Source organism: Pleurodeles waltl, chromosome 1_2 (genome assembly GCF_031143425.1).
Source record: "Pleurodeles waltl isolate 20211129_DDA chromosome 1_2, aPleWal1.hap1.20221129, whole genome shotgun sequence".
Lineage (NCBI taxonomy): Eukaryota > Metazoa > Chordata > Amphibia > Caudata > Salamandridae > Pleurodeles > Pleurodeles waltl.
Genome location: NC_090437.1, coordinates 1183360661 through 1183649018, shown reverse-complemented (window position 1 = coordinate 1183649018; position 288358 = coordinate 1183360661). Strand labels below are relative to the sequence as shown.

At 45.4% G+C, this 288358-nt stretch overlaps 2 long non-coding RNA genes across 4 annotated transcripts; one reads left to right on the top strand and one right to left on the bottom strand.

Annotated features, from left to right (window-relative positions):
• Positions 1–104540: 104540 nt before the first annotated feature.
• Positions 104541–235967, bottom strand: LOC138296077 (uncharacterized). Of its 3 annotated transcripts, none has more exons than XR_011203749.1 (4): positions 235515–235967; positions 125950–126108; positions 113840–114166; positions 104541–105549 (listed from the first exon to the last, which is right to left on the bottom strand). It is a non-coding gene; the product is annotated as an uncharacterized lncRNA (long non-coding RNA). The 3 variants fall into 3 exon arrangements; XR_011203748.1 differs by lacking the exon at positions 125950–126108 and adding an exon at positions 122847–123004 and having other exon boundaries at positions 104542–105549; XR_011203747.1 differs by lacking the exon at positions 125950–126108 and having other exon boundaries at positions 104548–105549.
• On the top strand, positions 180585–287293 carry LOC138296074 (uncharacterized). Its single transcript, XR_011203746.1, has 3 exons — positions 180585–180706; positions 226794–226896; positions 286682–287293. It is a non-coding gene; the product is annotated as an uncharacterized lncRNA (long non-coding RNA).
• The last annotated feature ends 1065 nt before the right edge of the window (positions 287294–288358 follow it).

Below are 288358 nucleotides of genomic sequence, written 5' to 3'. Positions count from 1 at the left end.
ATGGCTCAAAACACAACATGGACACATCACATTTTTTCACAGAAAACAGAGGTGTTTTTTGCAAAGTGCCTACCTGTGGATTTCGGCCTCTAGCTCAGCCGGCCTCAGGGGCGGCAGAAATGGCCTAAAATAACAATAGGCTGGCAGAAATGGCCAGCCCACCAACCCCCCCGCGAGTGACCCTTGCCTACGGGGTCGCTCCCCCTGCGTGACATTGGCGCCAAAATAAAAATCCTCGGTGCCTAGTGGTTTCTGCCCCATTGGGAGCAGATTGACCTAAAATCGGCCAATCTGCCCCCCAGGGGGGCAGAAATGGCCTAAAATAAATTTTCCCCCCGGGAGCGACCCTTGCCTACCGGGTAGCTCCCCCTGCGTGACATTGGCGCCAAAATAAAATCCCCGGTGCCTAGTGGTTTCTGCCCCCCTTGGGGGCAGATTGGTGTAGCAAAAATCAGCCGATCTGCCCCCAGGGGGGCAGAAATGGCCTAAAATAAATGTTCCCCCCAGGGGAGTGACCCTTGCCTAAGGGGTCGCTCCCCTTGCGTGAAATTCACGTAAAAAAAAAAAAAAAACTCCCTGGTGTCTAGTGGTCTCTGTCCCCCTTGGGGGTAGATTGGCCTCATAAAAATAAGCCAATCTGTCCCCAAGGGGGGCAGAAATGGCCTAAATATAATTTGCCCCCTAGGGGAGTGACCCTTGGCTAAGGGGTCGCTCCCCACCTCCCAAAAAAAAAAAAAAGAATGCCCTTCATTGGGAGTGACCCTTGCCCAAGGGGTCGCTCCCCTCATGACAGTTTCACAAAAAAAGAAAATCCCTGGTGTCTAGTGGGCATTTCAAAAGCCGGATTGCAAGCAATCCGGCTTTTGAAACGCTCAGAGAGACTTCAAAGGGAAGGAAATACATTTTAGCCTCTCTGGGCCTCCCCCACGTGATCGAAAGAGAAATGCAAAGCATTTCTCTTTCGATCGCGCTGGAAGCTGAGCTTCCAGCGCGATGGGAGGAGGCCCTGTGACAAATCAGCGCGCTGACGTCACAAGGGGGTGGCGGGGTCGGGAGTGGAAGGGCTTCCCCTTCCATCCCTGCCTTGGGGGGGGTGGGTGGGGAGCATGGGGGGGAGCGCTAGCAGTCCCCCAGTTCCCGGGTGCAGGACGAGGTGACCTCGTCCAAGGCACCCGGGAACTGGTGCCCTGGACAAGATCAACTCGTCCAGGGCACAGTAGGGGTTATAGACGCAAGTAGTGTAGGATACCAAAAGGCGATTGCTGCAAAAATAAGAAAACATTAAATATTTTCTCAATTTTTAAAACATTTAAAATTCATCATCCTTACAAGTTGCAGAACTGCAGGTAGTGGGGGTGTCAAAGGGTTTTATCTCTGCAGGGTATTTAAACTTTCATGGATGTGGAATTATAACAACAAATGACAAGGAAATAAACCAACACTGCTAAACACAACAGCCAGTGATGTTCAGGGTCATTTGAAAGTCAAATAACAAATAAGAACAAAGACAAACAAATAATAACACTATTCATCTACATTACAAACCCAGACTGGACTCGCAACAGGGGCAGACAGCACTCATCTTCTTAGTGCAGTTTTCACACCTCATTTTTGAATCTGTATTCTTGTGAGTGAGAGGAGGAGCCAGCTGGCTAGTGGGGCCTGGGTCCTCTTTTACCAGTCTCTCACAACTGCGTCTCTAAAATCCTAAGCTGCTACCAGGGGACTAGCTTTATCTGACTTAGTGCCATCGCCAGCAGCAAGTCCAAGGTGACCACCTCCGATCCAGGGTGGGTGGAGAGAGGGACTAAGGTGCAAATGCACACCTCCACCTCCAGGCACAGAGCTGCCACACTCAGGGGACAGGGGTAGAGGGAGACAGAGGCCCTAGGTGTGGACTTTCACTCCAAGGCACTGAACTGGGACACTGAGGGGACAGGAGATCCTTGGTGGGAACTTTCACCCCGAGGCACGTTGCTGACACACTGAGAGGGCTAGTGGAGAGAGGCAGTGGGCAAAATTTGTGCACTTCCATCCTGCACACAATGCTGGCACACAAAGGGCTGATGGAGAGAGTGGGTTGGGTCTATTCTGCACACCTTCATCCCAGAGGACCGTGCTAGCAAAGAGACGCCAGAGGAAAGAGGGGCAGGAGTCCCAATGTGTGCACCTTCACCTCCAGCCCGAAACTGACACACGGATGAAGTGAGAGCAGAGAGGGACAGCAAGTCAAAGGTAAGGCCCCATTTTCTGCGTTATTAAGTGAGTGGGTACAGAGTGAACACGGGGCAGAATTCAAAGGTGGTCATCTTTTCCAATGGACTAACTGATGGGGCTTGAGGGGAGACAGGACAGCAGGCACAAGGTGAATCTTTCCACACTAGGAAGTAGATTGAGAGCTGTTGGGATAGTGAGTGAGCTTTAGTGGAGAAGCGACAGCAGGCAAAGGATGACCACTGCTCCATGAGCACATGGTGTGCACCCTGCAGACATACCAAGAGGAGGCCAAAAATACCTTGTCTCTGAGATGCTGAAGGAGCACCACTGGCTCACAGTGTCTAGCAAAGATTGGAGGGATGGGCCTAGCACCTGTATCTGCGAATGTGCACACTGCTGCCATTGTGGGGGCTGCAGGCAAGAGGGAGGCCTTATTATAATACCTTAATTGGCTTCCTTCCAGTTATTTTCAGGGAGTAAAATGGAAGTACTCCCGAGGCCAGGGTTACATCCCTTCACCTGTCAACAAAAAAAGTAACCTAATGGGGAGCCGCGACTAACGGCCAATAGATCAAGGGAGCCACAGGTCAAAAATGTTTGGGAACCATTGCTCTAATACATCAACTCTTTTTCTAATTTACACTTCTCATGTCTTACTTTCTATCTTCAGACCTACAAAAATACATTGTTCCAAACTTAATTCCAAATGTATGATCTGGCGAGCAAATCGCAAGATCCAGACAGGGAAGTACAGCCCCCTCGTACTCAATGAAGGGGATTGTATGTTTGGCTCTCACAATCATCTCAGGAGAGCTATACATATGCAAAAAAATAATTAATACAATATATATACTGTACTGACTTTTGGGAACAGACTTGTGTAGCACGGTGTACAAAAAGACAGACCTCTGCATTGAAATTTCCCTCTAGAGTTGCAAGTACATATACTAAGATGTGCGAAAGTACTGCCCTCTCCACCAGCAGACAGCAGTGCGTAGTATTCTATGAGAATGCATTTGTCTTTGTGCCAAAACCTGCCTCTGGTATAAAAACTTTATTCTACAGTGGGAAGAAGAACTAATCTCTTTATAGTACCTTAAACATACATATACATGCAGCAGAATCGTTACAGGTCTTAAAGAATGAGCTGCCACTTTAAGCCAATATTAGAAGACTAATGATTTTCCAATCTTTGAAAGCTATTGAGTAAAGAAATCAGTAGTAACTATAAACATTTTATTAACCCCTTGGGTGCGGGCATTGGCCACTGGCTGACGCCCGCACTACCTCCCTGGTGCGGGTCACGACCAGTGGCCGACACCAGGGAGGGGGTTAATAAATCCTCGGGTGCGTCGCACCAGAGGATTTTGTATTTTAGTTTTTTTTGTCCCCGGGAGACACAGAAGCTTTTTCGTGTCTCCCCCCGCCCCCACCCGCCCCTTTGTGACATCAGCAAAATCACCATGTTGATTTCGCTTCCTGCTCCGATGGGGAAAACGGGCACAAACGGCCTTCCCCACGTTCGGGAAGGCCGCGTAAGAAAGGGGAGACTCTGAAAAGGGGCGCCCCCCCCGGAGGCATATTTTTTTTTAAAAAGGTAGGTGCCCCCTGGGGGGTGGGGGTGCGATCACTTTCGATCGCGCCCCCCAGGGGCTAAATTTTATCCCAAAATGTTTTTTACAAAAATGGACAGGGGGGCGCCTGTGGGCAGGGCGACCCCCTGTGGGGGCAATATTTTTTTTTAGTAGTTGTAGGGATTCCCTGGGGGCCATTTTGGCCCCCAAGGAAACCATACAACTACTAAAAAAAATATAGATCTATATATATAGATATATCTACATGGATATATCTATAGATAGATCTATATATACATATATAGATCTATCTATAGATATCTATGTAGATAGCTATATCTATATAGATATAGATCTATATATATATATATATATATATATATATATATATATATATATATCACTTTTGTCAATACATGTGTGGTTTCCCTGGGATCTGCGATCGGCCCCCAGGAAAACCAGACCCACATATAAAAGTGATTTATATATATATATATATATATATATATATATATATATATATATATATATATATATATATATATATATATATATTTGCCACCAGTTGTCTTGCAGTTGCAGCTTGCATCTTCACAGCAATGCACATACTTCAACTGACGCATTTCAACTGTAGCTTTTAGGCAGCAATAAATAAGTCAAGTAAGTATTGTGATTATGTTTCTGCTACAAAAGGATCAGACTTTTGTCTAGTGGCAGTTTTAGTGCCATAAAGAAGCACAGAAGGTTTATATGCCTACTGCAAAGAGCAAATCTGTATTTTATGTCAATAGTTGAGTACATTAGTAAAGTCAGCCATTACCTGCGCTATAATACAAATGAAAGGAGGGAGTGGGAGCACCAATAATGATTGTTTGACTGGGCGCAGGAGGTGCTAAAGACTGTGACGAATGGTATGTGACAAGGTGTTTTTTGAGTGTCTTGAAAGAACGTGCTGATTGAGGGAAGAAGCGCAGTTAAGGTGGCCTCTACTGTTGCACGTATCTCACACACACCATCGATTTTGTGACTGTTTTCATAGGCTAGTGTTTTAGAGCAACAGTTTAGCCAATAGCAGAGATGGCATCTTGATGGATGACTGCTGCCGTCACTCGGTTTATAGAGGACAGCTCTGACATAGGATCAGAGACTGAGACAGCAGATACTGAGACAGCATCTGAGGGATAGGAAAATGGAGGAGTGATTTTTCAGTCGGAGGAGTCCCATTCGATAACTCCTCTTCCAGTAAATTATGAGGGAGGTGATGAGGACAGTCCTGCTGTCCCTTCGCAAGCACAGTCTGAGCAACGGGGTAATAGTGGGTTAGCCCAACCCAGAGAGTAGGTGAATGCGGCAGCAAGCAGAGAGAGAGAGTGCTCTCTTGGGAGCTCCCCAAATTAGTTTGGCCCCAAATTCCATCGCCCATATCGTATTGTAGAGTCATCAAAATTATCTATCACAAAACAAACTGGTTTTGTAAGGCAGGCACCTATGTTTTTGGTCCTGGGTTCAGCGGCCATATAGAGAAACATACTAAACCCAAACATTTCTGGAAACTAGACATTCGGGGGAGTCCACAGAGGTGTGACTTGTGTGGATTCCGCAAAGTTTTCTTACCCAGAATACCCTGCAAAGCTGAAATGTTGAATAAAAACTCTCTCATTTCTGTCACACAAACTACAGGAATATGCTGGGATCCACAAAATTCCTACCACCCAGTGATTCCTCACCTGTCCTGATAAAAACACTACCCCACTTGAGTGCCTATACCTAGTGCCTGCGTCAGGAATGGATCACCCCAGGGTCAACAGCTGCCTCATGTAAGGACCAACATTGACCGTTGTGTGATCTATTCCTGTCGCGGGCGCTAGGCCTACCCACACAAGTGAGGTACCATTTTTATCTGGAGACTTGGGGGAACGCTGGGTGGAAATTTGTGGCTCCTCTCAGATTCCAGAACTTTCTGTCACCGAAATGTGAGGAAAAGGTGTTTTTTGGGCCAAATTTTGAGGTTTGCAAAGGATTCTGGGTAACAGAACCTGGTGAGAGCTCCACAAGTCACCCCATCCTGGATTCCCCTAGTTGTCTAGTTTTCAAAAATGCACAGGTTTGCTAGGCTTCCCTAGGTGCCGGCTGAGCTAGCGGCCAAAATCTACAGCTAGGCACTTTGCAAAAAACACGTCAGGTTTCAATGCAAAAATGTGATGTGTCCATGTTGCGTTTCCTGTCGCGAGCATTAGGCCTACCCACGCAAGTGAGGTACCATTTGTATCGGGAGACTTGGGGAAACACAGAATAGCAAAACAAGTGTTATTGCCCCTTGTCTTTCGCAAAAAAAATTCCTTCCAAATGTAAGACAGTGTGTAAAAAAGACGTCTATTTGAGAAATGGCCTGTAATTCACATGCTAGTATGGGCACTCCGGAATTCAGAGATGTGCAAATAACCACTGCTTCTCAACACCTTATCTTATGCCCATTTTGGAAATACAAAGGTTTTCTTGATACCTATTTTTCACTCTTTATATTTCAGCAAATGAATTGCTGTAAACCCGGTATAGAATGAAAACCCATTGCAAGGTGCACCTCATTTATTGGCTCTGGGTACCTAGGGATCTTGATGAACCTACAAGCCCTATATATCCTCGCAACCAGAAGAGTCCAGCACACGTAACGGTATATTGCTTTAGAAAATCTGACATTGCAGGAAAATGTTACAGAGTAAAACGTGGAGAAAAATGGCTGTTTTTTTCAGCTCACTTTCAATATTATTTTATTTCAGCTGTTATTTTCTGTAGGAAAACCTTGTAGTATCTACACAAATGACCCCTTGCTGAATTCAGAATTGTGTCTACCTTTCAAAAATGTTTAGCTTTCCGGGATCCAGCATTGGTTTCACATCCATTCCTGTCACTAACTGGAAGGAGGCTGAAAGTACCAAAAATAGTAAAAATGGGGTATGTCCCAGTAAAATGCCAAAATTGTGTTGAAAAATGTGGCTTTCTGATTCAAGTCTGCCCGTTCCTGAAAGGTGGGAAGATGGTGAGTTTAGCACCAGAAATCCTTTGTTGATGCCATTTTCAGGGAAAAAACCACAAGCCTTCTTCGGCAGCCATTTTTTTCAATTTTTTTTTAAAGAAATTAAATTTTCACTGTATTTTGGCTAATTTCTTGGTCTCCTCCAGGGGAAACCACAAACTCTGGGTACCATTAGAATCCTTAGGATGTTAGAAAATAAGGACGCAAATTTGGCGTGGATAGCTTGTGGACAAAAAGTTATGAAGGCCTAAGCTTGAACTACCCCAAATAGCCAAAAAAGGGTTCAGCACTGGGGGGGAGGGGGAGGGTGTAAGGCCCAGCAGCTAAGAGGTTAAAAAAACTATTTATCAACATAACAAACAATGACAACATTAATAAACTGTAACAACAATAGTAAAAAAAAAACAAATTACAAACTTTACAACGTATTTATATTTTTTTCTTCCCTCTCATTATGCAGTAATACCTCTTCCCCTATTGCTTCATTTGCCTACTAAATTTTGATGAATGTAGATCTTCTTTTCCTTTGTTTCAGCCACCTTAGCCTGCCAAACAATATCTCATTTAATAGACTTTTTCTGGCAAGTTAGGTGGCAAAACAGTCTGAAAAAAATATGCAAAAGGGAGGTCAGCAAGGAAACTGGAACCAATCAATGTTATACCCTTTAAAGGAATGTAGATGTATTGTAGATGCAATCATTCAAAAAGGATAGCCAAGACAAACTTAGCCTAGTGCAGTCAAACTACACAGTTCTTCATCTGCTTACACATTCTTTCAATTGGCAGATAAAACCTCTCCCCGGGTACTCACTGCTCAAGCAGATAACAACCTTCCTTATTTAAATAAAGCACTTTTTGCTGCTTACTTAAGCAGATCATTTTGTCTTCAAAAACAAGTACAGCTACACAGAACAAGCTTTTCCAAGGGTAGCCGAAGGCAGTAATAACAACATCATTTGGCCAATAACTTTTTTTCCTGACTTTCTACTCAGTTACTGTTCCATCTTTCTTCCAAAGTAAAAACATTTTGGTTTTTACCATATACTGTGTGGCATGGTACTTCTGTTTTCAAAAGCTTCTGTTTTCATTTTTCTTCCTAAAAAAAGGCAAAGTAATCAAAAAATGTTACATACTGCTCAGTAATTGATAGTGATGATAAATCACTACATTCTCTAAAGATTTCTTTATTTTTCACAAACAATCACATATTTATATGCACTGCACCACTATCCTCATGTTTCTTTCTTATCCACAATTAAATTAAAACATGCCTCAAACATGGTTTCATAATTCAGTCACTTCTACCGAGCACAACTCCAACAGGCTTCCTTCTCCTCCAAATTACAAAAAACAATCTGAGCTATCCCTGGTTCTGCAACCAATCACTTCAAAGCATTTCTTCAACCATGAAATATAATGTTAACTATTGGGTGAGCCATGGTCCTTTTTTTTTACTTTCCCCACTTATCTTGCAAGACTCTTGTGGGATCGTAAAACAACTCATGGCAGGCCCAGTAATTTTCCATGCAGGTCTTGTGAGAGGCTTGCGGGATCATAAATAACTCATGGCAGGCACAGTAATTTCCGGTCTCACATGCCTCTCACAAGATTGCATATATCCATGCAGCAAGCTTCACTCTCTGAAGCTCGTGAGCTACTCTTGCAAGAGTCTCACAGAATTGCATCAAAATTGTAGGCAAATAGTAGTATGGGGAAGGCCTATCCTCTCCATTGAGACCTATCTTTTACATGACAGGTGCGTGAAGTACGTTGTGGTGAGAGACTGGCCTCTCCGCACAGGCCTCTGTCTCAGATGACAGGTGTATGTAGTAGTGTGTATGGAGGGATTGGTCCCTCCAGTGAGACCCCTCTCTTGGATGATGGGTGTACATAATAGGGTGCGACCTGAGACTGGCTTTTTCCATCAGACCTCTCTCTTACATGAAAGGTTGGTGTAGTAGGGTGTCTGCGTGGACTGCCCTCTCTTTCAACACCTCTTACTCAGACAAAAGGAGTGCATAGTAAGGTGTGTAGATGGACTTCCCTCTCTTTCCAGACCTCTCTCTTAAGTGATGGGTTTGCCTAGTAGGGCGTATGGAGAGAGACTGCTTCTCCACTAAATTCTCTCTCTCAGATAAGGTGTATGTATTAGGGTGTGTACATGACCTGGCCTCTTCTGTCAGACCTTTGTCTCAAATGATGGCTCTGCATAGTAGGGTGTCTACATGCACTACTCTCTCCCTCCAAACTGCTCTCTCAGATGACGGGTGCACATGGTAGCGTGTATACATGAACTAGCCTCTTCTGTCAGACCTTTGTCTCAGATGATGGCTGAACGTAGAAGGGCATATACATGGGCTAGCCTCTTCTCTCAGACCTCTCTCTCAGATGACAGGTATGCATATTAGGCTGTGTACATAAACTGGCCTCTTCTGTCACAACTCTAACCCAGATGACAAGTGGCCATAAAAAAGTGTGTGTAGAGAGACTAGCCTCTCAGCTGAGACCTCTCTCTTGGATGAAAGGCATGCGTAGTGTGCTTTGTCCAAGGATTGTCCTCCCTGCTAACACCCTTCTCTCTGAAAGGGTGTGGGAAGAAACTATACCCTACTCACAACTCTTACAAAGTGTATACACTACAGTGTATTCAAAGACCGCTTACTGCTTTCTACTGTTCACAATTCTGCAAGAGTCTCACTAGATCATAGCTTTTTTAGGAAATAGGAATTAACCATCTACTTATCAAAGTACTTATCTCTTACAAGCTTCCTCTCAAAAACAATGACAACAATATGCATTCTTTCTAATGGAGTGTATTCAGAACTAATCTACCCATATGTGCTATTGATAAACTTGTGAGAGTCCCACAAGATTGTAAACATTTGTTAAGAACAATATACATTTTTTTATCATACTACTTATCCCTTAGATATCTTTTCTCTAAATCTAGGGGGACATCATGCCTCTCTGCTGCCCCCTTATACAGCGTTTTTACTTCATTTACTCAAGACATCAAACTTTTCGCAGTAAACAGTAATGGCCACTATTTCATTTCTAACATTTGAACAGCAAACCAATCAGAGCATCCACTCTCACGAGACTCACAGGAGCCTCTTGTTCCCATGAGTGCATATAGGCTCAAGTGAAAAACGGGCCGGTCGACCAATCAGAGGGCTCCATTTTTCAATTTACACTCTTGCGAGGGGCCCACAGGACTTTTGTGGGCACAGCCATCCAAATATACAATTATATTTTACTCTTAACTCTGAAAAACCACAGAACAGATTTATACCAAACCATAAAATGCACAATCTGTGGACCAAGGTGAAGCTCCCTGCTGAATTCTGTGTTATTCCGTTCGCATTTTTTGCTGTAGCCATATCTAAATAAATCTATTGAAAATGTATGGGGATTTCACATTTTGGGACCCCCATTTTTCTGAGTTCCACCTTGATGGAAGAGGCCTAGCCTTTCCAGGAAGGAGCTGAGGTTGATGAACTTTTTGGGGAAATTTTCATGACAATGCATCAAATGGGGCCACAGCTATTAGCTAAGCACAAAACAATCCATCTATTGATAAGCAGACTCGACTAGTGACTGCCTGTAGGAGATATGTATATATAAATATAATTCCAAACATTTCACCAACAGCTGGCCTGCACTCAGGGCGGGTGCTACCGAAACATTGTGGTGAACCCACAATATCAGCATTGATAAAGGTGAAAGCCGAAACACGTCTACTGCAATAAATGATTGATGTGAAATTATCCTCTGAGTGCTCTGCGTTTTGCGTTTCATGGTGTTTATATATTTATAGATATAGATACACACACACTGCAGTTGTGGAGAGGAAGATGACGCAGGTGCTTGGGGTGGCTCGCATCTGATGTATTTTCAAACACAGGTTCGCCAACCTTCAGTTCAGGATAGAACACACAGCACACCAATTCTTCCTACCACAGTATTGAAATGGCATCAATGCATTTTGGCTATGCAGTAGCCTTTGTCAAGTTACAGGGTACCTCCAAGTGCCTCCAATATAGCCCCAAATATTGATAAACAAAGAAGACATACTATCATTCCAACCATGAGGGCTAAAAAACATTTGAAAATATCCTAACAATTTCATCTCATGTGATAATAGTTGGTAATATTACTTTGGTAAAACGTATATTCACTTATATGAAAACCTATACCAAAGTCCCATTTCATAAGTATGATTCATCCATACATGTCAAATATTCCAGTGACTGAGCCCTCATATGTTCTTAACATTGCCAATGCTCCTCATTGGTGGTTTGAGCACTTCCAAGACCCCTAATGCTGACTGCTGAAAATATTCAGTGTGACCCCACCCTTCATGGGGGCATTAATTTCAAAGAAGGCGGAACGCAAGTATAGGACACATATGTCCCTAAAAGGACAGCAGTATACGGTTCTTCATCTAGGCAACAAATTACTAAATGGTTCCACCATACCAATAAAGAAAAATCTTTTAAGAATATTAAAGAGAATTAATTAGGGGATTAAAAAATCCTAAAAATACTAAATCCAGAACAATATCGAGAACCCCCTCAAAGACATTGATAGTGGGCAAGTGCCCTAATAGTGTAACCAAAGCATGCAAATAATTCAGTTTACCATGAGACACCATGTTCTTCTTCAAAGGTTACCCCATCTAATACATTTCTGACTCCATAGTTCAAGTCCAACTTCAATCAAGGCTAGTGACCCACCTTGAGTACATGACGCCATCATTTTAATGTCATTAAAAGGTCTCAATCGCAGAAGAGACATGCAGGCAAATGTCCCATAATATGAACGGGTGTTCCAATGTGTCCCCTTCACAAAAGGCACGTTTGTAACTGGGAAACACAAGCAGCAGGTATACCATATTTATACCATACCAATGTCCCATGTGCCAATCTTATCTCATATCTTCAAGGATTCACCCTCAAAAGAAAAGCCCCCTATGTGTTTCAATGGGTGCAAGGAAGTACATAAGTACAAAATAGTAGCCAAAAATAAGAACAAACAGCAAATGCTGTTGAACCCCCATGAATGGATTAGTCACCTACGTATACGGCCAGTTCTTCTTCTCCATTTAATCCAAATGGAAATCTGGAATTCAATTTGATAATGTAATGAGATTCCATTACTCTGAATATTTTCTCTTGATTGCCACCTCTGATATTCTTGATCACTCTATCACTACTAAAGTATCTTAAAAGATTGCAGTTACTATCATGGTGCCGATAGAAGTGCCTTGCTACTGTGTAGTTCAGTTCATTCTTGGTAATTGCACGTTTATGTTCAAGAATTCTCTTCTTAACCTGCAATTTTTTGCTGCCAATGAACTGCAAGTTGCATGGGCATTTCAGTACATATACCACAAAATAGAATGCACATGTGATGTGTTTGGTGATAGTTTACTTTTTACCCATTGGTAAGCAGTAAGAACTGCAATTTCTACTGTTGACACATGCTTTGGGTGACTCACATATAAGAATCCAGGTTTGGGGGCTAGCCAGGTAGCTCTGGTTGGGGAAGCGTACCTTGTACTGCCATGTCCCTTATTGATCTAGACTTCCTATATGTGGATCCTAAAGGGGGTCTTTGGTTGGCAGTCAGGTTACCCCCTATCCAAGCAAGGACCCTCACTCTAGTCAGGGTAATACAGAATCACCCTCAGCTAACCCCCTGGTAGCTTGGCATGAGCAGTAGGCTTAACTTCAGAGCGCTAGGTGTAAAGTATTTGTACCAACACACACAGTAACTTAATGAAAACACTACAAAATGACACAACACAAGTTTAGAAAAATAGGAAATATTTATCTAAAAAAACAAGACCAAAGCGACAAAAATCTACAATACACAAGTCAAGTTATCACTAAAAATGCAAAGAGAGTCTTAATGTAATTTTAAACACACAATAACACTGTTAGCATAGAAATGTACCTTGGGCGTGTCAAAAATAACCCCACACGGGTGAGTGTGCATTGAAAAGGGCTTGTGATGCGTCAATTTCACTCACGAGCGAGACCTTGTGTTGTTTCTACTTTCATCTGGTCAGCGGACGTCATTTCTTCTCTCCGCAGGAGAGTGATGCATTGATCCGGTCAGCACTCTCGGGTGTGCGCAGGCCTTGCATCGTTTTTTCACACTCAGCAGTGTTTGCGTCGGAAATCCAACCGCATATATATATATATATATGATCCGAAAAATGTTCGTCCTACGCTGGCGTGTTCTGGCGCACTTTGTCTTACGGCGGTGCTGGTTTCACGGTAGGACATCCGTTGCAATATGTAAACAATTTCCTTAGTTTTATAAAAGGAAAAACCGCACTCCAAAGGTCTTCATTTTCAAGCTGCTTTAATGCTGGGCTCAATCAACTTTACAAAAGATGCAAGAACGCTCAACGCATTTCGCTCATTACGGCCTTGTTCACAGGCCTTCATAAGTGTTTGGATAAATCCTTTGCTGGTCGAATGAGGAGGGGGGTCAGGCTCCCATTAAAATCATCAAAGCTTCATAGTTTCTCCAGTTCAGGGAGCCCCAGACTCTAGATGAAATCGACAAAGGAGAGCAAAGGGTGTGAAGGGGTATTTTACTGCCCTTCGCTGTGTCTGGATGCCAGGACTGCAGGATATTTTAGAACTTTAAGGCAGCAAGAAGCAAATGGGTAATAAGTTTATTTTTTGGAGACAGCAGAGCTTTTGAAATAGTATTTTACTGAGATGTTTCGCACTGAAGTCCGAAGTGACATTTTACTATATTTCCATGTTGCATTTTGTGAAATATATGCCCTGTAATACTACAGAACTACTTAGTAATCTGCCTATAAGAGCAGGGTGCTCCCTGTATCATAAATGCTGTTCACCTGTGATCAAGGCTTGTGTGAAAGCTGAAACGCGTTAGGAAAATGAACAGTGCTGCCGCTTTTCTGATTTGGAATAAAAGTGCCTGATGATTCAGACATCATGCTTCAGTCAATCTTTTTATTATTTGTAACTGGATTCTTCGTTCCTGTTACTCAGAAGCTGCCCTGAGAGGGTCTGGGGCTCCCCGAAACGGAGAAACTATGGAGCTTTTATATATATATATATATATATATATATATATATATATATATATATATATATATATACACACATATTGTATTTGTATAATATAAATAAAAAGGGAAGGAAACACAACTGTTGATCTTGTGGGGATTTAATCCCTAAGTCATTGTATATTTCTGTATTAAAAAAAACAGAAAAAGGAATAAAGACCGTACAGTGATACACATGGGGGTGTTGTTCCACGTAAATTGTATCTAAATTCTCCATTTAAAAAAAGAACACCTATATATTATAAACTATGTTGTTGGGACAGAATTGTGTGGATGCTCTATATTTAAAAATAACTTTTTCAGATTTCCTGGATTTCCCTGTGTCTAAGGCTGTTGTCTCTTCTTTTTGAGCAATAGCTTCAGATATAGGCCAATCCATGGTCTCAGCTATTTCTGGCACCCTAGCACATACCGGGAGGGAAAAGATTGCTTAAAACAAGACCTTGTGATGATGTATCAAGCATGAAATGTAACACAGATGGTTGCAGTTTTCATCAGTGTGTGAATAAGGATCTTCATTTCGTGAATATTGATTCAGGTGGTACTCTATAAGTGAGTCAGTTTATACTACCATTGGATGTGTCAGATGTCTGTTATGATAATGATTCATATTATGATGCTTTACACACTATTGATGACACCATACCAGTCAAAAAGGCCAAGACTGATCTAATTCTGGAAGAACTTGTTAATGCTCTGGAGTAACGTCATGTTTAATGCTGGGCTTATGCAGCATCCTAATTCTAACAGTGGAGCTAAAATTAAGGCTTCATTAGATGGTTCCACCAGGATGAAGACGTGGGCTGAATATTCAAGGCCATACATTTCTAATAGAGCAGTGAGTAAGTCAATGTTAGACCCTAAAGTGTCCACCTTTCTCAGTAAAAAGGGTATGAACCCTAGGAAGGGAATAGACCAGACAAGGTCTTCATTGTTACAACAAAGTCTTGGAAATCCTGGGCCCTCTCACCAAGATTTTGTGTTCTACAGAGGAAGTGAAGGCTTCAGGAGAAGATCTGTACCAGGAAGTTGTTTCTAATTGTGCTCTGGTAATATTGATACTTTATTATCCTTTGAAAGGCATAAAATCCTTCTATTGAGAGTGGAACCAAAGTTGGCAGGAAAGGCTGATTTTGATGCCATAGGTTCATCACAGGGTATGCTTTTGGTGATGAATATGTACATGAAATAAATAAACATATGCAAACTTTCACTACTCTGGATAAGGCTCACTTCTCCCTCATGAGGGTGTTTTGTCGGGTGTCTCCCAAGGCCAGTGAATACTAGGGTCACTTTGTCAGCAGAGGGACCTATTTCAGTCCCTATTCTGGACAACAGGCGAAACCCTTACGGGGTTGTGGTCTCCCCTCAAAGACAAAGAGGTGGGCGACTCATCTCTTCTCCAAACAGGCAAGGGGAGGGAAAGCTCCAGGTAAGCTTGCTCAACCTTCTGTATGTACAAGCTAAGCGTAGGTTGACTCTTTTCACATAGAAATTGGAGTTTATTTCCCAAGATCCATGGGTTCTCCAGACTGTACAAGACTTTCAGCACCCGCTGAGAACAGGCCGCCACAGCCAATGTTTTTCCAGGAACAAGCTCTTTTTGTATCCAAGAAAGTGGACAATCTTCTCCTAAAAGGGGCCATATAGAAGTGCAATTTACACTCTCCAGGTGTTGTGAGAAACATCTTCTTAGTTCAGAAAAAGAACAAGAAATTCAGACCGGTTGTAAACTTCAAAGAGTCTGAATCAATTTGTAGTTTACAGACATTTCAGATGGGACTGTATTCGCTCTGAGAGACATACTGTTGTTGAGTGATTGGATGATGAGGTTAGATTTGAAAGATGTGTATCTAATCATTCCTGTCTTTTACCCTCACAGACAATATCTACAGTTTCTATGGGGAACTCAAGTATTCTGGTTCAAATCCCTTCCTTTTATTCTTTCTTCAGCCCCCTTGGTGCTTTGTAAAGCTTATAAACTCATTCTCAGGTTGCAGGGCATCAGAATAGTGGTTTGTCCGGATGATGTGATCTTTTAGGGTCAGGAGAGGACTCTATTGATGATGAAGGGTCAAAGAAGCAGTAGATCTACTTCAGGATCTGAGCTTCATAATAAATGTAGAAAAATCAGATTGGTTACCCTCAATTCTATGGAATTTCTAGGGTTTCGGGTGGATGCAGAAGGGTTTCAATTAAATCTTCAAAAGTGTAGCTCACCACTATCAAGTCCCCTTATATGTCCCTGAGACACCTCACCTGGGTTGTGGGTCATCTAGTTTCTTCATACTTCCATGGCCTTTTTGCTACTGGGCACTTCAAATAAGGCATTTAAGAGACAGACTAACTAACTCATAGATGATTCCCTCACACATGGAAGATCAAGAGGAAACAGAATAGTTACACCATATGGTAGCCTGGAACAGTTGTACCATCTTTCCAACTTCCACAGACGTAGCATTATAATCAGATGCAAGTCTTCATGACTGGGGTCCAAGATAGGGCAATGTTTGAACTGGAGGAGGATGGTCAGAGAGGGAGTTGTCAGGGCACACAATTTGTTTGGAGCTTTTTACAGGCTCATTAAAACTCACGGTCTGGCAAGGGAAAGACAAGATGACTGATTATCTTACACATGGAGAATTTGACAGCAGTCACATATGTAAACAAGGGATTGCCAGAGCTCTATGGGTCTACTGTCTTCAACATCGACTGTCTCTGAAGGTCGAGTACCTTCAGGAACAGAGAAGATTCATAGTAGATTTGTATTTATGTAGTCTCTTAGTAGTTTCCAACCTTTCTTCTCCTTTGGGGTCTCTTTGATATCAACCTTTTTGACTCCAGACTAACATGTCAACTTCCCATGTTTTTCAGATGAAGGCTGGATCCAGAATCACCTGCTTTGGATGTTTTCCTCCAAAACTGGTCGAGGGGGGCACATGCTTTTCTCTCATTCCTTTTAGTATGCAGGTGTCTGGCACAAATCCGCAGACAGCAGGTGAACGTGGTTATGGTACATCCCTTGTGGAGATCTCAGCCTTAGTTTCCACTTCTTTCTGGAGCGAGTGTTACTTCCAATGTCCCCACGAATATTACTGAATTCACAGGGCGAGGTGAACAATATGGTAGTGTTGGACTTTTGCTTATGCAGGGTCATCCCCAGTCTTTTTGCCTCCTGCCTCCCATTTTTTTCTGACCTGTTGCTGTCGGCTTTTCAACTCTGAGCACTTTACCACTGCTAACCAGTGCTAAAGTGCATATGCTCTCCGTGTAAATTGTATATAATTGGTTTATCCATGATTGGCATATTTGATTTACTAGTAAGTCCCTAGTAAGGAGCACTAGAGGTGCCAGGGCCTGTAAATCGAATGCTACTAGTGGGCCTGCAGCACTGGTTGTGCCACCCACATAAGTAGCTCTGTAATCATGGCTCAGACCTGCCACTGCAGTGTCTGTGTGTGTATTTTTACACTGTAAATTCGACTTGGCAAGTGTACCCACTTGCCAGGCCTAAACCTTCCCTTTTCTTACATGTAAGGCACCCCTAAGGTAGGCCCTAGGTAGCCCCAAGGGCAGGGTGCAGTGTATGGATAAGGAGGGACATATAGTAATGTGGTTTATATGTCCTGACAGTGAAATACTGTCAATTTCGTTTTTCACTGTTGCAAGGCCTATCTCTCTAATAGGATGATATGGGGCTACCTTTAAATATGATTGAAGTGTAGATTCCCCTAGATAGTAGATGGACATGTGGAGTTTGGGGGTCCCTGAACTCACAATTAAAAAATACTTCTTTTAGTAAAGTTGATTTTAAGATTGTGCGTTTGAAAATGCCACTTTTAGAAAGTGAGCATTTTCTTGCTTAAACCATTCTGTGACTCTGCCTTGTTTGTGGATTCCCTCTCCGGCTCAGTTTGACAGTTGGGTTGTTTTTCACCTTGCACTAGACAGTGACACAAAGGGGGCTGGGGTGAAACCTGCATTTCCTGATTAGCCATCTCTGCTAGGAGGGAGGGGTGGAGTGGTCACTCTCATCTGAAAGGACTGTGCCTGCCTCTGACAATGCCGGCTCCAACCCCCTGCTGTGTGTCTGAGGCCTTGCCTGGGCAAGGCAGGATTTCACAAGTAGGTGTGAGTCCACTTTGAAGAAAGGTGACTTCAAAGACTAAAATGGGTATAAGAAGGGCACCCAAATCTACAGACTTTAGAAACACTTCTGGAACCAAGAGGAACTCTGCCTGGAGGAGAGCTGATAGCTGAGGAAGAAGTGCTGCCCTGCCTGTGACTGTGCTTTGTGGAGCTTTCCTGCAGTGCTGCTTCTGCCAGAGTAAGAGGGCAAAGACTGGACTTTGTGTGCCTTCTATCTTGTGAAGAAATATCCAAGGGCTTGAGTTAGAGCTTGCCTCCTGTTGTTTGAAGTCTCAGGGACAGCAAAGACTCTCTGCCAGCACCTGGAGTCTCTGGAGAGACTCCTGCTCTGACAAGTGGTGCCCTATCCAGTCCCTGGGCCCTTGAAAGGAAAGCTGGTGGAATCCAAGGAAATCGACTTCGGACGACTCCGGACCGACGCCACTGCTTAATCCGGCGACGCCACCTGCACCTGACGCCGTGACCTTCACTGGAACGCGACGCTCTTCGCAGGCCCGACGCCGCTGCAGCCCCGCTGAAGTCCGCGACTCCATGGAAGTCGCCGCACCACGTCATGACCGACGCCGCTCGAAGTGCACGGATTCAACGTTTCGCACAGACGCCGCGATCCCCGACTTCGTGCATCAGCTTGTTTTCACTCTTCACCAAAGGTACTGTACTTGGGGGTCTACACAACTCCGTGTCCGGTGCCGCTGGTGTCGGCTTGTTGGGAACGACTTCGTCACGACGCCGTGTTAACATCTCATCGAAGCATTTTTGTTTCTAAGTGCTATTTTTGAGTTTAATCTTTAAAAATCCATAACTTGACTTATGTATGTCGGATGTTTGTCGTTTTGGTCTTGTTTTGTTTAGATAAATATTTCCTATTGTTCTAAACTGGTGTTGTGTCATTTTGTAGTGTTTTCATTGAGTTACTGTGTGTGTTGGTACAAATACTTCACACCTAGCACTCTGAAGTTAAGCCTACTGCTCTGCCTAGCTACCAACGGGGTAAGCAGGGGTTAGCTGAGGGTGATTCTCTTTTACCCTGACTAGAGTGAGGGTCCTTGCTTGAACAGGGGGTAACCTGGCTGTCAACCAAAGACCCCATTTCTAACAGGTAGCATTCGGCAGGTTGCGGTTTGTAGCCTGGAACTTCTTTGGTTGTTTTGTGGATTGTCAGGAGTTTCAAACGTCACTTGTATACTTATGTAGCTTCACCTAGGGGAACCCTTAGATCGTATAGCTCAGCGTGACATTGTTGGTATAGATGGTGTTTGGGGAGGAATCTTGATCCCTTTTCAGGAGGTATAGTTTGGTTCTTCATTTTTGTAGCCTCTTTGGAAGCCACCCCTAAATCTAATAAAAGAGTGAACTGTAAGACATCTGCTATTTCATCAGGGAATGATAGGATAAATGGGAAACCCCTTGAGAGAACACCCACTGGTTTGTAGACTCATAAGAGGCATTGAGTTTATGAATCCACTAAAGCCTAAATATACTGCCACGCGGGACATAAGCAAGGTTTTGACTTTGCCTAACTCTTGGGCAGGTAATGGTGATTTATCCTTCAAGTTTCTATCAGCAAAGTTGGTCACACTTATGTGTCTGGTGTCTTTCACAAGGGTCTCAGATGTTCGAGCTTTAGATAAACATGGAATGAGATTTAAACTGGGCGAAATCTATTTTAAAATACCCAAGGCTGACTCCAACGATCTCAAAAACTTCTGACCGATCTCTCTCTCCTCCCTTTTCCAGCGAAAGTCATCGAGAAGATCGCCAACGCACAGCTCGCCCACTTCCTAGAAGCCAACGCCATCCTAGACCCCTCTCAATCTGGATTCAGACGAAACCATAGTACCGAGACCGCACTCCTCGCCGCCACTGATGACATCAGACAACAAATAGACAACGGCGAAACCTCAGCCCTCATCCTCCTCGACCTATCAGCCGCCTTCGACACAGTCTGCCACCGCACCCTACTGGCCCGTCTCCACGAAGCCGGCATCCAAGACAAAGCCCTCAACTGGATCTCATCCTTCCTCTCCGACAGAACCCAGAGAGTCCGGCTCTCCCCCTTCCGCTCCAAAGCCACCAACCTCATCTGCGGCGTCCCCCAAGGCTCCTCTCTCAGTCCAACGTTGTTCAACGTCTACATGGCCCCCCTTGCAAAAGTAGCCCGTCAACACAACCTCAGCATCATCTCCTACGCCGACGACACCCAGCTCGTCCTCTCCCTGACCAAAGACCCTCTCACTGCCAAAACCAACCTCCACGAGGGACTAAAATCCATCGCCGAGTGGATGAACAACAGCCGCCTGAAGCTCAACTCCGACAAGACGGAAGTCCTCATCCTCGGACGCTCCCCCTCGGCCTGGAACGACTCCTGGTGGCCCACTGCACTCGGACCCCCACCCACCCCAGCCAACCACGCAAGAAACCTCGGATTCATCCTCGACTCCGCTCTCACCATGTCCAAACAGGTCAACGCCGTCTCCTCTTCCTGCTACAACACCCTCCGAATGCTCCGCAGAATCTTCAAGTGGATTCCAACAGGAACCAGAAAGACGGTAACTCAAGCCCCCATCAGTAGCAGACTTGACTACGGCAACGCACTCTACACAGGCATCCCAACAAAAGACATCAAACGACTCCAGCGCATCCAGAACGCATCCGCCCGCCTGATCCTCGACATACCCCGCCGATGCCACATCTCCCCCCACCTGAAAGACCTCCACTGGCTCCCCGTGGAAAAAAGGATCACCTTCAAACTCCTCATCCACGCTCACAAGGCTCTACACGACACCGGACCCACTTACCTCAACACCAGACTCAACTTTTACGTCCCCACACGTCAACTCCGCTCTGCCAACCTCGCCCTCGCCATCGTCCCCCGAATCCAGCGCAAGACCTCTGGCGGCAGATCCTTCTCCTTCCTCGCCGCCAAGACCTGGAACTCTCTCCCCACCTCGCTACGCCAGACCCAGGACCTCCTCACCTTCAGGAGACTCCTCAAGACTTGGCTCTTCGAACGCTAGCAGCTCCCTCCCCCCCCCCCCAGCGCCTCGAAACCCTGACGGGTACATAGTGCGCTTAATAAGTTCTCTGATTGATTGATTGATTGATTGATTGATGCAGTTAGTGCTCCGCAACACAGATTAACATTGCAAGAATTTCTGTGCACCCAAAGTTTCATGTGGTGAGATGCCTTACTGCATATATGGATTGCACTAATTATCTCAGAACAGTGAAGCCACAGTTTTTAATACCGTTGCATAAACTCTTTATCTTGTCTTCCCACCACAGAGTAGATAGGTTAAGTACATCATGACTCTAGCAGGAATTGACATGGATGGGTATCGTGCACATTCTGTTAGATGGGCAAAGGCATCGAAGGTTTTTTGGGCTAGGGCTAGTGCTAATTTGGAGGGTATCTTGAAGGCTGCAGATTTGTCTATGGTATTTGTGTTTTGTACCTGTAATTGTAAATCAGTTGAGCATGAATCCTCTACAACTGTTAATTTGTATTGAACATGCATAATATGAAGACTCTTGTCCTATAATAAAATTGCAGATTTTCCTATACAGTTGTAAGGGAGTGTTCTGATTTTAGTAAGGACAAGAAGCAAATGTTACCTCTCCCGGTCTACTCACTCTGTTTGTTGTGTTTCTATTTTCATAGTCCACGCCTCCACTCCATTTTCAATCTAATCTTCAGCAAACCCAGATTGAACGCCACGACCATGACTTCTCAGGGAGATCAAATTATTTCATGTGACGAAATATTTTCGCTGGGACTAGCTTTATGTTTGTTCTTTGTGCTACACCGTTTCACGGATGGACTTTAATACTACTCCTCTTGCATCAAGAAAAGAAGAAGATGCTGTGGTTTGAGGTTCTTTAGAGCTTAATTTTATTTGGTGTTATATTGGTTTCCTCATTTCACTGAAATGCATTATGGAAAATCGCGTTTTTTGTTAAAGAAGCTGTGAAATAAAGCAGTAACATTAGAGACTGATATCATTCGCTTCTTGTCCTTAATAAACACAGGTCTCTCCTTCCCAGCTGGATAGGAGAATCTGTAATTTTTGTAGTGGACTCACTCATTACAGGTTTGAGTTTTGAAAGTTAATGCCTGGGTTGAGAGCCTAGATCATTTTTCTTGGACATATTATTCATACTTCAAATGTGAAATGTGAGCGTATTTCTGTACATTAACTGTACCCCCACCCCCCCAAAAAAGGCAACCTTGTTAATCCCAAAATGCATTGGAGATAAAGCAAATTCGAAAAGCGTGTGTTAATAAAAGGATAATGAATTTTCAAAAGTTAATTACATCATTGCTGAAAATCGTTTCAAAGATACTTTAATTTAAAAAGAATAATAGGCGATAAAAAAAATAGAAAGGCGCAGTGTCACAAGAGTGCATCATTAAAAAACGATTGACAGACCTGAAACAAGGGGGAATTGTAGTGAAAGGCTGAGATGCTTTATAATTACATTAGAACTTAAAATAAATGAATAGGAAATACATGATAACGGAGGACAGCAAAACTTCAAATGTGGCTGAGTACTGTCACGGTGAATGTGAACAAAGACCATTCAGTTCACTAGCTGTCTTGTTCTGCACGAGCTCTGGTACATGCTGGAGTCTCGGGTAACTTCTAAATATCTGGAAAAATTGTGTAGATGATTTTCTTTTGAAGAATGCTAAACAAAGCAAGTAGAGAAAGTTTGTAATTATGAAACATGACCGTAATGTCTGCCACAGGTGCCTCACAAGAGTTTGCAGTTTTCCTTTTTGCAAATGGACAAGGGAGCACATTCAATACAAACTCTCACAAGAAGGGGTCTACATGTCTAGTCTGCACGTGAACTACATGTGAGACCCTGTCTGTACTTTTACTGTGGTGGTCCAGGCCACTCATGTTCAAGTTGGAGCAGAGAAATGTAGACCACAATGTAAGGATGACTTGTGGAAACAGAGTTCTCTAGGTGATAGCGGGGATATAAAGAAAGTGTTTCAACACTGCTTCTAAAAAAGTCCTCCATATTTTTTTGCTCCCCATCACCTTCAGAATTACAGGAAAATGTGAAGCGCACAATGCTAGGTGGTGGGCAAATACATAATAAAAATGAACATAAAAATCGTCTACAGCCCCTGCATGGATCTGGCTCAAGGGAGATCCATGACCTTTGCATCAGCTCATCAGCAGTTAAAATGACAGCGTAAAACTAGATACTTGGCTCCGTACAACTTGCTGCTGCTCCAACTCACAGCATCAATGCTCACAATAAAACAGAATATTGAATCAATTTAAGGAAAACAACCTTGATTGCTCCCCATCCTTAAACAGGCCCGCCCAGAGTCCTCCTGTATTTCACCACTTCTCTCGAGTTTCAAAAAAAGGTAACTAATATTAAACTTGACATCATCAATGGACTCTATCACCAAAAATATAAGCAGATTAATATTTCAATAGAATCCCCTTGAAGGCAGCTACTTTGAGCCTATGTCTGATTAGAGGACAATGCAGTGAAACTGTTGCAGCATTGGAAAGTCACTGATGTTCATACATTTAGCTGTTTTACATGTATGTGACTCAGTCGTTCAGCAGCATTTAGCTTTATTGGAAAATGGATTATTGGTAAGGGCAGGTAAGTACCTACACCTAGCAATATGCCACTAACCTCCACTTAGGTCCAGTTAGTTCCCAATAAAATAAACCTGCTGTGTAGCAATTTTAGCTATAGCTTCATGTACATTATTTTAACAAACTAGGCCAAGCCGTAGTGCACTCTAACCTAGATATATTTTATTCGGCTTTATTTTATTATTGTTACAATAGCAACTTTTACGCTCTTGTTTTATTTTCTGTTTATCTAGCTGTTTTGCCTAGGCCAACAATCTGTTCTCAAACAAGACATTCTTGCTCACTTTGTGCTTCTTCCAAGGCTACAGCAAGGTACATTGCCGGTGAACGTGGTATAAGTTTAGTCTCCGACATTCATAGAAAACACATCCTTACATAGGGACATTTTCTCAGAACATCAGCTGTTTTATTATTAAAACACTTCCCTGTCCCTCACACGTTAAAGGGAGATTCCAGCCAGAGAACCACATCAGTATGCTGATTGCCAAATGCTTCGCTATTGCTGTTCTGCAGACCGCAGGCCTTTGCTCAGGTATGGGGGATGATGTCTTCCCAGGGGATTCCAAAGGGCAAAATTAGAGCTTAACACGCTGTGCTCTATCATAGCCTAGGTAGGAGTTAGTCTACTCACTGTTTTGACAATATGGTAGCCTTATTCTAATGCTTCACTCTCCTTGTCACAATTTTAATATAGTCATGCTATGTTGTCCTGGTTATTGCAGATCACTCTTTGCAAGCTAAGATGCAGTTGCTTCATTAAAAACATTATTGAAACATATACTGCCTCTGTTTGTCATTGTATATATGAGACTAGTGTAACTGAGAGAAACAAATGAGACCTGAGTGACCACGGCTTCCCTGAGAAACCAATTATGTCATGCGCTCGGCTGCCCAATCATCCCTGAACTTGGATAGAGATGAGGCACTACTAGTTAGCTGGAGCAAAACCTGGATTGGAGCGACAGGTGTCACCTGCAATGGGTTAGACTTAGTCTCCCACAATGCGGGCGATTCTGCCGCTCAAAATCCAGTAGTCTCATTAGAATAATGAGAGCCTATGTGACAAACCCAGCTCAACCCTTGGTAGCTTGACAACAAGCAACAAGGCTTAACTTCGGAGACTAGTGTGTAAAGCATCTAAAAATCACAAAACATAAAATAAGTAAAACACAAAACACAATAAAAATCCCACACCAATTTAAAAACATAGATTATAGTTTTATCTTTAAAATGACACCAAATGACTAAAATCGGATAAGAGGAACCGGAGATATGAAATTTTAAAGAATTAAAGCTTTCTAGCGCTTAGAAGCAACTAGCGCTCAAAGGGTTAAAAAAAAGTCCACACTGGAAAGGAACAAAGTCCAAAGTTCAGGCCACCCACGAGTTAACACTGTCATACTTACTTTCAGAAGTGTTTTTTGATTCAGGAAAGTGGTCCACAGCACCAGCCAAGGGTTCAGAGATTCAGGTTTGCCTATTGGGGTCTGGGACTACAACTCCCACAATGCACCTGTTCAACGTATGGAGTTGCTGCAAACATTTCCAAACTTCTGGATCTACTTCCAGAGCTCCTTTTTGGGCCCTTGAAGTGTCCACAACTTGATCCAAGGTTCCAGAGCTCTGAGTTGCTCCTTGGGAGTTGGGACTACAATTCCCAGAATACACCTGATCCAAATCCTCAAATGGCCACTGGATGCTGGTCAGCTGGGCTCTGCTTGTAGGACTTGATGCAGGGGACTCAGGGCAGCTCCATTGTACTGTAGAAAACAGGGAGTCCCTTCTTGAAGCAGTCCTTTTAGTGGTGAAGCACAAGTGTGCAGCTGGTGCACTCCTTCAGAGTGCAGTGTCCAGGTGCAGGTCAGGGGTCTAGCAGGGCAGTCATTCTTCTTCTGACATTCTTCCTTGTTGGGATCTGGAAGGGAACCGAGGTGTGGGTGCAGCTCTGCCATATTTATCCTTGCACCTGGGTGAAAAACAGGGAGGTTCTGGTTCTCCATTCAGGTGCAGGGTCCTTCCCCTGTGATGACCACTTCCTGGGAAGTGTGGCAAAAATCAATCCCAGGGAGCAACATTCCTCAGAAATCTTCCATGGCTGAAACTGATTTTTGGAGGTTACATCTGGTTGAGCCCACCGACTGGTGTGTCTAACAATCTTAAACACACCCTTCTCCTGCCCTCTCCTAATCTAATCAGGGGGCACCTAATTGTCTGGGTTTGCAGGATGTGAGGGATGTGCTGGGTTGCTCCAAATGTCCTTCCCTGCCTTTGAAGACCAGTTTGTCAGCCCTCCCCCCTTCTCCATCTGCTGGGGGGAGTTCCCAGGCACATCTCTTTGTGTACAGCCTAGGCCACTTTACACCTCATCAAGGCAGTCTGGCCAGGCTGCCAGAGGCTGGCCAATCAGAGCAGAGCACTACAGGGCTGAAGTTGGCTACTTTTTAGGTAGAGTTTAAAAATCTTTACCGGGACAAGTTATATTAAATCCCACAACTGTAAGTTGTGGGATTTATTATAACAATTAATTTGATACCACACTTGAGGTATCTGACACTTAAGAAGACTTTATAAATTAAAATAAAGTCTCCATTCTAGCCTATGAAGGCCATTCACTACAATGAGAGAAAAACAAATTTGGCTGTTTCACCTCACCGGGGCTTATAAAACTACTTGTATAAGGTCCCTGCTTATAGTTACATGGCACCCAACCCTAGGGGCACATATGGCATACCTTAGGGGTGACCTATATGTAAAAATAAGGTAGTTTAAGGCTTTGGAACTACTTTTAAGTCGAATTTGCATTTAACTTTATTTAAAAGCAGCCAGCAAGGCAGGTCTGCCTTTAAAATGACACTGGGCACCTCAGCAGTGAACCTATGGGTGCACCACCTATGCTGGGGTCCATTAACCTACATGCCCTACCATATACTAGGGACTTATAAGTAGATTGACTTAGCCAATTATAATTAGCCTAACTTGCATACTCATTTTATACAAAGCACAGGCCCTGAAACTGGTTAGCAGTGCCCAGGGCTCATCGGAGTCAGGAAAACACCAGAAAGAAAGTGAAAAACGTGGGCCAAAAGTAAGGGGGTGTTTGACCTGACAGCCTTAAAGTGGTCACCCGTAACATTTTGCCTGCCTCCCTCCACTTTTTGGACACTGCTTGTGCTGGTTTTAGGACTCTGCACACTTTACCACTGCTAACCAGTGCTATTTCGTTTTCTGCCTAAATCCTCATTCAACATGTCTCTTGCTGGGTCTCAAGCAGGAGCTGAAGATTTTGACCTAGCCAAGCTGGAGACATACACTGTTAACCAGCTGAAGGGGTTCTGGAAGGGGATGGGAGTACCTTCCCAGGGTGCCGCCAACAAAGAGGAATACCGAAAGGCACTGAGAGCCTGGGCAGAAGCCCATTCAGATGAGAATGTTGAGGAGAAGGGTCCAGAGGAGGGCCCCTCAGAGGATGTTTTGCCAGTAGTGGGGAATGTTACCCCTGGAATTGTGCCCCCTAGTAAACGGGGGAGCAGTTTCTCTATCCATGCCCTGACCGCAGAAGAAAGGAGGGAGGAGAGAGAATTTCAACTACAAATGACAAAGTTAGACATGGAAGCAGGGGAGAGGAAAGCAGAGAGAGAAGCTGAGAGAGCCTTGGCTGAAAATAAACTTTTGTTCGCTCATGAACTGAGTCTCAAGGAGCTGGAAATCAAGATAAGACAGTCTGAGTCCAGCAGTGATGGTAGCATCATGCATGCAGGACCTGCTGGGCAAAGGAAGGTTTGTGTACCCAAAAATGTAGTGCCAAGTTATGTGGTGGGAGATGACATTGATAAGTGGTTGGCTGAGTATGAAGTTGCACTAAGGGTCTCTGAAGACACACTTCTTACACTGGATCCAAAAGATCAAAACGTATATGCACCCATGAAAAACGCTACACTTGTCAAGTTTGAGCTTGCTCCTGAGAAATACCGTCAGAGGTTCAGGGGCAGCACCAAACTCTCCACACAAACATGGTTAGACTTTTTTGATTTTTCCAATAAGGCACTGAAAGGATGGATGAGGGGCAGCAAAGTAAATGATTACACAGGATTATATAATTTGATTCTGAGAGAGCATGTGCTTAGTGTTTGTTTTACAGGGTTGCGCCAGCACTTGGTAGACGGTAAGCTGACTGATCCTCGGAAGCTTGCTAAGGAGCTGGACCTCCGGGCTAGCACCAGAGTGTCCAAGGTATCTGGGGGGGACACCCGCAAAGTTGGTCAGGGTTCCCACCAGAAGAAAGACGGGGAGAAAAATGTAAAAATAATGAGTTCTCAAAAGGCCCCCAAAACAATTCCCATGGGGGTGGTGGTACCCAGTCCTGTCTTGAGTCTGAGAAGAGGCCAGGATTCTTTGACAAGAAGAAAGTGAAGTTTTTCCCCTAATGCTTAGGGTGCTTCAAGTTTGGACACTCTAATGGTGACTCCCAGTGTCCCAAGAGGGCACAGCCCAACAGTGGAGGGCAGACACCTGGGTTGGCTAGTGTAGCGCTCGGGGGGAGAAGGTTCCAGTTAGCTTGGGGGAACAGACAGAGGTATCACTAGTGTCCCTGGGAGATAAGGAAATGGTGCCAAAAGCCCACATGCCTACCAATACTTCCAAGTATAGGCAGTGGGTCACCATTGATGGGCAAAGGATGGAGGCTCTGCGTGATACAGGAGCCAGTATGACTACTGCCAGGGGTCAGCTGGAGTCAGCAGAGCAAGTCATACAATACATTCCACCAGGTCATAGTCACTGACAATCGTGAGAGCCACCTACCAGTCGCTCTGGTCCCCTTTGAGTGGTGGGGGGTCTCTGGTACTCTAAAAGTAGCTGTGAGTCCTGCCATGCCTGTAGATTGTCTGTTAGGCTATGATCTTGAGCACACTGCCTGGAAGGAGGTAGAGCTCGGATCCCGCCTGGAGATGTTAGGTTTGCCTGAATGGGTCTGCATGACCATACGGTCCATGGCTGCCCGGGAAGGGAGTAAAGGGCATCTGGAGCCTGGAACAAAGGCCCAGATGGCTGCACAGAGGAAGGGCAAGGGGCACGGGAAACCACCCCCAGATATTCCTGCGGCGGTTGACGGGGTCCCAAAAGAGGACGCCCCTGAGCCAACTGGGGAGGATATTGGTGATCTGGGTAACCTGCCTGAGCTTGCTGGCTAGCAAGTGTAGAGTAGGCCAACCAGGGAGGAATTCTGCAAAGCACTCTTGAGGGTCAGAGGCAACAGGCCTCACCACAAGCAGCAGTTGAAGCCTCTGGCGATCACCACATATATTGGGAGAATGATCTCCTCTATAGTGAGCCTAATGTGCCGGCCGCTGGGGCAGCACGTGTGCTGGTGATCCTCTAGTGCTACTGGACCTTCCTACTGGGCCTGGCTCACGGCATACCCCTGACAGGACATTTGGGGAAAGACAAGACCTTTGCCAGGCTTGTCACCCACTTCTATTGGCCTCGAATGCGGGTAGCCTCAGATGCGTTCTCTAGGTCCTGCCCAACCTGCCAGGCTAGTGGGAAGACAGGGAAAGGCTTAAAGCCTCCCTGATCCCACTCCCCATTGTTGGCACCCCTTTGAAAGGGTGGAAATCAACGTCATTGGTCCTTTGGACCCCAAAACTGCCCAAGGCAACAGGTTTATCCTGGTTTTAGTGGACCATGCCACGTGCTATCCAGAGACAATCCCTCTATGGACATTACCTCACCGGTGGTGACCAGAGCTCTGATGGGGATATTTACCCGTGTGGGGTTCCCAAAGGAGTTGGTGTCTGACAGAGGTACAAACTTCATGTCAGCATACATGAAGTCCATGTGGGATGAGTGTGGGGTCACCTACCTGTTGACCACCCCTTACCATCCTCAAACCAATGGGCTTGTTGAGAGATTCAACAAGACACTGAACGGCATGATCACTGGCCTACCTGAGGCCATGAGGCGTAAGTGGGACGTCCTCTTGCCATGCCTTCTATTTGCTTATAGAGCGGTGCCCCAGAAAGGGGTGGGGTTCAGCTCCTTTGAATTTCTCTATGGTTATCCTGTCAGGGGACCACTAAGCATAGTAAAGGAGGGATGGGAGAAAGCTCCCAAAAAACCTCCCCAGGATGTGGTCAGTTACATGCTGGCCCTCCGCAACCAGACACAGTATTCCTGGAAACAGGCCAAGAGCAACCTCGAGGCCAGTCAGGAGGTGATGAAGGGTTGTTATGACCAGAAGGCCACTCTGGTAGAATTCTCACCTGGAGACAAAGTATGGGTGATGGAGCCAGTACAGCCTAGAGCTCTCCAGGACCGCTGGACTGGCCCATTCGAAGTCAAGGAGTGAAAGGGGTAGGCCACTTACCTAGTGGACCTCAAGACCCCTAGAAACCCCTAAGAGTTCTCCACCACAACAGACTGAAACCTCATTTTGAGAGGACTGACGTCAGTATGCTTCTTGTGACAGATGAGGGCATGGAAGAGAAAAGTGAACCTCTCCTTGCCCTCCTCTCTGCTAAGGAAGGTGATGGGTCAGTGAAGGCAATTAATCTCTCTGACTCCCTGACTCTAGATCAGAGGGGAGACTGCTACGAGTTGTTGGAGCAGTTCTCTTCCCTGTTCTCCCTCACTTCTGGACTCACACACTTGTGTTTCCACTACATTGACACAGGAGACAGTCCACCTGTGAAGAACAACATTTACAGGGTGTCAGACAAAGTGAGGTCCCTCATCAAGGATGAAGGTTCCAAGATGCCGGCTCTTGGGGTGATAGAGAAGTCCAGTAGTCCCTGGCCCATCCCAGTGGTGTTGGTTCCCAAGGGTGTTGCTCTTGATGCCAAGCCAGAACTTAGGTTCTGCGTGGACTACAGGTGTCTCAACTCTGTCACAAAGACAGATGCTCACCCCATCCCCCGAGCTGATGAGCTCGAAGACAGACTGGGCACTGCCAGGTTACTTAGTACCTTTGACCTCACATCAGGGTACTAGCATATCGACTTGACTAAAGGGGCTCAAGAGAGATCCACTTTCTCTACTCCTGAGGACCATTACCTGTTCAGAGTAATGCCCTTTTGATTGAAAAATGCCCCTGCTACCTTCCAACGGTTGGTTAACGGGGTCCTGGCTGGCAAGGATGCCTTTTGTGCAGCCCACCTAGACGACATTGCTGTCTATAGTTCCAGCTGGGAGGACCACCTGGTCCACCTCAAGGAGGTGCTTCAGGTCCTGCAACAGGCAGGCCTGACCATCAAGGCCAGTAAGTGCCAGATTGGGCAGGGTTCCGTGGTGTACTTGGGACACCTAGTACGTGGTGGCAAGTTGCAGCCTCTCCAGGCCAAGTTTGAAACTATCACGGCCTGGCAACCACCTAGAACCCAAACAGAGGTGAGAGCCTTCTTAGGCCTCACAGGATATTACTGCAGATTCGTTAAGGGATATGGCACCATAGTAGCCCCTTAACAGAACTGACATCCAAGAAACAACCTAGGTTGGTGAATTGGACAGAGGCTTGGCAGAAAGCCTTTCACTCCCTGAAGGAAGCCATGTGCACGGCCCCCTTGCTCAAGGCACCTCACTACTCCAAGGAATTTATTGTGCAGATGGATGCTTCAGAGCATGGCATAGGGGCGGTTCTAGCACAGCTAAATGAGGAGGGCCTAGTCCAACCGGTAGCAGAAGGCTATTACCACGGAACAGAGGTGAAGTGCTATTGAGAGAGAAGCATTTGCTGTGGTCTGGGCACTGAAGAAGCTGAGACCATACCTGTTTGGGACTCACTTCCGGGATCAGACAGACCATAGGCCCCTCAGATGGCTCATGCAGATGAGGGGCAAGAATCCTAAACTCTTGAGGTGGTCCATTTCCCTACAGGGGATGGACTTTACGGTGGAGCATCGCCCCGGGGATTGACCATGCCAACACTGATGGTCTCTCCAGATACTTCTGCCTTAGAGATGAGGGCTCCCAGGAGGCTGGGTAGCTCTCCCCTCTTTCAGCTGGGGGGGACACATGTTAGACCTGGCATCCTTAGGGTGGTCACCCCTAACGTTTTGCCTGCCTCCCTCCACTTTTTGGACACTGTTTATGCTGGTTTGAGGACTCTGCGCACTTTATCTCTGCTAACCAGTGCTAAAGTGCACATGCTCTCTCCCTTAAAACATGGTGACATTGGTTCATACCCAATTGGCTTATTGAATCTACTTGTAAGTCCCCAGTACAGTGTGCTACGTGTGCCCAGGGCATGCACATGAAATGCTACTAGTGGGCCTGCAGCACTGATTGTGCCACCCACATAAGTAGCCCTTTAGCCATGCCTCAGGCATGCCATTGCAAGGTCTGTGTGTGCAGTTTTACTGCCACTTCGACTTGGCATTTAAAAGTACTTGCCAAGCCCTAAACTCCCCTTCTTCTACATTTAAGCCCTAAGGTGCCCTAGCAGGGTGCTATGCTGGTAAAAGGCAGGACATACCTATGCAGTTTATATGTCCTGGTAGTGTAAAACTCCTAAATTCGTTTTACACTGCTGTGAGGCCTGCTCCTTTCATAGGCTAATATTAGGGCTACCCTCATATACTGTTTGAGTGGTAGATTCTGATCTGAAAGGAGTAACAAGGTCATATTTAGTATGGCTAGAAAGGTAATACAAAATCCTGCAGACTGGTGAAGTTGGATTTATTATTAATATTTTAGAAATGCCACTTTTAGAAAGTGAGCATTTCTCTGCACTTAAATCCTCCTGTGCCTTCCAATCCACATCTGGCTAGGTTACTTGACAGCTCCCTTGTGCATTTCACTCAGACAACCCCAAACACAGGATGCTCAGTCACACCTGCACACATCTGCATACTGAATAGGTCTCCCTGGGCTGGGACGGTGGAGGGCCTGACACTTACATTTGAAAGGACAGTGGCCTGCCCTCACACAATGGACTGCCACATCCCGTACTGGGACCCTGACAGACAGGTTGGAACTGAAAGGGGACCTGGTGCACTTCTAAGCTTCTCTTTGATGTCTCCCCTACTTCAAAGGTACATTTAGGTATTTAAACACCCTACCAACTCAGACACTTCTGGACAAGATAACACTGGTGAAGAAACTCCGAACCAGACTGTGCAACCTGCCAAGAGGAACTGCCTGGCTGCCCAAATGACTCACCTGACTGCTTTTCTGCAAAGGACTGCTGCCCTGCTGTTGCCCTGCTGCCTTGCTGTCCTCTGGCTCTGCTGAGAAGAGCTCTCGATGGGCTTGGATGGTGCTTGCCTTCTGTTACTTGAAGTCTCAGGACCAAAACGACTTCCTCCTGCAAAGAACTCCTTGTGCGGTGAACATTTGACACACAGCCTGCCAAAAACGTTGCGCAGCCTGCATCGCGGTGAAATAATCACCGCACGCCGAACTGGAATGACACAGCCCAGCTCCCGGAGAGGAGATCAACGCAGCGCCAGCATTACGACCAGAACTTCGACACACGGCCAACTGGATCGACGCATAGCCGAGCCGGAATGATTCAGCCCAACCTCCTGCAAGAAGAATCAACGCAGCGCCTGTCGTGCAACAGAAATTTCCCTGCATCGCCCACCGGATCGACGCAGCTCCTGTGACTTCCTCCTACATGCCCATGATTTCTCTGCATCGTCCCCGGGGCATCTAAAAACCCCGCAACCCAAAGGGGATCCAAGTCAGCGCGCCGGAAATCGACTCAAAGCCTTCCCTGCGAGGAAAATTATCGACACATCGTCTGTGTGCACCCGGAGAAACCGATGCACTCCTCCCCATTTTCCACACATCTCCTCTGCGGTCCCTTGCGGAGAATTCAAACGCAAACCAGGTACTTTGTGCTTGCAAGAGACACTTGTTGCGTTTTAAAGACTAAAGACTCTCTTTTTATCATTCTCTGAAGTGATATTTCAACTTGTACTTATCAAATCTTGATCTTTTTGACCTGCATTTCTCTAGATAAATATTCTATATTTTTCTCATACACTGTGTGGTGTATTTTTGTGGTGTTATACTGTGTTATTGCATGATTTATTACACAAATACTTTACACATTGCCTTCTAAGTTAAGCCTGACTGCTCAATGCCAAGCTACCAGAGGATGGGCACAGGATAATTTGGATTGTGTGTGACTTACCCTGACTAGAGTGAGGGTCCTTGCTTGGACAGGGGTTAACCTGACTGCCAACCAATGACCCCATTTCTAAAAGGGGGCTTCTGCAATCAGCCCTGTTCTCTCACACAAGCCTCCCCCAGTCCACACGTCCAGGAGACTCAGCCCAACCCTGGGAGAGTCTTCCTGGCTTGTCAGGTGAGGAATACAGTGAAGAAAACTGACTGTCCCTTTGCAGGGCCTACTCTGCCTTACATCCTCCTGTTATGTCACTCCCTCTGGGTAGTGAACCCATCCCAATAGTGAAAGGACGCATCTTAAACTGAAACGTCCCTCTAGGGGGTCTTCCCCCTCTCTCTCTGCCGACTTGGGTAGTGAGGTGCCCACCTCCCCTATCCCCAACTTTGTTAGGGCAACACCTATCTTACCCAAAGAGGTCACCCAACACTTGAGCAACCCCACCATGACCAACAGTGTCAGGGGGCCTAACTTGCTTTTGGCCGTAGGATCTGCCTTCCTGGCCAAGTGCAGTGCTGACATGAAGGCCAGATCCCAACAGAGGCTACTGACAGCTGTCAGCACCCAGAACCACACCCTAAGCTCTCCACTGACAGGTGGCTGAGCTGCTTTAGGGCCAACTGTGGGGTCCTGGCACCCCTCTTGCTGTCGGGAGTGCGGGGCTACCACCTCCTGTGGCAGACACCCTACTTCCACTCTCCCTTCTGTCAGTGCAGGGGCAACACCCTGCAGCTGGACAGCTGCCTGACTACTCAGGACTTCCTTGGAGTCAGGTGAGGCCTCACCAGTGCCAACCCTGGGCTCCCCCCTATTGGGGCAGAAGGCCGTTGGCTCCTTGGAACTCTCTTTAAGAGTGGCCTCCCCTTCCTTTTCTTCTTCCCGTTTCTTGGGGACCCCTGTCTCTGTAGGGACTGACTCCCCAGGATTTTGGGTTGGGGGCACGCTGGGCGACCGCCCCATCTCAGACCAGACTCACCTTTGGGAGGTCATTGCCCAGGATACAATCCAGGGGGAGGCCGGCACTGACTACCATCCTAAACCAGTCAAGGATACCCTCCCACTCTAGATGTACTATGGCTACAGGTTTGGAGGTGACCTCCTGTGTGGCTATCCTTACTTTCCTGGAGTCTCCTGGGACATACATGTCTGGGGTCACCAACCGGTCCCTCATTAAGGTGTGACTGGCACAGGTGTCTCTCAGGCCAGTGGTAGGGATCCCATTCACCTGAATGGGGTGAAAGTGCTTGCTCCTACCCTCAGGGATCACCAGCTTACCATCTGTTCCTGTCTTCTAGCCCAATGCTATGAGGACCTCATCATCTGAGGAGTCCTCCTCTATGGCTACACCCGACAGCCGAGTGCTAGCCACCTTCCTTGGACAGGCTGCATCTCCTCTGAAGTGATCTGTCTGCTGACATTCAAAGCAAGCCTTACTGTCCAAGAGCTTTTTCAACCCTGGGCTTTCCTGCCGCTGCTTGTCAGAGTGGGAGTGAGATTTACCCCCTCCTCAGGGTTTTGGGGTACAGAGGGAGTCTCTGTGGTGGGCTTACCACCTCCCTCCTTAGGGTTTTGGGGACCTGAACCCCCTTCTTGGAGTTTTACCCCTGGGACCTGACAACTACCCTGGTTCTCAACCACTCATTAGCTGCCTCCCCCAGCTCTCTGGGATTGTATAGCTTACAGTCCACTAGATGATGGTGTAACCTTCTTGGATAGAATTAGTCAAGATGTGCTCTCCCATGATCAAATTGTATAATCCCTCATAAGCATTTACTTTGTTACTGTGTATCCAGCCCTCTAGCGTCTTAAGTGAGGTATTCACAAAGTCAGCCCAAGACTGGGTATTGACCTTCTGGGTGTCCCTGACCTTCATACTATACTGCTCTGGGGTCAGACCAAACTTCTTGGTTAGCACCTCTTCATACTAGGGTATGAATCTGCCTCCTACCCACTTAAGGTCAGAAGCCTATCCCTCCCAGAGTTGGGGACGAACTCCCATAGACGTGAACCCCAGTATTGAGGCCTAACCCTTCTCATCCGGAGTGCCCTCTCAAAGGCCTCCAACGACTTGTCTATGTCATCCCCCTCTACAAAAGCAGGGACCACCCCCTTAGGCAGTCTGGGATTAAACCCCCCACCCATGGACACCTTAACTTCTCTGTTGCTGCCACCATCTCTTTGTTCAATTCTTACCCAATTCTCCTTACCTAGGGCTAACTTCTCTGCCTCTAAAGCTATGAGGGCTACCTGGCCCTCAAGTTCCCTTTCCCTGAGGTCAGTTCTGCATCGTCTTGGTCTGATACCATAGACCCACCACTCCCACTAGCTCTGGATGGCGCCCTAGCTGCTGAGATTACAGCGAGGCAATCATCCTCCTTCTCCTGGAGGTTGGAGAGGACATCTTCCCTCTACCTTTATACCTCTGAAGCTTTCTCTGTCTCTTTCTGTGCTACCCAGGCTTCAAGGGTCTTGACCATCACAGTCTTTCTAAGGTTGTTAGCAGCAGGCAATCCCCTCTTTCTGCACAACACCCTAAGCACAGCTGCAGTAAGTGTGGGTAGGCTAGCCAGATCAAGCTCTATGGTCTCCCTTATGTTTTTGTGTCAATTAAAAAAAATCTTTGGCACCAATTGGTCAGAACAATTTAGAAAAATCAAAAATGAAGTAATCAAAAAAAATTCGTTCTGATTTGAAAAATAAAAAAGAAGTTTGCTCTAGGTCAATTTAGAGGATTTGTAACTTATTTCACATACAACTGTAGTGTGATGGTAAACACAAGTACTCAATCCCACCACTGCACACCAAAAAATGTTGGAAAATGGATTATTGGTAAGGACAGGTAACCACCTACACCTAGAAATAGGCCACTAACCTCCACGTAGGTCCATTTAGGTCTCAAGAAATTAAACCCAGCTCAACCCTTGGTAGCTTGGCAACGATCGACAAAGGATTAACTTCAGAGACTAGTGTGTGTAAAGCATTTAAAAATCACAAAACAGTAAATAAGTAAAACACAATACACAATAGAAGTCACACACCAATTTACAAATATAGATTATAATATTATCTTTAAAATGACTCCAAAATGACTAAAATCAGAAAAGGAGAACCAGAGATATGAATTTTTAAAGAATTAATGCTTTCTAGCGCATGGAAGCAACTAGCGCTCAAAGGGTTTAAAAGAGGTCAAACTGGAAAGGAACAAGGTCCAGAGTTCAGCCCACCCACGAGGTAACACTGTCACACTCACTTTCAGAAGTGTTTCTTGATTCAGGAAATTGGTCCACAGCACCAGCCAAGGGTTCAGGGGCTCTGATTTGCTCCTTTGGAGTTGGGACTACAATTCCCAGAATGCACCCGGTCAGAATCCTTAAATGGCCACTGGACGCTCATAGCTGGGCTCTGCATGCAGGACTTGATGCAGGGGACTCTGGGCAGCTCCTTTGTGCCTGTAGCATACAGGGAGTCGCTTCTTGAAGCAGTAGAAGACAAGCAAAGTCCTTTTTGTGGTGAATCACAAGTGTGCAGCTGGTGCACTCCTTCAGAGTGCAGTGTCCAAGTGCAAAGTCAGGGGTCCAGAAGGGCAGTTCTTCTTCTTCTGACATTCTTCCTTGTTGGGATCTGGTAGGGAGCTGAGGTGTGGGTGCAGCTCTGCCATATTTATCCTTGCTCCTCGGTGAAAAACAGGAGGGTCCTGATTCTCCAATCAGGTGCAGGGTCCTCCCCCCTGTGATGACCCCTTCCTGGAAAGTATGGCAACAATCAATCCCAGGGAGCAACATTCCTCAAAAATCCATCATGGCTGAAACTGATTTTTGGAGGTTACATCTGGCTAAACCCAGCCGCTGGTGTGGCTAAAAATCTTAAACATACCCCTCTCCTGCCCTTTCCTAATCTAATCAGGGGGCACCTAATTGTCTGGGTTTGCAGGATGTAGGGGAGGTGCTTGGTTGCTCCAAATGTCCTTCCCTGCCTTTGAAGATCAGTTTGGTAGCCCTCCCCCTTCCAGCTTTTCCATCTTCTGGGGGAAGGTCTCCTCCCCCAGGCACATCTCTTTGTGTTCAGCCCAGGCTACTTCACACCTCATCAAGGCAGCCTGTGGCTGGCCAATCAGAGCAGAGCACTACAGGGCTGAAGTTGGCAACTTTTTAGGTAAAGTTTAACCCCTTCGCTGCCAGGCCTTTTCCCCCTTCTGTGCCGACCCTTTTTTTAGCTATTTGGAGCAGTTCACGCTTAGGCCCTCAAAACATTTTGTTCACATAAGCTACCCATGCCAAATTTGCGTCCTTTTTTTCCAACATCCTAGGGATTCTAGAGGTACCCAGACTTTGTGGGTTCCTCAGAAGAAGGCCAAGAAATTAGCCAAAATACAGTGAAAAGTTCGTTTTTTTTCAAAAAAATGGGAAAAAGGGGCTGCAGAAGAAGGCTTGTGTTTTTTTCCCTGAAAAGGGCATCAACAAAGGGTTTGCGGTGCTAACATCACCAGCTTCCCAGCTTTCAGGAACAGGCAGACTTGAATCAGAAAACCCAATTTTTCAACACAATTTTGGCATTTTACTGGGACATACCCCATTTTTACGATTTTTTGAGCTTTCAGCCTCCTTCCAGTAAGTGACAGAAATGGGCATGAAACCAACGCTGGATCCCAGAAACCGCAACATTTCTGAAAAGTAGACAAAATTCTTAATTCAGCAAGGGGTAATTTGTGTAGCTCCTACAAGGGTTTCCTACAGAAAATAACAACTGAAAAAGAAAAATATTGAAATAGAGGTGAAAAAAACATCAATTTTTCTCTACGTTTTACTCTGTAACTTTTTCCTGCAATGTCAGATTTTCGAAAGCAATATACCGTTACGTCTGCTGGACTCTTCTGGTTGTGGGGATATATAGGGCTTGTAGGTTCATCAAGAACTCTAGGTACCCAGAGCCAATAAATGACCTGCACCCTGCATGGGTTTTCATTTTATACCGGGTATACAGCAATTCATTTGCTGAAATATAAAGAGTAAAAAATAGCTATCAAGAAAACCTTTGTATTTCCAAAATGGGCACAAGATAAGGTGTTGAGAAGCAGTGGTTATTTGCACATCTCTGAATTCCGGGGTGCCCATACTAACATGTGAATTACAGGGCATTTCTCAAATAGACGTCTTTTTTACACACTGTCTTACATTTGGAAGGGAAAAATGTAGAGAAAGACAAGTGGCAATAACACTTGTTTTGCTATTCTATGTTTCCCCAAGTCTCCCGATAAAAATGATACCTCACTTGTGTGGGTAGACCTAGCGCCCGGGACAGGATATGCCCCAAAACACAACGTGGACACATCACAGAAAACAGAGCTGTTTTTTGCAAAGTGCCTCACTGTAGATTTTGGCCTCTAGCTCAGCCTGCACCTAGGGAAACCTACCAAACCTGTGCATTTTTTAAAACTAGACCCCTAGGGGAATCCAAGATGGGGTGACCTGTGGGGCTCTGACCAGGTTCTGTTACCCAGAATCCTTTGCAAACATCAAAATTTAGCTAAAAAAAACACATTTTCCTCACATTTCGGTGACAGAAAGTTCTCGAATCTGAGAGCAGCCACAAATTTCCTTCCACCCAGCGTTTCCCCAAGTCTCCCGATAAAAATGATACCTCACTTGTGTGGGTAGTCCTAGCGCCTGCGACAGGAAATGTCCCAAAACACAAAGTGGGCACATCCCATTTTTTGACAGAAAACAGAGCTGTTTTTTGCAAAGTGCCTACCTGTAGATTTTGGCCTCTAGCTCAGCCGGCACCTAGGGAAACCTACCAAACCTGTGCATTTTTGAAAACTAGAGACATAGGGGAATCCAAGATGGGGTGACTTGTGGGGCTCTGACCAGGTTCTGTTACCCAGAAGCCTTTGCAAACCTCAAAATTTGGCTAAAAAAACAAATTTTCCTCACATTTCGGTGACAGAAAGTTCTGGATCCTGAGAGGAGCCACAAATTTCCTTCCACCCAGCGTTCCCCCAAGTCTCCTGATAAAAATGGTACCGGACTTGTGTGGGTAGGCCTAGCGCCCGCGACAGGATATGCCCCAAAACACAACGTGGACACATCACAGAAAACAGAGCTGTTTTTTGCAAAGGGCCTACCTGTAGATTTTGGCCTCTAGCTCAGCCGGCACCTAGGGAAACCTACCAAACCTGTGCATTTTTGAAGACTAGAGACCTAGGGGAATCCAAGATGGGGTGACCTGTGGGGCTCTGACCAGGTTCTGTTACCCAGAATCCTTTGCAAACCTCAAAATTTGGCTAAAAAAACACATTTTCCTCACATTTCGGTGACAAAAAGTTCTGGAATCTGAGAGGAGCCACAAATTTACTTCCACTCAGCATTCCCCCAAGTCTCCAGATAAAAATGATACCTCACTTGTGTGGGTAGTCCTAGAGCCCACGATAGGAAATGTCCCAAAACACAAAGTGGGTGCATCCCATTTTTTGACAGAAAACATAGCTGTTTTTTGCAAAGTGCCTACCTGTAGATTTTGGCCTCTAGCTCAGCCGGCACCTAGGGAAACCTACCAAACCTGTGCATTTGTGAAAACTAGAGACCTAGGGGAACCCAAGATGGGGTGACTTGTGGGGCTCTGACCAGGTTCTGTTACCAAGAATCCTTTGCAAACCTCAAAATTTGGCTAAAAAAACATATTTTCCTCACATTTCGGTGACAGAAAGTTCTGGAATCTGAGAGGAGCCACAAATTTCCTTCCACCCAGCGTTTCCCCAAGTCTCCCGATAAAAATGATACCTCACTTGTGTGGGTAGTCCTAGCTCCTGCAACAGGAAATGTCCCAAAACACAAAGTGGGCACATCCCATTTTTTTACAGAAAACAGAGCTGTTTTTTGCAAAGTGCCTAACTGTAGATTTTGGCCTCTAGCTCAGCCGGCACATAGGGAAACCTACCAAACCTGTGAATTTCTGTAAACTAGAGACGTAGGGGAATCCAAGATGGGGTGACTTGTGGGGCTCTGACCAGGTTCTGTTACCCAGAAGCCTTTGCAAAACCTCAAAATTTGGCTAAAAAAAACATATTTTCCTCACATTTCGGTGACAGAAAGTTCTGGATCCTGAGAGGAGCCACAAATTTCCTTCCACCCAGCGTTCCCCCAAGTCTCCTGATAAAAATGGTACCTGACTTGTGTGGGTAGGCCTAGCGCCCGCGACAGGATATGCCCCAAAACACAACGTGGACCCATCACAGAAAACAGAGCTGTTTTTTGCAAAGTGCCTACCTGTAGATTTTGCCCTCTAGCTCAGCCGGCACCTAGGGAAACCTACCAAACCTGTGCATTTTTGAAGACTAGAGACCTAGGGGAATCCAAGATGGGGTGACCTGTGGGGCTCTGACCAGGTTCTGTTACCCAGAATCCTTTGCAAACCTCAAAATTTGGCTAAAAAAACACATTTTCCTCACATTTCGGTGACAGAAAGTTCTGGAATCTGAGAGGAGCCACAAATTTACTTCCACTCAGCGTTCCCCCAAGTCTCCAGATAAAAATTATACCGCACTTGTGTGGGTAGTCCTAGAGCCCACGACAGGAAATGTCCCAAAACACAAAGTGGGTGCATCCCATTTTTTGACAGAAAACAGAGGTGTTTTTTGCAAAGTGCCTACCTGTAGATTTTGGCCTCTAGCTCAGCCGGCACCTAGGGAAACCTACCAAACCTGTGCATTTTTGAAAACTAGAGACCTAGGGGAACCCAAGATGGGGTGACTTGTGGGGCTCTGACTAGGTTCTGTTACCCAGAATCCTTTGCAAACCTCAAACTTTGGCTAAAAAAACATATTTTCCTCACATTTCGGTGACAGAAAGTTCTGGAATCTGAGGAGCCACAAATTTCCTTCCACCCAGCGTTCCCCCAAGTCTCCCGATAAAAATGGTACCTCACTTGTGTGGGTAGGCCTAGCGCCCGCGACAGCATATGCCCCAAAACACAACGTGGACACATCACAGAAAACAGAGCTGTTTTTTGCAAAGTGCCTACCTGTAGATTTTGGCCTCTAGCTCAGCCAGCACCTAGGGAAACCTACCAAACCTGTGCATTTTTGAAAACTAGAGACCTAGGGGAATCCAAGATGGGGTGACCTGTGGGGCTCTGACCAGGTTCTGTTACCCAGAGTCCTTTGCAAACATCAAAATTTGGCTAAAAAAACACATTTTCCTCACATTTCGGTGACAGAAAGTTCTCGAATCTGAGAGCAGCCACAAATTTCCTTCCACCCAGTGTTTCCCCAAGTCTCCCGATAAAAATGATACCTCACTTGTGTGGGTAGTCCTAGCGCCTGCGACAGGAAATGTCCCAAAACACAAAGTGGGCACATCCCATTTTTTGACAGAAAACAGAGCTGTTTTTTGCAAAGTGCCTACCTGTAGATTTTGGCCTCTAGCTCAGCCGGCACCTAGGGAAACCTACCAAACCTGTGCATTTTTGAAAACTAGAGACATAGGGGAATCCAAGATGGGGTGACTTGTGGGGCTCTGACCAGGTTCTGTTACCCAGAAGCCTTTGCAAACCTCAAAATTTGGCTAAAAAAACAAATTTTCCTCACATTTCGGTGACAGAAAGTTCTGGATCCTGAGAGGAGCCACAAATTTCCTTCCACCCAGCGTTCCCCCAAGTTTCCTGATAAAAATGGTACCGGACTTGTGTGGGTAGGCCTAGCGCCCGCGACAGGATATGCCCCAAAACACAACGTGGACACATCACAGAAAACAGAGCTGTTTTTTGCAAAGGGCCTACCTGTAGATTTTGGCCTCTAGCTCAGCCGGCACCTAGGGAAACCTACCAAACCTGTGCATTTTTGAAGACTAGAGACCTAGGGGAATCCAAGATGGGGTGACCTGTGGGGCTCTGACCAGGTTCTGTTACCCAGAATCCTTTGCAAACCTCAAAATTTGGCTAAAAAAACACATTTTCCTCACATTTCGGTGACAAAAAGTTCTGGAATCTGAGAGGAGCCACAAATTTACTTCCACTCAGCATTCCCCCAAGTCTCCAGATAAAAATGATACCTCACTTGTGTGGGTAGTCCTAGAGCCCACGATAGGAAATGTCCCAAAACACAAAGTGGGTGCATCCCATTTTTTGACAGAAAACATAGCTGTTTTTTGCAAAGTGCCTACCTGTAGATTTTGGCCTCTAGCTCAGCCGGCACCTAGGGAAACCTACCAAACCTGTGCATTTGTGAAAACTAGAGACCTAGGGGAACCCAAGATGGGGTGACTTGTGGGGCTCTGACCAGGTTCTGTTACCAAGAATCCTTTGCAAACCTCAAAATTTGGCTAAAAAAACATATTTTCCTCACATTTCGGTGACAGAAAGTTCTGGAATCTGAGAGGAGCCACAAATTTCCTTCCACCCAGCGTTTACCCAAGTCTCCCGATAAAAATGATACCTCACTTGTGTGGGTAGTCCTAGCTCCTGCAACAGGAAATGTCCCAAAACACAAAGTGGGCACATCCCATTTTTTTACAGAAAACAGAGCTGTTTTTTGCAAAGTGCCTAACTGTAGATTTTGGCCTCTAGCTCAGCCGGCACATAGGGAAACCTACCAAACCTGTGAATTTCTGTAAACTAGAGACGTAGGGGAATCCAAGATGGGGTGACTTGTGGGGCTCTGACCAGGTTCTGTTACCCAGAAGCCTTTGCAAAACCTCAAAATTTGGCTAAAAAAAACATATTTTCCTCACATTTCGGTGACAGAAAGTTCTGGATCCTGAGAGGAGCCACAAATTTCCTTCCACCCAGCGTTCCCCCAAGTCTCCTGATAAAAATGGTACCTGACTTGTGTGGGTAGGCCTAGCGCCCGCGACAGGATATGCCCCAAAACACAACGTGGACCCATCACAGAAAACAGAGCTGTTTTTTGCAAAGTGCCTACCTGTAGATTTTGGCCTCTAGCTCAGCCGGCACCTAGGGAAACCTACCAAACCTGTGCATTTTTGAAGACTAGAGACCTAGGGGAATCCAAGATGGGGTGACCTGTGGGGCTCTGACCAGGTTCTGTTACCCAGAATCCTTTGCAAACCTCAAAATTTGGCTAAAAAAACAAATTTTCCTCACATTTCGGTGACAGAAAGTTCTGGAATCTGAGAGGAGCCACAAATTTACTTCCACTCAGCGTTCCCCCAAGTCTCCAGATAAAAATTATACCGCACTTGTGTGGGTAGTCCTAGAGCCCACGACAGGAAATGTCCCAAAACACAAAGTGGGTGCATCCCATTTTTTGACAGAAAACAGAGGTGTTTTTTGCAAAGTGCCTACCTGTAGATTTTGGCCTCTAGCTCAGCCGGCACCTAGGGAAACCTACCAAACCTGTGCATTTTTGAAAACTAGAGACCTAGGGGAACCCAAGATGGGGTGACTTGTGGGGCTCTGACTAGGTTCTGTTACCCAGAATCCTTTGCAAACCTCAAATTTTGGCTAAAAAAACATATTTTCCTCACATTTCGGTGACAGAAAGTTCTGGAATCTGAGGAGCCACAAATTTCCTTCCACCCAGCGTTCCCCCAAGTCTCCCGATAAAAATGGTACCTCACTTGTGTGGGTAGGCCTAGCGCCCGCGACAGCATATGCCCCAAAACACAACGTGGACACATCACAGAAAACAGAGCTGTTTTTTGCAAAGTGCCTACCTGTAGATTTTGGCCTCTAGCTCAGCCAGCACCTAGGGAAACCTACCAAACCTGTGCATTTTTGAAAACTAGAGACCTAGGGGAATCCAAGATGGGGTGACTTGTGGGGCTCTGACCAGGTTCTGTTACCCAGAATCCTTTGCAAACCTCAAAATTTGGCTAAAAAAACACATTTTCCTCACATTTCGGTGAGAGAAAGTTCTAGAATCTGAGAGGAGCCAAAAATACCCTTCCACCCAGCGTTCCCTCAAGTCTCCCGATAAAAATGATACCTCACTTGTGTGGGTAGGCCTAGCGCCCGTGACAGGAAATGGCCCAAAACACAACGTGGACACATCACATTTTTTCATAGAAAACAGTGCCTACCTGTGGATTTTGGCCTCTAGCTCAGTCGGCACCTGGGGAAACCTAGCAAACCAGCACATTTTTGAAAACTAGAAACCCAGGGGAATCCAATATGGGGTGACTTGTGGGGCTCTGACCAGGTTCTGTTACCCAGAATCCTTTGCAAACCTCAAAATCTGGCTAAAAAAACATATTTTCCTCACATTTCGGTGACAGAAAGTTCTGGATCCTGAGAGGAGCCACAAATTTCCTTCCACCCAGCGTTCCCCCAAGTCTCCCAATAAAAATGATACCTCACTTGTGTGGGTAGTCCTAGCGCCCGCGACAGAAAATGTCCCAAAACACAAAGTAGGCACATCCCATTATTTGACAGAAAACAGAGCTGTTTTTTGCAAAGTGCCTACCTGTAGATTTTGGCCTCTAGCTCAGCCGGCACCTAGGGAAACCTACCAAACCTGTGCATTTTTGAAGACTAGAGACCTAGGGGAATCCAAGATGGGGTGACCTGTGGGGCTCTGACCAGGTTCTGTTACCCAGAATCCTTTGCAAACCTCAAAATTTGGCTAAAAAAACACATTTTCCTCACATTTCGGTGACAGAAAGTTCTGGAATCTGTGAGGAGCCACAAATTTACTTCCACTCAGCGTTCCCCCAAGTCTCCAGATAAAAATGATCCCTCACTTGTGTGGGTAGTCCTAGAGCCCACGATAGGAAATGTCCCAAAACACAAAGTGGGTGCATCCCATTTTTTGACAGAAAACATAGCTGTTTTTTGCAAAGTGCCTACCTGTAGATTTTGGCCTCTAGCTCAGCCGGCACCTAGGGAAACCTACCAAACCTGTGCATTTTTGAAAACTAGAGACCTAGGGGAACCCAAGATGGGGTGACTTGTGGGGCTCTGACCAGGTTCTGTTACCCAGAATCCTTTGCAAACCTCAAAATTTGGCTAAAAAAACATATTTTCCTCACATTTCGGTGACAGAAAGTTCTGGAATCTGAGAGGAGCCACAAATTTCCTTCCACCCAGCGTTTCCCCAAGTCTCCCGATAAAAATGATACCTCACTTGTGTGGGTAGTCCTAGCTCCTGCAACAGGAAATGTCCCAAAACACAAAGTGGGCACATCCCATTTTTTTACAGAAAACAGAGCTGTTTTTTGCAAAGTGCCTACCTGTAGATTTTGGCCTCTAGCTCAGCCGGCACATAGGGAAACCTACCAAACCTGTGAATTTCTGTAAACTAGAGACGCAGGGGAATCCAAGATGGGGTGACTTGTGGGGCTCTGACCAGGTTCTGTTACCCAGAAGCCTTTGCAAAACCTCAAAATTTGGCTAAAAAAAACATATTTTCCTCACATTTCGGTGACAGAAAGTTCTGGATCCTGAGAGGAGCCACAAATTTCCTTCCACCCAGCGTTCCCCCAAGTCTCCTGATAAAAATGGTACCTGACTTGTGTGGGTAGGCCTAGCGCCCGCGACAGGATATGCCCCAAAACACAACGTGGACCCATCACAGAAAACAGAGCTGTTTTTTGCAAAGTGCCTACCTGTAGATTTTGGCCTCTAGCTCAGCCGGCACCTAGGGAAACCTACCAAACCTGTGCATTTTTGAAGACTAGAGACCTAGGGGAATCCAAGATGGGGTGACCTGTGGGGCTCTGACCAGGTTCTGTTACCCAGAATCCTTTGCAAACCTCAAAATTTGGCTAAAAAAACACATTTTCCTCACATTTCGGTGACAGAAAGTTCTGGAATCTGAGAGGAGCCACAAATTTACTTCCACTCAGCGTTCCCCCAAGTCTCCAGATAAAAATGATACCTCACTTGTGTGGGTAGTCCTAGAGCCCACGACAGGAAATGTCCCAAAACACAAAGTGGGTGCATCCCATTTTTTGACAGAAAACAGAGGTGTTTTTTGCAAAGTGCCTACCTGTAGATTTTGGCCTCTAGCTCAGCCGGCACCTAGGGAAACCTACCAAACCTGTGCATTTTTGAAAACTAGAGACCTAGGGGAACCCAAGATGGGGTGACTTGTGGGGCTCTGACCAGGTTCTGTTACCCAGAATCCTCTGCAAACCTCAAACTTTGGCTAAAAAAACATATTTTCCTCACATTTCGGTGACAGAAAGTTCTGGAATCTGAGGAGCCACAAATTTCCTTCCACCCAGCGTTCCCCCAAGTCTCCCGATAAAAATGGTACCTCACTTGTGTGGGTAGGCCTAGCGCCCGCGACAGCATATGCCCAAAAACACAACGTGGACACATCACAGAAAACAGAGCTGTTTTTTGCAAAGTGCCTACCTGTAGATTTTGGCCTCTAGCTCAGCCGGCACCTAGGGAAACCTACCAAACCTGTGCATTTTTGAAAACTAGAGACCTAGGGGAATCCAAGATGGGGTGACTTGTGGGGCTCTGACCAGGTTCTGTTACCCAGAATCCTTTGCAAACCTCAAAATTTGGCTAAAAAAACACATTTTCCTCACATTTCGGTGACAGAAAGTTCTGGAATCTGAGAGGAGCCACAAATACCCTTCCACCCAGCGTTCCCTCAAGTCTCCCGATAAAAATGATACCTCACTTGTGTGGGTAGGCCTAGCGCCCGTGACAGGAAATGGCCCAAAACGCAACGTGGACACATCACATTTTTTCATAGAAAACAGTGCCTACCTGTGGATTTTGGCCTCTAGCTCAGTCGGCACCTGGGGAAACCTAGCAAACCAGCACATTTGTGAAAACTAGAAACCCAGGGGAATCCAATATGGGGTGACTTGTGGGGCTCTGACCAGGTTCTGTTACCCAGAATCCTTTGCAAACCTCAAAATTTGGCTAAAAAAACATATTTTCCTCACATTTCGGTGACAGAAAGTTCTGGATCCTGAGAGGAGCCACAAATTTCCTTCCACCCAGCATTCCCCCAAGTCTCCCAATAAAAATGATACCTCACTTGTGTGGGTAGTCCTAGCGCCCGCGACAGAAAATGTCCCAAAACACAAAGTGGGCACATCCCATTTTTTGACAGAAAACAGAGCTGTTTTTTGCAAAGTGCCTACCTGTAGATTTTGGCTCTAGCTCAGCCGGCACCCAGGGAAACGTACCAAACCTGTGCATTTTTGAAAACTAGAGACCTAGGGGAATCCAAGATGGGGTGACTTGTGGGGCTCTGACCAGGTTCTGTTACCCAGAATCCTTTGCAAACCTCAGAATCTGGCTAAAAAAACATATTTTCCTCACATTTCGGTGACAGAAAGTTCTGGATCCTGAGAGGAGCCACAAATTTCCTTCCACCCAGCGTTCCCCCAAGTCTCCCGATAAAAATGGTACCTCACTTGTGTGGGTAGGCCTAGCGCCCGCAACAGGATATGCCCCAAAACACAACGTGGACACATCACAGAAAACAGAGCTGTTTTTTGCAAAGTGCCTATCTGTAGATTTTGGCCTCTAGCTCAGCCGGCACCTAGGGAAACCTACCAAACCTGTGCATTTTTGAAAACTAAAGACCTAGGGGAATCCAAGATGGGGTGACTTGTGGGGCTCTGACCAGGTTCTGTTACCCAGAATCCTTTGCAAACCTCAAAATTTGGCTAAAAAACAGATTTTCCTCATATTTCGGTGACAGAAAGTTCTGGAATCTGAAAGGAGCCACAAATTCCCTTCCACCCAGCGTTCCCCCAAGTCTCCCGATAAAAATTATACCTCACTTGTGTGGGTAGGCCTAGCGCCCGTGACAGGAAATGGCCCAAAACACCACGTGGACACATCACATTTTTTCATAGAAAACAGTGCCTACCTGTGGATTTTGGCCTCTAGCTCAGTCGGCACCTGGGGAAACCTAGCAAACCAGCACATTTTTGAAAACTAGAAACCCAGGGGAATCCAAAATGGGGTGACTTGTAGGGCTCTGACCAGTTTCTGTTACCCAGAATCCTTTGCAAACCTCAAAATTTGGCTAAAAAAACACGTTTTCCTCACATTTCAGTGACAGAAAGTTCTGGAATCTGAGAGGAGCCACAAATTTCCTTCCACCCAGCGTTCCCCCAAGTCTCCCGATAAAAATGCTACCTCACTTGTGTGGGTAGGCCTAGCGCCCGCGACAGGATATGCCCCAAAACACTACGTGGACACATCACAGAAAACAGAGCTGTTTTTTGCAAAGTGCCTACCTGTAGATTTTGTCCTCTAGCTCAGCCGGCACCTAGGAAAACCTATCAAACCTGTGCATTTTTGAAAACTAGAGACCTAGGGGAATCCAGGATGGGGTGACTTGTGGGGCTCTGACCAGGTTCTGTTACCCAGAATCCTTTGCAAACCTCACAATTTGGCTAAAAAAACAAATTTTCCTCACATTTCAGTGACAAAAAGTTCTGGAATCTGAGGGGAGCCACAAATTTCCTTCCACCCAGCGTTCCCCCAAGTCTCCCGATAAAAATGATACCTCACTTGTGTGGGTAGTCCTAGCGCCCGCGACAGGAAATGTCCCAAAACACAAAGTGGGCACATCCCATTTTTTGACAGAAAACAGAGCTGTTTTTTGCAAAGTGCCTACCTGTAGATTTTGGCCTCTAGCTCAGCCGGCACCTAGGGAAACCTACCAAACCTGTGCATTTTTGAAAACTAGAGACCTAGGGGAATCCAGGATGGGGTGACTTGTGGGGCTCTGACCAGGTTCTGTTACCCAGAATCCTTTGCAAACCTCACAATTTGGCTAAAAAAACAAATTTTCCTCACATTTCAGTGACAAAAAGTTCTGGAATCTGAGGGGAGCCACAAATTTCCTTCCACCCAGCGTTCCCCCAAGTCTCCCGATAAAAATGATACCTCACTTGTGTGGGTAGTCCTAGCGCCCGCGACAGGAAATGTCCCAAAACACAAAGTGGGCACATCCCATTTTTTGACAGAAAACAGAGCTGTTTTTTGCAAAGTGCCTACCTGTAGATTTTGGCCTCTAGCTCAGCCGGCACCTAGGGAAACCTACCAAACCTGTGCATTTTTGAAAACTAGAGACCTAGGGAAATCCAAGATGGGGTGACTTGTGGGGCTCTGACCAGGTTCTGTTACCCAGAATCCTTTGCAAACCTCACAATTTGGCTAAAAAAACAAATTTTCCTCACATTTCAGTGACAAAAAGTTCTGGAATCTGAGGGGAGCCACAAATTTCCTTCCACCCAGCGTTCCCCCAAGTCTCCCGATAAAAATGATACCTCACTTGTGTGGGTAGTCCTAGCGCCCGCGACAGGAAATGTCCCAAAACACAAAGTGGGCACATCCCATTTTTTGACAGAAAACAGAGCTGTTTTTTGCAAAGTGCCTACCTGTAGATTTTGGCCTCTAGCTCAGCCGGCACCTAGGGAAACCTACCAAACCTGTGCATTTTTGAAAACTAGAGACCTAGGGGAATCCAGGATGGGGTGACTTGTGGGGCTCTGACCAGGTTCTGTTACCCAGAATCCTTTGCAAACCTCACAATTTGGCTAAAAAAACAAATTTTCCTCACATTTCAGTGACAAAAAGTTCTGGAATCTGAGGGGAGCCACAAATTTCCTTCCACCCAGCGTTCCCCCAAGTCTCCCGATAAAAATGATACCTCACTTGTGTGGGTAGTCCTAGCGCCCGCGACAGGAAATGTCCCAAAACACAAAGTGGGCACATCCCATTTTTTGACAGAAAACAGAGCTGTTTTTTGCAAAGTGCCTACCTGTAGATTTTGGCCTCTAGCTCAGCCGGCACCTAGGGAAACCTACCAAACCTGTGCATTTTTGAAAACTAGAGACCTAGGGAAATCCAAGATGGGGTGACTTGTGGGGCTCTGACCAGGTTCTGTTACCCAGAATCCTTTGCAAACCTCAAAATTTGGCTAAAAAAACATATTTTCCTCACATTTCGGTGACAGAAGGTTCTGGAATCTGAGAGGAGCCACAAATTTCCTTCCACCCAGCGTTCCCCCACGTCTCCCGATAAAAATGGTACCTCACTTGTGTGGGTAGGCCTAGCGCCTGCGATAGGATATGCCCTAAAACACAACGTGGACACATCACAGAAAACAGAGCTGTTTTTTGCAAAGTGCCTACCTGTAGATTTTGGCCTCTAGCTCAGCCGGCACCTAGGGAAACCTACCAAACCTGTGCATTTTTGAAAACTAGGGACCTAGGGGAATCCAATATGGGGTGACTTGTGGGGCTCTGACCAGGTTCTGTTACCCAGAATCCTTTGCAAACCTCAAAATTTGGCTAACAAAACACATTTTCCTCACATTTCGGTGACAGAAAGTTCTGGAATCTGAGAGGAGCCACAAATTCTCTTCTACCCAGCGTTCCCCCAAGTCTCCCGATAAAAATGATACCTCACTTGTGTGGGTAGGCCTAGCGCCCGTGACAGGAAATGGCCCAAAACACAACATGGACACATCACATTTTTTCATAGAAAACAAGTGCCTACCTGTGGATTTTGGCCTCTAGCTCAGTCGGCACCTGGGGAAACCTAGCAAACCAGCACATTTTTGAAAACTAGAAACCCAGGGGAATCCAAAATGGGGTGACTTGTAGGGCTCTGACCAGTTTCTGTTACCCAGAATCCTTTGCAAACCTCAAAATTTGGCTAAAAAAACACGTTTTCCTCACATTTCAGTGACAGAAAGTTCTGGAATCTGAGAGGAGCCACAAATTTCCTTCAACCCAGTGTTCCCCCAAGCCTTCTGATAAAAATGATACCTCACTTGTGTGGTTAGGCCTAGCGCCCGCGACAGGAAATGGCCCAAAACACAATGTGGACACATCACATTTTTTCATAGAAAACACTGCCTACCTGTTGATTTTGGCCTCTAGCTCAGCCGGCCCCAGGGGGGGGCAGAAATGGCCTAAAATAAATTCCCCCCCCAACCCCCAAACTCCTCCAGGAGCGACCCTTGCCTACGGGGTCGCTCCCCCTGTGTGACATTATCGCCAAAAAAAAATCCCCGGTGCCTAGTGGTTTCTGCCCCCTTGGGGGCAGATTGACCTACAATCGGCCAATCTGCCCCCAAGGGGGGCAGAAATGGTCTAAATACAATTTGCCCCCCAGGGGAGCGACCCTTGCCTAATGGGTCGCTCCCATCTCTAAAAAAACAAACAAACAAAAAAACAATTTGCTCTGGCGCCTACAGGTTTCTGCCCCCCCGGGGGCAGATCGGCCTAATAACAATAGACAGATTTGCCCCCGGGGGGGCAGAAATGGCCTAAAATAAATTCCCACCCCCACCCCCACCCTCCACCCCCCAACCTGCCCCGGGAGCGACCCTTGCCTACGGGGTCGCTCCCTGTGCGTCACATTGGCGGCCAAAAAAGAATCCCCTGTGCCTAGTGGTTTCTGCCCCCTTGGGGGCAGATCAACCTAAAATCGGCCAATCTGCCCCCAAGCGGGGCAGAAATGGTCTAAATACAATTTGCCCCCAGGGGAGTGACCCTTGCCTAATGGGTCGCTCCCCATCTCTAAAAAAACAAACAAACAAAAAAAAAATACAAAAAAAAATTGCCCAGGCACCTAGAGGTTTCTGCCCCCCCCGGGGGCAGATCGGCCTAATACTAATAGACCGATCTGCCCCCAGGGAGGCAGAAATGGCCTAAAATAAATTCCCCCCGCCTCCCGGGAGTGACCCTTGCCTACAAGGTCGCTACCCTTGCGTGACGGCGCAAAAAAAAGATCCCTGGTGCCTGGTGGTTTCTGCCCCCCTTGGGGGCAGATTGACCTAAAATCATCTGATCTGCCCCCAAAGCGGGCAGAAATGGCCTAAATATAATTTGCCCCTCCAGGGGAGCGACCCTTGTCCAAGGGGTCGCTACCCATCTGTAAAACAAAAAAAAACAAAAAATCCCTGGTGCCTAGTGGTTTCTGCCCCCCTTGGGGGCAGATCAGCCCAATCAAAATTGGCTGATCTACCCCCTTTATTCGTCCTCCTATATGGGCAGTTTAGAAGAGCAGTCATAGCTCTCTCCAAAACTCATCCCTCTCTATCTCTCCTAGTCTGTCAGTCAGGTTTCATATCAGTACTTATCTATATAGTTAAATATTCATGAATTTCTTAAGAACTAGTAGGGAGTGAGAATGTACAGTCTGGATAATTTGGCGTGCAGCTCGCTTTTGAGCAAACCATTCCATGGGAACCGAGCAGTGCTTTTTTTCTTAGTGTTCAGCATACTCATCTCCAGTTGTGCTTCATTATTTTCTGCTCGTTCCAGTTTAGATCCTCGTTTTGAAACTACCTGATGTAAAATAACCATTACCTACTCGCCAGTCCCCCCAGCGTCCCCCGCTACAGTCATTACAGAATGACCTTCAGCATCTCATCCAGAACCATCAAGATGTAGAAAGAACATACTAATGACACCCATCCCTCCCCAACATGGTTGACTTTCTCATCCTTTTGATCCTAGAAAATGTACTTGACATTGAGGTCCTGTTTCAGCGGGCTCATTAAATACTTGTAAAATGGCCCAAATAGAGGTCATAATTCTGAAAGCAGACACGGGCTGAAATATCTAGGGGAATGTCACTGTGTTTGTGGAACTGTTGAGTTTATGATTTACGAGTGTCTCTGGCAGGCTCAGAGATGCAGCCAATGAGGAGCTCTTCAACAGAAATTCTTGTGGGAGGCTTGCTTGGCAACGATAAAAACAAGTATTTGCACTGCAATAGATCTTGCATTTGCGAGCTAGAGCTATTGGCATTGTAGATGATAATGTTTTTTTTACCAATTATTTATGTTTTGTAGTTTAGTGGATGCATGTGGTGTGTAGTGAATTATGGCCCTCATTCCGACCCTGGCGGTTTCAAACCGCCGGGGTGGAGGGCAGAGGAAGCACTGCCAACAGGCTGGCGGTGCTTCCCGGGCCATTCTGACCGCGGCAGTAAAGCCGCAGTCAGAAAAGGGGAACCAGCGGTTTCCCGCCGGTTTTCCCCTGGCCCAGGGAATCCTCCATGGCGGCGCTGCTTGCAGCGCCGCCATGGGGATTCCGACCCCCTTCCCGCCAGCCTGTTCCTGGCGGTTTACACCGCCAGGAAGAGGCTGGCGAGAAAGGGTGTCGTGTGGCCCCTGGGGGCCCATGCACTGCCCATGCCACTGGCATGGGCAGTGCAGGGGCCCCCTAACTGGGCCCCACAAAGATTTTCAGTGTCTGCTTTGCAGACACTGAAAATTGCGACGGGTGCCACTGCACCCGTCGCACCCCTGCAAATCCGCCGGCTCCATTCGGAGCCGGCTTCCTCTTTGCAGGGGCTTTCCCGCTGGGCCGGCGGGCGATCTTTTGGAGATCGCCCGCCGGCCCAGCGGGAAAGTTGTAATGACCCCCGCGGTCATTTGACCGTGGTGCGGTCTTTTGGAGGTTTCCGCCGGGCGGGTGCCGCCCGCCGCCCGCCGGGGTCGGAATGACCCCCTATGTGTGCGGTGTTGGAACTGTTAGTTGTTTGTGTGGTGTGGAATTGTGAGTTGTGTAATGTATTTGTGTAGTAGAATTGTGTGGCATGGTGAATAGATAGTGGTGATAGCTGCAGAGAATAGATAGAAAGGAAGAATGAGAGGGACAGGTAGTTTGTGAAGGTATGGTTACTGACACTGAGACAAAGGAGCATAAATAGTGTGTAACCAGGAGAGAAAGAAGGGTCTGGCAGGCCACAGATGCCTAAAGAGGGAGCTTTTTGTGTATGCAGAAGACACACTGAGAAGAGAAGGAGAGCGTGTGTTTGAGGGACAGAAACTTTGAAAAGGTACATAGAAAAGGTACAGGAAAGAAAACGTGTATCTAACTGCATTAGTGAGGCGGGGATGGTGTGTAAGAGAGCGAGATAGATGGGTGAGAGAAAGTACAAAAAGAGAGGGAGAGAGAGAGAGAGAGGGGAAAGTGGAAGGGGCATATATAGGGAGGGGGCTGGGAGAGGTGGACCAGGGCACAGCGTGAGAATGTACAGGAAAGTAGCATGTGTTAGTAGGTAGTGTAGAGAGGAGATAGGTAATGTGAGGGAGGGATGAGAGAGGACAGTGGTGTTGTGAGATGAGAAGGGGAGAAAGAGATGAGAGGGGCAGTAGGTGAGTGAGGAGGAGATGACAAAGTTGGTAGAAGTGCAAGTGAGAAATGTTTTGTATTCGAATTGTTTGGTGTGGAATTGTGTGGATAGTAAATAAATTGTATGTAGTGTATTGAAATTATGTGCAGTGAGAATGTGTGTTACAGGGGAAAAGTAGAATAGCCTTTTCTAAGGACAAATTTCTGTTTGAGCATTTAAAAGACATTTTTTAAAAAGACGCCACCTATTTCCTCCCAAATAGGTGTGCTTTTTAAGCTTAGTAATGGGCCAAACATACCGCAACTTTTGTCTCCATACGATGCCAGGATAAAGTCACACATAGCCTAGGAAAGTAAAGTAATTGCAGGCTTTGTTTTAAAAAGGAGTCCCCTGTAATCTATGACCCAATCTATTACAGGCCAGGAAAGATCTTATCGTAGGTACAAGCAGCATTTGTTTTTTCAAGGTGCAAACGATAAAGCCAGTCCACCAAGCTATTCGCTATTTCCAGAAATTAAAAGTCGGATGCAGTAGCGAACACACCAACTGAGGTTTTGTGATTATACCTTTCATTTTTATTTGTTTAAAAGGCATATTTACATTGGGAACCCCTTCTCCTTAAGTACTTCAATAATGCTACTTATTTCGAATTAATCAAAACATGAAACTGTCCCAGAGCATTTTGAATACCGTGCACAACGTGACTTTATAAGTTTAAATGTGGCCTGATTTAGAAATATTGTTTTTATATATATTTTTTTTTGTTCGGAAATGCAAGAGTTTTTTATTTGCCCATGACAATTTTGTGCCCCAATTCAACCGTGGTTATATAGACAAAGGGTGTTGGTTGGGCTAGAAGCAAATAGCAATAGGAATAGGAAACAGGTCACCACATACACTGAGTAACAATGCCAAAATACAACTGAATATGAGGAACTTCTCTGTGTATTTCCAGCACAGAGCAACAAGAAAGTGTTACTATAGAAAAGTAAGAGAGGATAATTAAACATAACTTTAACATATAATACCATGTGTGTAAGCAGCGCTCCAGGTGATATATGTATAGGCAGGCCAAAATTTCAAAATTCACACAGGTGATAATAGTTGCCGGGGAGATGATAGAGGATGTGACATAACGGCCTGAGCTGCCAACTTTGGAGCTGGGGAACCAGGTTTGAGTCTCGGCACTGGCTCAACATCCTGTGATTCTGGGCAATCCAGTTAATCTCCACGTGCCTGGCAAAAATGAATGTGCCCTTGTGTAATTTAACTGGCGCTCATGTCAAGTGCTCCAGTACTTTTCGGTCCAGTTTGTGCTATAAAAAAAGGGAAAAAGAGGCACCCCCAATATTGCACTTTTGTTAGAGTAAAAAGCAGCGTTATCGAGGTACAGCGAACAAAGGGAGGCGATTGTACATACCTTCCAGTGTCTGCACAACCAAGCAAGTATTGCTGCACAACAGCGTAAAACGTTTAAACAGCCTCTTCAGCCCTAGGGCACCACTTCCTGCTTGTTTACCTAGAAGCTTTAAGGATACATCTAAAGTTACAAAGTAGCCTCCATGGGCTATACTTTTCAAATAAAAATGTTACCCTTTTTTAAAAGAAGCCGCTAGGCAGAGTAGATATCCTGGAAAAGGTTGGGTTTTTATTTATTAATAATCCTTTTACCAATGTAAATACATCTCACAAATGTGTCACAATAATAAATAAAGCATGGTGGATGCCATGCAAAATTTGAAATTTTAAACACAAACAATGTGAAAATGGTCAATTTTGTACATATCACAGTATTGTGTTTCCCAACTTTTCTGAATCCTTCCTGAAAAAAGCAGCAACAAAACAAAGAATAATGGCTGATATACAAACAAAGGAATTAAAAAAAGCAAAAAGAAATGTGTGATGTGCTACTGCACCATAATGTGGCAAGTTGAAGCAAACAGAATAACAAGTGCACAAACAACACTAATGTTGTATTTGAGGCGTGAGTTGGAAGCATGAATAATAGGGTAAAGAGTAATGCATAAGATGCACAATTAACCCCTTGAGGGCCATGGACGTAATGGTTAAGTCCATGGTTGCGCCTCTCAGGCGCCATGGTTACATGTGCCTCTCATGCGCCATGGACGTAACCAGAGACCCGCCCTCCCCACTCCCCCTGGTCAGGGCTGGAAGGGGAATCGCTTTCCCTTCCACCCCGCCTCCCCCACCCCCCCATGACGTCAGCGTGCGATCGTGCGCTGACATCATGAAAGGCTGCAAAGACGCGCTGTAAGCCATTTAGCGCCAAGGATCATGTGTGTGCTTTGTGTGGTGGGTGGCCCCTTGGGCAAGGCTCGCCCCCCAAAGGGGGCAATGTAATTTAGGCCATTTCTGCCCCCCTTATTTTTGTAGGCCCTCCTGTCCTCAGGGGGGGAAGAAACTCTGAAGACGCCAGGGATTTTCTTTTCTTTGTTTTTTTTGGTTTTTATTTGGGTTGTGGGGGTGCCCCCTTGGGCAAGCGTCACACCCAATCGACAAAAAGTACTATTGAGCAGTTCTGCCCCCCTTGGGGCAGATCAGCCTATTTTTTTAGGCCCATCTGCCCTCAAGGGGGGCAGAATCCACTTAGCGCCAGGGATCACGTGTGTGCTTTGTGTGGGGAGGTGGCCCCTTGGGCAAGGATCGCCCCCCCAAGGGGGGAAATATAATCTAGGCCATTTCTGCCCCCCTTGGGGCAGATTGGCCTATTCTTCTAGGCCCTGCAGAAACCATGAAGACTCCAGGGATTTTATTTTCATTCTTTTTTTTTTTTTTTTGTGTTGGGGGGTGCCCCCTTAGCCAAGGGTTGCCCCCAAGGGGGAAAAAACACTATTGGGGAGTGCCCCCCTTTGGGGCAGTTCGGCCTATTTTTTTTAGGCCGATGCCCAAGGGGGTCAGAATCCACTTAGCGCCAAGGGATCATGTGTGTGTGCTTTGTGCGGGGGTGGCCCCTTAGGCAAGGGTCACCCCCCAGAGGGGGCAATATAATCTATGCCATTTATGCCCCCCTAGGGGGAAGATTGGCCTATTTTCTTTAGGCCCTTCTGCTCCCGGGGAGCAGAACCCATGAACATGCCAGCAATTGTTTCTTTTTTCTTCCTTTTGTTTTTTATTGTGTTGGGGGGGCGCCCCCTTGGGCAGGGGTTGCCTCAAAGGGCCAAAAAGCACTATTGGGCAGTTCTGCCCCCCTTGGGGGTAGATATGCCTATTTGTTGGTTTTTTTAGGCTCATCTGCCCCCAAAGGGGGGCAGAATCCACTTAGCGCCAGGGGTCATGTGTGTATTTTGTGTGGGGGGTGACCCCTTGGCCAAGGATCGCCCCCCAAAGGGGGCAATGTTTTCTATGGCATTTCTGCCCCCTTGGGGCAGATTGGCCTATTTTTTTAGGCCCTTTTGCCCCCAAGCAGAGAACACTAGACACAAGGGAAAATTTAAAAATGGTTGGTGGCGGGGTGTTTGTCAACTGGTGAACTATTTGCATTTATGATAATAACAGTTTATTTCTCCTTTTTGTTCTATTTATAAGCTTTTGCTTCCTTTGCTGTGGCTTATTGCAGTTGTGGCAGTGGTTGTCCTGCGGTTTGCATAGTTGCATGTTTTAGGTAAGTAAATAAATTTACTCCAAAGGAGTATTGTTGCCATGCATGAATGACATGTTTGTAGGTGGTGCACTGAATGCAGGATTGTGTGTGAAATTGTCCTTAGATTTATGCGCAATGAATATTGTGTTGCCTTATGTCTAATTTGCTTATTTTTCTCTTTTTAGTGGGATATCATTGGTGATTGCTGTGGCTGTACAGAGTAGTTGCTGGTGAGTCAAGCTTTTTCAGGCAAGTGAGCGGTATCGTTTTTGAGTTTATAACTCTTAGTGATAAAGCTACACTTTGTTTGTTACTTATCTTACACAGTGCTGGTTGTTGGTGATGCATTTGTCCAGTTAATTTTTGTAGGAAGGATCCTGGCTAGCCATAGGATGACCACTCAGCAGGTTGTTGGTGTGCTTTTTGAGTCGTCTTCTGACCATGATTATGAGACTGACTCTGCATCTGAGGCAGAGGAGGAAGTGTAAGATTCTGGAAGTGAACTTTCTGTCAGAGAGGATTAATCTGATGATGAAGCCACTCTCATTGCTGATAAAGGGCCTGTTTTTGAGGATGACACTGATGTGCCAATGGTGCATCAGCCAGCGGCTGAAAGGCTTCCCATTGGAAGACCTGACACGTGGGTTACACCAAACATGGAGTAGCCACAGTTGCCTGTGTTTACTGGTTTCCCAGGGTGTCGAGTTAATACGGAAAACTTTTTGCCTGTCAACTTTTTTGAGTTGTTTATGGACAATATATTTTTGGAAGATATTGTTGAGCAGACTAATTTGTATGCAGAGCAGTATTTAAGGGACACCATGCCAGACTTAGGCCACACTCTAGAGTTAGCTGGTGGATTCCCACAAATCTGGAAGAATTGAAAAAGTTCTTGGGTTTAACGTTTTTGATGGGGCTGATAAGGAAGCCATCACTGTCTTCTTAGTGGTCTACTAGTCCCTTGATGGCAACTGCTATATTTCCTGCAATCATGAGTCGTAACCGGTATCAGCTTCTTCTTCGGATGTTGCATTTTTGTAGATAATGCTTTAGCCTTGCCAGGAGATCACCCTGATTCTGACCGTCTTTTTAAGATTAGACCTATCCTTGATCATTTGGTAGATTGGTTTTCAGAGATCTATGTCCAGGCAAAGAAATATCTGTAGATGAGTCTTTGGTCCTGTTCAAGGGTCGTTTGGTTTTTAGGCAGTGCATTCCTAGCAAGAGATCATGGTATGAATTAAAATGTATATGCTGTCTGAAAGTAGTATAGGATATGTTTATAATTTCCGGGTCTACACTGGTAGGGATTCCAATATTGACCCCCCCTGGTTGTCCACCCACTTTTGGATTTAGTGAGAAAATTGTGTGGGAACTTGGCAGACGACTGTTTAACAAAGGTCACCATTTATATGTAGATAACTTCTACACTGGAGTTCAGTTGTTCAAGGAGTTGTTCAGAGTGGACACTGTTGCTTGTGGCACAATCTGCTCTAACCTGAAAGGCTATCCAAGAGAGCTTGTATGTAAAAAACTTGAGAAGGGACAGTGCAGTGCCTTGTGGAATGATGAGCTGCTAGCTCTGAAATTTGTGGACAGGAGGGATGTGTACATGCTAACTACCATCCATGATGAGAGTACTTCGCCTGTGGCTGTTTGGGGTCAAGTTGCTGAAGTGCGCAAACTTGTGTGCATTTTAGACTATAATAAGCACATGGGTGGTGTTGATAGAGTAGATCAGAGGTTGGAACCTTACACTGCTGCTCGTAAGTCTTATGTTTGGTATAAGAAATTAGCGGTTCATCTTTTCCACTTGGCAACTTTTAATGCTTTTGTTGTGTTCAAGGATTGTTCTCCAGAGTGAAAGATGACATTTGTGAAATTTCAGGAGTCTAGCATAATGAGCCTTGTTGTGCTGGAACAGGTAAGAGTTCCTAGAGAAGCAGTGGTGGGGGATGTGGCTTGATTGAAAGATTGTCACTTTGCTGAGCACATTCCTCCCACGGCCCAAAAAAAACTTTCTTGCTAAGAGATGTAGAGTCTGTGCTCGAAGAGGTATCAGGAAGGAGACTAGAATGTACTGCCTTGATTGTCCTTCAAAGCCTGGGCTGTGTGAGGGTGGCTGTTTCAGGAGCTACCACACAAAGAAGAATTATTGGGAAATACCATGAGCGTAAACTACTGTTTTCTATTTTCATATGTTCAGTTTCACGGTTGGCATTACTGTCATGTATTCAGTTAGCGCTTTTGTGTTTGTAGTTTTGTACTTATTTATAATTAGTGGTTTCTTTGTTGTTTAAAAACAACAAAAAAAGTGATGGTGGTGTGAGTGGGGTGGTGCTTGGCTGGCGGTGTGCATGGGGTGGCACTTGGCTGGCGGTGTGCGTGGGGTGGTGCTTGGGTGGCAGAGCCAGCCAAACGCCAGTCCACACACTCTCATCAGCTGGTGTGATTGCTGTATCAGGCATGTGGGCATATGAAAGTGATGGGCCTTTGAGTGGCACTGTCTGTCGATGCGAGTGTTGTAATGTGCTGGGCCCGTGGCTGGTGGCGTGAATGGTCTTGTGCATGTCATGTATGAAATGTGTGTGAATGGACTGTAAACCGGTTGGTGCCTTGACACGGCTTTATAGCTCACGAGCCGCGAGTCATTGGTTCAGTTTTTTGGCTTTTCAGTTATTAACAGTGCATTTCATTTTTGTGAAATCTCTTGTTAATAAAATTTTATCAATTGAACCATCACTCACCCTCATGCCAAATCCAACCAGTATGTGTGGTAAAAAAAAAAAAACATGCTCCGCTGTAATCAGCGTTGCAGCACACCCGTGACACGCTAGGTGTCTCGGGTGGGACCCCGATGATGAAGCATGCCACCAACTTGGTTGATGGGTGAGGGGTCTTTTTAACATAACCGAAATGCATTTCTTTTCACAATTTTAGTGTTTGGAACATCACATAAGTACATGGACACATCAAAATGATGTATTGAAAAACTACCTATGTTTGGGGGGGCACCTATGTTTTTGGTCCCGGGTGCGGCCTTCATCTAGGGAAACCTACCAAACCCAGACATGTTTAAAAACTAGACACCCCAAGGAGTCCAGGGAGGTGTGGCTTGCCTAGATCCCCCAACATTTTCTTACCCAGACTCCTCTGAAAACCTCAAAATTTGCTTAAAAAACATATTTTCCTCACTTTTCTTTGTAGGATCATCACTCCGGCACAAATTTCCTACCCCCCCGGCGTTCCCCTCAGTCTCCCAAGTAAAATGATACCTCACTTGTGTGGATCCCCAAAGCAGAGTCAGCCTAAAATATGTATAAAAGAAAAATATGTGCTTATCAACTCGCTGTGCTAACCCCTCAATCTCTACAGGTTATTGGCATTTTTTTGTTGCAGGCACCTGGGCCACCCACACAAGTGAGCTAGCATTTTTATCGGGAAACTTGGGGGAATGCTGGGTAGAAGGAAATTTGTGGCTCCTCTCAGATTCCAGAACTTTCTGTCACCGAAATGTGAGGAGAAAGTGTTTTTTTAGCCAAATTTTGAGGTTTGCAAAGGATTCTGGGTAACAAACCCTACCTACCTACACAAGTGATGAATCATTTTTATCGGGAGACTTTGGGAATGTTGGGTGGAAGGAAATTTGTGGCTCCTCTCAGATTCCAGAACTTTCTGTCACCGAAATGTGAGGAGAAAGTGTTTTTTTAGCCAAATTTTGAGGTTTGCAAAGGATTCTGTGTAACAAAACCTACCTACCCACACAAGTGATTTATCATTTTTATCGGGAGACTTGGGGGAACGTTGGGTGGAAGGAAATTTGTGGCTCCTCTCAGATTCCAGAACTTTCTGTCACCAAAATGTGAGTAGAAAGTGTTTTTTTTAGCCAAATTTTGAGGTTTGCAAAGAATTCTGGGTAACAAAACCTGGTGAGAGCCCCACAAGTCACCCCATCTTGGATTCCACTTGGTGTCTAATTTTCAAAAATGTACAAGCTTGGTAGGTTTCCGTAGGTGCCGGCTGAGCTAGAAGCCAAAATCCACAGGTAGGCATTTTGCAAAAAAACCCTGTTTTCTTTGGGAAAATGTGATGTGTCCATGTTGTGTTTTGGGGCATTTCCTGTCGCGGGCACTAGGCCTACCCACACAAGTGAGGTATCATTTTTATCAGAAGACTTGGGGGAACACTTGGTAGAAGGAAATTTGTGGCTCCTCTCAGATTCCAGAACTTTCTGTCACCAAAATGTGAGGAGAAAGTGTTTTTTTTAGCCAAATTTTGAGGTTTGCAAAGGATTCTGGGTAACAAAACCTGGTGAGAGTCCCACAAGTTACCCTATCTTGAATTGCCCTAGGTGTCTAGTTTTCAGAAATGCACAGGTTTGGTAGGTTTCCCTAGGTGCCAGCTGAGCTAGAGGCCAAAATCTACAGCTAGGCACTTTGCAAAAAACACATGAGATTTCAATGTAAAAATGTGATGTGTCCGTGTTGCGTTTCCTGTCACGAGCATTAGGCCTACCCAGTGAGGAACCATTTTTATCAGGAGACTTGGAGGAACACAGAATAGCAAAACATGTGTTATTGCCCCTTGTCTTTCTCTTAATTTTGTCCTTCCAAATGTAAGACGGTGTGTAAAAAAGATGCCTAATTGAGAAATGCCCTGTAATTCAGAGATGTGCAAATAACCACTGCTTCTCAACACTTTATATGGTGCCCATTTTGGAAATACAAAAGTTTTCTTGATACCTATTTTTCACTCTTTATATTCCAGCAAATGAATTGCTGTATACCCCGTATCGAATGAAAACCCATTGCAAGGTGCAGCTCATTTATTGGCTCTGGGTACCTAGGGTTCTTGATGAACCTACAAGCCCTATATATCAACCAGAAGAGTCCAGAAGACATAACGGTATATTGCTTTAAAAAATCTGACATCGCAGGAAAAAGTTACAGAGTAAAACATTGAGAAAAATGGCTGCTTTTTTCACCTCAATTTCAATATTTTTTGTTTCAGCTGTTATTTTCTGTAGGAAACCCTTGTAGGATCTGCACACATTACCCCTTGCTGAATTTAGAATTTTGTCTACTTTTTAGAAATGTTTAGCTGTCTGGGATCCAGTATTGGTTTCACACCCATTTCTGTCCCTAACTGGAAGGAGGCTGAAAACACAAAAAATAGTAAAAAATGGGGTATGTCCCAGTAAAATGACAAAATTGTGTTGAAAAATTGGGTTTTCTGATTGAACTCTGCCTGTTCCTGAAAGCTGGAAAGATCGTGATTTTAGCACCGCAAACTCTTTGTGGATGCCATTTTCACAGAAAAAAACACAAGCCTTCTTCTGCAGCCCTTATATCCAATTTAAAAAAAAAAAAAAAAAAATTCGCTGTATTTTGGCTAATTTCTTGATCTCCTTCAGGGGAACCCACAAAGTCTGGGTACCTCTAGAATCCGTAGGATTTGGGAAAAAAAGGATGCAAATTTGGCGTGGGGTTGCCAGTTGTTATAAAACAGTATGAGGTTGCTATAGGTCTATTTATCCCTAATGGCACCGCTATGTAAAATATTGGGGCAGACTAACACCTTTGGTTTCCTTTCTACGTCACAGGTAACCTAGAAAGGTTGAAGAATTACAGACTTTGTTTTAAAAACAGTCTGCTTAAATATATGACCCAATCTATTGCGTCCAGTAAACGGCCAGTAAAGATTCTCATTGTGGGTGCAAGCTGCATTTGGGGTCTTTAGTGGCACCAAGCAATGTTGCCTTTAATCACAGGATGCTAAATGGCCCACCAAGCCAAAACACTAATATCCAAATTAATTTCAAAGTGAAATGCCACAGCAATATATGAGCATCTGCAGTTTCTGAACGTGATTTTCCCTTTTAAAGAAAGAAAAGTCCACTAGCGTCAATTTTATTAAATTTGCGTTTGCAATATTAAAAAAACTATTAGTTTACTTCTTTAAAAGAGATTATTACAATGCACCACACACAAGAAGTACACTAAAAATATAAATTGTTTCATAATTAAACAAAACATAAAACAGTGACTGAGTATCTTAAGCAACACACACCATACTTTTACAAGTTCAAATGTGGCCTAATTTGTCTGTATATATTGTTTTGTTTTCAGAATGTCAAATAAGGACCTTTTTTTACTTGCCAGTGGCAACTGTAGGTCCCACAAAGACCAAAGCCACACAGATAAAAGCTGCTCAGGCCAGAGAAGAAAAAATATTGATAGTACACAGTTCAGCACGCAGCCTGTATAATGATGGAAAAGGGCAAGTCGGTAGGACTGAGGTGCCCTTCAGAATATTTCCAGTGTAAAAATCAAATGTGTCAGCATCGAAAGTAAGTGTGGAAATCAAAAGATATAATTTACATATAATATACTGCAATTTAAGTATGCAATGGCCATACTGATGTGTGTACAGACCGAACAAGATTTCAAGGCACACGTGTGTTAATAGTGACTGGGGAGAAGAGAGCATGTGGGAAGGAGCACCCCCAATATTGCAGTTTTGTTAAAGTAGAAGAGAGCGTTGTCAAGGTACAGTGAACACAGGGTGGTGATTGTATACACCTGGCAGTGTCTGCATAAGCAGGAAGTAGTGCCCATAATGGGCTGCTGCATAACAACCACCAACATTTAAGCAAACAGAATAATGCATGCACAGACAGACCCAGATGTAATACTTGTGGCATTCGCGGGGAGCATACACGTTTGCAAACAGTATTGCATATGGTGCACAGTTAGTAAGTAATAAAAGTGTTTCTTTGGCCTGTCATTAAAGTGCATGGTTATTATAAGGGAACAGAAGAGCCATGTGTGCAGCCGCCATGACATGCGGGTCTGGTAGGTAGAGGGTGACATTGCTGTGAGGCATCCCCGCCACAAGGGACCAGACCCTGAATCTTTAGCTATAAATTTAGAGGATTCGTTGTAAACTAAAAGAGTGTCCTCCACGAGTAAATACTCTGCAAATAAAAATGTTACCCTTTTTAAAAAGGAGCAGTTAGGCAAAGTTCGTAATCCAAAAAAAGTTTATTAAAAATTGTATTTATCCTTTTACCACCATGACAAAACACCTCACTAAGGTGCAGCAATAATAGATAAAGCAATACGCCCATGACACAAATGCTGTGCAAATTTAAAAATTGTAAACAAGCACTGTGAACATGGTCCAGTTTCACCATAGCGTTTCCTAATTTTTTCCTAAACAGACATGAAGCCATCGCCACCGTGCACAATATCGAAAAAAGAAACAAACACTGTGAAATATGGTCCAATTTCACCATAGAATTTCCTTCCTTTTCTGAAATAGACATAAAGCCACTGTCGCCTTGCACAATACGGTAAAAATAAAAAAAAACACTGCAAACGTGGTCCAGTTTCAAAGAACAGCATCCGTGAAGCGAAAGCTCAATAATAGAATTTATTTATTTACACTGTAGAAAACAAACACCAACACAAATCTAAAGTGTGGATCAAAATTGAAACACATTTGGCATAAAGCCACCGCGTACACTATGGGAAAAGAAACAAGCACTGTGAATGTGGTCCAATTTTACAGTAGCATTTCCTGATTTTTTCTGCAACAGACATGAAACCGCTGCCACTGCGCACAATATGCAAACCGGCTGTGCTGCAGTGCTGGGGCAGGAACGGCATACCAGAGCTCAAAGTTCAGTGAGTGAATGAAATAAAGAGTTCAAGAACAACAACACAAAAATACGACAGCGTGAAGATACTGAAGTTAGGCACTGCTCCGTGGGAGGATACATATAACAACAAGGCGGGACATTGGAGGTCTTTTGATAAGAAGCGTACAGATATATAATTGGACCCACTGTGGGTCGATCCTATGAGGGTACTGGATTTTTTTGTCAGACAGTTTTTCTTTGGGATTAGCTCGATGTACTCTGAGAGCTCAATGAGCTGCCCTTAAGGTTTTTAGAAGTCCAAATTTGGATCACTTGGTACCATTGATTACTCGTCTTATGGAGAGTTTTTTCTAAACAGACCAAAAGAACTATGCCCTGCTCCAATTTACCATTGGTTTTCAAGGCTCTTCAAACTGTACGTTTCAAACCTTTTGATGTGATAGAGATTACATTTTTGACTCTTCAAGTTCTATTTTTAGTCATTGTGGCTTCAGCCAAAAGAATTGGTGAATTGGATTTGTTTCTGAAATCCCAACCATTCTTATAGATTTTACCTGACAAGATTATTCTAAGATTTGGTCCAAAAGCTTTACCAAAAATTCACTCACTGACTACCAGAATAAGAGAGGTGGTTTTGCCTACACTATGTCTGAATCCCCAATCACAAATGGAACCTGATTTACAACTCCTGGATGTAAAGAGGGCAGTTCTAGTTTATTTACAGAGCACGGAGGTTTTCCAGAAGGTACACACATTTTTTGTAATATTTGGGTCAGTTGGAAATGGTCCTAAACCATCCAATTCTACCCTGAGTAGGTGGCTGATTCAGGCCATCATTTTATCTTATGAATCCCTGGAGACAGGGGTTGGACACTTACATTTAGGGGACGTCAACAAGAAATATGTCTACCTTTTGGGCCTCATTTAAAGGTGTTTCAATGAAGGACATATGCAATGCAGCTATTTGGTCTTCTTCCCATCAATTCACGAATCATTAAAGGATTGTATTGGGAAGTAATATGTCAAAATATTTAGCTTCATTCCTTTTCACTGTGAATAAGTAACCTGTAATATATGACTACAACATACGGAATGGTGAATATATTGTGAGATGATTAAATATCCATACTGATGCACAGCATTTACAACTTTGTGTGGTATTATTGAAGATGCTATCTAAATCCAACTGACTGTGGCAAGGAAGATTGGCAAAGGAATTAATGTCTCAGTTACTCATCGGTAACCTTCATTACTCCGAGACAAAGTCTTCCTTGCAACAGTCAAGATTCCCATCCCTCCCTTCCATTCTTGTTTCAGCTTCATAATATTGTTTGAGGCATGTCACAGTACTGGGTGTGGGAGGGGTGGGATTTCCTTTTCTATGATTAAGAAAGAAGAGGGAGTCAGGCTCCTTCGGAAGTGATGGGTGTAACTGATATGTGTTTTTTGTGACTTGGAAAGTTCTGGAGGAGGAGAGGAAGCTAATTCTGTAATGACTGTGGTGAGGAAGACTTTGACTCTGAGTAATGTAGGTCACTGAGAGTAACTAAGAACAGGAAAATACCTTTGAAAAATTAAAGCGAACCCAGTTTGACTATTTCAATACATACATTTCACATTTATTTTTTATACAAAATCTAGAGGAATGATTCTGCAGCATGATGACCTTTCCCTTTGGTTTTTCCTCCTAATTTAGTTATTCTGCACTGTCGAAAAAATTAGGAATAATGGTCCAGATGTACTACCTTTTGCAAATTGTGAATCACAAAACAAAATGCACAACAGTGTTAACCACACTGTTTGCGATTCCCAAATGTGTCGCATGGGACCTTCCTCATTAATATTCATGACACTAGTCACAATTTGGACCCATTTCGGCATGGCCACACTCACAGGGATGGTGGCCGGGTGGGGTCAGCAGACCACCATTTCTGTGACTGCTTTTTCAATAAAGCACTTTTTTTTTATGCAGCCTGTTTTCCTTAAAGGAAAATGGGATGCATTTCAAAAATAAAAATGAAAATTTATGCTTTTCTTTTTTCAAAGTAGTCAGCGGTCCGTGGGACCCCTGCCAGCACTGAAAAAATGGTTTTGCTACAATTCACAAAGGGGAAGAGTTCCCGTGGGGAGCCCTTCCTGTTTGGGAATGGCTTAACACCAATTTGAAAATGGTGCTAACCGTGATAGTTTTGTGACCTCATTCACAGTCACAATCATATATGGGTCTTCGAGTCGCAATTAGGAAGCAACACCCTTGGAGCGTCCCTTCCTAATTGTGAGTTACAATCCCTATTTTGGGAGTCAGTAACAGGATACTGACCCACAAGATAGAGATGATACATTGTACAAGGATATTTTACCATTGGAAACTGCGAGTTTGGCACTTTGCAACCGCAAAATTGCATCGTACATCTGGCCCATGGTTCTCTAAATCCATGGGATGCATTTCAAAAATAAAAATGAACATTTATGCTTTTCTTTTTTCAAAGTAGTCAGCGGTCCGTGGGACCCCTGCCAGCACTGAAAAAATGCTTTTGCTACAATTCACAAAGGGGAAGAGTTCCCGTGGGGAGCCCTTCCTGTTTGGGAAAGGTTTAACACCAATTTGAAAATGGTGCTAACCGTGATAGTTTTGTGACCTCATTCACAGTCACAATCATATATGGGTCTTCGAGTCGCAATTAGGAAGTAACACCCTTGGAGCGTCCCTTTCTAATTGTGAGTTACAATCCCTATTTTGGGAGTCAGTAACAGGATACTGACCCACAAGATAGAGATGATACATTGTACAAGGCTATTTTACCATCGGAAACTGCGAGTTTGGCACTTTGCAACCGCAAAATTGCATCGTACATCTGGCCCATGGTTCTCTAAATCCATTTTTAGACTGCAGCTGGATCATTACATAGTTTTACTGCATAGCTAAACCTGTGCGCGAACATAAATCCATGGGGCAATCCATTTATTGCATATGATTCCCATTTGTCTCGTTTGTAAATTACCCACAGAAAGAGATGCCTTGTCAAGTAATCTGCAGTGTTTCTGAACTGAAGACATTTAAGGGAGTGCATGTTTGAAAATGTTTCTTTTAGGTGGTGCACCAGATTATTGCTCATTCTGATTGCAGATTAAAATAACACCCTTATTTTGAAAATTACCAGGTGTTTGAACCCTAATTTAGCAATAGTTTATGTTCTGAGAGGCCAAATATATTTTAGTCATGTCTTCACTGAATTCTTTAAAGCCGTGTTAACAAAGCTGTCGTAATCAAGTCATTTTCAGACTAAAATACTTTCTGACACTAGATGGCGCAATTGTCTCAGTCACCGGTGCTGGAAAGTTGCACTTTCAGGCTACCATGTTCTATGAGTATTATTAAGTATTCTCTTACGGTTATACTGTGTATCTTCTAGCACCGACGGTGACCAATTTAATGCTACAATTATGTATGCCTTCAATAGCTATATAATTAAAAAATAAACATCAACAAGAGGAACGAACGGCACAAAACTAAACTCATAGAGAATGTCACCATATACATTTCATATTTTTTGTTGTTGCTGTTTTATATATCGCGAACTCGACCCGAAGGTATTGAGGTACACAAGGACACGTTCATTTTTGGCAGGTGCAGAGACATAAGGAGATTTGCCCAGAATCACAGTATGTTGAGCAGACGCTGAGATTCGAAACTGGCCCTTACGCCACATTCTCGCCCATCACAACACATAAAATACAATGTCACAGGCTATCAAGTGTATACAGAAAACTACATTACTGAAAGCAGATTAACAGCACACTTTTAGCAGACGGTCTTTGGTAATCAGTGAACATTAAATACCCAGTCTTGTAATGATGAATTCTAGAGTGCGTTCACATTTGTCACCAAAATCAGACTTGCTGTCTTAAATCAATGTAATATTAAAAAACATTTATGGAGCACAGCTGATACCTAAAAAATTGTCCTCACTCTTACTTACAATGATAGCACAGAATAACATTCACTTTATGAAAAATATGTTTTTAACGATTTGCAGAACATTAAGAGCTGTAGAGATTTGCACAGAGACAGAGGAAGAGAATTCCTTACCTCCACCGTGTTTGCCAAACAGTCATTGGCAATGCAAATAGGTCTGGCTTTAAAGGAATGCTGTATGATAATGTGATGCATTACAAGTCGATAGCATGTGAATGGATATGTATGTTTGTGAAAGCAAAGTACTGGATATCAATACAGTTGTAGGTAAAAAGGTAAAGTGATAGTTGCACTGTCTACCCAGACCTAAACATCCATGTAGGTTAATGACTGCCCTTCTCCCATCTGTACTGCTGCCAGACAATAATACCATACATTATCTAGTCATGTAAGACACTTTAATAGCATTACAGTGTCATAGGTGTGCCCCAAAACGTTCAAGCTCAGGCAGCTGGTTAAATAAACAAAATGATCACAGTTTTCTGGAGGGCAAGAACTTTTTTAGTGGCAGCGCATAACTTCTGCCCAATCAAAACATGTACTCCTGGCTTCCATCTTATGCGCAGAGCCAAAGCCCCTCTCCTGGTGATTGTCACATAATTGCCTGGCGACAGCTGACCTGTTGAGCAAGACAAATGGAAAAGTTCGGCCACCCAGTTTCAAGTGCCGGGAATCAGCAGGAGGTGGGCTTGGGCAGACCTCATCTTACACGTGGGAAGACAGTGTTGAAAAGTCCTTTGTATATGGCGGGGATTCTGAGTATGGGATGCATAATGGACCACATATAGTGGCTTAAAAGATACTCTTTTGGAACCGGGCACCCATTGAAGTGTATTCCATGCTAACAATGCCGAAGGAGATCGAGGCCATTATAGTGCAAGTCTGGCTGTAGCATTCTGGGTTCTTTTAAGTGTTTTTAACTAACCAACAGGTGATCCTTAGGAGGGCAAATTGCAATACTCTAAGCAGTTCAAAAGTGTATTTACATTATGAACCAGTGTATTTTATCCATACAAGTAGTAGGAGGGGATACCTTTCCTCATCAACTGTAAAGTGACAGCTATCCTGCCCCGGAAGGGACGTCACTTCCGTTACTAGGACTTCCGGTGCCCAGAGAGCCCGCCCCGGAACTGACGTAGGTGTAGACATGTCACATGGTTTGTGACCTCATGATGTCACGTGTTAGCCTTGTGCCATGGTCCTAGCCCCGGGGTATTCGTCTATGGGCTGTGTAAAATGAATGCTTTGGTGCTGTGCAAGCAGTTTCAGAGCCTAAGAGGACAGGTCTGGACATGTCAGACATTCAGCACCAAGTAGCTGTTTGGGGCTCCCCTCACAGGGCGGCAAAGTGGGTGGGCAGGCCAGACCTTCTCACGGTTGGCTAGTCCAAAAAGTGGGGATGGTCAAATGATGCAAAAGCTGTGACATGTGGTTAGCACCACGTGTAACCCGGCAGCGTATTAGAGCCGCCAATGTGAGCATGTGATAGTTATGGGTTGTAGAGGCGTACGCCCTTTTTGAACCGCCGAATAAATATAAGTGGCGGTTAGAGCAACATGTCAAACCATGATCTAGCGTTGGAATAGGGTGTCTAGGCAACATGAAGAGATACAATCCAATAGCCAGAAAAGCCACGGACTCAGGAGTCCAGAACACTATCAATAGATACTATTGGACCCTCGCACCGGTGGTTATGAATAAGAATGCACAGCAGACTCCACCTAAAGATGGTGGTTCCTACATTACAGGGTTGCACGAGGAACTCTGCCAACAGCTTGAAAAGCTCAGCCTCAAGGATTTGCCGCAACTGGTATCACCCATCAAAGTTGATATAAACCAATGGACCTGTGCGACTCGCAAGATTTCACCCCTAGATTAACGCAGCAGCAGAATCTATTTCTGGGCCAGTTACAGAAACTCATCTTCATCGGGTTTGTGGACAATGCAGCTTTTAGTGGACTCTATACCTCGAACCCTTTCAACTTCAAACACTACGATATCAACTACTCCGCTCTGGTCCACAAGGGCGCTGTTATCCCTGCAAAAATCATTCACTCCGAGTTTTGGAACATCCAATTTTGTCAGGGAATATCTCAGACTGGTCTCGATAACGGAGAAGTATCTGCGGGACTCAGGAGTCGTTGTTTCAAGAGAGGGTTATGGGGCTGGCTATACGTTGTTTGCGTTCGACCTGACGCCTGATATGGAAGATGGTGACCACTACAATTTGATCAAAAATGGAAATCTAAAAGCTGAAATACTTTTTACACAGGCCTTGGTGACCAATGTGAATATGGTTGTATTCTTGGTATTTGACAGCGTTATTCAGGTCAATCATGCTCGCCAACTTAAGTTTGACTATCATTAAAAGCTTGTAAAATGGACACTACTGAGATACGTGACTTCTTAAGTAGGCATAGATACGCTAAGAAATACTTTTTAGGTGTAGTTCCGAGCGATGGGCTACCTGCAAAGATAGGCCCTGAAAGACCCACACCCTATTCTTTAACACTGACCGCCTTACAAAGGCGGTACACAACGGGCTGCAATGTTTCTCGATGTAGACAAGGTTATAGTGTTTGACAGTTTAGCAGAGTTCCCTGAGCATGACATTTATACAAAACCAATATTCAAATATGTAAAAAAAGCATCACCCACTGTTGTGTATAACAAACTGCGTGTACAGGATTCTCTAGCCATCACATGTGGGGAACATTGTATATATTTTGTTGAGGGTATGACGTTTAGAAATGTTTTAAATCTGTATTCTGCTGATCTAATAAACAACAACGGTATTGCTATGAAATATGTGAATGAAAATTCTAGGCCCATGTCGAGCATTGTTAGAACAGAATATGGTGTATGCCAAAGGTGTAAGGCTTTATAAAGCCTCTATTGTACTGATGTCTAAAATAAAAAAGCATTGTAACCTGAAAACAGACTATGCATTTTTATCCACCATCACACATTTTAAAACCATTAAAAAAAAACAAAAAAAAGATTTCGGACTACTGATAAAATGTTAAACACATTTATTAGAAACAGTTTTCACCACAAACATGTACAAGGGTAACAAATAAATGAAGTAAAAATCTTTCGACACGCGAACCTTTCAAAAATACTGTACAACGGTTCAAATTTCGGGGTTACATTAGAGCGGTAACCAGGTGTCTCTTTTTAGGCACCAGTTGTAGAGCGTCAATGCTCCTAGATGGTGTTAGCTGAGGGAGGAAAGGTGATGTCGGCACGAGAGGTCCCCTGGTAAAAACACCAGGGATGGAACCTTTCAAACTTTCAAGCCTTCGCCGATGGTCGGCGTTACCGATGATCGTGGAGGGGATATTGAGTTCCACAGTGGTGCTTAGGAACTGCTCCCAACCTCTAGGAGCGTCTTGTGTCGATAGGGTTTTACAGTGCATGAGACCTATGACCAGATCATACATGTGTGATCCAGCAACCGGCTGCCCGTTGTAAACAAATTCACCCTTGTCGTTCCAAGAGGTCAAATCTTTTGTAGCAGCCATTTTACTGAGCAACATTTGAGCAGCCCCTCTATACTTCTGACTTATATTTTTTAAAAGGTCTACGACAAAGGCGTCCATGGTGGGTGATGGTCCATGGTCTTGAGGAGCTACTGGGTCAGCTGGCTGTTCCTCTGCAGGGTGTATAGTGTTAGTTTGTTTTTTTCATCGTGCAGTTGCTTGTAATACTGTAAAAAGTTTTGAAGTGCTCCTGAGTAAAGCCCCGCTTTGTCGTGTGGTTTTAAATCGGTTCGGTTCAAAATGGTTTTAATCTCAGCACGAGACGCTGTGTCTCGTTTCTGCGGATGTCCCAAACTTCGGCAGTTGAGGGGCCCAACTGTTCCAGCTGATGGAGAGGCACAAGGTACATTCTTGGGGAGTGCTCCATCATGTCCTTGACAGGAGACCTGCTATTAAGGGTATAGCTATACCCAGCAGCGAACCTATAAAGCCTCCTGACTGTTTGACCAGTTTCCTTTTAGAAAGGAGCGACACCCTTTTATTGCTGAGCTTCTTAACAATGTGCCACTTCCTCTTCTGCACACAGAACTGGCTCGTCGATATCGGAACATTACCTTTTAGGGTGTTTAGGGCTATTTCTGAAATGGCTGCAACTAAATCGTCCAAAGCAGCACATAGGATAGCTTTTCTTTTCATGGGGCTGGCTGTGACCAGCATTTTTAGGAGGTCTAAATTTCAGCATAGCCACGCAGACATTGTGGTGACCTTATATTACAAGGTTTAGAGTATAAATGTTATAAAAGTCTTCTTAAGGGGTCTTTTTATAAGCGTTGGGGGCTGTTTTAGGTATGTAAGCAACTGGAAAGTCCGGGGTGAAAATACCGGTGCTCAGTCTGTAGTCTTCTAGAGTGTTGGGTTTTAAATCGACCAGTAAATAGTCATTGGGTTTTACGGTGGCATCGATAAAAGCTTCTATGAAAAACTGGGTGTTTCCGGGGTACATCTGTTCAGCTATAATTGCTATCTGTAGCTTGTCGCGGGGGTTTTAATTAAGTATGAGGTGTTGAGAGTTATAGAACAACTGCTTTTGCCCTTGTAAAACAAGTTCTGTATGATGTAGCATATACTCAGATTACAATGATACAAATATTGAGTAAAAGCTCTCTCGATCTCGGGGTGGTCCCCTCTTCATGCACGAGATCGTCCACAACTACCATGTTTACAAGGTGTTTAGGTAACAAGTCATTGTCGTTGAGGTTATTGGGGATTCTTTCTATAAATCTGATGTGTGGGAACTTTAGGGAGAGTTCCGTGTAAAGATCTTGCCAGCAAGAATAAAGCCTTACAATGTTGTACGGGGTGTGAGATAAAACACCGGGAGCATTTTCAAGCAGTTTCTTTATAAAATAACTGTTACCGCTATTTGAGGGGCTGGCTAGAACGCATGAGAATGGGTGTTGCAGCCTGGTGTCCATAGCGGTTGGGGGTTGTCATGCTTATGTTTTTTAATAACTGTACGGTAGTGTTTTGTAGTCCTCAGCAAGGACCCGTTTATCAAACACTACGCTGTGTTTTATACAGTGGTTGTGTTGTAATTTCCCACCTCTTTTTGGACCTGACTATGCTGGGGTGATTTACAACTATTGCTCGGCTATTTTCATGATCGCTCAATGCATAGTACTCATGCACTAGCCCCTTCAGACTGTCAAAATTTATTTGAACTGTATTGTTAACGTTTAAAGTGATGCCTTTGACCTTCATGCAGCCCTTGTTGTTAGAGGTTTTGTAACTGTAGGTCTTGGGCCCTGAGGACATGTATTCGAGTATGTACTCATTCTTTTCGAGTTCACTGGTCAAATCCCCTAGATAATCACCCAACGACGGATCTTCATCACCCTTCTTACGAACAAAAATAGCGGAGTATGTGTCATGGTACAAACATCGATCCTGAAGCTTATCCAACAGTCTATAAAGCTCTAGATGAGCGTGAGCGGTTGTGAAGCATGCTATGAAGATGTTTATATTGTTACAAGATGTGGGGTACTCTTTGGCTTATTTCTAGAATAGAACAGCCGTCTCAACATCTATAAATATACAACTGGACACGTCATGAGAAGAGGCAAATAGATACTTAAAAAGATCATCTGGGTCTGTGACGATGGATGTGTTTGACAGATTGGTGCGCTGTGCGAATTTACCCCACAAGGAATTAAGACAGAGCTTGGCCAGCTGGTGTCTGGTGGGATTAACCTTGATGATCTCAGGTCTCAACGTAATACCCTCATGAGCATGGTAATCAGTGATATACTTTTGCTTTGAGGGTCCATCGATGCACCAGTCAGGATACCCCGACACCTCCTGTTTGTCTCTGAGAAACAGGTAGATGTACTCAGAAAAGAGTCGAGTTGTGGTGTGTGGAAAGTGCCAAATCTCCAGTATTTTACCGAGACGGTAACCTTTCTCGAGGGCCACTTGTACCTCGATGGTACACCAGGTCCCCTCCGGCAGCCTTTGCTCATCACAATGTCTACACACGCTGGTCTGTTTACTTTCAGCACATGTTCGACATAGGGGGAACCTTAGCTTGCCATCGACAGAAGTACTGGAAAGTAAAGCTTCTGTGGAGGGTGAATTTAACACTTAACGAGCACAAAGTACTTGTTGAGGAGCCTAAAGTTCCTGTATATGATCCTAGGATGCCCCACTGGGTACAACTTCACTTTGTTCACATAGGGATACAGACTGGTGAAGTCATAGTAGTGTATTTTCTTACCCTCACCAGCGACACGGGTCAGTTGTATGGCATTTGTATGACTGCCGAATAAGGCGTCACGGGGTTCCAGAGGTGCTGGTAACTGTCGACTCTTAATAAAAGTGCTCAGTTCAGCATCTTTTGCTAATTCATCTAACCACTCGTGCTCCCAGAGGGTTCTAAAAGCAAAACCGCTGTTCTCAACATACTGCGCCTTGGCCAGAGTACGCCAGTGCAGATGTTCAAATGTGGTGCCCTGCAGTCTATTATACTCATGGGGCTTGTAGCAACGAGGGCAAGCATGATAAAAACAACCGTTGAACTCAAAGGCGGTTGGCACCCCGTTAATTAGTGCATACCCGTCTAGGTAGTAGCGGCCCAGGAGGTATTCACCACCCTGCAAAGCGTGCTGAATAAAGATGTTCTCTTTATCCGAGACGTACATGAGCCACTGAATAGACTGGGTGGAGTAGCGTTTCTGTTTACCGTTATAGAGATCGGGTGGTAATAGAGCTATCGTTTCAGGTTTTAAAAACGTGCTGATAAATAGACAGGCACATCGAAGCCAGAGTAATGTTTCTCAATGGGTCTAGGTATTCAATGATTTTTTTTCTCTTGCAGGATTTGGTTTTAATGATCTTAACACGCTTTGTCATCTCCAGCACAACGTATCTGAAAAGGTTGCACCCTTTTCACAAGATCATGAAACCTGTCTTACGGTAAGCTTTCAACTCTGTTTGAAAATGAAACCGATTTTCACCGTTTTCATCGTACCATTGTAGAAAGCTCTCTTTTTCAGACAGCATAATGTACTCAACGCCGTAACTGTCTGGCGGAGGCATAGGACTGTTGTAATTCTGATTAGCCCACGTGTTAAAAAAGTGAGGGAAATAGCCTTTACAACCTTCAAAACCAAAGACTTTTGGCAACTTGCTCAACTTCATTGGCAAATAATTCAAGGTGTCTATGAATCTAATTTCAAAAGGCACAACCTTTAACAGCATCAGTTTGGAACCCTGGGTGATGAGGTCCACAGCCAACTTTTCACGAATCAGGTCCCTGAGAATAAAGAGCGAGTCGTAGGCTTTTTGAGTTGTGCACTAGCATTGTATACTCGTAGTATTTGGTTGCATGAACATGTAGAGTAAATCGTTCACGCAAGACCGGCCTTCAAACTCCCAATTTTCATTGTATGTTAAATGTTGGGCGTAAATGTAGTTAGGCTGGTGCACACTCCTTCGTACGCTCTATATAGAATACGATATAGACTTCTGTTTTTTTTCTGGGGGTGTCCTACGAGCATGTAACATTCATGCGACATCCAGGGTATAAAATACGCTTTACACCGGGCACATTTCATACCTTTACAATCGTGGTCTTCGGCCTTGTAACGACCGCAAGCCCCACAGTCTGATTTACGGACGCACTGTGTGAGGTTTATGTGCACGTTCAAGCAAATTTGCGATCAACAGAATATCTTGCACGTCGAACAGTTCACCTTCTGTGCGTCACTGGTGACACACCCGTACCTCTGACACATTTTACAGTGCATTTCACAATGGTGTCTGGTCCGGTCGTTGTATATGTGGTCACAGTGTTCGCACACATGCTTGGCTCCTAGAAAACCCTTCAGGTTCGAGATACCGTAAAAGTGGTTTTCATGATGTAGCACATAAACAGTCTTGTTTCTGACACGTTCATTGGTTGTGAAGTACTTCCAAGAACCGCTGTGGTACAGAACTTTTACCGTAACAGCAAAGTGGTTCTCAAAAAGTCCCAGGTCCCCAAAACCAACCAGTCTGTCGGGTGGTAGTGGAAGTGCCTCATGGGCTGCAACCGCCATAGACATAATGATGTTGTCTGGGGTGGCCTGGTCCACCAACAACCCCGCAATGCTTGCTGCTAGACACATGTTGGTAGCTCTGGTGTTAAAGTCGAGCAACCAGCGTCATGTTTGACCGATGACGATCCGATGATGATTTTACTATACATGACGCTCGTTAAGTTTCTGGAAGCACCGCCCTCAAGGCCCCTAACAACGAGGGCGATGATTCTAAAGGTCCCATACGCCAATAATTTAGCCTTGCTCTGTAAAAGCTTAGACACTTTCCAAAATCACCTGTTCTGAAGCCTCAGCATGAGAACTGTCGGTGGTTGGAGGGCCCCCCGGGGTATCATCCGCAGGTAGTTGACTAAGGTTAGCTGTAGGTGTGTTTTTATACCTCCTTGTAACACTTAGGCCCTGATTCTGACTTTGGCGGGCGGCGGAGGCCGCCCGCCAAAGTCCCGCCGACAAATGACCGCACCGCGGTCAAAAGACCGCGGCGGCCATTCTTACATTTCCGCTGGGCCAGCGGGCGCTCTCCAAAAGAGCGCCCGCCGGCCCAGCGGAAATGCCCCTGCAACGAGGATGCCGGCTCCGAATGGAGCCGGCGGAGTTGCAGGGGTGCGACGGGTGCAGTGGCACCCGTCGGGATTTTCACTGTCTGCTCAGCAGACAGTGAAAATCATGGTGGGGCCCTGTTAGGGGGCCCCTGCACTGCCCATGCCTGTGGCATGGGCAGTGCAGGGGCCCCCAGGGGCCCTGCGGCACCCCCTACCGCCATCCTGTTCCTGGAGGGAGACCCGCCAGGAACAGGATGGCGGTAGGGGGTGTCAGAATCCCCATGGCGGCGGAGCGCGTTCTGCCGCCATGGAGGATTCTCCCGAGCAGCGGAAAGTCGGCGGGAGACCGCCGACTTTCCGTTTCTGACCGCGGCTGAACCGCCGCGGTCAGAATGCTCGACGGAGCACCGCCAGCCTGTTGGCGGTGCTCCCGTGGTCGGTGACCCTGGCGGTCACCGACCGCCAGGGTCAGAATGACCCCCTTAGTCTGGCTTTCTTTAACTTCCTTATTAAAAGCTTGCGGTTTCTAGCACTCCCAGCCCACTTCTGTTTCTTACAGGCCCATTTGGTTTTTTGGCAGCCGGCCACAGCCTGTCTGAACAACATTTGGGATGTTTACAAGTGGTGACCCTGACCTGTCACCTAATAAGGGTGGTGATCCTTCAGATTGTTCTGGGTTGAGCCGGCTCTGAACTTTACCCCCTGAGGACCTGTAAATGCCCTTAGCATCTCCTAACTTTATATTTTCAGGCCTTATGGGATGTGTTTTAGGTGTTGAGGGTTCTATTTTTACGAGTTTTAAACCTTTAGAGTTTTGAGTTTTTAGCACCCGTAAAACCCTTAGAGCTTTACTGAGCACATACTAGGTCTTCTTTTTATATTTAGACCTAAGGACAGTAGTATTAGTAAATGCGGGTCTTTCAGTCCCTAGGTCAGTATGCATGCATAGTCACATGGGTATGTTCCTCATGTCTGCAACTGCTGAATCGCAAGCTTGGACCACCTCGCTTCTACACTGGGCGAACCGCTGTATTAAAGCCCTTACGGTAGCTCTGGAGGCACCAGTATTGTAACTGTTCTTACCCAGTTTTAAAGTCTTTAGACGGAGTCTGAATTTTAACTGTCTAACAGACTGATGTATTTCTTTCACATAGGTGTCCCGGACTCTAGTACTGTCCATAGGGCGGTATCTAGGTCATTATTTGAGACTTTATGTGTAGGAGTGACAGCCCCCTGAGCAGCCCCAGCTATAGGACCCTGGTTAACATTGTGACTCCTCTTTCTGAGTGGACGGACTGGCGCGGGGTGTAAAAACAGGGTTCCAATGTGAACACCCTGGGGTTTGAGAGGCCTGATCGTCGCAAGACGGGGGTTCCAAAACTGTGACTTTGTGAATTGCTACATCCTATACTGGTGGTGGGGTATATTGAGAAGGATGGTGAAGACCACTGTGCACAGGAACTTGGTGCATGGCTGGTGGGGTCGTACGCCCCCGTGGTGTAACTGGTGACATGAGACATGGGGAGGTTAAATGCTTATCGTAATAACTCAGGGCCTCGGATGCACCGGAAGAGCTGCGGGTGGGTGGTGATGATTGTAACCCTGCTGACTGCAACTTTGAGGGGGACACATTAGAAGTGTCTTCAGAACCCACTGCAGTACCAGATAATGCCTTTAGAAGCCCTGTACAGTGGGGGTAAGGATTCTCTATGTGATGCTCATTTCCCAAGTCTGTGCCACAAAGACGGTGATGGAACGTTACACTTTTTGTTGGTGGTAGATCGCTGACAGGCCCTCCCATATTAGACTCCGACTGTGTTGAACATTTAGAACTTTGAGGGCCTGGTGGTGCAGTCTGAGCCTTAACAACTTTTTTCAAAGACAGGTCTACAGGCATGGGCAGTAGCTCAGGGGTTTGCAACTTCTTCTTACGATTCTTTAGGGATAGGCGATTTATTTTAGGATTGATGGATTGCTTAGGGGTCCCTTCTGAGGTTTCACAGGGTACCAGCTGCGGGGTGTGAGGGATCGTGAGCATGACAATTTCCGAGTGTCCAAGTTGCTGCCCAGAGGCAGGGGTGTAGAGGTGTTTGTGGAATTGAACATGCCCTTTACGGCAAATGATGCGTTGTAGTTAAGAGCTGTACCTGGGTCGTGACTGATGTCTGTAGAACCGCTGCATGGTAGGTCCTGAGGTCCTGCGATGTTCACGAATACGGTTGGCGCCATGGGGTTTTGAACGGCCCGTTGTTGACCTTTAAAGACAACTTCGACCATTTAGTCTGATGAGCGTCTCCTCCTGAGCTCTTATGTGATGACCCTAGGATGTAAAGACAGCCAAATACATATTAGGGGTTGTTATAGCCACTATACTGCTTGGGTGAAAGAGGTTTGAGACACACTGATGATTGTATTCATCTGGCTCTACAGTTTCTAAAAACGCATTTGGGGTTTCCCGGCGTGAGGGGCTATTCTTAATATGGCAGTCCGTCGTTAGATGCTGGGGTCTTCCTCTTGCGTTCAGTGTTTTGAACATTCCGATTCACCTTCTGGGGCGTTACCCCTGGAGTCGCATGTCCCGCAGAGGGACCTCAGGATAAAAAAAATAATGTTACATTTACAAAATAATACATAGACTTTACGAGTTCTCTGTGGGCTCCAACGTTTATGTTTTTTTTTAGATTTTCAAGGCGTTTACACATGGACTTTTTATTTACCTGCATAAGTGGTATCCTGAGACATTGTGCATGGACCATCTTAAACCTGGAGGATCTGTTGCAGAGCGTCAACCGCAAGCTGTAGTTCTGCATCACAACCTGTACAAGCACACAGACACATGGGAAACCATTAATGGTAAAATTAAAAAAATAAAAATCATGACAACTCTGTTAAGATTGGCCTGTGTCCCGTAACCCACCTTGTTACACTATCTCCATTTCCTCTGGGGACGTCGCAAGCTCTTGGAGGTCCTATGTACAAAAGAGACAGAATTGACTTTTAGCACAACTCATTTAGGCCCGCATTTATACTTTTTTAACACCGCATTTGCGCCGCTTTTTGACGCAAAAGTGGCTCAAACGTACAAAATACAATGTATTTTGTGAGTTTGCGCCGCTTTTGCATTAAAACATGAAGCACATGCGGCGCTAAAAAAGTATAAATACGCACCTTAATGTTATATGCATAACCCTTTCATAAAACTCTGCAATGTGCTGAAAAAAAAAAAGTCTCTGAAGATACATCTTGTTGCGCCCTAATGTTCTGGAAGTATAATACACAGAGCCATTTGTAGACCTTTTCTAAAAAACTATACACTGTTTAATAAACAAAGTCCACAGGGTGGCACTCTTGTACAATACAAAGTCTAGGATTCTCTCTATAAAGCATTATTTATATAATTCTAAAGGCTCCACAACCTTATTTTATTCTTATTACAAGGCACCCAAAGGTCTTTATAACGCCATATGATTACACCAGTTATAAAAATATATAACAATGCACTACTTAAAAACATTACAATTCCTAGAATTTATAGACATACAAAAGACCAGAGGCCGAATCCAAGGATCCATGCCGTGTTTTAACCTTAGCTCAACAAGGCTCTGAACCACGTGTGGGGCGGAGCTAGATCTAAACTCCTGCCTCCAGGATGGAGCAGACAAGCTGAGTCAGTTCCAACAGCCCAGACACAGTCTTTTTTTTTTAAATGGCCACCTGTGGTAGCAGCATGTGTGGTGACCAGTGTTTTTCACTGTACAGGCCTTGGACACCAGATTCCCCTGAACTACAGTGAGTGGCTGGGGGCTTGAGGGCCTGAGCCTATTGCTCAATACCCCCACAGGCATTGCATGTTTAGTTTTTTTAGTTTTTTATTATTTTTATTTTGTTCAAAATGTTGCTTTTTATTTTGTTTTATTTATTTTTAAAACATCTGCCAGGTGGAGCCCTGGGGGCCCCTGAGCCTCATGCTCACTGTCCCCAGGTTCACACCTGGCTCATTTTAAATTTCATTTATTTTATTTCTTTTTTAAAATTTGCTCCATGGGCCTCTAGGGCCCACCAGTCCTGAGCTCGGGCACCCCAGAGACCAGAACATGCTTTTTTTTTAAACTGTAAGGGCCTGAGGGCCCAAGCGCATGAGGCACAGGCCCTCAGGCCCCCACCTCGCGCAGGCTGTTTTTCTTTGATCTAGCCACCCTCCAGTGGCACGAGGAGGGCTCTCAGAAGACACGAAGGGTACCTGCGACCTCTGAGAGCCGGTCGGAAGGTTTATTAATCCTTCCGACCGGCTCTCAGAGGTTGTGGGTGTTCCTCACGGCCTCTGAGAGCTGTGCTGCTTTGTAGCTAAACACTGAGGTCTCCGAGGCGTTCAACGTACGGAGACCTCCGTAATTAACTTAACAAAGCCATTCTCAGAGATCGCGCGGTCTCTGTGAACGGTTTTGTTAATTAATTACGGAGGTCTCCGGGTGCTGAACGCCTGGGAGACTCCGTTATCAACAAAGCCGATCAGTTCTCAGAGGCCTCGCGGCCTTCGAGAACAGATCGGCTTTGTTGATAACGGAGTCTAAGAGGCACTCAGCACCTGGAGCCCCTTGTGATTAACTTGACAAAGCTGCTCTCAAAAGACCTTGCGGTCTCTTGGGAGCAGCGCTGAAAAGTTAATCACGAGGGTCCCCAGAACGCTGGACGTCTCTGGGGAGCACCGTTATTAACTTTTCAACGCAGTTCTCAAGAGGCCGCGAGGTCTCTTGAGAACCATGCAGAGAAGTTAATATCGAGGGCCCCCAGAGACGTGCAGCGCTCTGGGGACAGCAGTTATTAACTGCAAGGTCTCTTGAGAGCAGCTTAGAAAAGTTAATGTCGTGGGCCCCACAGAGCGCTGAACGTCTCTGGGGACTGCTGTTATTAACATTTCAGCGCTGTTCTCAAGAGACCTCGTCGCTCTTGAAAGCAATGCAGAAAAGTTAATATCGAGGGCCCCCAGAGCATTGGCCAGCTCTGAGGAAAACAGTTATTAACTTTAGAGCTCTGCTCACCAAAACTCGGAGAGCAGAGCTATAAATTTAACAACTGTGCACCCCCAAAGCTCTCCTCTTAAACACATGACTGCTGCAATTAATTGTGTGAACACAGAATACTGAGGCCGAGTGCCGCTGACACACCTCGGACCTCTTCATACCATTTTAATGCCCCCCACTACACCTAGAAGCACACTCTTAGAGTTTTCAATTTTCAACCCCGTGGTAGCGCCTTTTTGTTTCCCACAAACCAAGTATTTCCTATGTATACCTTTTGACGGGAAACGCCCTGAAGGCCGACTCCGGAACAACGAAGTTGTGGGCAACGGAAGTGGAACTACGCTTTCCTTAACCACGACTTCGTTGTTTTGTGCCTTAACCACGCATGTGCTGAACCACGCACATGCATGGTTAAGGCACAAACAAGGGAGTTGGCTGAGAGGATTACGCAACGAGTCAGGTAAGTGGGGCGGGGTAGGGGTCGGGGGTTTTAGTTTTAGGGAAGGGGGTCGGAGTATTTTTAGTTTTAGGGGCGGGGTGGGGGGTTGGGGTTTTAGTTTTAGGGGCGGGGTGGGGTGGGGGAGTCGGGTATTTTTAGTTTTAGGGGCGGGGCGGGGTGGGGTTGGGGTTTTAGTTTTAGGGGCGGGGTGGGGGGTCAGGTCAGGTAAGAGGGGCGGGGTGGGGGGTCGGATATTTTTTGTTTTAGGGGCGGGGTAGGGATTTTAGTTTTAGGGGCAGGGGTGGGGGGTCAGGTCAGGTAAGAGGGGGTGGGGGTCGGGTATTTTTAGTTTTAGGAGCGGGGTCTTAGTTTTAGGGGTGGGGTGGGGGGTCGGTGTATTTTTAGTTTTAGGGGTGGGGTGGGGGGCATTGGGGTTTTAGTTTTAGTTTTAGGGGCGGGTCTGGGGGGGTCGGGTTGGGGTATTTTTAGTTTTAGGGGCAGGGTGGGGGGTTGGGTTTTAGTTTTAGTTTTGGGGGCGGGGTGGGGGGTCGGGTCGGAGTATTTTTAGTTTTAGGTGTGGGGCGGGGTGGGGAGTTGGGGTTTTAGTTTAAGGGCAGGGGTGGGGGGTTGGGGTATTTTTAGTTTTAGGGGCGGGGTTGGGGTGGTTTTAGGGGTGGGGGTTGGGGTAGTTTAGGTTTTAGGGATGGGGTGGGGGTTGGGGTTGGGGTTGTTTTTGGGGTGGGGGTTGGGGTGGTTTTAGGGGTGGGTTGGGGGCTCGGGTAATGTTAGGGGTGGGGTGAGGGGGTTTGGGGGGTTTAGGTTTAGGGGCAGGGTGGGGGCTCAGAGTAGTTTTAGGGGTGGGGGTTGGGGTACTTTAGGTTTCAGGGATTGGGTTGGGGTTGGGGTTGTTTTTGGTTTTGTTGGTAGGGTGGGGGTTGCGGTAATTTTAGGGAGGAGGTGAGGGTTGGGGTAGTTTTAGGGACAAGGGTGAGGGGTTGGTGTGGTTTTGGGGGGTCGCGGTAATTTTTAGGGGTGGGGGGTCAGGGGGGACGCATGCTGGAACAATGCATGCCTATCACTAATGCCTTTACCAGGAAGGCCTTTACAACGAAAAATCGTTTTTAAGGCATTCGTGGTAAAGGCATTAGTGGTAACAACTAGGTCGTTGTTCCGACCTCGTTGTTCAGGCATGCGTTGTTCTGGCAGGCGTGGTTCCAACATACATTCCCTTTTGACCACAGTAAAATGTTTGAGGCAGAACAATAAATGCAGACCCAGAAAAAAATACATGCAGAGCACCAGAACAACCGTGTACAAATTAAGCATGGCCTCCAACCACCCAAAATAAGTGCAGACCAACAAGAATACGAACAAATGTGCAGCACCAGAACCACCTAGTATAAATTAAGCATGAGCTACACCCTCTAAATAAATGCAGCCCCACAAAATTACAAACAAATGCACAGCGCCGGAACCATCAAGTACAAATTAAGCATGGGCTCCACCCCAACAAAACAAGTGCAGACCCTCAAAAATACACACAAATACTCAGCACCAGAACCTACAAGTACAAATTAAGCAATGGCCCCCACCCCACAAATGAGTGCAGACCCTCAAAAATACATACAAATTCACGGTCCCAGAACCTGAAAGTACAAATTAAGCATTGCCTCAACCCCCCAAAATTAGTGCAGCCCCTCAAAAATACATACAAAAACACAGCACCAGAACCAGTAAGTACAAATTAAGCATTGTCCCCACCCCACAAAGTTTGTGCAGACCCTCAAAAACACAGCACCAGAACCTACAAGTACAAATTAAGCACGACCTCCACCTAACAAAATAAAATGTAGACCCTCAAAATACATGTAAATGTTCAGCAACAGAACCAATATGCACAAATTAAACATTGTATCCTGTAGAGTACCGCTGACCATCTCCAACATACATTAATATTATTTTAAAAACGTGCATTTTACTCTGCTATGTATAGTTAAACAGGTTGGGGCTGATATCAATGATAAACTACCTTAGAACACATACAACACCACACTGTTACAGACCTTAAGTAGAAGAGGGTTAGCAACACCAGTCTGTGCTCTGCCCTTCATGTTTTCAGCCATGATGTTCTGATGGTGCCCTGCTTGTCGCAAAATTCAGCATGTAGTTCAGAAAAAAAGAGGTCTGTGAAGGTGAGGGCTCTTATAACAGAGTCACTATGCTAATTATGCCTAGGCTTTGTGGTGGGTGTGGCCTGGAAATAGACATCTGTTTTAGGTTGGCAATACTAGTCCATTGTTTTGTTTCAAACTTTTAATTGCATGGCCAGTTTCTAATTTAACCTCTACTGTGTCCCAGGGAAATCCTGGAGGTAAACATCTGTTTTAGATTTGCAATGCCAGTCATCCTTTGAGGCCAGTCCTTGGGGGGCTTACATAGGTTTTAGATTTGCAATACAAGTCCACTGTTTTGTTTCAAACTTTTAATTGCATGTCCAGTTTCTAATTTAACCTCCACTGTGTCTCAGGGAAATCCTGTAGGCAAACATCTGTTTTAGATTTGCAATGACAGTCATCCTTTGAGGCCAGTCCTTGGGGGTCTACATCTGTTTTAGATTTGCAATGCTTGTCATCCTTTGCGGACTGTCCTAGAAACACTTGGGGCTACATCTGTTTTAGGTTTGCAATACTAGTCCATTGTTTTGTTTAAAACTTTTAATTGCATGGTCAGTTTCTAATTTAACCTCCACTGTGTCCCAGGGAAAACCTGAAGACAAATATCTGTTTTAGATTTGAAATGCCAGTCATCCTTTGAGGCCAGTCTTGGGGGCTGCATCTGTTTTAGATTTGCCTTTCTAAATTAAAAGGGTGGCTCTAACAAAAGCATAATTTGACCATCCTCTCTTTTTGGACTAGCCAACAGTGAGGAAGTCTGGCCTGCCCACCCACTTCGCCGCCCTGTGAGGGGAGCCCCAAACAGCCACTTGGTCCTGAATGTCTGACATGTCCAGACCTGTCCTCTTAGGCTCTGAAACTTCTTGCACAAGAACAAGGCATTCATTTTACACAGCCCATGGACCAAATACCCAGGGGCTAGGACCATGGCATATGGCTAACACGTGCCATTATGAGGTCACAAACCACGTGACACCTCTACACCTACGTCAGTTCCGGGGCGGGCTCTCTGGGGCACCGGAAGTCCCAGTAACGAAAGTGACGTCACTTCTGGGGCGGGATAACTGCCACTTTACAGTTGATGAGGAAAGGTATCCCCTCCCACTACTCATACATGTGTTATTGATCAAAATCATCAGTCTAGTAGTCACATTGCTGCTTTTTGGAATTAACTTAGAAGATCAAACCTGCTACATTTCTAAAGAATGTTGATGTTATATGTGTGTGAATGCAGAAAGTGGTGATGTCATCTTTAGCAGAAGCATGACCCACCGGTGAGTGCAGCAATTCTCATGGGCCATACATTGTTGATACAGATTACCTTCTTTTGTGTGTATGAGTAACTTTGGGCTATTTGTCTGATTGTGTAGTGCGAGCAATAGGAACCATACTGTAATACCTGCACCAACATGAGCACCTATCACATAGATCTCTATCTTTTTGTGACACATGCACATTTTTCTGTAACTTCAATACAGCAGTAGCATTCAGTAACCACTTGGTGGTGTTTAGCTTTTAACTGGTGATATAGGGGGTCATTCTGACCCTGGCGGTAAATACCGCCATGGCGGAGGTTGGCGGTAGCACCGCCAACAGGCTGGCGGTGCTCCGCCGGGCATTCTGACCGCGGCGGTACAGCCGCGGCCAGAAGCGGAAAGCCGGCGGTGTACGCCGACTTTCCGCTGCCCATGGGAATCCGCCATGGCGGCGCAGCTTGCTGCGCCGCCATGGGGATTCTGACACCCCATACCGCCATCCTGTTCCTGGCGGTTTGCCCGCCAGGAACAGGATGGCGGTATGGGGTGTCGTGGGGCCCCCATAAGAGAGCCCCACAAAGAATTTCACTGTCTGCTTTGCAGACACTGAAATTCGCGATGGGTGCAACTGCACCCGTCGCACCTTCCCACTCCGCCGGCTCCATTCTGAGCCAGCTTCCTCGTGGGAAGGGTGTTTCCCGCTGGGCTGGCGGGCGGACTTTCGGCGGTCGCCCGCCAGCCCAGTGGGAAACCCAGAATGACCGCCGCGGTCTTTTGACCGCGGTACGGTCTTCTGGCGGTTCCCGCTTGGCGGGCGGCTACCGCCGCCCGCCAAGCTTAGAATCAGGGCCATAATCTTTTACACACCATACATCTGTAACACAACTGGCAGTCAGTTTTCTAATTTCTGCGAGACATGAAACATCTAGCACCAGGGCGATAGACCTTTCTCTTGCTGAAGGGGCAATTATACACTCAAGCCTATATTGTCGATAATGCATTGGGACACACTGAAATCATTTCACCATTCTCACAAGGAAGGTGGGCGTATATTAGCATCCTCGTGTTGTTGAGTATGGTTAAATGTATGTCTCCCAGTTACAACCATTACCTCTTTGTCCCCGCTTGCTAGCATGCATTACAATATGAGGCAGCCATGCCTCTCAGACATCTTCAGTGAACATGCATCCTTTAGTTTGCATGTCAATCACCCTGAAGTGTCCTGCTGTACACACATGTCCTTCTGCACATAGTAGTTTGCCATCCACTTCCCGTGGACTGGACTTTACATTCACCCCATCCAACACAGGCATCACTGGTCAGGTGACCCTACCAATAAAAGAGCCAGAGTGCACATGCTTGTGACCAGTTGCCATTTTTAAATCCATGTGTCTGCATCATTCATTTCCATAGTATGTGGGCCCAGGGCCCATTATACCACATTGGCGATGAGGGTTATGACCACATGTTGTGCCACAGCACAGCTCTCTTCCATGCTTTAGGAGGATATCAGAACATTATTGCTGCGACCTGCCTGGAGAAGTGGGCACATCACTCCAAGACAGGGGTGCACCTTTTCCTTGGCAGAAAGAGGAAAGAATGGAGACTGCTCACTTCAAACCCCCCCGACGTGACAGCTGCCAGTTGGTGGGGAGGCGGAAACTGACAGCAGTGAAAAAGCAGTGCCTGCGTGGGCAACAATGCACATACCTGCAAGCAGTAGAAGAAAGCCCAATAACAGCCCCAACAGCATCACCGTCACAGAACAAGAGCAGAGAGAAAGGCAGTGAGAGGCGCGGTGACTGCCTGCAGATGAGAACAGCACCCCACTCGCAAGTTAGATGAGCCTGGCCCAAGGCTACATCCAATGTAAACACCAGCACCTGCACTTATCAGTCCACAACTCGCAGGAGCGACATAGCCCGCAGCACTTAGAAGGCTGCCATAGAACCTGCAGTTGATTTAGAATCACCACCTACCTTTGTGACTTGTGTGCAACAATCCTAGCTAGGATGAGCACTGAAGGGGGACAAGCTGACATACCACACCTTTTTTGCATGCCCCCTTCTCCTCAATGGTGCTTTGGAGACTTTGTGGCAGTCTGGTGGGCGGAGGTCAGTTGTGGCACTCTGCCAAAAAAGGAGAAGAGGCCGGCCAGCACTGAGGCCAGAACCGCACCAACATCTTGAATGTCTAAGAAGAACCCCAGTTGAAGGAAAAGACTTATGCGGCCTGTGAAAAGAAGCACCACCGGGGGGGCAGCCCATTGAACCACACCAGCAATGCACATGAGCCTGCAATGCCCCATTTGTGTTCCTGCAAGGCCTGCCAGAGAAAAAGATCTGCACTACAATACTAGCAGTGCCCCTGCTGCATGAGGGAAAGACGAGAAAGAGGTGTTCTGGCCGGAGGCTGACCCCAGAACTGACTGTCTCATGCCTGTCTCTGCAGCGTCCATGTGAGTGACTCAGCCCGATAAAGCCAAGCAGAAAAACAAAATTAAATAGCCTGCAGTGCTCCCCACATACCTTCATCTGGGTATAGCAGGTGGAGAAAAGGACTAGGGCCCCATGAACACAAAGCCAACATCGCTGCACATACACCCCCAACGACTGTAAGTCCCGCAGGATCAGGGAAGGCTGCTGGGGCCTCATGAAGTGTTCGCAGTGCCATCTAGAGGCCATTCCCCTTCACTACACCCAGCGTTCAGCGGCTGCTCCTGCATGCCAACGTTGCCATGCTAAAACCTCCATAGAATAAAGATTTATCATGAAGAATTAACATAAGAACTAACTGCTAGGCCCGAACAACTGCCATTGCTGAACAATTTAAGCATGCTCTGTACTCTACTTATCCTACGCTGCATGACTTGCAAAATGCGCTGGAATCTGCTTTCCTGTTTTCTCTTTCATAACCTCTCTTTGACCTATACAACAACATCTATCTTTTAATACAATGGAAGTAGTAGTGGGTACACTTTTACTCTTCTACTAAACTGCTTTGGAATGTGCTGGGATGTATAAAAAGTAACCACGGCAGAAGGAGCAACATGAACATTTGCATGATCAGTGGGAATTATGTGGTTGTCTAACGTACCCATGAAATTGCTCTTTTAGATATATAAAATGAACAAGGAACTGGATGAAACTAACAACTCCCTTGTCGAATCAGAAGATGCGTTGTTATACTATATTTAATGTTTCATAATTGTATCAATCAAAATGTTATATATGGTGTCCCAGGAAGAATAAGGGGACTTCATAAGGGGGCTTCATCTTCCTGATGCTGCTAGATGCCAGTGCAGAGTGATGCGGAGAATCCTGTTCTGCAGCTGAGAGACACTGAGTGCTGCTTCCAGAACCACATCTTCAGACCACAGTCGCTGCCGAAGCTAAGAGCTGTAAGTGAACATATGTATAGATAGCAAGAGTGTTAGGTAAGAGTGAGTTGACTGGGTCAGAACAGTATTATGAATAGCTTTTAGACAAAATTTATTTAGGCATAACACAGTTATTAATTCAATTGCTAGTTTGTACTGAGTCCTAAAGAGCTGATAATTTGTTTCAAAGAAATCCTGATATCTTGAAGCACATAAGAACAATAACCGTGAGAATATTCTGAAATGTAACAGATTGACACTCCTTTTTGAACTTTCTCAGACTACGAACTGTATTAGACAAAGGAATGCTGTAGTTGGAGGACAGAATCAACTGAGTAGGGACAGATTCAGGACACTCTTTATGTATGTAACTTCTAGCGCATCTGGAACTTAGTTAGTAAACTTACAAGGGGACGCATATAGGTCGATAGCCTTTTGGATCGCATGGAGTATCCCAGCTAAGTGGTAGACCAATGGACCATTAATAAGCACTACAATCAGTAACACACATTAAGAAAACCCCTATCTAATAAAAAATTACCATAACTCTCAACTTGGTTAATCGTTCTTTTTATTCCCTATTAGCTACAATTCTAATCAAAATCTTTATTTGACTTTATCGTTAATCAAGCTTTATTAATCATCACAAAGCAATTGTTCATCAAGAAAATCTCAAGCAATCAAAGCAACAACATAAGTCAGCAAATCATTTAACATTTTATGGAATAATTCAGCAATGCAATTCAGTCAGTCAGTTGTTACCGTTAAAGTCACCCTTGTCAGCCTACCTAACCCAGATTAGCATCAGCATGTGGGTCTTCATGTGAAAACAATTTAGACAAAAACGCTTAATTTGGAATAATCTATGTAAAAGAGAAAAACATTTTAAACAGCACAGTTGGTACCTAGAAGAAAAAGCATGCATTAGTCAGTCACATTGTTATAGCTACCTATCCAAGACAGATCAGCAACGAGTCAGTCTTCATCTCCAGGTCATCAGTCATCAGCAAAGTATCAGGCTCACAGAGAGTAAGCCCAATTATCAGCACTTCGGACAGCGTCTCTTGACGTCAACAACTTTCGCCTCTCAGCTCAAAATTTCCTTCCCTTGTCATGACTTATTAGGGTCTCTCAGTCCATCCCACTAACTACTAATTGGTCAACCTTATCAGAAGTTATGACCCTAACCTCTAGTTTCTGTTTACCACATGTTCACGTCTATTCAGGCTTCAAGTTCCATTAGTTTGATTGGTTCTTCTGTCAATGAGAACATCATCCGGCTCTTCAGGTAACATAATTGTTGCTCACAGTCTTTTAGTCAGTGATTCTATTGTTCAAATCCTGGGAAAGTACGTTTAGCCTACACTACACATAACTGTATCAATTTGTCCTCATCATCTCCTGTCCACTGGTACATTTACAGAATTTTCTAGCAGAGCTCTCTGAACTCTGTACAGTTCAAGGTCCTTTTCTCCAGTTCCAGTCCTCGGCAGCTTGCCGCGTCTCCATGTTAAAGTGTTAAAGCACACAAGGCCCAGCGAAGACCAGGCCTCCAGTTTGGCTAAGTTAAGAACACAAATTTTCATGAAACATAGGTTATACATTCAAATATGACATATTAGTACATCTTTAATATATATTTTTCATTATTTAGCATCTTGTTAATACACATGGGCCCATATTTATACTTTTTGACGCAAAACTGTGCCAACGCAGTTTTGCGTCAAAAAAATTAGCGCCGGCTAACGCCATTCTGAAGCGCCATGCGGGCGCCGTATTTATTGAATGACGTTAGCCGGCGTTAGCCGCCGTCGCCATCTGGTGTGCGTTAAAAAAAACGACGTACACCAGGCAGCGCCGGCGTAGGGGGATATGGAGCTTGGGCGTCAAGAAATGGGGCAAGTCAGGTTGAGGCAATTTTTTCGCCTCAACCCGATTTGCGCCATTTTTTTTCACTCCCAACCCCCATAGAAATGACTCCTGTCTTAGCAAAGACAGGAGTCATGCCCCCTTGCCCAATGGCCATGCCCAGGGGACTTCTGTCCCCTGGGCATGGTCATTGGGCATAGTGGCATGTAGGGGGGCACAAATCAGGCCCCCCTATGCCACAAAATAAATATAAAAAAACACTTACCTGAACTTACCTTAATGTCCCTGGGATGGGTCCCTCCAGCCTTGGGTGTCCTCCTGGGGTGGGCATGGGTGACAGGGGGTGTCCCTGGGGGCATGGGGGGGCACCTGTGGGCTCCTTCAGAGCCCACAGGTCCCTTAACGCCTGCCTTTTGCAGGCGCTAAAAAACGGCACAAAAGCAGCCGTACGTCATTTTTTTTGACCCGCCCACTCCCGGGCGGGATTTTTGCCCGGGAGTATAAATCCCACGCACATGCCTCGGAGTCGATTTTTTAGACGGGAACGCCTACCTTGCATATAATTAACGCAAAGTAGGTGTCCACGCTAAAAAATGACGCTAACTCCATGGACTTTGGCGCTAGACGCGTCTAACGCCAAAGTATAAATATGGAGTTAGTTTTGCGTCGAAATTGCGTAAAAAAAAACGACGCAATTTCGGCGCAAACGGAGTATAAATATGCCCCATGGTGACCACTCCCCGTGGGCACATTTTACCCATACATCTTATTTTCAAATATTAGTTTCTTTATCAATATTTGTCATTAGTATTCATACGCAAATCATTAGAAATTTCTCATATTAGCATATCTGCTCCAAGCGTCCCTCCTCTGATGACTAAATATGTCATCACACCTTTCCCTTGTCAATCATTTTACAAATTACTTTCAGCTACATTTTGATTTCTCCTCCTTATATTTTCCCTATAGATTCTTCTTTTGGGTTGTTCTCCCCTCCTCTGATAATTTTTGGCCCTTTTTAGTTTTATTTTCTGCCATAATTTACATGCCCCCCATAAACCTAATATGACAATGATCACAATTAATATTCCTTGGACAATTTTCCACAATATCCCACTCCAAATTTGACTAAACCAATTTCCCACTGTAACAAATCCATTCCCAACCTTTTCCCAAACTCCAGGTTCCTTCAATTCTTTCAAATCGTTACTTGCATTAGTTAAATTAGTAAGTAGATCTTTTATCTCTTTCTCGTTCTCAGGAATGTAAGAACAACAGTGCCTTGCATTAATCATTTTACAGACTCCTCCGTCCTTCGCTAATATTATGTCTAAAGCAAGCCTATTTTGAAGCGTCATAGCTCTATCCGCAGCTAGTTCAGTGTTAAGTAAAAGTATGGCTCCTTTAAAATTAGTTAGCATATTATCCATAATAGTAGACAGTTTTCGTACCTTATTTGCATTCAATATAACTCCCACAGAAGGAATTATTGCTCCAAAAATATCCCCTACGATTGCAGAGGCTGTTTCTCTCCATTGTCTCATCTGGTGTAAATCAGTCATTTTCTGTATCTTTTTTAGATCATCTATTTGATAAATCTTAGGAAAAACTATTCCCAAGTAACATGTCCCATGCCATCCTCTAGAAAGACGGTAATAAGCATTACGTCCACAAATATAATAAATTCCAGGAATCACAGGGTCTGCACCATTCAGCATAAATTACTCTGAAAAAAAAAAATACATGCCTACATTCACTCGTTCCCACAAATAAAGTGTGTGATTTTGGCCCATATACACAAAGCTTCCCTACATGCAATGCATCTAAAGCTAATCTGCCTTCTGTTTTAAAAGCATCCTTGGACCGGTTTCAGGGTTTCACCCTTCATCAGCCAGGCTAGCTTGAATCCAGTGACATAGTGAGCCCGGGACCCACATCTGGGCATATCCGGCACACATATGGCGGCAAAAGCAAAGCAAAACATCACTTGTTCTTTTTGCATTTGTCGCCCTAAGTGGGAAGGGTATGCCCAGACGTGGGTCCCGTGCTTCCCATGCCACTGGATTCAAGCTAGCCTGGTTGATGAGGGGTGAAACCCCGAAACCGGTCCCAGGATACTTGTTTCCAGTTTATGGAAGACCTGGAATGGTATGGGCAGCAAAAAAACGATGGATTTAGGCCCAGATCTCTGTACTGGGGGTGAATGTTTGACATTGTTCAGCATTCCGTCCATCACTTGTTCTTTTTGCACTAGTTGAGATTCAGGCCAATGGTCTCCTTTTCTTGTTCCTTCTGTCAACAATCTCTTTAAGATCGGACATTTCTATTTCGCCTTGTCTGTAGTGCCTTCTTTTGATGGACCTGCAATGGGTTCAGGAGGAGTCAGATCATTTTGGCTTTGACCTGTCTCAACTCTTTCCCCCTTAGGCTCTGGCACTTGGTCGCCTTGTGGTTTGTCACCATTAGCTTCTGAGAGAACCTCCCCTGTGCTTTGTTCTCCAGTTACTTCTGCCAAGTTAATTTCTTGCTCTGTCTCCTGAACTTTTGCACCCTTGTCTCTCACTGGGGTGATCGATCTGTCTTCCGCCAGTTCTGGATCTACTTCAGGCTCGACCTGCTCTGGTTCAGGAAGAACTATTTGCTTTGCTGCTGTTGGTGTCCTTAACAACACTTCTTCATGATCCTGAGGAGTCACCACTCTCTTGGTATGGCTCGCCTGTATCCAGTTAGGCAAACCTGCACATTTCACAGCTGTTGTAGTTGTCAACACCACTTGATATGGACCTCTCGAATGTGGCTCTAGGCAAGTCTTTCACACACGCTTTTTGATCACGACCCAATCTCCTGCTCTTAGGTTGTGACCTGAGTCATGGATAGGTGGTAGGGTAACGGCTTGTACCTGCTGAGAGAAAGATCAAACCACATCAGCTAGACCCTTGCAGTAGTTCCCTTATATTGACAAGAGCATTGGCTGGTATTGCTGGCAACCTCATTGCTCTTCCCATGAGAATCTCGTTTGGGTACAGTCCTGTTTTCCTGTCAGGTATATTTCTCCTTGACATCAACACTAAAGGCAATGCATCTGGCCATTTCAGATCCGTGGCAGCACACATTTTGGCAATTCTTGATTTCAGAGTACCATTCATCTGCTCTACAAGTCCTGATGCTTCTGGATGATAGCTGCAGTGAAGCTTCTGTTCAATGTTCAATGCTGCACATAAGAGCTTAATCACTTCGTTATTGAAGTGTGTTCCCCTATCTGATTCTAAAGAGATCAGGAATCAACTCTCTAAGTAACAACTTTGCAACTGTGAGGGTATCATTCCTACGTGTGGGGTATGCTTCAATCCAATGACTAAACACACACACAATCACCAACACATACTTCAATCCACCACATGCAGGCATCTCAATGAAATCCAATTGCATTCTGCTGAATGGTCCACCTGCTCTTCCAATGTGGCTCAGATTCACCACTGTCCCTTTTCCCACGTTTAACTGCTGACAGATCACACACCTGTGACACACTGCTTTAGCTGCTTGCCTAAACTTTGGATTAAACCAATCAACCTTGAACAACCTCATCATGGCATCTCTTCCAATATGTGCCTGACCATGGTAATACCGAGCCATCTAAGTCAACAGACAATTTGGCAAAACCACCTGGCCCTCCTCAGATTCCCAAATCTCATCTGGTCTCTGTACATACTTCAGCTTCACCCACAACTTTTTCTCTTCCTTGTCTGCATTTTCTTGTAATGTTTTCAATTCTTCCAGGGTGTCAACTATTTTCAAAGCAAAACGTGCACAATTGGTCTCTTCTTCTGGCATCAATTCCCACTTATCCTTGAACGATATCCAGTTGATCTGCATACCCATTTCCCAAGGAAATGTAATCTTGTGTTTTTTGATGTGCACTGCATTTCACTACAGCAATTTCTTCAGGTAACTGAATTGCATACAGTAATTATTTTATCCTGTCGCCATTTTGCACTGGTGTTCCACTGGAGGTCATAAAACCTCGCTCCGACCACAATTGACCAAAATCATGAACAATTCCAAATCCAAATTGACTATCAGTGTATATTGTCACTCGCAGCCTGGTAGAAACATAACAAGCTCTAGTAAGAGCCACTAGTTATGCTACTTGTGCAGAATACACACCGGGAAGTGATGATGCTTCTAGAGTTCCTGTAATCGTACATATAGCACATCCTGCTCTCAAGGTGCCTGTCCCATCTCTAAGACATGAACCAGCCACAAAGACAATTTGATCATTTTCTTTTAACCGAGTATCTCTAATATCAGGTCTCGGCTTTGTCCATAGTTCGGTCACCTCAAGACAATCATGCTGTATATCCTACTGCTTTTCAATTTCAACAGTATCACCTGGCAATAATGTTGCTGGATTCAACACTGTGCATCTTTTCAAAGTTACATTTGGAGCTCCCAAAATGCTAGTCTCATACCTTGTCAGTCTAGCCCCCGTCAAATGTTGTGTTTTCGTCCTTGTCAGTAAAATCTCAACAGAATGTGGTACTATTACCGTCCCTGGGTATCCCATGGCCACCACTTCACATTGGGAAAGACTATGACCAACTGCGGCTACTGCTCACAGACAACCAGGTAAAGCTGCTGTAACCGGGTCCAAGGTAGCTGAAAAACAAGCTACTGGGTGATAAGCACCTCCATGGTCCTGTGTCAAAACAGACAAAGAACAAGCATCACGTTCATGACAAAACAATGTGAAAGGCTTTGTGTAATCAGGCATTCCCAATGCCGGAGCTCTGCACAAACTCTCTCTCAATTCAGTGAATGCCCTCATCTGGTCCTCATCTAGGATAATGGGATCTGTAACTCCTTTGTGGGTTAACTGCTGTAGGGGTTTGGCTATCTCAGCAAAATTTGGGATCCACTGTCTACAGTACCCTACCATTCCCAGAAACATGCATACATCTTTCTGGGAAGTCGGGGGATTGCTCTGCAAAACCATTGTTATCCTCTCTTGGGAAATTCTTCTCAGTCCTTTCTCAATTTGATGTCCCAAATATTTAACAGATTTCTGACAATACTGCAATTTCACAGGTGAAACCTTGTGTCCAAACTCTCCCAAATTATTAAACAGGGCATTCGAGTCATGCTTATACTCGTCCCTGGTTTTGATTGCAATCAATAGATCATCAATATACTGTACAAGAGTCGATTGGCAAGGTAATTCCAACGACTCCAGATTCTTCTTCAGAATCTGATTGAACAGGGATGGTGACTCCGTGTACCCTTGTGGAAGCCTACACCAGCTATAGACTTTATCTTGGAATTTGAAACTGAAAAGAAACTGACTATCCTCGTGAAGTGGTACTGAAAAGAAAGCTTGTGACAAGTCAACCACTGTGAACCACTCTGCCTCGCATGGAATCTGAAACAGTATCACTGCTGGATTGGGTACAATCGGACAGCACTTAACCACCATGTCATTCACTTTTCACAAGTCCTGCACAACTCGTACTTTTCCACATCGTTTTTTCAGTCCCAATATCGGTGAATTACATGGGCTGCTCAACACTTCCTTTAGTTATACTGTGGAAGTTTCGAGAATTCAACATTTGGCTTCAAAGTTATTTTGATAGGTTCCACTCCTTTGATCAAACGCACTTCCTTTCCTCTCAAGTCCCATACTTTCTCCTTTATGGTTCCCTGTAAGTCTGCATGCAACTCCCTTATAGTGTACATCAGGAAAATGTCAATCAATGGGTATCTTCATAAGCATTATTGAATACCATGGCTGACACCTGTGCCTCCTCATCACCCCTATTTGTTTGGACTTCTATCCCTGCATCTGTACAATTTATAGAGCATTTGGTCTTACACAACAAATATCTGCCTAGCAAGGACACAGGACTTGAATCACACACCACGAATCTATGCAGTCCCAAATAATTTCCGATTTCGACTTGCACTGGTTCTGTGATAGGATTCATCAACTGTCTATTCTCCACTCCCACAACCTGAACTATCTTGCCAGAAAGAGGTAAATTCGGTACTTCCACACTCCTCACTGTGGAGCGTGTGGCTCCGGTATCAACTAAGAATGAGACCTTGTGTCCCATTACCTTTCCTTTCACAAAAGGCCCTCTCTGATTTATCTCTAGGGACGCAGCAAGAATACAGGCTCCCTCATCCGAACTGTCACTCATCCATCCATTGTTTATTTCATCCGAACTGTGAAATGGGAACTGGTGTACTGCAGTGGTTCCCAACCTGTGGTCCGGGGACCCCTGGGGGTCCACAAAGCCACCTCAGGGGGTCCGCGACTGCTTAGAATATTAAACAATATTAACAGATTAGGTCCCCCAGCTTTCAGTAATGACTTAGTTGGGGGTCCCTGGACTCCAATAATGAGTCATTGGGGGTCCTCGGGTTCCAGTAATCATAAAATGGGGGTCCACAGAAGTCAAAAGGTTGGGAACCACTGGTGTACTGATTGTTACTATTGTCCTGTCTTTGACCTGTGACCTGTTGAGTAAGCATAACTTGTTGCTGTTCCATCAGTGCTTGGGGTATGTGCATTTGCTGTCTAGGCACCATAGGAACCTGCTGCTGTACTGGTGATAAAGGAGTAGATTGTGCTCGAGGCACCTGCAACTGTTGTACAGGCAAGAAATTCTGACCTCGATTTTGAGCATTCGGAACTATGCCCCTCATTTTAGGGATCCTTACAGTTTGAACTGCACCAATATCACCTTGCTGAACCATTCCTTCCTGCACCATCAATGGGCATCCCGCTTCCAGTGTCCCACGTTTCCACACAAATGACATGGCAACGTTTTTTTCATGTCCTGGATGTCATTCTGAACAACCACAGTGCCTAAATCCGGACCGCGCATCATATCCATTCCGCCTCCTCTACCCCTCACTTGAGGTTGAAACATGACAGCTCTCTGTTGCGGTGGCATCGGCGGCACTAAAGCTCCTTGTACTCCTGATTGGGCTGCCTTGATCTGCATCACCATTGCTTTCTCTTTCAATTTCTTTTGTTTCAATTCGATCTCATCACTACAATCTTTAGCATACTGCAGCACCTCATCAATCGGCTTCGCCTGCCAGCAAATCATCTGCCCTACTTCTGGTCTCAACCCTTCAACAAATCTGAACACAAAATGCAACATATCTTTTGGTTCAACCGCTTCCTTGCCACTGTACTCCCTAAAAGCCTTCAGTAACCTTTCATAGTAAGTATGTATTGACTCTTTAGACTCCTGGACTGTCCTATCAATCTGCTGCCAATCAATGTTCTTAGGACAAACCCTAGTCTTCAGGAACTCAATCACCTTATAATAATTCTTCATTACCTCAGGTGACAGTGCGCCTGTAACCTTGTCCCTCTCGGGTTCACTTGTTGGCCAGTCTACTGCCCCCTTACACTCGACCCATAAGGAGGCTGGAACAACTATCTCCAATAGAGTGTTCAGGTCTTCCCACAAACATTTAGAGAGCTTCACAAACCTCTCAGTCTGCTGATACCATTCAACTGGCTTCTCTCTCAACTTAAGATAATCATTGGCAAAAAGACAATGGCCCTCATTACGACCCTGGCGGTCGGTGGTAAAGCGGCAGTAAGACCGCAAACAGGCCGGAGAAAAAAAAAATGGAATTACCGCCGCAGTCATCCGCCACTTCACCATTCCAACCGCCATGGCAGTGATGACCGCTGGGCTGGAGATTTCGGTCTCCAGCCCGGCGGCCGTCACTAGACCGCCAATGGTATCAGGACCCTGCATACCGCCATGGATTTCGGGTGAGTGGGAACCGCCATGAGATCCATGGCGGTAGGCACTATCAATGCCAGGGAATTCCTTCCCTGGCACTGATAGGGGTCTCCCACACCCCCGCTACCCCCCACAAGTCCTCCCCCCACACCCCATGCCCCCCTGCCACCCCCCAAAGGTGGCACAACCCCCCTCCCCACCCTCAACCCAACATGCACATGTACACATATACACACCCCTACACGCACACACCCCCAACATGCACATACATGCACCCCTACATGCACACATACATCACAACACATACCCGCACACATACAAACAGACATGCACACCGACCGACCCGCACACATTTCCCATACACACAGCAACCCCGCACGCATACACGCACTCACACACCCCCTCTACACACACACACGCATATCCCCATGCACGCACACAACACACAACACCCGCCCACCCCCCTCCCCTAACGGACGATCAACTTACCTTGTCCGTTGGCCTTCCGGGAGGGGACGGGATCCATGGGGGCAGCTCCGCCACCAGCACACCGTCACCAGAACACCGCCACACCGAATCATGGGACATGATTCTGTGGACGGTGTTCTGTTGACGTGGCGGTGGAGGTTGAGCAGCCTCCACTTTCCCGCCGGCCGCCAGTATAGCTGCTGGCGGCTTTCCGTATGGAAAAACGACAGAGTGCTGCAAGCGGTCATAATACACGGCGCGGAAGACCGCCACCACTGGCGGTCTTCAGCACGGCGGTACCTCGGCGGTCTTACGAAAAGACCGCCGAGGTCGTAATGAGGACCAATATGTCACTTCTGTGCCATGGGACATGAACAAATTGACCCCTTGGAATTTCTCTCATCTGAAGCATTTTGACGGATTCCCCTTTCTCGGCTCCCTCTGCTCCTTCTTGGGAATCTCGTTTTCGTTTCGCCTTTTTCTTTGTCTATCTGCCTTCCCACTTCTCTAATGCTCCCCAAATCTGTGCACTCTGTAGTAAGTCCTTTAAGTGTGCCTTCATTCCAGCTGATCTCATGTGTTCAAAATCCCTTGTCTCAAAATCTAATCTGTAACTCTGTCTTAAATGCTTCGTTCTTTTAAGATCAATGTCATGCTTTTCTTCCAATTCCGCTAACCTGTGGTGTATTTATCCCACCTCTTTTGTGAACCTTGGGCATAAATACCTCAGCTCTTCTTCAGCATAGGATTCTAAACTATTCATTCCCATTGTTCCCTCGACTAACTCATTTGCCTCAATATTCAATCCCACTCGGTTCAGCTGATCTTCCCCTTTCGATGCATTCTGAGGAGTATTTAGACTATCCAACCAGTTATTCAACTGCTGAGCTGTTAACCCTTGTAATGAAATATTATTTGCATTCGGGACCGGCAGCTGCTGTGCCACTGTGCCCGGACCTTGCGGTGTCAGGAGTCTCAAGCTCTGACTTGTATTTGAGACATTTACCGCATCTGGCAATGCCACAAAAGGACTAAAACCCATAGAAGGTCTAGGTTCACCAAAACCCTGTCCTGTAGATGATGTCAATTGTGTTGAATCTCCCGCTCCCCTTCTCACAAGACTCTGTGACGTCAGTTTGTTCCCCTGTTTCCATTTACTTCTGTGCATACAAAGGTACCGCTGGACCAACAGTAATTAGTAACAATATTGCATCTGGAGCTGCCCTTGCACCTGCACCTTGTGCGAGTGGTACCCCCATTGCCTGATTCATAACTGGTGTAAAATCAGCCAAAGATCCTGTCAACGGGGTAAACTTCGTCTGTGCTGAGGGTAACAACTTTGGTGTCGGGTCTGTTTGAATCAACATTGGCTTCGGGAGCACTTGCTCTTTTGGCACCATGATATTTGAAACAGTTTCAAGAACTGGTACATCTGGATAAATCCTCTGTACTGAAGGTGGGTGCATCTGTGCCTGAGCTACAGTACTAGTTCCTGCAACAGGTGTACTTCGTACTATCCCTGGTAACTGTCCTCCTTCTGCTTGTACAGCTCCCGCAACTCCCTGAGATGTTCCAGGAGTGGCAGGAGGGGCTGTTGCATTAGTTCCTGGACCCCCTGCATAGGTTGTCATAGGTGGAGGCCTATCTATTAGCAACTGCGTAATGAGATCCTCAACATCAGAGTCATCATCATCTACAAAAGACTTTTTCCTTTTCTTCTTTCCCTCGCTCTCCTCTTCCTTGGCACTATCCCCTTTTTCTGACTCATCACCCTCTGTAATTGCTGGAAACATTTTAATCTCTTTCATGGTCGCCATTCTCCATCTCTTTTGCTCCCTAACCCATCTAGCTTCCGTTAGCGACCTTTTTACATTCTTCATCCTTCTTTTGAACTTCAGATCTTGCTGCTGTCTGGCTACTAGCTCCCAAACTGCTAAAGCCTCGAACTGTGCTGGTCTCGGCAATGGCTTCATATCATACAATGATAATCGCAACTGATCCAAAATTCTCAAATTAAACGTTCCATGTTCCAGAAAAGCTAATGTCCCTTGATTCTTAGTCAATTTACTCCATTGCTTTAACCAAAGGCACGGAGCCATACCTTTCTCTGTCATCACAAGATACGCTGGAGAATCCTCCGGAGGGGGGGGTCGGCTCCCCCACTGATGCCTTAATGTAAGAATCACCCTTCATTGCACTCTTTAATGCCTTGAAAAACCTCATTTTACCTGTTTTTGTGTACTTTTAATTCAATAAATGAAATGACTTTTACTACAGAGATTCCCTTCACCCGTTTTACTCGACCAATTGCCTCTTACGGACGGCTGCCAATCCGGTTGCGGCTCTTCTCACTAACCGACCTATCCCAGCGTGGCACACACTGACCTCACACTGACACACAGCGCCTGACAAAGTCTTGCTGCTGGTCTTCCTCAACTCGATTTCACTCAACAAATGCAATTTTATTGCGAGCGCCATTGCCAAAATAATAACTAAAACAAACCTGCTGGTTTACTACAGGAAGGGACACAATCGCTTCAGGGACCTTACGGATTTTCACTAATGGCTCCCTATTGCTCTTTAGCTATTCCTCTTTCTCAGTCCCCCACATTCGCAAGCAAAATTCGACCTTCTAATTCCACTCTCAACTGATCAGTGGGTCTGTCCTGGTGCACATAGGACTCGCCAAATCTCAGTCAAAGCTTCTTTTACTCAACTGCCATGCACACTAACTTGTTGACCACACCCGATCAACCTACTAAACCAGACAAATTACAACATATAGCCAAGTGTCTCCTACACTTGTCAATATACTCTGGAGCCTTAGACCACGCAGGGTCCGTACATCACCAAAAACTACGTGGATAATTTTCTAGCACAAAGCGCCACACACATATGAAGTTCGACGACTTCCCTACTCTCACACTATGAAGTACGCACACTCCTACCAACCCTTAACTGGAGTACGCAGACTCCCTACTATTACCTCACATACATCACAATTCACCTGCGATTTTGCTTAAGCCTGTGCAAGCGCAACCTACTACTCTCATACTATCTCAAAAATACGCCGAGAACATACTCAACCTTACCAACGGGATCCAGGATCTGGGAAAGTAATTTTTAGGTTTAAGGGAACTTTATCTTTGCTACCATTGCCATTTCAGAAAATCAAACTTCATAAAATACAAACAACTGAACATAACCACTTGTCACCACTTAACTAGTTCCCAAATGAAACTAACCATCAAGCTGCTACCAATACCTGCTAGTGTGCCTGATACTTAGTAAGTAAACTTACAAGGGGACGCGTATAGGTCGATGATCCTTTTGGATAGCATGGAGTATCCCAGCTAAGTGGTAGACCAATGGACCATTAATAAGTAGTACAATCAATAACACACATTAAGAAAACCCCTATCTAATAAAAAACTACCATAACTCTCAACTTGGTTAATCGTTCTTTTTATTCCCTATTAGCTACAATTCTAATCAAAATATTTATTTGACTTTATTGTTAATCAAAGCAATTGTTCGTCAAGAAAATCTCAAGCAAGCAAAGCAACAACATAAGTCAGCAAATCATTTAACATTTTATGGAATAATTCAGCAATGCAATTCAGTCAGTCAGTTGTCACCGTTAAAGTGACCCTTGTCAGCCTACCTGACCCAGATTAGCATCAGCATGTGGGTCTTCATGCAAAAACAATTAAGACAAAAACCATTCATTTGGAAAAATCTATATAAAAGAGAAAAACATTTTAAACAGTGCAGTTGGTACCTAGAAGAAAAAGCCCGCACTAGTCAGTCACATTGTTATAGCTACCTATCCAAGATAGATCAGCAACGAGTCAGTCTTCTTCTCCAGGTCAACAGTCATCAGCAAAGTATCAGGCTCACTGAGAGTAAGCTCAATTATCAGCACTTCAGACAGCGTCTCTTGACGTCAACAACTTTCGCCTCTCAGCTCTAAATTTCCTTCTCCTGTCATGACTTTTTCTCAGGGTCTCTCAGTGCATCCCACTAATTGCTCATTTGTCAACCTTATCAGAAGTTATGACTCTAACCTATAGTTTTTGTTTACCACATGTTCACGTCTATTCAGGCTTCAAGTTCCATTAGTTTGATTGTTTCTTCTGTCGATGAAAACATCATCCGGCTCTTCAGGTAACAAAATTGTCGCTCCCAGTCTTTTAGTCAGTGCTTCCATTGTTCAAATCCTGGGAAAGTACGTTTAGCCTACACTACACATAATTGTATGAATTTGTCCTCATTATTTCCTGTCCACTGGTACATTTACAGGAGTTTCTAGCAGAGCTCTCTGAACTCTGTACAGTTCATTGTCCTTTCCTCCAGTTCCAGTCCTCGGCAGCTTGTCGTGTCTCCACGTTAAAACACGCAAGGTCCAGCAAAGACCAGGCCTCCAGTTTGGCTAAGTTAAGAACACAAATTTTCATAAAACATAGGTTATACATTCAAATATGACATATTAATACAACTTAATATATATTTTTCATTATTTAGCATCTTGTTAATACACATGGTGACCACTCCCCATGGGCACATTTTACCCATACACGTTATTTTCAAATATTAGTTTCTTCATCAATATTTCTCATTAGTATTCATACGCAAATATTAGAAATTTCTCATATTAGCATATCTGCTCCAAAATTACAGTATATTGATATTTGAAATGAATAAACTAATGAAAAATATATATATAATGAATCATTTAAAATTACTTAACATTTTTTTTATTGACTCTAAAGTCTAAAACTTGATGATTTGATTGTTGTTGCAATAATTGAGATTTCCTTTTGTCACTCTCCTAAATGATCCATATAAAGTTAATGAATAAAGAGATTTTAGGGTGGTGCACCCAGCACCATAATGAGCATATACGGTGCAACAACATCAGAATATGATCTCACCCGTGGCCCGGCAGTAGCATAGCTGCTCTCCAATTCCCACTGGACTGGAGGCCAAGGCTGTGTGGAACAGCAGGACAGGCACAAAGTGCAGAGTACACCCTCTAGTGGCCACCTGCTCTCTACCACTGCAGAGAAGAGGAGAGATTCCCCCATAGTATCCCAGCAGGCTGACAGTCAGCAATGGCCCCAAGACCTCGCCCTCAACAATAAAGTACAGGTGCTGTGAGGGAGGCTCTGCATTCTGCCAGAACAAACCTGAACTGCAAAGCATGTTAAGGCACAGCCACAAACCTGCCTTGCCCTCTCCCCCTCCCCCAATTAACTGAACCACTCTCCATTTCCCATGCTGTAGTGGAGACTGGGGCTAGGGAAGAAAACTGAGGCTGGCCAAAATAGTGGCATCCTGCTGATACAGCAGGGAGAACAGTCAACCAGAGAAGCACAGGTTGCTAACAAAGCAGAAACAATGCCTTGGGCAACAGGTTCATCCTGGTCTTGATGGACCATGCCACCCGGTACCCAGAAGCCAATCCTCTGAGGTCAGTCATTTACCCTGTGGTGGGTCATGCCTGATGAGGGTTTTTACCCGCATGGGGTTCCCCAAGGAAGTGGTATCTGATAGGGGTACCAACTTCATATTCACATATATGAAGTCTCTGTGGAAAGTGTGTGGGGTGACCTACAAGTTCACCACACTTTACCACCCCCAAGGTAATGGTCTGGTTGATAGATTCAACTGCACCTTGAATGGCATGATTCAGGGCCTGTCAGAGCCCTTGAGGCGAAAGTGGGACATCCTCTTGCTATGCCTTGTGTTCGCTTACAGGGAGGTGCCTCAAAATGGACATGGGTTTAGTCCCTCTGAGCTGATATATGGACACCCTGTGACGAGACCCTTGAGTCTGGTGAAGGAGGCTTTGGAGAAAGCTACTAGTAAACCCCCCAGGTTGTATTTAGCTACATGCTAGCTTTGAGAAACCAGACTTCCCACTTCAGGAGTCTCTCACAGGAGAAACTAGAAGCAAGCCAGGAGGATATGAAACATTGGTACAACCGGAGTGCCACTCTGGTCGAGTTTCAACCTGGTCAGAAAGTGTGGGTGATGGCGCCAGTGGAGCCTAGGGTGCTCCGGGATAAGTGGACTGGGCCATTTGAGGTGGTGGAGCGCAAGAGTGAAGTCACCTACCTGGTGGACTTGCAGTCTCCAAGGTTAAGGGTCCTGCATGTCAACTGCCTCAAACCTCACTTTTAGCGGACTGAACTGTCCATGCTCCTCCTTGCGACAGATGATGGGGTGGAGGAGGAGAATGAGCCTCTTCCTGACCTCCTGTCTGCAGGAGAAAAAGATGGGTCTGTGGAGGGAGTGATCCTCTCCCACTCCCTGACTGAGGAGCAGCAGGGTGACTGTTGCCACATGATGGGACAGTTTGCCTCACTGTTTTTCCTGATCCCAGGAGTCACACACTTGTGCACACATGATGTGGACACTGGGGACAGTACACCTATTAAACAAAAAGTTTACAGGGTGACTGACAGGGTCAGGGCATGCATTAAGGATGAAGTATCCAAAATGCTTACCCTAGGGGTTATTGAGCACTCCAGCAGTCCTTGGGCCAGCCCAGTGGTATTGGTCCCAAAGGCTGCAGCACCTGGTGCCACTCCAGAACTCAGGTTCTGTGTGGACTACTGGGGATTCAATGCGGTCAGAAAGACTGACGCACACCCCATCCCCTGAGCTGATTAGCTCATTGACCGGTTGGGAGCTGCCAAGTACCTCAGTACGTCTGACTTAACATCTGGGTAGTGGCAGATTGCCCTAACTGACGGGGCAAAGGAGAGGTCAGCATTTTCTACCCCAAATGGACACTTTCAATTTAAAGTCATGCCGTTTGGGATGAAGAACGCCCCTTCCACCTTTCAGAGGTTGGTCAACCAGGTGTTGGCTGGTCTGGATGAGTTCAGTGCTGCTTACCTGGATGACATTGCTGTGTTTAGTTCCACATGGGAGGAACACCTGTAACACCTCTGGAGAGTGTTAAAGGTCCTCCCTATTAAGGCAAGAAAGTGCCAAATATGGCAGGGTTCTGTGGTGTACTTGGGACACCAGGTGGGGAGTGGCCAGGTGGCTCCCCTACAGCCAAAGATTGATACAATTCTGGCTTGGGAGACCCAGACTGAAGTGAGAGCCTTCCTAGGTCTCACAGGATACTATAGGAGGTTTGTCAAGGGATATGGTACCACTGTTACCCCCTTGACTGAGTTGACTTCAAAGAAGCAACCTAGGGAGGTGATCTGAACTGAGGCTTGCCAGACCGCTTTTGATGCCCTGAAGGCTGCCATGTGCACAGCACCTGTGCTGAAGGCACCTGTCTACTCCAAGGAGTTTGTTGTGCAAACAGATGCCTCAGAGCATGGTATTGGAGCAGTACTCTCACAGCTTAATGAAGAGGGCCTAGATCAACCCGTACCCTTCATTAGCAGAAGGTTACTTTCCGGGGAAGGTAGGTGGAGTGCAATAGAACGTGAAGCGTTTGCAGTGGTCTGGGATTTGAAGAAGCTAAGACCCTACTTGTTTGGGACTCACTTTTGAGTTCACACTGAACACAGGCGACTCAGATGGTTTATGCAGATGAGGAGTGAGAACCCCAAACTGTTTAGGTGGTCCATTTCCCTGCAGGGGATGGACCTTATGGTGGAACACCGTCCTGGTACAGAGCACGCCAATGCTGATGGTCTGTCCAGGTTCTTCCACCTCAGTGATGATAACTCCCATGAGGTTGGGTAGTTCCTCCCCACTTTCAGCTGGGGGGGACACGTGTTAGACTTTTCATCCTTGGCGTGGTCTCCCTTAACTTTTTGCCTCTGTTTTCCAGGTTGTTGATGTGTGCAGGACTCTGATTTTGCTGTTTTTGTTACTCTGGGCACTTTACCATTGCTAACCAGTGCTAAAGTGCAAGTGCTCCTTTACAAAATGTGTATGTAATTGGTTTCTCCATGATTGGCATATTTGATTTATTAGTAAGCCCCTAGTACAGTGCGCACTAGAGGTGCTCAGGGCCTGTAAATCAAATGCTACTAGTGGGCCTGCAGCACTGGTTGTGCCACCCTCATAAGTAGCTCTGTAATCATGTCTCAGACCTGCCATTGCAGTGTCTGTGTGTGCAGTTTTAACTGTAAATTCGACTTGGCAAGTGTACCCACTTGTCAGGCCTAAACCTTCCCTTTTCTTACATGTAAGTCACCCCTAAGGTAGGCCCTAGGTATCCCCCAAGGAAGGGCGCAGTGTATGGCTATGTTAGGACATATAGTAATGTGTTTTATATGTCTTGACAGTGAAATACTGCTAAATTTGTTTTTCACTGTTGCAAGGCCAGTCCCTCTCATAGGTTAACATGGGGGCTACCTTTAAAAATGATTAAAGTGTAGATTCCCTTTGGGAGCGGATGGACATGAGGAGTTTGGGGTCTCTGAGTTCATAATTTAAAAATACATCTTTTAGTAAAGTTGATTTTAAGATTGTGTGTTTGAAAATGCCACCTTTAGAAAGTGAGCATTTTCTTGCTTATACCATTTCTGTGGCTCTGCCTGTTTGTGGATTCTCTGTCTTGGTGAGTTTGACAGTTGGGCTGGTTACACCTCACACCAGAAGGTGACACAAAGAGAGCTGGGGTGTATTCTGCATTTCCTGATGAACCATCTTTGCTAGGAGGGAGGGGAGGAGTGGTCACTCACACCTGAAAGGGCTGTGCCTGCCCACACACAATGCAGATTCCAACCCCCTGGTGAGTGTCTGGGGCCTGGTCTGGGCAAGGCAGGATTTCACAATCAAGAGAAACTTTGCTTTGAAGTAGGTCTAATTCAAAGGAGAACATGGGTATAGGGGCACCCAAAACCACAGACTTTAGAACACTTCTGGAAACCAAGAGGAACATCTGCCTGGAGAAGAACTGAAGAGCTGAGGAAGAAGAGCTGTCCTGCCTGTGCTTTGTGGGGCTATCCTGCAGTTGCTGCTTCTGCCAGAGTAAGAGGGAAAAGATTCGACTTTGTGTGCCTTCCATCTTGTGAAGATCTCCAAGGGCTTGATTTAGAGCTTGCCTCCTGTTGTTTCAAATCTCAGGGTCAGCAAAGGCTTCCCTCTGCCAGCACCTGGAGTCTCTTGAGAGACCCCTACTCTGCCCTGTGGTGCCCATCCAGTTCCTGGGACCCTAAAAGGAGAAACTGGCAGCCTAAGAGTCCACACACAGAACACTGTGCGGGGAAAAGATCTACGCGACATGGATCTGTGGCTAAAAAAAAAGACCGCCGCCAGCTTTGCGGCTGAAAATCAATGCTCACCTGCAACACGACCAAGGAATTGACGCACAGACCTGGAGAAACGACGCGCAGCATCGTTGACGGAGGCTGGTGAGATCGCAACATGCGCTGCATGGTTTTCGGATCATCATGCGGCTGGATTTGAGACACAAGCACCGCTGGGCATGTAAAAACAATGCAAGGCCTGCCTGGACCTGAGAGTGCTGACCGGATCGGCGCATTGCTCTCCTGCAGAGAGAAGAAACAATGCACCCTGACCCGACAAAAGAAGAAACAACACAAGTCTTGCTCGTGAGTGAAATCGACGGATCGCAAGCCATTTATGATGCACATTCGCCCGTGCGGGGTTGTTTTTGATGCACCCAAGGTACATTTTCACGCTAATAATGTTAGTGTGTATTTAAAACTACATGAAGACTCTTTTTGCTTTTTTATTGATAACTTGACTTGTGTATAGTTATTTTTTGTTGTTTTGGTCTTGTTTTGTTTAGATAAATATTCTCTATTTTCCTAAACCTGTGTTGTGTCATTTTGTAGTGTTTTTATTAAGTTACTGTGTGTGTTGGTACAAATACTTTACACCTAGCACTCTGAAATTAAGCCTACTGCTCTTGCCAACCTACCAAGGGGGTAAGCAGGAGTTAGCTGAGGGTGATTCTCTTTTACCCTGACTAGAGTGAGGATCTTGCTTGGACAGGGGGAAACCTGACTGCCAGCCAAAGACCCCATTTCTAACAGTATGTATGCGGATACTTGGCAAATTTCTCTTATTGAGATCAACTCTAAACTGGATTCATATGCCAAGGAGATTCATGAACACAAAATAAGTAATTTTAAAGGAGAAACCATTGATTATGAATTTTATGAAGTGTACACGTGGGCAGAGGTATATGCCCAGAAACGCGTTCTTAAGAAAACGCAAACCCCATCATCTGAGGAGAGCAAGGCCACCAACAGTGATACTTTACCAACTCACCACCAATTAGTTCTACTATTGTTCCGGTTGAGAAACAAGTGGAACCTACATTGGAAGCTACTCAAGCTCAGAGTTCGTTTTTGTCCATGAGTCCAGCTGCCAAACATCAGCCACCGGCAGTCACTAGCTGTGAATTTTCAGGCATGGGAAGGCCTGGAGGGGCCGTAACAAAGGAAAAGGAAGGCATGATACTGAGAAGTCAGATGAAACATTAGTTGTCCACATTTCATTGACAAGGCTAACAGCCTTACAGGAGGCATTTCTCAATAAAGGAACATTGTTTGTACCAACATATCAATCTATTCCATTGCAATCTGAAGTGTCATTCTTTACATTTATGCACAAATTGAGGTTATGTTACTTTTTTGAGCACTTGGAATCCACGGTTTCTATTGGAGAAGAATCTGATAACTTGGAGTTTAAACGAAGGATTACATTTTGTGCACCTGCATCTCATAAAACTCTTGATATATTTGAATCATTGATGAGAAAGGACTTACAGCGGACTGATTTTAATCACTCCTGCATTACTACATTGTCAACACGTGAACGGTGTGCTCTACTCTGATTGGCTCATAACAAGGACTTAGCATTTCAACCAGCAGAGAAAGGTGGTGCGCTAGTGGTCATGGATCACATCTTCTATGAGGTTAGAGTATCAGCACATGTTTCTGATGAAAACATTTACATGCCACTTGAGTATGATCTCACTACTGAATTTGCCAAGACACTGGGAAAGGCTTTTGATCATGGGTGGATCAACCATAACACACATCTTTTCCTATTCACTAAGTTTCCTAGAGGACCACGTCTTTACATGCTACCCAAGATTTATAAAAGCATCACTGATCTTCCATTCAGACCTATAGCATGAATCTCTTGGGAAATACCTAGATACATTTCTACAACCTTTTGTTCAAAATTGGCGTTCTTATGTTCAAGACAGCACAGATTTAAACATTTGTCATCACTACAATTCACTGACTAGGATGATTGGTGGCTCTGTACTGTTGATGTTACCTCATTATATACCTCCATACATCATAATGAGGGCATTGAAGATGTGGAATGGAAACTTATTAATCAAGACAAAGTTCATGCCAATAAGGTTTTTCTGTTGGAAGTGTTACATTTTTGTTCCACAGCTATTTCACTTGGAAAGCCATGTAGTATTTACAGAAGCATAGCACATCTATGTGTTTTTCTGGGGCTCACAGCTATGCCAATATTTTCATGGGAAAGTTTGAGACCAACTTCATTTATAATTCTGAGGCTTGACAGACACACTTAGTTATGTGCCTAAGGTACACTGATGACATTTTTGTGATTTGGAAATACCCTGAGGATCTTCTTGACCAACAGATTTCTGAACTGAATCAAACAAAATCCAGGATCCAATTCACTCACTACATCAACAAGACAAGCATCACTTATGTAGATGTTCACCTTGAACTTACATCTGCTGGTATTTCTACCACAGTATTTAAAAAACCTACTGACAGGAATAACATGTTATTATTCAGTAGCTTTCATCGACCATCACTGAAGGGACACTTGCCTTTTTCACAATTTTGACACATGAAAACAGATTACATCTGATGCTGAAATTTGCGCGCACACACACACATCTAACAGGTAATTTGCGACGGAAGGTTACCCAGAACAAATACTGGACTCAGCCTTTCAGCGCACTTCTACCATAGAACGTCCCAGGCTGTTAGAAAAGAAACAGTCAATTAGCTAATCACAAGAGGTTTTTGTGTCTAGAGTCTCTACTCTGTCAACTGTCATAAAAAAGATCATTATTGGGCATTCGGAACTACTGCAAACGGAACCAGATTTCAATGGTCTGTTTGCTCTAAACCTCTATTTGCACATGAGCGTACACGGAGTTTGAAAGAAATGTTGTCATCCAACAAACAAAATTCTGATATGTCAGACAAGGGGATGACAAAATGTCATGGTTGTATACATTGCAGTAATGTAATGGCAGACAGCACTGTTTCTCACCTACAGATGGGCAAATTGATTCAATTGAAATATACAATGGACTGCAATACTCAAACAGTGATTTATACCATCAAGTGCCCATGTGGCCTTATGCATGTAGGCAAAACAGAGTGGCGCATTAAGATATGCATCCCGAAGCACAAGAGTATGATCAGAAACAAGAACAGAAACTCATCTTTTGCAGCATATTGGATTGACCACAAACAGCATAGCTCAACTACGATTTACCATGCTGGAATGCATTATGATGAACCCTAGGACTAACATTCAAAACGCCTATCACAACGTGAAATTCATTGGAATAAGACACTGAATAGCCTCGTTCCCACAGACTTGAATGACAAATTAGAAATGGCATGCTTTTTGTAAACTAGTGGATAATAGTGTCCAATCAGCTTTTTTTGTCACAATTGGCACCTTCAAGCGCCTGTTTAGGAATTGTTGTTTTATATAACTACGGTTCAGACCTCTTGCACATATTTACATACCTTTCAATATAGCACAGGGGTCGAGGTGATCGTTGCCGCACCTTCATCTACTGTATAGTTGTATACACGGTTAATAACACTATTGGTGCTCAGGTCTTGAGGACCAACCCCCTAGGCCTCAAATAACCATAGGTTTTGAACATTGAAAAAGGACCCGGCACATCAAAGTGTTTTTTGTATCCAAGATATTATTGTCCCATATCCTTGAGTTGCATAAATCATAGAGTTCCACAATCCAATTTCATAGAATGACTATTTTTTGTTGATCCAGAATAAAAATACATAATCCATAGCCAACGCGTTTTATCCTAACGGACTTCTTCAGGGCTAAAGAAATATAAACATATAAAACCTTATATCAGTATGACATTATGCCTAAAGCCTAAGGTGCTATACAATTAAAATACCGTGAAAAAATCTTAAAACCACATACTACCATCACCCTGATTTAGTTATATTATTCCATTGAGTGATCTCCCATTGTCTTATAGATCTATATTATTTTATATTTATATTAAATGTTCTATACAAATCTACTATTCATTAATGAATAGGCATATTAATTTTAATCAACTCTTATATACTCAATATATAGACATTAAAATTTCAATTTTATATTCACACCATCCTGATTTTATGATGTATGTATATACTAGAGATAGACAAAATAGGAAGAAGATGGTCCATCAGTTCAAAAATCACTCATATTGCAATAAAAATTCATACTCAATGGTTAATAATCCAAATGTATATGTCAGAAATAGTTTTTACTAAAATTGCTATCACATATAATTAAAAGAAATGGTGGCCAATTGAAGACCACAGCACTCATGTTCTTTTAATTAGACACTTATTAGTTACAATTTGATTGTGGGTCATGTATTTGTGGCAACCAATTTCAGATTACATCTATATTCATACAAACGCAAAATCATATGCGCTGTTAATTTATAAAATTGGATCAGTTATCAAAATCATGTTATCAATTTCAATCCCCATTTTTTGGGCTTTTACTGAATACATTTTTTTAATAAATGGGCTTTATATGAATGTGCAGTGTCATTCCAATAACCACCGAGTCATAATTACATGCCACTTTATTAGTGACCCATATAGCAATTATAATTTCAGTCGACCTGAACTCCTACCTCATACTTGAAATGTGTAGCGTACTCCTCAACAGGACGTAATTTAAGCAACATATCACCAAAACTGCTCATGTGTTCCTACCACGATCCTATACCTGTGAATCCTTTCACAGCCTCATTACAGACCGCATACTTATGATGGCCATTTTGGACTGGAGTTTACATTCATACAATAATATATTTTTAACAAAATTGGTTTCTTATATTTGATCGATTGCCGAAATCATAGTGCTTATTATAATTTCACTATTTTATATCGACCCACCATGTTGAAAAATCTTATAAATTATACCGTTAATATTAACTTAATTTTACTATTATCGGCATCAATAGAGGGTCATGTACATGTATCTTCTCATTCAAGACGATGAGTCTATTGTGTTGATTATACTTTCAATTGACCCAAAATCATACCTCATGATCCAAACGTTTGACGCGCTCCGTGGCAGAACGTCATCTAACCAATGTGCCAGCAAAACTAATCGTATGTTCTTGCATCGCTTATATACCTTTGAATAACTGCTTACACTTGGAGGGTCCATTACTGGACTCACTCCAGGCCGTATGTCTAAGGTGGCCATTTTGAGGTGGTGTTTGCCTTCATACGATCAAATAGTTTCTAACAAGGTTCATTGCAAAAATAAATTAATTGGAAACATGATGTTAATTCCATCTATATTCTATCATGTTAACATACTAAACTGTAGATGCTTATCAATTATCACCTGATACCTCCTCGTTCAACTTAATATGTATAAATTTGACATATTACGTGTCCTCAACAAGTATCCCAGGCAGCCACTTTTAAAGTGGTGTCCACCTTCGTACGATCGTATAGTTTTTAACAATGTTGATTCCTACGAGTGGATTAGTTATGAACAATATGATATTAACAAATTGTGTTCTTTCATATCGACATGCAATACTATAAATCCTCAGATGGCGTTCTGCTGTGGAGCACATCAAACCTTTGGATCATGAGGTATGATTTCGGGTCAATTGAAAGTATAATCAACACAATAGACGTATCATCTTAAATGAGAAGATATCTGCATATGACCCTCTATTGATGCTGATAATAGTAAAATTAAGTTAGTAATAACGGTATAATTGATAAGATTTTTCAACATGGTGGGTCGATATAAAACAGTGAAATTATAATAAGCACTATGATTTCGGCAATCGATCAAATATAAGAAACCAATTTTGTTAAAAATATATTATTGTATGAATGTTAACTCCACTCCAAAATAGCCGCCACAAGTATGCGGTCTGTAATGAGGCTGTGAAAGCATTCACAGGTATAGGAACGTGGTAGGAACACATGAGCAGTTTGGGTGATATGTTGCTTAAAATACATCCTTTTGAGGAGTACGCTACACGTTTTAAGTATGAGGTAGGAGTTCAGGTCGACTGAAATTATAATTGCTATAAAGGTCATGTAATAAAGTGGCATGTAATTTTGACTCAGTGGTTATTGGGATGACACTGCACATTCACATAAAGCCCATTTAATCAAAAAATTGAATTCAGTAAAAGCCCAAAAAATGGGGATTGTAATTAATATCATGAATTTGATAACTGATCCAATTTTATAAATTAACAGCACATATGATTATGCAATTGTATGAATATAGATGTCATCTGAAATTGGCTGCCACAAATACATGACCCACATTCAGATTGTAATTAATAAGTGTCTAATTAAAAGAACATAAATGCTGTGGTCTTCAATATGGCCACCATTTCTTTTAATTATATGTGATAGCAATTTTAGTAAAAACAATTTCTGATATATACATTTGGATTATTAACCAATGAGTATGAATTTTTATTGCAATACGAGTGTTTTTTTAACTGATGGACCATCTTCTTCCTATTTTGTCTATCTCTAGTATTTACATACATCCTAAAATCAGAATGGTGTGAATATAAAATTGAAATTTTCATGTATATATATTATATTATATTATATATATAAGAGTTGATTAAAACTAATATGCCTAATCATTAATGAATAGTAGATTTGTATAGAAAATTTAATATAAATGTAAAATTATAGATCTATAAAACAATGGGAGATCACTGAATGGAATAATATAATTAAATTATGGTGATGGTAGTAAGTGGTTTTAAGGTTTTTTCACTGTATTTTAATTGTATAGCACTTTAGGATTTAGGCATAATGTCATACTGATATAAGGTTTTATATGTTTATATTTCTTTAGCCCTGAAGAAGTCCTTTAGGATGAAACGCGTTGGCTATGGATTATGTATTTTTATTCTGGATCAATAAAAAATAGTGATTCTATAAAACTGGATTGTGGAACTATGTGATTTAAGATGCAAGTCAAGGATATGGGACAATAATATCTTGCGTACTAAAAAACACTTTGATGTGCCGGGTCCTTTTTCAGTGTTCAAAACCTATGGATATTTCCATACCTGTACATGTATATTTCCACATGTTCGGGTTTGCGTGGCTTTATGCGCAATATTTTTTACAAAAATTAGATTTTTCTATTTTGATTTTAAACTATGCTCATAGTTACCTATTAATTTACAGTTTAAAACTGTATGCATCATAATCTACTGTTTTCACTGGGAATAGCTACAATGTATGATGTGTTTTTATATTGACTATCACAAATGTCGATGCTGCCTTATAATCAACAGCATTATTAACATGTCTTGTGTGTGTTTATTTTGTGCTTATTCTCCTGGACAACAAGTGGAGAGCAGCAAACTTTCAGTCACACATCTTTTTCGCGTGCTTTCACTGTGCATGTTGTTTTATTTTGGGTAGGTTGGTCATGCACATAGTTTTATTTTGGGTAGTTTGAATCATTCGGCATGCGGTTTACAATTATCACTGCACTTTTATTGCTTCTTGTTTATTTATCTATTTATTTTTCACTATTTAGTTTGTTACTAGTAGCCTCTGGGAATTAGAGTTAGCTCGGGACATGACAGGTTGCAGTTATGCGACAGTCTGTTGATTATTTCTATTCACAAGAGCATGCCTATGACGAGGGAAGTGTGTTGTATTTTTCCATCATTCCTTCTGGGATACATGTGTTCCTTTGTAGGCACTGGGTCCACACACAATGGTTTAATGTTTTACTTGATCCGCAGGTAATATTTGCACTGGCATCTGCTTATTGCACATCAATTAAGTTCACCAGTAACTTTGACAGATCGTGCCGCCAATTGGGGAGGCGTGGGGTTTAGGACCTGGGGCCACCGCAGCCCTGGCCCTGTACGCTGACCCTGCGTTGCTGGCCAGGGGACTTCTGCCCTCTCGCCTCGTGAGGTGGGGGTGGAAGTGGAAGAGTTGGAATTCTGGGAGGGAGGCACGTCACTTCTGGCCGGCGCCACATCCCTGGGGGGGTATTCAAGTTCCCCCTGAGTAGGCTTCAGTCTTTCTTGTGGATGCAGCGCAGGTGGCTGTGGGTGCAGACCATTGAGTTGTCACGTTTTACAGAGCCAGGGTGTTACAATAGGTTATGGCTTGCCGTTATTTTGGCACATCCGGTTACTGATGTCAGGTATTTCAGCAACTCTTATAGTCACAGGGAGGGCAGCATCTCAGGCTGTTACTCTTTGGCATTGTCATTAAACGAAACTGGTTGGCAATTATGCTACACATGTTGCATACCCCTTTGTTGTAAGGCACTATACACAAGGTTTGTTCTTCAGTTTGCTGGACACCGTTCTCTGTGAGAGGATGGTTGCATGGGTGGATCACCTTGCTTCGCCATGACAATTCAGTTTTGTGCATGGTTCGTCTGAGCACTTGTCTTATCGGCGTGAGCAATGAAACACACTATTTGTCTCTAGTGAGGGCTTTTGTAGACTGGCATGTGCTTTTTCCACTAAGGGTAGAGTTTTTCGTAGCTCCTTTTTGATGCCACAATTCTGTTTTTTTTAATAAGGGGGTACCATTATAACATGGGCAAATATGATGCTTGTGATACTCACAGGTGTGCAGATATTTGTTAGTTGTTTATTATTGAACCCATGATGCCATTTAAAAAATAATAATTTGTGATTTGCAGTTGCCCCTGATGAAGGGAGTGTTCATCTGAAATGCATTGGGTTTTGCTCTGCCATTATGAAAAATTCTTTTAAGATTGGAATGTCAGCCTAATGTCATTTGTAAAACTTGCACAACGCTTCTGACCTATAAGCAATTAAATTATTTGGGACTACGACAACTTTCACCCTTGATTATTGATGCATCTCCTGCTGACAAAATGTTGTTCATTTGATCGAGTTTGGATTGCTTATTGTTAATTTTGGAGCTTGCATGGGCATAAGCTGTGTGTGCTGAGCCAAGTACATCTTTTTGTCCTAACCCATTTTAAACACCATCATTGCCATGTGCAACACCTTATCCAACGAAGGAGCATCTTATCACTAAAGTAGAATAGTCCCTCCGCAAACATCAAGAGACTAACAAGGCACTCCTGGCAACTTGTGAAACATTATGATTGGTCACTTTCCATGTCTGTAAGTTGTGTGTGTGTATATATATATATTTATATTCACTAAAAAAACAAAGGTTACTAGGACGTTATAGTTAGGTTCACATTTTACACACACAAAACCATAGAAATTCTGCAGTTATAATTGCACTTATACTGGTCACACACAAGCTTTATTCGGTCTAAATAACCATCAAAGCAATAATTTACAACAATAAAATCATGATCTATGCTTAGTAAATATATAGCAACAAGACTAAAAAGTAGAAAATAAGAATAGGATAAAAATACTATAAAATGAGGGATCTACAAGTGTACAAAAGGAAAACAAAATTTGAAATAAAACTTAACATATGCATCCCATCCTATAAGTGAGGGGCAAATTCAATTTAGTTAACTGCTTTAAACTTCCTCATCAGTAATTTAAGAGAAATTCAATGAATGAAACAATTTGAATTAAATAGGGTAAAATCAGGGATCGGTTAATATCAGATCACTATAATCCCTTTTTTTTAAAATATGTACGTGTGCCAAGCGGACGCAAGGAACTTGCTGACCGCACAAGTTAGGAAAGAGGAACAATCTCTCAACATCAACCTAAGGGCGTCTCTACACGTTCTCAACCCCATGTTCCTACAAGCGGGCCGAAGCCATTTCCCCGAGCAGTACCATAGGCAGGACAAATAAACATAAAATGCACTACAGTTTCCACAGAACCATTACAGCAAGGGCATTTATCGGATGGCAGGGTGGATGCACTTATACTAATGTTATGAAACTATAACTTGTGGCCTAAAGTTACTTAATGACACGTTATAGTTACTTTCCATAAGTATAATTATAAGCCGAATTCTGGACCACCTGAAGCTTGTCAAGTAAGTAGCCTGATAGACCCACTTATAACGTATTTCCATAATTCAATCTGGACATTATGAGAGCCTGAATGACAGTCTTTTTTGAAGAAAAAGTAAGGGTGCACAACATTGCGAAGCATGAGCCTACCACAGATTTTATTTGTGCTTGAAAGAAGAGGGAGTTATCACATTTGACACCCAGATCCTTGACCACTCGCTCCTGAGGGCCAGGAAGGGGAGCATCTTTCTGCCATGAACCTGGCGTATTAGTGCCAAAGAATATTTTTTCAGTCTTGTCAGTGATGCATTTCAGTTGATTGATGCTCATCCAGTGAAACACGGATAAGAGGCACTTTTGATGGCCTCTCCCACAATCTTCTCTCCCTCACCATAAGTAAACAGCAGCTGAGTATCATAAGCATATGAAATCACCTAAGGCCCTATGGCCTCAGCTAGCAGGGCTAAGAGAGGTAGATAAATGTTAAATAAAGTAGGGCTGAGGCAAGAGCATTGAGAAGCTTCCACTGATAACTCATGTGCTTTGGAGGACAAGGGAGGTATCCAAAATTACTGACTTCTCCCTTCTATGAAGGAGGCCAGCCACTTCAGGGCCATTCCACCAATCCCAATTATTTGGAGGTGGGCTAGAAGACTCAAAGGCAGGACTGCATTGAAGGCCGCCGATAGAACTAACATAATCAGGATGATCTTTACCCCACTATCTAAGGAGCCTCTAATATGCTCAGTAGCTGCCATCAATATGATCTGTGCTCTAAAATTGGATCTGGATATAGACTGGCTCGGGTGCAGTAGGTCATTAGTTTCAAGATATTATGGGAGTTGGTGGTTTACAAATTGCTCCATTACCTTATATAAAGCAGGCAATAAGGATACTGGTCTGTATTTTGATTGCACATTAGGGTCAGCCAAAGGTTATTCAAGCAAAGGCAACATTTTGGTTTGCTTCCATTGCAAAGGAACAATTTCTATGAACAGCGAGGCGTTAAGCACATTGTTTGCCTTAAGGTTAATAGTTGATGCCCCTGATGCAAGTAAGCTTGGTGGACAAGGGTAAGATGGAGACATTGATTTGAGACTTTTTCTACTGGCCAGCTATCAGTCCAAAGAAATAGGTAGATAGTTGGAGAAAGTTGTCATCTCAGTGGTAGTCTTGCTGCTATTTAATACCTCTGGTGGACTCCCTCCCATCTGGGAGTCTAACTGAAGGCTTACCTGAATAGGGAAAATTTTATTCTGAAAATTCGAGGCCAGCTCGTCACACCATTCAACTGATGGCTGGTGGCCTCTAATAGCATCCCCTGGGCTTGTAAAAGTTGTAACTATTCTGAAGATTTCTCTGGGTTTGTTGCCTGAATCTTCTATCCTTGCCTCAAAATAAGCTTTTTTTGGTTAGTCTTACCTCTGCATAATATCTTTTTAGTGCCGCCTTGTAGATATCTTTATCATTCACGATATAGTTTTTTCACCATTGCCTCTCTAAGATTTTTCAGTGTTTCTTCTGATCCTTATGGTTCTCCTTAAACCATGGAGCAAATGGCTTGGCTCTATACAATGTATACAAAATGTATGTGTGGAAAACGGTTTCAGTCCATTAGTCCTCTTGTGCATCCAGTCATCCAGTTGGTTGACATCTAATTCAACTATCCCCAAGAGAGAAGAAATGTTCTTCATGTTGCGCAGGCTTTCTCCAGTGTAAGTGGTGCACTTGACGTTTTTTTTTAGCCAGCTGAACTTGATCACAAATGATCCTTCCATTGCAATGGCAGAGGTTGATCTAGGTGCATATGGCTATTCAAAATAATTTGACCTAGTACATGACCTGCCTGGTGTGTTGAGCTGTACACATGTTGCTTAAGACACAATTTCAACTGCTTTGTCCATATCGAGATTAAACTCTCAGATAACTATCAAATTAACATTTCTAAGGGCCCAGGAAGCATTGCCCAGCAATCTATGAAAAGGTCCTGCATGCCCTGGTGGTCTATAGATGAGTGTTTCAGCTGCAGATTGATGGGGGAGAAGGAGAGGCTGAAACCTAACCCTTCCACTCCTTCCATTTCATCTAGAGGGATGGGCATGCAATCAAATTCACTATTATGCACTATTGCAACCCCCCCTCCCCTTTCCTTAAGGATGTCTTTCCTGAGGATTTTGTAACCTCTGGGGATAGCTGCTGTTATAGTGGGATTAAAGGATTCTGCAAGCCGTGTTTCAGCTAGGAACAAAAGGTCAGGCTTTTTTTTGCGTAGGAATTAAAAAATATTAATCTTATGTTTTTGCAGTGAGCGAACAATAAAGCTGCAGAACACTGCCAATTTCTTGTCCTTTTTGTTTGAATGGTGGCTGTTGCCTTTATCTCTGATGAGGATTTTGGTGCCCAGTGACAGTGCAGACAAAAAAACATCTTTCAATATAAAAGGAGAACAGTGAGGAGTGCATTTAGCCCTAAAGGCCAAACTGAGCAGCGCATTGCCATTATAGAGTACGTGTGGCCTACCTTCTGTAGAGCCACAAGCAGAATAGCTAGCGCTGGCCGCTTCTGGGGTGATGACGGGTGCAGCCGGACATGCCTTAGGCTCATCCATGGGGTGCCTCTGCTTAAATACATACACCCCAAGAAGTGGAGTACACGCACTGCCAAAATGGTGCCTCTCACTATTGGAAAGGAGGAAAATAGCTGAGTTTAACACCAAATAAAACTATAATTTTTAGCTGCTCCCACCTCCGTTTGACATACACACAAGTTTTAGCAGCCCCCCTTTCTTCAATGTGCAAACAAGCAAATTTAAAAGATTGGCTAATATCACAAAAAACAATCATAAAAAAGAAAGATAGCTTTAAAGCATCTGTGCAGCATCTCTTCTTAAATACATAAGGCCCAAGAAGTGCTAGAGCGCGCACTGCCAAAATGGCACCTCTCACTGTCCCAAAGAGGAAAAACTGGGCGAGTTCAACACCAAATAGAACTAGAATTTTTAGCTGCTCACACCTCCCTTTGATATACACACAGGTTTTAGCTGATCCCTCTCCCTCCAATGTGCAAATAAGCAAATTAAAAAGATTGGATAAAATCAAGTAAAAACAGTTGTAAAAATCACAGATAGCCTTAATGTGTCCACGCAGCATCTCTGCTTATATACATATGGCCCAAGCAGAGCTAGAGGGTGCACTTCCAAAATGGTGCCTCTCGCTGCCCCAAAGAGGGAATAATTACTGAGTTCAATACCATATCAAACTAGAATTATTAGCTGCTCCTAGCTCCCTTTGATATGCACACAAGGTTTAGCTGCTCACCTTCCTTCAACATGCAAGTTAGCAGGTTTAAAAGATTGGCTAAAATCAAATAAAGAAGAATCATAAAAATTGCAGATTTCAAAACGTTGTGGATATATATTTGTGATCAATTTATTTTAATTGCTCATCTAAAAATATTCAAGAAAGACTATTAAGTTGAAGGAATCCAACACTCATTGAGGTAATTGATATATCCTGCAGTAAGAAAATTGTGAAATATCTGCAAAAAGAGTGTTAATTTTCAGACTGTATGCAGCAATTCTAAGAGTCCTACCAGGGTTGCTGTTGATGCCATAGCTGTTAAGGGCCCTATGTGTGAAGCAACAATTGATGGAATAGCACTCTTGGTTAAGGCAAATTCGGGTTCTCTTATAACAATTGTTTTTGATGAGACATATTATCTTTACTGGAAAAACAAATATGTATAGGCATTAACCCAAAGGTGTTTGGTAAGAAGTATATAGACATGTTGGGATATTTTGTCATTGTAGTAGAAGGCTTGGTTAGAGTCACCACCATAAAAGATAATGTCACAATAAAATGAAAGGCTATAAAGGGTTGGCAGGGCTTGGCCAGGATGTGTTTATATTTGAAACCAGTAGTTTTTGCCCATTTGCCGGTTTCAAGTACAATTCAAATCTTACTGAATTTAGAGGAGATTTTGAAAAAAAAATCCTAAAGTATTTAAAAGGTGGGAGACGTTAAAGGTTTCAAGCATCACATAAAACTTAAGCCACATACTCAAATGGTTGTGCACAAAGTTTGTCTGGTTCATTGAAATGTTTGCTTGAGATGATGTGTGTTGAAGGTATTATCATTCCCTGTGAGTCATATTTGTGAGTGTCTCTTAAGTCAGCGTACCATCAAATTATGCTCACTCCTGTGTTCCAGGAGTTAACAAAAATCATAACTTGCTTTGGTGCATATACATTTTTACTTTTGCTGTTTCAGCTAGCCCCTGCTGCAAGTCTTTTTCAAAAACTTATGGACAACCATTTTAAAGATTTAAAACAGGTCCAGGCCATTCAGGACAACATTTTGATTTTTACCAGTACTGTAGACGAGCACAACCAAAATCTTTTGAAGGTGTTGACTATTTTGTCAGACAGAGGTGTGACTGTGCAACACAGCAAGTGTACTTTTTTCACCAGACAGGTAAAATACTTAGGACATGAGATTTCATCTGATTGTAGCAGACCCAAACCTGATTTGATCAAAGCTATTAAACTAGCATCATCTCCAAAGCAAAAAATGGCCTGTGCTCATTTTTAGGTCTGAGTGAATATATTGTGCACTTTGTGCAAGGCTATACACAAACTGTAGAACCTCTAAGATCTTTATTGAACAGAAGGATTAAGTACATTAGGGCAACTGGCATATATGAGGTCTTGAACAGAATTAGGAGGTCAATTGAGGATGCACCTGCACTAAGTGTGATTGTTTCTGGTAAGAAATGCATGATCATGGTTTATGCCAGTTTGGTAGGAGTTGTTACCATTCTAAGTCTCTGGATCTCAGCTAAAGAACAAACCGTGGCCTTTGCATCCAGACATTTATGAGAAGCTGAAAAGAACTACAGTACCATTATGCATGAAGCTCAGACATGCATGTGTACTGTGGAGAAATGTAATACCTACATTTGGGGAAGTAAATATTAGTTACATACAGACAATGAGCTTTTAGTACATATGTTGAATGATACAGAAGAAAACAAGGCAACCCCTAGACTAGTCAGATTACTTTCCAAACTGCAACAGTATACCTTTGATACAAAATATTTACCTTCAAGGAATACTTTTAGGACAGACTGCCTTTCATGCATGCCCACTGATGATGAGAGTGGTGAGGAACCAGTGGAAGATGAGTGTGTTGTAGTGGCAGGTCGTAAGTTATTGAATTTGGCAAAAGGTCATGGAAGAGAAGTGGATGAATGAGTGTACAAAGGATGAGAACATGCAAAGGAAAACATAATGCATCTGGGAATGTTGGCCGAATATTAGACAAATAACTGGGGAACTGAAAATAATTTCACAAGTGTTAGAGAAACTATTAATTGTGAATGATGTACTGATGAGCCATCATCTGTTTGTACAGCCAAGCAATCTAAGAGAGAAATTGATATTCCTGGTGCATGAGGTCACCTTGGAATTTCAAGAATGTGTAAAAAACTGAAATAGTTTTACTGGTAGCCATCTTTGGACACAAAGGTAAAAAAATGATTGACCGTTGTCCTGATTGTTTAATTTCAGACAAACATTGGAAGGCAAACTGTTCACATTTGCATCAAGTCAAAATACCTGATGTACCTTTAATTAAAGTAGGTATTGATATTTCTGGTCCATTTTGTTTCCATGGGTAACAGTTGTTTATTAGTGTTGATTGATTACACTGAAATGGTCTTATTATTCCTTTGTGGAGACTCCAAACATAAGTACAGTTATCATATTCCTGGTAAGAATTTCTTTCTGTTGAGAGAGCCCAAAGGGAGATTGTTATAGACAATGGGACCCATTTGGCTTCTGAGTCTGTGTGTAAGTTTCTGAAATTTCAGTATATAAAACATTTACAAGTGGCACTTTATTTGCCTTCTTCAAATGGGTTAGTCTAAAGAGCTGACAGAATTGTCAAAGAAGGTATTCAAATGGCTATTGCAAGCAAAGACGTGAGACATTTCTTAAGAGAAAAAATATGGAATTACAATATTTCGACTCAAGCTGTCACTGTTTAGAATGATCAGAGGTAGTGAATGATGTTTTTCCATGTTGGATAGAAAGAAAAGTTTCCATTTAGAAAGAAGATGCTTTTAATGATTTTAGGCTTCAGATGAGGTCTAAGGTGATTGCAGGTCAAGCTTATATGAAGTATTGTTTTGACAAGAAAAATAATTGCAGGAATGTTAAGTTTGGTGTTGGAGATTGGGTTTTAATTATGAAACCCTATAAGGTGTGTACCTGGTCAAGTTGTGAGGGTGGTCAAGGGAGCTGGTCCACTTGATGGTAAGAGTGGAACAGAAGGAATCTTGTTAGGTTAATCCATGAGCAAGCAGAAATCATACAGGAAACCAAAATGAGTGACACATAACAGGTGGATTTGACAGGATGGGTTGACTCTTTAAGTGATCATTCTGTTGATTCATTATGTGATTAGGCAGGTGGCAACCCGGATGCACAGTGACATGAAATGATTAAGGTAACTCCCATATGATTCAGTCTTTTGAAGTTGTTAATGGGCAATGCTCTTCTTCTTCACATATGGCATTTAATTCGTAAGGAAAGTACCAAAGAAGTATCCCAATTTTATATCATATTTCTTTGTGGCAGAATATTCAACAAGTCCTCTAGCACTTCTACTACAGGCAAATATAAAAGGAGAGATGAAACCCATCAATTATTTGATAATGCAAGAGAAAAATTGGGATTAGATCTCTGCCCCTGCACCAAGGATCCATATCTTTTTTCACCATTTCAGAGACTGACCCAAATTTTGATACCTGTTCATGACTAGTTTACATGTTTGATTGTTATGCAATACAAGGAGGTGGAACAATCCATGAACTCAAGGTTTCTGCAGAAAGTCTGTACCTTGGAGCACTATAACGAAACCCTTCCTGTCAAGGTGGATGCTATTCTAACTCCCTTGATTGATTGTACTTCCAGATTTTTTTAAGGCTCCTCACAGGTGAATCCAGTTGACAGGAAAGTGGACAGTGGACTGAAGAATTCTTTCTCTACCATAACCTGTTCCTTAAAGATGGAGCCTATGATGTACATACCTCACAGCCTCTGGTAACAGATTTTGAGTCTTTGTCAGTGACAATTCATGAAGGAACTGATTGTTAGGATCACTTGGTACAAATGGAGCAAAATGCCAAATTCTTAAGCTTTTGACCTGTACCAGTTACAGACGCTATTCAAAGGCTTACTTTTATATTTAATAAAAATCCAATCTCATGGTGAAGTAAGATTTGTAGTGAGGGTGATTGCCTGATCGGTAGCGGAAGAGTGCCCCAGGTCTTTGTGGCGAGGTAAGAGAAGGAGTTTCCTCCAGCTGAGTTCTTGCATTCTGGGTTGTGGTGAGGGTCAGTTGGGTGGAGTGGAGGTGTCTGGTGAGTGTGTGGAAGGTCAGGCGGAGGTTGAGGTATGCAGGTCCGATGTTGTGGATGGCCTTGTAGGCATGAATGAGGAGCATGAAGGTGATTATTTTGTTGATGGGGTGCCAGTGAAGGTCTCTCAGGTGACTGGAAATGTGACTGTGGTGGGGGATGTCCAGGATGAGTCTGGTCGAGGCTTTCTGGATTGTCAGCAGTTTCTCTTGGAGTGTTAGGGTTGTGCCGGCCTAGAGTGAGTTGTCGTAGTCTAACCTGCTGCTGATGAGTGGCTGGATGAGTGTTCTCCTGGACCCGATCAGGATCCATTTGAAAAGCTTTCTAAGCAGGTGCAATGGGTGGAAGCATGAGGATGAGACGACATTGACTTGGTGGTTCATTGACAGCGTGGAGTCTAGGATGATGCTGAGGTTGCGTACGTGAGTGGTCGTGGGAGCGGGGGGGTCTGAGCATTGAGGGCCACCAGGACTCATCCCAGGTGGAGGGGGTGGAACCCAGGATGAGGACCTTGGTTTTGTCCAAGTTGAGTTTCAAGCAGCTATTCTTCATTCAGGCGGCCACTGCCTACATTCTGTTGTGGAAGTTTTTTATGGTTCTAGGCTCATTGGTGAAGGAGTGAATCAGCTGGGTGTAGGAGACAATGATGAGTCCAAGGTTTCTGATGATGTTAGCGAGTGGGGCCATGCAGGTGCTTAAGAGGGTGAGGCCTAGAGAAGAGCCCTAAGGAACTCTGCAGCTTATCTCTGTCAGTTTCGATGAGAACGGTGGGAGTCTGCTTTTCTGGGTTCAGCTGCTGAGAAACGAGAGGATCCACTCTAGGGCTCTGCTGCAAATGCCAGCGCCGTGGCGTCTACTGCAGAGGGTGTGGTAGGAGATGGTGTCAAAGGCAGTTAAGACAGTTTTGTCTCAGTTGAGGAGAGTACGGATGTCATCCGTTGCTGCGAGGAGTGTTGTCTCGGGGCTGTGGTTGCTTCTGAAACCTGATTGGGAGGGTTCCAGTTTGTGGCTGATATGCATTGGAAGCACTTTGCTGTGTTCTTGCACCCTTCAGCTGTCTGAAGACAGGGCGCTGACTGCTGTCTCACACTGACCGCAGGCCTGAAAGTGGACTGATGTGCAGTGAGGGATAGGATCCACTCTAGTCAATCACTCTGTGTAGCGCCCTCCTTGCTCCTCTCGCTGGCATGCATTGTGGACTGCCCCCTTGATGCCTCCCAGTATTGCCCTACAAAACCTACAAGGCAGCTTCTGTTCTCAGAAGATCTCCACCAGACCTGCTCCATGGCCACAGCATGGGGAATGCTGGTGATGGGTCGGTCTGAGGTGCCTGCTGGTTCAGCGCAGGATATCACCACAAGCGTATCCTCCAGGTTGTCAGGGCAGTGGGTCACTGATTGGAAAGGATGAACTCCAACATCTCTGCATTGATGCCCGAGACCAAACCCATCTGCTTGGACATCACAGGATTCCAGAATCGTTTGGCAGGTCTGGAACATCGTGTCACAGTAGTGGAAGACCGCCTTAGCACCATCCCAAAGTGGGACCAGGAAATTCCTCTGCAGCAAAGTCTTCAACCTAGAAGACAGAAGCCACAGAGACAATGTCTGATTCTTCAGCTGTCAAGAATGCATGGAGGGGCCAGATGTCAAAAGCTTTCTCAGGGACACCCTCCCCACCATCATCGGCCTTACCTTTGAGCCCCATCTGGAGCTCTAGCAAGTGTACTGCATGGGTCTGATGCACCAAGGCAGTCTGACACGACCCCATCTCATCATCGCCTGTTTCCTGTGACACGATCAGGCACAGCAGCTCCTCACCACAGCCTGCTCTGATGGTCTCTATAGGGATGAGGGGCATGAGATTTGCATCGACGAGAGACCAATGGTCCTCTCAAATCATTCTTGTCCCTCTGGCTCCATCAAATGGACATAAAGTATGGTCTGTTTGAATCAGCCTGGATGTGGATAACCAAGGACGTGAAGTCAAAGGATTTATTTGACCCAGAGGACCTGGGCCTCTTTCTGGATGGACTCTTGGTCCAGATCATGAATGCCCATCTCCCCCTCCAACACCTCCGCCCCTACCCCTGGAATCATCCCCAGAACTGGATGGTCGTACCCTGGCAACCCTGCCTCGCCCTGTCCCCTTGGACAGGTGGTGGCACAACAAAGACGGGACACCCACACAGGCAGAGAATCCAAGCAAGCAGCACAATCTTATGGTGACAGGGATCAGGTGCTCCAGGCAATGGTGCACCTTACTCAGAACTAGGACAGGGACAAATCACGATCCTCTCTGAAGCCCACCCCCAGTGCCTGTTGAGACCACTGGGGCCTACTGCATCCTAGCTACAACTGTGCCTTGGTTTGGGACCACAAGAATTGTGACCCCTCCCCGTCGGACAGCTGAGTATCCAGCTGCATGCTTGTATATGATATAACCATTTTATTCTGTGCATTGCTTTGGGCCGCTCTTCTTTTGGTGGAAGTGACACGCCTTGTTGAGTGGTATATCACTTTGCTCCTGGCCTAATGTGTCCCTATGGCTCTCCTGCCCCCTCCTCCATCACTAGGTTGGCCCACTTGTTAGTGTTTTGCAATGTATTGTTGAATTCTGCTGAGCTATGTACCATGCAGCTGTTTCAACCATTCATATTGTTACATTTCTTCCATATGTTTGGGAAGCTGGGCCTGAACATCGCTGCCCAACTTTGTGTCCCTACCCCCAGGGGGTCCCAGGATAGCCCCTTTAAGAGACCCAAATAACCCCGGGTGCCCTGGAATTTGTCTTGCTTCCATCGCTATTTCTATTTTTGATCCCTGTCCTCCCCTTATCACCCTCTGAACCACACCACAATATGTGCCTTACTGTCATGAATGGGGCTGCAAGTAGTGCCCAGACCTTCCAGGCCTGCGCGATCCTAGTGGCCCCTCTGCTGTTTCTCCCATCATTCCTTTGGCCTCGCCCTGCCACCCACCCTGTGTCCTTTTCCCTATCTACCTGCTCTGACTCCTGAGGGGACCTCCCCCTGTGTGCTGGCTCCACAAGTTGGACCTGCGGTCTATAGGCCTAGGTCCTTGAGGCCTGTTCCAGCTTAGTGAAGGGTATTTATTTACCCTTAATTGGCCCTCTGATTCCCCTCCTTGACCACTATTTTAATTTATTTTTCATTTTGTTTTTGTTTTTCTCTCTGCTCACTCTGCGGTCCACTCCAGAGTGGATCCTAAGGATCCACATGTCTGGCACCTAATCTGCCCCTCCCCTCTACTTCTTTTCCTCTACCTTTCTGCTCTTCTGCCTGGTGCTCCCCCTCTCTATTCCCCTCCTTGCTGCCACACTTTCACATTACGGCAATGGCTGGCTCAGCCCCTCCTGTCCCCCACCCCCTCCATGTTCACTCGTAGAATGTGAACTGGCTGACATTACATAAAATGCAAAAAAAGGTGCTCTCCTACCTGCAATCAAAATGAGCGGATTTGGCCCTATTGTGGTAGATCCACCTTGACGGCTTTGAGTCTGATAAACTGCATCAAGACTGGGAGGGGATGGTGAGACACAACAGCTGCCCGGAACCATCGGCTGTGGGTGGTGGGACAGCCAGGAAGTTTGGTGTAGTGATCCCACTCCCTAAAACATTGCCCGTCACTGTCGACAAAACATGGTCTGACCCGGATGGCAGGTATGTTGTTGCAAAGCTGAGAGTCAGGGATACATCGATCTGTGTGGGGTCTGTATATATGCCTATGGGATCTAAAAGTTCCTTGTTCCTCCACCTCAACAGCCTCTTCACAGAGAACAGTGTCTCCCAGTACCTGATCGGGGCAACTGGAATCTTGCGTGGGATGCATTGATGGATAGGGCTTGATGACGTCCCATAGGGTACTATGGGCAGTCGCAAAAGCAACCAGGGTGGGGCAACTGATACAGGATGCAGTACTGTCTAACAAACAGAAGGAGGCTCACCAGAAAGAACTGGAGGACAACATTGCTGTCCCCAAGGTGCCTACTGCATTATCTGTCAGCATCCCCAGGGATTAGGGTTAAATCATTTCTCTGTTCTTGGTTAAACCTTCATGTTTCTAAGTAAACATAATGTGCTGTGTTACTCAATTGGTTTTATCAATGCTTGTTTTACCAATGCTTGTTTGCTAATGTGAGCAGGTGTAGACGTGTGCTTCTAATTGGGCATGGTGACTCATCTCAACTGCTTTCCTGGTTGGCTATAAATAGCAGAGTGAAGCATGCCTCCCTGCTTGGCTTTGTTTTGCTTCCTGATCTCAGCATCTGAATTCGCAGTCCAGCCCCTGCTGTCATCCTCGTATTCAGGACCTTTGAGGCAATTCTTTTCTTTGTTCCTGTACCAACTGACACCAGGCATTCCTCCAGCACAACGGAAAAGACAGCAGCTAAGTGACTAGTATTGTTCTTTGAGCGTTGCGCTTTCCTAGAACAGATGGTGTTTTTCAGACCTCGTATTAGAGACAAATGCATTTCTGAACATTCTACATTATTATTGTAGTTACTTGCCTAAATGTGCTTCAGGAAATCTGCTTGAACTCAAGTACTACAAAAAGTGACAGTGCAATTTTAAAAGAGCATTTACGTGACTTTTCTTTCTCTAATAGAATAACTCTTGGATTTAAATTGTGTCATTCATGCCTGTGTTTCAGGTTTGAGGAATTTGCTTTTTGAAGGGTTTTGCAGACACAGAGTGAAACCAAACCAAACTGTGCCACCCTAACTGTTTAAACCCAGAGTGGACATTTGTATTTCTTAGATTGTTTTTGTTCCTTTTAGGTTAACCCTATGCATGCAGTAACGTTATATGTGATATAATTAATGCCCTTGTTTGCGTTTCTTGTGCATGATAAGTGCAACCACAGTTCTAATTGTAGTGTGCAACAGTGAATCTCTGTGAAGTCAGCCATAGTGTCTCAGTACTTATTGTTATGGTACTCAGTTTGGGTTTTTGGCAATGCAGTGTTAGTAATTGTACCAACAGTTATTATTATCCAAGAAAGTGCTGGAGCATCCCAGTGTTCTTCTACCGCTCCTGTGCCCATATCAGAAAGAGAGATTCAGTTTCAAGGAAGTTGAGAGCACTAACTCTACTATCAGTCTGTCAACAACGACCTGTCCCCCGAAGATACAGGGTGCCTGGCTGGACTGGCAAGACGTGGCAGTGTTTTGTCTCTTTCTCTTCCACTCCCCCTTTCCTTTAAGAACACCTGCCGGGGTTTCCGTGTCCACCAGGAAGTGCCGAGAAGTGTTCCAGGAGGTCGGGGGCATACCATCACCCCTGCAGACATCCTGCTTTTCAGGTGAGTGGCTCCGTCTCGACAATTGCAGCCCTTACCCGCCTATACACAACCTGCCCCTCACTTTCCTTGCAATGTCATCTGGAACAAGCCCATATGTCTCTCAATGAAATGTACACATCCAAGGCTGAATACGAACTGCAGCGGCTGAAGGGCTGTCACTACAAGCAAAGGGAGAAGGCAGGACAGCTCTTGGTGGCTCAACTGTACCAGATGGAGACAGCACAGGCAACCTCTGCCATTCATTTCTTGAGCGATTACGTCCTTACCTGCCCACAGGACATTGTTAATGACTTTGCAGCATTTTACTGAGAGCTATACATCCCACAGTTGGTTGCCAGTGCCAATCAGTTGGAGGCCTTTCTGGAAGGTGTCAACGCTCCCACATGTTGGATGAGGGCTGGGCCCTACTGGATGGTGAGATCAGTAAGGCTGAGATACTGCAGGCTATCTCCACACTCCCATATCATAAAGCCCCCTGGGAAGATGGTTTCCCTGTGGAATTTTATAAGTGGGAAAGGGAGGAGGTTGTTGACTCCCTACATGCTGCCTTTCAGGAGGCTCGTCAGGTGGGCTCACTGGGCTCTGTCTCCAGCAGAGGAATGGTAATGGTGCTCTCTAAACCGGGGAGGGATCCCCTACTGTGTGAGAGCTACAGACCCACATCCCTTTTAAACAGGGATGTCAAAATCATCACCAGTGTCCTAGCTGCTCATATCCACAAGGTCATCCCATCCCTGATACAGCATACCCAAGTGAGATTCATACCAGGACGCACCTCAAGAAAACATCTCTGTACTGTGTCCCACTCCCTCTGGGTGGCCAGGGACTTGCTGGACGAGGCTTTGGCCCTATGCCTTGACTCCAAAAAAGTGTTTGATCACATAGCATGGGGTTACCTCTTTGCAAACTTGTGGAGGTTCGGACTGGAAGACCAATTTATTGCCAAGGTTTGCTTGTTATATGATTGCCCCATGGCCCAGGTCAAGTGGTTTCCTGTCTGACCCTTTCCTGATTCGGAGGGGCACGCAGCAGTGCTGCCCACTCTCACCACTTTTGTTCCTATTGGCGATGGAATCCCTGGTGGGCACCATTCACCAATTGCCTCTTCTCATCGGGATATCCCTTGTGGGGGGTGTCCAAACTCTACTTGTATGCACAATATCCTGCCTACCATGATGGACCTGTGCCACGCCCTTCCAGTCTTATTGGAGGTCATCGATGATGTTGTAACCCTGTCCAGTTATCAGGTGCATTGGGACAAGAGCGAGGTCTTGCCCTTATTAACCATCACCACACAAGCGGCTATTCATGGCTACTCCTTTCGATGGATGCCGTACCACCTCAAGTATCTGGTGATCCTCCTCAATCAGGACCTTGATCGAATGGTGGCAGACAATTTAGACCCCATTATCACTCACATAAAACTGGACTTTTTGAAGTGGTCGCATTTGGGGCTATCCATGTGGGACAGGGTGCAGGTGGTCAGGATGATGATACTGCAATGGTTTACATATGGGCTGGGCATGTTCCTCCTCATGATGCCCTTGACGAGTCTCTGACTTACAGATGCAGGGATTCAAACCTTTGTGTGGGGCTCCTCCTGCCCCTGTCTGACATCTGCTATGCTCATGGCACACCGTTCATGTGGGGGCTTGAGACTCCCATCTGTAGTACACTAGGCCTTGGCCCTCCACCTCTTGCAATTGGCGTACATGCTCCACCAGACACTGGACCCACCACAATCGGTTATTACTGTTACATTCCAGCCATGATAGCCTAGACCGTCTGTACAAGGGCAGCTCCCTCCAGCCTCACCCTGTCAACCCGGTGTTCCAGGCCTTAAACAAAGCCTGGCTCAGGGCACATTGTCTTCTTTGTGTGCACCCTCACCTCCACACTTGGGCTCCCTTGTGGGGCAAAAACTGCCTGCGCATTTGCAGGGAGACCCTCAACTGGGAACATTGGCATGCGGCGAGTATCCACAGCCTGGATCAGGTCCTGGATGATGGTGACCTTAAGTCATTCAGGTGACTGTTAGAGGAATTTGGCCTCCTGCACCAACAGGCCTGGCGGCATCTACAGCCAAAGCATTGCCTGCAGCGCTGCATGGGAGGATGGCCATGGAACCCTCAGACCTCACCTGTGTTGTCCTGTCTTAGAATCGGCGGTCGGTTCAGGGGCGTGATGTCGGGGCTCTATGAAGTCATTACATGACATCTTTTCTCTCAGCTTTTCCTTGAAAGTGGCAATCCCGTCTGCAGATAGAAATTGAAGAGAATGACTGGACAAGTATCATGGAGGCTCTGGACCGGGGTATGTGGGAAGCCCATCTGAAATTCTGCCCCTTTAAGACATTTCACAAATGGCACTGGTCCCCACCAAAGATTCACAGTGCGGGCTTACTGTGGCAGGCAAGTTCCTGGCGATGCCTGGCCACCCGCTGCGACCTCGCACACATCATTTGTCAATGCTCCTCGATAAAGCCCTTCTGGACGGCAGTCAGGACTGCCCTCCATGACATATAAGATGCCCCTTCCCCATTCTCTAATTCTCTTACATGACATTGGGGGGACTTCCTGGATCTTTCCCACAACGCCGCCTCCTACACACACCCCTTGAGACTGCCAAAATTTGCATTCTTCGCCATTGGCGATCCCCCACTCTGCCCTAGCTGGAGGACTGGATGGTGGCAATGTATCATCTACAGTCTGCAAGATCTGTGGGCAGCATTCCTACAGACATGGATGCCTTTCCTTCAGGATGACTCCGAGCACATCTTGCAGCTCATACCACTGAACCTGCAGGTGACATCAGTGGGATCCTGGCACCTTACTTCCTCCATCCCCTCCTAAACTCCTCCCCACACCACTGCCCCATCCCCTCCCTTCTTTGTCCTATTCTCTGTCATCTCTCCTTTTACTCCTCTCTCCACCTCTCTTAGGGACAGATGTAAGAAGCCTATTGCATGTCGCAAACTGCGAAAAACGCAGTTTGCGGCATGCAAAAGGCCGAACGCGATGCTCATTCCCAAGTTGCGAGTCGGTACCGACTCGCAATTTGGGAATGCGACTCGCAAATCGGAAGGGGTGTTCCCTTCCTATTTGCAACCGCATCGCCATTCAGAGTTGCTTTGTGACCGCGAATGCGGTCGCAAACCAACTCGCAGTTACCACCAGTGTCACACTGGTGGTAACTCATTCGCAAAAGGGAAGGGGTCCCCATGGGACCCCTTCCCCTTTGTGAATGCCGATAAAAATATTTTTTCAGAGCGGGCAGTGGTCCTATGGACCACTGCCTACTCTGAAAAAAACGAAACCAAATGGTTTCGGTTTAGTTTTCATTTTGCAGCTCGTTTTCCTTTAAGGAAAACGGGCTGCAAAATGAAACAAAAAACTGCTTTATTGACAAAGCAGTCACAGACATGGAGGTCTGCTGACTACAGCAGGCCACCATCCCTGTGAGTGCAGGGACTCGCTATGGGGTGGCAAACTGCGACCCACCTCATGAATATTGATGAGGTGGGTCTTTGCGACCCCATAGCGAGTCGCAGAAGGTGTCTGAGACACCTTTCTGCATCCAATTTTGTGAGTTGCAAATTGCGAGTCGGTCAGACTCGCAATTTGCACTCGCAATTTGCAAGTCGCAAAATTGGAGTTTACTACATCTGGCCCTAAGTCTCCCCCTCCTCCACCGAAGCACTCTTTCTGTCCTTCCCACTTCCTTTCTCTCTTCCTTCCCTTTATTTTCTCTTTCTTCTTTTTTCTCCCTATCTCATCTCTTACTTTCCTTTCCCCACCCCTAGCTGCCCTCCCATTTGGACTCAACCCGATGCCTCGTTATGTTCTGGGCCCGCTCCACTTCCGTCTCTGTTCTTGTCTACAGACCCGCATACCCCCCTCTCCTGCTCTGTAAAATGCCCCTGGTCACCGGTTTGGGACACTTCACTTCTCTTCTCTGTTCTACTCTCCTCACTCCTCCACTCATACTCCCTCCCCTAGGTTACAAACTCCCATCCTTTCCTATTGAATGTCTCTGACTACTATTCCTCCGAGTGGGTCAATTAGGTCCCCTGTTTCCTGATGTCGGGGCTTTTCCTATTTGTGGTTCCTTTTCATATCATTTGCAACATGCATTTTTCCCCCCTCGCTCCCCTTCCATTTCTCATTTTCACAACTTCTCCACTTGCCCTCCCCTGCCTTCACCCCATTGCAGTTTATATAGTGTTTTGTACTGTATTGTACTCAAGGGTCATTGTTATATCTCCTCAATAAAAAATTACAACAAAAAAATGAGATTTGTTGTTGTGATTCCTAACCCTTGCTTTGCATTCTGCACAGTATCAGGATTCTGTGGGGATAATATATTTAATGCTATTTTGTATTTCTTGTCCCTTGTTCACTGAAGCAGAAACATAATTGTTTGAGTTTGTCGGTTTATTTATTTATCTCCCAATGAGGGAATACCTGACTGCTCTAGAAAAAGTGCATTTTTTTGTGTACTTCATCCCACCAATGCATGACATGACTGCTTAAGAAAGTGTGTTTATTTGCTTATCCCACCCCCACTGAGGCAAGCAGTAATTATTCTCAAGGGAGCAAGTCAGTTTCTTTATCCTCACTCGGTGAGATAGTTACTGTGTCAGGAAACTAAAATGGTTTCCTCCACAGCTTATCCTGTAAGTTCCAACCCACTTAGCAAACAGATGGGCCACTGAATTTAAACTAAATTGGAATTTGTATTTGTACTCCTCATGGTGAATGAATGCTGTTGTCAATATTGTTGATTACTACTTTGAAACTGTAATTTTATTCCGAGTTCAACTACTAATAATGCAACTAGCTGAAACCCTGTATTATGTGTGTTGTAAAGTGCTCTGATGCCTTCGGGCCATGTCTGTGCTATATAAAATTGCATATAAATATGAAGCTTTCATTGGAATAGTCAACCGATAAAGCAAGGGTTTAGTTTCCTGGTTGAGACATATTGTAAAAGATATAGGGGGTGATTTTAACCTTGGCGGACGGCGGAGGCCGTCCGCCAAGGTACCGCCGTGAAATGACCGCACCGCAGTCAAAAGACCGCGGCGGCCATATAAACATTTCCGCTGGGCCGGCGGGCGCTCTCCGAAAGAGCGCCCGCAGGCCCAGCAGAAATGCCCCTGCAACGAGGACGCCGGCTCAGAATTGAGCCGGCGTAGTTGCAGGGGTGCGACGGGTGCAGTTGCACCCGTCGCGTATTTCAGTGTCTGCAAAGCAGACACTGAAATACTTTGCGGGGCCCTCTTACGGGGGCCCCTGCAGTGCCCATGCCATTGGCATGGGCACTGCAGGGGCCCCCAGGGGCCCCGCGGCACCCCCTACCGCCATCCTGTTCATGGCGGGTTTCCCGCCATGAACAGGATGGCGGTAATGGGGCAGCGGTAAACCGGCGGGAGACCGCCGGTTTACCCTTTCTGACCGCGGCTGAACCACCGCGGTCAGAATGCCCTCGGGAGCACCGCCAGCCTGTTGGCGGTGCTCACGTGGTCGGTGACCCTGGCGGTCACCGGCCGCCAGGGTCAGAATGACCCCCATAAATATTTAAAAGAAAAACGACTCAAGAAGAGGACTCGATTACTGATCATATGACAGAGGAGGACATTTTGAAATGTAATTTATGTGACTTCCTGGGAACTTTAGAGTCTAAAATCTAATTTAGATGTTGGCAGAAGGAATACTCGAAACGTGATGGATACCCTGTCTGCCATATTACGATCCCCATAGGACAGAATGGGATTGCAATGCAGTGGATAAAATATCCCTCTGCCGACATCTAAATCAGGCCCAAAATCTATCTCAAAAGCAGTTTGCATCTCATTTAAATCAGCATCATAAATTGGCTAGTCAGTGGCTTCTGCAATGTCCAATGCCCCCTCGGACCTGTAAAACAAAAAAAATATGAAAAGTTAATTATTTTGAAATGCAAAATGACATGTGAGGGTATGCAGATGGCTGCGATTTTGTTCTGCAGAGTGATTTGGACATGAGTTCTATGTGGTTTGATTATTATTATGTGAATCCGATTTGATGTCAACTCAAAATACCATGTAACAATAACAGTTTTCATTTCATGCTTTATGCGGAGTATGTAACTGCACCCAAAAACATAAAAAACTGTTAATTCTCAAGATATTTTCCTAAATGCAAAAGAGAATGTAATGTTTGATCCTGCCTTGACTCACCATCTCAGCTCAGCTTGGTGCTGCTCACCTTCCTTCTTACGCAAATATAGTACACTTACAATTAAAGCCCCTGTTGCTAGATCCACTAGAATGAAAATGAGGGTGAAATGCCCCAGACCAACAATATCAGACAAAGCTGTGTTAATGCCCTGTGTTCATCCAAAATAGAGACCACTTCCTGAGTAAAGAGGTCAAAGACTCTAGGCTAAGAGTGAATAAGGCCTGTGTGGCAGGCGGAACGGTATAAAGACAACGGAGAGAAATTGCGGTGATCAGGTAAGTGGTTTATTTAAGAGTTTGGTTTGTTTATAGTTTTTCCTTATGTTTACTGGGTTTTTAAGGTCTCTAGACGTCGTCTTCTATTCTTCTTATTGGGGTTTTCTTCTTCTTTCTTCTTTGTCTCTTAGTTTGGCGTTCCCTCTGTCTCTCGGTTGGCTCCAGCGGGGATGTACCGGAAAGAAGGAAAACGCTACGGTAAGTGGGGCGTTAAATCTGGGTTTATGGTTTTTACCACTAAAGGGGAAGGGTTAAAAGGGTGGGGTTGTGCTGGTAGTGAGTTAGGGCAAACGTGAATTACAGCCTTAAAGTGCACGTTTATGTGGTTCACTCGTGCCTAAATATGTGCTCTTTAAGATTCCCTCCCAGTCCTTCCTTCACTCCTTCTCAGGTCCCTTCCCCAGTGCCCTCTTAATCGTTGTATTCCCTCTGGTGTCCCACAAAGACCGTACCTTAGCAAGCCACGACCCTCCTGGGTCGTGGCTGGCGCTGGGGTGTTCCGTCAGCTGCGGTTCCCCGGCAACGCTCTCCTTCTTCAGCGCCTCGTCTTGAGTTCGCGTTGTGACGATCCTCTCCCGTTCTTCTGTTCCGGTTCCTCTTTTCTCCGTCTCTCTGCTTGCGCCTTCTCCTTCCCTCTCCTCGATACTGTGTTCACCCAGCCTCTTCACCGCCACGGCCCGGAAGCCCTCCTGGGTTTCCCTGGGAACCAGGTGACGCGATCCTCCGTCAGAGTGCGTTCCCACGGCAACGTGGGAACGCGGAAATGATGTGTCGGGACTATCCGACACGTCGGTACTGCCCAGTGCCGAGGATGTGTTCGGGACCACCCGATCACACACCCCATCCCAAGAACGGTCCTGCTCTAGGACCGAAGAAGAGCAAGGAAAACGAGATAAATAATCCGCAGGACCCTGCTGAGACCCAGGGATGTGGCGGACCTGAAAGGAAAAAGGCTGCAGTTCAAGGAACCATCGTAAAATCCGGGAGTTAGAATCTTTATGAGCGGCCATCCAGGTAAGGGGAGCGTGATCCGTGTATAGAACAAAAGGGCGGCCCAAGAGATAATACTGCAAATTGTCCACCGCCCATTTAATAGCCAAACACTCTCTTTCGAGGATGGGATAATGGCGTTCCCGAGGAAACAGTTTCCTGCTGATAAACACTATAGGGTGATCCCTGCCTTCCCCGTCAGGCTGAGCCAGAACCGCCCCTAGTCCCACATCAGAGGCATCTGTATACAGATGAAACGGTTTGGAGAAGTCTGGACATTTTAATACAGGTTCCTTAGTCAGATAGGATTTTAATCTCTCTAAACTATTCGTCTGAAGGTCTGAAAATGGTAATGACTGGTTAGGGTGGGATTTGGATAGGAGGTCTGTGAGGGGAGCTGCAAGGGTGGAATATCTCGGTATGAACCTTCGGTAATAGCCCACTAGTCCAAGGAAAGAGCGTAAGTCTTTCTTTGTTTTAGGGGTAGGGGCATGTTTTATGGCTTCCACTTTTGTGGTTTGGGGTTGTAGGGTACCCTGGCTAATATTGTATCCGAGGTATGATATGTCCGTTTTCCCTAAGATGCATTTCTTGGGGTTGGCTGTTAATCCTGCTTTTGCCAGGGTATGGAATATTTGCTGAAGATGGTATAAATGATCCCCCCATGTCTCGCTAAAGATGACGACATCATCCAAATAGGCTGCCTAGAATGTGTGAAATGGCTTTAGTAACCTGTCCATTAATCTCTGGAAGGTAGCCGGAGCCCCATGTAGTCCAAAGGGTAATACTGTAAAGTGATAAAGACCGGATTGTGTAGAGAAGGCTGTTTTTTCTTTATCATCTGGTGCCAGAGGAATCTGCCAGTACCCCTTAGTTAGGTCTACTGTGGACATATATTTAGCTTTTCCTAATTTTTCAAGGACGTCGTCTACTCGAGGAATTGGATATGTGTCAAACATGGATATTTCATTAAGTTTTCGAAAGTCGATACAAAATCTGACGGTCCCATCAGGTTTCGGTACCAGGACTACTGGGGAGCACCAGGGGCTATTAGAGGGTTCCACCACTCCGAGGGCTAACATTTTCTGTATCTCGTCTTCTATGATCTGTTTCCTTGCCTCAGGAATACAGTAGGGTCACAATCTGACTATTTTACCTGGGGTTGTTCGTATTTTATGGCAGATTAAGGAGGTTTTTCCGGGTGTATCTGAAAAAAACTGTTGAAATTGACTCAATAAGAGATATAACTGCTCCTTCTATGAACTTGTCAACGAACTATTGACAGAGGGTATCTTTTTAATATCGTACTGGTCCTTAGGGTAGAACTCAATGTTTAATTCCTTACTCGGATATAAAAACCGGCCCATTTCTACTGAATTGTCTGCGTTCTCTGCAACTTCCCATTTCTTTAAGAGGTTCACATGATAAATATGGGTCTTTTTAGGATTGGCATTTATTTCTATGAGATAAGTGACAGGGGAGACTGCTCGGACCACCCTATAAGGACCCTGCCATCTCGCGAGAAGTTTTTGCTACGACGTGGGACGCATTATTAATACCTGGTCTTCTGGCTGAAAGACCCTCAACTTACTCCCTCTGTCATAATACTGCTTTTGTATTGTTTGGGCCTGTTCCATATTTTGTCGTACCTCTTCCCATAGCCCTTGTAAATGGGACTTCAAGTTGTGGACATATTCCAATAATGGCCTCCCCTCTCCCTCGGCTTCCTCCTCCCATGTTTCTATGGCCATGTCTAAAAGGGAACGGGGTTGCCGTCCGAACACTAGTTCGAATGGGCTATGTCCTGTTGAGGCCTGTTCATGAGTTCTGATAGCGTACAGAACTAATGGTAATTTTTGATCCCAATCTCTCCCTGAATCCTTGACTATTTTCTTTAATAGAGATTTGATGGTCCGATTGTAGCGTTTCACCAATCCATCTGTCTGTGGATGATAAACGGAGGTTTATATTTGGGAAATGCCTAATGTCTTACAGACTTGTTTCATGAGATTCGACATGAACGGGGTCCCTTGGTCAGTGAGTATCTCTCGGGGAAACCCTATTCGGGCGAACACCGTTATCATTGCTTGTGCGATTGTTTTTGTTGTCATACTTGTCAGTGGGATGGCTTCGGGGTATCGGGTAGCATAGTCGACGATTACCAATATATATGTATGACCTTTAGAGGAAGGCACTAAGGGACCAATTAAATCCATCCCCACCCTGCTGAATGGAATGTCTATGATGGGAAGGGGTATAAGGGGTGCTTTCTTGGGCCTACCTGGTTCTGTAAGCCGACACCTGGGACATTGGGAGCAATATCTCCTAATGTGTGCAAAAACCCCTGGCCAATAGAAACGTCTGAGGAGATACTCCTCAGTTTTTTCTCTCCCAAAATGCCCCCCCCCTGGTTGGTTGTGGGCTAGCGTCAGGACTTGATTCCTATAGGTTTCAGGTACTATTAGCTGATGTTTGCGATCCCCGGCTCGGGTAGTGGTAACCCTATATAGGAGATTTATTTTAACCAGGAAGTAGGGACCCACCTCTTCAGTTTCTTCCGTTTTTGCGGACCTCCAGGCCTGAGCGAGGGAAGGATCTTCTCTCTGTTGGTGATGGAAACTTAGGGGTGCTTCATGTGTTTCTGCTATAAGTCCTTGGGTGTGCTCCTCCTTTTTGTGAGTCCGGAAGTGTACTCTCTCATCCCGCTTTTCTCGATGTGAAAGTTTTCTGCGGGTTAGAGGACATTCAATGGCGCTTCCTGAAAAAGGAGCCTCAACCCACCACTCCTGGGGAGATTTTGGACTTCGAACATGATCCAAGAGCTCTTGGAAATGGTCATAGTTGGTACCAATGATACATTCCTCAATAAGTTGAGACATAACTCCCATAGGAAGCAAGTCCCGGTAGTCTCCCCACTCTATGTCGACTACTTTCAGGGGGTATTGCTCCTTATCGCCGTGAATACAGCAAATATTGACCCACTGACTGGTTTCCCTATCTATCGGGCCTATTAAGTCTTCGCGAACTACGGATTGGCTGCAACCCGAATCGATGAGAGCACATAGGGACCGCCCATTAAGTTTTAGGGTTTGCTTGAATTTAATGTCTCCCCCTCCTGTACAGAGTACGCGCCGCCTGGTCACTCCTATCTCCATAGGTTCACTTCCCACTAATTTCCGCGGGCACATACGAGCTATATGACCCCACTCTCCACAGTTGAAACATTGTGGTCCCTGTGAGGGAGGGCCTTCTACAAGTCTGCGGGGAACCGGGTCTTCTAGAGAAAATCGCGGTGAAGGTTTGGGATTGGGTAAAACAGGTTTTATGTTGGGTCTGGACTGTATACCTCTCACATCGGTGGATCGATGGTACGCACAGGCTAAGTCAATGGCCATGTCTGTATCTACCTTTGGATGTTGTCTTATCCAGTTTTTGGTAGGAGTAGGTAAAGAGTCTAAATATTGTTCGAGGACAATCGTTTGTATGACCTCCTTCCGGCTATTCCCGATAGGACCCAACCATTTCAGGGCCAAATCTTTAACGCGGAAATAAAAGGTTCGGGGGTCCTCATTTGGTCCCCACTTTACTTTCCGGAATTTAACTCGATAGTACTCTGTATCGTGTCCTGCCCGTTCTAAGATGCTGTTCTTTATGTCTTTGTAGGGTGTTGTCCCCCCGGGATTCGCTGCTTGATACGTGGCTTGTAAGAGTCCGGTAAGCAAAGGCGCGATGTATTGTCCCCATCTTTCTTCTGGCCATTGGGCAGAAGAAGCGACTCTTTCAAAGTTAGTAAAGAAGGATTCCGGGTCTTCTCCCTCCTGATATTTTTGTAACACCGAACTGGGGACATTGGGGTGGACTTTGCTGGCGGCGATTGTCTCTGTTAATTTTTTCATTGCCGATTCGTGTACGAGTTGGTTGTTCGCTAGTATCGTAGCTTGGCTTTTCAAGGCCGACTGTAAGGCCTCCCTGTCCTCTTTCGCCTCTCGTTGGTGTGCTTCCCATACCAACTGCAAATGGCGTTGGCCTTCCGCCAGTTGTTTAATCATATCCTCTAGAGACGGACTTTCACTCATTGTTTATACCGTTCGGTTGCCCTGGGTTTTTCCTTTCCACGATCCCACTTCTGACACCACTGTGGCAGGCGGAACAGTATAAAGACAACGGAGAGAAATTGCGGTGATCAGGTAAGTGGTTTATTTAAAAGTTTGGTTTGTTTATAGTTTTTCCTTATGTTTACTGGGTTTTTAAGGTCTCTAGACGTCGTCTTCTATTCTTCTTATTGGGGTTTTCTTCTTCTTTCTTCTCTGTCTCTTAGTTTGGCGTTCCCTCTGTCTCTCGGTTGGCTCCAGCGGGGATGTACCGGAAAGAAGGAAAACGCTACGGTAAGTGGGGCGTTAAATCTGGGTTTATGGTTTTTACCACTAAAGGGGAAGGGTTAAAAGGGTGGGGTTGTGCTGGTAGTGAGTTAGGGCAAACGTGAATAACAGCCTTAAAGTGCACGTTTATGTGGTTCACTCGTGCCTAAATATGTGCTCTTTAAGATTCCCTCCCAGTCCTCCCTTCACTCCTTCTCAGGTCCCTTCGCCAGTGCCCTCTTAATCGTTGTATTCCCTCTGGTGTCCCACAAAGACCGTACCTTAGCAAGCCACGACCCTCCTGGGTCGTGGCTGGCGCTGGGGTGTTCCGTCAGCTGCGGTTCCCCGGCAACGCTCTCCTTCTTCAGCGCCTCGTCTTGAGTTCGCGTTGTGACGATCCTCTCCCGTTCTTCTGTTCTGGTTCCTCTTTTCTCCGTCTCTCTGCTTGCGCCTTCTCCTTCACTCTCCTCGATACTGTGTTCACCCCGCCTCTTCACCGCCACGGCCCGGAAGCCCTCCTGGGTTTCCCTGGCAACCAGGTGACGCGATCCTCCATCAGAGTGCGTTCCCACGGCAACGTGGGAACGCGGAAATGACGTGTCGGGACTATCCGACACATCGGTACTCACCAGTGCCGAGGATGTGTTTGGGACCGCCCGATCACAGCCTGGTTGTCTTGCTAGGGTAAGGCACTAGATGTTCTGAGATCCTTGGAAAAATTCCTGTGTATGGCTGAGGAGGTTAAAAACTCAGGGGAAAGCCTGGATGCAAGTTTATTCTCTAATTGGGCCCAAAGAATAATATGCTTTCTGGGAAATGCCAATGTAGGGCTATCCTTTAAGTGGAGAAGAAGTTTGTTGCTAAGACTAGATTCCAAAGTTATTACATGGAAGAGTCTGAGGATGGATTCTCTACTCAGGGGTCCCACTTCAGGGATAAATATATAAAGGAAATCGGTAAATATGTAAAAGCTTGCACCTCCCTGGATTAGGGTCACTTGCCTCATGAAAATATTTTGTTAGGTTTCTCCCAGGAACAGTAGATCCAGGGGCTGAGCTCCAGAGAAGCAAATTATTACAGAACCTACCACCACCACCAGAGCAGGATCTCCAGGCCTGACTTGTTCCCACAGAGGATGTGGGAGGTTGCTTTGGACCGTATGCAGAACAAGCACGGGGAGGGGAACCGAAAGTCAGAGTCCTTACCCTTTGCAAAAGGTTGAAGGCAGATTTGTGTAGAAAATCAGCAACTGAAGGCTTCACTAAAACCTACAGACGTTCGTCAGAGTGATATGAGATTCAGTGCCAATAAAGTAACCCAGGTGATCAGAAGGAGCTGTAGGGACGGGGCTCCCGGCCCTAATGGTCTCCCCCAAGCCATATTTAAGGCGGATCTCGATTATTGGTCAGCCACTCTGTCAATATTATATGCTGAAGTCGAACGTAACAGTACCATTCCTGATAGTTGGAAAGGATCCATCATTAATCCTATATACAAAGGAGGAAGTAGGGCAAGCCCAGCCAGCTATAGGCTGATAGCTCTAATTTACAGTGAGGCCAAATACTTTGCCTCTTTAATCCTAGCAGACCTGCTCACCTGGTCTAATCTAAACAACCTGATTCCTATGAATCAAATTGGTTTCCGGAAGGGCTACGGCACAGTGATTAACATTCTTGCGCTAGGAGATATAGCCAACCGAGCAAAGTGCTTAAAGAAAAATTTACACATATGTTTTGTGGATTTCAAAAGTGCTTTTGATTGTGTGGATAGAGCAATTCTCTGGAACAAACTACGGTGTTGGGGTTTGCAAGAACAAATTTTGAGGTGCAAAGAATTTCTGTATGACAAAACTTGGGTACGAATCAAGATAGCAGACGGCTCAAAAGTTTCCAGGAGAATACCAACAAATATAGGATTAAAGCAAGGCTGCGTGTTGGCCCTGCACCTCTTTAACCTCTTCATGGCAGATCTCTCTGCAAAGCTAGACGCAACCAACTTGCATTCTCCAAGGATGGGAAGTCTGGCTATAACACATCTATTGTATGCTGATGACATTGTTCTGTTAAGCCACACAAAAATAGGGTTGCAACGGCTGGTTAGTGCCTTGGGCGAATTTGCAAAGACAAACAAACTAGAGGTTAACACTTCAAAGACAGAAACAATGTCAATAGGCTGCTCTTTGAATCCTGCAAATAAAATAAAATTGAACGGTATCACTCTTGATACGATCTGCAGCTACAAATATCTTGGATTTACTGTAGATCAATTTTGTGCCGCAAAACCAGTATATTCTACAGAAGTGCAAAGCCTTGGCGTTCGCTTTCTGCACTCTTGCTAAAAGATTAAAGGGCCCATCATATAAACCACTAATGTCGGTTATGTCGGCTAAATGCCTTCCAGCAATTACATACGGAAGCGCAGCCCAATACGGGAAAGATGCTAGCCTTCTGTAAAGGCAACAAATAAAAATCTATAAGCAAGTCTTTAATCTTCCTCGCTCTGCTTCCCCTGCACAGATAAGGCTGGAATTTGGTGTAATACAACAGCAGCTCGACAGGAAGGCCCACACATTAAAGATCTGGTACAAAATAAGTAAAAACACTGTCAGCCCGCTAGTAGTGGCACTATGGAATTCAGTAAACGACAATCCTAACTCAGTATACTACAGGTACCTGAACAACTCCTTGCAAGAGACGAAAACAAAGCACCTATGGGATTCCAACATCTTGTATTCCCTTTTGTGTCGAGCAATAAAAATGGACATAAGTACCCAATCTTTTCTAGATGATAAAGCTAAACTTGCGCAACGCTCACACGCCTGGCTGGTAATGCATACTTATACCACCATGTCCCCATCACAGTACCTGGCCGCAACCTTCGCACTTCACATCAAGCATTGCTTTTTGACTCTGCGTTTGTGAACATCTCCTGCTAGAGCGGATCAACTATCGTGGAAGAATAGAGGAGAGACTTCCTGCAGGTTATGTAAAGGCCTGAAAGAAGATATGGTTCACCTGATTTGTATTTTTCCAACCTTAAAGGAAGCCCGCAGACAACTATTAAAACCGCTTTTTATGAGAAATGGGACTCGTTCCTGTCAGTCAGTGGTGATGTCATTGTTTGATCCTAATGATGCACAATCAATATGCAAATTTATCAAATTCTTGACTGTACACACCAAAGACGTAAACCTGCTATCCGGGATGTATGCTTAATCACGACTTTTTGCACCTTAGAGTTAAGAAACTGATTTTAGATCCTCGCATGGTTTCATGGCCAAGGAATTTACGGAATTTTATAGACTTTTAGAGATTTGTTTCTTTATATATGATGTATTATGAGATGATTGTTATGGTTTTTATTAACAGAACAATAAAGATTATTATTATTCCTTGTCCCAGAAAGTAGGAGTAAGTATCTTTATTTGTGTGAGTAATTAAAACCATTGGAATAAAAGTTAAAATAATTCTAATTTCACATATTGGACAGTCCTAGATAAAAACCATTCTGTAGAAGATTCCAATCGAATCTACTTTTCTTAGCCTCAAAGACTGCAGGTAAAATTTCTTGATGCATATTGGTTTGGCTGTGATTTCACTGTATAATTAACAGACTGATGGGTGTGCGATCAGCATCTAATATGGTATGCCACTAGTAGAAGCTTGTAAAATATTTTGATACAGGCCTAGATAGTTCTTGATAGTCTGATGATTGGCCAGGTTAGTTATTCCTTCAGTCTTACAGCGCTGTGTGGCAGAGGAAACCCTCCTGCAGAATTGTCAGTACTTTAATATTCCTGTTACGTTGAATATGCCTATTAAATGAGAGCAAACCCCTTATGTGGTTTGATTAGCAGCAGGCAATGTGCTTAATGACTGTATTTTCTGTTCAAAAATGCTTAAAAAATGGACAAGTCGGCAGTCCAGTTAAATGTCTTCACCAGCAAAATATGCTTTCCCTGCCTGTCTGCATGTTCTTATTCCAATTACATTAAAAAGTGGCTTAAGCAACAATTTACATTTGTGTCTGAGACCTTTGCATATACTCATTAAGTGCAGCACGTCCTCTTTCGCTGTCTACACAGTCGACAACTGTAGTGCTCCTGAAGTCGTTTCCATGGGGGTAGGTGGGGCAGAGCAGGGAGGAAGCTGAATCAATACAGGAGATATTTATCCTTGAAACGTTTTGTGAATAATACACCTAAGTAGGATTGTGATAAGAAACTAAGGTAGCTCTGCAGAGTGAGCCATCCATGGGCTCTCCCTGAAAGTTTCGCTTTATCTTCTAGCAATGAAATCCTTTTGATAACTTTAGTTAGAAGTTTTTTAAAGCTATTGTATGTCCCAAGGGTATCCCAGAGGCCATTAAGTCCTGATAGCTCTATTAACTCTTTTGTATTTTTGTTGCTGCGCCAGCATCTTCGGATTTTAGTTTGTTCTACAGGTGAGCATTTAGGGACCCTGGCTCTGCACTCTTGATCTTATGCCAGCTTTTTACATAGGTGCCTCTGCGTGCAAATTGTTGCGAATGTAATCTGAATTCTAATCTCATTTGTGCTGGTGAGGTGTAACTTGGTAGGCTGAAGATCATCCCTAGGGCCTTTGCTATAATGCCATCCAGGGAGCTAGCATCCCTGCCCCTCACACATGCGATCCCATAGGTGATAGTTGGGATACGTTTTGCTTGTATAACTTTAATTATTGGGGTGAAGGTTGGCCCAGCAGTTTTGTTCTGAAGGTTTTTTAGTGCAAAAGACAATCCTTTTCTTTTTAGTGTCTCTTTATGAGGTGTGAACATGCCTTTGCTTTCTACTATTACCCCGAAGTATTTGTATTCATTAACTGTTTCTATCCTTTAACCTGTCAGGTGCCAGCAGTGCTTCTGGTTTGTCTTGTTTTGATTCAGATGTATGACTTTAGTTTTATCCAAGTTTATCGTCAGTCCATTTATTTACAGAGTAGTCATGGTTTGAGTCAAGAAGATGCTGGGGACCAAACAAAGTTTCACTGATTAGCACAAGGTCATCGGCATATAGTAAGTTCGATAGGTTGAGCCCACCAAACCTAGGTGCGTTGGAGTTGCATTTGTCCAATTCAGTTGATAATTCTGCCATGAAGAGATTGAACAGGATCGGGCAAGTACGCAGCCTTGTTTCAGCCCCTTGGTGGTTGAGATCCTTTTTCTCAGGTATTCACCTGGTCTTAGCTTCACTTGAACCCAGGTGTTGTATATAGCAGGATCAACTGCTTCAAGAGTCCACACGGGATGTCTTTTTTTATGCTAGTTTGTCCCACAGTATCTCCCTGTCTATATGGTTGAATGCTGATGCATAATCTATGAAGCAGAGATTTAGCAGGAGGTTGGCAGCCTTGATGGCATCAATCAGCATGGAGAGAGTTAGCATGTTTGTAATAGTCCCCATGTCCTTGCTGAATCTGGTTTGGTTGAGGGGGATTATTGCGTTTTCTGTAGCACAGTCCTTTAGTTCTTCTAGGATGAGCCCAGCATAGTATTTGGCATCATTGTCTATTAAGGTGATCAACCTGTAGTTTTTTGGCTTGCTCTTCTCTCCTTTCTCAAAGATTGGAGAGATTATTGACCCCCTCCAGGATGCTGGAATTAATCCTGTTTGGAGGACTTCCTCAAATACAGCTTTCAGCACTTCCATCCAGTAGTCTGGGTCTAGTTTGAAAGACCGAGGGAATCCCTTTAGGTCCTGGTCCTCCATCTCTCCTACCCTTGGCTATCTGGCTCTTGATTTGATCTGCGGAGATTGTAATTGTCATAGTGTAGTGAAGATCTTGAGTGGCTCATTTGCCGACACAGCCTAGTTCTATTCTTCCATGCTTGCATCCAGAAGGTTCTGCTTGAAAATGGCGCATGATAAAGTTACTCAGGACTCTTTTGTCAGGTGGGAGTTTACTCCATGAACTGCAGGGTTCAGTAGGTTGTTTATTGTTCTCCAAAATCTTGTGCTGTTATTACTTTCTATATCATAGAGAAGCTTGGCCCAGAACATCTCTTCGGCTTCCCTCCTTTCTTGCCATGTTATTTTTTTCTTACTTGCTTTTAATTCTCTCAGTTCCTTAGGATATTCTTGTTTGGGATGGGTAGACAAAGCCTCCTTAATGCTCTATTTATTGATTTTTTAACATCTTCAATTTGTCTGTTTTGTGAGATAACAAGCCCGGCAGCTGGCACTGTTTTAATTGCGGCAGAATTTCTCATTGTAAGTTCTTCCTCTTGAAGTTATTTAAGTTCTTTTGATTGATGAATTAATTTCACCCAGTAATCCAATGACGTTTTCCCAGCTGGCTGTTGTTGCTTTTGAACCACCCGTACGCTGTTCTTCCCAGACCTGCTTTGCAGCAGCAACAGTTGGTCTGATTGGTGTGTTCTAGACTTGATTCTTTTGTTATTTACAGAAGAGGTGGAGCTAGGATCCTCCACTGGGCAGTTTAAGGCGGCTCCTTGTATACATATTATAGTGTCTTGTGGTAGATGGTCACTGAGGCTCCTTGCCCCATCCCAAAATCTCCAACTTTACAGACCAGGGGAAGATTTACAACGGTGTAATCTATTGTAGTGCTGACTGATGTGTTGTGATGTGTTGTGAAAGGAGGCTGCGGGGGGGCAATCATTTAGGGTGCAGAGATTCAGATGTTCTACATCTCTCCACAGATTTCATGACAATTTTGTTGGCTTTCCCTATTTCCTGATGTGGTACATCCTATATTGAATATTGCTCATCCAGAAATAGATCATCTTCTGCACGCAGCAGATGCAAGTTGAAGTCTCCTGATAAAATGAAGTTTGGGTGACCTCTTCTGTTCGTAGCCTTGCTAGTTCCTCCCTCAGCAGTTTTCTTCCATTGATCTTGTTGCGTGGGTGCAGGTACACATTTCTGAGCACCATTTGTTGAGCTTTTCTTTGTGTCCCAGGCCACATTTGAGTGATCAAATTCGCCACTTTTTACCACTGGAAGATGGTTGGCTGTGAAACCTAGTAGATGGAACAGATGTAATAACCAGTTTTCTTGTAGCAGTATGAGGTCGAAGTTTTGGAAGTACTGAAGCAACTGGGTATCCATTGTTTTGCTGTCAAAGCCATTGAAGTTCCAGGAGCATAGTTGCAGCATGGTGCTCTTTGCGTGCGTGGTTTCTCTTTGGAGTCAGGCGCTATTGTTGTGAGTATTTAGAGTTTGTGCTAACCAACCCAAATTGTTAGTAGTTGAGATGCCGTTCCTGGTTTTAGTCACCCTCCAAGTGTTGCAGGCCTCTTTAATTCTTGGAGTTGTACTGCAAGCCCCTCTGAGAAGCAAGTGTGCCCTTGTTGTAGTGTACCTTTGACTTGGATTTGTCTGTTGTCTGCAGTTTCAGTGCAGGGGTTTTGGGTAGCCAGCTTTTTGGAGGGGCATCACTTTAATCCCCCAGGCATTTAATTGTTCTTGCTCGTCCATAATCCTCTGTGCGAATACTGGCAATGCCCAGGTTGCCACTGTTGTGTCATTCTGTGATAGATGTCTGTACTCTTTAAATTCAATTGCGTCCAAGTCTCATGATCTCAAATCTGTAAGCCTGCCGATTGATGTTAGCAATCGGATAATGTTCCCTCTGTCAAGGATGTCTCCCTGGCCTCTGGATGCGTGCTCTAGGATGAACAGGATGACTCCAGATTCTGACTGCAGGCTGCTAATAGAGTTGGCTTTTAATGTCAATACCTCCTCTTCCAGCGTGGTTGGTGTCCATCCCTGCCCAGATTCAAAGGCTTCTCTCATGGTTGGAGTTAGCCTTTGGGGTTGCCACGTCGTGACTTCTAACGCCTCCTCTGTTCTATTTGTTATTTGGATGTTTTGACTATTCTGCTTCCTTGGGTCTCCTCTGTTACTTCGGGGTTTGCTTCTGACTGATTTAGAGCATTCTGCATACAATTATCTTCCCTTGTGCTGGTTCCTTCACCAACTTCTTCCTCTGCTTTGCAACCTGGCTCAGCTGTTGAGGGGCTTGTGTGGAAGAATGCTGGTCACCCTTTTCCTGCCCTTCCTCATCTATCTTTGGCATTGTTTTGTGGTGCATCCTGCTAATGGACTGGCCCCTACCTTCGGAGACTATTCTAAATTGAAGGGTTCCATTCTGGGTGCCAGTCCATCCATGCCACCAGACAGAAGCTGGCCACTCTCTTGGTTGTTAATGTCAGCATGCATCTGTGTGCGCTCGTTGATCTTTTTCCCCATTTGTTTGCTTCTCTGCTTTTTCCTCCATCGCAGAGGTTTGATGGGATGTTCCTTCAATTTGTGTCAGGGGTGCCTGAGTTATGACCCTATTTCCGGAGGTGACTTCTTTAATGTTGGATAGAAGATCCCTCATTACAGCTGGGAGCATTTGTTAATTATTGAGTTGCAATTGCAGCATGCTTGTGTTGGCTGCGTTTCGGCCTTGGCTTTTCTGATCAGGCTCTTCAAGTTAGATAGCTTGGTGTTGATGTTTGAAATTAGTACAGCAATGGTGTGAAACAGTGATTGCTGCATGCCCATTTTATCAGATTGATATTGCAATGCATTAATGGACATTGCATAGTGTTTAACAGGGAGGACCATATATTGTCTGTCCCTTCCTTTTGTCCCAGAAAGATATCCTATTACCCAAGGCCCATGGGTGCTGCAGATAATAACAGGGTTTCAAATAGATTTCTTCTCTTTCCAGGACAGGGACCCCATTCCAATCCAATTCTCCCAGGGGGGGATGGAGCTGATTTCCAGGTCGGGATCTCTTTTGCAAAGAGGTAATAGAGAGGTGTTGCTTACATTCAGAGTGTTTCCTCAGCAAAATTATTCTAACACGAAGGAAGAACAAACATTTCAGGACAGTCATAAATTCAAAGTGCATCAATCAATTTGATATCTAAAGGCACTTGAAAATGGAGACAATAGCCTGTCTGTGGGATATTATTTTACTAGGGGATTGGATGATGAGATTGAAGCTGAAGGATGCATATCTAACAGCTTTGATTATTAAAGAACATCTCTAATTAATTTAGATGGGTCCGGTATACAGCTTCAGATCCTTAACTTTCAGTCTCTCCTCAGTTTCATGGTGCTTCACAAAGCTGTAAAAACCAGTGGCAGCTTACCTCAGGTCACATGGGAGAAGGACGGTGGTTTACCTAGATAACAAAATATTCACAGGACAAGACAAACATCTACTGGTATTACAGGTTCAGGAGGCAGTATACTCAATTTAAGAATTAGGTTTCATCATAAATGAAGAGAAGTCAGACTTGGACCCTTCAGTCTTTATGGGAGTTTTATTTATGACAGGGGATTTCTCTAAAGGTAGAATACATATTCTAGGGCGGCTCAATGTAGTGGGAGCTTGGTATTCACGGAGTCTTTGCGACACCAGCAAACAAAAACTAGATACACACATTTTCAGAGATTTGAAGAAGGTCTGTGGAACCTCCAATATAGATCTTCGTGCCTCTGGACTGACAACACAGGTAACCAAATTCATCTACAGGAGACCAGACCCAGCAATCATGGCTATGGACGTATTTTTTCAGGCCTGTTCAGGGGGATTCACTGTTTTTTCTAGCCCTTTGCAGTGATCTCCAGATGCCTAGCTCAGATTTGCAGGCAGATGTTTGCACCACTGTGGAGAACTCACCCATGGTACCCGATTCTGCTAGAATTATCAGTGGATTTTCTGATTTCGATTTTGAAGAACCCCTATGAGGAGAGCCATATTGTGATCATACTAGACAAACTACTTTTAGAAGCATGGAATGTTTCAGGGAGTTCATGGGCATGCCAGGACTTTCAGACACAGCTACAGGATGTATCAGATCATCCTGGTCACAGGGTACTTTCAAAGCAAATAAATCAGATTGGGGGGAAAGGTGTGTTGAAAGGGGTGAACATCCCATTTCAGCCACTATAACGGGAATCCCACACTTCCTGGCCTTGTTAGCTGCTGCTCAAAAGTCCTCCAGGACTATTGATGGATTCAAATCAACCATATCATCTGGACACGAGATGGTGGATGGTTAAGTCTATAAAGGAAAATCCCTTAGTATATAGACAGATGAAAGGGTCAGTTACATGAATCTGCCTAAACCCTGTTACTCAGCCATGTGAGATGTAAACAAGGTGTTGCACCTGTATAATTCATGGGTGAATAATGATGAGTTTCCTTTAAACTTTTGCCTACTCAATTGGCCATGTTGGTTTGCATAGTAATGTTCAGGAGGGTGTCACCTGGTAGAGCTTTTGGTATTTCTGGCACTCGTTTTCACAGGATTTCCACTTTAATATAGTAAGGCTTACAACATGTTAGTCGACCTTTATACACTTTCTATGCTTCCCTTTCCACATGAAACGAGGTGTAGTAAGATACATTAAGGGATGTACACAGGTCAGTAATGATTTGATGACAGAGGCCCCTCAGTTTTTAACAGCTCAGCATAGACCATTCACATATGTGTGCTTCGCTTCCTCAAGTAGGTGCGTTAAACATATTATGTAATTGGCAGGGGTGAATATAGATCCTTTCAACACCCACTAAGCTAGCCGAGCTGCGGCTTCTAAGGCTTTTTGGGTGGGGACAAGGCTGCAGGGCATTCTCAGAGCTACAGATTGGTCTAGAGCATGGGTACTCACAAACATTTTCCCAGGGGCCGCACAGTTTGGTCTGTGATGTGACCGAGGGCCGCATTAATGCCAGCAGGGTGGCAGTCGGAGGGGTGTTGAGGGGTAGTGGTAAAGTTATTGTAGGGGAAATGAAGCGTATACATCCAGTGTCTGAAATGCGCAATGTGAAACCAGAAACTTGGGTATAAATCTCGGCTTCTCCACTTAACCAAATTGTGTGATCCTAGGCAAATGTTTTATTTCACTTTACCTCCTTTTTCTTCATCGTCACATATAAGAATCTTGAAATACGTCTTCAGGATGTATGCTGTATAAAACCTTCTGGGTCGGATTTAAGAAACTGTAATATTGTTCATGTATAATAGAAACTCAGCCCTCCCAAAGAGTTCACATAACTGATTAGCCTTTTAGTTCACATTGTTGTCAGTGTGTGGGAGGTGGATGGGAGATGAAAGTTTGTAAATTTATGTTTGAAAAATACCACTTTAAAAAATACTTCTCAATGCAGTGAAATAATCGTGTGTACTAAGGCAAAATGGTTCTGCAGATTAATGAAATGCACTTTTTGAATTTCAAACAGATCATACTTTTATATTTTTGCTGCAAGATGTATTTAACAATGAAGGTGTTTCTAAAGTTGAGTTCCAGGACACCGTAGTTGCTCCCTTTTCAATTAGCCTCCAAATAAATACTTGCCCGTTTATTCACACTTTTTAGTGCTAGTGCCAAGTCAAATAAACAGCAGCACAGCACAGTGCTGCTGATGACCTGGGGGCCGCATGTAAATGTCAGGAGGGCCGCATGCGGTCCCCGGGCCGTACTTTGAGTATCACTGGTCTAGAGTATCAATAGTTAAAATGTTTTATTATAAATCAATACAACTTGCTGCAGCAAGTGTGGTCAATATGCTTTCAACATACCTAATAAGAAGGTTCTATCTTGTAATAAAATTGCAGGTTCCCCTGGCCAACTGTGAAATAGAGTCCTGAATTTATAAGTCAGAGAGGCAATTATTATCCCACATCTATTCTACTGCCCACCCTGATTAGAACTTAAAACTATATAGTCTGATGTTGGACTAGTGCCTACTGAGAACCAAGCAATGGTCTGAACAAGTATCATCATAAATAGACTTTGAAGACTCTTTCTTGGACCAAGAATGGATTACTCAAATGTAATCTGAGAAGAAATGGGACAAACTTATAGAATTAAGTTTTGGTTTTCGACTACTGTTTTTGTTCTTCAGAATCATGCATGGGTTTTGATTTAAATCTTAAATCAAGAAAGTAGCAGAATCAGACTATAATACTCTTGGTATATTATGTGCCTGATTTGACTATATGTTGTAATTTCTTGGCAAGAAAGAAATGCATTGTGGTACTTGTACTTCGTGGAAAAGCTACAAATAAATAGTAAGAAAAGTGACTGCATAATAGTCACCTCTTTGTCTTGATTTAAAACTTCACTCTTCTTTACAGTTAGATATGGGAATCTGCCATCGATTAATTGAGGTTGCCATTCTGTGGAGGATACGATTAGGAATACCTAATGCAAAACAAATCAAAGACTCAATAGAAATGCTGCAGAATTTGTGAGGTCTTTTATTGAGTTGGGGCTGCCATCATTCTAGAACACAATTATTTTGTTGATTACGTATAAGTAATGTGCATACTTCACTCTCATACATTTTCAAATGTAAGGATTAATTAAGGTGAATGCTTGGCTGCAGTTTCAATAATGGAAAGTTTGACGCCCATCCCCTTCTATATATGAGTATCACAATCCCTGCTCCTTGTTCAAAATGGTGACTGCAGAAACTGAAATGTTGTGAAATCACATTGCCAGAGGTCTGAGTAAAATGTTATTAGTATTAGGCATCAAATAAGCCCCGTAGAGCAAGCTGACTACAGAAGCTGAATGTGACTTTCTTTTCTTTCATTGTACTGTATGTATTGATTTCAATGCTTCATTGTTTAGCTAGGTTGATAGGCAAGTTTTGCGACAAGGTTAGTGTAAATAAATTGTACAGTTATCTGGCTTTCACGGCACTGATATTTTTCCAGTTATGTTTAATAAATAGTATTCCACTAAATACTGAAGTCTCTTGAATAAACAAAAATTTTTATGGTGTGGGTGTAAGAAAGGTATCACACATAATTGTTAATGATTACATGTTTAAGACTTTTAAATGCATTCTAGAATTTAGATATTTAAATGACTGGTTTCCTGATATGAGTCACTTGTGAGAAAGGCACCGATGTGCACAAGTGTCAAGTATGTTTTTGCCAGTCTATCACACGTTTTTGCTGCTCAAAGATATAATTCTGAAAGGATTAATAAACGAAAAATGTATGTACCTACTAGTCACTATGTTAGACCTGGATTATTTTTCCCTTGACTTTTTGCTTTCTGACCTCCTGTTTTAAATGTCTGCTGAACTTTATTTTTGCTGGCTTTGGGACTCTGTGCACTTTACCACTGCTATCCATTACTAACATGCGTGAGATCTGTGTCTAAAACATGGTAACATTGGCTTCTCCATGATTGGCATATTTGATTTACTAGAAAGTTCCTAGTAAAGTGCACTATGTGTGCCCAAGCCCAGCAAGTCAAATGCTACTAGTGGGCTACTATGGTAGTCTTTCAAACATATCTCAGGCCTGCCATTGCGGAGTCTGTGCGTGCAGTTTAAACTGCTTTTTATTATTACATGTAATTCACCGTTAAAGTAGGGCCTGTAGCTCCGAAAGCAGAGTCCGGTGTATTTAAAAAGTTGGACATGTAATTTTAAGTTTAGCGTGCAGGTAGTGAAAAACTCTTACATTCGTTTTTTACTATTGCAAGGAATATCTGTCACACAGGCTAACATTAGGGTGACCAACCATTTTCTAAATGCAAATTCCAGTTAGGAAAAGGTAGAAAAATTGAGTTTGGTGCCTCTGGACTCACAATTTTAAAACACATCTTTTGGTAAAGTTGTTTTTAAATTGCAGGTCTAAAAATTGCACTTTTTGAAAGTGGCATTTTCTTACTTTAGCCACTCTGTGCTTTAGTGAATACACGTCTGGGTTTAGGTGACAGCTACATCTGTGCATTCTTCCCAGACATCCACAAATGGGAAGAACTGGGCATAACAAGAAATACATCTACATACTGATAGTCATCCTGCAGAGGGAGATCATTTCAATGGGCTGTGTCCTGCCCTCACACAACAGGCTGATTATCCCCTCTGGTAATCTAGAGCTAGGGCTGGGTTGAAAGGGAACCTTGTGCACTTCAGAGAAATTTTTGAAAGTTACCCCTACATCTAAGGTCATTTTGGGTATAACTACTGAGCCTCTGACATCATATACTCAGAACACTTCTGAACAGAGAACATTCTTCCAGGAAGAAGGACCACTGTGCTGCCAGGAGGGACTGCCCTGCTGTTTGCTCTGTTGTATTGGCTTGCTGCCTGCTACTTCTTGCTTGGGAGTGAGATGTCTCGATCTAATTCTCTACATCCTGCAATCTAAAAGGATCTCACTGAGTTTGCCTCCTGTTTCTGAAGTCTCGGGGATATCAAAGGTTTCACCTGCACCTTGCTACCAGCACCTGGGCCCCTCTGCTGTGAGTCCTGTTCACCCAAGTGGTGCCAAAGACACCAGCACATCACTTGGAAACAATGCATCTCACTTCAGAAATGCCGCTTTGCTGCTGCCTGCACTGAGGCCACAGACACCATTTGCTAAATGCGCGACGCAATGACCCCGACTTATAACATAGCCCCGGCTTGGCTGACGCAGCATCGAAGCTTTGGAACCAGTACTCATCGCTTCTGGACATTGAAGCAGCAACAATGTTGCCCGATAACGAAACGACCCATCACCTGCAAGCACAGTGCATCCCCTCCTCTGGATCAATGCATCGTCACTGAGCATCGACACAACAAAGAATCTGTCAAGGGGTCTGCGTGATGCCTCTATCCGGCCCACGCTCCATCGTGGTTGGACTGCACTTTTGGATTTGTCCCGGTCCAGTGCAAACAGATAGCCCTGGTTGGACCTCTTGTCTTCTAAGCACTGCATTTTGATTTAATCTTTACAAATTAATAATTTGACTTGTGTTTGTTGGATGTTTGTCATTTCGGTCTTGTTTGACTCAGGTAAATATTGGCTATTTTTCTAAACTGGTATGGAGTCCTTTTGTGGTGTTTTCACTGTGGTGCTGCCATACCAAGCTACCAGAGAGTGAGCACAGGTACACTTTTAGTGAGTATGTTACTTGCCCTGACTAAGATTGTGGTCCCATATTGGACAGAGTGCAAACCTCTGCCAGCTAGAGACCCAATTTATAACACACTAAAATCCTTTTATTCATTCTTTGTACATCATTGCAGGAAACTATAACAAGCATTTGAAAAGTCAAAAGGCCTAGTGTTAGCTGCAGAACTTTTGCCTTTGCCACTGGTTGTGAATGTGTTTTGTAAAATTGTATTACAAAAAACATTCAAAGATGGGTGCCTATACTTGCACATTTGTGCATCTGCCAACACGCAGATGGCCATATTTGAATTGTTGTGAAGCCCATTCAAAGCTGGGTGGCACTTGCACTGCCTGACCCATCTGTTGCTCATTGCATGATTCAGTGAGGGCCTGGTGGTAGTACTGGGGAGACGCATAAAATCAAAAAAGTTTTTTTTTTTTTTTTTTAAGAACCTGTAGTCCATATCACTAAAGGAGACTATTTTTTGGTTGGGTGACAAAATTGTGTTTGGGCAGAATGTGAACCCTCACAGAGAAGAGAACAAGTGCTAGCAGAAGCAATTGCAATGTGCTGTATTCTGTGTTGGAAAGAAGAAAAATCACACAACTACAGAAGAATAGAAGAAAACAGCTGACTGAAAACCTGTCAGTGTCCAGATGTATTGGTTTATATAGTCATTAAAAACAATAGGTCTTGGCTAACACCAAACCTAAACACCCTAAAGAGTAATACACTTTGTGAGTTATGAGCTTCATGAAAGGATGGCGTGAATGCTTAGACATGATTCAGATGACAGTGTTACCCGTTAGGTTATGCCATGGTGTCTTTCTCTCAGATGCCCCTTATCATTCCATAGGGCTGGAAGTACAGTCTTACATTAACAGCATGCCACCTCTGAACTGATTTTTTTGGAATGATTTAATCATTAAGTACTTTAAGGCAGTATTGATTCTGTTTATGCATAACCCTTTGCCTATTTTATTTCATTAGTAAGTTTGCTTAATATATCAAATTATATTGAATCGGATGCTGGTGAAATGATTTAAGGAAAAAGACATATATATGAGGGGAGGGATATACTTGCTACAACGAACGTCTGGTTTAACTGTAGAGTTTAAATTAGAATTAACATTTGAGGTGGTCAACTTGCACCGGGCACTGACCTCAGGGGGGGCACTGTGTTTAAACAATAACTTCAGAAACTTGCGATTTAAAAGCACCTGCTGAAAAGTTCCTTGTGCATTTAGCCTTCAAGAAAGAATTAAAATGTCAAGATAACTCTTGTGATTAATGTTCTTGCTAGAGAGAGAGGTGGGAGTTTTGCCTAGTGGCAGCTTTGACTCAACATAAAGTAGCATAGAGGCTTAATATGCCTGCTGCAAAAAACAAACCTATGGGGCATATTTAAGAAAAGTGGCGTTGCACACAGTGCTGCACCACTTTTCCTGCACCCTTTTGCACCCCCCCCAGCACCACCATGTGTGCGTCATATTTAAAATACGGCGCAACATGGCGGTAGTTAGTGGACTAAGGTCAGAATTTTTTATGCTAGTCCGGCGCTTTGCAGGACTAGCATCAAAAATGTTGATGCTAATCCTGCAAATAACCCAGAGGCCCATTGTAACCAATGGAAGCCTCCTTTTAATGCCTGCTCTGAGCAGGCGATAAAAGTGCCAGAAAAAAATGACCCAAAAAAATCTAATAGATTTCTTTGGGTCATTTCTTTGGCCCCCCTAAATGGGGGATGCCCCCTTTGTATACATTATGCCTGGTGCAGGCACAATTTAGCTCAAAGGGTTACAAAGTGGCACAAGGCATGCATTGCGCCTCTTTCTAAATATGGCGCAGGGTTTTTGGCCTTCTAACGCCACATTAATGTAAAAAAAAAAAAAAAAGACACTAATCTGGTGTTAAAATGGCACTAGGGGCTCTTAAATATGCCCCTATGGCAGTGCTTAATTTGTGCTTGTTGTTTCCGGTGTGCAGCACCGGCACCTATTTTTGAGGGCCGGTGCTTATTTTTCGGCCTCAAGCATTTACTGCGAGAAAGAGACACATATGGGAAAGACAGAGGAAGAGAAAAACGAAAAAGTGTCACAATGGGAAAAAGCAGAAATCCGCAAGAATGAGCTGAAGGGGCAGGGAGTGTCTGTAAATGGATTGAAGAGGCCCGAGATGGCTTCAGGATTACGCTGCCTCTGTATTCTGTGTTCACTCATTTAATTGCAGCAGCCGCGTTTTTAAGAGGAGGGCTTTGGGCACCTGCACCTTTTTATTTACAAATTAAGCACTGCCCTATGGGGCATATTTGAAAACAAGTGGAGCTGCACACAGTGCTGCGCCACTTCTCTTGCACCCTTTAGCACCCCCACCCTAAAGCCACCATGTGTGCGTCATATTTAAAATACGGTGCACCATGGCGGTCGTTAGGGGACTAGCGTCAGAATGTTTTATGCTAGTCCGGCACTTTGCAGTATTACCATCAAAAATGTTGACGCTAATCCTGCAAAGCACCCAGAGGCCATTGTAACCAAGTGAAGCCTCCTTTTAATGCCTGCTCTGAGCAGGCATTAAAAGTGCCGGAAAAAAAATGACGCAAAGAAATCAGTCAGATTTCTTTGCGCCATTTTTTTGGCCCCCCTAACAGGGGGATGCCCCCTTTGCATTCATTATGTCTGGCGCAGGCATAATGTAGTGCAAAGGGTTACAAAGTGGCACAATGCATGCAATGCGCCACTTTGTAAATATGGCACAGGGTTTTTGTCCTTCTAACGCCACATTAGCTAAAAACAAATTACACTAATGTGGCATTAGAATGGCACTAGGGGCTTTTTAAATATACCCTTATGGAGCATATTTGAAAAAAGTGGCACCGAACACAGTGCTGCACCACTTTTCTTGCACCCCTTAGCACTCCCCTAATCAATCAATCAAGGCATTTGTAAAGTGCATTACTCACCCGTGAGGGTCTCAAGGCGCTGGGGGGGGGGGGGGGGGGGGGAGGCTCTTAATGCTCGAACAGCCAAGTCTTTAGGTGTCTCCTGAAGATAAGTAGGTCCTGTGTCTGTCGCAGGTGGGTGAGAAGAGTGTTCCACGTCTTGGCGGTGAGGTGGGAGAACGATCTGCCGCCGGCAGTCATTCTGTGGAAGCGTGGGATGGTGGCGAGGGCAAGGTCAGAGGATTAAAGCCATCGGGTCGGTGTGTAGAAGCAGAGCGGTCTGTTGAGGTATTCTGGTCCGGTGTTGTGCAGTACCTTGTGAGCGTGGGTGAGGAGTTTGAACGTGATTCTCTTGTTGACGGGGAGCCAGTGCCGGTCCCTCAGGTGGGCTGTGATGTTGCTGTGTTGGGGGATGTCCAGAATGAGGCGTGCGGAGGCGTTCTGTATGCGTTGCAGTCTTTTGTGGAGCTTGCCCGTGGTTCCTGCGTAGATGGCATTGCCGTAGTCCAGTCTTCTCCTTACGAGGGCTTGGGTGACCATCCTTCTGGTTCCAGTTGGGATCCATTTGTAAATCTTTCGAAGCATGCAGAGGGTGTTGAAGCAGGAGGAGGAGGAGACGGTGTTGACCTGCTGGTCATTGATAGCGCTGAGCCCAGGATGAATCCCAGGTTTTGTGCATGGTCGGTGGGTGTTGGTGCAGTTCCCAGAGTGGCAGGCCACCAGGAGTCATCCCAGGCTGAGGGAGTGGAGCCGAGGATGAGGACCTCGATTTTGTCAGAATTCTGTTTCAGGCAGCTGTTCTTCATCCATTCGGCGATGGCCTTCATTCCTTTTTGGAAGTTGGTTATGGCAGTGGCGGGTCCCTGGTGAGGGAGAAGATCAGCTGGGTGTCATCTGTATATGAGACGATGTTGAGCCCCGACAGCAGCAAAAACCAACATGTTCAACAGTAGTTACTTCAGCTTGTTTAACATCGAAATAGAAGGGTTTGTGTCTTAAGTTAAACATTTTTGGGGCACTTTCTAAAACCAATTGTGAATTGCCTCTTTCTAGCTTATACCAGAAAATGAACATATCTATTTCCTCAAACCACTCCCTCCTCTTTTTAAGTCTGACTGCAATAGGTTTTGTTACCAATTCTTTGCAATACATACATTATCAGACTTGCCTCCTCCCAGAGAAGTATCACTCTTTCACTTCATACAATTGATTATTTGATGTATCATTCCACCTTCCAAACAGTGCTTCCATTCGACTGTATAAGGGAATATTTTCCATTGGAAAAGTGCACTTGTTGATCATGCTATTCATTATATTTAATTATTTATCTCTTGTATGCTTTCTACAACAACAACAAAAACTTTTTTCCTACTGTTTCTCCGACATTGGCATGGCCAATTGGACAGGCTTCAAAGTGATGTGATAAACAGCATTTCTGGGTGCAACATTTGTAAACAGCATCATTTCATAATTTATTAATGTCTCTGTTGAGCAAGTGCAATGGCATATTAAAAACAGACACGTGAGTTTTGCCAATGTTTGGTTTTTCTATGTTCTCAAATATGTCCTTATTCAAGTTGTAGGTATTTTCTACATTGAATCATGTATTTCGTTTTTAAAGTGCGGTTGAATTAATGTATACACGGTTGCTATTTTCTTTCACACATCTACACATAGATCTTACTTACTCAATATGCATAAATGTATTGGAAATGCTAATATATTTTCAATATAAATCTTCTAATATAGCTCAACAAAGAGAGCAGTTTATATTACTTGACTCAAATTGAATTATTATAAAATGTGCTTTTTCGTCATTTATGTCCTAACACCTTTATAAAGTTCTTCAAATCAATAATGAGAAAATGGTGGATAATTGAAATAAAGGACATTTCTGACACCAGCCCAATAATATCAGCTATGTGGTATTTTGGTAGATTTGCCTGTTGAATGACCTTCAAGTTGAAGTCATTTTCATAAAATGTAATGAAACAAATCAATGTATATGATTTATCCAGCAGCTTCATCGAAATGTTCCGTTTATGGATTATCCCCTATTATTTGCCAGGTTTTTCATACAGTAGAGCTAACAAAAAATAACATGTTTAATATAATAACATAAGCTTTAATATAAGCTTTTGAGTTCCTATATGTACCAATTAACAAAACGTTTAAACACAAAGTCATAGCTTCAATAAGTCCAGAAATAATATATTTAAAATTCTTTGATCATTATAAAACTTACGAAGCAGCTCGTGTATGAAGGCCATTTTAAATATATATGAGATACTCACACTTACCCTGGTGTAAAAATCATCGAACTTATCTGACCTTAGAATGCATTCTTTATTGTGCAGATCGTATGCTTTGAAAAAAAACATGTTTATGCGCTTTGCTAATTTATGAGTACCTCGATAGTTTTGAAAGTTATCATTATACAAGCCCATGTCTCCACGCATAAAGAATCCTCACACTGAAGAATGATTAATAGCTTGACATGATAACTCTGAGGGAAGGAAGAAGACTTTCTAGGACTGTTTACTCTGAGTTTTTTTTTCAAATGAGCTAAATGTAACTTTTTGGTTTCTGGTACTATCAACCTACCAAGAAATCCCTCAACATCACTTTAGGTGAGTTTGCACAAAGAGTTTGGGGTGATTTGCAACAAATCGGGGATACTATGATACTGCCTATCACTACAGAGTTACTACTATTTCTTGCTATAAAATAACAACCAATCAAGAAGAGAGTGAAGCGAAAACATTTCTGTTTCTCTATAAAGGAAGATTTGAAATCAAGACTCCTTGAATCTCCCGGTAGATAGCCACTGGTGAGTGTTCATGCCCTAGTCCATAGGAGGTAGCATAGGTGACAGACATATCTTTTAGGGGGGTTGCAGCTCAGGACAAAAAGGAGCTGGTGGCCTCAGTCGTGGGATAATTTGTCTCTGTTGCCCCAGGATCCGTCCACTATGGATCTGCAAACTGTGCCAAGTAAAACCCCTTCACTACTTGACTCTCAGTGGTAACGATGGCGAGCAGTCACAGACTTCTCAGGGAGGAAGAGTAGGGATAGATCAAACTCAGAACTCAAATATCACTAAGCATCGCAATATATTTTACCAACCCAGTGCATGTCTGCTATAAAAAAGAAAGACCCTTAATAAATGAAAAATCAAAATACTACACACTACAAAATGCAGGTATGAAAACACACTGGTGTGGGACCACTATACCCAGGATTTAAGGTATCTTTCCCCCTACGTTCCCCTAACAAACTGTAATATATAGGAGGCAGGTTTCAGGCACATTTGCTGTGCTACCACTCTTCTTCAGAGTTTGTGTGCTTAGTTTTACAGTCATTGTGCCAATATGTGAGTCTTTTTGTCCTGCCCCTCATGGTTAGGGTCCACAGTCCATGTTTCGTTCCTCCTTCCAGGAGAAGAGGTGTGGCAGCGAGTGCCCCATCACTCTGGTCCTGTATGTGGAAGCAGAATCTGTGGAAGCAACTGCACAGATTCTGGCTCGTGGGCAGGCTCCGACATCAATGCACTTTCAGGTATTTGCAGGCCTTCTTCTAGGAGCAGGAGGAAGTCATGTGTTCCTAGAAGTCATAAGACTGCCGAAGGCACTTCTCATGGCAGCTGCACAGCTCTGACATCACTCACAGCAAAGTAACGGCATCCTGGTCTGCACAGGACCAGTCAGCTGTCACAGCAGTGCAGTCTGCTTTGGCCTCACTTCCTGACTTACATTGGCACAGTCCACTTTGTGCACACATGTTGAGGGTCACAGTCTGACTGGACACACTTCAGGACATTGCCAAAGTATAGCCCACTTGCAAGGTCAGTGGTGCAGTCAGTTTTCAGGCTAATAGCGGTCCAGTCTTCTGAGGCACACGTCTGCAGTGCCACAGTGCAGCTGCTTCAGGCAAAAGAGTTGATCTTCCAGCACACTTGAGAAGCCTGCACACTCTCAGTTTTTTGGGGTTTTTCTGCTCTGGGGTCCACTGCTTCTGCAAACCTTGGTAGTCAACACATCCAGTAGAGTTGGTAATCTCCTTCCCTTTCCTTCTCAGGCAGGTCAGCCTCTCATCCAAACATAGCTTTTCAGAAAACAGCTCCTCAAAGAAGTATTATCTTCGGTTTGGAGAACCCACAACATGGACACAAAGAGTTGTAAACATCAGCTACTGGTTATCAACAACCATTTCACACTGTGACCAGGAAAACAGACAAAAGGCTGGCCTCCCTAAAAGACCCATAACACCATGTACAACAGAGACTGCAGTCTTGCCCTTTACCCCACTATCTACCAAATGTCAGTGTCAAGGAGACTAATCAGCACCTCCTTGTAGTAAAAGAAACTTATCAAATTTCTTAAAAGGAGACCTGTCACCTCTTTCCTCAATTTATTGTCTAGGTTTCTTCCCTCCAGCTTCAGGAATGTCAGCTTTACACTTCCACTGCCTAGAAAAGTGTCATCTCCACCAACATGGTCTCATAAATAGGGCAGGGACTTCTAAGAAGGAACCGGCAGACCTCCATAACTCTGGTTCACTCATACACACAATGTATGCCCCATGCAAGCCACACACATGCATACACAAAAACAAACACTGGAATATTATTATTAGGACCTTGGTTAACACATAGTAGTGGAGCTTTACATGAGTGGGCCCTCAGACCTCCATTTCTGTGACAAAGATAAAAAGGTCTGGCCAAAAATAGCCATTCACAAAACATAGTAATGCTTCCACAACCACTAAACATACTAAACCCATGAATGGGACAGTAGATGTTAAACCTGATAGCCTTAGGCAGGATATTAACTTTTAAGTTTAACATACCCTGGTAGTGAAACAATTCCCACTTCAAATACACATTTGGGTATAAGTACTGGGTCTCTAACCCCAGTAAATTAGACACTGCTGGACCTACAATTGGACTCTCTCTGAAGAACTGCTATGTTGCAACAAGGGCTGTTACTCTGATGGACTGCTAACCTGGAAGGCCTGCTTTTTGGCTGTGCTGCCCTGCTGCCCGCTGCTCCCTGGCCCTGCTGAGGCAGAGTTGGACTCTGCCTTGCACCACAAATAATCTCCAAGAACCTTCAGCCACATTTTTTGTCACAGCAAATCAGAAAGTGAACCCCAACAGCTTGTTTCGTTTCATTAGCATCAGGAGTGAAGTGCAATTTTTTTTTACTTCCTTTCCACTTGTGAATCCATTATAAAGAAGACTGTAAATTGATTATTTTTGTATTATAACTGAACATCTCTTGGACAGGCATTAGCTGTTGAAGGAATCTATCACAACCACTGATACAGACAGAAAAGTCAAAAACTCATCACAGGTGTTACATGCCTAAAACATTATTTGGACCATTTCATCACAACAGTAATTTTGTTTATATTGTGTTCTTTCTTGTTTTCAGGAGTATATGTGTTAGACCTGACAGCCTTAGGGTGGTCACCCCTAACTTTTTTGACACTGTTTTTGCTGGTTTTAAGACTGCGCACTTTACCACTGCCAACCAGTGCTAAAGTGCATATGCTCTCTCCCTTTAAACATGGTAACATTGGATCATACCCAACTAGACTATTTAATTTACTTCTAAGTCCCTAGTGGAGTGCACTGTGTGTGCCCAGGGCCCATAGATTAAATGCTACTAGTGGGCCTGCAACACTGATTGTGCCTCCCACTTAAGTAGCCCTTTTAACCTTGTCTCAGGCCTGCCATTGCAAGGCCTGTGTGTGCAGTTTCACTGCCAATTCGACTTGGCATTTAAAAGTACTTGCCAAGCCTAAAACTCCCCTTTTTCTGTATATAAGACATCCCTAAGGTATGCTCTGGGTAACCCATAGGGCAGGGTGCTGTGTAGGCAAAAGGCAGGACATATACCTATGTTGTTTACATGTTCTGATAGTGTAAAACTCCTAAATTTGTTTTTACACTGCTGTGAGGCCTGCTCCTTTCATAGGCTAACATTGGGGCGGCCCTCATACATTGTTTGAGTGGTAGCTGCTGATCTGGAAGGAGTAAGAAGGTCATATTTAGTATGGCCAGAATGGGGACATTGAATCCTGCTGATTGGTAAAGTTGGATTTAATATTACTATTGTAGAAATGCCACTTTTAGAAAGTGAGCATTTCTCTGCACTTAAATCTTTCTGTGCCTTACAATCCACGTCTGGCTGGGTTTAGTCGACAGCTCCTTGTGCATTCACTCAGACACGCCCCAAACACAGGATACTCAGCCTCACTTGCATACATCTGCATTTTGAAAGGGTCTTCCTGGGCTGGGAGGGTGGAGGGCCTGCTCTCACACCAAGGACTGTTACACCCCCTACTGGGACCCTGTAAGACAGGATTGAACTGAAAGGGGACCTGGTGCACTTCTAAGCCACTCTTTGAAGTCTCCCCCACTTCAAAAGCACATTTGGGTATATAAACAGGGCCTCTGCCCCTACCAACTCAGACACTTCCTGGAGAAGAAACGTGTGACCAGAACCTGCATCCTGCCAAGAAGAACTGCCTGGCTGCCCAAAGGACTCACCTGACTGCTTTCTGTGAAGGACTGCTCTCTGGCTGAGGTGAAGAAGTGTTCTCCAAGGGCTTGGCTAGAGCTTTTCTCCTGTTCCCTGAAGTCTCAGGACCAAATAAACGTCATCTCTTCAAGAAGGACTCCTTGTGCGGCAAAATTCGACACACCACCTGCCAGAAAAGATGCATCAAGCCTGCACCACAGTGAAAGTTTCACTGCACGCTGAACTCGAACGACGCAGCCCGACTTCATAATGAGAAGATCAACGCAGTGCCAGCGTAGCGACCAGAAACTCAACACACGGCCCACTGGATCAACGCATAGCCGAGCCGGAACGACGCAGCCCAACTTCCAGAGAGGAATCAACGAACCCCCTGCCATGCAGTAGAAAATTCAAGGCAACGCCCACCGGATCAATGCAGCTCCTGTGACTTCATCCTGCCAGTGCAGGCAATCCACGCACCGTCTCCGGGGCATCTGAAAACCCCACAATCCTAAGAGGATCCACGACCGAGGATCGGAAATCGACGTACAGCCGTCCCTGTGTGGAAACTAAATGACGCATCACTGTTTGCATCCTGAGAAATCGACGCACACCCCTTTGTTTCCACACTTCTCCTCCTCTGTGGCCCTTTGCGGAGATTTTTCACGTGAACCAGGTACTTTGTGCTTGAAAGAGACTGTGTTTGCTTTTAAAAGACTTAAGACACTTTATATCACTTTTCAGTGATATCTCTACATTTACTTATTGCATCTTTGATCGTTTTGACCTGCATTTAACCAGATAAATATTATATATTTTTCTAAACACTGTGTGGTGTATTTTTGTGGTGCTATATGGTGGTATTGTATGATTTATTGCACAATTACTTTACACATTGCCTTCTAAGTTAAGCCTGACTGCTCAGTGCCAAGCTACCTGAGGATATGCAGGTTTTACTCTCTCATCTGGGTTAATATATCAATTTCCATGCTGCAAGTCTCTGTGTTCACTTCCAGGGAACCAGGCACAAGAGCAGGAATAGAGACTTTGAAGTCCCGGAGTCTAAAGCAACGGGAGCAAGCCAACAAGCCCTTGGGCAGCTGGGTTGAGAGCATACACAGGCCTCCGGTGCCCTTCGAAGTAGTGAGAGAGGCCGCTCCCTCCAATCCTGGTGCTTCTCTCATGCTGTTTAGCAGCATGAGAGCAGCGCCAGGATTAGTTAATGGAGTTGGATGGGGCCTGTGATGGAGCCTGGAGTGAAGACTGAATCCAGACTGAGGAGGACGTGTCTATCAGCAACTTGAAAGTAAGGTAAGGTATTTTGGATTTTATTTAAATTTATGTCCCTCCTCCCTTCATGTAGCACGCGTGCATGCACCCGCCCCTACTCATTTGCCCACCCCACCACTCTCTGTAGTTGCCAGCCACCCGTTAGAAGAAAGCAATTTAGTTAATACAGATTATTGATTTTAAAAGTTGCTTTTATCTCCTTTAGTGCCAAATTGTTTGAGTTGTTGACTGCAGTTAGTTAAGTCTTACTGTAATCATTGGTTGGTACAAAATTCTAGTTCTACTTCTCTGTTATTGGAATGTCCCATTTTTGAGGGGGTTTCACAATATGGTCACCCTAACGGAAGTGAAGCATTTCAAGATCACAGACGTTTACAAGAGGAAGTGCATGGAACAGATATTATAGTGAGCAAAAGATGGAATAACCCTAGAGAAGCTGATAACAGAAGGTGAGGGCAATAAGAAAGAGATGGTTTGAATTGCATTTGGCTAGGAACCTAGAAGAATACAGGGAGGTGTGCAACAAAACAAGATGAGGGACTGGAGGCCGAGTGTAACAATGCAGAAGAAATAAAAACGCTTACAGAGATGTTCATATGTGCATGTTAATCAAGAAAAGAGTGTGTCACTGAGTTCACAGGGGGTGGGAGATCCTCCACATGCTGGCATAAAGCAAAATAACTGAAATATAATGTAATAAAACACACAAAAAATAAAGAAAATCATATTTCATGTGAAAATCACTAAACTAATTTAAACCAATGTGGGATTCTCTAAACACAAGACATCCGCCCTATTAGCTGCAATTGGCAAACTGGCAATGGTTCTGAATCCAGAAGAATTTTACACTATTCTTTTTCTGAATCCTATTTTAAACTCAGCTGTGTTTCTGGTCATCAAAAACTGCAATTAGATTCCTGTGTGGTTTGTTTTAGACAACAGCCTGATACATTTGTAAGCTAATCTTCCAGAAAATTCAGGGGACATTAAGTAAATGCCCACTGCAGAGCACAAAATAATTTTAATGTTTTTGGAAAGAGCTATAAAATGACACTTGAGTAGTCTCAATGCGCAGAGTGTGTCACAGGCCCTAGTGCAAGGGGGGAAATAGTCCCCCTGACTGCTATTTAAACTGTGAAATATGGCAATGACCAGGGTTCTTAAGTCCTTTGGGCACCGGTGTCACTGCACCTCCTGCACCGATGGAAGCTGCGCCCATGCAAGCAGCTGCTGCTGCTTTCAGCACTCCCTTCGTTTCCTTCATCCCTATAAAATCAGCGCATGGCACTGAGGACGCATGGAAACATGTTGCGACCTAGCATGAGTAGTGGGGCGCCTTCAATCAATCAATCAGTTTTTGTAAAGCGCACTACTCACCGATGACGGTCTCAAGGCACTGGATGGGGGCTCATCCAAAGAGACACGTCATGGGGTTCTTCCTGATGGCGAGATGTGAGCTCTTTGCTGCAATATAGGTGAAGGATTGTTCTCCAGTGGTGGTTTTCCAAATGCGACGGATGGTGGCCAGGGACAGCTGGGCGCAGGGAGAGATCTGGCAGGGGTGTGGAAGGAAATGCGTGGTTCAAGTAGGCTGCTCCTTCGTTGTGTATGGCCTCGTGCGGGCCTCTCACGTCACTGGCAGCTAGCATTTGGCCTCCATCTTCTCTTTCACCTTCGTTCTGCGTCTAACAACGATTCTGCACTTGTTTTCGTTTCATTTTGAATAAAGGGAAGATCGAACCTTTGAACTGTAAACAGCTGACATTAAACGTACATGTGTCCTTCTTAGCACTGTAAGTGAAGTTACATGCTCGTTTTCTTTCTCTTTGTTTAAATAGTGCTCTCTCCAATTATTAATTACCTTTGCCAAATTTCACTGAGCGAGCGGGTGTGCTCTGAATAATCTCCTTTTTTCCCCCTAAATTTAACAGCAAAGCAAATATAAATACAAATTATTTAATGGACAGGGGCATATTAACATTCTTCGCGATCCCCCGCCCCAGTCAAGTGTTCTTGTAACACCTTGAACCACGTAACACATTTATGTGCACAGCGGACGAGGAATGCTCTGAACATGGGGGGTCGGTGTCAGCTGTGCTGGCGTCAGAGGCAGGGAGGCAGCTGTCCTGTCACCTGAGTAGAAGTGACAGTGAGTTTACGGCTACCAGAGGCTGTGGGTTGGGCCAGAGGTGGCGGTAGGGGAGGGTGGAATCTCCTGCACCGAGGTGGGGGTCAGCTGTCTCTCCACCTGAGCAGAGGGGGCAGTGAGTGAGCAGCCACCACAGGCTGTGGGTGATGCGAGGAGGGGGAGGAAGATCTGATGCACCGGGGTGGGGGGCAGCTGTCTCTCCACCTGAGCAGAGGGGGCAGTGAGTGAGCAGCCACCACAGGCTGTGGGTGATGCGAGGAGGGGGAGGAAGATCTGATGCACCGGGGTGGGGGGCAGCTGTCTCTCCACCTGAGCAGAGGGGGCAGTGAGTGAGGCGGTAGAGGGAGCCCTCTTCCCACTCCTCTGCAGGGGCACACGGAATGAGGGGGCCCGCGGGAAGCATAGAGCAACGCTCTAGTCTTCCCCGCGGGACGGTTCGGGGAAAGGAAGTGACGGCGGGACAGGGGATTGGGAGTAAGGTAAGTGGGGGTGGGTCTTAGGGGTGGGAATAAAAAGGGGTGGGGGTGGAGGGACCGGCCTCTTTCCGCGCGGACCCATCGTGCGGATAGTTTGGCCGGTCCCTGTGGGTGCTTTTTATAAAGGTAGTGTGGGGTTCTCGGCGGTGCGGTCGGTGGGGCGCGCGGCAACCGGGGCTGGGCACACGCTCTCCCCCGCGGGCGGGAATTAACAGGGGGCGGCAACGCGCTCCTCCGCGGGCGGCCGTTCCCCCTTTCCAGGCTGCACGTGTGGTTTGGCAGCCGGCCAGGCCGCTCCTGCGGCTCCGCGGCCGGAAAAAAGATAGGGTTGCGGTAGCAACCGGAATTAGACAGACACAACCGGGGTCAGAAAGGAACCGGTCGGGCACTACTATATAAAAAAAAATAAAAAAAAAAAAAAAAAAAAAAAAAAAAATATACATAAATATATATATATTTCTTTTAAATAACAGGGAACACAAGTTAGAAGGACACACACAGGGCAGAGAGTTTTTTCCCCCCGCACTCGGTAGGGGAGCCCCCCCCCAAAAAAAAAAAAAAAAAAAAAATATACAAATATATATATAGATATTTATATAGATATAAAAATAATAAGGGAAAATCATTTTAACAGAGCCCTTGTCTTCGTTTCCCACCGAGTACAGGAGGCCCGGACACAAAAAAAAAAAAAAAAAAAAAAAGGGGAGGCCCGCCCCTGCGCCATGGCAGCCAGCCACGACGCGGAGGCGGTACGGGCCGCGCTTCGCGTACTTGGCGAAGCGGGTCGGGCTGACCTCCTCAGGCCTGGGGTTTTAGAACAGGCTTGGGTGGGTATGGTGCGGCCGACGCGTGCCGCGTCAAGCGGAGTAGCGGCGGCCGTAGCCGCATGCACATCCCCCGAGAGGCCCAAGAAACCCAAAAAAGCGGCGGTGGAAAGGGCGCATGGCGTACCCTCCCCCACCAGCCAATCAGGTGACGGGGAAGGTCCAGTGGTCGAGCCAGGCCCATCAGACGAGGGCACGGCACCAGCGCGCCAGGTGGGGGGCAGAGATCCGCCCCAGGATCAGTTTTTAGAGACAGACGCCCCCGTGCAGGATGAGTTAGTGCGCGAGCATCCCGCACCCCCCACTGACCCCATGCCCATGGACTTGTCTCTGCCTAAGGGCGGGGCTAACAACAACACCAAAAAGAAAGGCAAGGGGCCCAGACTCACGGGCGGGTTGGGCAAGGGTAGGGCCGGTAAGGGGCAGTCCCATGAGACGCGAGGGCAGGCAGGGGAGTCAACGCCCCCCGGCCCCTGGCCTGGCAGGCTAGATATGGACGAGGCTTGGGACCTAGAGGCCAGGATTAAGGAACAGCGCCGCATAGTGGCAGAAACGGAGGACAGGTGGGCCCAATTGTGCTTGGAGCGGGACATGTCCGTGCCACACGGCCGGCAGCTAAAAAGACCAGCAGATAGCATAGGCAGCACAGGAACCAGGCCGCAAGACGCCGGGAAAGGTAGTTGGGTATGGGTCCCGAGCGACAGGGGCCAGGAAACAGGGATGGATAGCGGTCTAGGCAGCGCGGTGGGTACCAGTGGCGCATGCGGCCAGACTGGGCGCGGAAGGTCAATGCCAAGGCAAGAGGTTGGCAGAAAGAAGGCGATGCCAACGGGGCGCAACACGGCCCCTGCACGTTGGTCCGAAGCGCTAGAGGGGTCTTCGGCGGCCTTCTCTACTCCGCAGGATCGGGGACAATACAGAGGTGGCGGACGCCACGAGGGCCATGAGGATAACCCTGCTAACTATATGATGATGAGCGGGAACGCTAGTAAACAGATGGATGTGTGTGAGGATGATGTGCTGGAACTGGATTATGAGGAGGAGCTGGAGGAATGGGAAGAGGGGGAGATCAGGGAGACAGAGATACTCAGCTTAAGGGGGAGGGGAAGAGGACGCAGGAGCGGCGCAACCCCCCTCTCCGCTTCTATTTTTCAGGAACGGGACTACGGCAGTGGTCCACAAGGAAAGAGGCAAGAGCAAGCACGGGGCCGAGGGGCCCGGAAGGTTTCGCGGCCTGTGGCTACACAAGGAGGAGGTAAAGGGCAATGGTGGTCGGTCTGGGGGGATGGCGGAAAAGGGGATGATGCGCCAATTTACAAGTCTGTAGGAGTAGGTGATGGTTCGATACTTGACCCAGTACCAGCTAAGGATAAACAGGGCGGGGAAAAAGGTACAGAGACACAAGTCAGAGCCACGACCGAGGGCGAGGGTGGAGACAAGGCAACAGGGGAGAAGTCAGGCGCAGAAGCAAAGGAAGGGGGTGAACACAAAAAGAGGCTACCCTATATGGGATTGGCTATGCCTTTGGGCTCACATGTGGCGGAGAAAACGAAAGCCAGAATATGGAGACACGAGTATGTGGACGTTTTTAAGTTATTACATAGGGACATACAAGCCAAGGAAGGGTCTAAGGAGGAGGAGTGGGAGCTGGCCCGTAGGCCGAGGGTCCCAATCAATATGGATAACTGGACATCGGCGTTTCTGATTTTTGCGAGTATTTATTGTGAGAAATACCCTGACAGAGCTATAGCGCTATTTAAATACATGGACATTATTAGGAAAGCGCAGATGCATTTTGGGGGTTTTGCCTGGCTGAGTTACGACGAAGAGTTCAGAGCCCGAGTGAGCATTAACCCAGATAAGCCATGGGGGGATGTCGACCCAGAATTATGGATGCAATGGATGGCGTCATCGCAATCCACGGCATCAACTCATACAGCGAGTGGTTTACCGGTGATCTATAAGCCATTTCAGGCACGTCCCGCTCCGGGGGGGGCGGGTGTGGGACAGAAAACAACACCTAGCACGACAGGAGCGTGCTGGAATTTCAACAAGGGTTTCTGCTCCAGACATCCTTGTAAATTTAAACACGACTGCTCCAAGTGCGGGGGCCGTCATCCGGTCACACAATGTTTTTCACTTTCCAGCCCCTCCGAGCAATGGAGGGCCTCAAAAGGCAGAGGGACCCAGGGCGCTCCTGCTCCAAAGGGGACCTACTCCAGTTAGGGTAGATTTTATCTTGCCATGGCTTCACAGATACCCGGATGAGGCAGCTGCGTTGAAGTTAGCTGTAGGTTTTCAAGAGGGGTTCAGGGTCAGCTATCAAGGCCCGCGGGAGAGGCGCTGGGCAGACAACTTGCGGTCTGCGAAGGAACTACCTCAAGTGGTTAGGAAGAAGCTGGACAAGGAGCTGTCATTAGGTAGAATTGCGGGCCCATTCTATGAGTGGCCAAGTCAGAATTTAATGATCTCCCCATTGGGAGTCGTGCCGAAGAAGGCCCCGGGTGAGTTCAGGTTGATTCATCACCTATCATGGCCGGAGGGCACATCGGTTAACGATTTCATTGCGGCAGAAGATACCAGAGTGGAGTATGCGTCGGTGGATGATGCTATTAAATTGGTCAGGGGGTGTGGCAATGGCGCAGAACTGGCAAAATGCGACATACAATCTGCCTTCCGGTTGCTACCAATACACCCTGGGGACTTTGATTTGCTGGGGATGCAGTTTGAAGGGGCCATCTATGTGGACAGGGTTCTGCCCATGGGTTGCGCAATTTCATGCGCTTTGTTCGAAGCATTTAGCACCTTCATGCAGTGGGTGTTTGTAAAAAGTAGTGGGCACTATGCGGTGACCCATTATTTGGATGATTTCCTGTTCGTAGGGAAAAAGAATTCAGGAGAATGCCAGAGGGCCCTGACAATCTTTCAGGAGACGGCACAACAGATGGGGGTGCCTTTGGCACCCGAAAAAACTGAAGGCCCCGCAGCGGTACTAACTTTTCTGGGTATTGAGTTGGACTCCAATACTATGACGGCCAGATTACCAGCACAGAAGGTAACGGAGATACTGGTTTTCTTGGGTCTTGTGAAAGAGGCACGAAAAATCGACTTGCGGACAGCCCAGAAGCTGTTGGGGTATCTCAATTTTGCTTGCAGGGTAGTTAGGGGGGGAAGGACTTTCTGTAGGCGATTGGGTTTGTCCATGTCGGGTGCAGTTTTGCCACACCACAGAATAAGAGTGTCGACGGGACTTAGAGAAGATGTGAGAGTGTGGGAAGCATTTTTGAAACAATTCAATGGGGTATCTATGTGGTTCTGTGAAGAAGAGACAGTGTGGCAGGTGCAGATTTTTTCGGATGCGGCGGGAGCGCATGGTTTTGGGATTTTCTGGGACGGCCGGTGGTGCGCGGAGGCGTGGCCAACATTATGGTTAAAACAGGGAAGAAGTATTGCCTTTTTGGAATTTTTTCCCCTCCTGGTGGCCATGGCGGTATGGGGACAGGAATTGGCAAACAGGACAGTTTTATTCAGAATCGACAATATGGCGGTCGTCGAGCTGGTGAACAGACAGAAGGCGAGGGATGTGAGGGTGTTGCGCTTGTTGCGCCGTTTTATGTTGCAATGTTTATCTCTGAATGTGATATTTAAAGCTGTACATATTCCAGGAGTTTTCAACGAGATTGCGGATTCCCTGTCTCGTTCACAGTGGCAGCGTTTCCGCAACCTGGCGCCAGGAGCAGAACAGAACAAGACACCGGTCCCGGCAGACATTTGGGAATGGGGGGCATGATCACAGGGCTGGTGGAGATGTCCTTAGCGGAATCTACTCGGCGAAGTTACCGGCTGGCTTGGTTGGATTTTCAGTTTTTTGAACGGTTTATAGGAAGTTTTTGGGGACAAAGCAAAGGACAGTTAGAGCATCGGGCGTTGCGTTTTGTGCTGCATATGATTCAGAAAGGTCTGTCAGCAGCCACTATCGGGGGAAAATTGGCAGGGGTATCGTTTTATGGGAAATTGTTTTTTGATCACGACCCGGCAAGAAACGATCTGCTGGGAAGGATGCTGAAAGGTTGGGGCAGGATTAGATCGGTAGAGGGTAGAGCGGCCAGGGAGCCCATTGATTTTGATTTATTACTGGAGTTGTTACACGTACTGCCGGTATGTTGCGCAGACGATTACGAATTGGCACTTTTTCGACTATGCATGGTGTGGATGTTTTTTGGAGCTTTCCGAGTGTCAGAGTTGCTGGGGGTTGGCAGGGCGGTGGGGGTACGCTACAAGGATGTGTGCGCGCACGGTGGCCGTTTAGGGATTTGGCTTAAACGATCAAAAACCGATCAACTAGGCAGGGGTAAGTGGGTATGGTTAGAAAAAGGGGGCAACGTGTTGGCCTGCCCTGTTGCGGAATGGAGTAAGTGGCAATTTTCAGGCAGGTTGAACAAAGAAGCAGGGGTTTTCACACACAGGTCAGGCTCCAAGCTCACCAGTTTTCAGTTCCTGCGAGTATTAAGGATGGCTTTAGGACGTGTGGGCCGTCAGGCCATGGATTTTGGCACGCATTCATTCAGAATTGGGGCGGCCACGGCTGCAGCGCATTTGGGTTGGGACTGGGCAAAGATTAGGGCAATAGGCCGCTGGAGATCAAGGTGTTGTGAACGATACGTTAGACCCCGAGATGTGAGGAGGGATAGCTTCAAAGTTTTTGGTTGAGGGGGGGGGTTTTGGATGTTCAAAAACACATGTTACAGTTATTTTTCCGTTGCAGGAGATGCGCTTGGTCCATCGCAGGGCAAGACGGTGACATGGCTGGTCGGCCATTCATTTGTACATTGGGCAGCGAAGTTCGCCGAGAAGCAGATATATGGTCGGGCCTTGGGACTATCCAGCAGACGGCACGAGGTGCTATGGTGGGGGAAGAGCGGAATGCGGTGGGGTAACCTGCTTCCTTTCATCACTACTAACTTATCGAACTGGGGATGTCCCGATTTGTTGATCATTCATTTGGGAGAGAATGATTTGGTAAAATTATCAGGACTCACGCTACTGCAGCACATGCAGAGGGACTTGGAGATTCTCAAGAAAAAACTGCATGGTACATGCTTGGTTTGGACAGAGCTTGTTCCACGTAGAGTGTGGAGAGGGGCAGTAAAGTACGGAGCCATGGAACGGGCTCGAAGGAAACTTAACAGAGCAATGAGAGTGTTCTGCTGGGCTCAGGGGATAAAGATACTAAAGCATGAAAATATTACGGAGCAGGAGGCAGCTTTATTCAGAGATGATGGGGTCCACTTGTCCACACTAGGGAATGCGTATTATTTGACAGATCTGAGACTGCTGGTTGAAGAGTTGTGGGGAGAGAATTTGTGGATTACAAACAAGAAATGAGTAGCGCGGGGTGCAGTAGCGTGTCTGGGGGGGGGGGGGGGGGGGGCAGCACAACGCCAAGTGGGTTGGTGCTGGTTGGCAGTAGATGGGGGAGGGTGGTGAGCCAGATGCGGGCTTGGCCACCCTTCCAGGGAATAAACAAGCAGGTGAAGGCTCTGAGTGGGGGTACGCACGAACCAAATGGGGCATGAAAGGAAAAGGGGAGTGCGTAGAGGAATGGAAACGAAATAAGGGTTTGAAGGGGAAGGATGAGCGAGGCAGATGTTAAAGGGAGGGCGTTAATAAAGTTACGGTTTACGTTATAAAAGTTAAGGTTATTTTGCTTATGCAACCCTGTCCTAATAAATGACCTTTTACACTAAGAATACAGCTGTCACTGAGTTATTTCCCGATGAGGGGGCCCGCGGGAAGCATAGAGCAACGCTCTAGTCTTCCCCGCGGGACGGTTCGGGGAAAGGAAGTGACGGCGGGACAGGGGATTGGGAGTAAGGTAAGTGGGGGTGGGTCTTAGGGGTGGGAATAAAAAGGGGTGGGGGTGGAGGGACCGGCCTCTTTCCGCGCGGACCCATCGTGCGGATAGTTTGGCCTCCCACCCACCCGGCAATTGGAAGAAGAGTTTTGAAGGATGGAAGTTAGAGGTAGGGCAAAAAAGGGGGGAGGTTTACTTGTCAGTTAGGGCAGGTTGCAGCAGAGAGCGAGCAGTAGATGGGGGAGGGTGGTGAGCCAGATGCGGGCTTGGCCACCCTTCCAGGGAATAAACAAGCAGGTGAAGGCTCTGAGTGGGGGTACGCACGAACCAAATGGGGCATGAAAGGAAAAGGGGAGTGCGTAGGGGAATGGAAACGAAATAAGGGTTTGAAGGGGAAGGATGAGCGAGGCAGATGTTAAAGGGAGGGCGTTAATAAAGTTACGGTTTACGTTATAAAAGTTAAGGTTATTTTGCTTATGCAACCCTGTCCTAATAAATGACCTTTTACACTAAGAATACAGCTGTCACTGAGTTATTTCCCGATGACGTGACAGAAACAGTCGAAAACATGGGCCAATCCTTCAGGCATACAACACGACACGTCAGTCTTTTCCGTCGCTTTGGGTTAACCTGCTTGGCTTCCCCGCCTTCATGTAAGTTTAATTACCTCACGTCAAGCGCACTAACAAGCGCCGACAATTGGAAACAGCACCGAACGGTGTCTTTCACAGGAAAAGCAAGAGTAAGTACGCGTTATCACGACAGGGCGGGATTTCCTGCCTAGTACGAGTTTGTCACGATTCTTCGTTTCATGGACTACGGGACTGCTGTTTTTTGCATCAAGGGTAAGTAGTTTTCAACGAAGAACGTGCACCGATATTTACTCGGCTTAGGGGCCGTTCCCTAAAACTACTCGCATATGACTTGCTTCGGAAAACCGCAGACAGATATTATTTAAGAGCCAAAGCAGGCACGATAGGATGCGACAGCCTTAGAAGGTGCTAGTCGTATACAATTATTTTACCTATACATTTTACTCTTCTGACGTTAACGCCTTCCGTTTAGCAACTGTATCCACAAAGGCAACATTTCACAGCGCACGTCCGCTACCTATCGATACTGTGATGAGACACAAAACACGAAGGACTTTCGGGATGAAAACAGTTATTAAACGAAATGCGGTTTGTGTTTCTCCCCTTTGGTGAACAGAGGATGCGTGTTGCCCAGGGGTCTCTCTTGAAAGATTTCGAAGATTTATAAAGATTCGACGGCTTTTACCATCTAAGAGACCCACTAAGGCATAGTCCAGAAACAGTTACTTATGGACCTAAAACCTGGCCCCTTGAAAGTGGCTTATTATTAAAAGATACTAAATCATATACGTAAGTCGATCTAAGTGCGTTGTCTCGCTGAACTGCTTTAGTTTAACCAAATACTTTACAGGTCTAAAGACTGATATTTACATATTGCTAATTAAATAGTAATGTATAAATAACAAATGTGGATAAGGTCACCAAAGCAATCTATATTATACCCACATGTACATAACCAATGTATGCATGCCTCTAACTACAATCATAATTATGACTAACCGTCTTTTAAAAGTGGATGCAGAAAATCAAAAACTGCATTAATGTTTAAACATTTGCATCACACGATCGAAGAGAAAGAATAAGGTTTCTTAAAAACCTTTCAAGTCAGAATGTTAATGGTTTATATTGATTGGATTTTGCTGCGGTTCTGCAATTACACGAACCTTTCTAAAAAATATTGTATCAACTGCAAAACAATTTACACTCCTTGTTTTCTTTCTACAACACTTGACTGCCTGTAATCAACAACGGAACCTTTGGCACGCGCCGATTTGAACTCCCGAAAAAAACAGCTGGCGGGTGCCAACTCTACGTGCAAATCACACTGGTGCGGTTAAGTGTCGATTTGAACGACATACAAGGGCTTAGGTGTCCATTAAATGTACGGTGTCCGTGTATTTATGTGACACACAATTGGTCATCTTCGACGAGGATTTTAACACCGCGATATTTGATCAAATATCTGCTTCTCTCAAACGCACGGTGGTTGATGTTGTATAGGAGTGAAGGCTTCATCGCGCTGCCTTTTCGCTCTGGCCTTTTTCTATAGTATGCCGAGGTGTGAAAAAAGACAAAATAAACAGTTTTTCTCAAGGAAAACGTAAGATCTCACAACTGACAGCGGAATGCAGGAAGAGGCACAATCAGACACATTAACAAAGTGTTGTATGTGTGCGTTAATGTTTATATACCTGTAAGTGGTTGAGTGCAGGTTAGCGAGATGGTCCCTGTCACAGGCGACAACAACGTCCCCGCAGTTGCTTTTTGTTTTTAGTCGCGATTAACCCACGGTTTACTTGGGATACACGGAATACAACTCCCAAAATGCATCAAATTGTTAAACAGAGGCTTACGACTGGAGCACGCGGGTCCCTGCATAAAGCATCTGACGACATTCCGTGTGCAGTTCGTCTGGCAACGGTGTGTGCGTGGGAATGAGGTCAACGTTTGGATGCAAACTTGTATCCTGTTAAATTTCAAACATTTCCTCTCGTCTCTGCTTCGTCTTTGAAGACAAGGGTCCCTCGCTCGTCGTAACACCCACTCGTTAATAGAGGCACATGGAAGTGATCCATTTCAAAACTAATGATCAGAAGTTGGCAACTAAATAACGTCGGTGATGTTAGAAACCAGATATGTTTACAGAAAATCGAACGCACTTCAGCATTGTTCGTGTATGGCAAATTAGTTAAAACAGAAGCAGCTGAAAGAAATTATTCCAAATATACGCCTTGAACTGACAGACAAGTAAAACACGTTATCCTTAGACACTGTGATTGTGATGTAACCATACAAAACGACTTACTTATAACGCAAAATCAGTGCTTTGGACGGGCCGGTACTTAGTCCCGGCACGTTTTTATTTTGAGAGTACTTGCACTTCAAGAAAAACGTAGTACTTTTGATTGGAGAGTACCGGCTCTTCTCGGACACAGGGTTGCACTTTTAATTTTCCTTTTCAAGCACTGCGAAAAATGAAGTTAAAAAACTACAGAACATTCAAAGCGCTACTGACTTTTAGAGAAATACATAGATTTTAAAAGAAAAACTCCGCCGGTTCCTAACGAAATTAGGTTAAATACTGCGGTGTAGTCAGCAGCTCGCACGTTGCCACCCACCCAGAGCAATTGGAGCGTTTTCGACCTTCTAAACACATTCGGGACAGACAACTACTCGCCAATGTTAAATGTAAACATAAAAAACTACCGCCGACTGAATACAAAACTGGAGTAGCCACTCTACCGGGTTCACACATGCTCTCCCCGAAACTAGAAGATCCCAAAAGAAGTGTGGGTCTGTCAGGGGCTAAAATATGAAACTCTAACCACGAGAGAGAAAATCGCAGCATCATGGAGGACGTAGGCCCACTTCCGGTTAAACGTCATCCGTTCGCAGAGAAGTTATACATAAACTTTGACCTTTCTCTAACGGTGACCTTTCGTGTGTCTTTGTGACCGCGCTCCTCGGGCTTCTGTCTCGTGATAACTCGCTCTCTCGTGGCCTGTCTTCCTCCATGCTGAGAAGAGCGTTGCCGGTGCTGCTAGTGAGATGTTCTTCAAACTTTAATACAAACCTTGTTTAATACAAACCTTATTGAAGCAGCGGTCAAAGTACTTTCTTGACTGTAAATAATTGTTACTTTTTGGAAATTCACTGGAGGGAATGGGCGGTCTGACCTCCAATTTAATGTAACTGAAATGTCTGCTTTGGTTTTTATAAAGCAATGGACGTGAACGGCAAAGGGTGAATGTTGGTTAGATATTTTCATTATTTGACATTTTAAAACGTCACACAGCACTGTATACGTCTTAACGTGACAATGCCACAAATTACAAACTGCGATAACGAGTGTTTACAGCGTATACGTAGGCATCAAAGGAGAAAAACAGGCACATTATTCACTGATGTCACTCAGACTGTTTTCGAATTTCTAGGCGTAGGTCTGCCTAAATTCTCAGTTTCAGTTCCCTCTTTCAAGAAGCGATAACTCATGGGACCGGGAAAACATAATGAAATGAACATTGTAAAGAGTTAATCATTTACAGCTTGCATTTATTTACGTTTTATTTGTTTAAACATGTCATCGTTTGCAGAGATGTAGTGGCACCACTTGCTTTAAATCACGTATTGGTTAGTATAATACACAAGGAATCGAAACAATGTGCATTCCTAATTTACTTTGTGTCATTTCAGAAATGCGTTACTAAGCACTGCACGAACTGTAAACATGATTATTCATAAAATTACATACAAAATAGGACACACATCCAATCTCACAGAAATCAAAGTAAGGACGAACCTGAGATCAGGGCCTCCCATTAGTTAGCCTAGAGAGCTGTGCATTTGACAGAGAGCATCCTGAGTGTGATATACTTTGTAAATGCAGACACCAGCATAGTCAAATGAGTCGAAGAGACGTGAACTAATTGCTTTGACGTGGCGCCGGGTGATTCTCCATGTGCTGCCTTCTCATGATTAAGCAAGCCTTTCCTTACTAATAGGACATTCGGAGCTCAGGTGTCTGCTCTGATTTTTGTGTGATTCAATTTCTGTCTTTTTTTCTATATTATATATGTATATTCATGTTTACAGTTTGTGAAGGGCTTAATAACTAATTGATTTCTGGAAGTGACACAAGGTATCTTATGCATGCACGTTATTTCTATTCCTTGTGTATTATTTTAATCGATACTTGACTTTTGGTAATTAGGGTGTCTTTCTGTTCTGCTTTTAGAATTTTCATCTCTCCCCATGTGCCTTAGCAGGATCAAACCCCATTACGTTCAAGATTGAATTCTGGTGGTGCTATTCAGCCTTTAGCCTTCTGATGTCGATACACTGAATAGCGACAGATGTCAAGCAACATCTGTTGCACCAAGGGGTGAACTCGGTGGTAACAAGAAAACCTGTTTTTAGTGCCAAGATACCCTAAAGATGGAATAAGTGCTTTACAAATACACTTCTTGCTATGAAGCAAGATGTGTGTAAACCAAAGTTTTTTGAAGTAGGCCGCATACAACAAAATATGGAGTTTTACTTAGAGCTATTAGAATAGCAAATGACTGTCATAGTATGCCAAACAACTGTACGTGTTTCTCCTGCCCCGAATGTAACTTCAGAGAATTTGTCACTAGCGCCCTCAATACCCAACATTCAATGTCCCAAACATACCTTTGCCCACCTTTGTGATGATCAAAAGTAACGGATGTGTGCCTTAACGTGAACGATCAGGAATATCAGACCTCTAAAAAGTAAATAAGAACCACTTTCGGAACATTTGGGGGAAAAATGTACTTCTGCACAGTGTACCTAGCAGGATAACAGTTTTCTGGCACTGCCTTCTCATGCAATTGCTAACTCTAATTCGCAAGGCAAAGAACAGGTCCTCCTCCGCCCACTGTAAGGAATTAGTGCTTTGTTAAATTCTCTCCGTTCATGAGTACATAAAAACATTCAAGAATGAGGTCAACCACTTAATGCTCTATTCTATTTAACACTTTCAATATGAGTCAAGCGCATAAATATGCAGCCTTGAAGGCACATTGATTTGAACAGACATACATTTAAATATTCTCTGAATGTGAGCCACCCTTTTGGTCACCATCATCAAACATTGTTTATTAAAAAATATGCAAACAAACCTCATTTAAAATACAACCTGAATCCATACAGAGGCGATGCAACCATAAATCCGAAATACACCAAATCATAACATTTTATAATTTAAAAGGATTGCAAAATTGAAACAGGCAACAACATACATTTACTGCTGTGGCTTAATGAGCGAAAAGCATCACTGCATGTAGAGTACTTATCTGGTTAATGATATTTGTTGTAAAAAAAAAGGGTAAAGCTCGCAAACATAAAAAGGAGAAAATAAGGTAAGAAGATGTATTGTCAGTCAACGCACAGAGCAGACACCTCCCAGCCGGCCATCCATCAGCTGTCACAGCTGGAACGTCCACTCTCCAAATCCTAGCTAGAATTCCACACTGTAAGATCTGCACGAGAATGAAGGCAGGAATCATGCAGCAGGTGCCTTAGTACAGTACAAGTACAACTCTATTCCAACACACAGTTGTTATATGAACTTATGGTGCAGTACCCTTATTTATAGGGCTGTCTGTGCAGTGAACAAAAACACAGCATACACATGCCCATTTACATCATTCTGTCATATTAAGGAATTCCTGAAGAAATAAAATGTAAGTAAAAATGTCAGCGTGGGTTCAGTCCCCCATAATGACCTTGGTATAGAACTCTGGGGAGCCCTGGATGGCAGACTCGGTGAGGACTGGCTGGAGGTAAGGGTGACGGAAACGGTTCCAGAGCATTCAGTAGTTATTTGTTTGGTCACCTCAGAAGGATCATGTAGAAATAATCAGCTGTTGGGGCCTCATGCAGCACTAGTGTTTTTTTTTTTTTTGTCCACGGCGCCCACACTACTTATAAAGATCATCCTTTGCAGAGTCAAACTTCAAGTATCTCTATTAACAGCAGATTGGCCTCTTTCTCAAAGGCAGAGGGAGCACTTCCAGCAGCTATACGACTCGAGTTCATTGAACATCTTCTAGGCATCAGGCAGCAGGGGTGATGATTCCACAAGGCAGTCAAGCATTCTCCAGTCTTTCTATAGTTCTCCTTGGTGGTGTCCTCACTCTTGTTTGTTCCGAACCTGAAGAGGAGGCCAGCTGCCGAGCATCATAGTTCTAGCACAAAGTTGTCTTCTCACTTACAATACTGTATGAGTCTTATCCTTAGTTATGCCAATCGCTGTCAGTTTATGACAATCCCTGGCACCCCGAGCAGACTTACTGCCCGGTATTTGTTAGCAATCTGACCAAATATTGTCTGTGCCCAAATTTTGGGGAGCTTCAACAGTCAGATCTCGCAGATGTGATATCAAGAGGCCCTCTCTGTTTAGATACTGACTTTTTGTTTACTTCAGACAAACTTGTCTAGCAACAGCATTTACCAAAATTCATCAGGAAGAGCTGGCAGTGGCCTGACATTAATAGGCGGTCACTTAAATGGAAAGGAAAGATATTCCCTCTCTATAGCTACTGAAACATGACTGTAGTGGTAAACCTGGGGAAAAAGGCAGGAGGGCACCAGTACTCTCTTCTAAGTTGAAAAGTACATTATATGTCACCCCTCCCGCTAGCTACCCTCCTACTAACTACCAGAGTTCAGCTGCAGTAAATACATCTGGAATATGTTCCTTGGTTGCAGGTCAAAAAAGGAGCATGAACATCATCAACCAAGTCCTTTATATTGTGTTGCTATCTACATAAACTAATACCTTTAGGAAAGTAGCCTCTTTCTAGCTTGGTTACAACCACTTTTGGCCTGTTTGTCAGTTTGTTTGTTTGTGATTACTGGGATCCTGCTAACCGGGACCCCAGTAGGTATGCTCTCTCCCTTAAATTTGGTTATTGGTTACTGTTAACACAGTATTTCACCCACAATTGGCATACTGCTGCCCCCTTATACGTCCCTAGTGTATGGTGCCTAGGTACCCAGGGCGCTGGGGCTCCAGGGGATCCCTATGGGCTGTAGCATATATTTTACCACCCATAGGGAGCCCATGTAAAAGCTTTTGCAGCACTCCATTGCAGCCTGCGTGAAAAGGTGCAAGCACCCTTTCACTGCCATTTACACTGCACCAGGTCACTTACAAGTCACCCCTATGGCAGGACCTTCAGCCCCAAGGGCGGGGTGCAAAGTACCTATGTGTGAGGACACCCCTGCACTAGCAGAGGTGCCTCAAGGACCACTTTCCCGGACTTTGTGAGTGCAGGGACACCATTTTACGTGTGTACTGGACATAGGTCACTCCATTCCTCCAACTACATAATGGTAACTCTGAACACAGGCACGTTTGGTATCAAACATGTTGGAATCATACCCCAAGGCTTTTGCAAGCATTAGTTGTATGATTCCTTGCACTCAGGGGGCTCCATATTGCCGTTTCAGCATTCTGAGGTTTTCCATGCAGCTCCATCTGCTGCCACCTCACAGAAATGTTTCTGACCTCTTATTGCTTGAAAAGCTCAATCCAGGGAAGACAGAATAGAGGATTTCCTCTAGGAAAAGCCTGTTACACCCTTACCCTTTGGAAATAGGTGTTAAAGGCTTGGGAGAGGTAGCCTCCCCAAGCTAGTGGAAATGCTTTGAAGGACGGTGTGGGAGCCTTTGTTTGTAGTGCTGCGTGGGCCTCTGTTTGCATCTTCCTTGTCCCCGTGCTGTGGGACTCCTGTGTGTGCTGACTGGGCTTTTGCGGGCTGTCTGAGTTGCTGAGAGTCCCCTCTGATTCCCCCTCCTGGGTAGAGTCCACCTGGTCCCGGGCAGTAGAATTTTCCGCTAATCGCCAGCTTTGCGTGTGCCAAGGCTTGTTGGTGGAGTCCAGAAACGCAAACCAGTCTGCCGTCCTCCATTCGGCGTGGTAGATCATCTGCACCAACCAGGAACCCAAATCCATTTTCTTGGGTTCAGTACTGACTGTTCTTCCTCACCAGTGGTTCTTCTTTTGCACCTTCATCTAGGTTAGCAGGGGCTCCTGCTCTCCTTGGATCTTCTGTGCTTCATGGACTTGGTCCCCTTTTTCCACAGGGCCATGGGTCCAGGAATCTATTGTTGATGTCTTGCAGTCTCCTCTGGTACTTGCATAATCCTTATTTTCATTTCTGTGTGTGTTCTGGGAAAGTTACTGTGTTTTACTTCTGCTTTCCTGGGCACTGGGGTGGGCTCTAGTACTTACCTTTTGGGTTTTCTAGTACTCCTAATGCCCCTCTACACACTACACTTGCCTAGGTGGGAAACCAACGTTCACATTCCACTTTCTTAGTATATGGTTTGTGTTCCTCCTCAACCCATTTCTAACTATTGTGATTTTCACTAATTGCACTGTTTTTATGCCTATTTACTCATATTAGTATATACAATTTGGGTATTACTTACCTCTTTAGGGAGTATAGTCTCTATGGTATTTTTGGTATTTGTGTCACCAAAATAAAGTATCTTTATTTTTGTAATATTGAGTATTTTTTTCATGTGTGTGAGTACTGTGTGACTACAGTGGTATTGCATGAGCTTTGCATGTCTCCTGGATAAGCCTTGGCTGTTCATCCACAGCTACCTCTAGAAAGCCTGGCTTCAAGACACTGCCTACATTTCACTAATAAGGGATAACTGGGCCTGGTTTAAGTACCATAGGTACCCAATACAAACCAGGCCAGCCTCCTACAATACCAAGATTAATTCCTATGTGCACACAGTAAAGCATCATACAGACTCCACTCTTACCCTATCTCATACATCCACAGTGAACAAGCACGCTACCTATGTCTCATAGAGATGGACCAAAGGAACTGGTCCAAGGAAGCTATCAGGCAGGGGTGGACAGGACTTTTATTCCACAGGGCATTTCCCCAGTGAGCTGGCCCTTGGAGACCAGCTTTGAAAGCCTGGGGACACTCCTGGTGCATCTGTCAATTTCCAAAGCTCCCTGAGGTTAACTGCAGCCGGCTGAGAAAGTCTTAAAGAGATAGAGAGGTGGAGATAGGGAGAAAGTGAAGAGAACGTGGTCGGAGATGGAGAAGGTAGAGAATAGAGGGCTGGAGAGAAAGAGCACAAGGAGACATAATGAATGTGGCTAGTTTGAGCATTTTTGAAGGGCTGCTTTTGCTTTCCCAGTCCAGCTCTACCAGCAGACCATTTTACAGTAGTAGCCTGTAGGCCTCTCTCTAAGAAGGTGACAGGCAAATAGTCTCCTGTCCACTAGAGTTTGTGCTGTAACTACTGCCAATCTCTCTAAGACTAGTGGAAGGACAGTTGCCTTTCTCCAAAGAAGGGATACTCTTCAGGTACTCCTCCTGACCTGACATCTGAGGCCTGCTCTGACATCTCAGATACTCCCAAGAGAGCACATGCAGTTGCCATTTTCATTGACTGATAAATTAAAATTCTTGCAGAGATATACCACACACACTTTCTAAGTACCATTCAGATGCATTTCTGTCTTCGTTCTTGAGTTCTGAGTAATGAAACGGGTCTGCTTAAAAGCTCTGTGGGCTTGACAATGCTTTTCAGGCAGACCAATGAAGGACAATCTAATATGACCTGCCAGGTTAAATCTAACTTCATTATCAACAAAAATGTATCTGGAAAATTTTCTTCTGGTTCTTTTAATCTCCAAGAGCATCAAATGTTCGCAAGCGAATCTATTGCTGAAACTCTTCCAAACCTTACCCAAAAAATGTTCAGTAAACTGGGAAGAAATACACTTGGCACCTTATAATGTAAGGAGAGGAAAGATTTCCTTATATGCCTTCTCAAAGTTCCTCCAACTACTCAGATAAAGTGCACAAACAGTCAAAAAGCACCAACCTTGTACTCTGGATCCAACTGCAGCGATAGTCTTCAATATCTCACTATCTCCACTAATGATCACATAAACACTAGTATGAAGGCGAGTAGCAAAAATGGGGAAAGGGGAATGGGATGATATACAAAACAAAGACACCATCACCACCATGATTTGTCATTTCTGCTCAGCACTAATATCTGCAGGTCTCAGTGAGTATCTGAAGGCAATAAGAGATAGCTTAATAACTTGCAGTGAATTTCCTGCATCTAACTGTAGGAGGGAAAAGTTATACATTAGCTGTATCCTGTGAAGCTCCTGGATACCCTTGCGGGCGATTAGCAGAGCTGTATAAATCAAGTGACTGATTAATTGTAAGCAACTTTCTGTGTTCCTATATAAAACTTTTCACTCCTGAAATGAACACATACAGCAGATTAGTTTTTAAATATATGTTCAGCAACATTTTTTCCTCTTCTAAAGATAAGTACATCAAGCTGTGCATGTAGGAAAGTACCATCTTGCCTGGCAAGTTACCCCCATTTTTCACTGTATATATGTTGTTTTAGTTGTATTTGTCACTGGGACCCTGCCAGCCAGGGCCCCAGTGCTCATAAGGGTGCCCTGTATGTGTTACCTGTGTTATGACTAACTGTCTCACTGAGGCTCTGCTATCCAGAACCTCAGTGGTTATGCTCTCTCATTTCTTTCCAAATTGTCACTAACAGGCTAGTGACCAATTTCACCAATTTACATTGGCATACTGGAACACCCTTATACTTCCCTAGTATATGGTACTGAGGAACCCAGGGTATTGGGGTTCCAGGAGATCCCTATGGGCTGCAGCATTTCTTTTGCCACCCATAGGGAGCTCTGACAATTCTTACACAGGCCTGCCACTGCAGCCTGAGTGAAATAACGTCCACGTTATTTCACAGCCATTTACCACTGCACTTAAGTAACTTATAAGTCACCTATATGTCTAACCTTTACCTGGTAAAGGTTAGGTGCAAAGTTACTTAGTGTGTGGGCACCCTGGCACTAGCCAAGGTGCCCCCACATGGTTCAGGGCAAATTCCCCGGACTTTGTGAGTGCGGGGACACCATTACACGCGTGCACTACACATAGGTCACTACCTATGTGTAGCTTCACAATGGTAACTCCGAATATGGCCATGTAACATGTCTAAGATCATGGAATTGCCCCCTCTATGCCATCCTGGCATTGTTGGCACAATCCCATGATCCCACGGGTCTCTAGCACAGACCCGGGTACTGCCAAACTGCCTTTTCAGGGGTTTCACTGCAGCTGCTGCTGCTGCCAACCCCTCAGACAGGTTTCTGCGCTCCTGGGGTCCAGCCAGGCTTGGCCCAGGAAGGCAGAACAAAGGACTTCCTCAGAGAGAGGGTGTTACACGCTCTCCCTTTGGAAAAAGGTGTTAAGGCAGGGGAAGAGTAGCCTCCCCCAGCCTCTGGAAATGCTTTCATGGGCACAGATGGTGCCCATTTCTGCATAAGCCAGTCTACACCGGTTCAGGGACCCCTCAGCCCTGCTCTAGCGCGAAACTGTACAAAGGAAAGGGGAGTGACCACTCCCCTGACCTGCACCTCCGCTGGGAGGTGCCTAGAGCTCCTCCAGTGTGCTCCAGACCTCTGCCATCTTGGAAACAGAGATGCTGCTGGCACACTGGACTGCTCTGAGTGGCCAGAGCCAGCAGGTGACATCAGAGACTCCTTCTGATAGGCTCCTTCAGGTGTTGCTAGCCTATCCTCTCTCCTAAGTAGCCAAACCCTCTTTTCTGGCTATTTAGGGTCTCTGCTTTGGGGAATTCCTTAGATAACGAATGCAAGAGCTCATCAGAGTTCCTCTGCATCTCTCTCTTCACCTTCTGCCAAGGAATTGACTGTTGACCGCGCTGGAAGCCTGCAAAACTGCAACAAAGTAGCAAAGACGACTACTGCGACACTGTAACGCTGATCCTGCCGCCTTCTCAACTGTTTTCCTGGTGGTGCATGCTGTGGGGGTAGTCTGCCTCCTCTCTGCACTAGAAGCTCCGAAGAAATCTCCAGTGGGTCGACCGAATCGTCCCCCTGCAACCACAGGCACCAAAGAACTGCATCACCAGTCCCCTGGGTCTCCTCTCAGCACGACCAGTGAGGTCCCTTGAATCCAGCAACTCTGTCCAAGTGACTCCCACAGTCCAGTGACTCTTCAGTCCAAGTTTGGTGGAGGTAAGTCCTTGCCTCCCCACGTCAGACTGCATTGCTGGGAACCGCGTCTTTTGCAGATACTCCGGCTCCTGTGCACTTTTCCAGGATTTCCTTTGTGCACAGCCAAGTCTGGGTCCACGGCACTCTAACCTGCATTGCACGACCTCCTGAGTTGTCCTCCGGCGGCGTGGGACTCTCTTGTGCAACTTCGGGTGAGCACCATTTCACTCCACTTTGTAGTGCCTGTTCTGGCACTTCTCTGGGTGCTGCTTGCTTCTGAGAGGACTTGTTGTCTTGCTGGGCGCCCCCTCTGTCCCCTCACGCAATTGGCGACATCCTGGTCCCTCCTGGGCCACAGCAGCATCCAAAAACCCTAACCGCAAGCTTTGCAGCTAGCAAGGCTTGTTTGCGGTCTTTCTTCAGGAAAACACTTCTGCACAACTCTTCACGACGTGTGACATCCATCCTCCAAAGGGGAAGTTTCTATCCCTTGTCGTTCCTGCAGAATCCTCAGCTTCTACTGCACAGTAGCAGCTTCTTTGCACCCACAGCAGGCATTTCCTGGGCATCTGCCCACTCTCGACTTGATCATGACTTTTGGACTTGGTCCCCTTGTTCCACAGGTACTCTAGTCTGGAAATCCATTGTTGTTGCATTGCTGGTGTTGGTCTTTCCTGCAGAATTCCCCTATCACGACTTCTGTGCTCTTTGGGGAACTTTAGTGCACTTTGCACTCACTTTTCAGGGTCTTGGGGTGGGCTATTTTTCTAACCCTCACTGTTTTCTTACAGTCCCAACGACCCTCTACAAGGTCACATAGGTTTGGGGTCCATTTGTGGTTCGCATTCCACTTTTGGAGTATATAGTTTGTGTTGCCCCTATCCCTATGTGTCCCCACTGCATCCTATTGCAACTATACATTGTTTGCACTGTTTTCTAATACTATACTGCATATTTTTGGTATTGTGTACATATATCTTGTGTATATTTGCTATCCTCATACTGAGGGTACTCACTGAGATACTTTGGCATATTGTCATAAAAATAAAGTACCTTTATTTTTAGTATATCTGTGTATTGTGTTTTCTTATGATATTGTGCAAGTGACACTAGTGGTACTGTAGGAGCTTCACTCGTCTCCTAGTTCAGCCTAAGCTGCTCTGCTAAGCTACCATTATCTATCAGCCTAAGCTGCTAGACACCCTATACACCAATAAGGGATACCTGGGCCTGGTGCAAGGTGTAAGTTCCCCTACAAGCCAGTCCAGCCTCCTACAGTGCAACTATGCACTCTCTGATGAAGATGACCTTAGACCCAACTTGCTTCCAGGGACTGAGGGGAGTTGTGTATGTCCTCAAACCATCTCCATGCCTTGCCCAAGGCAAGACAGGATGTCAGTGATAGTGAAGGTAGCCCTTTATTGATGCCTGTTTGTCATTATTGGTGTCCCTGTATCACTTTTCTCACTGTAGGTCACGCTATGTCAGTATACTAGTTTTAGTTTCCCACATTGGTATTGTTTGCTTTTAACTTCTTATGCCATCCTATGTCCACTTTGAAGTACTAACGGGATCATAGAGCCCTGAGAGTGAGGGTAGAGATGAATGAGAGACCCAGGGATATAAAAAAACATGCAAGGGAGGCGATGAGTTCTTTAAGAAGGAGAACTTTGAAAAAAGTTGTGAACCAATCTCCTTGTTTAGCAAGAAAGAAAGAGTGAGAGTCTTACTTTTAAAAAGAGTATTGACAAGTGTTAGGAATGGGATCTCTAGTTGGCAATGGTTTGCACCCTGTCCAAGCGGGGACCCTCACTCTAGTCAGAGTAAGGGAGCCACGCAGATAAGATAACTCTTGCTCACCCTCTTGGTAGCTTGGCTCGAGCAGTCAGGCTTATCTTACAGGCAATGTATAAAGTATATGCACTCACGCACACACATACATACAGTAACACAGTGAAAACACCACAAAAGTACTCTGCTCTAGTTTAGAAAAATAGCCAATATTTATCTGAGTTAAACAAGACCAAAACAACCAAATTCTAACATACACAGGCAAAGATGCAAATGTTTAAAGATTAAAGCACAGGAAAAGTGCTTAGAAACTCAATAGCTCCAACTGGTGCTATCACTGAGACTTTGCAGAGTCGTTCCAACATTCTGATGCCACTTGTGAGGGAGTTGCAACCTGGGCATGGAGTTGCACGGACCCAGGTACAGTGCATTGGAAAACAAGGAAACGAGGATGTTGCACGGAGTCAGGGAGTTGAGGTGTCCCTGGAGCTGGTGCAACATCCATTCCTTACTGCTACCAGGGAGGTGAGGGATCAGTTCCTTACTGCTAGGTAGGGGAGGTGAGGCGTTGTTTCGTTACAATTACAGGGGACGTGATACACTCTGGTGGCAAGGTGTCAGTTCCTTACGACCCAGTGGGGTCGATGAATCCAGCAGATCAAGATGGGAGGCGTTGACTTTGCGGTGTCACGATCACAGGTCCTGCAGCAGAGTTGGTTATCACGGATGTTGGTAACACAGTACTCAGAAACTCATGGTATGACGGGACTTCAAAGAAGCTGCAGCAGTGTCGGTCCTGCGGCGTCAGTCGCAGTTGTTGCACTCAGCAGGGATCACAGTTCCTGATACAGGCAGCAGTACAGAGTCGAACAGGCACACCGGTTTCGAAGTGGATCTGGAGTCGATGTGCTTGTTTCTTCTTAGTTACACCAGAACTCTCTCCCAAGTGCCCAGGAACTTAATATGGCACTACTTGGTGAGTAGTCTTTGATGACCCTGAGACTTCTAACGGGAGGCAAGCTCAGTCCAAGCCCTTGGAGAACCTTTGAAAGCAGGATAAAAAAGCAAAGTCCAGTCCTTTCACTCCCACGACAGAAGGAGCAAGCAGCAGGCCAGCACAACAAAGCAACAGGCAGAATCTAGGTCTTCTTCCTGGCAGAATGTCCTTAGTCCAAAAGGATTCTAAATTTGTGAGTCAGAAGCCCATTACTTATACCCATTTCCATCTTTGAAGTATGCAAACTTCAAATAAAAGTATTTGTAGTGAACAGTACCCTGTCTTTCCTGCCCTGGCCCCAGACACACTCCAGAGGGATGGAGACTGCTTTGTGAAAAAACAGGCACAGCCCTATTCAGGTGCAAGTGTCCGCTCCTCCCTCCACTCTAGCCCAGGAAGACCCATCAGGATATGCAGGGCACACCTCGGATCCCTTTGTGTGACTGTCTAGAGTGGATTCACAAACAGCCCAACTGTCATCCTGACCCAGATGTGTATTCCGCAGCCACGCCGAGGCACAGAATGGTTAAGCAAGAAAATGCTTACTTTCCAAAAGTGGCATTTTCAAACTTACAATTTAAAAACCAACCTCACCAAAAGATGTGTTTTAAAATTTTGATTACAGAGACCCCAAACTCCTAATCTCTATCTGCTCCCAATGGGAAATTACACTAAACAGATATTTCAAGGCAATCCCCATATTACCCTATGGAAGTGATAGTGAAAACTGAATTGAGCAGTATTTCACTTTCAGGATATGTAAACCACACCAGTACATGCCCTACCTTTAAAATACACTGCACCCTACCCACAAGGCTGCCTTGGACCTACCTTAGGGGTGATTTACATTTAGTAAAAAAGGAATGTTTGGACCTTGCAAGTGGGTGCACTTGCTAGGTCGATCTGGAAGTTCACAACTGCACACACACACACACACAGACACTGCAGTGACAGGCCTCAGACATGTTTACAGGGCTACTCTTGTGGGTGGTACAATCAGTGCTACAGGCCCAGTAGTAGGATTTGATTTACAGGCCCTGGGAACACATAGTGCACTATACTAGGGACTTATTAGCAAATCACATATGCCAATCATGGATAAACCAATCACCAATAACATTTAGACAGAGCTCACTTGCACTTTAGCACTGGTCAGCAGTGGTAAAATGCCCAGAGTCCTAAGGCCAGCAAAAAATGCAGCACATAGTCAAAAACAAGAGGTAGGGGGCAAAATGTGCGGGGAGAACCCTGCAAAAGGAGCCATTGCCAACAAGTAAAACCTACATTTCACTAATACTGTATATACATCATCACAAGCATTTTGATTGGTTGTGAAAACAATTTCTTGGCTGCTGCCAGTTGCATTTATGGGTGCCCAGCGTACTATGGGGTGCCCGGCCCTGCCATGCCCATACATAGATATGATCTGAAGGGGTTCTTAAGTACTTTCTGTTGATATTCCTCTTGCGTGCCTACGAGGGAGGATTTTCTTCAGCTGCCACCACAAGCCATTATCTCCTTTTAAGTATTTTATGAGTAGGAGATTGGTTCTGATTTTCTAGCACTCTAGTAAATTTAAACCCCCTAAATCCTTAGGCTCTGCATTCTTCTTGATAATGCTACTGTTATTGGAGCCTAGATTAATGTGTCTCATCTATTCTATTCATATTTTGGCTACTTTCACAGTCATTGAACTATATTACTCATTAACAGACGTCCTAACAATTCTGTCACTGATTTAACATTTAACTATCCACTTATGCCAAGGGAGACATCCTGGGCCTCACTAGGATCACTGTACAAAACCCAACTGACACCCACCCTAGTCAATCATAAATTGTCTTATTTGACCTTCTCCACAACTCACACAGACCAACTGAAGCCACTGGATGTAATGAGCAGATTCTTTAGAAACTAGTCAGAGGACAGCCGAAGCCCCACCCTGACCGTATTGATATGCATATCTGATTCCACTTCACCTTATTTGGAAGGGCAACAGTATTGGCAGGGGCTATATGGCTTGAACCAAAGGCGTTTGGGTCCTCTGGTACATCTGCAAACTGGGCCAAGTACACCCCTAACACAGTTAGCGGCCCCAAGCAGTCAGCAGCTTCTCAGTGTTGTAGTGTGGAAGCAGAGGCGCAGACTCAGAACCCAACAGCCAATCAATAGACACAGTAAGTCAGTGTCCAGCACAGGGACTTCTTTAGTAAAATAAAATACTTTACTGTCACAGCAAACACAATACTTTACAGTTCAACAGTGGTTCAGCTGCAGGATTCTATTGCCTCTCCTCTACTGAAATCTTCATACTGCTTAGTGTACTCTATCCAGTTCTAGGTGTCCCCGAATATCTATGGTGAGTTTTCATATATATAGTCAAATGTTAATCACAGATGTGAATTCATTAAGCAGCAACCAAATTGGGTAATTTGTGGGACAGTGCCAAAGTGTTGATATTGGCAAAAGTTAAATTCCTAATGGCAGGTTTGTCTTTGTGCATCCAAATAACAGTCTCTTTCTTTTGATTTCAGCTCTCATGTTCCCTGCTCAGCGGATATGTGGCTGAATGAGGTGCTGGCTGGTGCACTTATCAGGGACTCACCCGCAGCATCATTTTCCGTGTTGAGGGACCTGAGGTGGCCACTGGGATTAGTGCAGCAGGCCTGGTTTGCCAGTGCTCGCTTTGGCAGTGGAGGTATCCTGGCTGTAGAGCAATCTATTTGTAATGGTGGCGATGAGGACTCCCTCAGGATATTGTACATGTTGGACAGCAGCAGCACAAATCCTTTGGGCATGCCACACAAGTGCAAGAGAGCACACTCTTTTTCTGATTAGTCATTCCTTCACACATTTAACCAGATTAAATGTGAAGGGAGCATACGTGACCTCACACAGCTCGGGTGGACACCAGCTTCACTCCTGATGGCACTCAGCTTCTCCTAGGTACTCCACATTTGAGGAACATGGCTGGGCTCCTCTAGTCTCACCTCCTGCATGGCAAGGCTCTCTCCTTCCAACTCTGTGCAAGCAGGCTTCTAAGCATTAGGGAGACCCACACCTTATCCAGCCGGTTGTGCAGACATCTGGGGATATCTCCTCATCTCAGGAGAAAGGCTGTCCTGCAAGAGCTAGCCCTGATCTCACAGCAGCTCTTCAAATATTCTGTGTAGCACTCACAGCCTTGGGCAAGAAGATCTTGGCACTGGAAAGAAGTGGGGGTGGTTTGGTTCTCATTTTTTGTACTCATTTTCCATACAATATAACTAGTTTGACTGTTTAATGTCCTGGAGCTGATTTGGGCTGGTCCCTTTGAAAGTGTGTATTCTGTGGCTGCAGTGCAGACACAACTTTTGTGAACGGTTATGGCTCTCAAAGCAATATTTGATCAAAATTGTGGATAATCTAAAAGACATGAGCTCAATGAAGTGGGAAGGCTCTGCACCTGGCTGTCATTAGCTTTTCAGGAGTAGCATTCAGGAAAAGATAAAAGGGCAGTCCTTTCAGCAGTCTTCAGAAATTCTGTGGGTAACCCTGACTGCATCCTCTCTCACTTCCATATCTGGGCTCCACACTAAATAACCAGGACCTCAGGCAATACTCATCCTCTGTCTGGGAGAGCTGTATTCACTGTTCATCTTGTGTCTTTCTAAACCAGGAGTAATGCAAAATGGATACCACTTTTCCCAACAACCATACTCTCACAACAGATGAAGTCTTGCTACTGTATATGTGCCACACACACACTATGCAGTCACACTCAACACACACTTGGAATATCAGTACAAGGGTCTAGGTACCACATCTTTACACAGGGCTGGTCAATTGCACATCCCACTGATACATGAAAATAGTTTGCTCAGGACTATTAATTTACAGAAATGTGTATGCTACCACCACTTTCTGTCAATAGCCCATGACATGAAAATTAGTCTCATATCAGAAAAGACATCATGACTGGTGCACCCTTGCAGGTTGACAGCCCTAGGCCTCCAACCACATGCTAGATTAACGTGATAGTTGGGCCAACAAAAAGTCCTGATACCAGTTTCACATACCGTCGGGTCACTTAAAACAGAGAGACACATCCATTTACCACGCAGTAGATATTCTGGTCCCAAAAGGTACCAGCACAAATGTTGAGACATTAGAAAAAAGGCCAAGGCCAATGTCCCAATTACACTATGTTCCACAAAACCACTGTGGTACGTTCAGAAGCCTAATGACAACAAGTGTATCATCCGATGATAATAGAAGTAGTAAATGAGGAAGCAAATATAAGAGAACTTGGCAACAGTGGAAACTCTCCACACCAGTTACAGTTGCATCATATGAGATGCGAAAACTACCTACTAAAATACCATTAATAGTGAAGCTGCAATGGAAGAAATGTGCTCATTATGGCGATCAAGCACTATGCAAACTCCTTACCTGTCCAAACACTCCGGCACTCGAAAGAGAACTGCACAACAATCTAGCAATTCTTCAAGGGCAAGACTTACAAAATATAACAATACATTATTAATCCAACATAACTGTACAACACCAGATCAATGCCCACCTGCATCTCGCCTAAGTGGAGTATTTTCACCACACTCTTTATTGATTATTTGTCTGTGCTCCTCCGATCATGGAAAGTCTTGTCTTATGCAGATGATATCATCCCATCTTCTTTTCCGAAAGGGTTGATAAGAGATATCTTGACAACTCTACTGATCAACTTATCACTAAAGCGACCATCTTCCCAGACAGCCTTAAGACTGTCTCAACCTGCCTGGTGAAAACGCCCAACTTTAACTTACATGAATTGACCAACTACCACTCTATCACTTATCTACTATTCCGGGAAATATCACAGAGAAGGCTATTGCCTGCATTCTTTATGGGAAGATAAAAGTGAACACGTACCTGGATAAGTGTCAATTTGGAATCAGATCAACATGCATTAGAGAAAAAAAACACCATCCAAATGGTGAATAACGCTCTTCTGATCTCTTATAGTGGTCACCTGTGTCTTCTTGTCCTACTGGACCTCTCAGCATCCATCAAGTGTCAACAATAATACTCCCCTAATCAATGCCCTCATATCACAAATAAACTTCGATGGACTTTTCCTACAGTATACAATTTCCTTACCTGAAGAACAGATCCTAGTTGGCTCAAGCACATTAATTCAGATCTGAAATCCTCCAGACCACGTTAGCGTTTCCCAAAGTTCCATCATATCGCTAGTAATTGTTTATGGAGTCCTCCTAGCGAGCAAGAACATCAATGTTCACCAACATGCAGAAGATACCTAGCTGCATTGCCTAGAATGTGTAGCACAGGTGTCTGATTTGAGACATTAACCTAACATGTTACTGGCTCTCACCCAGCTTACACATCTTTTGGTGACACCAATGGAGTTTGTGGCTGGCAACCAAAATCATCTGCCTTTCCTGTGACAATTCTACCATCAAATTAATTGCGCCCGACCTCTCTTTGCACACCAATGAGCCTAACATGTGACTGGCTCTTCACCAGCGCCCACTTGCTTTTCTTCCCCACCCCACTTGCGTAATATGGGATTAACTATGATCTATTATGCATAACTCAATTCACTGTTGTAATTACTAAATATTTGTATGTAAATTTGATGTATCATTTAGGAGCGGTAGTGAATTTCTCCTTTTTCTAGGTTAATTGTGTAATTATGCCTATACGTATATCTCTTCATATATTTCCTTATGTTTTGTTACATATGCTGAAATCACTATTCTGTAATTTTTATTTTTACAAGTTCTGCATGTAGGATACTTAGAAATGTCCAGCTGCTCATCTTCTGGTTTATGCTATTTCAAATATATCGACATTTCCTTTGGTATTCTCTCCTTTTGGGATTTTGGGGGTTATTCTAACTTTGGAGGAGTGTTAATCCGTCCCAAAAGTGACGGTAAAGTGACGGATATACCACCAGCCGTATTACGAGTTCCATAGGATATAATGGACTCGTAATACGGCTGGTGGTAAATCCGTCACTTTTCCGTCACTTTTGGGACGGATTAACACCTCCTCCAAAGTTAGAATAACCCCCTTTGTCTGGTATGTCCAGGTTCTGTAATTGAGAGTGTTACGAATGAGGCAGAGGTGCAAGTTCCAACTGAAGATAACAAACACACACAGAGTGAGGGGAGGAGGAAGGCTTGCAACTTCTAATTTGTGTACGTTCTTTATTGCACGTTGGATGTAACTGTTTCAGACGGCTAAATGGTATTGATGAGAAACAATGTACGCATCTTGACCAGTTGAGACGATAATGACACGCACACACATGAAACTAAAAAGTGTTTTAAAGTGCTAATGGGAGCACCGGATTTGCTCTCTTGTGAACTCCGATATCTCTATTAAGAAAGCTAGTCTCCTAATTGAGAGGAGTGAGGTCACTCACTGCCAGGGATAATGACATGGCCTCCACTTAACATAGCTGTCACTGTCACATTAAAAATTCAAACAACTATTAACCATTCCCGTTGACCTGTATATGATGAGTTAATTCAAATAAGGTTCATTCGAAAAGGGGTATTTCTAGCTCATTCAAGTTTGCTTGGTCAAATAACACATCAATATAACCAGAAAGGGACTAATGAGTTCGACATGTACTCTGGCTTTTTCATTTTTCCGACCATTGGAACATGGCTGCTGGACACGAGCGTGGTGAGAATTCAACAATGTGCATTTGTGGCAGCCATGTCTATGGGGCATGATCACTTGGCAGCTCTGTTTTAAGTTGCGATATTCCACGCACCTATTGTGGGCAGTCACACAGCAGTGGTGCAGCCTGCGCCATACACCCGTCTTGAAATGGAGGGGAGGCATGGGAACATGTTTATTATGATTTAAAAACGGGCCTACTTGATAGTACAGAAACAATTTGAAACAATTGTAACTCTGATGAGAATGGAAGTGGTAACGTGCCATGGGATCTGCAATTCCGAGGAGGAAAAAAAACATTTTGCATTGGCAGCATATTATTAGATGTTCATTCAGCATGCTGCTGAGTGGCCATTCTGCCCCGCACTTGTGGCTGTGTGTTGGGATATTCCACGAACTAGTTGCAGTACCAGGCATGGATGGCAACTGCAGGTCTGGCTTGGTGTCTGCACTCACAGATGCCCAAAGGAATGTTCTGCTAACTATTCAGAGACCAGGCATGGGTGGCAGTGGCGGGGCTGCAAAACGCAGCAGTGATCAAGAGATGTTAAGCTGGGATTGTTCTAATCCTTATCTAGTGAAAGCCATGATTTCCAGAAAGGGAACATGGTCAAGCTGTATAAGCGGTCCTCTCCAAGATTGTGGGTTGTCCCTACAATATCAACTGAGGCTCCCAATCCAAGATGGGACAGAGGTCCTTCCTGTAATGTCAGTTCCTGGTAATACCATAAACACGCAGGCAACTCCAATGTGGTGAATGCATCATAACACATTGTTCCCATATTGTTCAATATGTTTTCTTCCCTTGCTCCCATTTTTGTTTCTGATTTTAGTTTTTAGCCATTTTGATTTCCTTCTGGATGATTACTCCTGGAGTCTGCTTGCCTCTTTTTTTCCTTTCTGATGTCAGGAAGAGTTTGGTGCCTTGCTGATTCCTTCAATACTTACCTCCATACTTCATTAAGAGCTACAAGATGGTCAAGGAAGGTTTTTACCTTTGTGGGTTTTTCCTTCAACCGGGACCCTTTTAAAGATATACTAGCACCTTTGACATATCCTGTTCTGTGCAGGGTGACACTGTAGCTATGCAGAATAGCTGTTTTTGCCTCAGCTAATCATGACTGTGAGTAAACAGACTTTCAGTGTCCAGTCCTAATCACCTACTCATCGCAGAGTTGGAAAAAATACTCTCAAACATACTGTATAGTCTTCTCCTGACCACGGCCATTGGGGTTTCCTTTCAATCCACTAGCAACCCATCTTGTACATTTGCCCTTTATGAAGACTTCCATTGACGATGCTATTGTCCACTCCAAGCTCATATTCCCACAGCTTGTTGAAACGTCGATTAACAAATTGTAATAACAGGTCATTAAAATCAGCGTAGTATTCTGAAAATGCCTCTGTTGACTGACTTCCAACATTTACTGAGTCCAAGTCATCTATATTTGTGAGAGACCTCCAGAGGAAGACATTTTTCTCCATGAAACGATGATGTACACAAATGTTAAATTTTGGAATATTGCCACCTTCCTGCACATGCTTGATTATATTTTGAGTTCTCAGACGTCTTGAACTATTAATCACTGTTGTGACTTTGCAGTTACAAACCATTGTTCACAATATAATATTCTTCCACTTTTTAGGACAAGTTAAAGACAGCTTTAGTTGTATGATAAGACCTGGTGTTATCATTACACACATGAGCAGTGCACACACTGTACATTATAAACAAAGGGGCTTTGGAGCATTTCTCTTTAGCCACTGCCATTTTGTGGATAGTTGTGGTTATTAGCAATTAAAACATAAAGGATAGGCAGGGAAAATATTATCTTGGTAATGAATTTGATTATTATTTATGATTGGATATTTGATCTCCAGCTCTCTGGCAGACTGGCAGTCACCTCCATACATTGTAATTTCCACACAATATGAGTAAGGGTCTTGGGCGAACAATGAGTGAATGTATATGAGTGTTGGCCATGGATGAGTTAGTATGAGTAAGGAACTTTAGTGAGCTGAGTGAGTGGGTACTTGGTGAAAGGGTGAGCACATGAGTTCACTGTAATGAAAGAGTTCAGGTGGCTAGAAGCAAAGAACCTATGAAAACAGCATGCGCTTACACAATTTACTGTCAACATGTTTGTTTATTGTGCCACTTAAACCTTGGCATTTCAAATTAAATACCAGTGCATTCTTTGTTAATTTGAGAAATTAAATGCATTTCTAACAAGCATTTCCAAAGCTAGTAGGCCTCAATTAGCAGGGAAAATGCAATTCAGACTTATTGGCATTGCCAATGCTTGTTTTTATAAAATAATTTCATGTTTACATGTATAGTTAAAGCTGCTCAGTAAACTTCAATATAACATGACTCCTAAATAAATGAAAAACATGTTAACAAATAAATAAAACCAATCAGAATAAGCAATGGGGGTTAACTGTAAAATTGTTAAAACAGTCTGCATAGGGGACATGGAATAGTCTGTGATAGCTATCTGCCAATTAGTAGAGTCTTAAGTTACAATTTTCTCATTTTAAATAGTCAATTGCAAAGTATAAATGCAAGTTCAACTATTCAAGAGTTCAGCAAAAAACGGCATGGACACTTTCAAACTATGGCTGAAAATGTAGTGTAATTCTGCAAGGTTTCTGTGTTCGCATAAATGTAGAAATATGATAAGGTAACAGAGAAAAGATATAACAATGTTTATTAATGTTCCATTTGGTATCTGTGGGGTTGTAGTTAAAATGTAAAAAAAAAAAAATAAAAAAAAAAACAGTAAGGAAAGTATGACGTTATACGCTCTAAAGAATCAAAATGTAGATTCCGCTATGAAAACACCTTGGGAGGGAAGTGAAGCCTAGCATGTTGCAGATGAAAAGTACAATGCTGGTCTGACCAACTACAAGAAAGAGTGTATAAAAAGGCAAACTGTCACAAACATACATATTGGAAAACTCATAGATACTCTTAGCAATATCATTTTATTAGAATGCCAATAGAATTCAATATTGAGTTTTTAAAAATTCAAGCACAGTGTATAAATTCATGATAGCATCTGGATTCACTGTTGAGTCACTTTCTTCTTAGAGCATGAAAATCACTGATTCTGAAATTGAATCTTATTTAAAATTAGACACTTTTCAGATAAGCAACCCCTGCTTATTTCTTCTTTATACTGTGCTAGTCCTAAAATAGTTTACAGAGGAGAAATAATGTATCAGATTGGACGATTGATCATAAATCAATAAATATTTAATTTGATTAGGTTGTCATATGTATGTAAATGTAAGATCCCTTGATGTTAGGTTCTGCTGCTTTAGTTGATGAAAAGGTGTTCATCCTGAACTATTGCTCAACAGACTCTTAGAATATTTGTTAGAAATTGGGTCTTTGGTTGGCAGTCAGGTTACTCCCTGTCCAAGCAAGGACCCTCCCTCTAGTCAGGGTAAGTCACACATAATCCAAATGATCCTTTGCCCACCCTCTGGTAGCTTGGCACTGAGCAGTCAGGCTTAACTTAGAAGGCAATGTGTAAAGTATTTGTGCAATAAATCATACAATACCACAATATAACACCACAAAAATAAACCACACAATGTAATATTTATCAGGATAAATGCAGGTCAAAATGATTAAAGATGAAATAAGCAAATGTAGGGATATCATTAAAAATGATATCAAGTGTCTTATAGTTGAAGTATTACTGTAAAAGCAGTAAAAAGTGTCTTATGTTCTCCTAGAAACAACAAGTGTCTTTTGCAGGGCAAGGTACCTGGTTTGCATTGAAAAATCCTCGCAAGGGACAGCAGAGGAGGAGATGCGTGGAAAACGGTGAGTGTGCGTCGGTTTTGCCACTTCGCACACGGACTTGCGTCGTTATTTTCCACACGGGGAAGATGTTGCATCGATTTCCGACGCGCTGACTTGGATCCTCTTCGGGTTGCAGGGTTTTCAGACGCCCTGGGGACGATGCGTGGAATCCTGGGCTTGTGGAGCTAAGTTACAGGGGCCGCATCGATTCTGGAAGGTGATGCGTGGAACTTTCTTCCGCACGTCAGGCGCTGTGTCGATTCCTCTCAGGAAGTCGGGTGGGGTCGTTCTGAGTCGGCTGGTGTCGATCCAGGAGGGCTGTGCGTTGAAGTTCCGGTTGCTTCGCTGGCACTGCATCGCTCTTCTGTCGCGAAGTTGGGCTGTGTCGTTCCAGACTAGGTGTGCGGCGAATTTGTCACCGCGAGCAGGCTGTGCGTCGTTCTTGGCAGGCAGAGCGTCAAATTGCCGCACGGGGATTTTAGCTGCAGGAGAGAAGTCTTTTTGGTCCTGAGACTTCAGGAAACAGGAGGCAAGCTCTATCCGAGCCCTTGGAGAGCACTTCTGCAGCAAAGCAAGAGCGCAGCAGAGCAACAGCAAGGCAGTAGTCCTCTTCAGAAAGCAGTCAGATGAGTCTTTTAGGCAGCCAGGCAGTTCTTCTTGTGAGGGTGCAGGTTCTGGTTCAGGTTTCCTCTCCAGGAAGTGTCTGAGGTGCTAGGGCAGAGGCCCTGTTTTTATACCCAAATGTGCCTTTGAAGTGGGGGAGACTTCAAAGAGTGGCTTAGAAGTGCACCAGGTCCCTGTTCAGTTCAATCCTGTCTGCCAGGGTCTCAGTAGGGGGTGTGGCAGTCCTTTGTGTGAGAGCAGGCCCTCCACCCTCCCAGCCCAGGAAGACCCATTCAAAATGCAGATGTATGCAAGTGAGGCTGAGTATCCTGTGTTTGGGATGTGTCTGAGTGAATGCACAAGGAGCTGTCAACTAAGCCCAGCCAGACGTGGATTGTAAGTCACAAAAAGATTTAAGTGCAGAGAAATGCTCACTTTCTAAAAGTGGCATTTCTAAAATAGTAATATTAAATCCAACTTCATCAGTCATGATTTTGTATTACCATTCGGGCCATACTAAATATGACCTTCCTGCTCCTTTCATATCAGCAGCTACCACTCAAACAATGTGTGAGGGCACCCCCAATGTTAGCCTATGAAGGGAGCAGGCCTCACAGTAGTGTAAAACGAATTTAGGAGTTTTACACTACCAGGACATGTAAACTACACAGGTACATGTCCTGCCTTTTACCTAAACAGCACCCTGCCACAGGGGTTACCTAGGGCACACCTTAAGGGTGACTTATATGTAGAAAAAGGGGAGTTTTAGGCTTGGCAAGTACTTTTAAATGCCAAGTCGAATTGGTAGTGAAACTGCACACAATAGGCCTTGCAGTGGCAGGTCTGAGACAAGGTTAAGGGGCTACTTAAGTGGGTGGCACAATCAGTGCTGCAGGCCCACTAGTAGCTTTTAATCTACAGGCCCTGGGCACATATAGTGCACTCTACTAGGGACTTATAAGTAAATTAAATAGCCCAATTGGGTGTGATCCAATGTTACCATGTTTAAAGAGAGCGAGAGCATATGCACTTTAGCACTGGTTAGCAGTGGTAAAGTGCGCAGAGTCTAAAAACCAGCAAAAACAGTATCTCAAAAGTGGAGGGAGGCAGACAAAAAGTTAGGGGGTGACCACCCTAAGGCTGTCAGGTCTAACATGTGTCCGCCCCCCAGCTGAAAGTGGGGAGAGGTACCCAACCTCCTGGGAGCTCTCATCGCTAAGGCGTAAGTATCTGGAGAGACCATCAGCGCTGGCGTGGTCAATCCCCGGGCGATGCTCCACCAGAAAGTCCATCCCTTGTAGGAAAATGGACCACCTCAAGAGTTTAGGATTCTCACCCATCACCTGCATGAGCCATCTAAGGGGCCTATGGTCTGTCTGAACTCGGAAGTGAGACCCAAACAGGTATGGTCTCAGCTTCTTCAGTGCCAGGCCACAGCAAATGCTCCTCTTCAATAGCACTCCACCTCTGTTCCCGTGGTAATAGTCAAATAAAGACTACTGGTTGGTCTAGGCCCTCCTCATTTAGCTGTGCTAGGACCACCCCTATGCCGGGCTCTGAAGCGTCTGTCTACAAGAAAAATTCCTTGGAGTAGTCAGGAGCCTTGATCACGAGGACCATGCACATGGCTTCCTTCAGGGAGGCAAAGGCTTTCTGACAAGCCTCTGTCCAATTCACCAACCGAGGTTGCTTTTTGGATGTGAGTTCTGTCAAGGTTGTAACCATGGTTCCATAGCCCTTGACAAATCTGCGCTAATACCTAATGAGGCCTAAGAAGGCTCTCGCCTTGATAGTTTCAATCTGGGCCTACACCACGAAACCCTGCCCAATTAGCACTTTCTGGCCTTGATGGTCAGGCCTGCCTGTTGCAGAGCCTGAAGCACCTCCTTGAGGTGGAGCAGGTGTTCCTCCCAGCTGTCACTGTAGATGGCAATGCCGGTCTCTCTTTAGCCCGCTCAGTTAAGGCGATCTGCCAGTACCCTGATGTGAGATCAAAAGTACTGAGGAATTTGGCAGCACCTAGTCTGTCTACGAGCTCATCAGCTCTGGGCATGGGGTGAGCATCAGTCCTTGTGACTGAATTGACACCCCGGTAGTCCATGCAGAACCAAAGTTCTGGCTTGGCACCAGGTGCAGCAGCCTTGGGTACCAGCACCACAGGGCTGGCCCAGGGACTACTAGGCTTATCAATAACCACAAAAGCCAACATCTTGGAGACTTCCTCTTTGATGCTGGCCTTCACCTTGTCTGACAACCTGTAAATTGTGTTCTTTACAGGGGGACTGTCTCCCATGTCAATATAATGGACACACAAGTGTGTGAGTCCAGGGGTGAGAGAGAACAGGGAGGAGTACTGTTCCAATAACTGGTAGCAGCCCCCTTTCTGGTCTAGGGTCAGGGAGTCAGAGAGAATGACACCCTCCACTGACCCATCACCTTCCTTGGCAGCGAGGTCGGGGAGAGGTTCACTCTCCTCTTCCATACCCTCATCTGTCACCAGAAGCATGTTGACTTCGGTCCTCACAAAGTGAGGCTTCAGTTGGTTGACATGGAACACCCTTAGGGGTTCCTAGGGGATTGGACGTCCACTAGGTAAGTGGCCTCCCCTTTCCGCTCCTTCACTTCAAATGGGACAGACCAGCGGTCCTGGAGAGCTCTAGGCTCTACTGGCTCCATTACCCACACTTTTCTCCAGGTTGAAACTCTACCAGGGTGGCCTTCTGGTCATACCAGTGTTGCACTCTCTCTTGACTGGTCTCAAGGTTACTTTTGGCCGTTTTCAAGAAGCGGTGCATCTGTTTGCGGATGGCCAGCATGTAGCTGATCACATCCTGAGGGGGGTGCCTTTGGAGCTTTCTCCAACCCCTCTTTGACAATGCTTAAGGGTCCCTGGACAGGGTACCCATAGAGAAGCTCAAAGGGACTGAACCCCACCACCTTCTGGGGTACCTCTCTGTAAGCAAAGAGAAGGCATGGTAAGAGGATGTCCCACTTACGCCTCAGGGAGGCCTGTGATCATGCCGTTTAAGGTCTTGTTGAATCTGTCCACAAGACCATTAGATTGTGGGTGATAGGGTGTGGTGAACTTGTAGGTTACACCAGACGCATCCCACATGAACTTCATGTATGCAGACATGAAGTTAGTGCCTCTGTCAGACACTATCTCCTTTGGGAATCTCACACAGGTAAATATCCCCATTAGAGTTCTGGTCACCACCGGTGCAGTTACGCCAGGATGAACCTGTTGCCTAGGGCAGTTTTGGGGTCCAATGGACCAACAATGTTGATGCCCACCCTTTCAAAGGGGGTGCCAACAACAGGAAGTGGTATCAGGGGGACCTTAACCCTTTTTCCTGTTTTACCACTGGCCTGGCAGGTAGGACAGGACCCGCAGAACGTATCTGAGTTTGTCCTCATTTGGGGCCAATAGAAGTGGGTAGCCATGGACCGTGTGGTCATGCAGACCCACTCAGGCAATCCTAACATCTCCAAGTGAGACCTTAGCTCTACCTCCTTCCAGGTAGTGTGCTCAAGGTCGTTGCCTAACTGACATTCTACAGGCATGGCAGGACTCACAGCTACTTTTAGAGTACCAAAAACCACCCCCCCTCACTCAAAGGGGACCAGAGCTACCAGTAGGTGGCTCTCAGGATTGTCGGTGACTATGACTTGGTGGTATGTATTTGGGAGGACCTGTTCTGTTGACATAAGCTGACCCTTGACAGTAGTCATCGTGGCTCCTGTGTCACGCAGCGCCTCCACCCTTTGCCCATTGATGGTGACCCACTACCTATACTTGGAAGTATTGGCAGGCATGTGGTTTTTTTTTTGGCACCATCTATGCATCCCTCAGGGACACTAGCGCTACCTCTGTCTGATCCCCAATGACCAGTTAATATCTTTGTCAGTTCCGGTATGGGACTGGACTTCTGAGTTTTTGATGAACCTTAGAGATTCCAGGCTGTAGGACACCTTCTTCACACTGGCCTCCACCTTCAAAGAAGAAGAGTCAGCCATCACCTAGATGTCCATATATGGAAACAAAAGAATACCTTGAAAAATGCAGAAAGAAACAACTTGTGTCATGACCTTCCTAAAAACCCTTGGAGATGAGGACAACTGGCAGGGGAGAGCCTTCAGTGAAAGATGTTGCTCCTGTATCACAGACCTCCGATACTGCTGGATGTCTTCCCTTATCTGATAGAGACTTGTAGTTGCAGATTTCTTACCATAGAATTTTCAGGCATTAGGTTGGAATCCGAAACATTTTGCTGAGCAGTATCCCTGCACGCCATTGGGAGACTTTGTTGAGATTTACATGGCATCATCAGAGACATTGGAAGTCACGGTTGCATATGAAGGCAACACCCAAGCATGTGTACGTCAGTTCTTTTCCCTTTGTGCTGGTTAAGCACAGATCCGGGATAGAGCTACCCCTCTGTCTTTTTTGACAGGCCTTTTTTTCACTTTTTTTCCAAGATGTGTGGTGCCTGCCATCGCACCATGTCCGTGACGGATGCCCAGCTGCTCTGCTTTTGGCGTCTTGAGCATGACCATGACTCGAAGTTGTGCTCGGACTGCCAGGCCACACCTCTGAAAACTTTGAGGGAGCAATCCCTGAAGCTCCTTGGAGGCCCGGCATTCGACATCAGCAGGCATGACTCTGAGGAGGTCCCGGTGGAGAAGGCCGCAGGACTGCTCCAAGAGCCCCAAGTCCTCTTCGTCCCACTCAAGGTTCTCTGGGCACTTGGGGAAAAGGCACAAGAAGAAGTCCAAACTGGCTTTGACTTCAGCTCACCTGTCGGCTAATGAGGCGAGTCAGGAACATTGATGTTACAGGCATGGTTCCCTGGAATCGTTGCAAGGGCTGACTCCGGGCCTGCTCCCCCCTTTCTGGGAGCCAGAGAGACCCCCGCTCATGCGTCACATGTTTGAGGAGGCTGGTCCCATTGGCTCACCTTCAGGCCCTGCAGGGTCAGAGGAGGCACCCTCAGGTTCCGCACTGATGGCTTCAACCTCTACTTCAATGGGGCCTCAGGAATTCGATTCCAGATCTGGAACAGCGATGGCTGCACACAATCGACGTTCTCCGGTGCCGTTCCCAAAGTCGAAGCTCCCGGCGCCATTGACATCCACTGGTGGCACCAGTCCCATTTTGATCTCCGATGAGCTGGAATGGCGTTGCACAAAACTGATACCAGTGCGGACAGCGCCCACAGGTGCCAGATCATTGCCCAAGCCTTAATAGACCAGCCAGGCCCTGGAGAAGAAAGGGAGTGGTCTCTGGACCCTTTAACACCCAGACAGAGCCTATGGACTGGTTTGGGGAACTAGGAGAAGCCAGTGGACTGGACACCTCTCCAGATTGTGGCTTGCTCTCTCTTCCTCCTGTGGCTACAGAGGAGGGGGCATCCTGTGCTATGGTAGTGCAAAAGGCAGCGGAGGTCTTGGACCTTGAACTGTCCTCGGTCTAAGTCAGGACTAACCTCCTGACAGAGGTGCTTCAGCCAGTGGCTTCCTCATCTGAACTAATGCTGCCCTTTAATGAAACCCTCACTGATGTCCTGCGGGGGACCGGGTCCAAACCCAGCACAGGAGCTTCTGTTAACGGGACAATCAGGCAATACGGTGGCGCAAGTGCTGTCCCAGGTCCCGAAGGATGCACAAACCATTCTCTCCCAAACAGTGAATGACTGGAGAGATGCAGCAAAGTTCACCATACGGTGTAGCTAGGACATGACTGATTTGCTGGGCCGAATGATTTCGTCAATGGTGGCTCTTCGGCATCATGCCTGGCTACGAACACCTGATTTCTCGGGGGATGTCCAGGCAAATCTTATGGACATACCCTTTGATTGCTCGCTACTATTTGGTGAAAAAGCAGGCTTGGCACTGGAGTGCTTTAAGGAGTCTTGGGCTATGGTCAAGTCCTTGGGTCTCTTGGCGACCCCTCGCAAACTATCTGTCTTTCCCCCTTTTGCAGCTACGGAATGGGTGCGGCACCATGCCACCCACGGGCCAGACACTGTCCTCTGCCAGGCCAACAGCTTGTGTGGGGTCAGAGGTCGTGGTGCCGTAAGACCGGGCAGGTCTCGCTAGAGGTCATCTGCCACCTCGCCCCCTACCTCCACAGCGTCCAAGCACCCTTAGAGTGATTCTGCAAGACCATACTTGTCCAGTTGGAGGGAGGATAAGTCATCATCTTTGTTAAAAATTGGGTTTTTGGTTGGCAGTCAGGTTGCCCTCTGTCCAAGCAAGAACCCTCACTCTAGTCAGGGTAAGTCACACACAATCCAAAATCAGCCTGTGCCCACCCTCTGGTAGCATGGCACGAGCAGTCAGGCTTAACTTAGAAGGCAATGTGTAAAGCATTTGTGCAATAAATCATACAATACCATAATATAACACCACAATAATACACCACTCAGTGTTTAGAAAAATATATAATATTTATCTGGGTATTTGCCGGTCAAAACGATCAAAGATGCAATATGAATTTGTAAAGATATCACTGAAAAGTGATATAAAGTGTCTTAAGTCTTTAAAAAGCAAACAAAGGTGGTCATTACGACCCTGGCGGATTACTTCCGCCAGGGCCGCGGGACGCGGTGGCACCGCCGACAGGCCGGCGGTGCCCCGCTGGGCATTCTGACCGCGGCGGCTTAGCCGCGGTCAGAGAAGGGAAACCGGCGGTCTCCCGCCGGTTTCCCGCTGCCCCCAAGGAATCCTCCAAGCCGGCGCAGCTTGCTGCGCCGGCTTGGGGATTCGGACTCCCCCTCCCGCCATCCAGTTCCTGGCAGTTCTCCCGCCGAGAACCGGATGGCGGGAGGGGGAGTCGCTGGGCCCCTGGCCAACGGCATGGGCACTGCAGGGGCCCGAGGGCCCCAAAATGTATTTCACTGTCTGCCTTGCAGACAGTGAAATACGCGACGGGTGCAACAGCACCCGTCGCACCTTCCCACTCCGCCGGCTCGATTACGAGCCGGCTTCATGGTGGGAAGGTCGTTTTCCCCTGGGCTGGCGGGCGGCCTTTCGGCGGCCGCCCGCCAGCCCAGGGGAAAACTTGGAATACCCTCCGCGGTCTCTGGACCACGGAGCGGTATTCCTGACGCGCAACATTGACGGGCGGCCTCTGCCGCCCGTCAATGTTGGAATGAGGGCCAAAGTCTCTTTCAAGCACAAAGTACCTGGTTTCTGGTGGAAAATATCCGCAAAGGGCCGCAGAAGAAGAGATACGTGGAAAAATGGTGTGTGCATCGATTTCTCCCCAGCACACATGGACTTGCGTCGTTATTTTTCACGCGGGGAAGTCATGCGTCATTTTCCGGCGCGCGGACAATCTCTTTCTATGGGTCGCAGGGATTACCAGATGTCCCGGGTCCCTGTGTGGATTCTCCTGCTTGCTTTCTGGCTGCGTGTTGTTCCGCGGGGCTGTGCGTCGAAGTTTTGATCTCACAGCAGGCGTTGCGTCGATTTCTCCTCTGGAAGTCGGGCGGCATTGTCCTTGCGAGGACGTGCGTCGAAGTTCCGGTCGTCCCGAAGGCGTCGCGTTGATTAGCGTCGGTGTGCGGCGTTTTTCTCGCCACGAACAAGCTGTGCATCGAAAATGTCAGCGCATGAAGCGTCTAAGTGAAAGAGAGAAGTCTTTTTGGTCCTGAGACTTCATGGAACAGGAGGCAAGCTCTATCCAAGCCCTTGGAGAGCACTTTTACAGCCAGACAAGAGTTCAGCAAGGCAACAGTCCAACAGCAAGGCAGCAGTCCTTTGTAGAAAAGCAGACAGGTGAGTCCTTTGAGCAGCCAGGCAGTTCTTCTTGGCAGGATGTAGTTTCTGGTTCAGGTTTCTTCTCCAGCAAGTGTCTGTTGAGGTAGGGCAGAGGCCATGTTTTATACTAAGTTGTGCCTTTGAAGTAGGGGTGACTTCAAAGAGTGTCTAAGAAATGCGCCAGGCCCCCTTTAAGTTCAATCCTGTCTGCCAGAGTCCCAGTAGGGGGTGTGGCAGTCCTTTGTGTGAAGGCAGGCCCTCCACCCTCCTAGCCCAGGAAGACCCATTCAAAATGCAGATGTATGCAAGTGAGGCTGAGTACCCTGTATTTGGGGTGTGTCTGAGTGAATGCACAAGGGGCTGTCAACTAAACCTAGCCAGACATGGATTGAAGGGCACAGAAAGATTTAAGTGCAAAGAAATGTTCACTTTCTAAAAGTGGCATTTCTAGAATAGTAATATTAAATCCGACTTCACCAGTCAGCAGGATTTTATATTACCATTCTGGCCATACTAAATATGACCTTCCTGCTCCTTTCAGATCAGCAGCTGCCACTTCAACAGTGTATGAGGGCAGCCGAAATGTTAGCCTATGAAGGGAGCAGGCCTCACAGTAGTGTAAAAACAAATTTAGGAGTTTTACACTACCAGAACATATAACTACACAGGTACATGTCCAGCCTTTTACCCACACAGCACCCTGCTCTAGGGGTTACGTAGGGCACACATTAGGGGTGACTTATATGTAGAAAAAGGGGAGTTCTAGGCGTGGCAAGTACTTTTAAATGCCAAGTCGAAGTGGCAGTGAAACTGCACACACAGGCCTTGCAATGGCAGGCCTGAGACAAGGTTAAGGGGCTACTGAAGTGGGTGGCACAACCAGTGCTGCAGGCCCACTAGTAGCATTTAATCTACAGGCCCAAGGCATATATAGTGCACTCTACTAGGGATTTATAAGTAAATTAAATAGCCAATCATGGCTAAACCAATCAATAGTACAATTTACACAGAGAGCATATGCACTTTAGAACTGGTTAGCAGTGGTAAAGTGCCCAGAGGTCAAAAGCCAACAACAACATGTCAGAAAAAATAGGAGGAAGGAGGCAAGAAGTTTGGGGATGACCCCGTCAAAAAGCCAGGTCCAACAATCTTCCTCAATGGCGGTCCATGACATCGGAAAAATTGGTCTTGCAGATCATACAGAAGGGCTACTCCCTCCTCTTTCAGTCTTTTTTCTCCTATAATGCCTCCCTCAAAAGAACAGCTGATAGATGACAATTTGGTTTTACTCCACAAGGTCAGGTTCTTTTGGCCAAGGTAGCCATAGAAAAGGGTGCCGATATCAGAATTAGGCAGTGGTTGTTATTCCCTCTACTTTCTGATACCCAAAAAAGAACAAGTGTCTTCACCCTATTCTGGATTTGCTGGACGTCAATCTCTTCCTCAAAAAGGAGAAACTCAAAATGCTCACTCTAGCTCAGGTCTTGTCTGCCCTAGACCAAGGAGATTGGATGGTAGTGTTGGACTTGCAAGATGCGTACTTCCACATCCCTATACTGTTGTGTAGACATTTTAGTTATAGCTTTGTGCATGTTATTTTATCATACTAGGCCAGCTGCTGTGCACTTTAACTGAGATATCTTTTATTCGGCCATGGAGGATTCGCAAGGGCAGCGGAAAACCGGCGGGAGACCGCCGGTTTTCCTTGTCTGACCGCGGCCGAACCGCCGCGGTCAGAATGCCCTGCGGGGCACCGCCGGTCTGTCGGCGGTGATCCCGCCGACCCTGGCCCTGGCGGTCTCTGACCGCCGGGGTCAGAATGACCCCCTAAGTCCGAAGATAAACTGTTGACCGAGGCCTCCTGCGAGCTGTAGCCGAGCAGGGCTCCATCGCGATCGGCCTTAAACTTTGACTTTGCCCTGGTCGAGGTGCAACCAGAGGACCCGATTGGCTCTTTTTGTTCTAGGTGCTAAAAAACAATAATTCTTTAAAAATTCATATCTCCGGTTCCTCTTATTCGATTTTATTCATTTTTGTGTCATTTTAAAGATAAAAATATACCCTATATTTATAAATTGGATTATTTAACTGTTTCCTGTGTTTTATTTAATTACTGTTTTGTGATATTTGAATGCTTTACACTCTGTCTCCTAAGTTAAGCCTTGTCGCTCGTTGCCAAGCAACCAAGGGTTGAGCTGGGTTTAATTTACTGAGACCTAACTGGACCTAAATGGAGGTTAGTGGCCTATTGCTAAGTGTAGGTACCTACCTGCCCTTACCAATAACCCATTTTCCAACACTAGCGGATAACAAGTGGCGTCTCCATCTTGAGGTGGCACGAGGACACTTTTAGCAGTGAGGAGAACCTTTGATATGTCTGTTCGCCTCCAAAGAGAACATGCAATGTCAGCAGTACTGCGCGTTGGAGTTTTCAAGGTGGGACTCGGTAAGTGACGCTATCCATTGTGAGTGAAGCTCAGGCCTCCTGTACACCCTCCCCCCATACCACTTCTGCCCAGGGTTCTCAAGAAGATCAGGGATGATTGTGCCCAAATAATCCTTTGGCTCTGGGCTGGGCACAAAGAGTCTGGTATCCCGAACTGCTGAAAATGAGCATTGAACCTCGGATCAGGTTTCCCCTTCTGGAAGATCTTCTGTCACAACCGCAGGGGAGGGTTCTCCACCCAAACCTGTCAACTCTGCACTTTCATATGTGGAGATTGAGCAGCAGCAGTTGACAGCCTTCGACCTTCCTCCCGAAGTCTGTAAAGCTATTCTGGCAGCCAGGCATCCCTCCACCAAGACGGTATATGCCTGCCGTTGGAGGTGATTTGTAGATTATTGTACAGAAAGATCTATTGATCCTCTTCATGCCACTCTCTCTGATATCCTTCTATTTATTGTATCCCTGGCCCAGCAGAGTTCTGCAAGGGGCACACTCAAGGGCTATCTATCTGCTCTGTCTACTTTTCTACTGCTGCCCGATCAGCGTTCTCTGTTCAAATCACCTATTGTACATGTAGTTCTCAATGGGCTTGTACCTATGTATCCTCCTTCGCCCTTTGTTGTGCTTCAGTGGGACTTAAATCTAGTTCTCACCTATCTTATGCTCCCTTTGACACACTGCAGAACTGCCCCCCCCCCCGGCTGCTAATCAAGACAGCCTTCTTGACAGCAATAACATCTGCCCGGAGGGTGAGTGAGATGCAGGGTTTGTCATGCAAGTCTCCCTAACTCACAATGTTTCCGGACAAGGTAGTGCTTTGCACTTCTGCCTCTTTCCTCCCTAAGGTGGTGACCCCATTTAACCTGGGTCAGATTATCATCCTGTCTACCTTCTAAGGAAGAGGAGCGACTCCACCGACTGGACCCAAAAAGAGCATTGTCATTCTACCTTGACCGTACAAAAGAGTCCCGGTTGGATGACCACTCTATGTGGGTTACACGGGAGCAAAGAAAAGTCAGGCAGTGCAGAAATGAACCATTGCACGTTGCGTTGTTCTGCATAAAGATCTGCTATGCTCTGGACAAGAAGCAACTCCCTGAGGGCCCATTCCACTATGGGCAAGGTTGCTACCACAGCGTTAGCACATGGTGTACCAGTCCTGGACATCTGCCAGGCAGCAGCGTGGGCATCCCTGCATGTTTGCCAAACACTGCTGCTTGGAGGACTTTTTAGTCTAAAGTGAATTGTCCCCAGCCCACCGCCAAGAGATTATGGCTTGGGTATCTACTCTAAGGTAAGGAATCTTCAGCTAGAAGTCTCTATCAGATGAACAAGTTACTTACCTTCGGTAACGCATTATCTGGTAGAGACTCAATCTAGCTGCAGATTCCATACACCTACCCATGCCTCCCCGCTCTTTGGACTAATTTATTAAGGTTAAGTGTTGTCCCTTTCAGGGCCCTAGTTTTGGCACAGACAAACCTTGTCAGTTTCTTCCATGGCTCTGTGCTTCTGGAGTGGATGTTTGTGGAAAAGTAACTTAAGTGCGCACACCTGGGTGATGCCTTTATAGGCAACTGTGATGTCATAGATGGCTCCAACGATGATGACACGCAAATCCAGATGGAGCCAACCGATGGCACACAGGGGTATTGCTCAGCAAAAAGTTCAGTTTTCTGAGCTGATGCCCGGAAATTCTAAGAGAAGGAATCTGCAGCTAGGTAGAGTCTCTACCAGATAATGCGTTACTAAAGGTAAGCAACGTGTTCATCAGGACAAGGAATTATGCATCTTTCAAATCCAAGGTTGCTGAAAGGTCCAGTTTTAAAATTGGGATAACTGCTTGCAATAGTAGCATTTTCAAGAATGTTTACAAAACAAATTTGCTGAGCACCTACAAGTCCAGTATATGCCTGAAACTTCTACCTGGATGTTGCACCAAGAATATAATTGAATGTACACCAAACCCTCTTTGAGAATCTGGTGCTTTAACCATGGGCCCTTCCTGGGACAAGGCCTGTTTGCCAATCAACATTGCTTGTTTCTTTGCCTGGTCTTTTGACACTAGAGTGGTTAGAAACTAATGTTGTGGTGGAAGATAAAGTATATGCCATGACTGTCTCATATAACTTACAAGGGGAAACAGCCATTACAATATGGTCATAACCATACATGGCTATTATCACGGATCCTTTACCACAAATATGCCTTTACAACGCATGTCTTTACCACAAATATGACTCTACCACGCATGCCTGTACAACGCATTTCGTTCTCAAAGCATAAACGGTAAAGGTATATGTGTGGTAAAGGTTTTAAAGGCAACTATTAAGTGTTTTATTTTTGTAAGGGCATGAATGGTAAAGGCATATGCATAGTAAAAGTTGTAGGTGTGTTTATATTAGTAAAGAGTTGTTTTGGGGGTTTAGGGTGAATAATGGTATATGGGTTTTTGGGTGATAAGGGCATTTTCGGTTTTAGGGTAGATATGGGATTTTGGGTTGCAAAAAGCATTTTTATGGTTTACAGTAGGTATGGGTTTTTGGGTGGTGAGATTTTTATGGTTTAGGGTGAGTATGGGTTTTTGGGTGGTAAGGGTATTTTTAGGGTTTAGGGTGAGTATGGGGTTTGGGTGGTAAGGGTATTTTTAGGATTTATAGTGGGTATGGGTTTGTGGGTGGCATGGAATTTGTAGAGTTTTGGGTGGGAATGTGTTTTTGGGTGCTAATGGTATTTTTAGGGTGGGTATGGGTTTTTTGGGTGGTAAGGGGTTTCTAGGGTTTAGGCTGGGTATGGGTTTTTGGGTGGCAAGGGTATTTTTAGTTTGGGTATGATATATAGATATATTAATATAGATATATTAGAAATTGGGTCTTTGGTTGGCAGTCACTCTAGTCAGGGTAAAGGAGAAACACACCTTGGATAACCCCTGCTCACCCCCTTGGTAGTTTTGCACAAGCAGTAAGGCTTATCTCAGAGTCAATGTGTAAAGTATTTGTGACAACACACACAGTAGTACAGTGAAAACACTACAAAATGGACACCACATCAATTTAAAAAATAGATAATATTTATTTAGATCAAACAAGACCAAAACAACAAAAATCCAACATTAACAAGTCAAGATAAGAATTTTCAAAAGAATAAAGGGGTCATTCCGACCATGGCGGTAAAAACCGCCAGGGCCGCGAATGACGGAAGCACCGCCAACAGGCTGGCGGTGCTTCCTGGCCCATTCTGACCGCCACGGCCAGAAAACCGGGTCCGGCGGTTTCCCGCCAGATTTCCCCCGGCTGGGCGAATGGGGATTCTGACCCCCTTCCCGCCAGCCTGTTTCTGGCGGTTTTCACCGCCAGGATGAGGCTGGCGGGAATGGGTGTCCTGGGGCCCCTGGGGGCCCCTGCACTGCCCATGCCACTGGCATGGGCAGTGCAGGGGCCCCCCTAACAGGGCCCCATGAAGCTTTTCACTGTCTGCTTAGCAGACAGTGAGAAGCGCGACGGGTGCAACTGCACCCATCGCACACCTGCAACACCGCCGGCTCCATTCGGAGCCGGCTTCTGTGTTGCAGGCCACCTTCCCGCTGGGCCAGCGGGCGCTAACATAGTTAGCGCCCGCTGGCCCAGCGGGAAGGTCGGAATGCCGTGGCGGCTGTTTGGCGGTTCCCGCCTGGCGGGCGGCAGAGTAGGAATGAGGGCCTAAGAGTCTTAATCCATAGAAAACAGTGAGAACACTGTTGTTACACAAAGTACCTGGTTTGCGTCAAAAATAAAGCCGCACGGATGAGCGTGCATTGGAAAAGTCAGCAACGTGTAGATTACTCGCAAGTGAGGCCGTGTGTAGTTTTTCTCCCTCGCAAAAGAACGATGCGTCAATTTCCAGATGCACACCTCTTGTCCGGGCAGGCCTTGAGTCGATTTTTCATGCACAGCAATGCTGCGTTCGAAATCCGGTCCCACAGTGTCAGGAAACCGCGCTGCGTGGGATTTGTGTCATTATCAGCAGCCGCAAGCAGGTGTTGGGTGTTATTTTTCCAGCTGCGATGCATCGATCTTTCAGGCACGATGCAGGCTGAGCATCGATTTTGGCAGTGAGGCCGGCGGCACATTGTTTATCAAACGTGTTGCGGATGGTGCGTCAAACATTTCTCGCATGGCGACCTTTGCATGGATATTCAGTCCTTTTCCACCAGCTTCACCTTTAAAGGGCCCAGGGACTCGATGGGCCACCATTGAGTAGGGTAGGAGTCTCACCAGAGAGTCCAGGTGCTGGCAGAGGAAGTCTTTGATGGACCTGAGACTTCAACAACAGGAGGCGAGCTTAGTGCAAGCCCTTGGAGATTGTTCTCAAGCAGGAATGCACAACAAAGTCCAGTCTTTGCCCCCTTTAACAGGCAGAAGCAACAACTGCAGGGTAGCACAACAAAGCACAGTCACAGGCAGGGGCAACACTTCTCAGCTCTTCAGCTCTTCTCTTTGGCAGAGGTTCATCTTGAATCCTCGAAGAAATCTAAAAGTCTGTGGTTTTGGGTCCACTACTAATACCCCTTTCTGCCTTTAAAGTAGGTAACCTTTGAAGGAAAGTCTCTGTTGTTCACAAGATCCTGTCCTGCCCAGGCCAGGCCCCAGACACACACCAGACTGCATTGTGAGTGGGCAGTCACAGCCCATTCAGGTGCAAGTGACCACTCCTCCCTCCACTCTAGCTCAGGGGGCCCATCAGGATATGCAGGCTACTCCTTTGTCACACTGTCTAGAGGGGATTCACAAACAGCCCAACTGTCTGACCCAAGCACGGAATCTACATACAGAAAGAGTCACAGAATGGTTTAAGCAGGAAAATGCCCACTTTCTAACAGTGGCATTTCCAAACTGACAACTTGAAAACCAACTTTACCAACACATGTATTTTTAAATTGTGAGTTCAGAGACACCAAACTCCACATTTCCTTCTGCTCCCAAAGGGAATATGCACTTAAACGTTACTTACAGGTAGCCCCCATGTTAACCTATGAGAGAGATAAGCCTTGCAACAGTGGAAAACAAATTTGGCAGCATTTCACTGTTAGGATGTAAAACACACCAGTGCATGTCCCACCTTTAACATACACTGCACCCTGTCAATGGTGCTACCTTAGGCCTGCCTTAGGGGTGCCATACATGTATAAAAAGGGAAGGTTTGGGCCTGGTAAGTGGGTACGCTTGTCAGGTCGAATTGGCAGTTTAAAAATGCACACATAGACACTGCAGTGGCAGGTCTGAGCCATGTTTTTAGGGCTGTTCAGTTGTGTGGCACAATCCATGCTTCAGGCCCACTAGTAGCATTTGATTTACAGGCCCTGGGCACCTCTAGTGAACTTTACTAGGGACTTACTAGTAAATCAAATATGCCAATCAGCAATAAGCCAACTACACATACAATTACACAGGAGCACTTGCTCTTTAGCACTGGTCAGCAGTGGTAAAGTGCCCAGAGTACCAATAAAAACAAAAAAGGTGTCCAGCACACAGTCAAAACTCGGGAAGCAGAAGTCTATATATATATATATATATATATATATATATATATATATATATCACACGCAATGAGGTCCCAGAATCGCACGCTGTCACTGCCGGCGTCGGAGATGGACCCTTTCTCCGTACAATATTCTCATAACAACAAAGAACGCCGCACTACAGCAAGCTGATATTTCTCCACTGTTTATTTAAGCAATGCCATATTCCACACACCAACACATTTCAACTTCACGTCTTTCTCCCAGTATGTTTGTCCTTTTTCCCCTCTCACTACTTTTAAACATTTTCCCATGCTCCCCTTAATGAGGCATTATAGGAGTTGCTGTAATACATTTAAAAACAATTTCTTGCCAATTGTGTACATGAGAATTCACGTCGTAGATGTTTTCACTATGAATATCATATTGCCATATCATTTTACCTTTGCTACCATTGGACAACCAGATTACTTATACTTATATACAATCAACAGCCAAATGTTATTTACCAGCCATATTCAATGATGCATATAGTGTTGATTTCTACAGAATTGTGGTGAAAGGGGCCACTATGATAATCGTGGGTCTGTGCTTATTTATACCCTTGCTCAAACTTAGTGCTCTCATGCTGATCCTTAACTATGCAATATCTTTACACATGCTTATCATTTCAGGATAACAGTCACTAAATTTCATTTCATGCTAATTGCACACATTTGATTATCAGTTTGGTACCTTGAATCACACACTACCATTACCCCAGCCATAAACAGTAGTATATATAGTGTTGCTTTCTACAGAATTGCAGTGACAATGGCCACTTTGCTAATCGAGTGTCTGTGCTAACGTATGCCCTTACTGGAGCTTAGTGCTCTCATGCTGATCCTTAACTTTGTGATATCTTTACACATGCTGATTGTTTCCAGATAACAGTCACTAAATTGTGTTTCATGCCTAGTGCACACATTTAATTATCAGCTGGGTATCTCGAATTACCCTGGTCCTCATTGATTTTAAGTTAGAGAGTGGTCTGGACCATTATTCCCTCATCCCCCATTTGATTTTTTCACCCCTTACATAGAAATTAAGCCACTAGTAACGCTCTGCCACTAAATTTGATTAACAATGGCTGTCGTTGTGCACCATGTGCCCCTGTCCAATATCAGGATGTCAAACAGAGTTCATTAACACCTGCCATCAAAAATGATGTTATCCCTACTATATAAATTCTACCCACAATTCACAAAAAGTTGGACAAACCTCCTGGGAGACTAATTGTTTTGAGCTGTGGATCTCTGTATGAGAATGTTTCAAGATATATTGACACATACTTGGCACCATTAGTGAAACACTAAGTTCATATACCAAAGATACAGTGGACTTCCTGTGAATAATAATGGAGATTAATTGGCAAGATGGGTATATGCTAGCCACGATTGATGTAGTGTCTCTATATACTGGACTACATGCAGTTGAATACTTCCTGAAACAGAAAAATGTCAAAGAGCTACAAAATTCTAACACGCTACTGGAAATGATCGACATGTCTGAGGAACAACATATTTATATTTATGTTTAATCATCAATTATATGTTCAAGTACAGGGTACTGCGATGGGAGTTTCCTTCTATCTGAGCTACGCCAATCTGACCATGGGTTGGTCAGAGAGGGAGGTGGCTAGGAGGGAAGAGTATAATCAGTATGTGACAAAGATAGCATTATGACAGAGATTTATTGATGAGACAAAATTCATGCAATACCTCAACATTCTGAATCAGAATGCATGTGTCTTAAAGTTTACCTATAACACCAGTACAACCCAGATAGACTTTCTGGATCAGAGAGTGTATGTAAAGAATAATAAATTGGAGACAACTCGATATAGAAAAGCAGCCACAAATAGCATTCTTCATGGGACGAGCTTCCATCCACAACCCTAATTAGGAGTATACCTTATGGAGAGTTCCTAACACTAAGAATATTTTTTTTAGATAATCAAGACATGGTAGCTCAATTTGAAATAAGAAAGATGAGATTTCTACTGAGAGGCTATCGACAGAGACACATAAATCAAGGTATGAAGAGAGCTAAAAATGTAGATGAGAATCAAGTACTTATAAAGGGAATATGAATAAGGAAAATCAGGATGAAAAAATCAGGATGATTCTACCTTATAGCAAAGAAAATTAAAAGATATACACGATTCTCAGGAAATATTGGAATGAGTAAGGACCCTAATATTGAAAAAAAAGTGGGCATGCATCCACAATTTACATACATAAAGCTGCCCTCATTGAAAGACAAATTAGTGAGGAGTCACTTCACTATGACTCAACAACAGAAAGTTGGGTTCATGAACTGTAGGAAATGTAAGGCATGCCAGATTGGAAAAAACATGAAAATCCTGAGAAATTACAAGGGTCAAGAGATTTGGATAAATCAAAGATTAATGTGTGAAACTACTATATGATTGTCAATGTGGACTACAGTATATTGAAAGTACAATTTGTAATTTAAAGAAAAGAATTCTGGAGCATATACATCCTGTGCAGAACAAAGAAACAAGTTATGCCATGGGCAAACATTATTTAATGCATCCACAAAATGATTGAGGAACTATGAAATATTTTGGCACAGCTCCCACCAAGCAAAAGCAAACAGCTATCTCCTGAGGTTGGGCATCTCGGAAGGTAGCAGGAGCCGGCCCTGGGAGGTGGTGGTCCCCAAAGCCATGTATGGATCCACAAGGTGGGTTGCCCAGTCCCCCTCCATCTTTTCAAGTTTGTCCCAAGGAGGTGGTGGTCCCCAGGGAGTGGGTAGTCAATGCGACCCCGCATACTGTTTGAATATAGCCGCAGGTGGTGGTGGTCCCCAGGGCCTGGTGGGGTCCACAGGACCCCCCGTTATTTTTGTTATATCTCTGGTGAGGTGGCGGTTCCCAGTGTGCCAGGTGGCTGTGTGGCCCCCTAAACACTTAGTAAGCATAGTCCTGGGGAGGTGGTGGTCCCCAAGGCTTCTGAAAGCCCTAGGAGGAGGCTCTGTGCACTCCTTTCTACATTTTTGCCCCTAATCCTGACCCTGGCCTACCCAGGGACAATATAAATGAAGTGCATGGGAGCCCACGCTTTGTTTGTAAAAAAAAAAAAAAAAAAAAAAAAAGAAAATCTCTGAAAATATCTGGGGATCCATCTGATTTGTGTTTTTGTTTTTCTTAAATACTTTTTAGCCCTGGCGGGGTCCCTGGGGTACCTATGGACCAAGGCTAGGGGCTCAGGGTATTCCTACCCTGACCCCTTTTCTTTTTTTTCCTTTGGGACTCTGCTGTAGGGTCTTGGGGTGGGGTATCTTGGACACCCTTAGTGTTTTCTTACCCTCCCAGTGACCCTCTACACACCACACTAGGTCTGGAGTCCCTAAGTGGTTCGCATTCCACTTTCTTAGTATATGGTTTGTGTTGCCCCTAGGCCTATTGCATCCTATTGTATTCTGCAGTGTTTGCACTTCTTTTCAAACTGTTTACTTACCTGTTTTTGGTTTGTGTGTATATTTTGTGTATTTTACTTACCTCCTAAGGGAGTGTATCATCAGAGATATTTTTGGAGCATTGTCACTAAAATAAAGTACCTTTAATTTTTAGTAACTCTGAGTATTGTGATTCTTATGATATAGTGCTATATGATATAAGTGGTATAGTAGGAGCTTTGTGTGTCTCCTAGTTCAGCCTAAGCTGCTCTGCTATTGCTACCCCTATCAGCCTAAGCTGCTAGTACACTACTATCCACTAATAAGGGATAACTGGACCTGGCACAAGGTGTAAGTACCCTCAGGTACCCACTATAAGCCAGGCCAGCCTCCTACAGACTCTGCTGTAGCAGAGTCCCAAAATGGCTGCCAACACTTCCTTGTGGAAGTGTTGGCAGCCAATAACATATCAGCACGGTACAGTTGGATCCATGGTTACTCCACATCCCTTTAGATCTATATATTTTTTTTACCTTTAATTTCTCATAAACTACTGACCAAATCACAAAAAGCACAATCTGCACACTAAAATCTAGCTTCTTGCCACATTTGATGTAGTTCTCTTCAGCAGTTCGGGCTGTAGGTGTTCTAAAGAACCTATGGAAAAATGAATGGGGAAAATTAGTTTTGGGCCCCCACCTTTTTCTCGGCCCACATTTGACAGATCACACCAAAACTTTAAAGATAGCAGCTGAATCGACTGCTGTATTAGTTTTGAAAATGTTTTGAAGATTTGCCAAGAGGCACCAAAGTTATTGTCAAAACAAAAACGTTTTTCCTATGGAAACTAGGTCCTAACTAACTATAAATATATATATATATATTACCAAATAAATGTATACCACGCATATGCCTTTACCAACCATGCCTTTACAACAAACTTTTTGTGGTAAAGACATGCATGGTAAAGGCATATCATGTGTGGTAGAAAATGCTGTTGTAAATGCATGGGTGTTAAAGACGCCATTGTAAAGGCATGCGTGGTAATTTGCATGCATGGTTCCATCATGCAAACCTTCTAAGGCCTACTGATCAGGTACTAGATTATTGCCAAGGACGCCACCAGCTCAGCTAGCTGTAAGGCAAAAACAAATTCAGAAATACACCAAAATGACATTCCACTTACTCTGTCTTAGGTGCAAGGAAGCTGAACAGGGACCAGACAGTGCATGGGGAGTGAAGGAGCATTACTAAGGGCAAACAACATGGGAAGGAGGTGGTGAACACAGAGACTTTCAGGTAAGGATTGAGATGAGAAGCAACGACCAAGAGGTAATGGAAGTTCTGCACAAAATGAAAAATCTATATGAAGCATAGTTTCAGTGATGTAAATCTCACCAGCCGCATTCAATGTTCACGCAAATATCTACTGGCTCACAAAACGACTAAACATCTAACAATATGTATAAAATGCCCAACTCTTTTTGTGTCCCTTTGAGGATTCCATCATTGACAGAGGGCAGGATATCAGATAATCAGATCCTCCTCAATGAGGAGGTAAATAAAAATGTCATAAATGTTATAAATCTAAATAGTGTATTTTGCAATTACTAGTCACGGTCTCCAAAACCCTGATGAAAACCCTTCTACTCACTGTGGGATTCAAGGTGTTGTCGTAGTGATGGGCAGTTTTTAGAAAATTTAGCTGTAGTAGTACTGCAGGATGTGTTCAGTTGCTTTGTGCCATCAGAGATGGTAAAGAGGAGCATGTATAAATAACACAATTGCAATTCTTTAAAACTGTTTTAATCACAATGCTGGATGCATAGGAAAAGAAAGCCAATAACTAAAACAAAATTAATGGTTTGAAATTATTCAAACATAATAATTACCATGGAGGTCTACTAAATCAATTTTTAAGATTGTCTGGAGGTTTTCTGAACGTGAATCAGCAGATTTTAGACTGCAAGAAAGGCCATCAGAAGAGCGGACATGGTTGGCTTGGTATCAAAGGTTGAGCCTAAGTGGATAAGTAATGGTCAGTCTTGGTAGTTGTCGATGAATAAAAGTGCCTCCTTTGAAGACACTGGATAAGTTGAGTTCCACAACCACAGAACATGGAGGCAGGAGCCTGTGGTCAGACAATGTAAATCTCACTGCAATATGGAAGTACTTAGACACTTCATTGTCGGCACCAATGGCAACTTACCTGATGCATCACCTATTGTACTCAATTGGCAAAGGGCTTGGAATGAAGCCACCAAAGGGGCATAATACTCAGCGGTGACTGCTGCCAATCTAAAGTGGTGGGCCGGGGGTGGGGGGTGTTAAGGCAATCATAAAAAATAAACTTACCTGCTGCTCTCTGTCCCACTGCCAGTCACCGTGGTGCTCCTCTCTTCCCAGCAGTCACTGGGGCACAAAACACATGCTCCCAATCCAGATGCTGCTTTCATGCTATACCAAGCATGAAGAAGCACTGGGATTGGCCTGAGCTGGCTGGTCTTAAGCTTGCTCAGACACAGGGAGCCTGTGTCATTTCTCCACCTGGCTGTGTAACCCCTCTACAAATTATGCTGCAATGTCAGCTGAGTAACAGTGTATACTCAACTCGCTGTTGCTTAAACCACACCCGTTTGAGTTTAGGGCAGCTTCATTGATGAAGGACAAAAAGTTGGACTTAGGAAATTCTAACAGCCCCCACTCACAAGAGATACCAGTTGTTAGGTGGATCGTAAATCCTGCCAACCAAGAAAAGCCAACTTTTGTTTGGTTAACATTTTTTTTAATCCAAACTTTTAATCAACGGTCGGGGGTGGTAAAAACAGATGCAGCTTTTTATTAAATGCTTATAACTCCATTTTTGCAAAACACAGTCCGCTATACTTGTCAGTCGTAAAACAATTCGAATGTATTTTTAGATATTGTACTTATTAAAACAGGTCCCCCATTATGAATCACTATAAAGATGCAGTTACGATTAGCTTGTCTCATTCAAATTTATTAACATTAGGAGAATGAATGGTTGCCCTATACTGGAGAAGGCTTAGGGCCAGATGTAGCAAAGGTTTTTACCCATTCTGTGTCTGTGGGAAAAAGTGTTTGTACATATGGCCCTTAGTGCGCGCTGGCAGTCGCTATTTGTAAGTTTACCGTAACATTAAAAACACTTTTGTCTATTCTGCACTGCCCTGAAGAAACATCTTATGCCTTAGTGCAGTGGTTCCCAACCTGTGGTCCGGGGACCCCTGGGGGTCCGCAAGCCTTCTCAGGGGGTCCGAGAGAGCCTAGAAAATTAAAAAATATTAACAAATATTGACAAATTAGGTCCCCAGCGTCCAGTAATGACTCAGGCAGGGGTCCCGGATTCCCATGATGATTCCGTGGGGTCCCTGGGTTCCATTAATGTTAAAGTGGGGGTCCACAGAAACCAAAAGGTTGGGAACCACTGCCTTAGTGGACAGTGCAATACTACACTAGCAGTAGTTGCACGTAGGACGGGAGGGGTGTTCAGATAATGGCTATGAATGTACTTATAATTTTCAATCTGAACGCAGCCTTGTCTGTAACATGTATGACAAACTTTTGTCTGTAAGTTTATCTTTTGCTGAACTGTTCTATGCATAATGGCATTTCATAGAATAACCCTGTTTTCTGTAAAGTGTTTTAAAGGGAAAATCGCTTTCTTTCAAATAAAGGTATTTGTGACACAAATTACCAGAAAGTGGTGTTTTTTTCATCCATGTGGCAAAGAAAAAAATCTTCTTAGCCTTCTTGCAGTAGCTAGTTGCCATAGATCAGTCTGAAGGTTGCAGGTTACAAGAACAAACTTTGTAGTTTTTTCGCATTGTAATAGTGCATGTCCCCACACAGCTTGATGTAGAAAACCCTCATTAGTCTTCTTCTAGTCTACAAAGCTGCATACAGGACAACTAGTAACAATTAAGCTACAAATGTATTCCAACTGCCGTTCAGTAGCGTGGACACTGTGCCATACTTAATTGCAACAAAAGAACAGATAATGGACAGAATGTGGAAGAAATCAAACATTCACTCCCAATCACATATTAAATCCATCATTTGTTTACACGCAATGTCATTCCAGTTTGGACCAAGCCATATGCACATCAGTCTTTACCCTGCTTCCCATAGACCCAGTACAGCCCGAACTGCCAGGACAGGTCCTCCCTGAACTGGAAACAAGCATACTGGGACTCAACAGCCAGGCTAGCTTGAATCCAGTGGCACAGCAAGCACGGGACCCACGTCTAGGCATACCCTTCCCATTTAGGGCACCCTAAGTGGGTAAGGTTTACCCAGACGTGGGTCCCATGCTCACTTGCCACTGAATGGCTGATGATCATTGTCCCTCACTTCTAGGTAGAGCAAATGAATCGATCTGCTAAGATTTTGTGTATGCTGCTGAGAAAGCTAGTATTTAATTTAAGTACGGGCCAAATGCAAGTTAGGGCAATGCACTTTGTCCCTTAACTTTATGCAGCATTTTGAAGAAATAAAACAAGCAATGTCCTGCAAAATTGTGTAATGCTGTTGCATAATATGAACATGAATTACATCTGAAATATGTTTTTTTTTTATTATTTGTGGTTTAAATTAAATGCACAACTTTAAAATGAAACTGTCTAGTAGAGTAAACCCACTTGACATCTACATTGCCAGCCTGTAACCTGAGGTCATGCCTGTGGCCTTTATGTGTCTTATTAATGAGCATTTGGATGGCTTAGTTTGTGTATTAACTTTAAGGGAGGAGTCAGAAACCCTGCCTCGGCACTCCTTTTCCCTTTTGATTTGGTGGCATGCTCAGCAATTAGTAGACTGAAGTCACAACAAAGTAGAATGCCAGTGAACAGAGTGACTCTGGAGACCCAATAAACAAGTGAAAATATATGTGTGTATATTTACACATGTGTAGATCGACTCATACACCTAGGTGTAATTCTCTATGTTTTCGTTACTCACCATTTCTAAGCTGAAATGTACACCTTGCTGTAGATGTGCATGCTTTCACCCCCTCAAATGAGGAGGAGGAGGAGCCTTCACAAAAGAATTTACCATTGTGAAGTTATCATTGGTAACTTTTCACCTTCTGACGGAGATCTATGTCAACCAGTGACAATCTCCCTTTGTGCAGGAAAATTTAATAAGGTTTATTGCTCAAACAAAAATTTGTAAACAATATTTCAATGTATAAAACAAATGTAAAATAGTGTAAGATGTTTCTTAATCTGAAATTAAAATAAATGTTACAGCTTGTTAACTAACTCAAATAAATGTGTAAATATTCAATTTAAAATATTAATTCTATATAATAATTTTACAATATATATACCTACATCTATTATTTTTTGTTTTAATAAACATTGTTAAACGTTATGTATTTAATAATTTAAATAGTATTGTTAAAAACAAATGTAAATTAAAATAGATTTTTTAATTGTTTATTAATGCATGAAAAAGTAGAAAAAATATAAATAGAAAGATAGATAAATAGATAGGCAGATTGATTAAATGGCAAGCTAATTTAATTAGTTTAACATTTTTCCTATGGTGTTTGATTTGAATTCCCTCCATCTATTCTTTTCGATATGAGTGTGTTGCAATGTCAGTGGTTGACCTGGTTGATCTTATCCCAAGGCTTGTACTTGAGTACATTTAAAAGAACACTCTAGAACTGTACTAACAATAGAACTGTAATTTGTTGAATGAGAGAAAGAGAGAGAGATTATATTGCATGTCTATGCAAAACCCTCTTTAACTTTCTTTTAACACCACTTTATTTTTCAGAAATCCATCCCTATTTTCTCACAAAAGCACCGGCTTCCTCGCACTTCTATTACAAATTCATATGGTTAGGTCACTGGGGTGGGAGGGGAGATTTCTGAACAGAAAGGGTAGGGGCAGACCTGGAGGTCTTCAGCTATTGGTTTGTGAATTGCATTTTCAATGAGAGGTACTACAGTGGAACTGTTCTAAGTAGCACAGAACATGCACTTTGTGAATCTGAATAATTTGCACAGCAGTAAAACTATATATATATATATAGGTGTTTATATATATATATATATTTTTTTATTATTAGATATATTTTTTTTTTTTCTTGCGACACCAGAAATTGTTCAAATGTGATCGGATACATTGCACTGTAGACATCCCAGAAGAAAAGACTGAACTCACAGCCTCGGTCCCACTAGTTTCTTTTACACCTAAGATGCTGCAGTAGGGTGACCAGATTTTGAGGAGCAAAAACCGGGACAGGTCAGACATAAAAGAAGGACTAAATCATTTACTCTCACTTTTTTATATCTGGCATGTCCCTTTTTTTGCATAGCTTTGTGAATGTGTGCCGATACGTGTGTGTGTGTGTGTGTGTGTGTGTGTGTGTATATATATATATATATATATATATATATACACACGCACACACACACACACACACACACACACACATTTACAAAACTACATATATAAAATTAGCTATGGCTTGACCTGCACCCCAACCCACCCCCACACACCTCTGTCTGCTCCCCACTCCTAGACCAGGGACTGTGTTGTCTGATAGTTAAAGATAAATTGCTTTAATAATTTCGTACCTTGTAGGCGTCTGTTAAAGGAGAGCATACCTTTAACTTATGCTTCCCTAGATGATCTGACCTTTGTTCCAAAAACAGGGACATTTATTTAATGATCTGACATTTGTCCCAAAAACCGGGACATTTACTTAAAATTAAGAGAACTGTCCGGACACCGGGACAGTCCTCTAAAAACCGGGACTGTCCAGTGAAATCCGGGATGTCTGGTTACCCTATGGTGCAGGGCTCTTATAAGAGAGAACACGTTTGTTACTACGGCAAGAATACTTGTGTTTGTTCCACAGCAACAATAACGTCGTGTGTTTAACAATTAATAAATGCTGCTTGAACGACCAGTTTCCGAAAAGGCGAAGCTGTATTTAGCACTGATATCCACCGGAGACAAACACACCCATCTGCCTATAAAAGGGGGCAACGCTCTCCATCTTAAATCTCGAGTGTTTTTACGAGAATTAAAAGAGAGTCTGAGATGGATTTCCGATGCTGAGTGGCATTAGCTTCGTTTTCAAAGTTGGTTTTGCAGTTCATCGCGGGCAGAACCGCCTGCTACCCAGTGCATCGTGTCTGTGCTAAAAGCTGTTCCCATAGATTGTTGTGCAATAAGCTCGCTGCCGCAGATAGTAAGGAGTTAGGGGAATACACGCAAATCAATGAACATAATAAGATGAACATCTATGTGCTCGCATCTGGCAGACATCTTCCACGATGTCCAAAGAAGCCTTTTAGATTATGTTGTAACATTCTGGTATTGGCGGTTTCACTCGCTCTTATTTAATAACGCGTTTAAGTGCTTAGGTAAACACACGCTTTATTTATCTGTTTGCCGGGCGCTTTGTTCACTCTAAAAGGGTCTCTTGGCGCAACAAACAAGAAAGCTGCGGAATTAAATGTGATTACTTGGCAAATATCCGTAGAACAATGTTTAGTCTGTGTGCACGTAAATATTAAACAAGTCACACACACGATAAAACAGACTTTGATGCCTACAGAGTGAAAAATCTACTGTATGCTTCGTTAAAACTCTAATAATGTTCCATACGAACCACTTAAAATAAATATATAATGAAGGGGGCGCTATAAAAATGGCAAATAGCATGAGTTATTGAACAAATAATGGAATACTTCCGATGCCCGGATCTGTGAAGTGGAACGCTTCGAGGAGCTTTTCGCTGTTTGGAGCGGGTGCAGAGATTTACAAAAATGCGTGTTAATTTATTTCTGAAAGTGGTGTAGCTGGCCTCAGTGTTGACAGTCAAACAGAAGGCCACCGCCGTAAATAAGGTAAATGTGTGGGCGCGAAGTTCATTGTTATTCTCTGTTTTTTTCTAATGTATCTATCTGTCTTTCGATATTTAAGAGGAACTCGAGATACCGGCTCCGTTTTTAACAAAAAAAAAAGGCACAGTGGCATGTTGCCTTGCTTATGGTTAACTGACGAAGCACTGTACACGTAAGCATTATAATAACATAACACATTCACATCAAAGTATTCAGCCAAACAAGTTGGCGTGGCAGCGTGGGTCCTGTCCATGACGCCAAAGGGCCACTCCCCTCAGAACGTGAATACAGAGATACAGCCGACAATAGGAAAAGTTCGAAACGCCTTCGTTGACGTTTTTCAGATTTTTTAATCTGTCTCTGAACCTTATATAGGCAAAGGGTCGACCGAAGTAAGTAAGAGTGCGAAATGCATCCATTTGGGCGATCTGCACCCTAAAGTATATGGTTTCTTGTGTAAATTGCGAGCTGAATAAATGGTAAGCAACAGAGAGAACGCTACAGCCACCATGATGGACCAGTGTAGCGTTTGACCATTGAAACCCACGCTTACAGGCACCTATGTGTTTCTGAATGTGGCTCACGTCTGGGTAGTGGCAGCATACATGCACGTATGTGTTTATGGATATGAAGCACCTCTGGGTAGTGGCAGCATACATGCACGTATGTGTTTATGGATGTGGCGCGCCTCTGGGTAGTGGCAGCGTACGGACCCGTATGTGTTTATGGATGTGGCGCGCCTCTGGGCAGTGGCAGCGTACGGACCCGTATGTGTTTATGGATGTGGCGCACCTCTGGGTAGTGGCAGCGTACGGACCCGTATGTGTTCATGGATGTGGCGCACCTCTGGGTGGTGGCAGCGTACGGACCCGTATGTGTTTATGGATGTGGCGCACCTCGGGGTAGTGGCCACGGTATGTGTTTATGGATGTGGCGCACCTCTGGGCAATGGCCGCATACAGGCACGTATGTGTTTCTGAATGTGGCTCACGTCTGGGTAGTGGCAGCATACATGCACGTATGTGTTTATGGATATGAAGCACCTCTGGGTAGTGGCCGCGTACAGGCACTATGTGTTTATGGATGTGGCGCGCCTCTGGGCAGTGGCAGCGTACGGACCCGTATGTGTTTATGGATGTGGCGCGCCTCTGGGCGGTGGCAGCGTACGGACCCGTATGTGTTTATGGATGTGGCGCACCTCTGGGTGGTGGCAGCGTACGGACCCGTATGTGTTTATGGATGTGGCGCACCTCGGGGTAGTGGCCACGGTATGTGTTTATGGATGTGGCGCACCTCTGGGCAATGGCCGCATACAGGCACGTATGTGTTTTTGAATGTGGCGCACCTCTGGGTAGTGGCCGCGGACGGGCACGTATGTGTTTAATATAATGTGGCGCACCTCTTGAGGGTAGTGGCCGCGTTACAGGCACGTAAGTGTTTATGAATGTGGCGCACCTCTGGGTTGTGGCCGCATACGGGCACGTCTGTGTTTATGCATGTGGCTAACCTCTGGGTAGTGGCTGCGGTATGTGTTTATGGATGTGGCGCACCTCTGGGTAGTGGCAGCGTACAGGCACGTATGTGTTTATGGATGTGGCGCACCTCTGGGTAGTGGCAGCGTACAGGCACGTATGTGTTTATGGATGTGGCGCGCCTCTGGGTAGTGGCTGCGGTATGTGTTTATGGATGTGGCGCACCTCTGGGCAATGGCCGCGTACAGGCACGTATGTGTTTAGTATGAATGTGGCTCACCTCTGGATAGTGGCCGTGTACGGGCACGTATGTGCAGGTGCAGTGGCGCTGGATCCCAGGATTTGAAGGGAGAACGACTGTACCCGAATTATGCCTATAGTTTACGACCCGAGCGCTGATCACAAGGCCCCATCCCTCTTGCTTCCACTAGGCACAGAACATCGCCCCTAAGCAGGCCCAGCGAGATTATGTTTTCATAAAGAAGGTACCCCAAAAACTATTCCTTGAGTGGAAGCGGCTTAAAAGAACTGTAACATATCAACGCACAGTACTTACCGCCATCGATACAGACGTCAACGGAGCAGGTATTCCACTTTGCCCTTAACGCACAATAAATTCTGCTGCTAATGATCTAGGCATTTGTACACTGAGGCCAGAAGCAAGGAACGCTAGCCATTTCTGTTTCTCATCTTCACGTCCTGTAAAATCTGGGCTGCTGGAGGACACAGAGACCCCCGAGAAGCAGACCAAGGGCGCCCCCAAGACTCGGCCTTTGTTTTTGGCTGATTGCTGCCTTCTGACAGGGTCAAGCTGCCGTAAAGCGGGTTAAACAAACGGGCCTTCTAAGCCCCTATTACGGGAAATTAGTTAAAACCCAGTGGCTCCGCCGTGGATTTCCTGGGAACACGGAGAACAAAAGCCGGTAAATTGGCGAGGAGGTCCCCGCCAAGGGCCTCCCCGACCCTATAGATTGCATGAAACCGTAGTCTGTAAATGGCCAAAAGATAACATTCCTTTCAGCCTGGAGCGTAAATTGGCGTCCTTAATTCTGTCTGTTACGATCCCATCAGAAGGGCATTGAGGTGAAAATGTCCCTACGGTAAAATTGCAAAAATCGTGCAGAGCTTTAAGTGCACTGACTTTACAGAACATACCCTGATTAAATAGTGTCTTATGAGAGTCAAATTCTTACTGCCGGGCGGGGTGAAATCAGACCTAGAGCCGCTGTTTGTATCAGTGTCTGCAGAGTACTGAAAATGCTTGAATGCCAAGTGACCTTTGAACTGCACCGTGAGAGTAAGCTATAAGAATAAACTTGACCCCTTCCTAAAATGCTCTCCTATTCTCTTGCGTGTGGGAATTGTGACAAAAGTGCCCAAACTGTGCATTATGCAGCACAATATTCAGACAAGTTTTGGCAATGCAAATAGGTCTGGTTTATGTAGGAAAGTGTTTTTTTGTCCGACACACCAGGTTTCTAACAATTTAGCAGCACCAAGATGGTAATTTTGTGGCACGCATTTGCATACACATTTCAGTTGCATTTGCTTTTCATTCTGTGTCAGTTTGGGTTGCCAGCTGGACCGTTTTATGGCGGCACGACCAGTATTTTAATGTCTCAGCCAGACAAAAATTAAGAACATTTCCTAAAGCCAGTATTTTAAGGCCTGTTCAAGACCCTTTCTTCTCTCTTAGAGGTTGCTCATTGTCATGACCATTGGAATTATGCGATTGTGCGGTCATGGTGATTTTTGCACAGTTACATATTTGCCACATAACCCATCATCCGCCACATAATCTGCAGATTTTAACAAAAAAAAATGTTTCTAGCTCAAATGGTTCAAAAGTTACTGAAAGTGCAGCAACACCTGATGCTGCTCAGTGGAAGGTCCTTTGCAAAACTGCACTGGTCACCTTTTTGTTGCTTACTGATATATTTGGGTATTAAAATGGTACTAACGAGGTACAACCAATGCGCAGTGTTATCGAGTTTAAAATTTTTGAAATAATGAAGTAATATCATTACAAAGGGTGCCACATTATGCCACATAATTTGCCTTTTCCTGCAGCATAATTTACTAAACCCTGCTGCATAATTTGGTCCTCTCATGCCGCATAATTGCAGTGGCCCTGCCCATTGCTTACTATTGGTTGGCTCCATTGTCCCTCTCATTTGCTTACTTCTGAGTGGCCAGTTGCCATAGGCTTCTTTCCTCTTCATGTGTTTGTCCCTCTCCTGGAACATGAAAGCTTTCCTTGTGCTCTTCTGCTGCTTGTTTTTGAAGGTGATACTCTTTTCTTTGTGTTTAACCCCTTTGCTGCCAGGCCTTTTCCCCTCCTGTGCCAAGCCTTTTTTTGGCTATTTGGGGCAGTTCGTGCTAGGCCCTCATAACTCCACATAAGCTACCAATGCCAAATTTGCGTCCTTTTTTCCCAACATCCTAGGGATTCTAGAGGTACCCAGACTTTGTGGGTTCCCCTGAAGAATACCAAGAAATTAGCAAAAAAACAGTGATTTTTTTTTTTTTTTTTTTAAATGGGAAAAAAGGGCTGCAGAAGAAGGATGTGTTTTTTCCCCTGAAAATGTCATCAACAAAGTGTTTATGGTGGTAAAATCACCACCTTCCAGCTTTCAGGAACAGGCAGTCTTGAATTAGAAAACCCAATTTTTAAACACAATTTTGACATTTTACTAGGACATACCCCATTTTTACTATTTTTTGTGCTTTCAGCCTCCTTCCAGTGAGTGACAGAAATGGGTGAGAAACCAGTGCATTTCTGAAAAGTAGACAAAATTCTGAATTCAGCAAGGGGTCATTTGTGTTGATCCTACAAGTGTTTCCTACAGAAAATAACAGATGAAATAAAAGAATATTGAAAATGAGGTGAAAAAAACTGCCATTTCTCTCCACGTTTTAGTCTGTAAATTTTTCCTGCGATGTCAGATTATTGAACGCAATATACTGTTACGTCTGCTGGATACTTCTGGTTGCGGGGATATACAGGGCTTGTAGGTTCATCAAGAACCCTAGGTACCCAGAGCCAATAAATGAGCTGCACCATGCAACGGGTTTTCATTCTATAGCGGGTATACAGCAATTCATTTGCTGAAATATAAAAAGTGAAAAATAGGCATCAAGAAAACCTTTGTATTTCCAAAATGGCCACAAGATAAGGTGTTGAGAAGCAGTGGTTATTTGCACATCTCTGAATTCCAGGGTGCCTATACTAGCATGTGAATTACAGGGCATTTCTCAATTAGACATCTTTTTTATACATAGTCTTATATTTGGAAGGAAACAATGTAGAGAAAGACAAGGGGCAATAACACTACTTTTGCTATTATGTATTCCCCCAAGTCTCCCGATAAAAATGGTACCTCACTTGTTGCGGTAGGCCTAGCAGCCGCAACAGGAAATGCCCCAAAACACAACGTGGACACATCATATTTTCACAAAGAAACAATGCTGTTTTTTGCAAAGTGCCTAGCTGTGGATTTTGGCCTCCAGCTTAGTCGGCACCTAGGGAAACCTAGCAAACCTGCGCAGTTTTGAAAACTAGACACCAAGGGGAATCCAAGACGGGGTGACTTGTGGGGCTCTGACCAGGTTCTCTTACCCAGAATTGTTTGCAAACCTCAAAATGTGGCCCAAAAAAACTTTTTCCTCTCATTTTGGTGACAGAAAGGTCTGGAATCTGAGAGGAGCCACAAATTTCCTTCCACCCAGCATTCCCCCAAGTCTCCAGATAAAAATGGTACCTCACTTTTGTGGGTAGGCTTACTGCCTGCGAAAGGAAATGCCCTAAAGCACTATCTGGACACATCAAAATTATCAAATACAAAACTGTTTTTGCAGGGGGTTACCTGTGTTTTTGGTCCTGGGCTCAGCAGCCATCTAGGGAAACCTACCAAATCCAGACATTTCTGAAAACTAGACACCTGAGGGAGTCCAGGAAGGTGTGACTTGCGTGGATCACCCAATGTTTCCTTACTCAGAATCCTCAGCAAACCTCAAATTTAGCTAAAAAATCAAATTTTGCCCACATTTCTGTGTGGGATCACCGCACTGGGACAAATTTCATACCACCCAACGTTCCTCTTAGTCTCACGGTAAAAATGATACCTCATTTGTGTAGGTGGGCCAAGTGCTTGTGACAGGGAAGAGCCAAAAACATGTCAAAATTGAGGGGGAACCAAAGCGGGTCCAAAAGAGAAGTTTGAAAAAACTCATTTTTAGGCTGACAAATCCAACATAATTTTTATCGGTACAGATGAGGCAATGCTGGCTGGTAGGACTTTGTAGATTCCTGTAGATTTCAGGAGGTTCCAACACAAAAATGTGGAAAAAATGTGTGATTTCCACCAAAGTTGGAGGTTTGCAGGGCATTGTGTTTAAGAAAATGGTGCGGGTGCATGTGAAGCACACCACCCTGGAATCACCCAGGTGTTTAGTTTTCAGATGTGTCTAGGTCTTGTGGATTTTTCTACATGGCAGCGTCCCAAAGTCAATAAAGTTCAGCCCTCACCATTCCAAGAGGAACAATTTTGAGAGTTAGCCAAGCTCTCATGGCTCAAATGTAAAACCAAAACCCCAAATAATCAAATGTCTTCTTGCTTGCTGTGGGATAAGATGTTTTAGTGTGTGGGGGAGAGCTGAAAGACTGTTACCCCCTTCATTTTGGGTGGGGCATAACCAGGCCCATACTGGTTGGTAGCCACCACCCCACTATTTTTTATTTTTTTATTCCCTGGCATCTAGTAGACTTTCTGCCCTCCTAGGGTGTGGATCAGGGGTAATTACCCCATCTGCTCACTGGTGGGAAGAACAACTTTGGCCCCATTTATTTGGGGTGGGGGTATGGCCATACCCCCACCCTCTTATTTTGGGAAAAACACTTCCCTGGTCTCTAAAAATAGGCCAATCTGCCCCCAAGGGGTGCAGATATGGCCAACAGTAATCTGCCCCCATAGGGAGCGACCCTTACCCAAGGGGCTGCCCCCTAAAGAAAACACACACATACCAATCCCTGGTGCCTAAGTGGTTTCTGCCCCCCCCCCCCCCCTGCAGCAGATCGGCCTAATAGAAATCTGCCAATCTGCCCCCAAGGGTAGCAGAACGGCCAAAAATAAATGTGCTCCCCCCAGGGGAGCAACCCTTTCCTAAGGGGTCGCTCCCCTTGCGTGAAATTGGCGTAAAAAAAAAAATCCACGGTGCCTAGTGGTTTCTACCCCCCCTTGGGGACAGATCGGCCTAATAGAAATACGCCGATCTGCCCCCAAGGGGGGCAGAAATGTTCTAATTATAATTTGCCCCCCAGGGTCGCTCCCCACCTCTAAAAAAACAAAACAAACAAATAAAAAAAAACAAAGACTGATCCCTGGCGCCTAGAGGTTTCTGCCCCCGTGGGAGCAGATCGGACTAATAACAATAGGCTGATCTTCCCCATAGGGGGGCAGAAATGGCCTAAAATAAAATTGCCCCCCCGGGGAGTGACCCTTGCCTATGGAGTTGCTCCCGTTCCGTGAAATTGCAGTAAAAAAAACTCCCTGGTGTCTAGTGGTCTCTGCCCCCATTGGGGGCAGATTGCCTTCATAAAAACATGCCAATCTGCCCCCCATGGGGAGCAGAAATGGCTTAAAATAATTTCACCCCCCCCAGGGGAGCAACCCTTGCCTAAGGGGTCGCTCCCCTTGTGTGAAATTGGCGCAAAACAAAAATCCATGGTGCCTAGTGGTTTCTGCCCACCTTGGGGCAGATTGGCCTAACAAAAATCGCCTGATCTGCCCCCAAGGGGGGAAGAAATGGTCTAAATACAATTTGCCCCCCAGGGGAGCGACCCTTGCCTAAGGGGTTGCTCCTCACCTCTAAAAAACAAAACAAAAACACAAAAAAGGATCCCTGCCGCCTAGAGGTTTCTTCCCCCCTGGGGGCAGATCGGCCTAATAACAATAGGCCGATCTGCCCCCCGGGGGGGGCAGAGATGGCCTAAAATAAATTTGCGCCCTGGGGATGGCCCTTGCCTAAGGGGTCCCTCCCCTTCCGTGAATTCGCCATCAAAAAAAAAATCCCCGGTGCCTAGTGGTTTCAAGGGGGGCAGAAATGGCCTAAATATAATTTGCCCCCTAGGGGAGCAACCCTTGCCTAATGGGTCGCTCCCCACCTCTGAAAAAAAAAAAAGATCCCTGGTACCTAGAGGTTTCTGCCCCCCCTGGAGGCAGATCGTCCTAAGAACAATAGGCCAATCTGCTCCCAGGGGGGCAGAAAAGGCCTTGAAAAAAATTGCCTCCCTGGGGAGTGACCCTTGCCCAAGGGGTCGCTCCCCTTATGCCAATTTCATTTTTACTATAAATCCCTGGTTTCTAGTGGGCATTTCATAAGCCGGATCGCTTCTGAAATGCTCTGAGAGACTTCAAAGGGAAGGAAATTCCTTTCCTTTCCTTTGAAGCCTCTCAGGCCCCCATCACATGATCAGAAGAGAAATGCTGAGCATTTCTCTTCCGATCGCATGGGGAAGTGGCCTCTGATGAGGTCAGCACGTGAAAGCATGCTGATGTCATCAGACGTCACTGGGGGAGTCAGGGGGGTCGGGGGTGGAAGGGGTAGGGCTTCCCCTTCCATACCTGCCTTGGGGGAGTGGGAGGGAAGCCCATGGAGCTCCCTCTGAGCTCCAGGCCGAGGACGCAATGGTTACATCCTCGGCACAGGAGCAAGGGCTGGTGGACGTAACCATTATGTCCCCGGCACAGAAGGGGCTAAACACTACCTCAGTGCATCTTTTTAACTGGTTCTCTTGTGTATTTCTTTTTCACCTCTGTCCATCTTCTTGCATCCACTGGTGCTGCTCCTCATTCCATTGTTCTCCCTGTTATTTGCAAACGGCTGTTGTCCATGGTGCTTGCCCCACCCTTTCTTTCTCCCTTATTGCCATTGTTGCTTGTCTCCACCTGCCCTCCTTTCTTCTGTTGTTTTCTTAGTTGTTTTCCCACCCACTTTCCTCCTACTGTTGCCCGTGTTGCTTACCTTCAGCCAACCCCTCCTTTTTTGTAGCCCATGTTGCTCATGCAAACTGTTTTTAATACCCGTGTCCTTTTCCTCCCCACACCCGTTGCTTGCCCCTCTCCCTGATCTGCCATCCATCTGAAGTCAATGTTACCTTCTTTACCCGCCATAACAAAAATAAAAGCATTATGACTGGAACAGCTCTGGCCGAGTCCTAGGTCTTTTTCCCCCACCTGCCCTTCATGTTGTCTCCGCACCTCCCTCCATGTTGCCTCTTACCCTACCCTCTTTCCCACCAGCAATAACAAAAATTGCTTTTTTAGGTCTCGCCTGAGACAGCAGAAGCTGACACTTGTCGGGCATTTTGTTAGCTTACAGGGTTCTCTAACACAACCATTTCTTCACATTGGTCGGCCATATCGTCACTTACATTTCCTTGCTTCTTTTTTGTTTAGCACATGCAGGCTTCACTTCCTCTTCCTTTGTTTGTCCCTGGCCCACCCAAGTACTTCTCCCTTGCCCAGCGAGTGTTCCTCCGCTGCTTGTGCTATGGGACACGGCAACATTTTTTCTTTTAGTTGTAGCACTCCATAACAGTGCATGTGCTTGTAGACCACCTTCCTCCCATCCTTTTACCCCCTCCCACTATGTGTCCTTGCTTGCCCTGCCCACCTACATGTCCAGGCGGAAAAATAAAGCATTGAAAAAGCCAATAGGTCTGGCCAATGCGAGAGCTATTGGTTTTGTCAATGTTTTGTTTAGCCATGTTGTACACTAATGCGGGTGCTCTGCAGCATAAGGAAATTATGACTCAGCCAGGACTGTCCACGGCATAGCACTTTTTAGGGTTGAGCCTGCGATACCATGCGCTGGTGCATGAGTATCGCTTGTAAGACGCTGTAGTAGTTAGAAAAGGGCTCGGAGCCCCGCCCATGTCACGTCAGTGTCTTTCATTGGTTCGGGGGCTTGCCTTTTAAGATCTGCTTGCTTTCATTAGTGGAAGGCATGCATACGTCATGCCTTTTCCGGTGGTAGCCCTCCTTGAGCGCAGCGACCAAGTACTGAAAACATACGTGGCTCGCTGTTTTCCATCCGGTTTGTGGACTACTTTTTCTCTTTTTTCGCAACACGATCTCGCTTGGCAGAAGTCGAGCGCTTTGCATGACATCGACCCTCAGACCATTTCTATTTCAATTTCCATTTTTTAGCAGCGCGATTGCGCTAGTTTTTTTTCCATTTAATGAGGCAAGAAAAGTCTGGTTGTGTGTTTACTACTGCTAATAGCTCTAGCACAGAGAAATGTGAGACCCGTTGCATTGTTTAAATTTACTTTCAGCAAAGCTGCACATGAACAAATGGCTACAAAATAAACAAGCATTTGCAATGCAACGGGTCTCGCGTTTGCTCGTGCTAGAGCTAATAGCGTTGTAAACTCCTAACCGGACTTTTCACTCGTAATGAAACCTATCGGCAAAAGTGCAATTTTGTACGTAACCGGAAAAAGTGCAATTAACTGTGTAACAGGGTCGATATTATGCAAAGCACTCGACTTTTGCCAAGCAAGATCGCGCTGCGAAAATAGAGAAAAAGTAGTCCACGAACCGGTCGGAAAACATCGAGTCTCGTGTGTTTTCTGTACTTGGTCGATGCGCTCGAGGAGGGCTAACCACCGGAAAAGGCATGACGTATGCGTGCCTTCCACTAATGAAATCAAGCAGATTCTAACAGGCAAGCCCACGAACCAATGAAAGACACTGACGTGACGTGGAGGGGGCTCCAAGCACTTTTTAATTCCTAAAGCGTCTCGCTAGCAAAACGCATGCGCAAGTGCATGCGACGCAGGATCGACCCTAAAGATGACAATGCCAATAGCTCTCCCGTAGGGAAGGCCTTTTGGCTTTGCCTGAGCTTTTTTTTTTAAAGTGACTACATTGTGCTGCAGGAAAGTCACTTTCTTGGGCAAGATCTGGTAACATTTCTAAAATAAATCAAGTGTTGACAGTTTTATATGATTACAAACAGAATCACATCAGTATCTGCGTTTATATACTGTGTAAATCACAAAGCTGTGGTGCAACATATTTCACTACTGCCCATCCTAATAATGCTGAACCTTTCAATGCTCTCAGAAGGATGAAGAGCAGAGTGGAGTAGACATGATCTGATTCTGAACCTGTGATTTTGTGGTTGTACACAGATGAATACAGATTATGCATTAATCCACTGATCAACAGGAAGTCATCCAGGTGTCTGTAACATTTCTCATGAAGGACTTCTTGGTGCCCTTTAATAGATGACTCTTACCAGGACCGCTTTAGCAATTAAAATGCCAAGATAACTCTTGTGATTAATGTTCCTGCTAGGGAGAGAGATGGGAGTTTTGTCTAATGGCAGGTTTAACACGCCATAAAGTAGCGTAGAGGGTTAATGCGCCTGCTGCAAAGAACAGAATTATATTTTATGGGGTTAGCTGAGTGGATTAGTAAATCCATCCTTTACAAGTGCTTTAAAACAAATGAATGCATGTGAAAGGGGGCTAAGGGGCACATTTGTCGGGTGGTAGTGAGTGAATCCAATGGTGGTCTGGAGGGGAGGGGGCGCAAAAAAGACTGTCGCAGAGGGCGCCACCAGTGCTATAGCCGGCCCTGACTCTTACAGTAAACAACGGAATTAAATGATAAGGCTTCAGCACTTAAAAGTCCCAGTGCTGTTATGCATCTGAGCACTGCTTTATTGTAAGAGCTCCGCTTTTTACAAACTATCTGTACAAATGAGGCAGCTTTTATACTTGCTGTTGAAACGAGCGCGTATTAAAAGCGGACTGATAACATGTTTTGGCCTCCGGGCGCAGATGAGATCTATTGTAAAGCACCGTAGCACCTTTAGGTAATGCCGATGCTATATAAAACGAATGAAAACATAAGTATACCCCCACAGTGCACCCGACACCGACCACCCTTCATGGAGCTCCGACAGCAGCAGCCCTTTCAGGCCTAGTTCAATTTATTTGGTTTCCTTGCTTTTTAATCAGACAACATCAATTCCTCCGATGAAGGCTATTTATTGGCTAGAACCAGCACTCCAGAGCAGGTCGCCGGTATCTTTAATAGGAGAGCACCAGTACTTCCGTCTCTAATGTGTATACCTCCAAAAATACATTACCGCACCTAACTTTATTTAGGACAGGGCCTACACATTTAAGCAGGATTCAGAATCGGACAGAGCCTACAGCTTTGAACAGGATTGTGAATCAGGACAGCACCTGCACGTCTGAGCAGGATTGTGAATCAGGACAGTACCTACACGTCTGTGAGTCAGGACAGAACCTGCACGTTTGAGCAGGATTGTGAATCAGGACAGAACCTGCACGTCTGAGCAGGATTGTGAATCAGGACTGTACCTGCACATCTGTGAATCAGGACAGAACCTGCACGTTTGAGCAGGATTGGGAATCAGGACAGAACCTGCACGTCTGAGCAGGATTGTGAATCAGGACAGAACCTGAACGTCTGGGCAGGATTGTGAATCAGGCTTGAGCAGGATTGTGAATCAGGACAGAACCTGCACGTCTGAGCAGGATTGTGAATCAGGACAGTACCTGTAGAATGGTGAATCAGGACAGAACCTGCATGTTTGAGCAGGATTGTGAATCACGACAGAACCTGCACGTCTGGGCAGGATTGTGAATCAGGACTGTACCTGCACGTCTGTGAATCAGGACAGAACCTGCACGTCTGAGCAGGATTGTGAATCAGGACTGTACCTGCACGTCTGTGAATCAGGACAGAACCTGCACGTTTGAGCAGGATTGGGAATCAGGACAGAACCTGCACGTCTGAGCAGGATTGTGAATCAGGTTTGAGCAGGATTGGGAATCAGGACAGAACCTGCACGTCTGAGCAGGATTGTGAATCAGGATAGTACCTGTAGGATGGTGAATCAGGACAATACCTGCACGTATGAGCAGGATTGTGAATCAGGACAGTCCCTCCAGGATTGTGAATCGGACAGTACCTGCACGTCTGAGCAGGATTGTGAATCAGGACTGTACCTGCACGTCTGAGCAGGATTGTGAATCAGGACAGTACCTGCAGGATTGTGAATCATGACAGTACCTGCACGTCCGAGCAGGATTGTGAATCAAGACAGTACCTGCAGGATTGTGAATCAGGACAGTACCAGCACGTCTGAGCAGGATTGTGAATCAGACAGTGCCGGCACCTCGAAGCAGGGAAGTTAATTTGACTGGACCATAGGTCATGTGCAGGATAACTAAGAGGACACTGCAGCACTTGACACTCGGGTTTATGTCCTTTCATAGGAAAACACGTAGGATGTTTGCAAACTTCTGTTTATGTATCAGGTCCGAACAGTCTTAAATCATGAACAAATGTCCTTTATTTTTCTGTGGGAAAGTTGGCAACTTTAGTGACAGACCTTTCTCTTCTGGGTCAGGGGAATGGTTCACAACAGGGTGAATAAACACTGCTGTGTATTGCAGAAGATAGAAGTAAACCTTCTCCTTGTGGCATTTGTTTTCTTATCTTTACTGGTGCCCTTGATTTATTTTACTTAATGTGCAAATTCAAAGAAGCATTTCCAAGAAAAGAAAAGAAATACAAACAGAGGACTGTTTCTTTTATCGCTTTATTACGGTAGTTTTACTGGAAATTGCGGGCATCACGGGCTTTTGCCAGATTCGCAACTATTCAGTGATTAGCAAAATTTCTAAAAGTTGGATGGTTTGTTTTGTGTCACTGATGGGTTTACGCACTTATTACATGCACTCTGTCACTCATCTTCACACTCATGAATTCATTCTTCCATCCATTAACTCATTCTTTTATTCACTCTCTGACACAAGCGCAATAAAACACACACCCAAACATATACAAGGTGAGTTGAGAACAGAAGTAGAAAAAATAAAGCATGCTCCAGTCTAAACAGGGCAAGCAGATGCTTGCAATATAGAAACAAAACAAAGCAGCTGGTCTCTGTATTGCATAGGTTTTGCAAATAGTCTGATATAGTTTCAGGGTTCCAGCATGGCTACCACATATAGAACCAATGTGTTGCCATCTAGGAATGGTAAAACAATTGTACACTCTATAATGCTCTCTTGGTTTGGAGGAAGTCTCCATGTGGGATGCAGCACACTGCAGGTGAAATGATTGGCAAGCAGACCCGTTAGCACTGCCTGTAGAGATGTAGTATCCTCTTAAGAATCATTAAAATAAAAGCGCAGTGAAAACGAGACTATAAAAGGATAAAAGGCTTACTGCCTTTATCACATCCTTTCATTATAAATAATGAGGTCCATAATAACTTTTATTAGTGGCTTGTTACCATGCCAGCTCAGACCTACTGCACTGGTTATAAGCCTTCCGAGAAAGCAACCATCAGGTATGCCATAATAAAACTACAAATATGTACAAAATGGAGTTGTCGAAACACTATAAAATCCCTACTCATAGAGCCTAATAAGAATTACCATAGTTCAAATTAACTGTCCCCATGGTTTGTTCGCACCAAAACCCTTGCCTACTACAGGATTCTGAAAGAGTCTATGGCCCTCATTACAACCTTGGCCGTAAACGCCGCCTACAGCCGTGCTGACGGCCGCCAACATACCGACATACCGCGGCGGTATACCGCTATGGGTATTATGACCGACACAGAGAAATCCGCCACTATACAGACACCCACACAAGTCAGCCAGACCAAAGATCAGTGATAAACTGGCAGTACCAAAACCCACACCGTTATGCCAACAGAACTACGCCCACAGTATCAGGACGCACGATTCAACACAGCAGTCTTTCAACCACGGTAAACCATTGGCGGTACACACCGCCGCGGTCAAAATACACACACACCAACAAAACTATACCACATTGGACAATTCAAAACACACACACCTACACACTCAGACCACTATAAAACACACACCCACATTACCCACAACCCTTTCAACGAAAAAAAAGATTGCGAACAGAGAGAGAGACAAGCCAGGAGCACCCACTCAATCTGAGCCACAGAACACCATCACCCATACACCATCCACGCACCTCACAGTACACACCACAGCACATCACCCCACACATCACACCACATATCCTCACACATACCACTCACACCACATCCATGGCACCCCAAAGACACCCCAGGTTTTCAGAGGAGGAGCTAAGGGTCATGGTGGAGGAAATCATCCGGGTAAAGCCACAGCTATTTGGATCACAGGTGCAGCAGACGTCCATTGCTAGGAAGATGGAGCTATGGCAGCGAGTTGTGGACAGGGTCAATGCCATGGGACAGCACCCGAGAACAAGCGATGACATCAAGAAAAGGTGGAATGACCTACGGGGGAAGGTACGTTCTGTGGTAGCAAGACAACAGATAGCAGTACAGAGGACTGGCGGTGGACCCCCACCTCCTCCCCCACAACTAACAACATGGGAGGAGCAAGTCTTGAGGGCCTCGCAGGAGTAGCAGGAGGACTGGACTCTGGTAAGTCAAATCTTTACCACTATATTCCCTACCCTACCTGCATGCCATCACAAACTCCTACCCCTACCCTCACCCCCCACTCACCTCACATATACCCCACTATCACAACCCACCCATCCCAATACCAAGCCCTGAATGCCACACCTATGCATGGACCCCCATCACAGACCTGCATGGACACCCATCACCACAGTATGCCCATTAGAGAGAATCACCTAGCCCACAAAATCACTTTGCACACAAGGCAAAGCTGACAGGGCAATCACAACCATAAAGGGAAACACACCCATTCACAAGATGGCACATGCAGATACAATAACACTGCATTTTCATCCCCACAGGACCCCACTCAGCATCACCGGAGAGGAGGTGCCAGCCACATCCAGTCCCCCCACAGAAGAGGCCCACAGTGATGACAGCAGCTCTGCACGCCTGGATCACGATGACCAACCTGGCCCATCAGGGACCTTTGGACTGTCGGGTACCCTGCCACAGTCCCAACCCACGACGGAGCCTCCCACCTTAGGAAACACTGGCACAGCACCCACCAAGTGGGCCCATACCACTGTCCCCAGGACACGTAAATCAGCAGTGTGTCCACCACTACAGGGAACCCCAGGCAACCCCACAAACCCAAGTAAATCAAGTACCTGGGGTCAGTGGCTGTGGGCACAAGGTTCAGGAGACAGAGGCACAGGAAAACAGGGAAGCTGGGAGGACTGCTGTGCGGCAGGGGGAGGACAGGCCCAGGGAACCGACTCTCCACGAGGCACTTGCAGGGATCCTGGGAGCATACCAACATTCCCAGGAGACCTTTGGCCAGATACTGGCCAAGTTGCAGGAGACCCAGCGGCTGCAGGAGGGACAGTACCTGGGGATCAGGGAGGACCTCAAACACCTTCACACCATTGTGGTCACCATTGCAGGGGTGCTGGCTGACATGGCCAACACCATGAGGGAGGCAGTGGCACCCCAACGGGCCCCTGACACTGGCCACACCAATGAACAGCCCTCCACCTCCACTGGCGCTAGTGGACAGGAGGCCCGCCACTGGAACAACAGGCCACCAGCACCCCACCCCCTTCAGAAGAATAACCACCCCACAAATGGTCCCTGTGACACAGGCAGAAGCCAGAGAACATTGCCAAGACCCCCGCCTGGAAATAAGACTCTCCTGATTGTCACCCTTCTGTCTCACTCTGTCACCCTGTCCACCTTGAACTGTCATTGCCCCCCTTCCTATGCCTCATTGGACAATGCACCTGAGATACCAAGAGACTGGACTCTAATTGGACATTCCTCCACAACCACCCCAGCCCATTGCACATCCCCCTCTACTTATATGCACTTAAATAAACACCTTTGGTGTTTATTTAAGTGCAATTCTGGAGTCTGTCAATTGATTGAAATATGTATTAGTACAACATTCTGAAAACATTGCAGTTCATATGTACAGCAATTTATACATTATATATAATAGAGATGCCAAAGGGTACAGTTAGTGGCCATAGACATAGGAAAATCATGCTGCCATATACAATGTACAACAGAAAACTGACAAGTAAAGTGAAGTTACAGTGTCTTACCTGTGTGTCACTGGAAGTACTGATGTATGATAATACTTTTGTTGTCCACATCTTCATCCTCTGCCTCCTCTTCCTCACTGTCCACAGGCTCCACCACTTCCACAAGACCATCTCCAGGCTCATCCTCCTGCAGAAAAGGCAGCCGGCGTCTCAAGGCCAGGTTGTGCAACATGCTACATGCAACTATGATCTGGCACACCTTCTCGGGTGAGTAGTACTGGGATCCACCATTCAGATGGAGGCACCGGAACCTGGCCTTCAGGAGGCCGAAGGTTCTCTCAATAATCCTCCTTGTTCGTCCATGTGCCTCATCTTAACGTTCATCAGCCCTTGTCCTGGCATTCCTCACTGGGGTCAGTAGCCATGAGAGGTTGGGGTAACCAGAGTCACCTGCAAATATCGAGGGACAACTGTTAGACACACATTAACCCTTAGGGACAACCCCATACCCAGACACCAACATATACTGGGTGGGGACCTTGGGCTCACCTATTAGCCACACCCGGTGCCTCTGGAGTTGAGCCATCATATATGGGATACTGCTATTCCTCAAGATAAAGGCGTCATGCACAGAGCCAGGATATTTTGCATTCACATGGGAGATGTACTGGTCAGCCAAACGCACCATCTGCACATTCATAGAGTGATAGCTTTTTCTATTCCTGAACACCTGTTCATTTCTCCGGGTGGGGGACAAATGCTACATGTGTACCATCAATGGCACCAATGATGTTGGGGATATGTCCTAGGGCATAAAAGTCAGCTTTCACTGTGGCCAAATCCTCCACCTGGGGGAATACGATGTAGCTGCCTATGTGTTTCAGCAGGGCAGACAACACTCTGGTCAACACATTTGAGAACATTGGCTGAGACATCCCTGATGCCATGGCCACTGTTGTTTGGAAGGAACCACTTGCCAGGAAATGGAGCACTGACAGGACCTGCACTCGAGGGGGGATACCTGTGGGCTGGCGGATAGCTGACTTCAGGTCTGGCTCCAATTGGGCACACAGTTCTTGGATTGTGGCCCGATCAAGTCTTTATGTTAGGATAATGTGTCTGTCCTCCATTGTCGCAAGGTCCACCAGGGGTCTGTACACTGGAGGATGTCTCCATCTCATATTCATCCTCAGCGGTTGAAGCCTAGGAAGGAAAACGGTGAGCAGAGGGTCATATTCACACATCTTTTGCATTAATGATGCATCTCTTCATTTATAGAACCAGTATGTGAATCCAAGAGTCAGTTGATGTGCCAATGTCTGCTGTGATGCAGGTAGGTGCCATCACATGTGCCCCCCTGAAATGGCGGCTGCCTGACCTGTGAGGAGGGACAAGTGGAAATGAGGTAATTCCGCTGGCGTTGTGCGCCGTTGCGGTAGGCGGTCGATGACCGCTGCGCAACTTTGCATTGGTTATCATTGGGCCCTATGGGTTCCAGGAGCCAATGGCAATGTATGCTGGCGGTGATGGTACGCACCACTGCGGACGTGACCGCCATTTTCTATCTATTCACTCACTTGCTACCTGACCTTCAACAGGAGAGGACCAACACTGCAAGTGCTGCTGTGACCTGTGTCTGGAAGCGACAATGGCTCATGTGTCTGGGGAAAGGGCCCCTGCCTGCACTGCGGAGGAGTTGGAGAGACTTGTGGATAGGGTCCTACCCCAGTACACTTTACTCTATGGTCCTCCAGACAAACAGGTGAGTACACTTTGAGCATGATGCGTGGGAAATGAATGTATAGAGTGCTGTGTGTGTAAGCCATATGTAGTGGGGGCTGAGGTGTCCTGGCCTGAGTGCTGTATGTATGGTGGTCAATGTATGTGCGTTAGTAGATGGGAGGGATATGGTGGGCCGTGAGTGTGACGGTCCAGACGGTATTACCAATCCCTTTTCTGCTGTATTTTTGCTGCAGGTCAGCACCCATCTGAAAAAGGGTATTTGGCGTGCTATCGCCAAGAAGGTGCGGACCCTAGGGTTCTTTGACGGGTGGAGCACCCACTGCCTCAAATGGTGGGAGAACCTGCGCCGATGGGCAAGGAAGATGGCGGAGGCCCAGCTGGGGCTGGCCTCCCTACGAGGAAGGGGTGCCCGTCATACCCTGACTCCCCTGATGTTCCACATCCTGGCGGTGGCTATCCGGAGTTGGATGGGTTCTTGAGGGCATCACAATAGCCACAAGGGGGTGAGTACAAATTCAGATTCATGAGTTGGCGGGCGTTAAAGGTTTTACCTGGGTGGGGGATGTGGACTGTAGGTGCCCCTAGGCCAGGGCAAACATGGCAGGGTAGGTCCCTTGTTGGGCAAGCTCTAAAGCACTCCAAACCCAATGGTGTTAGTGGGCATCTACTACTGGGCAGGGTCCTGTGGGTTTCAGGTGTACAGCTGATGGCGTTATGACATGTCCCCCATGGGCTGGTGACTAGCATTGTAACTGGTAGTGCATGGCCTAGTGCATAGGGCAGCTCCCTGTGTGTTGTGTACGCCAACGGTCGTGCTGTTGCTGGCATTGAGCAAGTGTATCCTCTGTCTCACTCCCCATTTTTGTTTTGTCACCCTGTCCTTGTGTGCATTAGCATCATCTGGCGGAGGAGCAGAGGCACCGGTGACGGAGGGAGCTGCATCCCACATGGGCCAGGAGGCCGAATCCACCGAGGGTGAGGACCCCTGTGGGACGGAGGGCGAGGGCAGCACCACAATGGAGACAGGAGGGGACACTACAGACAGCAACTCCTCCTCCGATGGAAGCTCCCTGGTGGTGGCGGACACCTCTGTGCCTACCCTAACAACAGGTAGAGCCGCCACCCCCCCCCACCAGCACTGCCCTCCCAGCAGCCCCTCAGCATGTTTCCCATGCCCGCTCACCCAGGAGGGTGGGCATCACCTTTGTCCCAGGCACCTCAGGCCCTGCCCCAGTCAGCCCTGCTGCCCTCAGTGAGGAGGCTATTAACCTCCTGAGATCCCTCACTGTTGGGTAGTCAACCATTCTGAATGCCATCCAGGGTGTTAAGGGACATTTACAACAAACAAATGCATACATGGAGGACATTCACTCTGGCATGGCGGCCCAACAGAGAGCCTTTCAGGCTCTGGCCTCTGCACTGATGGCAGCCATTGTCTCTGTCTCTAGACTCCCCCTCCAACTTCCTCTACCCAGTCCCAATCCCCTCAAACCCAGTCTATCCCTAGCACACCTTCAGACCAACATTCACCCAAATCAACACACAGAAGTGGCTCATGCAAATACAAGCACCACACTTCATCTCACAGGCACTCACACAAGCACCATCCCCATGTATACACACCCACATCCACTGCCTCCACTGTGTGCCCCTCCTCCTCGTCATCCACCTCCCTCCCAGTAGCGTCTCCACTCACACCTGCATGCACTACAGCCTCATCCACTACCTCCATCACCAGCACACCCATCACTACACACCCACTCAGTTGCAGTCACCACCCCCATATCCATGCACACGTCCCCTGTGTCCCCTCCCACTGTGTCTGTTACTTCTCCTCCCAAAGTACACAAACGCAAGCACACACCCACCAAACAGCCATCCTCTCACAACAGCATCCAGCTCATGCACCTGCACCCAAACACAGCAGACTGACACCTCCTACAACCATTCCCTCTTCCTCCACTCCGAAACCTTCACCCTCTTCCCGCCCCAATGTTCCTAAGAAACTTTTCCTAGCCAACATTGACCTGTTCCCTACCCTCCCCCCGTCCTTCCCCTTGGGCCACGGTGGCCAAAACCCAGCCTTGCACCTCAGACACCAAGTCCACGTCCGCTGTGGTTCCTGCAGCTGTCAGAGGCTCAAAGGGGGCACCCGTCAGCCCAGCCAGTGTGCCAACAACCCCTGCCAAGGCAAAGAACATTCCACCACCTGGGAAGGTGAAGAAGGGGACAGCATCCAGCAAGTGGAAGGAGCCACAACCACTCGGCAAGGCCACCTCAAAGACTCCAGCTGTCAGACCTAAGGTGACACCACCATCTGCCAAGGGCAGGAAGTGGCACAAAACACCAGCCAAGGCACTTCAGCTGTCCAAGCCTGTAGGTGAAGGCCTGGTGGCTACCAGCACAGCCACTAGCACCGGCACCTGCACCGCGGCCAGCACCGCCACCTGCACCGCCGCAAGCACCGCCACCTGCACTGCCGCAAGCACCACTACTGTCATCAGCAGCAGCCCCAGTGGGCAGCCGTCCGAGGCTGCAGGAGAAGGGCTAGAGCCTCCCCCCACCACTGGCAGCACCGGCACCTGCACCGCGGCCAGCACTGCCACCTGCACTGCCGCAAGCCCCGCCACCTGCACAGCTGACTGTAGCACCACTGCTAGCAGCAGCAGCCCCAGTGGGCAGCCGTCTGAGGCTGCAGGAGAAGGGCTGGAGCCTCCCCCGACCACTGGCAGCACCCCCACCACCACCTGCACTACCACCACTGTGCACGTAACCGCCGGCGGATGGACTGTAGGACTGTAGCCCTGCCTCCATGGACTATCATGCATCCTGACCACTGCAAAACTCGTGGCTCTGACCCCAGGTGAGGGACTGTGACCTGCCCCCCCAAGTGCTGCATCACTTGGCACAAAGGCCCCTCCAGAACCAGTGGAGAAAGGCATCCACTCACCCTATCCTTGGCAGGATGAAGCACACTGGGCACCAAGCCCCCTCCAGAACCAGTGGAGAAAGGCATCCACTCACCATATCCTTGGCAGGATGAAGCACACTGGTCACCAAGCCCCATTCAGAACCAGTGGAGAAGCCATCCACTTGAGAGACTGTGGCCTTGCACTCCCCAGGACCAAGCAGTGGGCAAACCACCCACTTGAGAGACTGTGGCTTTGCACTCCCCAGGACCAAGCAGTGGGCAAACCACCCACTTGAGAGACTTTGGCCATGCACTTCCCAGGAGCAAGCAGTGGGCAAACCACCCACTTGAGAGACTGTGGCTTTGCACTCCCCAGGACCAAGCAGTGGGCAAACCACCCACTTGAGATACTGTGTCTTTGCACTCACCAGGAGCAAGCAGTGGGCACACCACCCACTTGAGAGACTGTGGCTTTGCACTCCCCAGGACCAAGCAGTGGGCAAACCACCCACTTGAGAGACTGTGGCTTTGCACTCCCCAGGAGCAAGCAGTGGGCACACCACCCACTTGAGAGACTGTGGCTTTGCACTCCCCAGGAGCAAGCAGTGGGCACACCACCCACTGGAGAGACATGAGAGACTGTGGCCTTGCACTCCCCAGGACATCGCTGTGGGCATGTAGCCCCCTCCAGGAGCAGTGGCGTTGTACCATCTTCCAGCTGAGGTGCCCCTCCCTTTCTCCATCCCCCTGAGGTGCCTGTATGTTTTCGACCTGATGGTCCTGCAGTGTTCTCTCCGTATTGAGGCAGGAGTGAAGTGTGGGCTTGACCTATGTGTTTTGGCCCAGTGGGCCACGGACATTTTTGTTGGACATTGTCCCGCCTTTTGTACATATTGTATATTTTGTAAATACAGTTTTTGCGATATTAACGTTTTTCTGAATCTTTCTAATATAACACTATTTTTACTAAATTCCTTTTGTCCTTGCGTTATTCTAGAGGGTTACGGGGTGTATATGTGATGTTGTTGCATGTGTTTGTATGTATGGTGTTGGGGTGAGGGTGTGGGTGAGGATGCTGCGTGTTGCGTGTGTGTGTGTCACTCTCTTTCTCCCCCCCCCCCTGTCTACTAGGTGCTGTACACACCGTGGTCGTCGTTGCCGCCGCTGGTACTTCTGATATGTGAGAAGATACACTAGCATGAGAAGGACGTGCAGCTCGGGCTCCATGGTGTTGTGGTTCTTCCTCGAGTGTTGCAAGGTGTGTGGCTTCCCTTCCAAGTACTGTTTCCACCATGCTTTTAATAGCGTTGGTACCACCCCGGAAAAGCTGGCAGATGGGCGTGTTGTAATGGGGTGGGCGGTACATTGTCTTCCGCCTGGCTGTTGACAGTTACCGCTGCGGTGTTTGTTGCTATCGACGTGGCGTTCGGAGTGTTAAAGTGGCTGTATTTTTTGGCGGTTTCCGCCGTGGTCGTGATTCAATATTCTTTTACTGCCGGCCTGTTGGCGGTATTACCGCCGCTTTCACACTGACCGCCAGGGTTGTAATGAGGGCCTGTGTAACAAAATACCTGCCCACAGGCTTCAGGACAGTGTAACACAATCCATCTTTAAAATCATATTGCTTTAGCACATAAATTTCACACTAAGTAAGGCTTGCTTGCTTTGTCAGAGATTTTTAAATGTAAAAGGATCACACATAAGGAATCCAACATAACTTTTTCAGGGGAACCAGTAAGGCCCCTAACCTTTGCCAACAGTTTGATACTATATACAACACAGGCCTAATAGAAGTGAGTAGAAACTGGCAACCATCCGGCACACATTTGTAAATTTAATATGTGAAAAATTACAGTTGGCAAAACAATATACAAACACTCTCAATAGGGCCTAACAAGAATCATCACAGTGAAATTCTGCTCCTATGGTTGTCAAAGTGTGTGAGCAACACCAAATTCCTTGCATAGTGTGGCAAATTGTGAGATTATACTGAACCACATACCGTTCTATGGTAAAATTGTGTGATAAGCAATCTACTGTTAGAGGCTGATTGGCATTACCATACACGTTTCACAATAACTAAGCCAGGCTTACTAGCTTTGTGATATCTTTTCATAATAAACATGCAGATCTATGATATGTGGCATAGCATTTCTCTGTACAGCAATCAAGCATATAGCCATTATCCTTGGCTTGTCACCATAAAAAATTCAGGCCATCGTTACTGAACATAAGCTTTTAAGTTTTCCCAAAAGACTTCAGGCATATAGTCCTAAAATTACAAATGTGTACAAAATTACAGTTGGCAAAGCAAAATACTATCTCTCCTAAGAGGCCTAACAAGGATGCTTACAGTGCAACTCTTCTAAACCCATGGTTTGTCAGAAGGTGTAACCCACAACAAAACCCTAAATTAATCTGGAGATTCCATTTAACAAAATAGTTATAAGAATACACCCAAAAATGCTTATTGACATTAACACATGCTTTTTACAATCAGTATGCCAAGCCTATTGCGTTTATCATAACTTTGCGTAATAAATAGCTTATGCCTATGATCATGATCATTGGCTTGCCACCATAACCAACTTATTCATGTTGTACTAAGTGTAAGGTTTACTACAAGTCAAAAGTGCAATAAAATAAATCTTTTTAGTGCAGCCGCACATATTCATCCCAATCAAATCCTGTACTGAGGGAAACTAATGTGGGTGAACCCTAAGCCCCTCTCACAAAAGTGCAATTTTTTGTTGATCACAGAAGGTGAGGTGAGAGTTATACTGTCGAGTGGCCCGTGGTCCCATAACCCGGGGTTTCTACTTCTGATTAAGGGGATGAAGGAGCATTCATGAGGCAAAGAAGGCATGTGTGCTCCCACCCGGCAGGAGTTTTGAAATTGCTTCCACCTGTGTAGGAGCGACATATGTTTTTCTGCCCGCATTCCAGCAGGCAGGAAAACTACTGTGTCCTGCAGGTGGGCTCCAAGGGACACAGTGATTGAGCCAACCCCAAGACATAGGGTCCCCATCACCTTTACAGGCTCGGGGAGGGGGGCCACACATCCCCCTTCCAGTTAATTGGAGATCATCCTTGGAGTATGGGGTCTCCAGGGCCTGTTGAGGCTTGGGGAGTGGAGGCTGCTTGCCCTCTCCCCTTTTTAATGTTGTCAGCCCCAGGGGATGGAGTTCCCAGGACCTACTGAGGCTTGGGAGGGGGATTGCCAGACCCCCCTCCCCGTTCTTTTCATGTCAGCCCCAGGAGATGGGGTCCATGGGCCCCTCAGAGGCCTCAGCAGAGGTATCAGGCAGCCCCTCCCATAAATAATGTACTGCACCGCCCCCTGGGCCCTGGCTTTCCCCGGGGGTATTTTAGTAGCGTTGAAGCCTGTTCCTTTTTCTAACATTTTGTATGGGTTCCCAGATCTTCCACCATGGCCCACCCCGGGCAGATTATTTTAGTAGATTTGGAGGCCACACCTTTTGTCATGTGTTTGCAGATAATCTGCATATTCACAGCAATTTATTTTTTCAAAATGTGTTTTTTGGCCTCAGGTTGGGTACCTCTGGAACCCCCGACCCCCACCAGGCTTAAGGGGGCAAGGTATCAATACCCTGCCCTCTTATGTTTTTTTAACCTTTTTTGTAGGACTCAGAACTGACTGCCAATTCTTATGATGACTGCATTGTTGATGTGGTGGCAGCCAATCAGATGTCAGCATGTGATCTGTGGGATCTGCAGAGCCAACACAGCATGATATATACATATTTTATGAACCTGAATTTATAAAAAACTACTGAATGGATTTACACCAAATTTGAAAAAAAAACATGCTTTCTGGACCAAGATTCAGCTTTGTGCCAAATCTGGTGTAAATATGTTCAGTAGTTTTTGCTTATCGCTGTTCAGTTTTCCTATGGAAAAATGAGTGGGGAAAACATGTTTTGGGACCTCCTTTATTCTCAGCCCCCGCTTGTTGGTTCACCCTGAAACTCTCCAGGAAGGAGCTGTGGTGGATGAGCCTTTTGTGTGGAACGTTTTGTGAAGATTCATCACATGGAGCTAAAGTTATTAGGGAAACAAAAAATACTTTTCCTATGGAAGACTGGGGGATGTGTATGTGTATGTATATATATATATATATATATATATATATGTATATATATATCGGAAATTGGATTATTGGTAAGGGCAGGTAAATTCCTACACTTAGCAATAGGCCACTAACCCCCACTAGGTCCAGTTAGGTCTCAATAAATTAATCCCAGCTCAACCGTTGGTAGCTTGGGAATGAGCAGCAATGCTTAATTTTAGTGTGAAAAGCATTCAAAGATCACAAAACAGTAATAAAATACAATACTGGAAACAGTTTAAAAATCCAATTTATAAAAATAGGAGATAATTTTATCTTTAATTTGACACCAAAATGAATAAAATTGGATAAGGGGAACCGGAGATATGATTTTTTTTAAAATCAATGGTTTTAAGACCATGGAAACTAAAAGTGCCTCTTTGGAAACTGGTCGCACCTCACCCGGGGCAAAGTCAAAGTTTGAGGCCGACCGTGATGAAGCCCTGCTCGGCCACAGCCAGTGGGAGGACTCAGTCAAAAGTTTACCTTCGGACTTTGTCTTTTTCTTGAAGATTTTTCTCTCCTGCACAAAGTTCCAGGTGGGATCCGACCTCCCTGGGGCCCTCTTCTGATACGCGTCGCAGGAGACCTCAGTGAAGAATTATACCTTCGGTCTTAGTCAAGTTTTCGGGACAGAAATCTTTGTCTGGGTCAAAGTTGAAATTAGATCCGACATCCCTGGAACCCTCCTTGGAAACGGTGAATGGGAAGTCCCGGTCAACTTTTCACGTTTGGACTTTGTCACTTTTTTAGAGCTTTTTCTCTCTGATGTCGGACGACCCTTCACGGCAAGCCTATTTTGAATCAACATCATCGGATTGCCTTTCTAGGAGCTCCCAGTAAAATCCTGGAAGTCTGGGGCTCCTGAGCTTTTCAGCAGGGCAAACCTGCAAGTCAGCCCAGGTCGCGGTCAACGCAGGCCGGCTTGACTGAGATGTCGGGTCGGTCCCTTTATGGAGCATTTTACCAAAAGTTCACCAATCTTCTCCAAACTTGTAGATCATCTTCCAGAAGGTCTTTGAATGTCTTTTAGGAGTCCACAGCTCACCCCAAAGTTCCAGAAGCTCTGAGTTGCTTCTTCAGTGTTAGGACTCCAACTCCCAAAACGCACCTGGTTCAAACTTAAAAATGACCACTGGATAGTGGTCAGCTGGTCAGTTTCCTCAGGAGTTGATGCAGGGGACCCTGGTTAGCTATTTTCTACCTAAGGAAATGGGGAGTTCCTTCTTGAACCAGTTGAATCCAGGCAAAGTCCTTTTAGTGTTGAAGCCAAAGTGTGCAGCTGGTGCAGTTCTTCAGAATTCAGCGTACAGCTGCAGGTCAGGGGTCCAGAACGGCAGTCCTTCTTCTTATTGTCTTGTTTCTGGTAGGGATCTGAGGTGTGGTTGCAACTCTGCTATATTTATCCTTCTTCCTGTGGTGAAAAGCAGTGGGGGGGGGGGTTGACCGACCAATCACAGGCAGTCCACCACACTCTTGGATGACCACTTCCTGGGAAGTGTGGAAAAAATGAATCCCAGGGAGCAACATTCTTTAAAAAACTAAAATGTCAGATATTCAATTTTGGAGGTTAGGTCTGGATGAGTCCACCCACTGGTGTGGCTAAAATTCCTTAACACACCCCTTTACTGCCCTCTCCTAATCTTCTCAAGGGGGCACCTCGTTGTATGGGTTTGCAGGAAATGGTGGAAGTCCTGAGCTGCTCCAAATGTCTTTCCCTCCTTTGAAGTCCAGTTTGCCCGCTCGCCCCCATCCTGTTTCACCATCTGCTGAGGCAGATCTTTTCCTGCAGGCACTTCCTTTGTCCTCAGCCTAGGCCACTTCACACCTCATCAAGGCAGCCTGGTCAGGCTGCCAGAGGCTGGCCAATTAGAGAAAGGCACTACAGAGCTGAAGCTGGCAACTTCTGAGACCTTAATAATTAAAAATAAAGTACCCCATTTTAGCCTGTGGAGCCCATTCACTACAATGAGGGAAAAACAAATTTGTCTTTTTTCCCTCACCACGGCTTATAAAAATCTCTTATTAGGTCCCTGCTTATAGTTACACTGCACCCAACCCTGTGGGCTCCTAGGGCACACCTTAGGGGTGACTTGTATGTAAAAAAATAAGTTAGTTTAAGACTTTAAAAGTACCTTTAATTACAAAGTTGAATTTAAATATATCTTTAATTTAAAAACAGCCAGCAAGGCAGCCCTGCTTTTACAATGACACTGGGCACCTCAGCAGTGCACCTACGGGTGCACTACATATGCTGAGGTCCCTAAACCCACACGCCCTACCATATACTAGGGACTTATAAGTAGGTTGATGCTGACAATTATAATTAGCCTAATTTGCATATCCACTTTACACAGAGCACTGGCCCTGGGACTGGTTAGCAGTACCCAGGGCACAGCCAAGAGTCAGTAACCACCAGTATCTGTCCAAAACATTTGGGGTGACCAGGGCAAAAAGGAGGACTTTACTACAATTTACAAATATATGTAATGAAAGCACACAATGATGCCAGTGCTCCGGGGTCCAAGCATGGGTCCAGCCGCCCACACAAGTAATGCACAGTATCAAAGTATCTTAATGGTTATAGATACATTTGGACACCACAGTAGGTTGTGAATAATGCTTTTTTTGCTGGCTTATTATTACCAGCAATAAATCATTATTCACAGCCCACAGCACGTCCAAGCTTATCTATAACCACTAAGATACTGTGTATTTTATATAAATATGTATTCACTGAAAAAACCAAAGGTTACAGGGGCGTTATAGTTAGATTAAAATTTGACACTCACAAACCATTGAAATGCAGCTGCTATAGTTAGTTATTCCAAGAAACTATAAATCATGCCCTAAGGTACCTATAATTTGCACCCCATGATCACAGTTTTCTCATCAATAATTTTCTGAAGATGTTACAGTGATATTATCAATGATGTCATAGAAGATGTCATGAGTAATGTAATATCTGGGGTAGTTCGCATAGCGAGGGTGCAGTTATAGTTACCTTAGGGCACAAGTTATAGTTACTTGAAACACCTCTAAATATAGCAGCTGAATTTATATGGGTTTGTGCCTGTGAAATCCGAACTTAGCTATAACGTCCCTGTAACAATTGTTTTTTTTTCAGTGAATTTCTAGGGTTTTGTTAATGTTAAGTAAAATGCCCATCACAATGCGTGGTGAGAGCTAGGTTGGATGCAAGGCCTGGCCTGGCAATGAGCTGCTCGACCCAAAGATAGCAGCTCCTGCCCCCCTTTGCCATCCAATGTCCAAGTCCATGCCCCTGCTTCCTCATTACAGTCCTGTGTGGCAGTTGCTCTGCCACTGCATATCCCACCTTCCCTGAACAATTAGCTTGCTGTCCATCAACCTCCTCCCTACCTCTGTTGTCCGAGTCCATGCACCAGCCCATCCCTCCTGCACTGCATGGTCCTATGAGCTGCCACTGTCCTCCATTTAGCTTGATATCCCTTCCCAATCCTCCAACCTTCTGTTCTAAATTATATGCCCCATCATTGTCCTCCTGCTTAGCCTCTGTGCTTAGCCTACTGCCCCTACTCTCCTTCCACCACCCTCTGTGTGCATACCCCTGCACCCCTCCTATTGCTTTCCACTGTCAATTGTGATGCACTACAGTACTGCTTGCCCTGTGTAGTGTATTGTGCTGCTGCAACCAGTGATGCCTTTCCTGTAAGGTCAGTTTGGTGGCCCTGCTCCTCTCCCTCCTGCCCTCTGATATCTGAGTCCATGTTCCTACCCATTGCTCCTGATCCAATGTACCATACTTGTCAACATTTTGTACTTTGTAAGAGGGAGATTTTGAAAAAAACAATCTGGGGAATTATCCCCATTGACTTACATTGAAAAAGAGGGGATTTTAGGCAGAAGACAGAAAAAATAGAGCCCTTTTGAGCTTAAAAACATTGAGGGGGTGATTCCAACCCTGGCGGTCGGTGATAAAGCGGCGGCCAACCCGCCAACAGGCAGGCGGTCAAAAAAAAGGTATTCTGACCCTGGCAGGAACCGCCAACACAGGCCGCCACTTTAACACTCCGACCGCCACGGCGGGACAGACAAACAGCGCAGCGGTCACCGCCAACAGGCAGGCGGCAGACAATGTACCGCCCACCCTATCACAACTCACCAATCCGCCACCTTTTCCGGGGCGGGAGCCCCACCGATAAAAACACGGCAGAAACAGACTACGAACGGGAAAACGCTCACCTATACACACTCCACGAGGACGGAGAACAGCATGGAACCCGAATTAAACATCCTACCAGCTATTGTCTACCTGCTCATTTACCACGAGTACAAACGCCGTCGTAGACGACAACGGTGAGTACTGCACCTACGACACAGGGGAGGGGGGAGGAGGAAAGCTTACGGGCGCACACATATGCGCCACCCCCGCCAACTACCTACACACCAATGCAGATCACCAAGTCACAGTGACACCACCCAAACCCCCCGGAATAATGCAAAGACATAATTAAAGTGAGAAACAACATTTATGTATAAAAGAGGTTCTTTGAAGTCATGGTCAAATAGCAATATGAATTGTAAAAAATCAAGTAAGAACAGTGCGAAACCGATAAACATAGGCAATAAGTCCTGCACAGTCACTTAAATTTCCATTGTCCGTGGGCCAAAGTGTATCAACACATGGGCAAAGCCCACACAGGAGACCTGAGTCGGTTGGAGAGAACACTGCTGGGGCATCAGATGACAAAACTACAGGCACCTCAGGGGGAAAGGAAGAGGGGGGCACCTCAGCCACATGAGTCCACGACGCCAGATCCACGAAGGGTCCCCCATGCCCACTGTGCCATCCTGGGGAGTGCAAAGCCACAGTCTCACAAGTCTCTACAGTGGGTGGTCTGCCCACTGTGCCATCCTGGGGAGTGCAAAGCCACAGTCTCACAAGTCTCTACAGTGGGTGGTCTGCCCACTGTGCCATCCTGGGGAGTGCAGAGACACAGGCCATCAGGTGGATCACAGACTCCACAGGTAATGGAGGAGGCAGGGTGCCCCGAGTGCAGCGTGAACGCTAGCTCGACACAGAACCGGCACGGTCAATGGGCCAGCGGTGCTTGACAGGAAGGGCCCAACGGAGCGGTGCTTGACAGGAAGGGCCCAGCGGAGCGGTGCTTGAGACGTCGGGGCCCAGCGGAGCGGTGCTTGACAGGAAGGGCCCAGCGGAGCGGTGCTTGAGACGGCGGGGCCCAGCGGAGCGGTGCTTGAGACGGCGGGGCCCAGCGGAGCAGTGCTTGACAGGAAGGGCCCAGCGGAGCGGTGCTAGAGACGGCGGGGCCCAGCGGAGCGGTGCTTGACAGGAAGGGCCCAGCGGAGCGGTGCTTGACAGGAAGGGCCCAGCAGAGCGGTGCTTGACAGGAAGGGCCCAGCGGAGCGGTGCTTGACAGGAAGGGCCCAGCGGAGCGGTGCTTGAGACGGCGGGGCCCAGCGGAGCGGTGCTTGAGACGGCGGGGCCCAGCGGAGCGGTGCTTGACAGGAAGGGCCCAGCAGAGCGGTGCTTGACAGGAAGGGCCCAGCGGAGCGGTGCTTGAGACGGCGGGGCCCAGCGGAGCGGTGCTTGAGACGGCGGGGCCCAGCGGAGCGGTGCTTGACAGGAAGGGCCCAGCGGAGCGGTGCTTGACAGGAAGGGCCCAGCGGAGCGGTGCTAGAGACGGCGGGGCCCAGCGGAGCGGTGCTTGAGACGGTGGGGCCCAGCGGAGCGGTGCTTGACAGGAAGGGCCCAGCGGAGCGGTGCTTGAGACGGCGGGGCCCAGCGGAGCGGTGCCTTTCTGCACGGAGGGGCCCTCTCCAGCAGTGCCTTTCTGCACGGCGGGGCCCTCTTCAGCGGTGCCTTTCTGCACGGCGGGGCCCTCTTCAGCGGTGTCTTTCTGCACGGCGGGGCCCTCTTCAGCGGTGTCTTTCTGCACGGCGGGGCCCTCTTCAGCGGTGTCTTTCTGCATGGCAGGGCCCTCTTCAGCGGTGCCTTTCTGCACGGCGGGGCCCTCTTCAGCGGTGTCTTTCTGCACGGTGGGGCCCTCTTAAGCGGTGCCTTTCTGCACGGCGGGGCCCTCTTCAGCGGTGTCTTTCTGCACGGCGGGGCCCTCTTCAGCGGTGCCTTTCTGCACGGCGGGCCCTCTTCAGCAGTGCCTTTCTGCACGGCGGGGCCCTCTTCAGCAGTGCTTGTCCAGTCATTCAAGGGAGCCAGACCTGGCCAGGACTCCCTGCTTAGTCGCCCTCCGACCGTGCAGTTGCTGGACCCTTCTGTGACGGAGTCCTGGGCCCGTGGGAGTCCTCCCTCACATCCGGGATGGGGCTTGTGGGGCCCTCCTGGTCCGCGCCCCTGCTGGCTAACTTCTCCGCCCTGCTGCCCTTGCCCTCCTTCGATGAGGCTCTCTGGCCCTTGCCTCCCCTGGATGTTGTGGCAGGTGACGGCCCAGGACTTTGCTCCTTGGGGGCAGCCGTGTCAGTCTTCTCGCGGCGGCCCTTGATTTTACGGGTCCTCTTTCCAGGGGGGGGGCTGGCTGTCCCCTTGCTGCTGGCCGATGTATCAGTGCTGGGAAAGGGTGGACTCCAAAACCCGTGCACAATGGTGACACTTGAAGCAGGGCTGGTGGTGGCTGAGGTGCTCTTGGGACTCTTAGAAGATGGAGGGGGTGGGTCAGGTGGGGCAAAGAGGTTAAGTTTGGAGAGGTAAAGTTTTTTAGGACCAATGTAAAGGGTAGGTGTAGTGGGTCTGGGAGTGGAGGAAGAGGATGTGGTTGTAGGAGAGTCAGGTGTGCTGTCTTTGGGTGCAGGTGCTTGTGACGTAGGCTGTCGTGAGGTGGTTGGCTGTTGGGTGGGTGGCTGCCTGCGTTTGTGTGTCTTGGAAGAGGGGGTGACAGACACAGTGGGAGAGGACACAGGGGATGTGTAAATGGCAGTGGGGGTGGTGACTGTACGTGTGCGGACTGTACTGGAGGGTGTGCTGGTGATGGAAGTACTGGCTGATGGTGGTGTGCATGCAGGTGTGAGTGGAGACGTCACAGGGAGGGAGGAGGGAGACGAGGAGGAGGGGGACACAGGGGTGGTAATGACTGTTGGCATGTTTGCATCTGGGTGTTGCTTGGGTGAATGCTTGTGTGATCTGTGGTGCTTATGTCTGGATGAGCTGCCCTTGGGTGTTGAGGTGTGTGCAGGCTGGTCTGATGGTGTGGATGGGATAGGCTGAGGAACAGGAGACAGAGACAGGGTGGAGGGAGTTAGAAGAGGGAGGCTGGAAACAGGGACAATGGCTGCCGTCAGTGCTGAGGCCAGAGCATTGAACGATCGTTGATGGGCAGCCTGACCCGAATGAATGCCCTCCAGGTATGCATTGCTCCGATGCACCTCCCTCTCTACCCCCTGGATGGCATTCAAAAGGGTAGACTGCCCAACAATGATGGTCTGTAGGAGGTCAATGACCTCCTCACTGAGGGCAGCAGGGCTAACATGGGCAGGACCTGAGGTGCCTGAGGCGAAGGAGATGCCCGCCTTCTTGGGCGAGCGGGCACGGAGCGAAGGCTGAGGGGCTGCTGGGAGGGCGGAGCTGGTGCGCTGGGTGGCGGCTGTACCTGTAGAGGCAGGGGGCCCGGATGTTGCCGCCACCGCTAGGGAGCTCTCTTCCGAGGACGTGTCGGTGTCGCTGGTGTCACCACGGGTCCCCGTTGTGGTGCTCCCCTCGCCCTCCGTATCACTGGTGACCTCGGTGTCTGTACCATGGCCCACCGGGGCCTTGTGAGTTGCAGCTCCCTCGTGCTCCGATGCCAATTCTCCTCCGCCTGATGATGCTAATGCACACATGCACAAGAAGATAAAGAAAAAGGGTGGGGGGAGAAATAAAAACAGGTTGAGTGCATGCATTGTCAACACCGTTGGCGGAGAGGACAGACACAGGAGCCTCATGCACTACACCGCGCAATCGGGGTACACTACTCAGTACTTGTGACTAGGCCTACAGGTCTATGGACAACAAATGCGCACATGGGTGATGCTGGACCATGGATTGCTGTACTTGGCACCCTACAGAGGTGGGTGGCGGGGGCACAGGGCCATGCCTAAAGGAGGGGACTACACTACAGAAAGCGCCCTGGCCTAATGTCACCCACAGCCCTCCTCCCCCACCCAGACGCCTCCACTGCGTGTAAAGATAGCAGAATGTGCTGGTACTCACCCCCTTGTGTCTGCTGTGATGTCCTCACGCGCCCATCCAAATCAGGGTAGGCCACCGCCAGGATCCGGGACATCAGGGGGGTCAAGGTACGACTGGCACCCCTCCTACGTTGGGAGGCCATCCCCAGCAGTGACTCGGCGGTCTTCCTGGTCCCGCGGCGGATGTCCTCCCACCTCTTTCGGCAGTGGGTGCCCCGTCTGTTGTGGACCCCCAGGTCCCGGACTTCCTTGGCGATGGCACGCCAAATGTCGACTTTCTGATGGGCGCTGACCTATTTGACATGTACAGGGTGGGAAAGGAAATTTCAACATTTTTCTGCATGTTAGATGTGATTGCCCCCCTCCCCAACCCTGCCATGTGGCACATGCTCTCATCTGTCGTGCCTTGCACTCCTCATTCGCTCCCCACCCCACCATCTTACATCCACCATACACAACCCAGGCATAGCCCATTCAACGTGCACCCAGTGTACTTACCTGTTGGTCTGGAGGACCGTAGAGTAGCGCATACTGGGGGAGGACCCCATCCACAAGTTTCTCCAACTCTTCTGAAGTGAAGGCAGGGGCCCTTTCCCCAGTCGCAGCAGCCATTGTCTCTTCCAGACCGAGGTCACAGCAGCACTTGCAGTATAGGTCCTCTCCTGTGGATGATCAGGTCTCGAGTGATTAATTAGATAGAAAATGGCGGTCACGCCCGCGGCGGTGCGTACCGCGGCGGTGCGTACCACGACCACCGGCGCACATCGTCATTGGCTCCTGAGACCCATAGGGTTCAATGTTAACCAATGCTGCTTTGCGCCGCGGTCTTCGACCGCCTACCGCCACCGTGTGCCACGCCAGCGCAGTGACCTCACATCCCACTGTCACACTTCACAGGTCAGGCAGCCGCCATTTCAACGGCCCACATGGCATGATTTCTACTGCGTCACACAGGCCTAGGCCTTGCATTGCCACTCATACAAGCCTTTCAATGCATAGCGATTTGTGTACTGTGCAAGCTGTGGGAACGAACCTGTGGGTTGCTTGACTCTGTGCTCCATGTTGTCCTTCCTAGGCACCGTCCGCTGGGACTTGCGAGGAGAAGGATGAATCCTCCCGTGTACCGACCGCTGGTGGACCTGTCGACAATGGAAGAACGACATATTATACTTCGATACCGACTTGACCGAGCCACTATACATGAACTGTGTGCCCAGCTGGAGCCAGACCTGATGTCCCCCATCCGACAACCCACAGGGATTCCCCCTCTGGTGCAGGTTCTGTCAGTACTCCATTTTTTGGCAAGTGGGTCTTTTCAGAAAACAGTGGCCATGTCATCAGGGATGTCTCAGCCTATGTTTTCTAAGGTTTTGTCCAGAGTGTTGTCTGCCCTGATGAAATACATGCGGAGATACATTGTTTTCCCTGAGGAGGGTGATTTGGCCACTGTGAAGGGTGATTTCTATGCCCTTGGACATATCCCCAACATCATTGGTGCCATTGATGGGACCCATGTGGCTTTAGTACCCCCAAAAGACAATGAGCAGGTGTACAGAAATAGAAAAAATTACCACTCGATGGATGTCCAGGTGGTCTGTTTGGCTGACCAGTACATCTCCCATCTAAATGCCAAGTTCCCGGGGTCAGTGCATGACGCGTATGTCATGCGAAATAGCAGCATCCCTTATGTGATGGAACAGCTAAAGAGACACCGTGTGTGGCTAATAGGTGACTCTGGTTACCCCAACCTGCCTTGGCTATTGACCCCAGTGAGGAATCCCCGGACCAGGGCAGAGGAACGGTACAATGAGGCACATGGGCGAACTAGGAGGATTATAGAACGGACCTTCGGGGTCCTGAAGGCCAGGTTTAGGTGCCTGCATATGACAGGGGGATCCCTCATGTACTCACCAAAGAAGGTGTGTCATATCATCGTGGCCTGCTGTATGCTTCACAATCTTGCATTGCGACGCCAGGTGCCTTTCCTGCAGGAGAATGGTCCAGATGGTGGTGTTGTAGCAGCTGTGGAGCCTGTGGAGATTGAAGAGGAGGAAGACGACGGGGACGACACGGACAACAGGGACACAGTTATACAACAGTATTTTCAGTAGCACACAGGTAAGAATCACCCACGCCATTTTACATTTGCTTCTGGCCTCCTGCATCTCTACTTTCTGTGTTTCCCCCCAGTTCCTTTTCACTGATTTTTAACTTTCCCTTCCCTTTTCAGAGCTGTATGACCCACAGCTTGACTTCTGCTTTGTTTGCCCATGGACTAATGCTTATTGACACTGGTATGTTGTCATCACAATGTAAATTAACATTATTGCACCTTTATGTGTAATACATTTGTAAAGAATACAAGCAGACTCCTGACATTTGAAGTGCAATTGGTGATTTATTTTAAGTGCTGCGTATAGGTCCATGATAGTAAAAAGGTGATGGGTGGGGGTGGAGTAATGTCCATGGCAGAGTCCAGTTCTCAGTAGCACAGGTGCATTGCCGATATGCCTGTGGAAGGATTGAGCAGGGGCAGTTCAAGGTTGGACAGGGTGACAATGTGGGACAGTGGGATGACATCAGGGGGTATCGTTTGCTGGCGGAGGTCTTGGCATCCTACTCTGTCTTCTTGTGTGATCTCAGGTTCCGCTTGCGGGGTGGTTGATCTTCAGCAGGAGGTGGGGTTCTGGTGGCCTGTCGTGGTGTGGGGGCCTCCTGTCTACTAGCGCCGGCGGAGGTGGTAGGCTGTTCGTCGTCCGGGCTGGTGACAGGGGCCCTTTGGGGTGCCACATGGTCCCGCAATGCGGTGACTATCTGGTTGAGGGCCAGGACGATGGTCCCCATTGCGGTACCGATGTTCCTGAGTTCGTCTCTGAACCCCATGTAACGTTCCTCCTGCTGTGCCTGGATCTCCTGGAACCTGGCCAGTACTGTCGCCATCGTCTCCTGGGAGCGGTGGTATGCTCCCATGATGGTGGTGAGGGCCTCTTGGAGAGTGGGTTCCCTGGGCCGGTCAACCCCCTCTCGCACAGCAGCCCTCCCAGTTGCCCTGTTTCCCCGGGCCTCTGTCCCCTGGACGGTGTGCCCACTACCACTGCCCCCAGGTCCCTGTTGTTGTTGGGGTGGTGGGTCAGCCTGGGTGCCCTGTAGTGGCGGACACACCGCTGATTGACGCGTCCTGGAGACAGAGGCATGGGCCCGCTGGGTGGGAGCTGTGCTGGTATTCCCAGAGGGGGGTTGGGTCTGCTGTGGCCTGTGTCTGTGTGTGGGGAACCGACTGTCCAGAGGTCCCCGATGGTCCGGGCTGGTCATCAGGTTCTAGGTCGACAGAGCTGCTGTCATCACTGGGGGCCTGTTCTGGGGGCGGGATGGACAAATCTGGACCCTCCTGGCCGGTGTGTTGGCGTTCGGGCCCTGCAGGGGTAAAAGAGTATGGTTATTGCTTCTGTGTGTGCCATGGCGTGCGATTGTGGGGGCCCTTGTCCCCCAGTGCTGGCATTCCCTTGTGGGAGTTGTGAGGGTGGTTTGTGGGGGGGGATGGGTATGTGCAGTGGTCATGCTTGGGTGATGGGTGTCCATGGTTTGTGTTGGCATTCAGGGATTGGTGTTGTGTTGGGTGGGTTGTGCTGGTGAGACATTGGCAGGGAGGATGTGTGCTGGGGGGGTTGGGGGTGAGGGTGGGGGTGCAGGTTGGCATGCTGGTGGTTGGGGGGGGTGAAGTAGTTGGGATTAGACTTACCAGAGTCCATTCCGCCGCCTGCTCCAGCGAGGCCCTCAGGATGCAGGATGTTCAAGACCTCTTGCTCCCATGCTGTGAATTCGGGTGGAGTGGGTGGGGGTCCGCCGCCAGTCTTCTGCACAGCGATGTTGTGTCTTGACACCATCGACCGCACCTTCCCCCGTAGGTCGTTCCAGCGCTTTCGGATGTCTTCCCGGTTTCTGGGATGCTGTCCCACAGCGTTGACCCTGTCGACGATCCTTTGCCATAGCTCCGCCTTCCTGGCTATTGTGGTGTGCTGCACCTGTGTGCCGAATAGCTGGGGCTCTACCCTAATTATTTCCTCCACCATGACCCTGAGTTCTTGGTCCGAGAACCTGGGGTGTCTTTGGGGTGCCATGGGGTGGTGTGGGGTGGTGTTTGTGGTGATGAGTGTGGTGTGTGTGGTGGTGTGTGGTGTTTTGTGCGTGGATGTAGTGTGGGTGATGATGTTGTGTTCCTCTGTGTGTTGGGGTTTTCGATAGCTGTGCTCTCTCTCTCTCTCTCTCTTGCCTTCTCTCCGAATTTCTAGTAGTGGGGGTTTGTGGGTGATGTGGGTGTGTGTTTTATAGTTGATTGGATGTGTGGGAGTGGTGTGTGTATGTGTATCAGGTGTGTGTATTTAGAATTGTCCAATGTGGCTGTGTTTTGTAAAGGTGTGTGTATTTTGACCGCAGCGGTGTGTACCGCCAATGGAATACCGCGGTTGAAAGACCGCCGCGTGGATTCGTGGGTCGTAATGGCATGGGCGTGTTTGTGTTGGCGTGACGGTGGAGGTTTGGTTATCTCCAGTTTATCGCTGACCGCTGATGAGGCGGCCTTCCGTGGATATCGGGTTTTTGGCGGTTTGGCAGTTGTGGGTCAGAATGACCGTGGCGGTTTACCGCGGCCGCGGCGGTAGAATGGCGGACTTCTGACCGGCGGTAAGAGCCTTTTCCCGCCGAGGTCAGAATGACCCCCTGAGTCTCCTACCTGATTTGGGTCTCTTGGCATGAATGTTTGTACTGCCACTGCCTCTTCCTTCTGCCTTCAGTTGTCTGTTATATTTTCACAGCCTCTCTTGCCTGTCCTGCATGGTTGGTTAATTGCCCCTGCCCTCCATGGTCCATTGTGCTGCCAATGTCCCTCCTGCCTGCCCAGTGTGGTCAACTTGTTGCCTCTGTACCCTCTCCCCTGCCCTCAATTATCCGAGTCTGTGCCCTTGATTTCTGACTCCCCACAATATTCTAATGAGCAACTAGATTGCTCACATTCTTTATTTGTTGCAAAAGTGTGGCACACCTGGCTGCACTATATAAAACTGCAAAAATAATGCAAAAAAACAACAAATTAAAAAATGAAGTGTACACTTTTGTCATTTGGCTATATTTGGGCTACTTGTGGGTGATATTTGTGCTACTTTTTTCTCTGGTGGCCATCCTGGGAGACTTATTTGTTTGGAAGCTTCCTAATTTCCTCATTTACAGCAATATCCTCAGTAGAAAATGCTTTCAGTTTTCCACTTCGATTCCATCAAGAAGGCATTCAGATGTGCCACACTTTTGGCATAAATTCAGAATGTTAGCACTCTAGTTGCTCATTAGAACATTCTAGTAAAGCTGCTGTTCACCAGGGAGAAAACTGGCAGTCTGCTTCTGGTGTTGAAAGTGCATGTTTCAGTCTGTATGTCTGAATGTTTTAATAAAATAGAAGAGAACGATATTTGAGAACTCACTTAAAGCATGTGGTTATACAGTAATAATAACCATATTTTCCATGACAAAATGAAATCCTCATTTTGTTCCTTTCCAAATTAAATGGTTTACGTTTTATCAGTTTGATTCAATCAAGATGGCTTCAAGTGTGCCACACTTTTGGTATAAGTAAGGCTAGGGAATCAACTGACAGGCTGCTCCTGCTAGAAGTAAATTTTTTAGTGAGAATGTCAGACTTCATTCTCACATGGCAGAGAAAGATAGTGTGAATTTTTAGAAAATATGCTCTTATTTCATCTCCTGGAGCTTCTTCCATAACCTCTATGGGAAAACCATAAGACAACTATTTCTTGTCAAACATGATTCATGAAATACCAGCTGAAGGCTTTTTCACAGGGTAAAATCACCTTAGAATACATTCCTAAAATCAGTATGGTACCATTAAAAAATGATTTGTATTATACCTAAAATCTGTTATCACCCTTTATATGTTCTCCTTCAACACTCAAACCCTGCCATTCACTGCAATGTGTTTTAATGGAGTGCTATCATATATATTCATCTCAAGATGGCTGCCAGCGCTTCCTGGTTGAAGTCTTGACAGCCAATCAGATCTCACCAAGAGATCTGTGCTTAGACTCCAACCAGATATATATATTTATTTTTCCTTCAATAACCCCAAAACTACTGAACATATTTAGAGCAAATAACAAAAAGCATGATCTGTGCTTCAAGTTCTAGCTTTCTGCTAAAGTTGGTGTAATTCCGTTCAACGGTTCAGGCTATAGTCGTGCCTAAATACCCTATGAGCATTAACACGGGAATTCACTTCTACTGAACTCCCTTTTTCTCAGCCTCCTCTTGATGAATCACCCTGAAATTTACTATGCACAATAAGACACAGTAGGACACTTTCTTTGAAAAATTTGAAGATTGTCAAAAAGCACCAAAGTTATTGGCAAGTCATAAAATGCTGTTCCTATGGAAACTAGGTCCTAACTATACCTACCTACTGGCGACCACCTGTAGGAGATGTATTTATCCATCACCCTCCACATCATAAAAAATGAAGAGAGAAGGCACTCACAGCTTGGAGTTCAATAGTTTTACGCGTAAATAGGCAACAAGCATCAATGTTTTTTGGTCCTGCATGGACCTTGGTCACGATAATGGGCACCATAATGCATTACACTTTTTGCTCAAAAATGTGCAAACAAAATAAACAAAGGACCAAGTGCTACCTGTTCATTATGGCAGCCAACTTTGAACATACATCCAATGCAATGAAACCCTGCTAATACATAATAATTGCTGGATTTAAATGTTCTATATATATGTTGAATAATCAGAAATTAATTCACATTTTTAACCACTCTTAGTTACCTTTCACGAAATACAGCCCAAGTGTGCTACCTCTATGACACATATCTCTACACATACACCACTTCAACAAAAGCTAAAGTCTTACTATTAAATATCATGACATAATCGTAAAGAGAGTGGGCACTATTTCTGTACATATAACTAAAGCCCAAGTGGGCTTTTTTCCACAAGAAAAGGAGAATTTATATGTAGCGCTACTCATCTTTCCACTTGCTGCCAGCTTTCAAAATCTGGTTGACTGGTCCTTAAAAAGTTTTACAAATTGTGAATTTACTAGAAATAGACTCCCTATGAAAGGAGAGAGAGACTAGATAAATACATGTGGTTATGCATCAACATTTAACCCAATTGGTTCCAGGGAATCCAATTTTAAAATATACCTGGCTTCAAGTCTACAGAGATTTTTCTCCCTGTTTATCCCATCACTTCTTGGTGATCACGTCTATTACTGAGTAGTGTAACGAATCTTATATTGCCGTTGTGGGTTTTTCAAAAATGTCTCGCTAGTGGGTAGCTGTTATCCCTATTCTTTATTGCCCTCAAATGTTGTAAAATTATTTTGTGTGCCTGCAGGATTGTTATTCCAATGTACATTTTATTACAGCCACATTTTAACATTTTGTTTTGCTTTCCTTATCTTATGACCGAGCTGACAAAACTTCTCTGGAATGCACTTCTTAGTTTAAAGAAGACACTTATGATTATTACTTCACCACGAGGTTCCTGAGAGACGAGATTAGTAGGTTGGAAGCACACGTTTAAAAGTAGTCACATCAATGAAAGCAAAATATATCAAAGTACTTCTCAATTGCAATGTACACAGCAAATACATGTGATTATATTATAGCATAACTTCAAAGCAAAGGATAAAAGTCAAAATTAATCACTGTAGGGCACTGCTCTTCATCTTTCTTATGCCTGCAAGTTGATGACTCCTGTTCAACTGCGAGAAAGAGATTTTCCAACTAAACAGGATGTCAGGCAGCTGATGTCTGCTCCTGAATGAAGTCCTGGAAAATTCCCACTTGCTGCTGGCCAGGGACACAGTAAAAAGCCTGATTACAGGCCCTTTCCTCCAATCACAGCCAGAAAAGAACAAGCTGGAGAGTGGCCAAGTCTCCAAGCTTGCTCTTCCCCAGGCTGGATATAGAGGTAAACACACTCTCTTATCACACTAGGGCTCTGTGAGAATTCGAAACACGAAAAACACAGCTTGGTCTATCATGTGGAAAAACACAGCTCATCTACAATGTCTCAACTGCAATGTTGAACTCCACGTTAAAGCCGATAGGCAGCTAAACTGAATACTAAATGTAATGTCTAATGCCACGTTAAAGGCAATAGGCAGCTAAACTGAATACAGAATGTAATGTCTAATGCCATGTTAAAACCAATAGGCAGCTAAACTGAATACAAAATGTAATGTGCTACTGATGAAAATTGAACAAATAATATGCGCAGTGGTGAAACACAAAGTCATTGGTCAAACACAATTAATGGCATAACACATGTATACTACAAATTCATTTTTCCATTTTAAATCTTTTGTAATTTTGTGTTTTTGTCCAAAAGATGTGTGGATGGAAGTGAAATGCTCCCCATATTTGCAAGCCTTGCATTTACTGCATTTGTACAACACTTTTGCAAGGTGATTTGAAAATCTAAGACAACCTGGGCTTAATGAGCATAACTGGTCCAGACAGGAAATATCAGTGAGTGATCTGAGTTCGGATGTCAGTTCTGATACGGACATGGCAGGTTCGAGCAGAAGATATAGTGGGGTTGATCTCCAACAGCCATCCATATCTGATGAATTCTGTTTTGTTATCCTTGGCCGCATGGCTCCCCTCCCATTTGTCTGATCAGCTGGCACTGGATGTTGGGATCCCTGGGTGGAAAACGGACCAAGGAAGTGGGGTGTGTGAAATAAGGCTGGCCCCGGAGAATGGAGTCTTTGGGGGCCAAAATCGGACCAGGGAAGGGGGCCATGTCCACCCCTCCCCAACCCCTATTTTTATTTACAGCCCATACCCAGGGTGGCAGTCCCTGGGGCTAAAATCAGCCCAGGAGGGGGCGCATGTTCCGCCCTCCCATTATGAAATAAGGCACGTCCCTGGGGGATGGGGTCTCTGGGGTCAAAATTTGGCCTGGGGATTAGGGGCATGTCCACATCTTCCCCCAAAAGCATTTTTCAAATTTCCCTAGGACCTGACCCACTTGGGGGCTACCAAAAGAAGAAAAAAAAAACAAGCACGGTTAATGGCACTTGCTTTTAAAAAAAAAGTTTCCCACAGATCCAAGGCTCCACTGTGGATTCTTTGGAAAAAAAAAAAAACGTTTTTGACCCCCAGAGGGACCACCAGACCTAGGGGGTTAGGGTAGTCGGACCCTGCCCCTTAAGTTGTTTTTTTTCCGTTTTTTTTCTTGGGGCTTGGACAAATCCAAGACCCAAGATGACTGCCACCATTTCCTGATTGAATTGGTGGCAGCCAATCCAATCTCATGTTGAGATCTGTTGGATTCGCAGACCGTCTGCATTTCTTGTTATGCATGAATGTTTTTTCTTTAATAACTCCAAAACCAGTGAATGGATTTACACCAAATTACAAAAGACATCTCTTTCTGGACCAAGATCTAACTTTCTGTCAGATGTGGTGTAATTCCATTTAGCAGTTCGATCTGTAGTGGTGTTAAAAATCCCTGTGGATTTGGACTCACATTTTTCTTTGGCCTGCTTGACAAATCACCCCAAAGATTTCAAGACAGAAGCTGAAGTGAGTGGGAAACTAATTTTGACATTTTTGTGGAACAGCACCCGAGTTATTAGCAAAACAAAAACAACAAAAATAGCTTTTCCATTATAAATATTGATCTATATATGTATCATAGTGGCAGTAACAACCATGTCATTATAATTAGGATTCTGAGAGACAGGAATTCCTCGCATTTTGGATTAGTAATAACTTTGCCACTGTTTGACGAGGCTCCAAAAATGTTTGCAGCCCTTTTACCTTTTCTACATTGGCTCATGATGCAAAGTTTCATGGTGATTGTTAAAGGGGGCACAAAGAAAATAAAGAGGGATCCAAAAACAAGTTTTTGCAGCAATGCATTTTCCATACACTACTTAAACAGATGCAGCAGTAAAAAGGCTCAGCGTTTTATGATTAAATTTGGCAGGAATATAGATTGTGATGTAGAATGGGTCCTTTTTGTTATTTGATGTAAATTGGTTAGTTAGTTTTCAAGTAATGAGGGACAAAAATGTAGTGCTATATTGGGCCGTGGTATACCACTGTACTTTTGTTGTATACTGTGGTACCTGATTATGCCAGAGCACAATATGTTTGGTTAATGAAAGCTCTTGCAAAAGGAACATTCAGCCATATTGTTTTCACCACACTGTAGCTTTGTCATGTGTTCTATTGTGAAATATAGGTTATTACACTTGTTTAATGTTGAAGAAGAACTGAGCACTTTGGCAAACTGTAGCAACAGAGAAACATGGGGCCTGATTTAGAGTTTGGTGGACGGGTTACTCCATCACAAATGTGACGGATATCCCGTCTGCCATGTTAGGATTCTCATAGGACATAATGGGATCGCAATGCAGTGGACGGGATAACCATCGCGTTTATGACAGAGTAACCACATCTACCAAACTCTAAATCAGGCCTTAGGTTTTATCGATTTACACATTTTTATAAAAGTTTTCAGAGTACTGTGGTACTCCTGTGAATGTATCTAGAAAGGTTTGTGGTAATTACTGAAATAAAAAATGATACATGGCAAAATGTAATTGCACATAATATAGGGTGGCACTTAAAAGAGCCTTTGTTTTTTAAATTAAACATATTTGATAAATACATTAAAAAGTATAGTATTATGTAATTGGTTAATAACACCACGTGGGCGATAAACAAAGCCCAATACTAGTAAATACCACCACCAACAACCATAGAGACTCTGCTGCCTAAAAAAACAATATCTTCAGAATTAAAAAAGGAAATTATACTAGAGAGAGAGACAAAATAAAATAATTGAACAGACTCTCAAAGACAAACACCAGTACTGGCAAGACTACCAAAAATCTTTCTAATGTTCCTACATACCATAACATTAGTAGTATAAGGTTAATAAGCAACTGTGAAAATACCACATTTAAGAGTTAGCTATTCCAACAAAGAAAATGTTGGTTATTCAAGAAAACTATACACTTCCATACAAATAGACAACATTAAGAGAATAACTTCAAAGCATGATAAAACATATGTCCTGAATTATCCATTACAAACACTTCCTTTCACAAGGAAAAAGGCAGAGAAACTCATACAGAAATGATATGTTTTTCACTTCATAACAAAAGAAAACTCTTGATTATCATAATGAATCCAGTCAAAAGCCTTGATTGTTTAATTTCTACTTATAAAATCCATAAACTATGGAGGCAGCAACTAACAAGATTGAACTTCTGTAACATTTTTCAGGGAAAATGGACACATACCTTAAGCATTGAACCATACTTTTATGAAGATAGTTACATTCAACAGAATAATTGTGTACTTTCAGGCAGACATGAAGGCCGGTGTTAAGTATTGTATGGAAATGTTGAAGGGCACACATAAGAGACACATAAGGTAGGCCCTGGGTAGCCCATAGGGCAGGGTTCAGTGTAAGGAAAACGCAGGGCATAAAACTTTTAGTTTTATATGTCCTCATACTCCCAAATTTGTTCTTCACTACTGTGAGGCCTACACCTCTCAAAGGATAGCATTGAGGATTCCTTAATACAGTTATTAAGTGTAATTCCTGATTGAGAAAGAGTAGGACTGTAGTGTTTGGTACATTAATGGTAAAGTTGGATTCATGATTACAACTTTAAAAATGCCACATTTAAGAAGTTGGCATTTTTATGCTCTTAAGCCCTGTTTGCCTGCTGCCCGCCTCCAATACACATCTGGGTCGGTGACAGCTGGGCTTTGTGCATTCCCTCTAGACAATCACACATAAAGGGAACTAAGCGGTGCCTGATGGGTCATTCAATTTCTGATGAGCTATCACCAGGCTGATGGGCCATCCTGGGCAAGATAGGAGGGAGGAGCTGACACTTACACCTGAATAGGGCTGTGTCTGTCCCCACACAAAGAGCTGCAGACCCCTCAGTAATGTGCCTAGAGCTAGGGCAGTAAAAGGAGGTCCTCTCTGAACTTCAAAGTCCCTCTTTGAAGTCACCAGCACTTCATAGGCACCGTTGGGTATAAGAACTGATCTTCTGACACTACCAAATCAGTACACTTCTGGATCTGAAGACATTCGGCCAGGAAGAAGGACTACTGTGTTGCTGAAGGGATTGTCACTCTGGTGGAACCCTGATGGATTGTGCCGGACTCCTGCTTTGCTTTGCCTGCCCTGCTGCCTCCCTACCTGGGAGTGAGAAAGACTGGACTTGAATCTCTTCATCCCCAGAACCATGCAACTCTAATGGTTTGCTGACTTGCCTGCTGTTCTGCAGACATCAAAGCCTGGCTTCATCTCTACTACTGCACTTGGACTCTGCCACCTGTGAGGCCTGCCCTGCCAAGTGGTGTCAATCCAGCCCTGGGCCGTGGAAGTGGGTACTTTTGTTCTGCAACATCGATGCACCACGGCTGCTGCACCAATCTGAACCGCTGATTCTGTCCTGGGTGCCTTCACATCGTCTCTTCTGCTCCAAGTATCCTTGCATAGGATCCTCGACGTCAACGCTACTCTCCAAAGTACGTGTTAAACCTTGCATTCTTGGCATGGTTTCCCTGTCTTTTTTGCCTCTGCTTCCTGTGTTTTGACTGTGTGTTGGACTTTGTTTTTGCTGCTTAATGGTACTCTGGGCACTTTAACACTGTTGACCAGTGCAAGTGCTCTCTGTGTGAACTGTATGTGTAATTGGCTTTTCTGTGACTGGCATATTTGGTTTACTAGTAAGTCCATAGGAAAGTGCACTAATGGTGACTGTCGCCTTTATATCAAATGCTACCAGTGGGCCCAGCATTGATTGTGCCACCCTCATGAGTAACCCTATAAACATGCTCAGACCTGCCATTGGAGGGTCTGTGTGTGCAGACTTGCACTGCCAATTCAACCTGGCAAGTGTACCCACATGCCAGGGCAAAACCTTCTTTTTTGTACATGTAAGGCACCCCTAAGGTGGGCCCTAGGTAGCCCATGGGCAGGGTGCTGTGTATGTTGAAGGTAGGACATGAATTGATGTGTTTAACATGTCCTGATAGTGAAATACTTCCAAATTTGTTTTTCACTATTGCAAGGCCTATCCCTCTCATAGGTTAGCGCTGGAACTATATCTTAAGTGCAGTTTCCCATTGGGAGCAGATAGAGATCTGGAGTTTGTGGTCTCTAAACTCACAATATAAAAATACATATTTTGGTAAAGTTAGTTTTTAGATTGTCTGTTTGAAAATGCCACTTTTAGAAAGTGGGCATTTTCTTGCATAACCATTCTGTGCCTCTGTCTGCTTGTGTATTCCACGTCTAGGTCAGACAGACAGTTGGACTGTTTGTGAATCTTCTCTAGACAGTGAGGCAAAGGGAGCTGGGGTGTAGCCTGCATATCCTGATGAGTCTCCTGAGCTAGAGTGGGGAGGGAGGAGCTGAAATTACACCTGAAATGGCTGTGCCTGTCCTCGTACAATGCAGTCTCCAAACCTTCTTGTGTGGGACTGGGGCCAGTCCTGGGCAAGACAGGATCCTAGGAACAACAGAGACTTTCCTTTGAAGTTTGCTTACTTCAAACGGAGAAAGAAATATAAGTAGTGGACCCAAAACCCCATATTTTCAGATTACTTCTGGATCAAGAGGAACCTCTGTCAAGGAGAAGATCTGAAGGAGGAGTACTGCCCCTATGCCTGTGAGAGTGGTTTGCTGGGTTGTCCTGGAGTTGCTGCTTCTGCCTGAGAGACGACAAAGACTGGATGTTGCTTTGTTTTCCTACTTGTGAAGTGTCTCAAAGGGGTTGAACTGAGGTTGCATCCTGTTCTGAAGTCTCAGGGCATCAAAGACTTACTATGCCAGCACATGGACTCTTGCGGAGACTCCTACCCTGCAAAGGGGTGCCAAATCCAGTCCCTTGGCTCTTGAAAGGAGATGCTGGTGGAACCAAGATTGAATTCTATGCACAGGCGTCATGAGGGAGAAAAATTGGCATGGCACCTGCTTCGCAACTGAAAAAGCGATGCACCACCTGCATTGCAGCTGTGAAATTGATTCAACACTTGTGTTGAGCTGCCAAAATTGAGGGATCACCCACGCAGCTCGGTTCTTCACCAGCGTACACCAGGATTTCACCCACATCGTCACTAGGCGTCAACACCACAGTGAACTTGAACGGACCCGAGGTTGCCCGCCTGCAAATCGACACGTCGATCTTCTGCAGGAGAGAAAAATGACGCATTGCCTACCCAACCGGAGAAGAAATGACACACCGTCTCACTTGCAAGTCAGAAATCGATGCATTGCTTACTTTTCCGATGCGCACTCCCCCGTGCGGGTTTATTTTTGACGTAAACCAGGTACTATGTGTAAAAACAACATATCTATTGATTACTATGGATTAAGTCTCTTTTTAATTTAAAAAATAATATCTGTGCTTGTGTATGTTGGATTTTTGTTGTTTTCATCTTGTTTGATTTAGATAAATATAAACTGGTGTTGTGACACTTGTGAGAAAGTAGCCTCTTTCTAGCCTTGTTACCCCCACTTTTGGCCTGTTTGTGAGTATATGTTAGGGTGTTTTCAGTGTCTCACTGGGAGCCTGCTAGCCAGGGCCCAGTGCTCATAGTGAAAACCCTATGTAGTCAGTATGTTTGTTATGTGTCACTGGGACCCTGCTAGCCAGGACCCCAGTGCTCATAAGTTTGTGGCCTATATGTATGTGTTCCCTGTGTGATGCCTAACTGTCTCACTGAGGCTCTGCTAACCAGAACCTCAGTTGTTATGCTCTCTCTGCTTTCCAAATTGTCACTAACAGGCTAGTGACCAATTTCACCAATTCACATTGGCATACTGGTACACCCATATAATTCCCTAGTATATGGTACAGAGGTACCCAGGGTATTGGGGTTCCAGGAGATCCCTATGGGCTGCAGCATTTCTTTTGCCACCCATAGGGAGATCTGACAATTCTTACACAGGCCTGCCAGTGCAGCCTGAGTGAAATAACGTCCACGTTATTTCACAGCCATTTACCACTGCACTTAAGTAACTTATAAGTCACCTATATGTCTAACCTTCACCTGGTGAAGATTGGGTGCAAAGTTACTTAGTGTGAGGGCACCCTGGCACTAGCCAAGGTGCCCCCACATCGTTCAGGGCAAATTCCCCGGACTTTGTGAGTGCGGGGACACCATTACACGCATGCACTATACATAGGTCACTACCTATGTATAGTGTCACAATGGTAACTCCGAACATGGCCATGTAACATGTCTAAGATCATGGAGACAATTCCATGATCCCCCGGGTCTCTAGCACAGAACCCGGATACTGCCAAACTGCCTTTCCGGGGTCTCCACTGCAGCTGCTGCCAACCCCTCAGACAGGTTTCTGCCCTCCTGGGGTCCAGGCAGCCCTGGCCCAGGAAGGCAGAACAAAGGATTTCCTCTGAGAGAGGGTGTAACACCCTCTCCCTTTGGAAATAGGTGTGAAGGCTGGGGAGGAGTAGCTTCCCCCAGCCTCTGGAAATGCTTTGATGGGCACAGATGGTGCCCATCTCTGCATAAGCCAGTCTACACCGGTTCAGGGATCCCCCAGCCGTGCTCTTGCGCAAAACTGGACAAAGGAAAGGGGAGTGACCACTCCCCTGACCTGCACCTCCCAGGGGAGGTGCCCAGAGCTCCTCCAGTGTGCCACAGACCTCTGTTATCTTGGATTCAGAGGTGTTGCTAGCACACTGGACTGCTCTGAGTGGCCAGTGCCAGCAGGTGACGTCAGAGACTCCTTCTGATAGGCTCTTACCTCTCTTAGTAGCCAATCCTCCTTCCTAGGTAGCCAAACCTCCTTTTCTGGCTATTTAGGGTCTCTGCTTTGGGGAATTCTTCAGATAACGAATGCAAGAGCTCACCAGAGTTCCTCTGCATCTCCCTCTTCACCTTCTGCCAAAGTATCGACCGCTGACTGCTCAGGACGCCTGCAAAACTGCAACAAAGTAGCAAAGACGACTACTAGCAACCTTGTATCGCTCATCCTGCCGGCTTTCTCAACTGTTTCCAGGTGGTGCATGCTCTGGGGGTAGCCTGCCTCCTTTCTGCACCAGGAGCTCTGAAGAAATCTCCCGTGGGTCGACGGAATCTTCCCCCTGCAACCGCAGGCAACAAAAGACTGCATCACCGGTCCTCTGGGTCCCCTCTCATCACGACGAGCGTGGTCCCTGGAACTCAGCAACTCTGTCCAAGTGACTCCCACAGTCCAGTGACTCTTCAGTCCAAGTTTGGTGGAGGTAAGTCCTTGCCTCCCCACGCTAGACTGCATTGCTGGGTACCATGTGATTTGCAGCTGCTCCGGCTCCTGTGCACTCTTCCAGGATTTCCTTCGTGCACAGCCAAGCCTGGGTCTCTGACACTCTAACCTGCAGTGCACAACCTTCTGAGTTGTCCTCCGGCGTCGTGGGACTCCCTTTTGTGACTTCGCGTGGACTCCGGTTCACTCTTCTTCTAAGTGCCAGTTCAGGTACTTCTGCGGGTGCTGCCTGCTTCTGTTAGGGCCCCCTGACTTGCTGGGAACCCCCTGTGTCTTCTCATCCAAGTGGCGACATCCTGGTCCCTCCTGGGCCACAGCAGCATCCAAAAATCCGAACCGCGACCCTTGCAGCTAGCAAGGCTTGTTTGTGGTCTTTCTGTGTGGGAACACCTCTGCAAGCTTCTTCACGACGTGTGACATCCATCTTCCAAAGGGGAAGCTCTTAGTCCTCTTCGTTCTTGCAAAACACCAAGCTTCTTCAATCTGGTGGCAGCTTCCTTGCACCCTCAGCTGGCATTTCCTGGGCTCCTGCCCACTCTCGACACTGTCGCGACTCTTGGACTTGGTCCCCTTGTCTTACAGGTACTCAGGTCCGGAAATCCACTGTTGTTGCATTGCTGGTGTTGGTTTTCCTTGCAGAATCCCCCTATCACGACATCTGTGCTCTCAGGGGGTTGTAGGTGCACTTTACACCTACCTTACAAGGTCTTGGGGTGGGCTATTTTTCTAACCCTCACTGTTTTCTTACAGTCCCAGCAACCTTCTACAAGCTCCCATAGGTTTGGGGTCCATTCGTTGTTCGCATTCCACTTTTGGAGTATATGGTTTGTGTTGCCCCTATACCTATGTGCTCCTATTGCAATCTATTGTAACTTTACACTGCTTGCATTACTTTTCTTGCTATAACCTGCATAATTTTGGTTTGTGTACATATATCTTGTGTATATTTCTCATCCTCATACTGAGGGTACTTACTGAGATACTTTTGGCATATTGTCATAAAAATAAAGTACCTTTCTTTTTAGTATATCTGTGTATTGTGTTTTCTTATGATATTGTGCATATGACACCAGTGGTATAGTAGGAGCTTTACATGTCTCCTAGTTCAGCCTAAGCTGCTTTGCCATAGCTACCTTCTATCAGTCTAAGCTGCTAGAAACACCTCTTCTACACGAATAAGGGATAACTGGACCTGGCACAAGGTGTAAGTACCTCTGGTACCCACTACAAGCCAGGCCAGCCTCCTACAACACTATTGTGGTGTTTTCACTGAGCAGAGTTTATCTGAGCTGTGTGTCTCCCTTACCCTGACTGAGGGTCCCTGCTTGGACAGAGTGCAAACTGACTGCCAACCAGAGATCCCATTTCTAACAGTACTCCTTCAGGAGGACAAGTTGGTCCCTGTAGCAGGCCTATACTCATTCATGGTTGACCTGAACTTTGGATTTACCCCGTCTAGATCAATCAGATAGCCCCAGTTGGTGCTTTAAGTTTCTAAACACTACACTTTTTTCTTTGAAAATTCATTTCTCAACTTCTGCTTATTGGATTTTTGTTATTTTGGTCTTGTGTTGTTCATTAATTGAAGATCTATATTTCTAACCTGGTGTGGATTATGTTATATTTTGTGTGGGGTTTTAATTGTTTTACTGTTTTAAGTGTTGCACAAATACTCTACACATTGACTTCTAAGTTGAGACTGACTGCTCTGTGCTTATCTACCAGAGAGTAATTACAGGTTCATTTAGGGTGTGTGTCTGACTTACGCTGACTAGGATTGTGGTCCCTACTTGGAGAGGGTGCATACCTCTGCCAACTAGAGATTCAATTTCTAACAATTACAAAGGCAGAGAAAACAGATATGAAAGTAATATTGGAGGAAATATCTGCTGAACAATCCATAAGTAAAAGATTACATAGATTTACCCTAAAAACGCTATCACACTATAGTGAAATATATATTTTTGACCACTGACTTTGTGTTGCACCACTTTGCCTCTGGATAAGTTGTTCAGTGTTCACCATTTGCAGATTACATTTTGTATTCAGTTTAGCTGCCTATTGACTTTATCATAGCGTCAGACACTGCCACGTTAACTGTGCTGGGAATATTCTCCATTGTAAACTGTGCTTGTTTGCGTATTCTTTCTCACCGAAGAGCTAGGACATATTATCATCGAACAGTTAGTCAGTCAGCATGATAAGAATGTACCAGACTTATGTTTTTTCAGTGCAGAGAACGGTTTGGCCTAGGTAGAAATGCCTTGAGATGTTGGACAGTTCTCAACGCGTTCCTTTCAACTCTGACCTACATTAGACAGCATGTTTGAATATTTCTTTTTCATGGGAGGTTTTTTTTTTTTTCCAGAAAGCCCTTTCGGTTCTTTAAGATACAAAAAGGTGGCCCTGCTCAGTAGCAGTGGAATTTCCAAGACCTCGACCAGGATTAAATGTCGAATGCCTGACATTTGTCCCGTGAGGGTGGATATCTCTTTCTCGCAGCTGAACTGGGTCATCTTCTTGCTGGCATGAGAGAGATAAAGAGCTTGGCAAGCCCTACGGTGATGAATTTTTACTTTATTCTTTGCTTTGCAATTATGACATAATATAACCACATGTATTTGCTGTGTACATTGCAGTTGAGAATCATTTTGATATATTTTCCTTTCAATGCTGTGACTATTTTTAAACGTGTGCTTTCAACCTACTAATCTCCTTTTAGGAACCTTGTGGTGAAATAATAACAAATGTCTTCTTTGAACTGAGAAGAGCATTACAGAGATTTGTGTCAGCTCGGTCATTAGTGAAAGCAAAACACTCACCATGAGGTCAGTAGCTGTGAAGCAGAGGACCACTTACGTTTCTCAAGTTTCTATGGTAAATCACAGGCAATCTTGTGGCTTAGTTTAGGATTGTCATCACGTCAATGAGTTCTGAAAAGCCTACCCAAAATGGAATACCTTGCACATTTTGATCCATCAAACAAAGACATTTTGAAATCAAATCTGTTGGACACATACTAGCCAAAAGAAGTCCATTGTTAGAAAATATATGCCTCTTAAAAGTTGCGCAGTGGTAAATTTCAAGTAAAAGGTACCAAATGTTGTTTAGTACATCATGGTAAATCTACTCATTAATCGTAAACTAAGTTGCGAGACAGAAGAAAAGAAACAATTTTACTATTTATCACTTCAACAATTAAAACCATGAAGTAAAGAAATGAATGTTCTCAAGACGCATTTAACATTTATAAAAATGAAATTGCAATTGCCTGAATTTCAGACATACTTACAAGTGCAAAAAAAAGAAATAGAAGAAGAAAACAATATTAATGCAGAAATTCAATGAAATACCCCATCTACTAATCATTCTTCTACTTCCAGGACTGCTGACCCAACTGGACAACCAAGTATTGATACTGAAGCGATGGTTGCCATGGACAAGGATCAAAATACAATGGACCGAGTACCAAGAGACTTACCTAATTTAGATAACTGATTATCTTAATGAAGTAGTGAACAACTTGAAATTTATAAAAGTATACAAGAATCAGTAGATCATGGATATCAGCATAAAAATGGAACACATTACTCTAGTACTTATGTACCTTCACTACAATATGTAAGTGAACAAGCAGGCACGAGCAAACACTTTGTTATAAATGTTATTACTATGTATATCCAAAAAGTTACTAGCTTTTATTTATCTTGTGTAGTTACTGATCCTACTGGCTTAGCAACACATAACATCAAAGGAATTATATCATCTACTCTTACTACCTGTGCATCATGATAACAAACTGGAATACTTATTATTAAATAATGATACAAGCCAAGAACATGGTAGAGTCCTTAAAAAATTAAAAATATTGATTATTGATGAAGTTAGTATGTTTCTAACTTCATGTTGGCATTTGTTCATCTTCATATGCAGGAAGTAGTGAAAAAGTCTTATGATGTCCTGTTTTGAGGCAAACGTGTTTGACTTTGCAGACGTATTACAACTAACAACTGTGAAAAGTCAACTGACTTTCAATAAACTTTTGTATGACCAAACTCAGAATTGTTTAGTAAGTATAAGCAATGCCAACATTTGGGTGCATTTCACATATACAGAGTCAACACAAAAAATGAGGCAAGCTAACAATGAGCATTATGCCAAGATATTGAAAGACATTTGAATGGCATTTTAACAGTTGAAGCAATGACTATGCTAAAGACACGATATACCAAAGAATTATTTCCTAATCTTTATTCACCCGCTGAGATTATGCATTACCTTCTTTCACTGTCACAACCCCCTGTTTGCTTACTGACAATTGTAGAAGAATATACACAACTCAATTATGAAATGCTACATCTTCCTTCTGAGGATAAAGGGGGTCATTCCGACCCTGGCGGTCCATGACCGCCATGGCGGAGGGCAGCGGAAGCACCGCCAACAGGCTGGCGGTGCTCCCTGGGCTATTCTGACCGCGGCGGTAAAGCCGCGGTCAGAAAAGGGGAACCAGCGGTTTCCCGCCGGTTTTCCCCTGGCCCAGGGAATCCTCCAGCAGCGCCGCCACGGGGATTCCGACCCCCTTCCCGCCAGCCTGTTTCTGGCGGTGTTCACCGCCAGAACAAGGATAGCGGGAACGGGTGTCATGGGGCCCCTGCACTGCCCATGCCACTGGCATGGACATTGCAGGGGCCGCCTCACAGGGCCCCATACACATTTTCACTGTCTGCTTGTCAGACAGTGAAAATCGCGACGGGTGCCACTGCACCCGTCGCACCCCTGCAACTCCGCCGGTTCCATTCGGAGCCGGCTTCCTCGTTGCAGGGGGTTTCCCGCTGGGCCGGCAGGCGGCCTTTTGGCGGTCGCCCGCCGGCCCAGCGGGAAAGTTGGAATGGCCGCCGCGGTCTTTTGACCGCGGGGCGGTCATTCGGCGGTAACCGCATGGCGGGCGGCGACCGCCACCCGCCGCGGTCAGAATGACCGCCAAAGTGTAGAATCATGGACTAAACATGCCTATAAACACAACTTTAGTTAGTAAACTGCAAAAGATTGAAAAATACATT